The 288,358-nt window shown below is 35.5% G+C and overlaps 6 protein-coding genes and 8 long non-coding RNA genes across 17 annotated transcripts in view; 8 read left to right on the top strand and 6 right to left on the bottom strand.

Moving 5' to 3' along the window:
* Window positions 1-35,874, top strand: part of LOC127840070 (protoporphyrinogen oxidase-like) — a 190,672-nt gene extending 154,798 nt beyond the window's left edge. Inside the window, exon 4 of the mRNA XM_052368469.1 lies at window positions 35,778-35,874. The gene's annotated coding sequence lies outside the window, so the exon portion shown is untranslated. The remainder of the gene's footprint in view (window positions 1-35,777) is intronic.
* LOC127840073 (uncharacterized) lies at window positions 6,743-11,976 on the bottom strand. 2 transcript variants are annotated; one of them, XR_008030385.1, is made up of 3 exons: window positions 11,775-11,976; window positions 10,743-10,902; window positions 6,743-8,609 (listed from the first exon to the last, which is right to left on the bottom strand). It is a non-coding gene; the product is annotated as an uncharacterized LOC127840073 (long non-coding RNA). The 2 variants fall into 2 exon arrangements; XR_008030386.1 differs by lacking the exon at window positions 11,775-11,976 and adding an exon at window positions 11,385-11,399.
* Window positions 35,875-58,774: 22,900 nt separating the features above from the next.
* LOC127840077 (uncharacterized) lies at window positions 58,775-123,435 on the bottom strand. The gene is made up of 2 exons (XR_008030390.1): window positions 123,326-123,435; window positions 58,775-59,029 (listed from the first exon to the last, which is right to left on the bottom strand). It is a non-coding gene; the product is annotated as an uncharacterized LOC127840077 (long non-coding RNA).
* On the top strand, window positions 88,708-91,452 carry LOC127840074 (uncharacterized). The gene is made up of 4 exons (XR_008030387.1): window positions 88,708-88,832; window positions 89,383-89,487; window positions 89,865-90,004; window positions 90,734-91,452. It is a non-coding gene; the product is annotated as an uncharacterized LOC127840074 (long non-coding RNA).
* On the bottom strand, window positions 92,157-94,054 carry LOC127840072 (uncharacterized). The gene is made up of 4 exons (XR_008030383.1): window positions 93,900-94,054; window positions 93,291-93,404; window positions 92,880-93,038; window positions 92,157-92,726 (listed from the first exon to the last, which is right to left on the bottom strand). It is a non-coding gene; the product is annotated as an uncharacterized LOC127840072 (long non-coding RNA).
* Window positions 99,613-100,983, top strand: LOC127840075 (uncharacterized). Its single transcript, XR_008030388.1, has 3 exons — window positions 99,613-99,644; window positions 99,943-100,109; window positions 100,614-100,983. It is a non-coding gene; the product is annotated as an uncharacterized LOC127840075 (long non-coding RNA).
* Window positions 123,436-133,161: 9,726 nt separating the features above from the next.
* Window positions 133,162-163,062, top strand: LOC127840178 (TNF receptor-associated factor 5-like). The gene is made up of 5 exons (XM_052368672.1): window positions 133,162-133,405; window positions 134,332-134,411; window positions 149,991-150,065; window positions 155,662-155,724; window positions 158,828-163,062. Exons 2-5 carry the CDS (start codon window positions 134,361-134,363, stop codon window positions 159,797-159,799), a joined length of 1,161 nt encoding a protein of 386 aa, XP_052224632.1. The 5' UTR covers window positions 133,162-133,405; window positions 134,332-134,360; the 3' UTR covers window positions 159,800-163,062.
* A 3,510-nt stretch (window positions 163,063-166,572) lies between these two features.
* On the bottom strand, window positions 166,573-192,942 carry LOC127838482 (peroxiredoxin-6-like). The gene is made up of 6 exons (XM_052366276.1): window positions 192,774-192,942; window positions 187,116-187,272; window positions 181,858-181,995; window positions 176,325-176,398; window positions 169,688-169,760; window positions 166,573-167,269 (listed from the first exon to the last, which is right to left on the bottom strand). The coding sequence occupies exons 1-6, from the start codon at window positions 192,878-192,880 to the stop codon at window positions 167,135-167,137; spliced, it is 684 nt and encodes a 227-aa protein (XP_052222236.1). The 5' UTR covers window positions 192,881-192,942; the 3' UTR covers window positions 166,573-167,134.
* LOC127838492 (uncharacterized) lies at window positions 182,497-183,162 on the bottom strand. The gene is made up of 2 exons (XR_008029831.1): window positions 182,909-183,162; window positions 182,497-182,746 (listed from the first exon to the last, which is right to left on the bottom strand). It is a non-coding gene; the product is annotated as an uncharacterized LOC127838492 (long non-coding RNA).
* Window positions 192,943-197,435: 4,493 nt separating the features above from the next.
* Window positions 197,436-204,345, top strand: LOC127838490 (uncharacterized). Its single transcript, XR_008029829.1, has 5 exons — window positions 197,436-197,520; window positions 198,823-198,918; window positions 199,170-201,062; window positions 201,400-201,495; window positions 201,775-204,345. It is a non-coding gene; the product is annotated as an uncharacterized LOC127838490 (long non-coding RNA).
* Window positions 204,346-208,895: 4,550 nt separating this feature from the next.
* LOC127838479 (uncharacterized) lies at window positions 208,896-242,262 on the top strand. Of its 3 annotated transcripts, none has more exons than XM_052366270.1 (12): window positions 208,896-209,023; window positions 217,619-217,896; window positions 218,006-218,219; window positions 219,778-219,890; window positions 227,135-227,168; window positions 228,349-228,435; window positions 229,447-229,526; window positions 231,542-231,691; window positions 233,132-233,315; window positions 235,226-235,379; window positions 237,366-237,457; window positions 239,036-242,262. In XM_052366270.1, the coding sequence occupies exons 2-12, from the start codon at window positions 217,649-217,651 to the stop codon at window positions 239,069-239,071; spliced, it is 1,392 nt and encodes a 463-aa protein (XP_052222230.1). In that variant the 5' UTR covers window positions 208,896-209,023; window positions 217,619-217,648; the 3' UTR covers window positions 239,072-242,262. The 3 variants fall into 3 exon arrangements, with proteins under 3 accessions (XP_052222230.1, XP_052222232.1, XP_052222231.1); XM_052366272.1 differs by having other exon boundaries at window positions 208,994-209,009; XM_052366271.1 differs by lacking the exon at window positions 208,896-209,023 and adding an exon at window positions 209,027-209,137.
* LOC127838477 (uncharacterized) lies at window positions 209,265-211,387 on the top strand. Its single transcript, XM_052366266.1, has 2 exons — window positions 209,265-209,608; window positions 209,891-211,387. The coding sequence occupies exons 1-2, from the start codon at window positions 209,392-209,394 to the stop codon at window positions 211,108-211,110; spliced, it is 1,437 nt and encodes a 478-aa protein (XP_052222226.1). The 5' UTR covers window positions 209,265-209,391; the 3' UTR covers window positions 211,111-211,387.
* LOC127838491 (uncharacterized) lies at window positions 231,860-232,313 on the top strand. Its single transcript, XR_008029830.1, has 3 exons — window positions 231,860-231,962; window positions 232,019-232,130; window positions 232,243-232,313. It is a non-coding gene; the product is annotated as an uncharacterized LOC127838491 (long non-coding RNA).
* A 20,406-nt stretch (window positions 242,263-262,668) lies between the features above and the next one.
* On the bottom strand, window positions 262,669-271,126 carry LOC127838486 (uncharacterized). Its single transcript, XM_052366280.1, has 5 exons — window positions 270,924-271,126; window positions 269,988-270,088; window positions 266,309-266,469; window positions 263,258-263,398; window positions 262,669-262,795 (listed from the first exon to the last, which is right to left on the bottom strand). Exons 1-5 carry the CDS (start codon window positions 270,963-270,965, stop codon window positions 262,683-262,685), a joined length of 558 nt encoding a protein of 185 aa, XP_052222240.1. The 5' UTR covers window positions 270,966-271,126; the 3' UTR covers window positions 262,669-262,682.
* Between the last annotated feature and the right edge of the window lie 17,232 nt (window positions 271,127-288,358).

Genomic DNA, 288,358 nt, shown 5'->3' with positions numbered 1-288,358 from the left:
TAGATACATTTGACCTGGTTTTCAATATATTTCACATAGTTGTATATATTTGACTTTGGTTTCATAATTTATCTTGTTCTATATAATAAAGATCTATTTGACATTGCTCTTTATATGCTGGAGATCTATATGCTGGGCATTGTTCTCTATACAAATGGATAGCATACCTTGTTCTCTAAATATCAAATGATGTTCTCTACATATTAAACATTGTTCTCAATGGCATTGACCTTGATCTTTAAATATAAGACATTATGCCTCTTCTATATGTTGGAATTTGATATCTACCGGTATATATAAGACATTGCTCTCTATACTTAAAGTTGATCTAATATTGTGTTCTCTATATATTGGACGCTTTTCTATAAATATTGAACATGGTTCTGTATACAAAATACATGTTTATATTTTTTATAATATTTGACCTCGTTTTCTATAATATGTGTCTTGTTCTGATAAAACTGGGCTAAATTCATGTGCGTAAAGTGTCGTCCCAGATTAGCCTGTGCAGTCCGCACCGGCTTTTCAGGGACGACACTTTCCACTTAAACTTGATTTTCTGTAAGAAGGGACTTCCTTCAAACTAAAAATACCATAAAAGCGGAAAGTCTCGTCCCTGATTAGCCTGTGCAGTCTGCACAGGCTAATCAGGGACGAGACTTTCCGCACATGAATTAAGCCCAGTTTTCTCAGAACAAGACACATATAATTCACTGTTCTATATTTAGACCTTGCTCTCTATATGTATATATATATATATATAATGTGTCATTAAAAATGAATGACATAATAATAAGTGCTGAACCGTTGTTTATCGAAGGTTTTAACATGGTTTTTAGTTAAGATGTGTAGGAATTGTACCTCAAGGGTGACAGTCTGCGTGGTTTTATTATAAGTGTCTGAAAGGCTTTGTCATCCATCATATTTGACATTTGACCATGTTCAACTTTTATTTTGGCTTTTTTTTCAGTTGCTTTTGAATGCTTTATTAAATCGAAATTTAATCATTAATTCTGCTATAATGTAAGTTTGTTTTCACTTTCTGGAGGTTTATAAGAAAAACATTCATTTTGTGTCCCAAGTGTACATGTACAACATTTAATAACCAACTTCAGGCTAACATTGAAGATTATTGGAGAAACAGTTTGATTAAAATTGACATTTATTTGAGAAGAGGAAATGTATTTTTGTAATAATGTTATGGTAAAGTCAAATATACTTCCCACACATTATCATTTATATGCTTATATTTTTCTTCTGAAGACAAAATATGGTGACATACCCATATAATAAGAGTAGTTCACCCCCAGAGTGAAGAAACCACCTTTTTCTCTTGGAGATTACACCCTTCTGTGTACTTCTTTCCAGAAAATTAGTGCCTTTGTTTATTTTTTAAAAGCTATCACCTGTCCATCAAACATGATAAAAATTTCGTACACTTGGGACAATGCGATATTTGTCTTGCAAAAAAAGTTCACAAGGTTTTGGCATCAAATTTTCAGTACATCTAGTGATAAGCATTAATTCAGCTGTTCAAAATTTACATGAACAAATAATTGTATAAATACCTGTACAAATGTGTAGAAAAAACATGTGACATGTTAAAAGGACACTTTTTGCCTATAAATATTGAAGCACTTTATGATGCCACCTCTTAATATACCTGAAGAGAGTTGAAAATTGTGGCACAAAATTGACAAGAACATCATTGCTTTGAACACTAGCTACAAAAGATATCAACCTAAGTAAGAAGCATTGTTTTATTTTTCTTAAAGCATATGCATTTTTATATTCATTAAATGATGGCAATACCTAATATTTCTGAAAGTTTTATTGAAGTATAGAATTGAAAATTGCCTTTTACATAAAATGTTGCGCAAAACCAGTACACTTGGGGCAATTTTAAGGATATTTTTCAATATATTTTGTTAATGAAGCAAGTTATTGAGAAGAATTTTCACATTTCACATGGAAACACTTCTGTAAGATAGAAAAAGAACTCAAACATGCTTAATGGTAAGAAAATAAATGCATGTTTTATTTAGGCTTCATTATTTTTTAAATCACCCATAGGATACGATGCGGCATTTGTCTTTATGGAATATAAAAAAAAATCATTTTTTACCGGAAGTTGGCGCTGTAATAAATTTGCTATTCTGTGTGTTCTTCTACCAAGCTTGATTAGGAATTTTTGAAAACGCGCCATGGAGATTTTCTTTCACCATTAAAAATAATAGTTCACGGATTCAAACCATAATTCCTGATTAATATGTTGCTACATCTGGATTCCTGTTCTTAGCATACCATGTCAGCAAAAATTATGCTTATAACAGGAATATGCTATTAACAGGAACACACCTTTTAGCATAAATATAGCAACTGGGGGCATACAATAAGTCAAATCTGTTAATAATTGATCGTCAAAGTGAAATTTAAATTCAACATTGTATATGATTGATGTTTAAGATAACTATTTATCAAATGGAATTGTATTCTAAGGTATTTGCATTTGCATTTGAGCATATTTTTGCAGATTTTAAAGCATATTTTCTTGGCATTCTGAGAATGTTCTATGCTATAAAGACTTTAAGTGAATTCTGAATATTGGGGTTAGAAATTATGCTATTAATAGAAGAAAAATACATTAAAATTTAAGAATAAATCTGTGCTTTGACATTCTATATGCTAATAACAGAAATATGCTATTATCAGGTATGCTAATAAGTGGAATCCAGAAATTATCCTTCAGTCTGACAGAATTTTGTAGCCTGTCAGACCAAACATCTGACAGATTATTTAACATTTTGCGGTGTCTGACTTGGCTTCTCACTTTTGAGTCCATGATGCAAAATGTTTTAGATTCAACACTAGTTTCCTCAACCTCACGACACCAGAGCTCCTGTGATGCAAATATACTTAAGTGGTATAAAGAGATATTTTTTTTCCCTGCAAATTGCGTTTAGTTCCTCACTTCTGGTTAAAAACAAACCTGTTACCCTCCGATTGACTGTCAATTTAAACAGCAAACTCCATTACATATTCCTGTTTGTATTCTTGTATGAAAATGTCCACCACATAAGGGCGTAGTTATATGGGGACTGAATATTCAAATACATGTAGGTTAAGAAGTACAGTAAATGACATGACAAAATGCTGTTAGGACATATCATCATCCTTAATTCTAAAACAGCTATACAATTGACATTATACTTAAGAGGGGCATTTCAGAATAAAGATAAAAAGATACAAACGATTCGCAATGGAAAAATTATTTCCTGCAAGTATTTTTTATAGAAATTATTTCCGTCAAGACATGTTGTACAATAATATGCCATTGTTAAAATGAACGTGTAATACAATGCCTAAACTCTTTCTGCAAAGTTTGGGAAGTCTGCTTTAGGGACATTTAAATGGAAGGACAGATGAAAGGTAACTCATTATAGTGCCACCAATGTAATTATTATGCAATATTTTCGCAGTTCAGAGCTGAAAATAACATCCCAGAACTTAATTATGCACTGCCAAGTTATTCAATAAATAGTAAATTGTAAATATTTCAATTATGAAAAATTAAACAACTTGTAATTCAGACACAACTCACATTTTACCTGTTGTTAGCTTTGAACAAGCTAATTGGCCTCGGTGAAAAATAATTTACATTGGAATTGAGAAAAGTCCTCGAGAACTCAGTGCCCCAGATAATTATTTGGGAAATAGGGTTTTCAACCATTGATTTTGAAAAATAGGGTGATTCCATTCTTCATATAGAGTGAAATGAGTAATAAAAATGCATACCTTAAAATAATTGCTGATTTACTTCCGTTGACGCTGCACACTTGTATTGATTCAATAGAACTGTAAACTATCATCATAAATTTTAATTAACTGATGTTTCGTAATATCTTTAATCCTTTAAACTGTCCATGATATAAACTTTAAAAAATGTCGACAATTTCTAAGCAATGACATGCCTTTTTATACTTTTGACAGGTTTGTTAAGTCACAGACTTTCCATCATGTTTTTTGGATGTCAACTCAACTGCTGTATACACAGTTTCTAACAAAATCGATAACACGAATGATTCGGCACTTATTGGCTCTTGCTTTCTTGATTCGAAAAAGTTTGCGATCGGCTGATATTTTGGCGCAACAATCTCGGACGTCTTTCGACCTCTCTAAGCTATTTTTATTTCGCATCGTAATAGAAACTGAAAGTACAGACGCTTTACAAACACATGCACAATGAGCGACGAATTAGGTCAGATTGAAAACGCATAGCGTTTGAATAACTATGACCGTTTGCTGAGCTTGCTGAATGTAAGCGTCACCGCGTTACGATAATAATTCCAAAGAGAAAATACCTAAAATGAGCAAAGCATTTTTAATCGAAGTTTTGTATCGTTAATTTGACGAATTTGCGTAAAAGTCAAATTGGTTGCGTTTTCAATACTTATGATATTGTATATCTTTGCATTTTTAAACATTTTAATAGAGTGAAAGACGCAGATATGCAGCTTATCTGGGGCACTGAGAACTGGTTAACAGACATGATATTTTGGATAATTGTAAAAGTTAGGACAGCAGATATACATGTATGGGGAGAACGAGAAACGTAAACAATGTTACACAATCACAGGCAATCGGCACCTGTGTCGGAAGCAATTATTAAGAATCATTAAGAAAGTAAATCGATAGAAACAGAGAACCTACACTTGCGCACCCATTGAGCAATTCTTATCAGTCATCGTCGTGATTTTCGCAAAAGTTTTAACAGCCGTTAGACATTTATGATCGATTTTCTTATTAAGCGAATGGCAACAATTTTTTGATCGACTAGTTTGCAGCCAAAATATAAAGCACTTACCGCGTGTCAATGTTAAACTTTAAACAGGTCGTCACATAAACTTGCAGAAGATGTGAAAAAGGCACCATCATGGCGGCAGCCATTTTTTCCAAACAAACCAGTTTCGCACCAAATGGCAAATATAACAAGAGTTCTGATTGGCTAATGCCATAATCTAAAAATAAATGCTGGTCGAGCAGGATTTTTCTGCTCGAGCAGAAAAAATGCTGGTCGAGCAGTAAATTTGCTGCTCGAGCAGCATTTTGCTGGTCGAGCAGCATTTAAAAGCTGCTCGAGCAGCATTTTTTTCTGCTCGAGCAGAAGTTTAAGTTTCGACCCCTTTGGTATCCCATACCTGTTTGTTTGGAAATTATAACTACAAGTAGTATTTTGACAACTAAATTGCTAATGTTTGATCTGTGACGTGCAGTAGGTCCTGGCCCAATAAGTTAACTATCTGATTCACCAGTGTGACAACATCTAGAATATGTTAAGATTGATGCAAGATGTTCCAGCATCCATAACTGAAATTGGACGACACATTATTAGTACAAGTAAATATTTTCGGCAATTTTAGCTCAATATGACCCAACTCCCAGTAATATAGCCATATCGTTGTAACGTTAAGAACAGCCCATTAGTATTATAGTTAGTTATCTAGTTACATATGAATTTGATGTCTCGAGTTTTTTTTTACAGTGGTGTTATTTATTGACTAGATAGAAGTTAGTGATGCAATTAATTACTTCAACGGGAGCAATACAATCGGTTTATGCATCAATACATGACGTTTAATATACCGGTATGCCCTTTTAATCATGACATAAAGATATGCTGGGATAAAAAGTGAAACCTTGTATTAACTTAAGGGTACACTCATACAAATTGTGTGTAATGAACACAATGGGTCAAAGAATAACATGCCACCTTTTTTATCCCATACAAAGTGAACGTTTTGTAATTGCTTTTCCTGCTTTCATCTTTTTAAGTGAGGATTAAATACTGTTTATTCCTAAAATTTGATAACATAAAAATACCTGCAAATTATACTTGTATATTTCATTAATTTCAAGCTTCTTTTTGTGTGTTTCATACCATGCTTATCTTCTACCGGAAAAGGATTATTTACTAAGCAATGCCCTTAAAGTCTTACATTAGTCCTGTTTTCCATAGTTACCCCGCATCTTGGAATAAAAATGTTAGTAACAACTGACAAAATGAGGTCCAAATTTATAAATAGTACAACATATCCCATAATTAACACAAAAATAACTTGCTTAACATGTTCTAAATAAAATATAAGCCATCAAAACTTTTTAAAATTTCTTATTCAAGTTCGGGGTTACTAACCCAGCAAACATTTTAAATCGGTCCGATGTCGGCCCGATATTTATTTCAATATCGGCCCGACATCGGTAATTACATCGGCCCGACAACGGGAGTGCAACACGGCGCAATGTTGGCCCGACATCGGTATGTATATCGGCCCGACGTCGGTAATTACATCGGCCCGAGATCGGGAGTGCAACACGGCTCGATGTTGGCCCGACATTGGTATGTATATCGGCCCGAGATCGGGAGTGCAACACGGCTCGATGTTGGCCCGACATTGGTATGTATATCGGCGATACCTTCTTGAGCCAGCATGGTGCCGACATACTTTTAACCATTCCTCAGTCCCTGTCTAGCCTCAATTGTTTTTAATTGTTGTTGGTAGTGTTAAGGGCCTAAAACAGTTTCTTAAATAAATGAAAGAACATTTTCTTCAGACAACATTTTATTTTTACATTCTTTTCAACCAAACTGGAATACAGTATTTGCTAATTATACTACTGTCTTGAAACTGAAAATATTAAACTGATTTATTACTAATTCCAACATTTTTATTCTAATGGGGGTAAAATTAATTAATATATACATTGACTAACAACAAATGTAAAAGAAATTATTTAAACAGACTCTATAATTCTACAGGTACAGAAACTGAAAAAGTAACACATTGAAACAAAATGTTAAATGACCAAATGACTTGAGTTTTGTATTTTGGTAATAGAATATTCAGCAAATGAAAATAAAATAAGAGAATTATGAAGAAAACCAACATATCCAACACGCATATTGTATACATGGAAAATTACCAAACATGCATGTATAAATGGTTCATATCACCCATATTATCAAAACTGGTCTATATACCCTGGCAATTAATAAAATAACCCTTTCTTTAAAATGGATAGCGTATGATACCCATAAAATAGTAACAATTAAGACTAGTTAGCAAAATACAACATAGTAGTCATAAGATACACACAAAATAAGAACAAATAAGACTAGTCAGCAAAATACAACAAAGTAGTCATACCTTACACAAAAAATAGTAACAAGTAAGACTAGTCAGCAAAGTACAACATAGTAGTCATACGATACACAAAACATAGTAACAAATAAGACTAGTCAGCAAAATACAACATAGTAGTCATACAATACACGATAAATAGTAACAAGTAAGACTAGTCAGCAAAATACAACAATGTAGTCATATGATACACAAAAAATAGTAACAAGACTAGTCAGCAAAATACAACATAGCAGTCATAGGATACACAAAAATTGTAACAAGTAAATTCAGGAAATTGCTATCCAGCAAAAAAAAACACAACATAGTAATGGCACAAAATGTAAATGTACAAGTGACTAGAAATCTCACTTTAAGGTAATGGGCCATGTTGTCAATGGCAGAACACATTTTTTCCCCCTAAATCAAGTCAAGCAATTCCTCATTGTTGAATAGTCTTAAATGGTAAATACTAGCTGTGAAATGTGGAATAAGACTTGTAGTTAATCAGTTGTACTTTTTCTGAACTTCAGGTAAATATATATATTGACACAACATTTCCCAATTTCATGGAATGGGATCACATCCCCAAAATACTGAAAAAAAGCCATTAAGTCAGACCATTCCTTTAAAGAGAACTAATAATGATATGCAGTATAAAGCAGCCAGTATTTGTTAATGAATACATTGCAGTAGGACAGAGCAATAGATTGCTGAATGATATATAATTGAGTAGTTTACTGGGACTTATTTACATATGGTTATAAATACCTTAAACTAACATATATTAAAATTATTTGTTGTTTTCACCAGGAAATGATCACTTGAAAATAAAAATAATTGAGTTCTGTCACTTATCAAATTCAAAATGAATTGAGGGAATTGATTTTTATAATTGTGTATTTTCAGAAATAAACACCTTGTATGTCCCCTGAACTTAGACATAAATTATGGGCATTTCTAGAAAGTTTTGAATAAAAAATATTACAAGAAAATTGTCTTCAATATTAATACAAACTACATGAAACTTGTTTTCTTCAAAAATGACAAATGAAAACAATTAGAACAAGAATATATTGAAAAGTTACGTTTACCTAAGTAACACACAGAGTTACAGCTATTTAGGTAATAAAGGCAAAAAAAAGCCAAAAAAAATATACACTGCTTCCATCAGTATACATATTAAAAGAAAAGTTGTGTAAAATCATTAATTTCAAGTTCAAAGAGACCTTTACATCATAACAAATTGCAGCAGGAGACTAAATTAAAAGTTAAAACACACACGAGTTAAAATTCATTGGGACGGTTCATCACTTATTTTGGCTGTCCTCTTTTTTCTTCCACCGTCACGGTCAGAGGCTGTTCTAAACCATTCCCTGCACTCATGTTCAACTTCTGCAGCTGTGCATTTCAAGGACCGCATGACAGCTTCTGAAAATGGTAATGACATGTAGGCTCATATTATTCTATATCCATTATATGTTCAAACAGTGTTGCAAGAATTAACGATACTGGGCAGTTTATAAACCAATATTATTTCTTAACCCTTTTTAAATTACAATATGAAGACTACTTTTGAAAAAGGAAAACAGCCGGATGTAATTCTGTATGTATATATATATTCACACAAATGGCCAGTTACGGGGTCTCTGATTAAGAAATAGGTCATGGGGTTCCCACTTTAAATACATGTATCTCCATACCCTTTTTTACCCGATATTAACACGAATTAAGGTGTATAGGGGTACCTTATATAGTATTATATATAAATACGTCATTTATTTTACGTCTCATACAAGGAAATATATAGCGACATTAATTGCTAGGTACATGAAATTTCAGACGTGATAGTGGTTTTCGATATAAGACCTTATTGCGACATTTGATTGCATTACCTCCCCTACACCCCCCTCATATTAATTAAAGGTGCCTAGAACGCGGGGTTGTATACAGACCCGGTTTTTTATATTGACCCCTTAGGTATAGTCTGAAAACTACCAAGACCGCGTAACTGGCACTATGAATTAGTTCTAACTGTGACCTTATCTTTTTCGGCGTAAGCTGCATAAGCCAGCTTTTCACCCTGACTTGACCTTTGTAAGTGTCCAATAAAATTCAAATAAAATTTCCCGCGGCTAGGTACGAATGAATACACTTCATTTATTCCATTGGCTGATTTGAGTATACCACCAGAACATTGGAAACATATCCGCGTCTTTGTAACACTGTTTTACTGTATGAAACAATTTTATCTCTAATGAAAAGGCTTAATAGATAGAACAGTTTTACACTCAATTCTCGACATCAATACAGTTTGTGCGTACACCTTTTATTTTCAGAGTATTACCAGCGCAAAAGCGTTTATACTTAAAAGGCTATGTTCTCATATTTAGTACATACTTCCATATTCCTGTCAACATGTTAACATGTAAAAGTATAAAGAGCAGTGGAAGCGAGGCCTCACTTTAAAGAATTGCATTTCAACCCGCGAGGTTTCGGGTCAAGTCGCGGACATTCAGAGTTTATATACAGGTCATCACCGGAGTTCGCGGTCAGTAAAATAATCGTTATATAATAAAGACGCTATCCGTGAACTAGGTGACCTGGAATTTTCTTTAGACCAGAAATATGTTAAAAGAAGATATTCAGCAATATAATTATGGTATGTCAATAATAGATTCTTAATGTGTTTTCAACAATACAATGATAAATATTATTTTTAATAAATTTAACAATAATTATTCCACCATATTGCCTAATGTACTAAAGTGATATTATGAGCATGTAACAGTTTATAGGTGTCTATCGCAACCGTTGATTATTTTTGATGTTTTTACTTCATATACACTTATAGTAATTAATGCAGCATCAACATACTAAAACAATATACCAGAAAGAGAAAAATAATGCATTTGAATATTAACCGTACTTTCGTTTGACAACTGATCATGCGTTTACGAGTTGAACCTAAATTTAGTTTTAGTGCAGATTTGTTCATACGACACAAAGACACAATATTGTTTTACGGATCATTTCGGCTTACAGGACTGGGTGGGTCACGTAAGAATATCGAATATAAAATATATTTTTATAAACAACTGGTAGCAAGGTGAGTTGCAGATAATTGATCAGTAACCACATTTTAACTAACTATTTTGACCTGTTAATTCTTTTCAGCTCAATTCAACAGTGCAAAATGCCCATAATATCACTTTAAGCATGAGCACGATGATTCTCGATACTGTTAATAATCGAATCAAATAGCAATGCCCGACAGACCACTAAAACAGGTTTGTTCTCGTGTGGCCGGTTGACTCATATGTTTAAATTTCACTTCCATTCTTCTTTTGGTTTTCTGTTTTGTATCTATAGGTTTATGACCAGCAATATGTTATAATGTAAAATAAGCCGCGAAAACTCCCCGTAACATCCCGTACTGCGTGTGATGCAGCTAAGAACTGCACAGAAAAAGACATTCGCTATCCTTGATCTCATTCATTAAACTATTTACGCCGTATATCTTTTTTAAAGATATTTCTTGTTACACATACTATGACAACTTACTCTGCACAGCATCAGCCAATGGAAGTTTTCCAAATACTGCCTTTTTCTTCCTCCCATGCCAGCTGTACTGGTTGGCCACCTCATTTGACATGCAATGCTTCAGAATGCGCCGGCACACATCAGCGTGGTTTCGGCCACCCAATACAGACAAATGGCTCACCTGAAAAGAAACACAAAGCATCTGTACACAGCTCTCAGTTCATTAATTTATGTTGTATACTAAAAGAACAATAAGTAATTACCTAAGAAATAGCTGCCAAATGGCCTGTTGCATTGGGTGTACTGGAACATGATTCCTCAGCATTGTAAACATGATTTAAGTGAAACATTTTTTTTTACCTGTCTGTACGAGTGCCAGTATGTTTTATCCCTTGATTTTGACATTGCTAATATAATACACGGAGTGTTCTCAGTTTCACCAAAATTTATTAGAAAGAATTTTATGAAACAACTTATAGCTGACTAGCTATTCATTCATGAAATTAAACAAACATTGAACAGTCGCGAAAACATGTGACATTTGATGACAGATAGCAATTTCAGAAAAACAGCACTCTAAAAATGGTCTGATCTTGTGAATAAAGAAATAAAATTGTTTCCGAACAAAAATAAATAAAAAAGTCCAGGACAGAATAGTTCTACCTTGATAATTTCGAAATTGAGTCAATGCAGCTTTGTCGCGCGCCTATTTGTATGATCATACAGGACTGAATATATTTTAAAGTCAAATATTTCAAACGCATATTTACATAAAAAATAATATGACAAATATATTTATTAAATGAAAGGTATTTTATAACATTATGTGATATAAATTTAGTTGACATACTTTATTTTGTTTACTTCATAAGCCTGGGCAGATTCACTGCACAAGAGCCAAGGGAAGCAACCTGTGTATTTCCTTTTAACAACGGTTACTCTTCCTGGACATGATAATATTGATTTTATATCAAGTATCTTACACGGTTTTTAAAAGAGACATAATAATTAAATTTAATAACAAGAAATTAAAAAGAAAATAATCAAAGTTACCTTTTCTCTTGAGTGTTAATTATGATATCGGGCCTATGTTGGGCCGATATCATACTTTGAACTGTTGAGTTATAAGTATTTTTATAACAACGGGCCGACATCGGGCCGACATTGTCCTATAAATATAAATTGTATAATATGCGACCTATCTTTCACGGTTTTTAAAAGAGACATAGACAATTAAATTTAACGCAACACGAAATTAAAAAGAAAATAATCAAAGTTACCTTTCCTCTTGAGTGTTAATTATGATATCGGGCCTATGTTGGGCCGATATCATACTTTGAACTGTGGAGTTATAAGTATTTTTATAACAACGGGCCGACATCGGGCCGACATTGTCCTATAAATATAAATTGAATAATATGCGACCTAATTAAACGTTATTAAACAAGATGGATTCACTAAAATGGAAAATTGCAAAAAGTTCGCATCTCTTAACAAAATATTTTTTGTTTAACATAAATGTCGGTCCGATGTCGGCCCAACATCGGCAAATCGCTGCCGATATTCCATCATTTAGCCGATATCGGGCCGATATGGGCATGTTTGCTGGGAACATGGCTGTTTTACAACATGCCAAAGTCATGGCCGTGGTGATATGTGTGTATTTGAGATTTATTTACAGGTCGTCCAGCGTCTTCTCGGCTACAGATGTATCGACCTGCCCCTGTGACCCTTCAGGGGAGAAAATAAGGTCATATTATACATCATAGCACGATGGCCAATGAGACCTTAATGTGACTAGATGCTTTTTTTTTTTTTTTTTTTTTTTAATGGATTATGTAGTGGTTTGCCTTTTATCAAAATGGTTTTTGCAGTATTCCTATTATCTCTAGATTATCATTATCCTTATTGGCATTAATGTTAATTCCTTAAAGTTTGTGTGTGGTTTTTGTGCTCTCCGCCCCAAGAGGTGTTAGTGGGGGTTCGAGCGGGATACAGAGGGCGCCCCGATTCCAGAGGCGCCCCTGGTTCTTTTAAGTGCCCGGTGTACAGCACCGATACACTGCACCCCCGTTTAACGTCCCTCGCGGAGGACTTGTTAGTACATAAACATAGATTAGTACAGATATTACTCTATTGCCCTGTGTCTTGGTGTAAATTCACATGGGCTCTCTCTGTTGTGCTGTTGGATATTGTCAGGTGTTTAATGGTGTTGCAAGGGTCAGAATAGTTTTGAAGTTTAAAATATGTAACAATCGTATGTTTCAAACATACTATATTTGTATCCCTTTTCAAATCTATATTAGAAATCGTTGAAGTTATTATTCCATTCAATAAGGCATGTTTTGGTAAAGCCGACTCGATATTTATTTATGTTGTAATCCATTTGTATTAAACATATCAGTGACACTATAATACCAAGACTTTCCAGCTAAAGACTTAGCCTAGAGTGCAACACGCTTATTTATTTTAAAATCATGCATTGTTGATAGACGTGCCCAATACAAAGAAATGGATTTCCATTGCCTAATTTCCATTTCACCCGAGACTGCAATGTTGGGAGTATATCTTCCGACGCCCAAAAAGAACTTCGTCGCTCGATATTGAACGGCATTGATACATGAATTAGAACGGTAGCCCCAAATGGCAGCTCCATAACTAATAATAGGCCAAACAGAACTATCGTATAGGTGTGAAAAACATTAAATAGAAGTCCACCAACTGATTTGCATTTTGCAATCAATAGACCAAGTGCACGGCTTGCACTCTGAGCTATATCTTTTGCCGTTATACTATAATCCAAATGTTCATGAAGAACTAAACCTAGATACAGATATCGATCAACAGTCATAAGCAAATAATTGCCACATGTAAACTGTATATTAGTTTTACAAACAGATTTAGGTCGAAAATGCACTATTTTACTTTTGTTACAATTTAAGAACATATCATTAATATTACACCAGTCATTCAATGCATTTAACAAAAGCTGTAAATCGTGTTCATTCTCTGCTATCAACACAATATCATCCGCATACAGTAGAATGCAGTGTTTTTCATTTCCATACTATACACCTATATCTAAAGCTTTCAAATATAAAGCAAGATCATTGATATTTATGTTAAATAGCAGAGGAGATAGTATACATCCCTGTCTTAAACCAGATTTAACAGGAAACCATTCAGTATTTTACATATTAACTCTTACAGAAGAAGATATAGATGTATATAAAATTAAGGACTGTACAGCAGTTAATATTTTTCCTTTTACACCAATATTAAACATTTTCTTCCAGAGCATATCACAATTTATGTAATCATGAGCTTTTTAAAAGTCAATAAAACTACAAAAAGGAGATTGCCTTTTCTTCTTTCTAGTATCAATTATACTTGTTAATGTAGAAATATGGTCAATAGTACATCTTTTTCTTCGAAACCCATTTTGCTCATCAATAATAATATCATTATCTTCGACCCACTTTCTTAAATCTTTCGTTTAAAATAGAACAATACAGTTTATAAGTTTATTATGTTTGAACGGTTTTCTTTAGTAAAAGTTTGCAAACTAAAGAGGTTTAATTGGACGCAGGACCCGTTTAAGTATGCGGAAGACGTTTAATCTGTGTCAGAAGAGGAATAATTTTATTGAAAATATATTTTTCAATGTCCTAAAGAAGCGGACGTTTTCTTGTTTTTTGTTTAGTCCTCATATGATACCATTAGGGTTTAACATTTTCAATTTACCTGTGTATTGCTATTTCATTTTCGAAAAGAAATCTTCATTTATTTTTTTAAATTCTGGCAGGTCCGGGTCAGCATGCTCCCGACGATAAACAGCGGGTGACATGTACGACCGATGCATCTTGGGGAAGACAGCAATCCCAGCAATGTGGAAGACGTCTGGCTCGAGGGTAGCGGATTCAGCTGGATTAGCAGAGCCACTCGCAGAAGTTCCCTCTAGGAAGATCCTCTGCGGGTGACTCTCGCCTCGGTCGCGACGCGCATGCTCCAGCTGCTGACCGAGCAGTTTTAGCCTCTGCACGCCGGTTTTGGTTAAAAGCAAGCGAGCCTATATTAACCAATCGAGCTCCCAGCAAATCACATTGCTATTTCGATACGGTAAACTGCACAGGGAGCGTTTTACCTGTAAACGGTTAAATCACAGCTGCAGAAGGTCGATACATCTGTAGTCGCGAAGACACTGGACGACATGTAAATAAATCTCAAACACACACACACAGCTGCAGCAGACGAGCTTCTGGTCGGGAGTTGTTGCGTTGTGCGGTGATAAAAGTCATCAGCGTTAGTGACAACTGCAGTGTTTAAAGACAGACAGACGGCGTTTTCTTTACTTTGTTGGAATTAAATAATTCTTTTTGGAAATACTATCCAAAATAGGATATCCGTATTTTGATTAGGTAAATGTTTATTTCACTTTATAGACACTGAATTATATCGTGTTATTCATCATTTTTGGATTTGACATGATTACGTTGCAGACCTTGACTCTACGTGGCGTAACTTATCTAAAAATACGGACGCTATAATTATTTTATTTCGTTAGTAAAGTATTGAAAATGAATTTATAATTTAGTTGCATACACTTACATGTCAAATGTTCATTAGCATTTTTGACTTCATAGCTTGGTAGATTTATTTTATTTTGGTCGGAAACGCCTTTATTTGAGACAAACGTGAATCGATATGTCGTGCTCATATACATTCATCAATACAATCTTGCGTTGCGTCTTGGAGCGTATATTGACAGGAGTTGAATCGAGTATTTGACCCTTACTGTAGTAAATTCAATTTTATGAAAAAAACTATTCATCCGATTTTATTAGTTATTACGTTATCGTGTTGCTTATTAATTCCTCTTTCAAAAAAAATATAACTTTTAGTATATTTTCGTTGTTATTAATGGATTTATAGCGCGTTAAACACTTTCAATAAACATTTTATGTTTTACCCCCGCTCGTTTAACCGCGTCGTAACTTTGTCACCTGATCGGTAGCTATCGATTAGCGTACATCGAAGCGCCGAGGTTATACATTTTGATGTACCCACTAAAGTCTTTTTTAAATTATACTTTCATTTCTCGGCCGATTTTGACAAATTATATATTATTAGAAAGCCTACGTTTTGTAGTTTTCAGATATATAAATATATATGAAGTTTTTCTTCTGATTTGGGCTGCCCGGCGAGTTATAACTTTGACTTTTGCAAATATCATACCGTTTTAGAATCTAGATTTACGATTAACATGTTCGTACTTTATACTGATTTTTAGCGTTTATATTTGGGGTTCAGTTTTTAAAACTACATCTTGCCCAGGAGTTTGGAGTTTTAGAATCTAGGTTGACATGTTCGTTCTTTATACAGATTTGTAGCGTTTATATTTGGAGTTCCGCTTTAAAAATTACATCTTGCTAAGGAGAAAATAATTCTGTATACGATAGAAAAAAATGGTTTTAAAAATGAAAGTAAGTAAGGAAAGAAGGCGTACGAAAGTATCACGCGGTCCTAACGCAGAGAACTGATGCTACGGTCTTGGCGATTATGCTTTTGTTTAGATACCGGCCATTTAATTTACTTTGTCATGATTATTATATTTTTTGTGGAATATATTGAAATATTTTGTTCACGAAACATATCAATAAAGCCAATTATTATTGAAGCTTAATACATTAATGATTACAGCTCTTGTTTATAACACAAACAGGGTGTTAATTTTATTACGAGACAGCGTATATAGCAGACTCTCTTGATATTTTTCGGCTTTGCATACTTCAAATAAAAAGGGTGTCAAAACATTCATCGTTTGTTGTTTTTTTTTCAAAGAGGTTATTATGTATAATAATAATTATGTATAATTATGTGAAAGGTTATTTACCTTAAATTATCAATTCATTAATTTTTTTTAAAGATTCTAGAAAATCCCGGCCGAAAAGAGGGTCCGCTATATACGCTGTCTCGTCATAAAATTAACACCCTTTCTGTGTTATAAACAGGAGCTGAATACGTTAATTTATTAAGCTTCATTAATAATTAGCTTTTCCAAAGCTTTATCTGTATTCTATGGGATTTTGTTTGACAATAGCATCTGATATCACATTCCCTTGTCTTGCACAACTGTAGCATAAACAAGAAATATATACCAAATAACAAAACTGTTAGAATGAACTCAATTTCCGGTAACCAAGATCAGATAGACAGTTAATGCTTACCTTATGAAATGTTGAGTAAAACAAAATGACCAATATAAAATTATTGTTCAAGTATTTATTATGCAATTAGTATGATGCATGTGTTTCATAGCAAATCTAAAACGTATAACTTAAAAAAAAGTAAAAATACGTAAGTGATTATGTGTTAAATATAATTTGATCATATATTTGATCCATTTCTTTTGAATATGACATGTCCTTTATTTATTTATTTTTACAAATTGTGTGTTATATGGATCCACAAAGAAGATTAAATCCTCGCTCTATCAAAACGAGGTTTGATGCATGCGCCTAAAGTGTCCTCGCAGACAAGCCTGTCTACCACACAGGCTATTCAGGGATGACACTTTCCTCCTTAACTGGATTTTGCTAGAAGAGACTTCCTTTAAACGAAAAATACCATAACAAGCAGAAAGTGTTGTCCCTGATTAGACTGTGCAGATTGCACATGCTAATCTTGGACAACACTACGCACATGCATTAAAGCCCATTTTTGCAGAGTGAGGCTTATTTTCATTTTACATTTTAGTCCCACAGTGATCCAAGGATTATGGGAGCAGGCATTCTGATTTAAAGCCATAATTTAAGATTTGTCATTTTAAATTCTGCTCGTTATCTCATTTCTTTCGTAATTTGAAATTCCGTCCCATCTCAGTCACATATATTGCTCCTGTTTTCCTAATTATTCCCAGAATCTGCACATGATCTGCCTCTCTTCTAATATTCGTATGTAGACAAATAAGCGGGAAATCATGTTAGCATTAAGAATTGAGTTTGATATGCTCTGCCTAATACGAGCGAAATATTTTATATAGGTATGAATGGATAATGATTAATGATAAGAAAATTGTTTATAAGTCCTAAAATTCTCTCAGGCATTCATAAAGAGCCACTGGTCCTTTGAAATGATTATGTGGAAGTGGTTTTTTATTTTTGAGCGTTAGCTCAAAAATAATGTAGAGGCAATTTTGCAAATCAGTATGGGCTTAACTACGCTAGGAACCGTAACCCGTGACTGCCTGTGTGGATAACTGCAGTAAAATTAAGCAGACGATGAATGTTAGGCTAGGAGCGTCTGCTCTAACCACCGCATCTGCCTGCTTATAGTTCCCACTGGTACACTAGTCTACATAGTGTGTATGTATTCAAAAGTATTTAATAAGCTAGCTGCCCAAGCACAAAAGGCTATATTTTCAATAAATAACTTTCAAAAACCATTTGGCTACTTCCAACCTTTCGAAATGTTCAAAATCTTTGATTCCATGATCAAACCTATTCTTTGTTATGGATCTCAAGTATGGGGATATGAATACGTACAAGCAATCAAAACAGTTCACACCACTTTTTGTAAAAAAATCCTTAAGCTAAATAAAAACACAAATAATTGTATTGTATTGGGAGAATGTGGTAGACATCCATTGTGTGTAAATTATTTTACTAACTGCATTAGTTATTGGTGTAACCTTCTACAAATGCCCACGCATCGTTATCCGAGAAATTGTTATTTATTGTTAAAATCACTAGATGACGCTGGACGAATCTGCTGGGCATCGAAAATAAGAAATTTATTGTTTACATACGGATTTGGTTTTGCTTGGATAAGTCAAGACCTTGGTGATAAGAACATATTTATATCATCATTTAAACAACGCGTTATCGATTGCTGCACGCAAAAATGGCATGACGACGTTTCAAACTCGAGTCGTTGTCACCATTATAAACATTACAAAAGCCTACTTAACACAGAAAAATACTTATCAATTGACTTAACACAAAAATATAAAATTGCTCTTTCGAAATTCCGAGCCTCAAACCACAGATTACAAATCGAACTGGGGAGACACACCAATATACAAAAAGAGAACAGAATATGTACTACTTGTTCTATAAACGAAGTTCAGTATCTAGATTGCGAATACCATGCTTTCTTCAAGTGTAACAAATACAACGAAATACGATTAAATCATCTTTATAGCTGGTATTCTTCAGGCGATTCACTGCTAGATTTTTATACCTTAATGAGCTCTAATGATGAAGCTGTTTTAAAAAAGTTATGTATGTATGTATATCACCTACTGAAAAATATCAATAACTAATCAAATACTTTCAATATATTAACACCGTATCTATTCTGTTTGTGTTGTTGTTTTTTTTTGTTTTTTTTTTATGTGTGTGCTTGAATTTAGAAATTGTCTTATCACAACAATGTAAACATCTTAAAATATGAATAACTTAACCACGTGCTTTATACAATTACACAATCCATATATATATTTATAAACATGCTCAAGACGCAACTCTGTTAGGATTTATAGCCAATTATAATGTATCACTATGTATTTTGGGCCAGAGGCCTTTGTTTACAAAATAAAATTGACTTGATTGATTGATAAAATTTAACAGCTTGTAAGACAACGTTGGCCAGTCTAGTTTTTATCATTGACATCTGTACATATCGGCTGCTTTCAGGGAAAACGGGGCTTAATGCATGTCAAATAAGATTAGCCTGTGCGCACTGATTAGCTGTATAAATGATTTGAAAAAAAAACAACACATCTCGACCTGTGCTTTAAGACACACTCTTTATAAATTTGAATTGGTTGTGGTCATTTAAAACTTGCGATATAAAAAGCTATCACATAATTTTGAAAACTGAGTTGCGTCTGAGATTATACAACAGCTAACAAATTCAGTGTCTTCAGCGCTTTGATAATATTTAAGCGACAAGCAGGTTGAGAAATCCTTTATTTCCTCTCAATTGCAGATGGTAATTATGGAATGTCTCCCCGTTGTCCCCAGTTCATTTGGTGGTGACTCTATGTTTTATCAACGGTTGATTTACCATGAATTAATATGGTCTACAAAAGCTGGATAGAGATGCAAGGTTTGTCAATGTTTGCAATCGGTAATGTTTAATTGGGGAGTGGTGAATCATAAATAATGTTGTAGTATGTTTTCAAGTTGTATCCATATTTCATACCTCAGAGAGTTTATTATGTTAACTTAATCTATTACAAGCCATTTTAATGGTTATCAAACACTGTGAAGTGATAATGATGCCCTTATATACGGCCTATTAGATTTTGAATCGCTTTAAATTAAATAATGACTATCACTTTCCTCTTATGCAGTTAGCAGCGCGGTTATCTATGATCCATTAAATTAACTGCCTGAGAGCTTTCAGCCGTCTTTTATTACACAGATCTCAGCAATGAACAGATCATATCATATGCACAATTTGTTTAGATTAATGGTTAAGTTGGCTCCCGTGTCATTTTCCGGTATAAACAAAAATTTGGGGGTTAAAATTGCTGACACATTAGTATGGGGATTTATTGAATATCAAATGCTACAAGAGTAACGGATGCTTTTGGCATGACACAACCCTTTTTGACCATTCGAAATAGTTGCAGGACAATGGTTTCTTCCAAAACAAATTACGTCATTCACTTGCCACATTCAATCAGACTCAGACTGCGGTGCTTGTTGGATTGAAGGGACTGAGAATACAGGTAATTATTATTAATTAAAATATTTTTATGTTTTACTAAGTAATTGAACATTGCTTGAACAGTGATATAACAAAGATTAGTTTTAAACCAAATTAAGTTTATGGAACATTCTTTTGACAAATTAACAAGTTTCTGCTTATTGTTTTAATTATACTACTTTGTCAAATTGATATCCTGCTATTCATTAGAACTTGAACATACGAAACATATTTTTCAACAACAACCTATTTTAGTGTTTGAATGTATTTAAAAACATGAATGATTGAGTAGGGTTTAGTGAGAGAATGGATGGTCTGTGAGGTCTGTAGGTGTGGCTTTAATTAGGGATGAAAGAGTTTTTGTAGGAAAAATTTGACTAAGTCAGCAAATAGTAATCAGACAGACAGGAAGGGTTTTTGTAAAGTGATGTGTTACTTGGTGCTTGATAAAGTAATCAATTGAGTTTTAAAGAAAAGGTGTAATAAAATATAGGGCCGAATAAGCCTGGTCGATTTGGGGCCGAATAAGCTTGGGGCCGAATCAGCCTGAAATTTCGGACTGGGCCGAAAAAGCTTGGGGCTGAAAGAGCCTGCTACCGTTGGTCAGGTATGAACTACATTATTATATAAAGATGATTGTATGAATTCATTCCGTATTTCAGATGGCTTAAATGCTGTATCTTTAACTTAATTATGCTTTCTGATGGTGTTTGAATGATGTTACAACCTACTAAATGAAATTTAAGTACCGCTATTTATCTCTTGAAGTTTTCATTGTATCAGATTTGTGTGCCACCACAAATAACTGAGTATAAGATGTTTTTTGCTTTCTGAGATAACCTTTGAATAAATTTTGTTTGAGGCAATTCAAAACAATATGTTTTCCTAACCAATAATTCTGTTATCAGTGTGCTAAATGTCCACTTAATTAAAATGCAAGAGATTAATTTCAGACTTGACAAGATAACTTGGATATGGGCCGTGCTCTGTGAAAAAGGGGTTTAATGCATGTGCGTTAAGTGTTGTCCCAGATTAGCCTCTGCAGTCTGCATAGGCTAATCAGGGACAACACTTTCCCTTTTATGATATTTTTTGTTTGAAGAAAGTCTCTTCTTAGCAAAAATCTAGTTAAAGCGGAAAGGGTCGTCCTTGATTAGCCCGTGCGGACTGCACAGACTAATCTGGGACGACACTTTACGCACATACATTAAACCCCTTTTTCACAGAGCATGGATCAAAAAGACCCCCTTCTGAGGTATGAAGTTTCAGAGTATGGCTATAAAGAGTACAGTGAGTCACATAATACCCCTAATAAACATCATTATAATATGATATAACAGTATTTGTCAGTTCGACTTCGGTTTTCTAGGCTGTTTGTATTGGCATGTTATGTATGGACTGGCAATACGCCTTTAAAGTTTAATAACATGAACAGCAGGCATTTTTCCTCGCGCAGACTTACAACCACCTGTTGAATGAGGGTAAAATATACAAGAAATATGTTTTAACCCTTTACCACTCAGAAACGCACTTTGACGCATTTCAGGTCCTTTACAAAATTAAATTAAATTTAAGTCCTTTCTTAACATATTCAAGTTTGAAAGGCTTTGCTTCCAACCCGAAGGTACTGATGAGTAGCAAACAGCATAAAACCTGAACAGACTGCAAGATACTCGCAGGCTGTTCTGGTTTTAAGCTGTTTGCACGTAACCATTTTCACTTTGCTTCTGAGTGGGAAGGGTTAAACAGCTTTTTCATGCATATTCTGACTATGACATAAAGTGACTTATTTTTTTATTTTTTAAATAATGAAATTAAAAACAAAGGTTTTATGCTTGTTGGTTTTCTCACTTTTTAGTGGCATATCCATTGCATGAAATGTGTGTTATTCAGTGCACGTATATTCAAACCACACAACAGCGTTCTTCAGTACAAACTACACTATGGCAGATCAAATAATTGTGTCCTCAATAGGCTTATTATGAGTTTATTTCTTTCACCATCAAAATACATGGTATGTTAATATTTGATTAACACACAGTTTTCTTTGTACCCTTTTAAATCATACTTTCAGACCCGCATTATGCGAAAATGTGTCTTATGGCATTTTGGCCAGCGAAGCATAAGCCCATCCTGTGCAATTGCGCAGTCTGGTCAGGAGCTATGCTATGTGCTTTAAAACCATGCAAGGCTTCATTGTCTTATTAGGGACCTCCTGAATAGACTGCGAGATGCGCAGACTGGGCTAAAGCAACGCTTGCCACATATTTGGCATAAGACCCATTTTTACATGACGTGGGTCTTTAAAAATCTCATTGCGTCATGTAAATGGAACATCTATGCACGATACTATTCGATAGAAAGATTAAGTCAACTGTGTTTTTATAGAACACTGTCAAATTTCGACAGCCTATTCAGGCTTTCAGGAACCATTTCTAGACGGGCTGACTGAGTATGGCAAATATTTGTGGTTAGATAATTAAACTTTACCCTGTTATCATGACACTTACCTATTTTGGTTACAAGTGGTTTTTTTCTCATTGTCAAAGCAATAGTGTGTTATCAATTTTTATCAATAGTTCATTATGCCTTCACCTGGTGATTAAGTGAATGAGTACTGACCCACTCTGGATCAGCAGACGATTTATTGCATCAACCTATCTTGCGGAAGATTCCAGAGATAGTCCATGTATTACGAGTCCTGACATTTAAATTCTGCAAGATGGATTTGAATGTGTAATTGTAACTGGGCCAAAATGTATGTTTTTGTGTCATATGAAGAAGCATAGTGTAGTCAGGAATTCCTTACATTGAACAGTGTAAGTACATGTACATCCTATACGCTGTACACCGACACAGTGATGTGGCCAAAGGTTTGGGGGATTTCTTTCGAATCAGGCAATGAAATATTGGAATGTATTCATTTGGGTCTGCTTGCGTTATTTAAAAGTACGCCGAAAAAGATTTACAATTTTGCGATAGGTTCTGAAGTTTTATGGAGGTCTTGGTCTGCCAGACAGACACGATTGAAAAAGACCTCGCTCTGGGAAAATGGGGCTTAATGCAAAGACGTAAAGTGCCGTCCCAGGCTAGCCTGTGCAGTCCTCACAGGGCTGTCAGGGACAACAATGCTTTTATTGTATTTTTTTAAAGGAAGTCTTATCTTAGCAAAAATCCAGTTTAGATGGAAAAGAGGTCCAAGATCAATCTGTGTGGGCTGCAGAGGCTAATCTGGGACAACACATAACCATTTTGAGAGTTCTGTTGTTGTCGTTATATTTTTGGACACTACAAGGATTGCTTATATAAAGTATAAAATACATCACTCATTGTATGATCACTGATGGTCGATTTGTCTAGGCGTATACTTTTACTTCAGGGGTCAGTGGTTCAAACCCAGTTAAGAGTTACTTTTTTCTTTCTTTAATTTATTGTTGTTTTTTACTATTTAGATCCAATGTTTACATTTATCAATATAAAGCATTAAATAACAAACTTCAATACATGCCAAACTCTGTGAAAAGGCTCCTATAATACAAATGATACTTGTTGTAGCCCCTATAATGAAAAACTTTGTGCAATCAATTTCTCTAGTTTGATTCTATGCTTGTTATTGTAATGTAGCTCAAAAGTTCTGATGCTAAAATTTAATTAAGACATTTAATGACACACTTTATAAATGTACCAATCTGTGAATGAGTTATTATTTTCAAGGGAGATAAATACGTTTTTCATTAAGATACATAGCAGCTTCCCTTTCACAACCTTGGTTTGCTGAGTCAATGATCTACAACAACAGTGTTGATACCCAAATCCAGGGCCCTCAATCTATTAAATCTCAATTCTATTTCAATTTAATCTTTGCAAACATACTTAATTATGAAAAATGCAATGAATATAGTGCAAACATGTACAAATGTAATAATGAGAGGGTAAGTAAAAAAATTCCCCCAAAAAGGGAAACGCCGCGAAAATTCCCCCTCCTAAGGGCTGCGGACCCCTTCCCCAAAGTAGTTTAAGGGCGCTGAAAGCTATGCTATTTTGCTATTTTCTTTTTAATATAAAAGTTATACACACGCGCTTAAAAAGAAATGGAAAAAACTAAGCCCTGTTTTCCAAGAGTGAGGCTCCATTTCATCCATCAATAAAAACCAGGTCCGGCTGAGGATTAATGAATACATTATTAGTATCTGCCACTACCTTTTTTTGGTTGGGAAATTTGAGATAAATTGGCTTTTCAATTGTAACCTGGAAAATAGGTGTGCAACAAATTTAATTAAGTATGTAACTTTTGGTCAGATCATGATGGGATCATATCTGGCAATACTCCATAGTTGCATAATCAATGATGAGCAAATGAACCTCATTCTGGGAAAATAGGGCTTAATGCATGTACATAAAGTTTTGTTCTACATTTGCATGTGCAGTCCGCAAAGGCTAATCAGGGACGACAGTTTTGCCTGTTCTGGTTTTTGTTTAGATGAGAATTCTTTTAAACAAAAATTTCCATAAAAGCAGAAAGTCTGGCGTCCGTGATAAGCCTGTGCGGACTGCATAGGCTATTCTGGGACAACATTTAACGCTCATGCATTATGCCCAGTTTTCTCAGAATGCGACTCATAATAAAACAAAACTTAAACAGGTGTATGACTTAAGGCCACCTTGTTTACTTTTCATCTCTGATTTGTTAAGCTGTAACAGACACCAGTGTATTGGATACCTGTGCATAAATGAGTAATGCTCAGTTATTGTGTTTGATAAAAACACACTATTATGTGTCAATAATGGGTTAAGTGAGATAACATTTCTGGGAGCTGGCTTCAAAGATAGGAGGCGTGTGGCATTGCATGATGGAAATCAGTGGTTTTATCAAGGATTTGAAGGGTAATGATTGTGAATTTTCGATTTTAGTGTACTTGTTTGATTTGGGGTTATGCAAAATGCAGGCAATTATTTCATCAAAATGTCATGCCAAAATATTTGTATAAACTTAGTTAATATGTGGAATAATGATGACTAGACTGTGACATTTACTTGTAAATCCACTTGTCCAGTCTAGCCCAGTTAATAGTATATAATTAACTAAAGCACATTTTAATAAAGAGCATCGTGTTTGTATTTGAATGATGGATTAAAATATAAAGAACAGATCAGAACTTGTACATAGTTTATTATTGAATTGAACAACATATTAATTAATGTTAATTAAACTATGTTATGGAAAGCATATATATGCGAAGAGTATGTAATGATCTCAGAGCATAATTATAATTTTGTTATATAAAATTATAATGCAGATATTTTCCATTACACACAATTATCAAATTATTCAGAAGTAAACAATTGAATATTCCTTTTTTTTAAATGTACATCTAATGTTCATATAAACAAGTTGAAATAGCATAAATAGTATGCCATATAAAATTTATTCTTGTCAATTTATAATAATAGAATGATAAGCTGCTATATACATGTATATTTAGTACTGTCATGTAACCCAAACTTTTCTAGCAAGGAAATTTCATGGAAAAAAAACATAAATTTTTACACCAAATACCAACTTCACCTTTGTAATTCACATAACAAATGTTCACATAATATACATACCGGGTAACTATGTTACTAATCAGTAAGTCTGAAATGTCTGCATAAACATGTAATTACTTATTATGCGTACAGTGACTGGTACAATCAGACAATACAATTGCATTCAAAAAGCACTGGTCAGGCATTGTATTCATCACTTGTGACTCAATGATAGAAGAACTGTGTGTATTTTTTCCACTGATACATACTCGCTCACCCATTTCAGCATGTTCCCGTCGCTTTGTTATTTCCAAAATTTCATTTCTTGACTGCTCCATTATCGTCCCGGCAAGTTGGTGCGCCTTTTGCATTTCGGATAAGTATTTTGTTTTTTCATAATTGTTGTCTCATATGTATAACTTTTAAAATCTCCTTCTTTCATAAGATGCATTTCAAAGAAACATATTTTCCTCCAGCTTTCTTCAGTAAACTCATTTTTGTAAAATGAATTTAATGTTGTAATGTCACTTTCCTCAATTTTAAGTTCCGACAAAAGAACTTAAGATAGAAAATCAGCATTAGCTATATGTTTGTATATGTACCAGCAATTAAACGTGGCAACATTTTCAGTTGGTTGAAAGGAAAAGATTACAGTGTAAAAGGTGTTGAAGGAAAACCGTCATTTAAACTGGAGAGCATAGTGCAATACTGTATATATATGGTCTTTCATTTGTCAATATGTGCGCAGATCTCCAATTACTGAAGTATTTTGAACATAATTGTTATTTTGCACCTGTTGTGTCAACAAAATAAATGCATTGTTTCTGATGCAATGGCAGCTACAACGTGTTTCTCTATATTGACCGTAAAATTACCACTAATTTCCGAACGCACGCCTCATCATATTGACCACCTCGTATGTGGAACAATTCCATAGTCCCGTTTCATTGCTTCATCGGTAGTCTGACGAGTGGCTAGTAAAATGTGTTCCCAATTAAGCCAATTTGCTCCTTTACTTAGATAGGTCGAGAAAATAATTACATGTTTGAAAAGGACTTTAGTTTAACTGTAATGGGCGACAATACTTGATAGTCAATATTTCTGATTTTCTTACACAAATGCCTTGAATATTTTATAGGTATCCAGAAACAAACAACCCATTAAGAGACCAGTGTCTGCTCGTCTAAGATGCCACCCACATCACCTTTTTGTCTAAAAATTCCACTTATGTAAAAAAACTACTTGTTCTATGATCACATCTGACCTTTTACCTTTTAGAGGACCCTTGACCTTTCAATGGGATATTTTTTACGTCCCTGAATATAAGAATTATAATGTAAATTTCATCTCAATCTATTAATGCTAAAGATTCAAAACAAAAGGTTACCTAAATTAAGTATAAAAAGGTGCATGCATACTCATGTATTATACGTTCCATAAATGTATTCAAATGCATTTTGCTAGCGTTGATATTTGGATTACTAGGTGTTCGTATACTGTCTTCGCGGAAAGCTTGTAAACGAAACGTTGCAACAAACTAAGAAAAAATACGTATATGACTAGGGATTACAATAAATACTATTAAATTTGTATTTTTTGCTGTGTATAACTATATATTTAAGTTAAATATATAAGGGCCATCCTTCTTTTGCGTGCGAATGTGACCACATCGAATTTAGGTACAGTGTTGAAAAATATAGTTAAGCTAAAAACAACTAGCAACATATTAGTTAAAGTTGAGCAATATGTTCCTAATCAAGCGTATCTTTTGACTTTTTATCAGTATTTGTCATTTGTATAAAACATCGTACATCATACATATCATCTCACTAATTAACCCATTTATGCCTAGTGGACTCTTCCATCCTTCTAAATTGGATCAATTTATTTCCAAAATTAGGAAATATTTTTATTTCTTTATTTAGAAAATTTCTAACAGAAATTCCTTAAAGCAAACAGTGCAGACCCTGATGAGACGCCGCATCATGCGGCGTCTCATCTGGGTCTACGCTGTGTGCCAAGGCATTTTTCCTACACGCTAGGCATAAATGGGTTAACATTTCAATCTAGAGCGAGTGTCACGTTCCCTAAAATGTCTCGTACAACTTAGAGGTCCGATTCTTTCTGCCTGAAATCAATTACTGAAATATATATATATACATTGAAAAAAAAAGATGTTTAACTGTCAAAGACAATATTGGGCCCATTTCATAAACGTTTGTATGCACGTTTTCTTACGTAAGTATACTTACGTACTTCGTAAGAAAATCAGAGCGTTTCATAAAATAATTCTTACGCAACCACCTGCTACGAATGCGTAAGTTCCAATGTAAAAGTTACGAATGGTCAAGGGCTGTCGTAGCGTTCGCAAATATGGCCGCCTAAGCGGGTGAACGTCTTCACAAATTTTCCAAAATAAAAAAAAAAACGATTTCAAATGCTTTTTTCTTTAAAAGAAGAATGAATTTTCTCTAAAAAAAAACGAAAAAGTCTGTAAATTGTTGGTACATTTTAATGATTTATCTATATAGAGAGCTCAGTTGTTTCCCTCGTTTGCAAAATCGTTCTGAGAAAAACAAGGTCAAGTCTTAACAAAGTTTATTGTAATGTTTCTTTTGAATTACCACTAACCATGCTTTGTAGTACTGGATAAACATTTTCTAAATACAAAGAGACGATTATTACGAAAGCGACTCCTATATAAAACTGAAAAGGTTAGTTTATAAATCTATGTCAAACTGGAATGTATGGAGCAAACTAGAATACATGGATTATTGATACAGAAGACACGGACATATTTATTGTGGCAACTAATTACAACTCTAAAATGCAACAAAATCAAAGTTTCCTTTTAGGTATGAAATAGCTGGAAGGTTATCTTTGATTATGTTCAATGCGTCAGTGATTTATTATAAATGGAATGTTCCAAACAGGAGAAGAACAGCAAAGGTAACTTTCCTTTTGTAAATAAAGTAGATTTTTTTTAATTAAATGTACTGATGTGTACAGTAGCTACAGTATGGTTTGAGAGCTATTTAAAGGGATCTTTTCACGCTTTGGTAAATTGACAAAATTGAAAAAAGTTGTTTCAGATTCGCAAATTTTCGTTTTAGTTATGATATTTGTGAGGAAACAGTAATACTGAACATTTACCATGGTCTAATATAGCCATTATATGCATCTTTTGACGATTTTAAAACCTAAAAATTATAAAGCGTTGCAACGCGAAACGATTGAATAATTTGGAGAGTTCTGTTTTTGTCGTTAAATTTTGTGAAACTGCGAAGATTGCTTATATAAGGAATAAAATACGTTAAGTATGTGTACACGGCGGAATAGCTCAGTAGGCTAAAGCGTTTTTACTTCAGGACTCTGGCAGGACTCAACCCCGGCGAAATGTTGTTCATGATTTCACGAACACTTCAAGCCAATTAAGACATGTTCATGAACTGTTTATGAATTATTGTTGAACATTTCAAAGTTCATGAACAGTTCTTCATCTAACCATAAATACTTAGTGATGAACATTTCATGCACAAGTATTTCTAATGACTTTTCTGAGACAGACTTTAAGGATCCATCATGAATAATTCATGAATTCCTTTGTGCTAGATGTTTCATACATATTTTTGAAAGTAATATTGAAATGTCTAGCATACAAATCTTGTAGATTTGTGAAACCTGTGAAGTTAGTATGAATATGCATAGTAACTTTCACCACTGTAAGTTAGAGTTCTTGACCTGTTCTAGAGAATTTTAAGAACATTTGTACAAGAACTGTTCAAGAACTGCCTTCAGGAACACTTCAATAACTTTTTAGGACCTTTTCTGTTCTTGAATTATTCTTAAACTATTCTTGAACACTTTAAGAACTTTTTTGAACAACATGTTTCCTTCTGATGTTCTTAAACAGGTCTACACAATGTTTTTGAACGTATGATGGACTTTTTAAGAATCCAATATGTTCTTAAAAGGATCTGTCATTGTTCTTGGAAGACTTAAAAGACAAGTTTAAGAACGTTTTAAGGACATCTTATTTCAAGAACAGTTTAAGATGATATCAAGAACTCAATGTACATTGCATTGCTGTTTTTACAAAGAAATTATATTGTGTGCACAGGAAGTTGAAACGGAAGGCACATGGTTTATGTTATATTTGAAAATGTAAGTCTTTAATAAATTACCGGCTGAACTGATCAGCCATTGGTTCCATTTCAAGTTCTTTGGCACTGTAAGTGTAACCATTTCAGGGAAACCATTGATTAGTAAATGATTCTTGAACTGAAAATGAGACTATTCATAATCTTTTCAATACATGAATTATTCATGAACATATAGTGCAAAGTTGTATTATGAAATTTAAAGAGTATTATCAAACCACTTGTATCTCAGTTATTAGTGTTATATTTAAATTATTGTTATATGTTGCTATCAATATGTTAAGTGCTAATACAAGACTTGTTTCTTCTTACCCTGACCTGTTTGTTGAGCTTTAGTAACACTTATGATAACCTTTGCATAAATTGACAAATTCTTGTTCATGAATAGTTCATGAACACTTCATGCCACCTCAGTTCATGAACTCTTGAAGAACTATGGTTCATGAACTACTCACTTACAGTTCGTGAACAGAAAATGAGCCATTGAAAAATAGAAGGAAAATGTTCATGAACTGTTCGTGAACAGCAAAACCCTGAAGAATTTTTCAAGAATTGTGTTGTTCATGAACTGTTCAAGAACACTTCATGTCATTGATGTTCATGAATAGTTCATGAACATTTCATGCCATAATGGTTCAAGAATAGTTCATGAACACTTCATGCCACACGGGTTCAAGAATAGTTCATGAACACTTCATGCCATAAGGGTTCAAGAATAGTTCATGAACACTTCATGCCATTAGGTTTCAAGAATATTTCATGCACACTTCATGCCATAAGTGTTCATGAACAGTTCATGAACTAAAATTTCAAGAACTTTTCACAGACGTGGCTCATTTTCTGTTCACGAACTATTCGTGAACAGTTCATGAACTCAGTTCACGAACAGTTCATGAACTGTTCACAAATTATTCGTGAACTGCAGAACAACATTTCGCAGGGGAAGGGGTCACTGGTTCGAAACCTGGTCCGGGCAATGTTCTTTTTCTTTTTTTTAATTTTATTCTTGATTTTTTACTGGAGCTTTTACGATCCAATGTTTACATTTATCGATATAAAGCATTTAATGAATAAGTTAAAAAATGCCAAAATCTGTGAAAAGGCCCCTTTAATGTATCAAACAAGTTCTCTAAATAGCTTTTATTAGCTTTTATTCAGTGGTTGTAGTTCGAGATCTAGATTATTATCACAGCTTTATGTTTTTACTTTGAAATTTCAAATATCAAATGTAATACTTTAAAACTTTCGGTATAAGTAAAATATTAAATTGTGTTATATGGCCCTCAGAAATCAGTGCATGGTATTATATAAAAAAACATTTCAATGTTTTGCTTTTTTTAAAAGATACATTTGAGAATCTCAATAATTGTGTTCAAATCTTTTTCATTAATTGATGTTTAAACACATACACTGTATTGAATAATTATATAAGACTGGTGTATTTATACTGGTTTATAATTTATGACATACCACTTAATTGAAAAGTACATTTTATTTTATTTCAATATTTTGAGTTCATATGGTGTTCAAAATGTTGAAAGAAAACAATGGAGTTATTTAAATAATTTGATTGCCATGCTAGCAAATGTATTACACAACACAACCAAAAGTATATGTTCATATGTTATTTATTTATGTGTACAAGAAATTGCATTAAAAACTAAAACACACTACATGTACTTATAATTAGAAAGGCATTATTACCCCCTCTAGGTCAAGGTAACCACTTTTAGGTCAAAACAATCACAGCAGGGACTTACATTGGCTGTGTCATGCAAGAAAGGGTGTTGTGCCATATGAGGCCAATATGCAATGATTCAACGACTCCATTATGCAATTTCTGTTTCAGTTATACATTGTAAATAAACCTTTGCATGCTGGGAAATTTGTCGTCTGCTAAAATGTCGTCTGCTCAATTTCTTAAATTAGCATTTTCTTCGATTGTTTTCAAAGAATACTATCAGAATTGCAAACAGTTTGGATCCAGATGAGACGCCACATTCAGATGAGACGCCACATTATGTGGCGTCTCATCTGGATCCAAATGGTTTGCAAATGCCTTAAAAAAATACAGTTCAAGCACTGAAAGAGTCAAGTTTCAATGGCCTGTTCTGCGGTAATTGAAAGAACAAATGTTTTGTTGTTCAATGAAAATTGAGGATTTAGCAATATCAACAAAAAGAAAACTACAGTACTGTTTTAATAAAAACCTGCACATTCAAGTGTTAGTAGCATTAAAACTGCATCGCACCTGGGGGGTGTGTTGAGATCAGGAAAAGCAATTACAGCCCATTTTAACATAGACTGTTTTCCTGATTAAAGGTGGTAAATAAAAAACAACTAGCAATAGTAAAGAACAATCAGTGCCTTTATTTGTCTAGTCTGTACAATTAAGTACAATTTAATCTAATCTCTGTCTACACTAAGTATGATTGTCCAGATGCAATCTCTTTCTGTTTTAATATGTTGGAATGTATCAGTTGAGAGATGAGAAGATTGAAATGTCAACAAAAATCGAGGATGAAATAATGACATAATTGTTTGAAGTTGTTTTTGTCACTGTTCTAGCAGTTGTATGGAACTGGGTGACAGCAATGAGTGATGCATAGTAGTTGAAACAAATACTTAAAGCCCCATTTATAAAAAGGAACTTCCATCAGAAAACCTCTAAGAAATGCCATTGCTTTCTAGGCACCTGCTAAACAGTTTGCAGCAGACAGTGTTTTTGGTCAAAGCCCGCCTGTCATAATTTTAGCGAAAGCTTGCAAGTGAACAGCGTCGGCAATTTAGTCGCGTTCTGAGAAAACTTGGCATAATGCATGTGCGTAAAGTGTCGTCCTAGATTAGCCTGTGCGGACTGCACACTTTCCGCTTTTACTAGATCTTCAGTAAAAAGGGACTTCCTTGAAACGAAAAATACCATTAAAGCGGAAAGTGTCGTCCCTGATTAGCCTGTGCAGACTGCACAGGCTAATCTGGGATGACACTTTAAGCACATGCATTATGCCCAGTTTTCACAGAACAAGACACAATTTATTTTTTAAAGTGTCACCCTGGTTGCACTTTTTTTTAATGCAGCAATGGTCATATGATTGTTCTTCATAAACACCAAGTTTGTTTATGTGTGAGTCTTTGGGCACCTCTCTGGTGCCAGCCACGCTCCTCGCATACTTAGTGTCATGTAACCTACATCTTTGTGTCAAGTAACCTACAGTGAGAATGCATTACTAAATCAGATGGGTTCGAGTTACCAATAATGTATCAGAAAATAGTCTGAACCTGAAAATCAGCAAAGCTTCGACAATTGTGATAAAGAAAAATAGTTTGCTGTTACACAATGGAATGCAAGCAAAAATGAGACACAAACCTGCAAAAGTTTGTGTTCAGGTTACATAAATTGTAAAATTAATATTAGACTTAAAGTTATATAGCAGTAATAGTATTCATGTTTAATTGTTTAGATATTTGTTAAATGACTACAGTACAGTTGTGACTCAAACAAAGACCAAATAACATAACATCATATGGACTGAAATATAATTAAAACTTGCGGTATGGTTTATATTGTTTTACAAAGAACCAAATGACACATACAATACTAATATTGAAAGAAAGTAAACATATGGGTAAATATTCCTGTAGTAGTAGTAGAAGTAGCAGCAGCAGCAGCATCAATAGCAGTAGCGTTTTTTATACTCACCTATGCTAAGGCATTGTTGAAACTTACATAAAAGTGCACATGTACTTTTGAAACTAGTCTCTGAGACTTCTGCGGATCAATATGAAAGATTATACATGTAGAATTATTTTTTTTAACAAGTCCAAGTCACCATTTTCAGATTAATGTGCCTTTGAATGTAGGAATATTTTAAGCATGGTCACAAACACAAAATAACGCCAGGGTGGATGGGCATTTTATGAGCCCAAGAGTTATATTGTATAGTCCGCCAAATATATTGGTAAATAAACTAAATTACAGACTATGGACGTTAATGTATGAAAAGAAGACGCATAATTGTTAATGATATAATATATAAATATAGCTATATAATTGTTGTTTGCAAGCTTGTTTTTAAAAGCTATCCTTGGTATATGAAGATCTGTCAGATGGTGATCCATTCATACCCATAGTATATTGTAGGTAAACCCTGGGATAATATAGCTATCTGTCAGATGGTGATCCATTCATATACATAGTATATTGTAGGTAAACCCTGGGATATTATAGCTATCTGTCAGATGGTGATCCATGGGATAAATCCAGGTCTCTTAATCCAATATGTATTTCTAAATGTGCACAATTAACCTTTCCCACTTGGAAGCAAAGTGAAAATGGCAAACAGCATAAAACCAGAACAGCCTGCAAGTAACTACCTTTTTTAGCTCACCTGAGCACAACGTTCTCATGGTGAGCTTTTGTGATCGCTTTTTGTCAGTTGTCTGTTGTCCGTTGTGGGTTGTGCGGCGTCAACATTTGCCTTGTTAACTCTCTAAAGGCCACATTTATTGTCCAATCTTCATGAAATTTGGTCAGAAGATTGGTTTCAATGATATCTTGGATGAGTTCGAAAATGGTTACGTTTGCTTGAAAAACATGGCTGCCAAGGGGCGGAGCATTTTTCCTTATATGGTTATAGTTAAATCTTGTTAACACTCTAGAGGCCACATTTATTGTCTGATCTTCATGAAACTCTGTCAGAAGATTTATCCCAATAATATCTTGGAGGAGTTCAAAAATGATGCCGGTTGGTTGAAAAACATGGCCACAACGGGGGCAGGGCTATTTTCCTTTTATGGCTATAGTAAAATATTGTTAACACTCTAGAGGTCACATTTATTTTCTGATCATCATGAAACTTGGTCAGAAGATTTGTTCCAATGATATCTTGGATGAGTTCTAAAATGATGCCAGTTGATAGAAAACATGGCCGCCAGGGGGCGGGGCAATTCTCTTTATATGGCTATAGTAAAACCTTGTTAACACTCTAGAGGCCACATTTATTTTCATGAAACTTCCTCAGAAGATTTGTCCCACTGATATCTTCTTGGATGAGTTCAAAAATGGTAACCTTTGCTTGAAAAACACGGCTGCCAAGGGGCAGGGCATTTTTCCTTATATGGCTATAGTAAAACACTCTAGAGGCCACATTTATTGTCCAATCTTCATGAAACTTGGTCAGAAGATTCATCCCAATAATATCTTGGACGAGTTCGAAAATGATGCCAGTCGGTTTAAAAACATTTCCACCAGGGGGCGGGGCATTTTTCCTTATATGGCTATATAAAGTAAAACCTTGTTAACACTCTAGAGGCCACATTTATTGTCCCATCTTGATGAAATATAGTCAGAAGATTTGTCTTAATGATATCTTGGATGAGTTTGAAAATGGTTACGTTTGCTTGAAAAACATGGCCTCCAAGGGGGCCGGGCATTTTTCCTTATATGGCTATATAAGGCTATAGTAAAATCTTGTTAACACTCTAGAGGCCACATTTATAGTCCGATCTTCATGAAACTTGGTCAGAAGATTCATCCCAATAATATCTTGGAGGAGTTCAAAAATGATGCCGGTTGGTTGAAAAACATGGACACCACGGGGGCGGGGCTATTTTCCTTATATGGCTATAGTAAAATCTTGTTAACACTCTAGAGGTCACATTTATTTTCCGATCATCATGAAACTTGGTCAGAAGATTTGTCCCAATGATATCTTGGATGAGTTCGAAAATGGTTTTTGTTGCTTTAAAAACATGGCCACCAGGGGCGGGGCATTTTTCATTATATGACTATATATGGCTATAGTAAAACCTTGTTAACACTTAAGAGGCCACATTTATTGTCCAATCTTCATGAAATTTGGTCAGAAGATTGGTCTCAATGATATCTTGGATGAGTTTGAAAATAATTATGTTTGCTTGAAAAAAATGGCTTCCAAGGGGCCGGGCATTTTTCCTTGTATGGCTATAGTAAAATCTTGTTAACACTCTAGAGGCCACATTTACTGTCCGATATTCATGACACTTGGTCAGAAGATTCATCCCGATAATATCTTAGACGAGTTCAAAAATGATGCCGGTTGGTTGAAAAACATGGATTCCAGGGGGTGGGGCATTTTTCCCTATATGGCTATAGTAAAACCTTGTTAACACTCTAGAGGCCACATTTATTTTCCGATCTTCGTGAAACTTGGTCAGAAGATTTGTCCCAATAATATCTTGTTATCTCAGGTGAGTGACTTTGGGCCTTTCAGGCCCTCTTGTTTAAAAGAATCCTTTAAAACTTGAATCTATTTAAAAAAGGTCTTTAATTATCCCCGGCCATAGGCAGAGGGATATTGTTTTGGCGTTGTCCGTTCGTCCGTCCGTCCGTCCTGCACTTTTGTGTCCGGAGGCATGCCAAATGGCAATATTTACCATCTGTTAATAACGGAGTTATGGCCCTTTGTATCTTAAAAAAAGGCTATTTAAGTGTCAAATATGACACTTTTGTGTCTAGAAGCATATTGGTGGGGGATACCAATTCAATGAATTTGCTTGTTAAATTTAACTTTCTACTTGACCACAGATGTGTTAAAATATGTATGTAAGTGTTGAAGGGTTATATCACATACTTGTAAAAACTGTATGGCACATTGTATTATTTTAAATATTTTGATAATATAATATTTATTTATCATTATTATTATTTGTTGTCTTCAATGTTGCAAGATTCTAAAAAAGTATGGCTGGAGTCATGGCAATAATAAATGGTGCAAGTGTGAAACTAAGCCATTATATTTTGTGCAAAGTAATGAATGTACATTTATTTAAACATTTGGACCGTGCTCTGTGAAAAGAGGGTTTAATGCATGTGCGTAAAGTGTTTTCCCATATGAGCCTATAGGCAGTCTGCATCTAAGGTTAATCAGAGACGACATGCTTTTTTGGTATTTTTTATTTTAAGACAATCTCTTCTTAGCCAAAATCCAGTTTAGGTAGAAAGTGTTGTCCCTGATAAGCCTGTTTGGCCTGGACAGACTGATCGGGGACTACATTTTACACACATGATTTAAACCCCCTTTTTAACAGAGCGTGTATCATTTCTAACGCAGTGCTTTTTTTAAAGTTTACATTGATGTTGTGTGTCCAAATGCTTTGAATACCTGAATGATTTATTATGATTTGATTGATTCAACCGGAAACCATGACTCTAAATATAACATTTCGGATATTTCAGATCAACAGATACATTGTGAGAGTAGATGTTGTATAACCATTATGAAGAAGAAACATTCTAAACAGATTCTTAACTCAATTTTGAAATTAGTTTGTATTGCATTATGTTTGCCTCAGTTGCTGCTTTTAGTGCAGTTTGGCAATTAGATATTTGTCAAGCATGCACTTTAAATCTTTGATGGCTTAAATTATAGGATATAAAGTATGTGTCACTATGTTCTGTGTTGTGGAACACCGTTCACAGTCAATGCTTGGCTGATTGCCGTTTCCCATGAAATAGGAACATATTACATGAAAGTGTTTAAACAACTTCAACAATCTGGAGTAAAAAATATTCTCGTTTAAGCTCGGATGTTTTCGGAGAAAACCCCAGGTATTGTCATAGCCAGCTCGTCATCCGCCGTCTGCTGTCCGCCGTCCGCAATATGCTAAAACCTTTACATTTGTCTCTAAAATTAAAGTGCAACCACATACAACTTTGAAACTTTATATGTCGATGCACCTTAATGATTTGTACACGCCACACCCATTTTTGGGTCACTTGGTCAAAGGTCAATTTCACTGTGACCTCTAAAAAAACAATAATCTGACAATCTTTCATTTATTCAAAATTGCACCCGCAGCTGAGCGTTGGCTCCTGTTATGCGCTGCTCTTGTTACATTTTGCATCTTGATAAAACAGAACAAAATGTATAAATAATAATTATGACCTGAATCATACAAAAAGTGTGTTATACCATATGCGGCCATATAAGACCATTAACCCATTGCATGTTGGGAAATTTGTCGTCTGCTAAAATGTCGTCTGCTGAATTTCTAAAATAAGCATTTTGTTAGATCTTTTTTCAAAGAATACTATCAGAATAGCAAACCGTTTGGATCCTGATGAGACGCCATGTTCTGTGGCGTCTCATCTGGATCCAAACTGTTTGCAAAGGCCTTCAAAATTCGGTTCCAGCATTGAAAGTGTTAAAATCCTGTGTGATTTTACAGCAGACTGCATAACTTCTTGCCTGTAGCTGCATTGGCTGAATATGCCATAAGACCCATTTTCGCATGAGGCAGCTAATATACAATATGGTATCAAGAATAAAATACATAGGTAATTTAAATTTAATGGAAGGTCCAAATGATTGCATTTATTTAATCAGCAGGTATACTTAGTAAGTGGTTGCTGTGGCAATTATGAATGACATGTTGAAATGTCAACTGCTCTAAGAAAAAAGAAAAAAGTATAGATAGAATATGACGGACAGATATTTTAGTTTGAATATGTTTATGGCTGCCAACTGTCAGTTTTATTTTGCAGTGCCAAATAACATGTGTCTTGAATACAGAACCAGGTTTCTGATCATTGCTTGAGCATATGTTTGAAAATCAGTTTGCAGTGACTCACACAGATCATATTACTGTAAGAATAGTTTTCTTGAATTTTGTTTCGTAAATAAATAACAGAAACCTGAAAATGGATGCAATATGATATAGTGTAAGCTCCGCCCATAAAATTTATTTCTTAATTTCACCAGAGGTGATGTTTTTGTGTAAAAAAAAAATAATGTCCCCACACTGATCCTACCCTTTTCTAACCGTACAAGCGCGCGGTTGCACTTTACTGAAAAAATACTTATTTGTTTTATAAAATCATGATACCTATAGAAAACTCTCATGAATGAGCGGGCTCTCCACTTTATCCCATTAAAAATGGTGACATATTAAAAAAGTTATCCTTAAAAATCTTACCTTTGTCACGCTTTTGTTGATATTTTACTCCCCACACAGATCTTAAAAAGTCACGTGGTATAGGCACCGTGTCTGCATATGTTTACAAATTAAACTTCTTGACATTATTAATGAAGATATTGAATTGGGCCATTGATGAAGGTAATATTGTTGTGTTCTTAAAAAAGTAAACGTACGTATTCCGTGTGTCTGTTGTTTAAAAAATGTCCCTTTACCGGTACACAATATTCATAACCTTGTTCAGGATAAGGTTTAACGTTCCTTTAAACGATAGTTTACCTTGTTATGAATACTGAGTATTTGCCTGATAAATGCCCACCTAGAAAGCAATACATTAATGAATAGTGGTGGTAACTTTTAAAACCACACAAAATGCCTCACATGTAATTATTGCGTAATTTTGTTATTGTGTGTTGAGAGTGTTTTAATTTAAACCTTTACCATGTAGACCTGTATTTTACCCTTTACCACTAACCCGTAGATACGTATTGACACATTTGTACTGCCTCTTACTAGATCCAAATTTTAAAGGTTTCAGTTCCAACCCTTAAATACTGATGAGCAGCAGCGAAATAGCATAAAACCTGAGCAGACTGCGTCTGCTAAAGTTTCGTCTGCTGAATTTCTTAAATTAGCAGTTTTTTTGATTTTTTTTCAAAGAATACTATCAGAATAGCAAACAGTTTGGATCCTGATCAGATACCACGTTTTGTGGCGTCTCATCTGGATCCAAACTGTTTGCAAAGGCCTTCAAAATTTGGTTCCAGCAATGAAATAGTTAGAGAGAATTATTTATGTCAGCAAAAACGTTTCATTTTAGATTTAGTTAGCCACATAATTACTCTTAATAAAAAATAAAAATCTGTGTTCCTAATATAGAAACAGCCAAAAATGTCAATGCTAGATGAGGTAAGGTTACATAGATTTAACGAGATAAGGAATATTTTATGAAATTTTCGTTAATTTTGAGTGTTAATTGGCTTTTAACAATTATACATATTGACCTTTCCTTCTTGTAACCTGATTATCATTATTTCAAATCAATTTGCCAAAGACTAACAAACAATTAAGGAGGGGATAAAAAACTCAGCAAAATGAAAACTGTCAGAAAGCTATAATGTTCATGATTTGAACCTTTTGAGCACTTTCAGATTTGGTTGCATTCCCCTGCAACAACCCCTGCGAAACGTTTTAGAACTGTTCTATAAAATTTGTAGAATTGTACTGGAACTTATGACTAGAAGTGTTCTGGAATCATCCTTGAAATGGTCTAGAACAATTCAAGAACAGTTGTTGAACGTTAAATGAGAATAATTTCTAGAACAATTGTTCTAAAACAGTTATGGAAATATATACAAGAACAATTCTGGAATAGTTCTAGAACAATGGTTCAAGAATCATTCTAGAACAAACCTTCAGAACTGTTTTAGAACTATTTGTTCTACAAATTATTCTCATTTAACGTTCAACAACTGTTCTACAGCGTTCTAGAGCATTTTAAGGATGATTCCAGAACACTTCTAGTCATAAGTTCCAGTACAATTCTAGAAATATTATAGAACAGTTCTAAAACGTTTCGCAGGGGTACTCATCAGAATATTTCCTGAAAAAAAAAGTATTTCAATTTTAGAAAAAAAGATACAAATCACAGAATTGCTTTTCACAATTTGAGATACAATAAAGATGGCTTTGCAAATTTCAGGGCCTTACATTTAACAAGAACTTAATCTCATTAATTAACTTTTGAAATGGTGATATGCATTCCATTTACAAAACTAAGCATAAAGTTCAAAAGGAATTGTACACAGATTGTCAAAAGGACCATTTTCCAAATTTTAGTAACAGATACAAAATATAAATGAACACTGTAAATCAAGGAGCAAAATGCCAGTAATAATATAGACTCAAACTAAAAATACTGTTTTTCTTATGAGTTATCATCATGTGTAATGAATACAATTATAAAGAGTTGTGGTTGAATAATTCTTAATTATCTTGCTGTTTCTATTAAATTCTGTCAAATAACATGGATCAGATATATGAATTATAAAATGAATGTTTAATATAATATTCAGGATAGCTGAGTGGTAAAGGCAAATTAAATGGCATTTAAAGGACTCCCATGGGAATTACATTTTTATCTTGTTATTTTTGCTTCTAAAATTCTATTCTGTGGTTAAAATCTAGCAATGTAAGGCTTCAACTGTCATAAGCAGTGACCGAAAAATTTCTTTTTATTTTAGGTAGCCTGGGCTATCAGTAAAAATATTTGGTAGCCCATGCAATTTACCTACAAAATAATAAGAGGCAAGTTTTCATCTTTATTTTATTTATCATTTATATACACATTATACAACAAGTAGTCTGATAAGACATGCAGTAGACGTAACAAATCACTTATCAACAGTATCAAACAGTGACACAATGATTTCTTAAAAAAAAGATAAGTAAAAAATAAACCAATTTGTGAACACGTCCCTTAAATATTGAAACCCTTAAGATGTGAGCATACCGGTATTATTGATATTAATTTGAATTACAATAACAACAGAACCAAACATTAAATAGGTCCAACACTCAATTTTATGCATCACTTATTGAAGTAAAAAATATGTGATATGTTATGGCATTGATACATCTTATTAGCACATTTTGGTTACTCATAGAAGACATAGCAATACAAATCTTATATTTCAGGTTTTTATTTTGTTGTTATAAAATTAAAAAATAATGGCGTCTCACCTGGGTCTACACTGTTATCCAAGGCCTTTTTTCTAGACGCTAGGCACCAATGCGTTAATATACTTAAAGCAGCTGTTATTGACTTAAATCAATACAAAATGTATTCATATGTGAAGTTTTGACAAAATAGCTGAAACATACATATATCTTTACTTATATTACCATCTGACATATAAACAAAGTTAGTATTACAACTTAAATGCCATAGAATTCCATTTTAAAATTATAAGAAAATTACAATTTAGCCAGTCTTAACATTAATTTACCTTCCAAAACAAAAAATAGATGTCAATGTTTACAAATGCGATTTTTATCACGATGTCATGCAGATAACCTAATCTGATGTGGAATACCATCTTCTCAATGAACTTATGAAGATATTCTACATCTCGATTGATTCCGTTGTAAATCCGGGAAAATATATCCAACGCTGACAACAGCTTTCAGCATTTTACTCTACGTGATTTTAACCCGAATAACAGATCTAGACTGTATTTGAATATCAACAAAGGAAAATAAAATATATGCTTAATCATGAGGCTTTATTGACTTTCGCATATTCGTAGACTTAATCTGACAGATGGCGCCAAAGTATAGTGTAACGTCTATTCAAACCTTCAATTGAAGAACGTAGACTGGTTTAACGTTCGTAAGATGCGTAAGAATTCTTAAGTTTGCGAACGTGTTTATGAAACGTTCGTTAGAATTGGCGTAAGAACGTTCGTACGTAAGAATCGCAGAGTACGTAAGAATCGCAGAATTCTTACGAACAACTTAAGAATTGTTTATGAAACGGGGCCAAATCTTTTGGTAATTCCCAATTTTATTATTCCGAAATGAATAACGATTTTTTTCTTGTGCAAATGATTTAATCTGAGCGACCAATTAAGATTATTAGATTATATGTTCCAAAAATCGCTTAGAGTTAACAATCAACTGGATTAAAATTAAACACATTATTTTGGATATAAATCGATGAGTCACAAAAAATACTTTAGCAATAGCAAAATGATACGTCATATTAATAAATGACATTAAACCTTCATATGAATTCCTATATATTGAATTGTCACATAAATAACGCTTTGATTGTATAACAGTTATGAAATAAAAAGAATCTGCCTCAACAAACTTGTTTAACAATATCGCACGCATAAATGCCACTCGAAAATCTCAAGCAAGTCTATCAACGAACTGTACAGCGAGATTTAAAACGACACTCGTATTGGCTGTAAAAATAGAAATAGGGCGGAGCAAATTTCAGCGAACTGCTATATAACAATAGCTGTTTACGATTGTGATATTACACACACTTGAGCGAAACGCACGTGTTAGGATAAAAAACTAATCAAAAGTTAACTCAGAGCTTAGTAATACATTTTCAATCGAAAACGAAGTTCCTGAATTATAATATTTGCTGGATTATAACGAAGCTGAAATGTAAGTGTTTTAAACCAGACGGAACAGATTGATACATAACATTATTATTTAATTTAACCACAGACTCTAGATGAGACGGATATGAAACGGGATCGTATCAGCAAATAGTTTGTCGATACTTTGTTACGTAATCAGTAGCTATCGATTAAGCGTACATCGAAGCGCCGAGGTTTACATTTTGATGTACCCACTCACGTCTTTTTTTTAATTATACTTTCATTTCTCGGCCGATTATGACAAATTATATATCATTAGAAAGCCTACGTTACGTAGTTTTCAGATAAATAAATATATATTTTGTTTTTCTTCTGGTTTGGGCAGCCCGGCGAGTTATAACTTTAACTTTTGCAAATATCACATCGTTTTAGAGTCTAGATTTACGGTTGACATGTTCGTACTTTATACCAATTTGTAGCATTTATATTTGGAGTTCAGTTTTAAAAATTACATCTTGCTTAGGAGAATATAATTCTGTATACGATAGAAAAAAATGGTTTTAAAAATGAAATTAAGTAAGGCATGACTTTGTACGAAAGTATCGTGCGGTACCGTCCTAACGCCGAGAACTGATGCTACGGTCTTGGCGATTATGCTTTTGTTAAGATACCGGCCATGGTATTAATCAGGCCCGTACCCAGGCACTGGGCCCAGGGGCCCGGGCCCCCCCCCAGCTGGCTGTCGAGTTATGATTTTTTAATAATGGGCCTACTGCAAATTTTCTCACATGAAAGGGCCCACAGTACACTTCCCTACAATACAAATCTGCAGATGTGTTTTATTGCCCCTGATACACAAGGAGATTAGCGCTAATTTACTCGCCAGTGGAGATAAGCCCCTAGGCATTGTTTTCTTATCACCTTGTACACACATCCCCGATCTGTCAATTACCCATTGTGCTCTATGCTTCATCTTTTGATGGTGGGTGTAACACGTCTTTTGATTGGACAAGGAAAGAGAAACAGCGAATAGATGGAACTGATACAGAAGGTCGTTGATCTGAACGATAATAGTGTTTTCTTTTTTGAATTCAAACCTCTTCTAGAGTCATAGCTTATTAAACATTTCTGTGAAAACTGTCTTGTAGATGATAAACATTTTATAATGAATTTAATTAAAAATTTTATATAGAGGAGGTTTGATTTCAAAGAGAAAATACTAGTTGGTTATATGTCAGTTAATTGACATATAACCATAGTAGTATTTTCTCTTTGAAATCAAACCTCCTCTACCGTCATACTTTATGTAACATTTCATAATAAAGATTTTTTAGTTTCAAAAGTTGCTTTTACTTCTTTATAAAGTGTAATACATTTCTGAAATCTAAAAATTTAAACATGTGTGTGAATTTCACACCAAGGGGTCGTTGATAAAGCATGTCACGCTTTTTTTACCATTTTCACCCCGGCATGTCACAAACTGTTACAAAATCTTGGACACCCTTCCCTAAAGTACGTCACAAACTCACACTTTCAAACAATTTTTTTAATTAATACTTAATTTAAATTTAATCTAAAACTCAATTCACTATAAACCGTATTAAAATTTCACTTACCGGTAAAAGAATTTTCACATTACAGGCTTTTATAACTGTATGGTTGTTACGATCAGCAGTACGAATATGTATCCACGTGTTAACCTCTAATAAAAAAGAAATTATAATTTAGATCTTCTATCTACCCTTTATGAACTAAAAATGGAACAGTCCAATTATTTCGTCATTGAAATCTGTGTGGAGGTTGTGCCTATCGAATAAGCCGGCCCAGCCAAGTTGCCTATTAAACATTCGAACAATAGACTCAGGAGATACGCAATTCGTCTTATTTTGACATTAAACTAATTCAAATGTTTCACAAATTTTTGAAAATTATTTTTAAATTCTACTAAAGAAATAATAAATAAATTATACATTTTTTTTAATAAATGTGTGACATCACACATGGCCTGACTCCCCTCCCCCATGTCACAAACTGTCACTTTCTTACTCACCCTCCCCCACCTGGGTCGTGACATACTTTATGGACGGCCCGTAATGGTTAAAGCTTTAGACTTCAGAAAGGTGCTGATTTACTTGTTATATATCCTCACATTTATAACACAACATATGTTTCTATATGCATTAAAATTCACCTTGAACAGTGCCTAATAAAACAAGAGGGCCATGATGGCCCTGAATCGCTCACCTGACTTACCTTGCTTCATGAACTTAAATTTTATTAGACCCATATACAATCCCAAGCCAAATTTCATTAATTAATACATTCTGACAAAATTTCATTAAGACGTGATGAAAACTGTGACCTCTTTCATCTACACAAGGTTTTACTAGAATTTGCCCGGTGACCTAATTTTTGACCCCAGATGACCCATATACGATCCAAAATCAGATATTATCAAGATAAACATTCTGACCATATTTCATTAAGATCATATGAAAACTATGACCTCTATTGTCTTCACAAAGTTTTTCTATGATTTGACCTAGTTTTTGACCCCAGATGACCCTAATACAATCCCAACCCAGATTTCATCAAGATTAATATTCTGGCCAAATTTCATAAAGATTTAATGAAAACTGTGACCTCTACTGTCTACAAAAGTTTGTTTTTTTAATCTGACCTAGTTTTTGACCCTAGATGACCCAAAGTCAATCCCAATCCAGATTTTAACAAGACAAACATTCTGACTATATTTCAATAAAATCTGATGAAAACTGTGACCTCTATAGTCTACACAAGGTTTTTCTATTATTTGACCTAGTGCCTAGTTGCTGACCCCAGATGACCCAAATACAATCCAAACAGGGCTCCTCTTGCCCAAAAATTTCTGTGGCCAACATTTTAGCCAAATGGAATTTTGTGTAGCCAAATTTTAGAAACTGTAGCCGAAGTTTTAGCAAAGCATTTGCAGGGGTCAAAGTTGGATATTTTGAAAATCCTGAACTTAAAGCTGGGGGCCAGGGGGCCGCAGGGCCCTCGGTGGGTCCAGGGGACAAGGGGGCCAGAGGCCCCCAGAAGCTCCTGGATTCGACACATTTAAAGGGTGCCTGTACCTGTTCTGGTGATTCTATTTTCTTAAAAAAATAACATTCATATATTTAAAAATCTTCATGTATTTGATAAAGAACACAAAGTTAGTCAAAAGGCAATTCATTCACATGCACCCTCTGTCTGGCATGGACTCCACTGCAGGTGTTGCTTTTGAAGAACCAGATAAAACCTGTAACAGTGGTTACAAATTATATTTTTCACACATACTTTAAAAAAGTCAATAATACATGCACAGAATCATGCTGCCAGAAGCTTTCACATACACCTAAGAAAATTGGGTATGGTGGCTTCTGCTAAACAGTTAAAAATGAAAATTTCAGCATGGGTTCCCCTAGTTTTTATCCCAATCGTTGTTTGAATGCTAAATAATTGTATCCTGGTGTGACCCAAATTTGACGATGTAACAGTTGCATGAAGCAATATTTAGCAAATAATTTAAGAAATAATGAATGTTTAATAGCACAAAATAATAATTTAAAACTCGGCTGTATTACTTTGAAATGATTCCAAGACAATAATCATCCATTTAATCGATAAAAATAGAACATCTTCGAATTAAGGTGTCGGCGAATTTGGATTACGGTAGGTTGCCCATATTTGTTTTACAAAAAGTAAAAAAAACAACATTTCTTGCTGCTGGGCTCATATGTTGGGGACAATAAAACATTTTATTTAACTAAAAAAGACCTGTCCCAGTCAGCAAAAATGACGTATTTATCGTATTTTCAATTACTGTTAAAATTCTTTTCCTGATTTATGCTTTATTCAAAGGTAAAAATGTTTTAAAAGCTCACAATCAATGAATCATACGTTATTAATAAAAAAAAATTGGCAAATTTGCTAGATCTATCTTGCCGATTTTTGATGCAAAACAACCTAAACAGTAAACTTTATCAACAGAAAATACGACCAAATTCGGGGTGTTAGTTTAAAAAAATAAAAACCCTACCTGGTTGGTCTTGATGGTTCTTATATTCTTTATGTGATAAGGGCCCTCTGCGTGGAGACGCAATGCCTTCTTCCCACAAGACTGATAATTCAGGGTTTTCTTACAAACTTCTCAAACCGCTTTTCCACAAGTTTCCACTTTTCTCAACCAGTTCACTACCTGCCCGTAGACTACAGCGGGGAATGGCCACCCATTATAAACTGTACGCTGAAGTTTCTTTAGCTACCAACAGGCAAGTATCTCGTTGCCATTTTTCTCAACTTAAGTCTAAACACAGCTTCCCATTCGGCATCAAATATACGCAAAAAGTACTCAAATTGATTTAAATCGGCAGCAATCTTTAATCTTTAATCAGATGTAATTGTTTATTTAATCCTCTACGATGTACGTTTTTTTTTCACATCAGTAATTTGTCTCGATGACCGGTGTTAATGCCGACTGCGTATGAATTTTTCAGGTCAATAACACGGCGATGTATTGATGCACAGTCCACAGCTGAAAGCGGTTAATATCTGGGACGGCATGTCAGGAAAAAAATCAATACCGATAATTCGCATTGTTCATTAATTAAGCAACGATTAATAACACTTATCCTTTATGGATTTTCATGAAAGAAAAACCATAATAAAGAAAATTTTATTCTCTTTAATCTGATATATAAACAAGTTTGGAAAGAATTGGATGAAAAATTTGGACTTTATTGCATAAACACCATTTTCTCAATTCAAGGGGAGGTAATTCTGTACTTCATGGACCAATAATGCTCATTTTTTGTAGGGTTCGTGTCCTCATTGATATAAAGACACTGTGCAAATTTGGAAAGGATCGGACAAAAAATGTGGAAGATTTTTGAAAGTTTTTACAAAATAGGCAAAAACGAATAAACATGCAAAGTTCAACGAGCTCCTGCGGCCATGTTTTTTTGACGAATCAAATTTCTTTGAACAACTTTTTCAGGGGAGCCTTCAAAGGCCATCCCTGTGAAATTTTTTGAAAATCTGATGAGCGGTTTCTGACAAGAAGATTTTTTAAGGTTTTTACCTTATATGGTCATGGCGGCCATCTTGGTTATGTGATCAATTTTTTTTTAACAATTCTTTTGTCCCATGACCTAGGGATGCTCCACATGAAATTTAGTTGAAATTGGCTCAATGGTTTAGTAGAAGAAGATGTTTACAAATTGTTTACAGACAGACAGACGGACGGCCGGACGCCAGACGCTGAGTGATCACAATAGCTCACCCCGAGCTATCACTCAGGTGAGCTAAAAAATCTATTCGGGAGGGGCAACCCCTCTCGCACCCTCCCCGTTTGGGCCCCCCCAGTCAACATTTCCTGGGTACGGCCCTGTTAATATTAATTTCCTGTGTCATGATTATTTTATTTTTTATGGAATATATTGAAATAATTGGTTCACGAAACATATCTATAAAGCTTATTATTAATGAAGCTTATTAAATTAACGATTTCAGCTCATGTTTATAACACAGACAGGGTGTTAATTTTATTACGAGACAGCGTATATAGCGGACCCTCTTGATATTTTTCGGCCGGGATTTTCAAGATTCTTTAAATAATTTTAATTAATTGATAATTTAAGGTAAATAACCTTTCATTTAATAATACATAATAACCTCTTTGAAAATAAACAACAAACGATGAATGTTTTGATACCCATTTTATTTGAAGTATGCAAAGCCGAAAAATGTCAAGAGGGTATATACGCTGTCTCGTAATAAAATAAACACCCTGTCTGTGTTATAAGCATGATGAAACAAATGAAATATTTACCATTCACTTTTTCGTATCCGTGCTTGGAAATCATATGACCCCGAAAACGAGACATTGTCTTGTAAGTTTTTAAGTACTCTGTACACTGGCAGACCTCCACTTATTCGATTGCTTTTATCACTTTTACTTTCTTACACAGTTTAACATTATCAGAATCAACACTGCTACATGTGTAATCACCTAACAATTCGTCTAAATCTAAGTCGTCATCATCCCATTAAAAAATCCGATTTTGAACAGTTGGACATGATGCACTGATGTCAAAATACGAAATGATCTGCGTAACACCGACCGTGATTTTCAAGAATCTCTAAATAAGTTTAATTAGTTGATAATTTAAGGTACATCACCTTTCATATCATTATACATAATAACCTCTTTGATAATAAACAACAAACAAATGTTTTTCACACCCATTTTATTTGAAGTGTGCAAAGCCGAAAATATCAAGAGGGTTTACGACCATGTTTACAGTAAATATAGATTTTAAAACGGTACGATATTTGCACAATTTAAAGTTATAACTCGCCGGGCTGCCCAAATTAGACGTAAAACTTCATATATATTTATATATCTGAAATCTACGAAATGTAGGCTTTCCAATGATATATAATTTGTCAAAATCGGCCGAGAAATATAAGTAAAATTAGAAAAAAGATGTTAGTGGGTACATCAAAATGTATAACCTCAGCGCTTCGATGTATGCTAATCGATAGCTACTGGTTACGTAACAAAGTATCGACAAGGTTAAACGCGCGTGGGTAAAACATAAAAATGTGTATTTCTCGTGTTTAACTCGCTATACATCCATTAATAACAACGGAAATATACTAAAAGTTATATTTTTTTGAAAGAGGAATTAATAAGCAACAAGATAACGTATAAACCAATAAAATCAGATGATACGTTTGTGCATAAATTTGAATTGACTACAGTAAGGGTCAAATACTCGTTTCAACTCCTGTCAATATACGCTCTGTGATTTAACCTATTATTGCACTGCAACATGCTATTATTTAAAATGTTAATAATATTGTTAAAACAATAAATGGATTGATAGTTATGTTGTAATGCACTATAGAAATTCCAATTATCATCCTAAATTGAATTAATGTCATTAGTTTACAAAGGGTTCGCATGATCGGTCTTGTTAAATATTGAAACATTCAAATAAATCTACTGCATGTTAATGCTGATGTAATAGCAGTTTGCCTTGTGCTGTAAATAAGTTGTTTTGAAGCACTTCTTCGCAATATTTAAACTCGTATTGATGACGGAGGATTATGGTTTCCAATAGGGCTTATAAGCCATGATTGTTTTTTTCAAAGAGACTTTTTCTGGGAGTTGTTTAATGTGCTGTGCAGTTGTTACTACTATTACATGGCACATTATCTGTCTGGTTTATGCCCATCTCTCAGTTCATGCGTGTCAAGCACACTTAAAAGAGATATTTAGATGGGTATTGTTTAATGAGGGAGGAGAGATTTAAATATGCTTACATTAATTGTTTGTTTTATCAAATAATGTAAAACCTTTTTACAATATGACAGGTTTATTGTCTGAAATGTTACATTATTGATCTGCATATGTTTGCAAATAAAACTTCTTGACAATTAATGAAGAATTATTGAATTGGGCCATTGATGAAGGTAGTATTGTTATGTTTTAAAAAAAGTAAACATATTCCGGGTGTCTGTCGTTTAAAAAATGTCCCTTTACTGGTACACAATTTTCATAACCTAAGTCCTTGTAGGATAAGGTTTAAAGTTTCTTTAAAACGATAGTTTATCTTGTTATGAATACTGAGTATTTGCCTGATAAATCCCACCTAGAAAGCAGACAATACATTGATGAATTAAGTGGTCACGGGTAACTTTTAAAACCATACAAAATGCCTCACATGTAATTATTGCGTAATTTTTTTTATTGTGTATTGAGAGTGTTTAGTAAACCCTTTACTACATTGATACGTATTTAACCCTTTACCAATTAGATACGTATTTTTACACATTTGTAGTCCCTCTTACTAGATCCAAGTTTTAAAGGTTTCATTTCCAACACTGAAATACTGATGAGCAGCAAACAGCATAAAACCTGAACAGCCTGCAAGTAACCCGCACGCTGTTCTGATTTTATGCTGTTTGCACACAGCCATTTTCAATTTGCTTCTCACTGGGAAAGGGATAAATGACATGGGTTTTTACTTGCAAGATGAACAGATAAAGTTCTTATCTTAATCAGACATCATGATGTAATTTAAAACATATTATATTCACATTATCAACAAAACTTTATTTTGTTAATCTGCTGTGGCTGTTGTTCTGAAAACATAAACACATCAGATTTTGTTATTGGTATTTATTGGCAGATAACATATACAACATGAAATAAAACAAGCTCCTGTCTTAAATAGATGCTTTATTGAGTAGAAGCCTTCTAAGAATTTATTCATTTACCCATCTGCATAATTATGAGTTAAAAATGAGGTCAACCAATAATTTTGACCTTCTCGATTAGTCTATGTCCAAAAGGAGGTCACAGTCAAGGTCAAAATGTGGTAAGGTGATATGGGTATATTGAAAGTGTTCATAGATACGTTACCTTCTGAGTTAGTCTTAATTCATTAGCAGGTCAATAATGTAAATGTTGAAATGAGGTCAGTTGATGTTTTGAAAGTATTGGAAGACATCATCCTTATAACCCTTTGCATGCTGGGAAATTTTTCGTCTGCTAAAATTTCGTCTGCTGAATTTCTAAAATTAGCAGTTTCTTCGATTTTTTTTAAAGAATACTATCAGAATAGCAAACAGTTTGGATCCTGATGAGACGCCACATTGGATCCAAACTGTTTGCAAAGGCCTTCAAAATTCTGTTCCAGCACTGAAAGAGTTAGGGAGAATTACTTTTGTCAGCTAAAACGTGTCATTTTGGGTTTAAGCCAAATAATAACTCTAAATCAACGAAATGTTCGAAAATATTTTGTAAAATAAAGTTAACCCATAAAAAATCAGTGTTCCTTATAGCAATAGCCAAAATTTCAACGCTAGATGTGGTATGTTAGCATAGATTAAACGAAATAAGGAACACTGATATTTTATGCCCCCGGATCGAAAGATCGCGGGGAATATTGTTTTTGGCCTGTCTGTCTCAGCATTCATTCATTGTGTGTGTCCCAAAACTTTAACCTTGGTTAAAGTTTGGTCATAACTTTTTGAATATTGAAGATAGCAACTTGATATTTGGCATGCATGTGTATCTCATGAAGCTGCACATTTTGAGTGGTGAAAGGTCAAGGTCATCCTTCAAGGTCAAAAGTCAAAAAATAAAATCCAAGGGAAGTAATAAACTTTAAAAGGGAGATAATTTCTAAACTTGCCAAATGATATATTGAAATTTTATTTCAAAGCGGCGCAGTAGGGGGCATTGTGTTTCTGAGAAACACATCTCTTGTTATTTGTTAACTTTATTTTTATGCCCCCCTTCGAAGAAGAGGGGGTATATTGTTTTGCTCATGTCGGTCTGTCCGTCCGTCCATATGTCTCTATGTCTGTCCACCAGATGGTTTCCGGATGATAACGCTTAGGCCTAGGATCATGAAACTTCATAGGTTCATTGAGCATGACTCGCAGATGACCCCTATTGATTTTCAGGTCACTAGGTCGAAGGTCAAGGTCACTGTGACCTGAAATAGTAAAATGGTTTCCGGATGATAACTCAAGAACGCTTATGCCTAGGATCATGAAACTTCATAGGTACATTGATCATGACTCGCAGATGAACCCTATTGATTTTCAGGTCACTAGGTCAAAGGTCAAGGTCACATTGACCCGAAATAGTAAAATGATTTCAGGATGATAACTCAAGAACGCTTATGCCTAGGATCATGAAACTTCATAGGTACATTGATCATGACTCGCAGATGACCCCTATTGATTTTGAAGTCACTAGGTCAAAGGTCAAGGTCATGGTAACCCTAAATAGTAAAATGGTTTCCGGATGATAACTCAAGAACACTTATGCCTAGGATCATGAAACTTCATAGGTACATTGATCATGACTGGCAGATGACCCCTATTGATTTTCAGGTCACTAGGTCAAAGGTCAAGGTCACGGTGACACGAAACAGTAAAATGGTTTCGGGATGATAACTCAAGAATTCTTAGGCCTAGGATCATGAAACTTCATAGGTACATTTATCATGACTTGCAGATGACCCCTATTGATTTTAAGGTCACTAGGTCAAAGGTCAAGGTCACAGTGACACGAAACAGTACAATGGTTTCCGGATGATAACTCAAGAATTCTTAGGCCTAGGATCATGAAACTTCATAGGTACATTTATCATGACTTGCAAATGACCCCTATTGATTTTCAGGTCACTAGGTCAAAGGTCAAGGTCACAGTGACAAAAAACGTATTCACACAATGGCTGCCACTACAACTGACAGTCCATATGGGGGGCATGCAATTTTTACAAACAGCCCTTGTTTAAATATTTTATGAAATTTTCGTTGATTTTGAGTGTTAATTGGCTGTATACAATACATTTTGACCTTTCCTTCTTGTAACCTGATTATCATAAATTCAAATCAATTTGCCAAAGACTAACGAACAATTTTGGAGGGGATAGAAAAATGCCATCAAAGTAATTGCATACATTTATTCAGCAAAATGAAAACTGTCAGAAAGCTATCCTTCATGATTTCAACCTTTTGAGCACATTCAGATTTGGTTGAATTATATCCGACACAAGAATTGGTAACATGGTCTAAAAGTAGATCATTATTGCTTGATAAAGCTGTCACATTTTATCAGTGAATAATTGTGTGGGTCTGTGCTTCCATGCATCCAAGTCTTCCTGACTTCATCATTCATTATGCAATTTAATATATTTTACTTCAAATGTGATGTATAATATGTCTGGTATAAGACCCATGGCCCTAGATCAAAGGTCAAGGTCATAGTAAGAGGTCAGAGGTAAAAATAGGATAAATAAAGCTTGTCTGCACTCTTATTTCATTATTCATGGATAAATTTTAACAATAAATATCTTTTAAAAGATGTACAGCGTTGATGTTGTAATGTTTGCGACCAGTGAAAGGAGATGGAATGAAGCGACCATGTATTTTAATGAAGGTAGTCAGTGATAATAAGATAATATATTTTAATGTATTAACAAATAAAAATGAAGAACAAGAAGAGGTGAATTGTATGTTTTATTGTCAATAAGTATTGTAATGACTAGGTTTTCATAATTGAACGAGTAATACATTAGTTTCAATAGGAAAAGAAAACATATTCGCCACTGAAAAACTATGAACATAATGTTGGAATGAAATAAAAGATAATGTGTTATAATGTGTACAGATGTTGGTAGAATGTAAACATAAAAGACTCAATATTGCAAGCATCATAGTGATATGAATTTTTTGCAGAAAACAGAACTGTATATAAAAAATGAACAAAACAAAGTACAAAGAAACATATTTACACTAATAAACGCAAATATGGATTATTATAAATCAAAACAGATATATTTCCAACACCTATATATTTCCTTAGTATCGCAGGCTACCGCCCCAAACCCCCGCTTTGTCGATAGTGGTAAACAACTGCGTACCGGTTAAGTGCAATCTAGCCTGTTTTTGTAGTGTTTAGTGTGGCCGCTACGGCATGTAAACAATAGATTCTTTTAATTGTACAGACATGTGATTAATGCTATACTGCTTCGTAAACTAAGGAGAAACGTTTCGATGTAATGTTTAGAGGATGTTTTGTATCATGACAGTTTTTAATTTATTGTAATTTACATGTAATTTACAATATTTCATATTTCTTTTTCAGTTCAAATGATATGCATCCAATGTTTTAGTCTGGGAACCAGACTACCAATGTTTACGGTGATTTTTGTATTATTAGCCAATGAACAATTCGGGTTTATTCATTTCGGATCTATCATGAATGAAGGTCATCTAAGGTCAAAAGTGACGTTAAACAGCTACGCCGAAAAAAACTTGCCCAATTGTTAATACTAATGATGATGATGGTTTTGATGGTGATCATGATAGTTATAGTGGTGAAGAGGTTAATGGTTGTTGTGTTGATGATAGTGGCAATGATTATGGTGGTGATTGTGATGATAATGATAACAATGGTTTTGATATTTATGATGATTAGTATGTTGAATATGGTGGCCGTGGTTGTGGTATTGGTGATTATATAATGATTGTGCTGGTGGTGATTGTGGTGATTATGATGATGGTGGTTGTGATAATGGTTGTGATGGTGATGATTGTGGTGATTATGATGATGGTGGTTGTGATAATGGTTGTGATGGTGATGATTGTGGTGATTATGATGATGGTGGTTGTGATAATGGTTGTGCTGGTGGTGATTGTGGTGATTATGATGATGGTGGTTGTGATAATGGTTGTGCTGGTTGTGATTGTGGTGATTATGATGATGGTGGTTGTGATAATGGTTGTGATGGTGATGATTGTGGTGATTATGATGATGGTGGTTGTGATAATGGTTGTGCTGGTGGTGATTGTGGTGATTATGATGATGGTGGTTGTGATAATGGTTGTGATGGTGATGATTGTGGTGATTATGATGATGGTGGTTGTGATAATGGTTGTGCTGGTGGTGATTGTGGTGATTATGATGATGGTGGTTGTGATAATGGTTGTGCTGGTGGTGATTGTGGTGATTATGATGATGGTGGTTGTGATAATGGTTGTGATGGTGATGATTGTGGTGATTATGATGATGGTGGTTGTGATAATGGTTGTGATGGTGATGATTGTGGTGATTATGATGATGGTGGTTGTGATAATGGTTGTGCTGGTGGTGATTGTGGTGATTATGATGATGGTGGTTGTGATAATGGTTGTGGTGGGTTGATTGTGGTGATTATGATGATGGTGGTTGTGATAATGGTTGTGCTGGTGGTGATTGTGATTGTGATGCATCTGATCTTTTGAAGAAATTAGATTTTCAAATTTTTAGCAAATAATTTAGCAGAAGTTGATTGACTATGCCATCATGGTCTGTGTATAAGCTACCTACAGACAAAAATTCAGCACCAAAGTTGAGCAGCATCTAGTTTTCATTGTTTTGTTACAGTGGCCTTGACCTTACTTTCCCATCCAAGATCTGCATGTAACCTACATACAAACAAAATCTAACCAGGAGACTTTTGGATTGAAGCTAATGGAAGAATTGAAGCCAGACTGAGTTATAAATAGCATGTGGGCAAATGTGTGTAGTCCATGCTGGCTCTCACTGCCCAGACAGGCTGACTGTCTACTGACCTTCCACCTTCAGTCTGTCTGTCTGATCCAGTGAGATTTAACCCATTTATGCCCAATGGACTCTCCCAACCTTCTAAATTGGATCAATTTATTTCCAAAATTAGGGATGTCTGGTATATTTATTATTTCTATATTTAGAATATTTCTTACAAAAATTCATTTAAGCAAACAGCGCAGACCCTGATGAGACACCACATCATGCGGCGTCTCATCTGGGTCTATGCTGTTTGCCAAGGTCTTTTTTCTAGACGCTAGGCATAAATGGGTTAATGTATGATGTTAAAAGAAAGTGCACAAAGTTTGCACTGGAATATGATGGCTTGTGCAAAACCTAATATTGAATTTAAAATGTTTGTATTTCAATGTTTTACCATATAACATGACTTTTCATAAGTATATCAGGGAAGGAAACACAAGAAATATCTTTTAAAAAGATATACGGCGTTGATTGTGGTCGATGTTTATGAACGATCAAAAGTTATCTTTATGAGATAAAAAGTAGCGGATGCCTTTTTCTGCGCAGTTCTTAGCTACATCATAAGCAAATCAATTACGGGGTGTTGCGCCAGATTTCGTGGCTTATTTTGGTTTATGTGATATTATTACTCAGATATCTATATTTACAGAATAGAAAAACACAAGAAACATGAAAATAAACGATTGCATATAGGTCAGCCGGCAATACTCGAATCTTATTTAATTGCATAATTATAGTATAGTGAATTATTGTGCTCATGCTTAATAAACTGGTCTAAATGGATAAATATTTCTAATTATTTTTATCAAAATTGGTCCTTATCATGCAAATGTTAAAACCATATTAAAAATCGATGATTGACATACCACAATAATATCGCAGAATATCTTTATTTAGTATCTTTCTTATCAAAACAGACTTCAAGTGCACAAAGTTTACGAGACGGCGTTTATATAAAGATTTCTGCAACTGACCGCAAACTGACCTTGATACCTTGCGGATTGGAATGCAATGCATTACAGTCAGTACGTTATTGTCAGTAAGACCGGTGTACCACAATGATCGCAACCCCTTCTGCGAACTCCGGTGATGAACTGTATATAAACTCTGACTTTCACAAATGGCCGGGAGTTGACCCGAAACCTCGCGGGTTGAAATGCAATGCAAGTAAGTACTAAATATGACAACATAGCTACTAGTATAAACGCTTTTGCGCTGGTAATTCTCTGAAAATAAAAGGTGAACGCACAAACTGTATTTATGTCGAAAATTGATTGTAAAACTGTTCTATCTATTGAGCCTTTTCATTAGAGATAAAATTGTTTCATGCAGTAAAACAGTGTTACAAAGACGCGGATATGTTTCCAATGTTATGGTGTTATACTCAAATCAGCCAATGGAATAAATGAAGTGTATTCATTCGTACCTAGCCGCGGGAAATTTTATTTGAGTATTATTGGACACTTACAAAGGTCAAGTCAGGGTGAAAAGCTGGCTTATTCAGCTAACGCCGAAAAAGGAAATTACAATAATTACATGGTATAAAACATATTAAAGCAAGTAATGCAATATTAACATCATTGATAAATATAGGAACACAGCATCTAAATATACACGCTCTGGCTATAATAAAGGGGCAAACACAATCTATTTATTTGAAGGGTTGAGTGTGGAATGGTTTGTCTATATGAGATAACTCAACATTCGACTAGTATGGTTTCAAAATAAAATGCTGTCCCTATAATTTTCAATTCAACCGATGCAGTAGTTACAGTATTGCATGTCTACTGGCATTGTGCCAATGTCTAGTGCTTACTGGGGAGGAAAAACTCCAATTTTTTACGGGCTGTTGAAAAAGGTCAATTAAGGTGAAATCATGGGTAAGAAATCTACTCCTGAAAAAATATCATTAGCCCATAAATTGTCTCACTTGTTTGGTGTACATTGTGCCTTTTAGACAGAATAGGATCGCTTTATTCTAAAGGTAATTGTTGACTTAGTAGTACAGCTACTAAATATTGATTTCTACATTGTGTGAACTGAGGTGTTAAAAAAAGCAGATTTTCAAAATAAATAAAATTTATGTATTAGTGAAAATAAAAAAATATTATTTAAAAAGCTTTGAAATATTACGTGCGTATAATTAAATTTAATGAAAATACATTTCGAAAATGTTTCTCTAACATTGCATTATATGAATAAGACTTTGTGTCATTTGCATTTCCTGATTATATGATCAGAGCATAAAAACCTTTTCCATGCATCATGTCATATTGTTATGGAAAAGAAATTGTCATTATTTATTTGACTGACTTGAACTTGCTAACTGATGCTTTTTTGGAAAATATTTCTTATTAGCATCTATAATAAATGAAATTCTGTTAAAGTTATGTTACACTGTATTTTAGATAACAATGATATCATTATACCCCCATTACCATTGGTAATGGGGGCTATATAGGAGTCACTTTGTCGGTCTGTCTGTCGGTCGGTCTATCTGTCGGTCTGTCCCGAAATTTCATCCGATCTTCACCAAACTTGGTCACAAGTTGTATCTTGATGATGTATAGGTCAAGTTTGAATATGGGTCATGCCGGATCAAAAACTAGGTCACCGGGTCACTTAGTGTGTTATAAACCGAAAGTTTGTCTGGACCATAACTATGTCATTTATCATTAGATTTTAAAATAACTTGGTACATTTGATCACCATCACGGGACGATGTGTTTTGTTAAAAAGTACGTCAATATCTCCAATGTCAAGGTCACACTTGGAGTTCAAGGGTCAAACGCTTGTCCGGGCCATAACTTTACCATTTATTGTGAGATTTTAAAATCATTTGGCAAATTTGTTCACCATCATGGGACGGTGTGTCGCGCGAAAGAATTATGTCCTTATCTCCAAGGTCAAAGTCACACTTTGAGTTCAAAGATCAAAAATGGCCATAAATAACCTTGTCGGGGCAATATCTATGTCGTTCATTGTGAGATTTTAAAATCATTTGGTACATTTGTTCACCATCATTGGACTGTGTGTCCCGCGAAAGAATTACGTTGATATCTCCAAGGTGAAAGTCACACTTTAAGTTCAAAGGTCAAAAATGGCCATAAATGAGCTTGTACGGGCCATAACTATGTTGTTCATTGTGAGATTTTAAAATCATTTGGCACATTTGTTCACCATCATTGGCCGGTGTGTCACACGAAAGAATTACGTCCTTATCTCCAAGGTCAAGGTCACACTTTGAGTTCAAAGGTCAAAAATGGCCATAAATGAGCTTGTCCCGGCCATAAATATGTCATTCGTTGTGAGATTTTAAAATTACTTGGTACATTTGTTCACAATCATTGGAAAATGTGTCATTCGAAAGAATTACGTCAATATCTCCAAGGTCAAGGTTACACTTGGAGTTCAAAAGTGGAAAATGGCCATAAATGAGCTTGTTCAGGCCATAACTATGTCATTCATTGTGAGATTTTAAAATGACTCTGTACATTAACTTAAAAAATGTTCACAGTAATTGAACGGAGTGTCATGCGAAAGAATTCAACAGTTCAAAGGTCAAAATGGCCATACATAATAATGGCATAATATTTTTTTTAAATCACCATAAATTATATTCTCTTGTTTTGTGAAGACAGCATGCAAAATAGTCTGTGTCAATGCGGCACGTGGGGGATATACGTCACGTCTGTGACAAAGCTCTAGTTTAAAGACTGCACTTAAGATGTACACCAAAGGTGACCATGCCATTTTACTTTAACTGGGAAGATATAATCAGTTTAATAAGTCAACAAATACTGTAATGTTGAAACAAGATTTGATTTTAAGGGACTGGGCAGAAGAATTCCGATCTACAAGGATTATTACCAACTTAAAGTTTGATAATACTGGTATTTAACCCATTTATGCCTAGCGTCTATAAAAGGCCTTGGCAAACAGCATAGACCCAGATGAGACGCAGCATGATGGGGCCTCTCATCAGGGTCTGCGCTGTTTGCTTAAATGAATTTTTGTAAGAAATATTCTAAATATAGAAATAAATATACTAGACATTCCTAATTTTGGAAATAAATTGATCCAATTTAGAAGGATGGGAGAGTCCACTAGGCTTAAATGGGTTAATGTGATTGTTCATTTCAAGATCAGAACAGAATGAAAAAGTGTGGAGAGTGTGGGACTCAAGTGAGAGTGGAAGAATTGCAGGTATTTACAGTTTTACCTTACAAATTTGCTTCATATCTATGTAAATGCAATACAAATGGAAAATGATTAAAACAAAATGACATAGATTCACAATTTAATGTAATTGCCATGTATTAAAACAAGCAAAATACATGTAATACTCCTCAGTAGCAAATATGTTTAAATTATTGTGGTCAGTTAATGGATAATTATCAGTCAAAATCAGTATTATTATTTGGAGTTGCATTGATAAAATGCATGTAAATTAATGAAATACATGTGGTGTTTAAAATACGCTTTGATAAGCCTGAAGTTCCATGGGTTATAGTTTGCTCCTAAAGGTTCCAGTTTCAAATCCGTTTGGAGGCACACGTTGTTATTTAACTTTTATTCCTTGCTGTTATAATTATATTAGCCTTTTTGCAAATAATGTAGTTTGTTAGTCAAAACATTTGATGTCTTTTTCCAAAAACAGGAAAATCTGTTAACCCGCCCCTTTAAGACAATTTTGTGTGAATGCATGTTTTCAAAAATGTTTTATGAAGAATTTACTGTCATTGGTTAATTGTTAATAATCTCAATACTACGGAATCCGGATAGTGCCATTTATGATCTTGCACTTCTTTCATCAAGGGCGACGCACAACGCGATACACGATATTTTGCGCGATACTCAAAGCGACGCACAATATTTTTCATGATAATCAATATGATATATTTTGCGTAACACATGAAGCGACGCGCGATTTTTTGCGCGATACACGAAGCGACGCGCGAGAATGTACCACGAAATTTTGCCCTTGTGTAGGTAGCCCAAAAGGCGATATATCATGGTAAATATCACGTGTCGCTTCGTGTGTCGTGCAAAATATTGCACGTCACTTTGTGTGTCGCGCAAAATATCGTGCGTCACTTTGAGTATCACGCAAAATATCGTGCGTCGTTTTGAGCATTATGCAAAATATCGTGTCTCACATTCAAAGGGTGACACATGATATTTTGCGCGATACAGGAAGCGACACTATTTTGCGGGCCACATGAAGCAACGTGCAATATTTTGCGCGATACACGATGGGACATGTGATATTTACCATGATATAACGTTTTCTGGGCTACCTACACAAGGGCTATAATCAGTGGTACATTCTCGCGCGTCGCTTCTTGTATAGTGCAAAATATCGCGCGCCGCTTCGTGTGTCTCGCAAAATATAGTGCATTGCTTTGAGTATGGGTAAAATATCGTGTTTCGCTTTGAGTATCGCGCAAAATATCGAGTATCGCTTCGTTTGTCGTGTGTTGCCCTTGATGAAAGAAGGTCAAGATTATAGATGGCACTATCCGGAGTCTGTAACATACCTTCAAAAATGCTTTAGTAATTTTTTTAAAACAGTAACTGTCCAAAAAAAAAAATATTTTCCTAAAAAGTAAAAGAACCTATTAGACTATATTTTTAAAATCGTATTTGCAAAGGACTTGCACACATTTAAGCAAGATTTTGAAAATCTTTAACTAAACTAAACAATATCAACATAATATATTGTATCTTGACTTAAACCAAAATATTTCCTATGATGTTACACGGTATCCGGACAATTGCTCCTACGGACAATAGCTCCTACGATAAATTTGACAGGGCGGACAGTCGTTCCTACGATGTTTTGACAGGGCGGACAGTCGATCCTACGATGATTTGACAGGGTGGACAGTCGCACCTACATTATGTTGCCAACCCGAACAATCGCTCCTACATTATTTTGGTAACCCGGACAGTCGCTCCTACATTATTTTGACTCCACGGCAAAACGTAGTATACGCCAATCAAAGGTTAACACCTATAATTAACCGACAATTAAATTTGCCAACTTGTTAAGCGGATTTAACATGAGCCGATCAATGTAATTTTAATTAATTAATTTTACTTATTAACAAACTATGTTACAGTTTGTTGATTCTTTGAATGTAAATTCGCAAACTGTGAAAACAATATGTATATATTGTAATGTCCCACACCTTCAAATTCACTAAAGAGGCTAATTATAACCCTATCTAATCGGCTGGATCGGCATGAAATACCGGTACGTTGGAAAAACTTTCGATGTCAAGATTATGATCATTTCAAATTGGAAAAATACAATACCTGGAAAAACAACTGAAAATATCCACGTCTCTGTCCCTTACGGGCGTGTCTTTACCTCCACGAAAAAAAGCACATTAGAAGCCATGCTGATGAAAATAAGTGATTAAGTCTTATGTAAGGGAGAAAATTACGCGCAAAAAGCCACTATAATGAGTTACCTCCCCAAGACAGCAGCCCATCCCGCAAACGCTGCTCGTTTTTCATTTTTCGTATTTTTCAAACCAAGAACGGTTAACAGGATCAAACAATCCGTTCCAATTTTCAAACATTTATTTAAGTTATATGAATTGAAACAAAATATGAACAGGGGAATCAATTTTTTTTTATAATAAGTGCAACAAAATACGACATAAAGAAGTTAATTTTGTTTTCGTATTTTGTTTAAGTTACGGTTATTAGAAAATCGGAATATGAACTTATATGTGTGTTGATTTTCTTGTTTCGTTGTTTTCAATGTTAAACGAAAAAGGAAAAGACGGTATATACACGCACCTATCTGGACTTAAAACCAAAATATTTCTATGATGTAAAAAATGCAAAATCAGGGCTTAAACTCATCCCAAATAAAAATACTCCTCGTTAAAATTTCAATTACATGTTACTATTAAATTATGGTACTGTGGTTAATGGATCAAATGATTTAAGTCACGCCTTGTTTGTTGTGAAGTTATATTCCAATTATCTGCTCATCTTAAATGCATTAATGCCTTTCATTGTGGCATTACTGGTCTGTTAAATCTGACACCACTACTACACATTTAATGTTCTTCATTGTTATCTTTTAAATCAACCATAAATCAAGTGTGCTTCACTTTTCTATACCCCAGATCCACCACTCTATCCCATTTCTGTAACCAGATGGCTAGACTATGGTAGTTGAAAGTAATTTGAAAGTTTTTGTCTCATATTTGTTACTGAAAGTTTATCAAAAGGATTCACAGGGAATTTTGACAGCTGTTACTTATGGAAGGGAAAGACTGCCACTATTCATCACCAGAAATGTTGCACATGTTGAATATTCAGCTCATGTGTTTAACAGAGAATTTTTAAAATGCAACATTTTAATATCTGTTTTGTACAATTGTAAAGTGTAAAATGTTGTATGTTCTGATTCTACAAAATGTTTAAATGTTTAAAAACAAACATGTAACTTCTTAAACTACAGATCTGAAAATGAAGATAGTGCATATATAAAGTCTACATCTTCATATACCTAATATTGTAATCACAATAATAAACTAGAAATGGCGCGGCAGAGGCCGACGTGTATCCCCATGCCGCATGTTTGACCCAGGGTTGGTAATGGGGCCATGCATAGTTGAGATTGACTGTATTGTCATAAGAGAAGTTTTGAGTATCAATTAGAAGTGAATCGATGTAGAATGAAGAAGTTATAGTAAAGGCAATTTTGGGTGGGTGTGGCCTATGTGGGCGGGGCGCCCAAGGGTTGGTAATGGGGCCATGCATAGTTGAGATTGACCGTATTGTCATAAGAGAAGTTCAGTATCAATTAGAAGTGAATCGGTGTAGAAATGAAGAAATTATAGTTAAAGGCAATTTTGGGTGGGTGCGGCCTATGTGGGTGGGGCGCCCCAGGGTTGGTAATGGGGCCATGCATAGTTGAGACTGACCGTATTGTCATATGAGTAGTTCAGTATCAATTAGAAGTTAATCGGTGAAGAAATGAAGAAGTTATAGTAAAAGGCAACTTTGGGTGGGTGTGGCCTATGTGGGCGGGGCGCCCCAAGGTTGGTAATGGGGCCATTCATAGTACAATGAGATTGACCGTATTGTCATAAGAGAAGTTCAGTATCAATTAGAAGTGAATCGGTGTAGAATGAAGAAGTTATAGTAAAGGCAATTTTTGGTGGGTGTGGCCTATGTGGGCGGGGCGCCCCAGGGTTGGTAATGGGGCCATGCATAGTTGAGATGGACCATATTGTCATAAGAGGAGTTCAGTGTCAATTTGAGGTGAATCGGTGTAGAAATGAAGAAATTATAGTAAAAGGCAATTTTGGATGGGTGTGGTCTATGTGGGAGTGGCGCCCCAGGTTTGGTAATGGGGCCATGCATAGTTGAGATTGACTGTATTGTCATAAGAGGGGTTCAGTATCAATTTGAAGTGAATCAGTATAGAAATGAAGAAGTTATAGTAAAAGGCAATTTTGGGTGGGTGTGGTCTATGTGGGCAGGGCGCCCCAGGGTTGGTAATGGGGCCATGCATAGTTAAGATGGACTGTATTGTCATAAGAGATGTTCAGTATCAATTTGAAGTAAATCGGTGTAGAAATGAAGAAGTTAATGTAAAATAACATAAAAAAAATAAGTGAAAATGAGTGACCCGGCCCCACCCCAACCCCCATAACTTTTGACCCAGGGGTCAGATCAAATTCCAAATAGTTCAGGGTCGCACATATGCTCATAGCTACCATGTTTGTAAGTTTCAAGGTTCTAGTGCTTAAAGTGTAGGAGGAGATAGTGGCCAGGACGGAAGACGGAGATAACCACAATATCCCCACTTTTTCTCTGAAAAGGGTGGGGATAATAAAAGATAATAGATCCATCTGGAAGTATAAGTTGATGACAAACTACATTGGCATGTTGAATATTTTCTAATTTGTACAATTGGTTTTAGTAATCTGCTACAAGTCAGCATCTAACAAGTGTACACTATACAATTGTACAGAATACAAGTTCACGAATCACAATTCAACATTTTACAATGCATTTTTAAGTCAACCTGTGTTAGGGTACAAATTGTCATTAGTAGTAGCCACAGGTGTTGGGCGCATGGCCAAGTCACTTAAACACTATCAATATGTCATAAAACAACATTTTTCATAATTTTGACCAAAAAAAAATTCTGATATAATATACATATACAATGTAGGTATCTCTTAACACAGGAAAATCACCTACATCAACATTTTAAAGCTATAAAATGTCTAAATGGAGGTTGATTTTCGTAAACTATGTACCATTTTGTTGAGAAAGGTTGCCTCATGACGAAAAATGACCACGAACGGCTACTTGCCAACATAAACTACAAGAAACACTTCTCGAACACGTAGAAATGCTAGGTCGGCTCTCGTCTGACCAAACGTTCAGTGCCGATTTTTTCAAGAGTAAAACTATCAAAATATCCCAGCTACCGAACGTAATCCACATTAGTACAATAAACAAATAGGAGTTTATCAACTTACAACTCAGATTTGTCTTTCTGTTTGCGTTATAATGTCGAAATCATTGTAAATCGGGAATTGTTTATCGGCAATTTCGAATCTGAGCTCCATGTCGATCAAACGCTCAAGGTAAATATGGTTCTCGGTTTCAGGTATTCGGTAACTCTGAGGCGGGAAAACAATAGTTGGATAAATAGAGTAAGGTGAAGGACGGATCATCGTACACGATTGAAATTAACATTCAAACATAACAATTATATTAGTGTTTGGTGTGGACAAAAAGACAAATCTGTGTTGTTAGTTGATCGGATCGGATCCTGCCCAAATACAACTATGGTTTCGTGTTTGTAAATAAATGTTCATCTCACTGTCCCTTCTGTGTATGTAAAGTGTTCCGACATTGGAAGATGTGTTGCGGTGGAAGTATGGAGTATATAATAGGGCTGCAACGGGTACCCGAAATAACCGATGATATCGGATCCAACTTCAGATTCGCGGGTATGGATCCACCCCTTGAAATTTCGGTTCCGAATATTTATTTTCATAGTTGTATGTAACCTAGCGCTGTTTTCACGAGTATTGTTTTTTATTCAGACTGGTTCTGTTTATAAGATAAAAGATAAGTATATTAATAGATATTTATTGACATGTGACAGTCAAATAGCAGATAATTCGATATATTCGGCTTTTATTGTAAAAGAGTGTCATTGGACATTACGTAAGCAAAACTAATTCTAAATCATGGAGGATTTACACATTACAAATGCAATTCCTAATGGCAAGTAAGTTTTCAATCCTTATTGTCTTTCTGAGTTGTATTAAAAACAACGGTAGTGGATCCAGTGTGACGGGTATGTTATTCAGGTACATTTTGCATAATTTCACGACCTGTCAAATTGTGTTCCTGCATAATGTATTGTCTTGCAAGCTTTTTTCGTCATATACTAAGTTTAAATGTTATCATGTGATACAAGGAACCTCAGTGCCCAGTGAGGGAATCTTATCCACAGCAGGAGACCTCGTCAGTGCTCAAAGGGCTTGCCTGGACCGGGATAATGTTGATATCTTAATTTTGTGAAAACAAACATAAAACTGTATGAACAGTGAAAAGTGAATGTTAACGAGCAAACTATTAAGTGAATAAGTGTTAAGGTTTTTGTTTTATTTTGACATTGCTACAATGTTAAACAAGAAATTTGTTATGTTTTTTGTTTATAAATGTTTAATGTTTTTTTTGTCAAATTATACTTCTAAAACATTGATTTCTTTAATGTTTACAGAAAATTATAATTTTCTCTTATCTGAGGGATCCGGATCCGAAAAACTGTAAGATATCATATTTGGATTCAGATCCGAACAAATTTTTTGGATTCGCTGCAGCCCTAGTGAACACCATGGCAGCCATGTTTTTCAACAGACAAGAACCGTTTTCATACATATCCCTTTCCTTGACAGCCATTTAGCCAATATAAGCCTCTCCAGTTACCACAAGACCTAGCTGCCTGCTGACCAGTGGCTGATAGCCATCTTATCAATATCAGTACCCCATCTTTACAGGCATTATTGGAAAAACGCTGTTTTATGACCCTCATTGCTTTTAAACCTGATATTCTCATAAAAATTGAAATATAATTGAAAAATACACAATATGAAAGTTTAAGCTAATAAAATTTCCTTTCCTGTGGTGTAAACTGTATGTTTATACCTTAATTTATTGGTCAGTTATAGTCATGCAAAGTTGACCGTTGTGTGTTTTACTGCATTTAAATGCAAATCTCTTTCCAGCTCATATAGAAACTTTGCGAAGTTGGTGTGTTGAATCAAATACAAATAATTATATTTTGGAATATAAATTTTTTTTTCTTACTTTCCAAACTACAATTCTTCTTTCTTGAAGATTTTTTTATTTTTTAAATTCATTCTGCAAGCCTCAAAATTCATGTAAATTCTTATAAATAACTATAGAAAAACACAGAGTTTCTCAAACAACTTCATGCATTTTCAAAATAAATTGTATTATTTCTTATAAAATTCGTACGATACTTGGTATTTCTATTACATTAATTCACCTAATGATTTATAAACATTTATAGATACCGGTAACAATTTAATTGGATGTTGCATAATGTGCCATGAATATTCATATAATTAATTTGCATTTTGCATTTTATTACCGATCGAAATCCGGCAATGTCGGCGTCTTCAATAAGTCTTCAATTTGTGTATTTATTTGCAAAATTCCAAGTTTATTATCAAATACTCCAGTTTATCTGATCGCCGACATATAACTTTATAACCCAGAAGTCGCCAACAAACCCGTGTATTTGTGTACCAAATTACAAAACGCCGAGGTAACATGGCACGCGCGCCAATGTCATCTGAAGACTACTGCTGCGTCCGGTAAACATGTTTATTCAAAGTGTCTAGAACCCGTGTTTCTTATCCCTAAATGTTAGATTAGCATGTGCGCTATTAATTATTATTGGTCAGTTCAAAGGCATATTGAAGACCGCCGACTGCGTCTTTGTTTTATTGCCCAATCAAGCACCGATAATCCAATATCCTGTGTATTACGAAACACAAACTTTAGATAAGCACGTGTCGTTTGTAAAAACATTTTAGTGTACATGCCATTTAACATATCGATGTAATAGACGTATATGATCTCGGAAACAAACATTTACGATATAATGGAATCAAACAACAATAAGAATGAAATCGATTTACACCCAAATGATATTATATCCCTATGGGACGTGTTTATTTTTGCGACATTTTTAACGAGTTATTAATACGTTTTCGGAAAATGTCCAAATTAAATATGGTTCGAGAATAGCAGTTATTTTAGGACATTACGAAATGCCTGAAGCGCGCACATCCCGGAACGTGATTTACGCATGTCAAATGGTAAACCCTCGTCTTGATTGGTCGCCAATTGCATCATAACTTTAAATAGCAACATTACCGGATGTTTACTCAACAGTTTAGAAAAATGATGAACGCAGGTGTATATGCATTTCTGTTACACTTAAAACTTCATTTTAAGCATTTAAATAGCAAATTAAATCGTGACGCGTAAAAACGCGTATATATCAGGTAAAAGATTGGGTAGTAGAAATGCGTAGATAACAGGGAATCGATACAGGCGTAGATAAGCGTATTTGACAGGGAATCGATAGGGTCGTAGAAACGCGTACCTGTCAAGGAAAGGGATATACAAGATATCATTTAAACACGTATTCTGGCAAAATTTCATGAAGATTCATGAAGCCATATAAGGAAAATTCCCTCACCCTGGTGGCCATGTTTTTCAAGCAACTGGAACCATTTTCGAACTTGTCCGAAATATCAATATGTTGCTTCTAGAGTGTTCACTAGGTTTAACTATTGCAAAATAAGGAAAAATGCCTCGCACCCTTGGTGGCCATGTTTTTCCACCAACCGGAACCATTTTCAAACTCATCCAAGATATCATTGGGACAAATCGTCTTACCAAGTTTCATGATGATCGGACAATAAATGTTGCCTCTAGATTGTTAATAAGGTTTTACTAAAACCATATACAGCAATATTAGGAAAAATGCCCCGCCCCCTGGTTGCCATGTTTTAAAAGCAACCAAAACCATTTTGGAACTCATCCAAGATATCATTGGTACAAATCTTCTGACCAAGTTTCATGAAGATCGGAAAACAATTGTGGCCTCTAGAGTGTTAACAAGGTTTTACTATAGCCATATAAGGAAAAATGCCCCGCCCTCTGGCAGCCATGTTTTTCAAGCAACTGGCATCATTTTTTATCTCGCCCAGAATATTATTGGGATGAATCTTCTGACCAAGTTTCATGAAGATCAGACAATTAATGTGGCCTCTAGAGTGTTAACAAGATTTTACTATAGCCATATAAAGAAAAATGCCACGCCCCTTGGAAGCCATGTTTTTCAAGCAAACGTAACCATTTTCGATCTCATCCATTTAGATATCATTGAGAAAAATCTTCTGACCAAATTTCATGAAGATTGGAAAATAAATGTGGCCTCTAGCGTGTTAAACAAGGCAAATGTTGACGCCGCACAACGGAAGCTGCACGGTCAAACGGCGATCACAAAAGCTCACCATGAGCACATTGTGCTCAGGTGAGCTAAAAACACAAAGTATAGAGAGAATATTAGTGAAAAATTAATCTCAAAGCAAATATTTTTGATAAATGTACTTTTTTATCATTTGGAACATTGATTTGAATGAGGTCACCTGTCTCAAATATCATTCATACAAAATATATATCAAAATTACTTTATTATATGAAAAGCGCTTTGCACACTAAATCCCGTGTTAAATGGGAATATGCTCAATAAGTTTCAATAAACTATACATTCCAAACGCTCACTGATATGTATAAAACAATTGCAATATTTATAGGTTTTAAAAAGATGGGTGCCTTGGATGCATATCGTTAAAAAAGAGGTTTAAAAAATAATCTATGGGTCTTGAGTATTTAAGTCAAAATTTATTTCGACAATTACATCAGTACAAAAGCAAACAGCAAACATTGACTCATATTGAGAATACTTGTCCATATAACAAGCATTTATGTCTGATGTTTTTTCAGGGTACCTTTTATTTCAAAAAGACTTATGATCAATATTGTTTTATCTTTTCTGAGGTATGATTCTACTATCTTTTTATCTGTGTACTGGCAAGCTATATGCTGCACTTATTTAGACAATAGGGTACACAGGGCACGAATTAAGCAGAAAAAGCAAGGCCATGTGGAAATAATTTTTGCCACGTGTTTTTTTTGTCTTTTATTTTCACTATCTCAATACTAAGCATCCCCAAAAGAAACAAGTTTTTGTGTGATTTTTGTGGGTGAAATATGTAAGAAAAAGTGGTAAAAATATTCCTGGTTCTTATGTAAGATACCTAATAGCTCCTTGAGTAATATATGCACAGACTTATAGACTATTGAAAATAGTAGTTCCATCAGTGATTTAATACCCCAATACCCCAAGAAAAAGCGCTACCGGTACTTTAATTTTTTTTATATTTTACCAGAAACACCTTTAAATTCCATACAGTGTACATTATTTTCCAATATTCAATGCATGATCGTATGACATAATGTTCATTCTGGACATACAAAAGATAACAATCCTTGCCATTAAAAGAGTATGAGTTCATCTATTATTTTTATCATTATAATTATTATGCCACTGGCACTGGTATTTGTTATGACTATATAAAGTAGTGATCTCCAAAATGTGGCTATATTTCAACCCTCAGGCAAAATTGAAAAATATGCAAAACATTACCTCAACTTATCATTTTATTTGCATGTAGATCAGTGCCATACTGTTTGGTATTACATACATTGCTTTTTGTGTGGGCTTTTTGTTTAGTACAATTTGGGTAAACAAATTTTTACTATGAATTTTACATTTTTTGTAAGCAAAAAAACAAGTTCACAATTTTAGTCAAAACTACATGGTTTTTCCCTAGCCAAAACCCAGTTCCCATTCCTAAAATGGTGAAAAAACAATACACTATTACCTATTAGAACAAGAGCACTGCATAACAGGTGCCACGCTCGGCTGTGATAGCTTGTCAGAATTTTTTTCTTTTAGAGGTCACAGTGACCTTGACCTTTGACCTAGTGACCCAAAATGGGTGTGGCGTGTAGAAGTCATCAAGGTGCATGTACATATGAAGTTTCAAAGTTGTAGGTGGACACACTATGATGTTAGAAGCAAAGTTAATGTTTTATATTAGAGGTCACAGTGATCTTGACCTTTGACCTAGTGACCCAAAAATGGGTGTGGCATGTAAAAGTCATCAAGGTGCATGTACATATGAAGTTTCAAAATTGAAGGTGGAAGCACTATACTGTAAGAGGCAAAGTTAAAGTTTTATATTAGAGGTCACAGTGACCTTGACCTTTGACCTAGTGACCCAAAAATGGGTGTGGCATGTAGAAGTCATCAAGGTGCATGTACATATGAAGTTTCAAAATTGAAGGTGGAAGCACTAAACTGTAAGAGGCAAAGTTAAAGTTTTATATTAGAGGTCACAGTGACCTCGACCTTTGACCTAGTGACCCAAAAATGGGTGTGGTTTGTAGAAGTCATCAATGTGTATGTACATATGAAGTTTCAAAGTTGTAGGTGGAAGCACTGTGATGTTAGAGGCAAAGTTAAAGTTTTATATTTGAGGTCACAGTGACCTTGACCTTTGACCTAGTTACCCAAAAATGGGATGGCATGTAGAAGTCATCAAGATGCATGTACACATGAAGTTTCAAAGTTGTAGGTAGAAGCACTATGCTGTTAGAGGCAAAGTTACAGTTTTATATTAGAGGTCACAGTGACCTTGACCATTGACCTAGTGACCCAAAAATGGGTGTGGTGTGTAGAACTCATCAAGGTGCATATACATATGAAGATTCAACGTTGTAGGTGGAAGCAATTTAGTTTTAGAGCCAATGTAAAGGTTTTAGCACAACGCCGGATGGCGGACGTTGGACGGCGGACGACGAGGAAGCTATGACAATTCCTTGGGTTTTCTCCGAAAACAGCCGAGCTAAAAATTGGGAGTTCTAAATGAGTGATCTGCTAAACAGATGTATTGAAGCAACTAGTATAACCATTGTTCAGTAAATGATCCCTGTCATGGAAAATGGATCTATATATGCCATTTACAGCCAGCTTAAGTTCCAGACCTGCCTACACAGAAATATATGTACTCGTTTTACAAAACTTTGACCTAAATTTCATCTTGCATGCAAACCTTAACCACTTTTTAATACACACAATAGAGGACACAATCCTGCCTAAGGCTGGTCATAAGTATGATCAGTGAATGTCCAGACAGACTGGAACACATAATTGTGTAAAGTTTTAATACCATAATCTTTAAAAAATAAATTTATGGAGTAGTTGCACACAAATGTTACCCTGAATTTTCTACATACAAAAAGGGGGGCATAATTCTGCTAAATTGCAGATCAGAATTATGGAAGTTATCTCACACAATGAACCTTAGCACATGTGTGCAGTTTCAATACTTAAATACTTGTAGAAGAAACAATGATGTTGCATGATGACCTTTTCAAGCTCATTATGGGACACCTAAAAATGCGTAAGAAGTATTGCTCAAACTATTTAATGAATAATTGAGCTTAAAATCTCATTAACCCTGGCTATGTGCAAACAGCATAGAACCTGAACTGACTGCGAGTTACTCTGGTTTTATGCTGTTTGCTGCTTATCAGTATCTAAGGGTTGGAAGTTGGTTAAAGTTAACATTTTATTCATCAAGTCTTTTGACCATAAATGTATTCCAATGTATTTTTTTACAAATAGAACTAGTGCCATATAAGCATGAATTAAAATATTTTCGACTAACAGTTACTTACAGTTTTTTGTACAGATGTACAGTTACTTTCCAATCAAAGAGGATAACTGTGCTTTTTACTATGGACAGCACTAATTTTAGCCTTGCACTAGGAAAAAGGGTTTTAATGCATGTGCGTAGTCCACAAAGGCTAATCAGGGACAACACTTTCAACTCAACTGGATTTTTTGCTAAGAAGGAACTTTTTTCAATCCAAAAATACAATAAAAGTGGAAAGTGTCATCCCAAATTCGCAAGGGGCCTCTTTTTCTTCCCCTTAACCAAAATGGCCATTTCCCCTACAGAAATTTCTTTAAAATCATGCATTTTTCTCTAAATTTCCAATCTACCTCAGTATTTTTCATTTCCCAAAGCCAGAAAATTGTGTCTTTTTTTCCCCGAAAAAAAGGCTGTAGCCCTTTCCTCAAAGTTGGTGCTTTTGCTCTGCAATGCGTACAATATCCCTTACAGACTCTTTTATTTTTATTGAAAAATTACTTTTGCCATTATAAATACATTTTCGGAAAACGCTTCTAAAATTAAATACGCTTCTAGATTGGTCATTATTTTAAAACATTACAAAGTGCCCAATGCGCGAACATCCCGGAATGTGATCTACGCATGTTCAGTTTGAATAACCTCATCTCGATTGGGCGTCAATTGCATCATTACTATAAATAGCAACATACCCGGATGTTTACACAACAGTTTAGAAAAATGGCGGCTGCATGTGTTCATGCAATTCTTTAAAACGTATAGGGTCATTTTAGGCATTTAAATAGCGAATTTAATCGTGCCTCTTAAAAACGCGTATAAATCATGCAGGTTATTGATATGACGCTCAAATATTTAATTGACCGATCGGACTATTTTATAAGCATTTAGGATCGACCGACTGGCCCAAGAATCGACTCGGGCTTCGGGCTTAAAGGCTAATTCGAAGACTGCATACAACATAAGTTTTCAGCCTTTTAGTGTTCTTTATATGTATTTATTTTATATCTGATTATTGTATAAATTAAACAACAAAATTTGGCTAAAGCATGTTTGAATCTAAATTTTTTTATAGAGAATAATATGTTTTTATTTGCCAATAAAGAACACTTTACAGAAATATATTGCATGACTGTTCTGGAGCTTGATAACTAAAATTCATTGGTTTTTGGTTGATAAAGTACTTATTGTATAAAATGTATCTATAAAAAAATAATATGATATCATGGTGTACAAAAATAAATGAAAACAATGAACTTAAAAAATTGATCTATTTATTGAAATGTGATGATCTAATTTTTAAATTCTTCCAATCTGCAAGAAAAAGGAAGTGTAGTGGCAAGGTTTTATTTTAGACTGGACTGTTTGTTACAAAGTTCAAGGGCCATTAATGCTGATGTCATATTTCATCAGCTGCAACAATCAAAGGAAGGTAAGGAAGGATCTATTGTATGATCCAGCAAAATTTGTTTTGATTGATGGTTAAATTGGCTCAAAAGTCATCTTGGTACTCAAGCGGCTCCAGCAACTTTCCACATTCACTTGCACCAGGCTCATTCATTCAGATTCAGATCACAGAGCTTGTGGGATTGACTGTAAGTTAAGGTAATTATAATTAAGACAAACATGTTTATACTTTTATTCCCTTAGTACATGAAAATTGATTGAACCATGATATAATAGAAATATTTACCAAAAAAAGAAAAAAAATATATATAATTCGTGTTTATTTGCATATGAAGATCAGGAAATAAATACAACTGTTTATTGTCTCAGATTAATGTAAAAAACTTCAAAGATAATTGTATTTAGTCACTATATTTTTTATTCGGGTGGTAAGTGTTTTAAATTTGAGTACAGTTTAATGGGAGAAAGGTTTATATGGCCGTGGAGGTCTGTGGGTGTGGCTATAATTAGGGCTGCAAAGAATTAGTGAGCAAATGGTAATGAGACAGACTGGAAGTGTTTTTGGATTAAGTATTATGTGTTAAAGGTAGTTATTTTTAATGATTTAGCATTTCATGAATGCAAATGAATACAAAAACAAAATGTCAACACGAAAGAGTTTTGTGATGTTGAAGTTATGAACGCATATGCCCACTTGATCATAATATTCTTATGAACTACATTATTATATGAAGATTATTGTATGAATTCGTGCCTTATTTCAAATGGCATGATTGCTGTATCTGTAATATTTGCTTTCTGATGACAGTGTTAATGTTGTGAAAACCAAATAAATGAAAATTATAGTATTGATCTCTTGATGCATTCATTGTATCACTGACTTGAATTCCACCACAAATAGCTGAATATGGGATGTTTTTCTCTTATCTTGGCTTTCTGATATTATCTTTGAATGAAATGCTTTTGAGGTAATTCAAAACAATATGTCTATTTGCCTTACCATGAATATTGTTATCAGTGTCCTTAATGTCCACTTAAAAAGCATTAAATTGCTCAATCGATGGGACCTCAGACAAGATAACTTTAAGAACACAATTAAATCACCTCACTTTGAGGTATGATTGTTTAAGAGTAAGACCATTAAATTCACAATGACAATTTTATATGCCACATTGAAGTGATATTTTAATAAACATAACCATTATATTATATAATAGTATTTTTGAATTGCATTTGACCTGGGTATGCACAGCTGCTTACATTGTCATGTTATGTCAATAACAAGATTGTCAATAAGCCCGTAAACTCGATTTAGAAACTTGAGCAGGCATAATTATGATTCCACATATTTGTATGAGCTGTGCTCTGTGAAAAGGGGGTTTAATGCATGTCGTAAAGTGTCGTCCCAGATTAGCCTGTGCAGTCTGCACAGGCTTATCAGGGACGACACTCTCTGCCTAAACTTGATTTTTGCTAAGAAGAGACTTTCTTGAAACGAAAAATATCATGTAAGTGGAAAGTGTCGTCCCTGATTGGACTGCACATGCTAATCTGGGACAACACTTTGATAATTGCATTATATATATATTTATATAAACGAGAATTCCTCCCGATAGTGTTTACAAATACACAATAAAAAACCTTCAGCTGCACCAGCAGTAGAGAAACCTTGTTATAAAATGTGGTCCTTTGTTTACATCAAGGAACCAATGGCCTAACAACAAGGCACAAATGAATGTTGCAGTAGACACACACCTACGTGGACACAACAAACACACACAAAACGAACAAAACTGGGGTCACTTTGCACCAAGTTCAATGCAAAGGATTAGGGGTTTAAACATTTTTTGGGTGCACTACTAACTTCAGGCTTGGCCAATAATTTATTCACAATAATTTGAATTGTGTTACTTTTATTTTCATTTTTATTTGGGCTGAATCATCATGCTTTTTAAGCCTCCCTTCGAAGAAGAGGGGGTATATTGTTTTGCACATGTTGGTCAGTTGGTTGGTCCGTCCACCAGATGGTTTCCGGACGATAACAATTAAGAACGCTTAGGCCTAGGATCATGAAATTTCATAGGTACATTGATCATGACTGGCAGATGACCCCTATTGATTTTCAGGTCACTAGGTCAAAGGTCAAGGTCACAGTGACTCGAAATAGTAAAATGGTTTCCAGATGATAACTCAAGAATGCTTAGGCCTAGGATCATGAAACTTCATAGGTACATTGATCATGACTGGCAGATGACTCCTATTGATTTTCAGGTCACTAGGTCAAAGGTCAAGGTCACAGTGACTGAAAATAGTAAAATGGTTTCGGGATGATAACTCAAGAATGCTTACGCCTAGGATCATGAAACTTCATAGGTACATTGATCATGACTGGCAAATGACCCCTATTGATTTTCAGGTCACAAGGTCAAAGGTCAAGGTCACAGTGACTCGAAACAATAAAATGGTTTTTGGATGATAACTCAAGAATGCTTCGGCCTAGGATCATGAAACTTCATAGGAACATTGATCATGACTGGCAGATAACCCCGATTGATTTTCAGGTCACAATGTCAAAGGTCAAGGTCACAGTGACTCGAAACAGTAAAATGGTTTCCTGATGATAGCTCGAGAATAATTATGCCAAGGATCATGAAACTTCATAGGTACATTTATCATGACTGGCAGATGACCCCTGTTGATTTTCAGGTCACAAGGTCAAAGGTCAAGGTCACAGTGACAAAAAACGTATTCACACAATGGCTGCCACTACAACTGACAGCCTGTATGGGGGGCATGTATGTTTTACAAACAGCCCTTGTTTTATTTTTAGCTCACCTGAGCCGAACGTGCTCATGGTGAGCTTTTGTGATCGCTTTTTGTCTGTTGTCCGTCGTGCTTGTGCGCCCTCAACATTTGCCTTGTTAACTCTCTAGAGGCCACATTTATTGTCCAATCGTCATGAAATTAGGTTAGAAGATTGGTCTCAACAATATCTTGGATGAGTTCGAAAATGGTTATGTTTGCTTGAAAAACTTGGCTGCCACGGAGCGGGGCATTTTTCCTTATATGGCTATAAATGGCTATAGTAAAATCTTGTTAACTCTCTAGAGGCCACATTTATTGTCTGATCTTCATGAAACTTGGTCAGAAGAATCATCCCAATAATATCTTGGACGAGTTTGAAAATGATGCCGGTTGGTTGAAAAACATGGCCGACAGGGGGCGGGGCATTTTTCCTTATATGGCTTTAGTAAAACCTTGTTAACACTCTAGAGGCCACATTTATTTTCCGATCTTCATGAAACTTGCTCAGAACATTTGTCCCAATGATATCTTGGATGAGTTCAAAAATTTTAACCTTTGCTTGAAAAACATGGCTGCCAAAGGGCGGGGCATTTTTCCTTATATGGCTATATATGGCTGTAGTAAAATCTTGTTAACACTCTAGAGGCCACATTTATAGTCCGATCTTCATGAAACTCGGTAAGAAGATTCATCCCAATAATATCTTGGACGAGTTCAAAAATGATGCCGGTTGGTTGAAAAACATGGCCACCATGGGGGCGGAGCATTTTTCCTTATATGGCTATTGTAAAACCTTGTTAACACTCTAGAGGTCACATTTACTGTCCGATCATCATGAAACTTGGTCAGAAGATTTGTCCCAAAGATATCTTGGATGAGTTCGAAAATGGTTTTGGTTGCTTTACAAACATGGCCACCAGGGGGCGGGGCATTTTTTTCTTATATGGCTATACATGGCTTTAGTAAAACCTTGTTAACACTCTAGAGACCACATTTATTGTCCAATCTTCATGAAATTTGGTCAGAAGATTGGTGTCAATGATATCTTGGTTGAGTTCGAAAATAATTATGTTTGCTTGAAAAACATGGCTTCCAATGGGGCGGGGCATTTTTCCTTATATGCCCGTCTGTAGATCTGCCGTAGAATCAAATGGAATTCTATAGAAATCTTTCAATGGAATTCCGTGGAGTATTGGCACTAACTTTCCATACGATTCCATGCAATCAATGGAAAAGTGAAAAAAAAATCAGAAGAGGGACTTGATATGGTATGGAATGCCGTAGAATTTCATGGAACGCCATAGAATTCCATGGAATGCCATATAATATTCCATGGAACGCCATAGAATTCCATGGAATGCCATACAATTCCATGGAACGCCATAGAATTCAATGGAATGCCATGGAATTCCATAGAACGATGTGGAATTTCATAGAATTATAAAGAATTCCGTAGAAAGCTATGGAATTTAATGGAAAGCTGGATTAAAATATATAAAAAAAACAGATTATAGATTAATGGCATTTTATTGATTTTAAACGAATAACTAGAAGTGTTCTGGAAAATGTGCACTGAATCGGTCTGTATACAAAATGCCAAAATGGCGGCGCTGGTATAATGACGTCATTTTCGTTGTTGCTGCAGTGGTTGATGCTGCTGCTGGGTTTGTTGCTGCTAGAGTTGTTGTTGTTGCTGCTGTGGTGGTTGCTGCTGTTGGAGAAGTTGCTGCAGTTGGAGAAGTTGCTGCTGAAACTGTTGCTGTTGCTCTCTAAGTCGGCCGTCAAGCTGTCAAAAGAATGACAAACAATTTGAAATCAATAAATCTGTAGTCTTCTACCCTTAATATTGAAGTCCTACTGGTGACTAAAATAAATGTACTTTTGATCTTATGTCACGTTTTGAATAAGTCAATTTAGAAGATAAAGTGTCAGGTTGCAGAATTACCTCAAACATCACATCCAAAAAAGGTCTACAATGATGACATAAGAAGCATAAATTTTAAGGAATATTTAGAAATATTATGAACAGCACAAACCTTCAGTTGTTGTTCTATTCCTAGACACACTGCTGAAACACTGTATGCATGTCATTATTTAACAACATTTTATGTCACTTACCAAATGATGACAAAACATTATTATTTTAAGAAAGTGTTGTTAATGGAAAAACTCATTAACTCTACTGTTTGTGAAATTACTTAAACTTTATTTTAACAACAAGTTAAACCTGTTTATTTTCTACCCTGTCTTAACTGCAGTATTTCAATCTAACAGGTAAACTTTCTGTATTTAAATTCAGCCAATCATAAAAGGCTGTTATATGTTATAACCAATAGATTAACAGCAGAAATACCACACCATCTGACTCACACACAGCCACACACAGGCTTATCAGATAGTTAGTTAATTGAAAACCTGGACAGTATTTTGATATTGAGAGAAATCAGAGTGTGTTTTAATATAACTTGAACAGGGTTAAGGAATTTTAACTTGTAGAAATTGCTTTGAAAGTTACTACTACTACTACTACTACTACTACTACTACTACTACTACTACTACTACTACTACTACTACTACTACTTCTACTACTACTACTACTACTACTTCTACTACTACTACTACTACTACTACTACTACTACTACTACTTCTACTACTACTACTCATACTACTACTACTACTACTACTCCTCCTCCTCCTCCTCCTCCTACTCGTAACTCCTACTCCTACTACTACTACTTTCTAGAACAAATTTATAATAATATTCATTGCATTTTCTTTTTAATACAAACTAGAGCTTAAATGTCACAGACGTGACGAATACCCCCACATGCCGCATTGACACATAATATTTTGCATGTCGTCTTCACAAAAAACAGCGGACACCATGCTCAATTTTTAAAACGCACTAAGTGACCCCTTGACCTAGTTTTTGACCCAGAAAGGCCCATGTTCTAACTTGGCCTTAAGATCATCTCCATAAAACTTCTGACCAAGTTTGGTGAAGATTGGATGTAATCTACTTGAATTAGAGAGCGGACACCATGCTGAATGTTAAAAAACGCAATTAGTAACCCCGTGACCTAGTTTTAGGTCCAGAATGGCCCATGTTCAAACTTGTCCTAGAGATCATTTAGATAAAACTTGTGACCAAGTTTGGTGAGGATTGGATGAAAACTACTTGAATTAGAGAGCAGACAACATGGTGAGGTTTAAAACGCACTAAGATACTCCGTGACCTAGTTTTTGACCCGGCATGACCCATATTCAAACTTGACCTAGACATCATCTAGATACAATTTCTGACCAAGTTTGGTGAAGATTGGATGAAAACTACTTGAATTAGAGAGCGGACAACATTGTGATGTTTAAAACTCACTAAGTGACCCCGTGACCTTGTTTTTGACCCGGCATGACCCATATTCAAACTTGCCCTAGACATTATCAAGATACAACTTCTGACCAATTTTGGTGAAGATTGGATAAAAACTACTTGAATTTGAGAGCGGACAACATGGTGAGGTTTAAAACACACTAAGTGACCCCATGACCTAGTTTTTGACCCGGCATGGCCCATGTTGGAACTTGACCTACACATCATCTAGTTACAACTTCTGACCAAGTGTGGTGAAGATCGGATTTAAACTACTTGAAATAGAGAGTGGACACCATGCTCAATGTGTAAAACGTACTAAGTGACCCTGTGACCTAGTTTTTGATCTGGCATGACCCATGTTCGAACTTGGCCTTCAGATCATCTAGATAAAACTTCTGAACAAGTTTGGTGAAGATCGGATGAAAACTTCTTGAATAAGAGAGAGGACACCATGCTGAATGTTAAAAAACACACTAAGTGACCCGGTGACCTAGTTTTTGACCCGGCAAGGCCCATGTTCGAACTTGGCCTTAAGATTATCTAGATACAACATCTGACCAAGTTTGGTGAAGATAGGATAAAAACTACTTGAATTAGAGAGCGGACAACATGCTGAATGTTTAAAACGCACTAAGTGACCCTGTGACCTAGGTTTTGACCCGGCAAGGCCCATGTTCAAAATTGGCCTAGACATCATGTAGATACAACTTCTGACCAAGTTTGGTGAAGATCGGATGAAAACTACTTGAATTAGAGAGCAAACACTTTATACAGACCGACAGACAGACCGAAAGACCGACCGACCGACAGAAAGGGTTATGATACTCACACAAATCTTTATCGGTTCAGAAACATTGCAGGGAGTTTCAGAGACAGACACTTCTGAGTTTCCTGTTGATTTAATGATTAACTATTGTCTTCATGGAAGATGAAATTCCTTCCCACATGCTGAAATCTAATATACCGGTACTGATCATTGTCTTGGTGGCCATCATGCTTTTCACAATTTAAAGTCAGATATATCTATTTGTTCACCGCATGTCAATGTCAGCCACAGTATTCTTCAAAAAGAGGTTGCGAGGAAGCGACAATTGACAATGGACTTTTAGTATTTAAATTAAATGCAATTCAGAATGTACATATGATCTACAAAAGTTAGTGTATGAAATGCAAATTTCTTATCGGATAGCATAGTATGGCTTTATCTAAATATTTGCTTTCTTAGATTACAGTGTGAACGATGTTACGGCCTCATAAATGGAATTATCAATGTGATCACTCAATCAATTAAAAACAGCCATATTCATTGATTCCTTTTTTTAATGACAACAACAAATACCTTACAGCATATCATCAAGATTTCACTTGTTTGATACTGTAAAAAAGGTTTTAAACATTAGGGGCAATACAAATACTTTCCAAGCATTTAAATTACAACTTTCAATATTAAAGCATCTAAGCTGGCCCCAGATATTTAATGTTTAGAACAACACCAATTGTCAGCGCCACTACTAGCGAGAACCACATTAAAAATATGGCCTGTTTAAAGATGACTCAAGCTATTAAGTATTATGGCATCTGTGTCTAATTGATCAAATGATTATTAGTCAAGTTTTTAGGCTAGTTTTTCCAATTGTGTCTCTTAAAGTTGCACACAATTCCAATTAATATGACAATAGAATATAGTATATCACCCGTTATCAAGTAAACTTTCTAGTGTGCTTTACTGTCAAATCCACTTATTTTGATTGGTAAGATTTCCATTACTTATGATTTTTGCAGTTTTATTTTCTGAATCTTGAATTTGCCCATGATGAATTATAGGGTCAGGTAATGTTGGTTTTTAATCTGATTATAGACATTCATCTTGATATCCCTGAGCTTGCTTTTGACATTCATCACAATAAAATGCAGCTTATTTTGCTGCAAATGTCCCTCCATTTAATTGCATAACACTGGCATTTTTTCAAATACACACAACACTTGAAGATAGTGCATGGATGTTAAATTAATGGACACAATCCAATTAAATTACCATACCAAAGCCATGTGTTTACATTCTCTGCACTACCAGTGCAGACTTCTTTAGTCATCTGCCATAAATCATACCTCGCATAATTTAGGCAATTTAGGCAATTCATTTATATGACCTTAGTGAGGAAATTGCTAATTCTCATTTGATATTTTTTTCAGCATTTGTAATCTATCCCTTTGTAACCAAGAATTTTGCACCCATCAAATATTATTACATAGGTGAAGAAGGAAGATCATTGGAAATAAGACTGAGAGAACATGTAGCCAGATCCCACTCGGCCATATATGAACATTGCTCCCACACAGGACACAAGATCGATCCAAATAATACCAAAATACTAGCATCCAAGGACTTGCACAACAAACGGGGAGTCAAAGAGGCAATTAACATCAAACAATGAAGACCGTTGCTAAACGAGGGGCTGGAACTCCCGCTGGCGTACAATTCTCTCCTCGTGTCATGTGACCATCCTAAGTTATGGAATTTATTGACTGAAATGATGAATCCAGAGCAAGAGAACAACCTTCATAGTTGTCAAACATGTATGTTCTAACATTGTGAAGCATTTTTCACTCCATAGAGTTCAATTGTGATGTGTAAAAAGAGAGCTGTGAGTTCTAATTCTGAGTTCTGTTTGAGTGAAGTTCTGTTTTACCTGTTTTGCATATCTCTGGCAGGCTTTATGAAAGTGCAGTGTATTCAGAGAATAGATATATTTAAACCATTCAATGCAAATAACTTGCATACATTTTCACTACTTTAATTCATTTATCTTGCAAGTACCATGTTATGATTTGCAGTAAGCTTTTAAATATTTTGGCCATGACCAATGGCACAGTTTTCAAATAGAGTGCATACACTTTCCATGATGCAACTGGAAAATCTTAGCCATATTGGACCTTTTGTTCACTTAAAAAGTTGACAACTACATCAATAGGCAGTTATGTTGTTATAGTAAACAAATATCTCCGCTTTACAATAACTAAACAAAATTTACAGGCAGTTTAATTTAAAGCGTAATTGGTCATTGTTGGCTCAGGTATAACTTAAGAGTACCCCAGGTACTCTTAGATGTACTAAAAAGTATTCTGAACTATGGCTGGGTATCTTTAGCATATTTTCCTTATCCAGGGTATAATGCATTAAACTTGGGAGTAAACATGGTACTTTGAAGTAGCCCCTGAGTCAACAATGACTAATGTAGCGTTAACCAATTTGTCCTCTTGATGTTGATGGTGATGCTGAAAATATTCATTGAATCAATCATAGCTTTAGCAATCAGGAAATCAAACAGTGTTAAAAAAGTGAATGTTTGCGTATTTTATAAAAAAAAATCTTGATCACGTATGATCGCTAGCTCTTGGTCAAATATGATTGTAGCTTAACTTCCTTGATTTCATTTGTTAAACTTCATTTTTGTCACTGATGGCGTTTGGTCGTCTGCTGCAAACTCACAGTAAACATTGTAATAAATATTATTATTGGATAAATAATGCCTCAGTCACAAATAATCCGGTCGCCGGCCGATGTGTCCGATCTCCAGGCATCGGGAAAACTTGACACGTCGGAGCCGGTCGCCGTCCGATGAGTGACACGAACTTGGCCTTTTATGGGCGCCAGACGAAAATCGGCCGATGATCGAACGGTAATCGGACAGTTTGAGAAAAACGTTTGGGTTGAGCGTCAAATTGTAAATCGGGCGACAACCGGCCGATGTTTGGACTGCTATCGTCGCAATATCGACGTAGCGCCGCAAGAAAGCCGGAAAGTTTTAATAAATCGGACGTCAATCTGGCGGGCTTTGGCCGGGCTCCTTGCGGGCATCGGACTCCGCAAGGTAAGCGTGTCGCGCCGTCTGAAAAATGGTATATATATAATGCGTGCAGTCCATAAACTTTCATTTGCAGGCTGTTTTATGGTCATGAACAGAGATCAGCGAGTCACGAAGCTGAGGGAGAGGCACGCAATAGCCAGACACCGCCTCAACGTTGTAGTTGCTGCTATGGTAATAATTGAGGAGTTCGAAGAACCACAGCGACGTAAAAGACGATGGTGGGTCAAGCCTTCGATTCCGAGACGATCCCTCTACGGGCAATACGAGACCCTTTAGCATGAATTGCGTCTCGAGAACCCGGCCGATTTCGAAGCTTATTTGCGTCTCAAGCCAGAGTTGTTTCAAGAAATATGTACAAGAGTCGGGCCTCGCATTCAAGAGTGAGTATAAATTGTCTGACATACTTATTGATGTACTTATATACTTACAGTAACACTAGAGACCGATCCCGACTGTCATTCGAATTTAAATTCGAAGAGCTTTCGGGATAATGTGAAATGCATTCGTAATAGTTCTAGGCATTCTGCGATCATTTGTATCAATGTTGTACTTTTATCAATGACCTGTTATTTTGTCAAAATAAGGCAATCTATCTAGGACCTACCAAATTAGGTTGACAAATACAGCGCCAAGTACCTAAACTGAAAAGATTTTATGCCGTGAAAATGCGGAATCACAAAGCGCGGATTTAAAGAGTGACTTTAAAAACATTTTAGAGATTATTTCAAACAAATAAAGCTGGCCTTCACCTTGCGCTTGTTGGCCACAGGCAACTCTTACCATTCACTGGCGTTTGACTCTTTTTTTTTTGACTGGGCGATTGCTTCAGCTTGCTCAGGATTTATATATGGCTGCGATGGCTCTTCTTTCTCCTGGTCATGCTGTCCATCATCGGGCTGACCTTCTGTTTGAGGAGGTGGCATTTGCCGTACTGCAACCTTTCTCTTCAGCATCTTGACTTTAAATGGAGGTGTTTGGCGCTGAATCTACCCATGTGATCTGTCCACGTGCATTTACCGGAATCCTTCGGTCTCCTTACGAGCTCCGTCCGGTGTCTGTCAGTCATCGTGCGGAGGCCCTCCGGCAATCGGACGGTCGCCGGACGATGTATATGTCCCTGTGAAATATCTTGATTTTTGCCGATACACGTATACGATGAATTCGATGTCGGGCGATCGCCGGGCGATAACCGTGCGTTGATCGTTCGATCTTTTTACGATCTCAATACGATACCTTCCCGGGCCCGACGTCGGGTAAAATTTTAAGTGAGACTTAAAATTAATCCGGACACCGCCCTATGCCACAAAATGACCCGATGCCCGTGCGATCATCGCCCGGTCGCCCGCCCAATGAACGGAAAAAGAAGTCGGCCGCTGATCGGACGGGGATCGGTCTCTATTTGTGACTGAGGTATTAGTGGATGTTGGTGCATGTTGGCTGTGACATAAGTCATCAGTATGTGGAGAAGTTAAGAAGAGCATCAGCAAATTTTTGAAGTCTGTTATTTTATTTAGGGCTTGAGAGCGTCGTAAGTTAATCATTTGATTTGCAGATTAAATTTAAACATAAGTCTATAAGCATGAGCCTGTAACATTTTAAGACTAATTTCCTGTACATTAACCCTTTTCCACTCAGAAGCAATGTGAAAATGGCTATGTGCAAACAGCATAAAACCAGGACAGCCTGGAGTAACTCGCAGTCTGTTCAGGTGTTATGCTGTTTGCTGCTCATCAGTAACTAAGGATTGAGAATGAAGCCTTCAAAACTTGAATCTAGTAAGGAAGGTCTTAAAGTAAATATAACTTTCTTAGGGACTGCAAAAAGATTTAAATCAATAAAAATGATGAGTTTGTAAAGGGTTCACACGAACAGTCTTTTTTAATGTTGATACATTCAAATAAATATGCTGCATGATTATGCCGACCTTAAACAGCAGTCTTCATGTGTACCTGTCGTTGTGAAAAAGAAGTTTTAGTGCACAGGCTAATCAGGGACGACACTTTCCGCTTAAACTAGATTTTCGGTTAAAAGGGACTTTCTTTAAACGAAAAATACCATTGAAGCGGAAAGTGTCGTCCCTGATTAGCCTGTGCGGACTGCACAGGCTAATCTGGGATGACACTTTACGCACATGCATTAATCCCAATTTTCTCAGAACAACCCCTGCGAAATGTTGTTCTGCAGTTCACGAATAATTTGTGAACAGTTCATGAACTGTTCGTGAACTAAGTTCATGAATTGTTCACGAATAGTTCATGTACAGAAAATGAGCCACGTCTGTGAAAAGTTATTGAAATTTTAGTTCATGAACTGTTCATGAACACTAATGGCATGAAGTGTTCATGAAATATTCTTGAAACCTAATGGCACGAGGTGTTCATGAACTATTCTTTAACCTTATGGCATGAAGTGTTCATGAACTATTCTTGAACCCGTGTGGCATGAAGTGTTCATGAACTATTCTTGAACCATTATGGCATGAAATGTTCATGAACTATTCATGAACATCAATGGCATGAAGTGTTCTTGAACAGTTCATGAACAACACAATTCTTGAAAAATTCTTCAGGGTTTTGCTGTTCACAAACAGTTCATGAACATTTTCCTTCTATTTTTCAATGGCTCATTTTCTGTTCACGAACTGAAATAGAATAGTTCATGAACCATAGTTCTTCAAGAGTTCATGAACTGAGGTGGCATGAAGTGTTCATGAACTATTCATGAACAAGAATTTGTCAATTTATGCAAAGGTTATCATAAGTGTTACTAAAGCTCAACAAACAGGTCAGGGTGAGAAGAAACAAGCCTTGTATTAGCACTTAACATATTGATAGCAACATATAACAATAATTTAAATATAACACTAATAACTGAGATACAAGTGGTTTGATAATACTCTTTAAATTTCATAATACAACTTTGCACTATATGTTCATGAATAATTCATGTATTGAAAAGATTATGAATAGTCTCATTTTCAGTTCAAGAATCATTTACTAATCAATGGTTTCCCTGAAATGGTTACACTTACAGTGCCAAAGAACTTGAAATGGAACCAATGGCTGATCAGTTCAGCCAGTAATTTATTAAAGACTTACATTTTCAAATATAACATAAACCATGTGCCTTCTGTTTCAACTTCCTGTGCACACAATATTCTTTCTTTGTAAAAACAGCAATGCAATGTACATTGAGTTCTTGATATCATCTTAAACTGTTCTTGAAATAAGATGTCCTTAAAACGTTCTTAAACTTGTCTTTTAAGTCTTCCAAGAACAATGACAGATCCTTTTAAGAATATATTGGATTCTTAAAAAGTCCATCATACGTTCAAAAACATTGTGTAGACCTGTTTAAGAACATCAGAAGGAAACATGTTATTCAAAAAAGTTCTTAAAGTGTTCAAGAATAGTTCAAGAACAGGAAAGGTCCTTAAAAAGTTATTGAAGTGTTCCTGAAGGCAGTTCTTAAACAGTTCTTGTACAAATGTTCTTAAAATTCTCTAGAACAGGTCAAGAACTCTAACTTACAGTGGTGAAAGTAATATGCATATTCATACTAACTTCACAGGTTTCACAAATCTACAAGATTTGTATGCTAGACATTTCAATATTACTTTCAAAAATATGTATGAAACATCTAGCACAAAGGAATTCATGAATTACCGTATTTTACCATGCATAGCGCGCAGTTTTTTACCTTCAAATTTCAAAATAAAAATTCAGTGCGCGTAATACATTGACACAACGCTTTCCTGGTTGCTAAATTGCAAAAAATCCATTTCGTAATCGTAAATCTTCACAATTGCCGCCATTTTTGTTATTGCAAAAAAACTACACCCTATAATGTTATAGACTGAAGGGGCCGTTGTCGAAACAACAAATAGCGGGAAAGGTTAGGAATGAACGGGGTAGTAATTGTTTTGACAAAAATTAAAAGATGAAAAAAAATGTCTTTGTTGGTGTTTTCACACTTCTTCATTGATTGTTCATTAAAAAAAATCGAGGTATAGACCCTTTCAGTTATTCGCTTTTACTAGTGTTAGAGTTGTGTCCCTTAGCCGGATGTGACGTCAACGGGGGATAGAAATTCGTCAGAGAAAATAAAATTTTACTGTGTCGCTGAAGAAATCAACGTCTTTAGCACAATATATGCGTAAGTTGCACACATGTTTTATTTTTATTATTTTATTGACGCATATTAAATCTATCGCTTGTTGTATATTTACTTTTAAGTACGATGAAGTGAGGAAAAATGCATTAAACATTCCGTTTTGTCAAGACACATTTCATGTTCGTACATATACCATTACACCTGGATTGGAACCTAAAAGTAAATATTGTATAAAAATGCCAAATTTTGAAAGCAAAGCGTATTACGAGTTATTTTCAGAAAGTTTATATATGTAATCATGATTTTATCATAGGAATTATATGATTTCGGGGCTTTTTTTATTCTTAAATAGAACTAGAAAGTAGAAGAATGTGAATGAAAACCAATCAGGAGAACGGGTCATTTAACTTTCATGTTTTTTACACCAAAATCTCTATTATAGTTTCGGTTTTGAAAGTTTATAAATATAGAGTCTATATTTATAAACTTTCAAAACCGAAACTATCCTTTGTTTCTTTGAGTGTTTGACTGAAGTGTTGAAATAATATAAAAATCAGCTGCAAAAAAAGCATTATATGTGGGGTTTTTTCAGGAATCATCCCAAATGCTATGTTCAGAAACAGTGAAGTACCATGGCTGAACCAGATCCTGTAACAGAAAAGAAAGTACAACAGTACACGACTGTGATTGTCATAAGGTTTGTTTTTTTGTTTAAAATGTGAATTCACTATAATAAATACTCCTAAGTTTATTATTAATATAATTATGCAAATACATACACATTGGTGGCATGAATATATCCGGACATAGTCATGTACCATAAATACACTCTAATAAATATTGACTCGGTACAGAGACCCAACATGAAAGCATACAAGTTCAGCTGTCAGGTTTTAAGCATTATTGCCACTTTAAAAAAAAACATGTAACTTACACTACATTCAGTATCGATCATATTCATTTCAAACCATTTTCTAAAAAAAATAATATGATGAATTTTGTATGTTGTATAAGTAACATGATTTTTTTCTAAAGAAGCAATAATGCTTAAAACCTGCCTTTTATTTTTTGTAGCTGTATGCCAAGGATGTCCCTGGCGCTGTTTTACCGCAACTTCAACCAGAAAGATGCAAAGTTACAGAGTTGCGAATATGGTTGAAATGCCGGGGACAAGCTGTGAAATCGAATGAGACAAAAGCCGAACTTTGCTTGAGGTACTTATTTTATATCGCCTTTTCAGGCCTTTTCCTGGTGTATCTACGGGTCAGTTAAACGGACCCATTCCCTAACCTAAATTGTAATTTGAAAAAAATAATTCCCAATAAAAAAAGAAAGAAGAGGTTATGATTATTTTAACTCAATTATATGTAAATGACATCTAACAAAGTACATTACCATGAATAATATGATTTTTCATCTAATTTGAATGATTGTGAAGGGTTATTTTATATTAGTTTTTCCCAAATCAGTTGATTTTTGGCACGAAAAATTCACAATCCTGCAATTGCTTTTTTCCCAAAATGGCCAGGAAAAAGCCTGCTTTTTATATTAAAAACGCACATTCATGTTGTGAATTTTTTTCTATGTTTCTGTCAACCAGTCTGTTAAAAATAAGTTTTATCTGTTTAGTCAGCCTGACTCGACCACACAGCATATAGTACTTTACAATGTATATAACATGCATAGTGGCACACAGCTTTCTGCTTCAATTAAAATCCCTGACATAATAAGTTACATTACTCTCTTAAGTCTGCATTAGAAATTGGTTGCCACTAGTTAAATTGTCTTTATACATTTTTTGGTCACAAAGAAGGTAGGGGTGGCGTTTATTAGGTGGAAAACAAGTATCTGAAACAGACTCTGGAGTAGTGCTTTTTTTGTAACACCTTAAATCTTAATGTTCTGTTACAAAGTTTAAATCTTTACTTTTATATATTTTCCAGGGGTAAAGAAATTCAGTGACAACCAGGATAACATCCTAATTGTTGATCCTTATCCAGACCAGCCATTTGCAGCTAAGCAGAAGTCGTCCTGTATGAACTGTCAAGGACAATCAACAGTGTCAACAGCGGAAGAACATCTTAATTTGGAAGAATGCACATGGACCCAAAGCACCAGACCGATCTTCAAAGACTTTTCGTACATGAACATTCTGGAATGGACCAAAAGTTCTGGTAAAGGTTCAAAACTGGGTGTTGAAAAGCCTTTTCAACGAAGCTATGTGTTTTTTCATGACGGTAATGTATTCGACACATGGACATCTGAACGTAACAGTTCAACAATTGTTAGATGCAAGTGTTTCCGCTCCATGAAAAACCGGTAATCAGAAATAAAGAGTATTGAAATAATCTAAATTATATTTGAAAGTATTCAATTTTGTGTTATTTTAGTGTCAGTATTTGTGAGATTCACCTCAAATCACATTTATTCATTCAATATAATCATAGGATCTCAGCTCATTTTGGTGCAATACCTGTATCTGAATGTTTGTAATTTTCAGATTGTGTTTCCTTAAATTAGTTTATGATTTCTAGCTTTCACATGTTGTCTTTCATCATTAATCTTACAATTAATGATACTTCATACTGTTTTGTGATGAACTATGCTACTCAAATGTGCTTATCTTGCATTATTTCTGTTGTAATAAAGCTTATATCATTGATTACAAAGTGTTTTCACTCAAAGGATTACGCAAATCTGTAGCAGAGTCTTAGTGAAATAGTTGCTATGGTGTCTGCTAAGCAATCTGGAGCAACCAGTTTCGATCCCCATTGAGAATCAGTAATGGTTCTTCCCAGGAAACGAACTTAAGTACTGATTTGTCTCAATATGCATTGGACTTTCTTAGTTTTACCTAATATTTCCCAAAAAAAACTAAAATTTCTATTAACAAAATTATTTATTCAGTAGTCATACAATCAAAACAAATTAACAAACATGATTAAAAAGATGTATATACAATTTTTATGTAAAGGCCACACACCTTATTTGGCATAGTAAATTTAAGTATGAGTGACATATTTTATCTATGCCAATTAGAATATATCTGGTGGTTACAAGGTAGAAATCCATCTTTTTTGCACTTTACAACTTAAAAATAATCGTGTTTGTCGAAATGGATGTGTACGTCTGGAAATCCTACTTTCAGTTTTAAAAGCAGTACTGTTTGAAAAAAAAATAACTTGCTATTAAACTAGGCTATAGATTTAATTTTATTATGCCAACTAGAATATATCTGGTGGTAACAAGGTAGAAAGCCATCTTTTTTGCGCTTCAAAAAGTTAAAAATAATCGTGTTTAATATAGAAATCCTTCTTTCAGTTTTAAAAGCAGTTATTCCTGTTTGAAAAATAATAAATTACTTGCTAACTAGACTATAGATTTAATGAAAATTTTGCACACTTTCAAATTGCATCTATATGAACATGTACTTTATTTCAAGGTGTGTAGCTTTAAGTACTCTTTAAGCATTAATCTGTAACTAAATCAATGCTTATATCAAGATAATTATCAAAAACTTTATACAAAGCCAAAAAATGTACAAATATTACATGAACAGCCAATGGTTTTTCATTAGCCTACATGTAGTATGATGTACACGAACAACAAATGTTCATATAAATGGTATGTATGTTAAACACCAGGACATGGTATAATTGGGTCTTGGAAAAGAGTGAGCAATGAGCAAACTGTCCAAATTTGATTAATTATCCCAAACAGAGAAACCAGAATGACCTGATCAAATATGTGAAAACTTTTAATCTTGTTAATTGCACGTTCCACTTGAATTCGCTTCAACAGATGTGGTTTGTCCTTCCAGCAGTCGAATAGTGTAGGGATGGCTCCTGGTTTTAGATACCTCTGCTTAGCAAATCCAGATTCATCAAGACAGTCACGTTCAAAATGGAGAAAACAGACAACCGTATTGTGACTTATCTGAAAGAAAAAAAAAGAATAAATAAATATGTGTGCTTTTTTTGAATCACATCAACACTATTTTTCTGACATGAAAATGTATAGTACTTTACATGTTTTATTTTTCTTTATACAAAATCATTTAAAGTTTTACTGAAACCACTAACAACTGACCTTAAAATGTCTGTCTTCATCTCTTCGTATTTTATTCAACCAAACAGCTTGAACTGGATCATCTTCAGCTGGAAATGCATGATAGCTGGGCTTTCCATAGCCTTCTAACAATCCTTAGCCAGTGGTGTGACATTTGGGCACACAGCAGATCCTGTTAGACTGAAATTTCATGAAGATCAACTAATAATATTAAAAAAAATCAAGTGAATAACAACTTTACCAATTATTTTGGATCATTAAAATCAGTATAACAAAGTCCACAAACGTGGTTAACAAATAATAAGATGTGTTTTTATCCTATTGGTTAAGAATTTCATTTTATTTGTATTGATATTAATTATTATATGTCTATAAATGTTTTATTCCCAAATGTTATTTAAACAAATCAATTGACTAAACAATTTAATTTACCTTCAGCTTCTTCTCGAGTGATACAGTAATGTCTTGAATCTGTTTTCCATCCGGTTTTGAGTCGAATACTGGTGTTGCTGTGTAAAACTGGACAGCATAGTCGTGGTCATTAATCTGTTGAACAAAATTCTGTTTCATAACATTCATGATAACTGATTCATTGTACTTTACACATTAATACACATTAGGCCGGGTATAGCTTAGTACAAGCTCTTATCAAACAAATAGCTTTTTAACAAACCATATGTTGCATTGGATGCCGTTGGCTTTCAATTTAAAAAAATGGTCAATTGGTACAAAAGCACGGTATGACTAAGACCAGTACGAGCGTCCTTTAGTTGCTTCAAAATATAAATGCCAACGAGTGTTCATACTTTGACGAATACGAAATGTCCTTAGATAAAACAAGTCAATATTTCCACCTATTTAATCTATATCAACATTTCTGAACAGGATTTATTTCAGTAAAAAATCCTTCGTTTGAACGTTTCGTCCTCGCGAAAACATATAACAGACAAAAACAATACCGCTGCTTTATCAGCATTATAAACCGAATATCAAAATTGCATAAGAAAATAATAAATTATTAATAATAAGGTCAGTACAAACCTTTTCGTTCATATTTTAAGTCCATTTACACCGTTGAAAACACACATTGTCAAACAGACATCTCTTTGTTTGCTTACAGTCGATAATCGGGTATCCCCGGATGACGTCATTCAGGGGAGGTAATTATAATCAGTTAATAACTGAAAGGGTGTATATCGATCCCTGTGCGCCGCGGTATTGTTTGTTAAAGTTTTCGTTGTCATGAAAACTCGTTGATTTACAACGCAAAACGTCTTATTTGAACTAAGGCTAATTATTTCAATAAGTATTTCTCAACTTCGCTTTTGCTTTATTTTGATAATTTAATCCAAAGTTTAATGTTAGCATTTCCGAAAATTTGCACTCCATGTGAATTGACAGTTTGACGTCATCAAAGGAAAGCCGCTTCCTGTCTGAAGCAATAAAGCGACAAGTTTCTCGCCGACAAAATTGGCTTCCTTTGTCTAGCAATCAACATGCCGAACCAATCGTGTGTTTGTTCCTCAATGGCAATCGTCCAATTAAATAATAGCACGTGCAAAGCTCCGCCTTCGAACCTTTTGCAAACAACGGAGGTGGAGTTCAACGGTTAATTGAGCAAGTGTTTTACGTAAGTTGAGTTCCGATTTGCCGAAATTACTAGGCCCTAAGCATTGAAACGACGAATACATTTATCAATGATTTTCCGATCTCTGCATAAATATGCTATCGGCGAGTATACTACGTAGGTTACAAACCAACAATAAAGATATAGGCTCGTTTTATTTTCTTTCAATAGAGACAAGCAAATGATATTTGTCAAATGGCTTAACGCGGATAACGCCAACTGTATGGAATTGAGCGTTGGGGTGTATTGTTTGTCTTACTATAAATACTTATCAACTAGACGCAGTGAAGGCGCGAAATACCGGGTCAAACTGGATTTATTGGGGAGCATCTCTTAATGGGGAAATATTTAAGTCGATGAAAAATAAAATGGGATCCACGGACGATTTGCGTAAAATTGGACATTGAGATGTTGCGGGTCTGCAGAAGAAGATGTCATACGATGTTGTGAGCGGCAGGTAATGGAAATGTTACACTGTTCAAATGTGAGGAAAAGGTAATAGTGGTTCGAATTTAACGCAAACATGCGCAGCGGAAATAAGGACATAACGGTGTTCTCGAGAGAATAATCTTAAAAATTGTCGAAAATATAGTGCTTTGCAACCCATGCTCCTGACCCTTGCAAAAAGTTAACCCACTTTCATACCAAAACACACTTAAACCAACATAAAACTGTGTTTTTTCTAAGTTTTTCTGAGCGGAAGTTGGTTTTTGCTAATAAAAGCGAGTTTTATGTGAGCTAAACTGTGCTTAACTGAGTTTAAAGTTGGTTTTTTAAAGTAGATGTGTGTTAAAGCGAGTTTTTTTGCTGTAAGAAGTTGGTTTTTTATGTGTCAAAAGTGAGTCTTTTTATTTATGAGTTGGTTTATGTGTGTTTAAGTGTGTCTTTTTGTTTCATAAGCGAGTCTTTTACAACAGAAGTGGGTCTTTTTATAAACAGAAGTGGGTTAAAGTGAGTTTAAGTTGGTCTTTTTATAAATAATTTGAAAGCCGCAACAAGGCTAAAAGACTCACTTTAACACACTTATCAATAAGTTGGTCTTTTGTTTATTAACATAACTCAACAATAAAACAATAATTCTTCAACTAGGTCTTTGTTTCATGTTTATAGATATATATTATCAAGGTGAATTGTAAAGGGGCTTTTTTACAGCTTGTTTGCCATTGCACCTTTTGTACATTTATGGGCTCCCCATAATTTTAAGGAAACATTGGATAAAAATTGCTCTTTCAGAACATCACAGGTTCACAGATACTATAAAAATGTTAAAATGTTCAAACTTAGTTTTATACCTGAATATGAAATTGTTTGTCTTTCACTTTGAATCAATACATAAATATTAAATATATTATAAGAACAATCACACATCTATAAAAATGTGAATACTTCCATTTAATTCATGTTCTTTGGAGAATTCAATAGACTTACAGTTTTTTTTTAGTCATTTTATGAGGGGGAGATTGACACTGTTTCTATAATAAATAAAACTAGTTTCAGTGTGAAAGTGTTGATTAATATATGGAAACTTATGTGGGCTTGCCAGCATCAATTATATCTCCTCAACATAAAAACAATAACTATTTTAACTTTCTTATACTGATATTTAACCCCCATACAATTAATGCCTACCACATTGACCTTTAACATACAATTTAAAAGGCAATAAAAATAAATAATATTTATACTATTAATATTATTTGCTAACACCATTCAGCATGTTTTTTTTAAATATTCACAATTAAATATAATATGCTAAGGGTGCTGTGTATTATTCAATAAATACATATATGTTGGTGTTGAAATCAGTAGATATTTCTCAGATTTAGTAATTGGCTGACACACATAAGAGATTAGCCCTCCCCCCCCCCCCCCCAATTAAATCATAAACATTAATTCTTATCACAGTATCAGTGCTCCATCTATAGGCCTAACAAAGGGGTGTTGATAAGACTTTTGATTGGCTGAGCCACCATCTATTTGAAAACAAGCGACTTTGATTGGCTGGAGACAGGAAGTTATGTTTTGAAAACAAAGGGGGTTTTCATCAACTGACTTTGAGCTTTAAGGTATAATTGAGTAACATTAAGACTTATAATTCTAGTTTAAAATGTCTTGAATAACTTTCAGCATGAAGTATTGTGTGGTGAAAACAATGTGTATGTACTACAATGTGTAAATCAACAATAAGTTTGTTGCAAAGGAGATTCAAAGTGGATGGTTAAGTGATATGGTCTCATAATTCATCAACTGCCTGTTATCTTGGAATACTGAAGAACAGTTGTTTTAGGTTTGTATTTTCATTTTTACATCACTTTTTTATTTAGTTTTATATTGAATTAATTATGATCATTATCATATTTATGTATTGTCACTGGGAAATGTAAATGGATAAGTATAAATGTAATGCAATTATAAGGAAAAACAACACCATTTGAATAATTATGGCTGTATTTTATGATTATTGTCATCTTAAATGTTATTTATACCTATTTCTGGTCATTAATGAACAGATTTCTTTCCCACATATTCAATGAAAACTTTAATATTTTAAATTTGAAGGTTAAACTCCCAAGGTGAAATTTACATTGATTGGAAGATTCTTTGGATAGAATATTCCTGCCAAAAGACAGCAGAAGGGGGACTAACTGATGTATGGATTTTGACACCAGATTTTACCCTGCACGAGCAGCCCAACTTGAGTAGATCAGGAGTGGGAAAACCGAGCCCTGTATATTTTTGTTGTCATACAAATAATAAAGTTTATCTTATGTTGCATTAAGACTCATGCCCCAATTTAGTGTTTTAAATCATTGACACAGTTTTGTGTCATCATTTATGAAACACAGTTTGTAAAACTAACAGTAACACTGGGCCAAACACTGGGCCACTTAGATAAACATTGTACCTATTTGGGCCACATTAGGGCCAGACAAAGACCCTCTAACTGTTTATTAGGGGCCATAAAAGATACACAGACTATTGCCAATTAGGGCCCTCCCATAAACTGTAAAAACATGCTTTGATTGCTACAGTAAGTGACAGATTCCTGTTAATTGTGTTTCAATATAAAAAAGGATTTCTTCAATGATCCCTCATTATCAATTCTGACTTTAAAGTTTAATGATATTATAATTAATAAAACAACTGTCACTTTAAAGTATGCAGTAAAATTTTATATATCCTACTGTGACAATATGTTAATTCTATTTCAATATCAAACAAACTAACTGAAACCAACAGATATAGGATATTTTTACTTTATTAATACTTGCTTTAAATTAATAGCAAGTTACCTCCTTTTGTTTGAGTGATATGAAATAGCCTAAGGGCATATTTGCTTCATTGTCAATATCAGAGACATAACACTGCATGCATTTTATGCACTGCTAATCAAATAGATATATCAATAGATAAGTGAAATACTATGGTTACTACAATAGTAATAAAACTATTGATGTTCTATCTAAAACAGAAGTGATACACTGAGATAAAGATATTGCCTTAGTCCTTATATATTTGAGGCCGTTTCCAAAAATAATAAAGAATTATTTTTTATAGCTTTAAAGATTTTTTTTACAATAAATTACTTACAAAAAAAACGTATCAATTTCAGAATAATGATTGATTTAATATCGTATTTGATTAAAATCTTCTTTTGAGATGTTTACATGCTATAATTTTCAAACGACCAGTATTGATCAGTAATACCCAGTAATGACCAGTACTTACTTTGTATTTAACCGGGTATTTACCGCAAGCCCGGTTAATACTCAATTGACCCATCAATATGCAAACCCTGATATAACAGTATGCAAAATTAAAAAATTTGAATATATCATAAATACTTGTTGCACAATACATAGGTGTTTTAAATTTGTTCTGTACAGGAATCAGCAGGAAAGAGTATAAGCAGGCTGTAGAACAAGGGCTTGACATTCCTTTCAAGTGTCTCCCCTGTCTTCTGCAAGAACAAAATGTTATTAATGATGCATCACGAGACGACACTCAGGAAATGGAGCCCATGGACGTCCAACTACATGATGACCTTGAACCTGAGCCTTCACTTGTTGATCTGAATGAGTCTCTTGATGATGCCAATCCACGGAGCGGAGCGTCCCCCAAAAGCACTGGAGGCTGAGTTGGACATTGACCAGCTGGTTGATAATAGTGTTGGCAGACGGCAAAGAAACCAGTATAGGGAATGTGACAGGAAGATTTTTTATGCCTGGAGAAAGTATGAGGCCAAAGACTCTTGAGATTAGTGAGTAGGTTGTAGGGTGCGGCTGAATATAAAGTATAGAAATTGTCTAGAATTGTGAAATCTCACTAGTAGGAAGTGTATATACTGTTTAAAGTGAAATGGGATTTCTTGGCAATATTATTTTAGTTTTGTTATTTCTGTCTGTATATTCCTGAAAAAAAGTATTAATGATTTAGATGCATATTATTACATTTTGGTGAAATAAAAAGAAATGTATAAATTTAAGATTGTGTTTTGTTTATTCTTAATATTTTTTTTATTTATCATTTTTTGAAATTTATTTTCAAAGTTTTTTCTGTCTGATTATTCTTGAAAAAATATCATGATTTAGATGCATATTATAACATTATGGTAAAATAAAAATAAATGTATATGAATTAAGATTGTGTTTTGTTTATTCTAAATAATTATTGTATTTATCATTATTTTATTTTGTTTTCAAAGTTTTTTCTGTCTGTATATTCTTGAAAAAATTATTTATGATGTAGATGCATATTATTACATTATGGTGAAATAAAAATAAATGTATATGCATTAAGATTGTGTTTTGTTTATTCTAAATATTTATTTTATTTATCTTTATTTTTATTTCTTCAAGTTTTTTCTGTCTGTATATTCTTGAAAAAAAGTATTTATTATTTAGATGCATATTGTTACAGTCATTAAATAATTTGAGCAACCATTAATCTCATCAGTGTCATCTTACATGACAAATCCAATTAGTGGTTCATAAGTTGATAACACCTTTCTAATCTTATCAATATCTTGGTGGGTGTAATGTCCAGGCTTAGTGGGTGTAATGACCAGGCTTGGTGGGTGTAATGACCAGGGGTGTAACGTCCAGGGGGTGTAACGACTGGAAATCTCCTTGACCAAGGAAAGTTGGATTTGTTGAGAGGTAAAACTATACAGGTTTTAGCATTTGAAAGGCGTCACACTTCCGACCAGTCCACACAGCCAAATGAGACCACATATCTTGGTACATTTTCAAACAGTATTTTCTACCACACGTAATTTCTTTTAATTATTTATGACAAGCGTTAAGTCACATGTGATCACAGGATTTAAATTGCAAAAATAAACAAACAAAAACAACAAGCAAACAAACTTGTTTTGATTTATATTAATAATATTTATAGTAACAAGATATACCATAGCAGCAATATTTATCACTTACATTATAAAATATCTTTCAGGACCTGATCTCAAATGAGATCATGCACAAGACGCACCTCGCAAAGGCCATGACAGTATAGTTTTCAGACCTGATCAGCTGGTGACTGCTCTATGAAGTGCTGTTCAACCTCCCCTAAGGGGGAGATTCGAGAGGGTCTCCTGATTGCTGAACACTACGCCATGGTTGGTATGATTCTTTTTTATAGGGAAAAAGGGGATTTAAATATATAGGTGTTCTACTGCCTCCATATTCATTTTGAAACAAACATAATGCAATTGATTCAAATTTGACTCCAGCACATAATCTGTCTTGCGTTAATTTAATACTACTGCTAAAATTTAAGAGTTACTAAAAATTGTGTTTGTGTATAAAAGTTTTGAGAATTTAACACATAGGCAGACAAAAATAACCTCAGTATAAAGTTAACGATCAAGCTCTAATTTTGAACAATATAAAAAATTCAAGCAACAGTTATTTGCCTCCTTGTTTCAAAAACCTCTTTTGAAATCCTTCTAATGTAGATGATGTTAAAATGGGATATCTGAACTGATGATATTGATGTAAAAGTTTATTCCACCAAAATCAAGTCATTCAGATCAGACTTGATTTGGGTGGAATAAACTTCTACATGTTTTTTTAATACTGTAATGTACAGTAAAATCCTGCATTGATTGTTCATATACATTTCAGTTGTCATCTCCAAAAAGTTTGCCCTGCCCATATCAACAGTGGAAGAGAACATGAGTTGGGCCTTGAGAAGGCTTCGTGTCATGTACTGCGGGGAGAATATATAAACTGTTTAGTGCTGAGCAATATGTTCCTTTGTTCATAGGTGTAAATATGTGTAAAGGGCTATTCCAGGAAAAGATAGGATGAAGGATTCCTTAATGTTGTCATTTTATAAATCCGGTACCACCAACACAGTTAAAAACAATTATTATTAATTTTATCCTCTGTATCACCCCTCACTAACTGAAACTGTATATAATCATGGTTCATACCCTTCCTCCCATTTTTACCTGTGGTAGCCCAAAGAGGAGAATGTTTTAATTTATTATGTTAAATGTGCTCGCATATTGTGATAATGTATCTTGGGTAGATGTTTTCCTGGTTTTGTTAAAAATGCACTGTAAAAATGTTCACATTATTTGTTTTTTTTAATATAAACATTGTTTTTTGCAAATTGTGTGTGTCTTTTATTTATAATCACATGGGGCTTGTAATGATCTGTTGTGATTTTATCTCAAATAACCTTTTTACCATTAAGGTGTAAATATTTGTTTTTACAAAGGTTACAGGTCAAACAAGCAAAATTTTATGATCCCTTAAGCGAACAAAAGACTCACAAAAACCAACTTAAACACACTATTGTAGACAGAAGTGTGTTTAAGTTGGTTTTTTGTGAGTTTTGGTATGTTGGTTTTTTGTGAGTTTTGGTATGTTGTTTTTTTTGGGGGTTTTGGTATGTTGGTTTTTTGTGAGTTTTGGTATGTTGGTTTTTGTGAGTTTTTTCTGTGTTTAACTCAGTTTTAACCAAGTTGGTAAAAAAACCCACTTTAAACACAGAAAAAACCAACATACCAAAACTCACAAAAAACCAACATACCGAAACTCACAAAAAACCAACATACCAAAACTCACAAAAAACCAACTTACCAAAGCCCACATTTATGTAACAAGTGAGTTTTTTCTGTGTTTAACTCAGTTTTAACCAAGTTGGTAAAAATACCCACTTTAAACACAGAAAAAACCAACTTACCAAAACTCGCAAAAAACCAACATACCGAAACTCACAAAAAACCAACTTACCAAAACTCACAAAAAACCAACTTACCAAAGCCCACATTTATGTAACAAGTGAGTTTTTTCTGTGTTTAACTCAGTTTTAACCAAGTTGGTAAAAATACCCACTTTAAACACAGAAAAAACCAACTTACCAAAACTCACAAAAACCAACATACCAAAACCCACTAAAAACCAACTGCCAATACCGCTTGGTTTAACACGGATAAAACTCGTGTTTAACTCGAGTTTTACACACTTATTTGGGAAGGGGATCGTATAAACGCTCCCTACTTTAAAACAAAAAATTAAGCGCCCGAAAAACTCAGATTAAATGATTGCGCAATATAAGAATGGCGGCCATTTTCGGCCAAATTTTCAGGTTTTTGGTCTTGAATTCTTTTTTTTCTCCATTTTGGCTTTAAAAAATCGCATGCGCGTTATACATGGTAGCGCGCTATACATGGTAAAATACGGTATTCATGATGGATCCTTAAAGTCTGTCTCAGAAAAGTCATTAGAAATACTTGTGCATGAAATGTTCATCACTAAGTATTTATGGTTAGATGAAGAACTGTTCATGAACTTTGAAATGTTCAACAATAATTCATAAACAGTTCATGAACATGTCTTAAGAACAGTTCATGTCCAAAAGTTCATGAACCAAGCTCAGGAACTTTTTCAGAACCGTTCATGAACAGTTCTTGATTGGCTTGAAGTGTTCATGAAATCATGAACAACATTTCGCCGGGGTAGACACAAATGTAAGTCAGATATTAAGAAAGCAATTGTTGAATGAGGCAGAAGGGATTTAAATGTATTAAATCAATTGCATGTATTATCAAATAACCTTTTTTTTACAATACACAAGGTAAATGTCTTGAAACGTTGTATTATATAATTATGTTTGCAATGGAATGTTCCCTTAAATTAATTGAAAAATTCTGCTTATAAGCCATTGATGAAGTTTTTGTTGTAAAAAATGTTAAATGTTGATTTTTTTCCATTGGAAATAAACAACTTGATAGAACAATTATCCTAGGCCACAAGTATTATTGGTTGTGAACCTTTTTGAAAACATGTCAACTTATACAAAGTGCTTTAAATTTGTAAGACTTAATTAAGATTGTAAGAAAAGCAACCTATAGAAGGTAGTAAAAGTGGATATATTTTCTATGTTGTTGACAATAAAAGTTATAATAAGATGAATTGTTTTGCCTGTTTAGGACTTAAAGTGTTTGTGTGTATGACAGAGATTTTTTTTACTTCACCAACACTTTGATTTTGAATAAAATTAAATAATTATAATAATAAGATTTTGCATATATAATGATGACCAGGATATCATAACGAACTTGTGGTTACCGCGATTGACATGATTTTTCTAGCAACTCTCATCATTGTTTTTGTTCCAATTTACTGATAACAATGACTTGCAATCTAAAGAGCCTGTTTTGATAACGGAATTTTTATTGAATACAATGAGTGGGCGTTAAACTACATTTAAAGGGACTTTTTTTTGTTGTTAGACTTGGGCGCTTTTATTCTGTTCAGTGTATGAAGTTACAGCCTTTACCGACAACTTAAACAATTGAACAAGCCCATTTAAAGAAGTTATGTATTCCCTGATATTCACCCAACATGACCCATAAGTTCATAGACATCCCCCTTATCAAAGCTATAAAGGTACATTGAGGTTGCAAGTGTCAAATGAGAAGTGGAAATCTATGATCCAAATGTGCCTTTATTTTCTGCTTTGTTCAGCTTTGTTATCAAGTTTATGGTTTACAGCAGCTGACTTAAATGATGTTTTATTCCCGGTATTTGAAATTCTCACAGAGCAGTGCAGGGCCAGGTCAGACAATAATTGCAGCAATATCTTATTTCTCAGTTTCATAGATATTCACAAGGCTCTGTGTTTAGTGGATTGGAGAGACATAATATACAGGTAATAATTTAATCAAATAATCTTATACAAATCTACACTAATTGCTAAGTAAATTGTTTGAATGTTTATATAATGGATAGTTTTTTAAAACGAAATAAATGCTATTGAAAATTATTATTATATGACCTTATTCTCACATATTTTCCAGTCTTTTTTTACATAGTTTGAATCATAATATAATAGAAAGTAATTTCAAAGTTAATAATGCTATTAAAATTTAATAGTTGAGAATTAACAACTGAAATCAACTGCAGGTCGCTGTGGTGTAATGGATATGGTGTCCGCCTAGCGACCGGGAGGTCACGGGTTCGATCCCCACCGTGGGAGCGTTCTTTAGATCTTCCCCAAAGACACCAAGTACTGGTTCTAGGCCCAGGAAACGGACTCGAGAGCGTTTATATAAGCCTTAGGCTTTCGATGCAATCGAGCTAAAATAAATAGGTTTAAACTAAACTAAATCAATTGCTTGTATACATTCGCCTGTTTAAGCATTGGTATGTATTGCAAAACAATGAATTAATACAATATAATCAACAACATGTGTTACAAAGACTCCAAGTACTGGTTCTAGGCCCAGGAAACGGACTCGAGAGCGTTTATATAAGCCTTAGGCTTTCGATGCAATCTAGCTAAAATAAATAGGTTTAAACTAAACTAAATCAATTGCTTGTATACATTCGCCTGTTTAAGCATTGGTATGTATTGCAAAACAATGAATTAATACAATATAATCAACATGTGTTACTTTGCATTTGAAGATTATGAAATGAAAGAAAACCTTTAAATATTGTGTAACATCCTTGTATGCAATACAATGGCTTGTTTTAAAAGGATTATTATATAAAAAAACAATGCATGATCATCATATGTCATAATTGCTGTAACAAAGTGGCTGTTACATAACCCTGTGGATGCTATAAAAGCCTTGTGAATGAAAATTGAGAAGCCCTCAGGAAATAAACCCTACTGTTATAACTCACAGAAGGAAATTCTTGTGAGGTATATCTTTATAAATCTATCTGTAGGTGCTGATCTGCTGATCTGCTCTTTTTATGAAGTTTTTAATCAAGACCTAATACAATAATTACAGAAATCTTACTTATTCTTAATTTCTGTTGAATTTTTAAATCCGTCATGTTATTTGTGCAACTTTGAAGGCAGAACAGTGTCTCAAACTTAGAGGTGGAGTACAAAAAGTGAATAACATTACAAAACATATACAAATAAGCATATTTCACGAAGGTAAATTTATGTGACGTGTTTGTTGTTTAAAAAATGTCCCTTTAAGGATAGAACAATTTCATGTCACTCAGAAAATCATACTTTAAAATGAGACAGTGAGTGTGTATTTCAAAGTTTATGAGGTCCTACCCCTTTCAAAGATTCAAGTAATTGATAATTCTTCAGATTTACAATTGGCTATTAAATGCCATGCTAAATGGCACAGTCTTAAAAAAGAGTGCATTCTTTCCATAATGCAAATGGGCTATCTTAGCCATATTGGACCTTTTGTTCACTGAGTTAGCATTACTACCTAAAAATACAGATATTCTGTTATAATGAAAGATGTTAACTTAACAATGACGTTGCAAAACTTTCAGGTAATTTAATATACACTTCATTTATACTTTTTCCATTTTTGTAGAAAAGTGTTACCATTTCACCACTTTAATGTTGATAATGCTGATAACATTCCTTGATTCATACAAAGCTTTATCAGTCAGGAAATCAAACATTGTTATAGAAGAGAGCTGCATATATGACCCTAGCTCTGGATACGGGTTTTCTATGCATGTGCGTTAAATGTTGTCCCAGATTAGCCTGTGAAGCCCGCATACACTTTCTGCCAAAACTGAAATTTCGCTAACAAGGCCCTTTAAAAAAAATGAAAAATAACATAAAGGTGGAAAGTTTTATCACTGATTAGCCTGTGTGGACTGCACAGGCTGATCTGGGATGACACTTTACGCACATGCATTAAACCCTTTTTCACAGAGCAAGGTTAATATGTATTTTATAAAATATCTCTTGGTCTCAAATAAATCTTCAGCTGCATTGAATGATTCATTTGTAAACAATATCTTTGTCACTGATTGCTTATAAATGGTCCTCTGCTACATTTACTCTCAAATATTTACTCTCATCAAATATTTACATGGTATTATTAGATAATTAGTGCGTGCTGGTTTACGTTCACGCAGAGCTGTGCACTTGTGACATCTACAATTAGTCTTTGGGGAATTTAAGAAGGGCATAGGATATTAGTGTGAAATCTGTTATTTTATTGAGGACTTAGAAGAGTGGTAAGTAAATCATTTGATTTTCAGATTAAATAATAACAGAAGACTAATTGCATGTGCTTTTATAAGTTTAAGACTAAATTCCTGTATATTAACATAATTATTATTGCACTGAAACATATGCTAGTGTTTTAAATGTACATGTAAATATAAGTGTGAAAACAACATAAAAGTAATATTTATGTAATAATGCACAGTAGAAATTCCAATATTTATGTTAAATTGAATAAATGTGATCAGTTTACAAAGGGTTAACACTAACGGTTTTCTTAAATCATGATATGTTCCAATAATAACACTTAAAAGAGATATTTAGATGGGTATTGTTGAATGAGGGAGGAGGGATTTAAATATGCTTACATTAATTGCTTGTATTATCAAATAATAGGTTTATTGTCTGAAATGTTAAGTTATTGATCTGCATATGTTTGCAAATAAAACTTTTAATCTTGAAAATTAATGAAGATTTATTGAATATAGGCCATTGATGAAGGTATTGCTAATTTCTTAAAAAAGTAAATGTATTCCAAGCGTCTGTTGTTTAAAAAATGTCCCTAAAATTCCCTGGTACACAATTTTCATAACCTTGTTGGATAAGGTTTAAAGTTCCTTTAAAACGATAGTTTATCTTGTTATGAATACTGAGTATTTGCCTGATAAATCCCACCTAGAAAGCAGACAATACATTGATGAATTAAGTGGGGGTAACTTTTAAATCCACACAAAATGCCTCACATGTAATTATTGCGTAATTTTTTTATTTTGTGTTGAGAGTATTTAGTTAACCCTTTACCACGTAGATACGTATTTAACCCTTTAACACTTACCGGTAGATACGTATTTAACCCTTTAACACTTACCGGTAGATACATATTTAACCCTTTAACACTTACCGGTAGATACGTATTTAACCCTTTAACACTTACCGGTAGATACGTATTTAACCCTTTAACACTTACCGGTAGATACGTATTTAACCCTTTAACACTTAGCTACCGGTAGATACGTATTTAACCCTTTAACACTTACCGGTAGAATCTACGTATTTAACCCTTTAACACTTACCGGTAGATACGTATTTAACCCTTTAACACTTACCGGTAGATACGTATTTAACCCTTTAACACTTACCGGTAGATACGTATTTAACCCTTTAACACTTACCGGTAGATACGTATTTAACACTTTAACACTTACCGGTAGATACGTATTTAACACTTACCGGTAGATACGTATTTAACCCTTTAACACTTACCGGTAGTTACATATTTTGACACATTTGTAGTCCCTCTTACTAGATCCAAGTTTTAAAGGTTTCAGTTCCAACCCTTAAATACTGATGAGCATCAAACAGCATAAAACCTGAACAGATTGCGAGTGACTCGCATGCTGTTCTGGTTTTATGCTGTTTGCACAGAGCCATTTTCAATTTGCTTCTAAGTCGGAAAGGGATAAATAACATGGGTTTTTACTTGCAAGATGAACAGATAAAGTTCTTATCTTAATCAGACATCACGATATAATTTAAAACATATGATATTCACATTATCAACAAAATTTTATTTTGTTAATTTGCGTTGGCTGTTGTTCTGAAAACATTAACACATCAGATTTTGTTATTGGTATTTATTGGCTGATAACATATACAACATGAAATAAAACAATCTCCTGTCTTAAATAGATGCTTTATTGAGTGGAAGCCTTCTAAGAATTTATTTATTTACCCATCTGCATAATTATTAGTTGAAAATGAGGTCAACCAATAATTTTGACCTTCTCGATTAGTCTATGTCCAAAAGGAGGTCACAGTCAAGGTCAAAATGTGGTAAGGTGATATGGGTATATTGAAAGTGTTCATAGATACGTGACCTTCTGAGTTAGTCTTAATTCATTAGCAGGTCAACAAGGTAAATGTTGAAATGAGGTCAGTTGATGTTTTGAAAGTATTGGAAGACATCATCCTTATAACCCTTTGCATGCTGGGAAATTTTTCGTCTGCTAAAATTTCGTCTGCAGAATTTCTAAAATTAGCAGTTTCTTCGATTTTTTTCAAAGAATACTATCAGAATAGCAAACAGTTTGGATGCTGATGAGACGCCACATTCTGTGGCATCTCATCTGGATCCAAACTGTTTGCAAAGGCCTTCAAAATTCTGTTCCAGCACTGAAAGAGTTAGGGAGAATTACTTTTATCAGCTAAAACATGTCATTTTGGGTTTAAGCCAAATAATAACTCTAAATCAACGAAATGTTCGAAAATATTTTGTAAAATAAAGTTAACCCATAAAAAATCAGTGTTCCTTATAGCAATAGCCAAAATTTCAACGCTAGATGTGGTATGTTAACATAGATTTAACGAAATAAGGAACACTGATATTTTATGCCCCCGGATCGAAAGATCGCTGGGAATATTGTTTTTGGCCTGTCTGTCTCAGCATTCATTAATTGTGTGTGTCCCAAAATTTTAACCTTGGTTAAAGTTTGGTCATAACTTTTTGAATATTGAAGATAGCAACTTGATATTTGGCATGCATGTGTATCTCATGAAGCTGCACATTTTGAGTGGTGAAAGGTCAAGGTCATCCTTCAAGGTCAAAAGTCAAAAAATAAAATCCAAGGGAAGTAATAAACTTTAAAAGGGAGATAATTTCTAAACTTGCCAAATGATATATTGAAATTTTATTTCAAAGCGGCGCAATAGGGGGCATTGTGTTTCTGAGAAACACATCTCTTGTTATTTGTTAACTTTATTTTTATGCCCCCCTTCGAAGAAGAGGGGGTATATTGTTTTGCTCATGTCGGTCCGTCTGTCCGTATGTCTGTATGTCTGTCCACCAGATGGTTTCCAGATGATAACTCAAGAACGCTTAGGCCTAGGATCATGAAACTTCATAGGTACATTGAGCATTACTCGCAGATGACCCCTATAGATTTTCAGGTCACTAGGTCAAAGGTCAAGGTCACTGTGACCTGAAATAGTAAAATGGTTTCCGGATGATAACTCAAGAACGCTTATGCCTAGGATCATGAAACTTTATAGATACATTGATCATGACTCGCAGATGAACCCTATTGATTTTCAGGTCACTAGGTCAAAGGTCAAGGTCACATTGACCCGAAATAGTAAAATGATTTCCGGATGATAACTCAAGAACGCTTATGCCTAGGATCATGAAACTTCAAAGGTACATTGATCTTGACTCGCAGATGACCCCTATCGATTTTGAAGTCACTAGGTCAAAGGTCAAGGTCACGGTGACCCGAAATAGTAAAATGGTTTCCGGATGATAACTCAAAAACACTTATGCCTAGGATCATGAAACTTCATAGGTACATTGATCATGACTCGCAGATGACCCCTATTGATTTTGAGGTCACTAGGTCAAAGGTCAAGGTCACGGTGACCCGAAATAGTAAAATGGTTTCCGGATGATAACTCAAGAACACTTATGCCTAGGATCATGAAACTTCATAGGTACATTGATCATGACTGGCAGATGACCCCTATTGATTTTCAGGTCACTAGGTCAAAGGTCAAGGTCACGGTGATCCGAAATAGTAAAATGGTTTCCGGATGATAACTCCTCAAAATCGCTTATGCTTAAGGATCATGAAACTTCATAGGTACATTGATCATGACTCGCAGATGACCCCTATTGATTTTCAGGTCACGCTGTCAAAGGCAGGGCTCAACATTAACGGTTGTCCGATTGCCCCTGGCAAGTAAAAGTTTGGTTCGGGCAAGTTATTTTATAATCTAGTTGTCCGCACGGCAAGTGTAAAAAAGAACAAAGAAAAATGTGTGTTTCTGTGGTTAAATGGTACAAAAAATCACGAACGATTTGCCTAATGCACGAATTTACCTCGGCGATTGTTGTTTGGGGAAGTCCGAACTAACTACGCATGGTGCTCATGCATTTCCTAACTTATTTTTAGAAACGCCGTAAATGGCTTGGGATTCCAAACATCGGCTTTCAAATGCTATTATGTTTATCTTTTTCATTACTATTCAGTTACAAATAACATCGTTGGTGTTTTCAGTCACATAGAAAACTACTTAAATTATTTAACTATAAAAAAACATTAACAAATAGCTTCGGTATATATATATTTCATATTTTTCGACATACAATTTCAACAATCTTTTGCTTTGTGTCAATTGACATTTTTGTTACGGTTCACTTGTTGTTAACAGTATTGTTAGCAGACGAGAAATGTCTAGTTTATTTAGCTTCGGCTTTATAAGTAACTGTAAGTCTGCAAAGTGCAATAAAAATGTATAGAAAAATCATCCGAAATGGCCAAAAAGTACGAATTGAAGCGAAAACGCAACTTTTTACCACAATGGAAAAGTGAGTTTGAATGGTTGAGGACCTGTGTTTGCTGACAAAGACGTGGAGAAGAGACTAATTATTTCATTAATAATCAAACATTGGCACAAATTTACATTAAGACTTTAATTAGACTTTAATTGCTGTAATCATTTTGTTAAATGTGCAAAAATAAAAAAAGGTTTTATGGTGTATCATTTTGATCTTTATTAAAAAATATATGAGGTTTACAGTTAATGTGATATTTCATGTTTGGGCAAGTGGCTTTACGTTCAGGGCAAGTAGATTTTCTAAGTACTTGCCCGGCAGGGCAAGTTGGTTTTTAGGTTAATGTTGAGCCCTGAAAGGTCAAGGTTATTTGAAAAAAAAATTATGAGCTATTGTCATCACCTTGGCGTCGGCGTCTGGTTAAGTTTTGTGTTTAGGTCCACTTTTCTCATAAAGAATCAAAGCTATTGCATTCAAACTTGGTACACTTACTATCATGAGGGGACTGGGCAGGCAAAGTTAGATTACTCTGGCATGCATTTTGACAGAATTATGTGCCCTTTTTATACTTAGAAAATTGAAAATTTGGTTAAGAAAAAAGTATACTTTTTGTGATTGGGAATATAGCCGAATTTCGGCTATAAAATCGGGCCAAAACAAAACCTTGCCTAGGATCATGAAACTTCATAGGTACATCGATCATGACTGGCAGATGGCCCCTATTGATTTTCAGGTCACTAGCTCAAAGGTCAAGGTCACAGTGACACGAAACAGTAAAATGGTTTCCGGATGATAACTCAAGAATTCTTAGGCCTAGGATCATGAAACTTCATAGGTACATTTATCATGACTTGCAGATGACCCCTATTGATTTTAAGGTCACTAGGTCAAAGGTCAAGGTCACAGTGACACGAAACAGTAAAATGGTTTCCGGATGATAACTCAAGAGTTCTTAGGCCTAGGATCATGAAACTTCATAGGTACATTTATCATGACTTGCAAATGACCCCTATTGATTTTCAGGTCACTAGGTCAAAGGTCAAGGTCACAGTGACAAAAAACGTATTCACACAATGGCTGCCACTACAACTGACAGTCCATATGGGGGGCATGCAAGTTTTACAAACAGCCCTTGTTAAAATATTTTATGAAATTTTCATTGATTTTGTGTGTTAATTGGCTTTATACAATACATTTTGACCTTTCCTTCTTGTAACCTGATTATCATAAATTAAAATCAATTTGCCAAAGACTCACAAACAATTTTGGAGGGGATAGAAAAATGCCATCAAAGTAATTGCATACATTTATTCAGCAAAATGAAAACTGTCAGAAAGCTATCCTTCCTGATTTCAACCTTTTGAGCACATTCAGATTTGGTTGAATTATATCCGACACAAGAATTGGTAACATGGTCTAAAAGTAGATCATTATTGCTTGATAAAGCTGTCACATTTTATCAGTGAATAATTGTGTGGGTCTGTGCTTCCATGCATCCAAGTCTTCCTGACTTCATCATTCATTATGCAATTTAATATATTTTACTTCAAATGTGATGTATAATATGTCTGGTATAAGACCCATGGCCCTAGATCAAAGGTCAAGGTCATAGTAAGAGGTCAGAGGTAAAAATAGGATAAATAAAGCTTGTCTGCACTCTTATTTCATTATTCATGGATAAATTTTAACAATAAATATCTTTTAAAAGATGTACAGCGTTGATGTTGTAATGTTTGCGACCAGTGAAAGGAGATGGAATGAAGCGACCATTTATTTTAATGAAGGTAGTCAGTGATAATAAGATAATATATTTTAATGTATTAACAAATAAAAATGAAGAACAAGAAGAGGTGAATTGTATGTTTTATTGTCAATAAGTATTGTAATGACTAGGTTTTCATAATTGAACGAGTAATACATTAGTTTCAATAGGAAAAGAAAACATATTCGCCACTGAAAAACTATGAACATAATGTTGGAATGAAATAAAAGATAATGTGTTATAATGTGTACAGATGTTGGTAGAAGGTAAACATAAAAGACTCAATATTGCAAGCATCATAGTGATATGAATTTTTTGCAGAAAACAGAACTGTATATAAAAAATGAACAAAACAAAGTAAAAAGAAACATATTTACACTAATAAACGCAAATATGGATTATAATAAATCAAAACAGATATATTTCCAACACCTATATATTTCCTTAGTATCGCGGGCTACCGCCCCAAACCCCCGCTTTGTCGATAGTGGTAAACAACTGCGTACCGGTAAAGTGCAATCTAGCCTGTTTTTGTAGTGTTTAGTGTGGCCGCTACGGCATGTAAACAATAGATTCTTTTAATTGTACAGACATGTGAATAATGCTATACTGCTTCGTAAACTAATGAGAAACGTTTCGATGTAATGTTTAGAGGATGTTTTGTATCATGACAGTTTTTAATTTATTGTAATTTACATGTAATTTACAATATTTCATATTTCTTTTTCAGTTCAAATGATATGCATCCAATGTTTTAGTCTGGGAACCAGACTACCAATGTTTACGGTGATTTTTGTATTATTAGCCAATGAACAATTCGGGTTTATTCATTTCGGATCTATCATGAATGAAGGTCATCTAAGGTCAAAAGTGACGTTAAACAGCTACGCCGAAAAAAACTTGCCCAATTGTTAATACTAATGATGATGATGGTTTTGATGGTGATCATGATAGTTATAGTGGTGAAGAGGTTGATGGTTGTTGTGTTGATGATAGTGGCAATGATTATGGTGGTGATTGTGATGATAATGATAACAATGGTTTTGATATTTATGATGATTAGTATGTTGAATATGGTGGCCGTGGTTGTGGTATTGGTGATTATATAATGGTTGTGATGGTGATGATTGTGGTGATTATGATGATGGTGGTTGTAATAATGGTTGTGATGGTGATGATTGTGGTGATTATGATGATGGTGGTTGTAATAATGGTTGTGATGGTGCTGATTGTGGTGATTCTGATGATGGTGGTTGTGCTGGTGCTGCTTGTGGTGATTATGATGATGGTGGTTGTTATACTGGTTGTGGTGGTGCTGCTTGTGGTGCTTCTGCTGCTGGTGGTTGTGCTCCTGGTTGTGGTGGGGTGCTTGTGGTGCTTCTGCTGCTGGTGGTTGTGCTCCTGGTTGTGGTGGTGCTGCTTGTGGTGCTTCTGCTGCTGGTGGTTGTGCTCCTGGTTGTGGTGGGGTGATTGTGGTGATTCTGATGATGGTGGTTGTGATAATGGTTGTGCTGGTGGTGATTGTGATTGTGATGCATCTGATCTTTTGAAGAAATTAGATTTTCAAATTTTTAGCAATTAATTTAGCAGAAGTTGATTGACTATGCCATCATGGTCTGTGTATAAGCTACCTACAGACAAACATTCAGCACCAAAGTTGAGCAGCAACTAGTTTTCATTGTTTTGTTACAGTGGCCTTGACCTTACTTTCCCATCCAAGATCTGCATGTAACCTACATACAAACAAAATCTAACCAGGATACTTTTGGATTGAAGCTAATGGAAGAATTGAAGCCAGACTGAGTTATAAATAGCATGTGGGCAAATGTGTGTAGTCCATGCTGGCTCTCACTGCCCAGACAGGCTGACTGTCTACTGACCTTCCACCTTCTGTCTGTCTGTCAGATCCAGTGAGATTTATCCCATTTATGCCTAATGGACTCTCCCAACCTTCTAAATTGGATCAATTTATTTCCAAAATTAGGGATGTCTGGTATATTTATTATTTCTATATTTAGAATATTTCTTACAAAAATTCATTTAAGCAAACAGCGCAGACCCTGATGAGACACCACATCATGCGGCGTCTCATCTGGGTCTATGCTGTTTGCCAAGGTCTTTTTTCTAGACGCTAGGCATAAATGGGTTAATGTATGATGTTAAAAGAAAGTGCACAAAGTTTGCACTGGAATATGATGGCTTGTGCAAAACCTAATATTGAATTTAAAATGTTTGCATTTCAATGTTTTACCATATAACATGACTTTTCATAAGTATATCAGGGAAGGGAACAAAAGGAAATTACAATAATTACATGGTATAAAACATATTAAAGCAAGTAATGCAATATTAACATCATTGATAAATATAGGAACACAGCATCTAAATATACACGCTCTGGCTATAATAAAGGGGCAAACACAATCTATTTATTTGAAGGGTTGAGTGTGGAATGGTTTGTCTATATGAGATAACTCAACATTCGACTAGCATGGTTTCAAAATAAAATGCTGTCCCTATAATTTTCAATTCAACCGATGCAGTAGTTACAGTATTGCATGTCTACTGGCATTGTGCCAATGTCTAGTGCTTACTGGGGAGGAAAAACTCCAATTTTTTACGGGCTGTTGAAAAAGGTCAATTAAGGTGAAATCATGGGTAAGAAATCTACTCCTGAAAAAATATCATTAGCCCATAAATTGTCTCACTTGTTTGGTGTACATTGTGCCATTTAGACAGAATAGGATCGCTTTATTCTAAAGGTAATTGTTGACTTAGTAGTACAGCTACTAAATATTGATTTCTACATTGTGTGAACTGAGGTGTTAAAAAAAGCAGATTTTCAAAATAAATAAAATTTATGTATTAGTGAAAATAAAAAAATATTATTTAAAAAGCTTTGAAATATTACGTGCGTATAATTAAATTTAATGAAAATACATTTCGAAAATGTTTCTCTAACATTGCATTATATGAATAAGACTTTGTGTCATTTGCATTATTTGACCTTGAAGGATGACCTTGACCTTTCACCACTCAATATGTGCAGCTCCATGAGATACACATGCATGCCAAATATCAAGTTGCTATCTTCAATATTGCAAAAGTACTCATCAAATGAGCAATTTTGGCCACATATATTTGACCTCTGACCTTGAAGGATGACCTTGACCTTTCACCACTCAAAATGTGCAGCTCCATGAGATACACATGCATGCCAAATATCAAGTTGCTATCTTAATATTGAAATATTGCAAAAGTGTACATTAAATGAGCGATTTTGACCCATATATTTAACCTTTGACCTTGAAGGATGACCTTGACCTTGACCTTTCAACACTCAAAATGTGCAGCTCCATGAGCATGCCAAATATCAAGTTGCTATCTTGAATATTGAAATATTGCAAAAGTGTACATTAAATGAGCAATATTTTGACCCATATATTTGACCTTTGACCTTTAAGGATGACCTTGACCTTTCACCACTCAAAATGTGCAGCTCCATGAGATAAATATGCATGCCAAATATCAAGTTGCTATCTTCAATATTGCAAAAGTTATTGCAAATGTTAAAGTTGGCGCAAACAAACCAACAGACCAACAGACAGGGCAAAAACTCCCCCACTACTATAGTGGGGGACATAAAAAATGGGGGGGGAGGTTGGGGGGGGGGGGGGAAGGGATTCTGGGTAGGGGCGTGGGGTATTGTTTGGGTGGAATCCATTGTGGTATTCAAGTAAGTGTTGTTTTGTCAAAGTAATAATAAAATGTGATCATAAATATAGAAGTTATGGCAATTTAAGCAAAATGTTCAATTATCTAAGTGTAAAAGGGGCCAAAATTATGTCAAAATGCCTGATACAGTGGTCTGCTCTTGATTATAGGTTGGGTTCATGTTGGTAAACAAGTATGCAACATATAAAAGCAATATGTCAAAGGATAAAGGAATTATTTGGGGTAGTACGCAAACTTTAACATAGATTTATCAATAATATGCATATTCTAAGTATAAAAGGGGCAATAATTATAACAAAATGCTTGATAGAGTTGTCTGCTCTTGTTTATAGGTTGGGGTGATGTTGGTAAACAAGTATGCAAAATATGAAAGCAATATGTAAAGGGACAATGAAAATAAATGGGGTAGTACGCAAACTTTAACATTTGCTGCATATTCTAAGTGGAAAAGGGGCCATAATTATGACAGAATGCTTGATAGAGTTGTCTGCTCTTGTTTATAGGTTGGGGTCATGTTGGTTAACAAGTATGCAAAATATGAAAGCAATATGTCAAGGGACAATGAAAATAATTGGGGTAGTACGAACACTTTAAAATTTGCACGCTAACGGAAACAGACGCTGACGCCGGGGTGATTAGGATAGCTCCACTATATATATTTCATATATAATAGTCGAGCTAAAAACTAGGATAATTGGCACATTTTTAAATATTGTACAATTTGCCGACATTCTCAATTGAAATGTATGCAGATGACACCAATTTACACCAACATTTGCAATCACTCTGTACAATACAACTCATTTGAAGTAATCATAATTGAAAGGAAATGTTACTGCTTATCTATCCGTGTTATCAAAGTAAAACATTTTTATCCTGTAAGAAATGCTTTGACTAATTGTTAATTATGACGCACATCACTTAACATTTCAATCTTTGAAAAATCTAGGTTTTTCATTTTGATCTAAATCAGAACTCAAAGGCTTTAAATCCCCAACAAGATCTGAAATTTTACCAAAATCATTGGCTGTAAAGAGGTTACAATACTTTATACTCTTATAAAGACACTGAATACATCACTGTAATATTTTATGTTCCTTGGGTGTTCCATTTCAGTAATTTGGAGCATGAGTTGTTTAAAAATAATTTTTACAACAAAGAAAGAAGATTAATTTTAAATTATCCTCTGAACTTTGAATATATTTTTGGGGTATTTAAATTATATGATAACTGGGCCATATAATGAACCCGCTGCATTGCATTTATATCAATTTCATACATATTACTCAAAAATGCAAATATTAAATATAAGCATTTGAAGGAATGCAGTGATTATAGCACCAGTCCAAATTGTTGTAGCTCTTTGATATTTTCAGAGTTGATGTAAACCACTCTTCTACATCCACTCACTTAACCTTGACAACGACCTAATTGGAACTTGTATCAAATTGGCTATTTTATTGCTAACTAATTGTTTTGTTTACTAGCAACACTACCTGACACAACACTCTTGATACTGAAGACGTCATAAACATCGCCAGTCCATCCATATCATCCCATATCACTTTTACATTGACCTTGACCTTATATGGACTATTTCCATTTTGGACTATTTCAAACCATCTGTGTGGGACAGGTCTTGAACATTTAACTAATGTGCCCAACAATAACACCACTTGCTACAATTCTCTTCTACTTATATTGTTGTTGCTTATCACCTGTCCCCCATCAATCAACTTCATTATGACCTTGACCTAATTTTAACCTATTCACACTATTCCTACATGACATGTTTGGCAGACTACGCTGTTTCATCTAACATCAGTACTGCTTGATATAATAACTAAAACCAACCATTACTTTGACCTTGACAATGTCATAGAAATTGGCGATCCAACATTTGTGTTCTTTAATAACTTATCATAAGGACTTAACTGTATATTTTATAATACAAAAACCCTTTAATTTATTTACAGTAAACCTAATAAATTGAATTTCAACTTTCAAAAATGTCTTTGTGTCCCTCTGCGTGACAAAATGCAAAAAAGGTAACAATCCACCAAATTCCACTGCGTAACAGATATGGGTGCTGGACGTTTCGTGCCACTACCAGTTCGTGCCACTGATATTTGTGTAGGAGGGCATTGGATGTTTCGTCCCACTGATAATATATAGGCGGATAGGTGTGAATAATACCGTATAGGTGTGAAATCATAACAGGAAACTTTCGCATCTTTGATTGTAACATCTGTTCAATGGGAAAACAACATTGTTTTTTTTCAAGATTGTTTAAGAGTCAATTTAAATGCTTCATATAATACATTAACAATACATTACATAAATGTATTAAAACATCGGAAGTGGATGAAAATATACATTTTAAACAAAAAAATGCATCCTACCCAATCTTGTAGGATTATCTTGTGTTGGCAGAGATTACATAAATATATACAAACATTTGCAATAAATTGACATTAACAACATCAGAAGTGAATGCATGCATACATTTTAACAATATCTAGATTGATTACATAAATATATTCAAACATTGTTTTAATACACATATACAAAAGTGTACCCGAGTCAGGGCATGCTTTGACACAAGGCGGATTGTCAGATCCACTGTTTCTGCCTCACGGCGCAATAGGGGGACGAGCACGTAAAACCCTAGGTCAGGACGCTATGCTCTACCGTTGATTCTGCGATGCCATCCTGGAAAAAAAATATGCTGTGAACTATGATGTATATTAGTTTGTATTTAATAATATTTAAATTATAACTATCCAATGAAAATATGATATATTAGTTTTTATAAGATAATATTTAAATTATAACTATCAATTGAAAATAATATATTGCTTTATTATTCTATACATGTAAAAATATACATTTAACGTCGTTGTTCGTTCGTACCGTCTGGCTGTGTGTTCAACTGACTTTATTTACTCTTTCAATGAATTACACAGTTTACCTCAAAGACCTCGTGAAGAGGCCGGTAGGACCTGTAAATAAACTCTGATACACACATACACAGTTTGTACCATAATTAAAGCGGTGAGTTGTTTACTAATTGGTTACTTATTGGCCATTAAAGGCCCGTGTCGGTAAATTGAAGGCCCGAGTCGGTAATTAATTGTTTGCTAATTACGTAAAGACACATACGGCTAATTGAAAGTTTGTGAGTCGATAGTAAAGCAAAAGCTTTTCGTAAAAGAAAAAGACCAACTTTATTTTAAATTGTATTACTGTTCATTCATGTTATATATTATTTTGTATGTATATAATACATACAATTGAAGCATAGAAAATAACAGCATTTCATGTTTTATATTTATTAAACATAATGAACTATGCACACATGTTTTTATACTAACAATAAATCTTTTTTTTTTATTATTACAAGCCCATACACATGATTCATAAAAAATAACAACACTTTATGCTTTATGTTTATCGCATATAATACACTATTTACAAATATTAGTATACTAACGATAAATCATTTTATTTGTTTGTTATTTATAATCATAATTGTCAACATTGTTGTAATTTTCTACATTTATATACACCCCAATATCATTCACACCTATACGGCATTATTCACACCTATCCGCCTATATATTATCAGTGGGACGAAACGTCTACCCCTTTTCAACACAAATATCAGTGGCACGAACTGGTAGTGGCACGAAACGTCCATAAACCACAGATATTCACCAATTTCCCGTTACGTGTGGTCCACCCTACTGGATACCTCAGTGCTCACGCTGCTGCCAGACATTATCGCCAATGGCGATTATTTTATCCAACTGGCTATTATTTCTTAAAATTGTCTAGAAAAAATGGCGATTATTTTATCCGCCTAAATAAAAAAACAAATTGCCACTAAATGTTGTCCCGCGATTGCGAAACGCCTGCAAATCGGGCCATCAAGCAGGAAAAATCGATAACGAGATTACCTGTGTACACACTCGACCCTGTGTATTGTCATACACGCGTCAATAACTTCTGCGACATTGTGGCCTAGAGCATTTTTCTCAATCAGTGTCCGACAGCAGTGATATATTTCGGAAAAAACGTCTTTAATCTCCCTGTGCTTTACCAATTATCGGTAACTGTTAGATCTTTGTTAATTTTTCGCCAATTATTATTTAATCGTCATTATTGAAAATCGCCGCTAATATTGTTGGCTGGTTTTGTTTTGCACGCCATTTTTTCTGCAATTAGATTACGTTGAACATTGCTTGATGAAATAATTATTTAATCGCCATCAACTAATTATCCCCGTAATTACCGCTGTTTGTCGTCTGCTTTAACATAATGATTCCAATTTTTAACCAGGTAACCTGGTTTTCCCAATTCAAAGGGACCCGGCATATGCCATGGTCAGCTAATTTTAACGAAACACGTGTTTGGAATTACACTAAGGTGGTGTATTTTAACTCACGCGCTGTGACGTTAATTGATGTAAACATGATCGGCATTGCGAAAGTGTTATTTTTGGAATAAATCATTAAAAATTGATATTGGCCTCTGCCTACAATATTGCGGCCGATGGCAAACGCCGTATTAAGAGATAAAGTAGTCGAACGATATGCACATTTTAGATTATGCATATTAATATTTTATATTATGCATATTTCATGTGCAAAACGCGTACAATTGTTCGGATTACCGTTTTCGGATACTGTATTTTTTCGTCCATTATGATTTATTTTCGAAGTTCATAACAGCAAAAATAGAATGACGAATACACATGCGGTGATACGGAAGGTGTGGTTTATAATATTTCGAGTATTCACCAAAAATTGCAATTGGAAAAACTATAAAAAATAGTATAATTAGTGCTCTGGGTGGGTTGGGGCCTCTGCCCTTAAGGTAGTGCACCTCTAATGGGCACATATCCAAATATAATCTAATTAATTATTTTCTTAATCAGCATCATTTCACTGAACTACATGCAAATTTGTAGGTAGGCTTTCCATGCTTTTTAAAAAAATATACCGATTTTTTCAAAACCACCCCCACGCTCGGCTTTTGTCCAGTTTATTTTCACCCCTGGGGTATATAAAAGTTCCATAATTCATTCAAATTTCCAAATATGGGCATGCAGTTGGTGTGTACAGATGCTGTAAAGGTGTTTAAAGTTTAAACAAGATGAAATAAGTATTCTTTTACAGACATTTATTTTTTACAAATTTTTATCTATGGAAGAGCACCATGAAATGTAAGTGATTTCAGCCAAGTAAAAATTGGGTCGGTTAAAAACAAAGTGTCATAAAATTCAAAATAGTATCATTTAAGTCATATTTTAAACTTAGTTTTTATAGAAACACTATATACAGCAAAAATACCAAGAACTAGACAGATTTACCGTTTACTTTTTGAAATAAAAATAAAAATGCAACATGCATGGTTCGTATTTTCAACAGTAAATCACCCAATTTCGCCATAACGTTGTTTTAATTTTAATAATTGAAAAATGTGCATAAAAATTGCAACATATTTAACAATAAATATAGCTTATATGCCATATTAAATCAAATTACGTTAGAAAATAAATAAAACGCGTCGCAAAAAAGTATACGTCGTCGGCAGGATTCGAACCTGCGCGGGAATATCCCAAAAGATTTCTAGTCTATCGCCTTAACCACTAGGCTACGGCACCTAATAGTAGGCTCTTCAACCTTCGAAGAAATCGCGGGAAATCATTAGAGGTGCACTACCTTAATTCTTATGTGTATGTAACTGTAGCTGAGATCTGGTTTGTTAAGTCACACCCACAACATTGATTGTATTCTTTATTGTAAAGCCATGATAATATTTTATAAGAAAATGACACACTGATATTATGCTTGTTTTTGAGTATATATATATATTATAACTTAAATCAATAGATATACATTTAATAAAACATAGATAAAATGAGATTCATGTTTTTTTCTTTTTTTTGCCTTCAGTACCGTTTTGCGGAAAAGTCCGCATATGTTTTGGCTATTATTTTTTTAAGGAAAAAAAATATGGCTATTATTTTCTGGAGGCCAGAGTGAGCACTGATACCTAGTAGCGAGCCATCTTTTATTCTGAGTTGAATCAAGTTCAAAGGTCTCCACTTTCTTCCAGCATGTAAGTCCAAATAATAGACCTGTTTACACTCATAATCCATAATTTCAGTGGGCTACTATCCAGTTTCACCTAATAAAATTCTGATGCCCGTTATCTGTGACATCTAAGTAGATGTCTACATACAACAAACCTTCCATTGGGTACTCTTTGGTATACGATACTGAATATATATGTACCAACAAATATTGTCTTACCAAATAATGGGTGTCGTCTTTTAGTGTAGTGCAAATGTATTACTCAGTTGTCTGCCATTAGGTAACAATCAGTCAGAATTCATTTGCAGGGATTATTATTTTTATACTATTTGACAAATGCACAATAATATACATGTGAAAGGCAGAAGCTAAAATCCAGACTTCAGTGTCGTAGTTACAAACATTGCTGATAGCATAAACAATATTTTGTGAAATGTTGAATATCTGCTTAATAAACAGAAAAATATCAAAGTCAATAGTACCTTCCATGCAAGTATACACAACTAAATCAATTATTGATTATAGAAGATCCCACTAGGAAATCAAAAGAATAAATGAAGTGGAAAATATATAAGCCAGCTTATGAGAAAACTGGGCTTAACCCTTTCAGTGCTGGAACCGAATTTTGAAGGCCACAGAGCGTGGCGTCTCATCAGGATCCAAACTGTTTGCTATTCTGATAATATTCTTTGAAAAAAATCGCAGAAAATGCTAATTTTAGAAATAAAGCAGACAACATTTTAGCAGACGACAAATTTCACAGCATGCAAAGGGTTGATGCATGTGCGTAAAGTGTCATTCCAGATAAGCCTGCGCTAAGAGGCTAATCTGGGATGACACTTTATGCCTAGACTTGATGTTTGTTTAGAAGAGACTTCCTTTAAACGAGAATACCCATTAGGGCCCAAAGACAGCACAGGCTAATCTAGTATGAACATTTACCCACATGATTAAGCCCAGTTATCCCAGAACCAGGCTGATATTTTCCTGATTATATGATCAGAGCATAAAAACCTTTTCCATGCATCATGTCATATTGTTATGGAAAAGAAATTGTCATTATTTATTTGACTGACTTGAACTTGCTAACTGATGCTTTTTTGGAAAATATTTCTTATTAGCATCTATAATAAATGAAATTCTGTTAAAGTTATGTTACACTGTATTTTAGATAACAATGATATCATTATACCCCCATTACCATTGGTAATGGGGGCTATATAGGAGTCACTTTGTCGGTCTGTCTGTCGGTCGGTCTATCTGTCGGTCTGTCCCGAAATTTCATCCGATCTTCACCAAACTTGGTCACAAGTTGTATCTTGATGATGTATAGGTCAAGTTTGAATATGGGTCATGCCGGATCAAAAACTAGGTCACCGGGTCACTTAGTGTGTTATAAACCGAAAGTTTGTCCAGACCATAACTATGTCATTTATCATTAGATTTTAAAATAACTTGGTACATTTGATCACCATCATGGGACGGTGTGTTGTGTGTAAAAAGTACGTCAATATCTCCAAGGTCAAGGTCACACTTGGAGTTCAAGGGTCAAATGCTTGTCCGGGCCATAACTTTACCATTTATTGTGAGATTTTAAAATCATAATGGCAAGGTCACACTTTGAGTTCAAAGATCAAAAATGGCCATAAATAACCTTGTCGGGGCAATATCTATGTCGTTCATTGTGAGATTTTAAAATCATTTGGCACATTTGTTCACCATCATTGGACTGTGTGTCCCGCGAAAGAATTACATTGATATCTCCAAGGTGAAAGTCACACTTTAAGTTCAAAGGTCAAAAATGGCCATAAATGAGCTTGTCCGGGCCATAACTATGTTGTTCATTGTGAGATTTTAAAATCATTTGGCACATTTGTTCACCATCATTGGCCGGTGTGTCACACGAAAGAATCACGTCCTTATCTCCAAGGTCAAGGTCACACTTTGAGTTCAAAGGTCAAAAATGACCATAAATGAGCTTGTCCGGGCCATGAATATGTCATTCATTGTGAGATTTTAAAATTACTTGGTACATTTGTTCACAATCTTTGGACAATGTGTCATTCGAAAGAATTACGTCAATATCTCCAAGGTCAAGGTTACACTTGGAGTTCAAAAGTGAAAAATGGCCATAAATGAGCTTGTCCAGGCCATAACTATGTCATTCATTGTGAGATTTTAAAATGACTCTGTACATTGGACATTGATCACAGTCATTGGACGGAGTGTCATGCGAAAGAATTCAACAGTTGAAAGGTCAAAATGGCCATAAATAATAATGGCATAATAATTCTTAAAAATCACCATAAATTATATTCTCATGTTTTGTGAAGACAGCATGCAAAATAGTCTGTGTCAATGCGGCACGTGGGGGGTATACGTCACGTCTGTGACAAAGCTCTAGTTTAAAGACTGCACTTAAGATGTACACCAAAGGTGACCATGCCATTTTACTTTAACTGGGAAGATATAATCAGTTTAATAAGTCAACAAATACTGTAATGTTGAAACAAGATTTGATTTTAAGGGACTGGGCAGAAGAATTCAGATCTACAAGGATTGTTATCAACTTAAAGTTTGATAATACTGGTATTTAACCCATTTATGCCTAGCGTCTATAAAAGGCCTTGGCAAACAGCATAGACCCAGATGAGACGCAGCATGATGCGGCGTCTCATCATGGTCTGCGCTGTTTGCTTAAATTAATTTTTGTAAGAAATATTCTAAATATAGACTAAATATACTAGACATCCCTAATTTTGGAAATAAATTGATCCAATTTAGAAGGATGGGAGAGTCCACTAGGCTTAAGTGGGTTAATGTGATTGTTCATTTCCAGATCAGAACAGAATGGAAAAGTGTGGAGAGTGTGGGACTCAAGTGAGAGTGGAAGAATTGCAGGTATTTATTGTTTAACCTTACAAATTTGCTTCATATCTATGTAAATGCAATACAAATGGAAAAATGATTAAAACAAAGTGTCATAGATTCACAATTTAATGTTACTATGCCATGTATTCAAACAAGCAAAATACATGTAATACTCCTCAGTAACAAGCATGTTAAAATTATTGTGGTCGGTTTATGGATAATTATCAATCAAAATCAGTATTATTATTTGGAGATAAAATGCATGTACATTAATGAAATACATGTGGTGTTTAAAATACGCTTTGATAAGCCTGAAGTTCCAGGGGTTATAGTTTGCTCCTAAAGGTTCCAGTTTCAAATCCGTTTGGAGGCACACGTTGTTATTTAACTTGTATTCCTTGCTGTTATAATTATTTTAGCCTTTTTGCAGATAATGTAGTTTATTAGTCAAAACATTTGATGTCTTTTTCCAAAAACAGGAAAATCTGTTAACCCGCCCCTTTAAGACAATTTTGTGTGAATGCATGTTTTCAAAAATGTTTTGTGAAGAATTTACTGTCATTGGTTAATTGTTAATAATCTACATACTACGGAATCCGGATAGTGCCATTTATGATCTCGCCCTTCTTTCATCAAGGGCAAGACACGACACATGAAGCGATACACGATATTTTGCATGATACTCAAAGCGACGCACAATATTTTGTGTGATACTCAAAGCGATGCATGATATTTTGCGCAACACACTAAGCAACGCGCATTATTTTGCACAATACACGAAGCGATGCGCGAGAATGTACCACAAAATATTGCCCTTGTGTAGGTAGCCCAAAAGGCGATATATCGTGGTAAATATTTTGCGTCGCTTCGTGTATCGTGCAAAATATCGCACGTCGCTTCGTGTGTCGCGCAAAATATCATGCATCGCTTTGAGTATCGCGCAAAATATTCAGTATCACTTCGTGTGTTGTGTGTCGCCCTTGATGAAAGAAGGGCGAGATTATAGGTGGCACTATCCGGATTCCGTAACATACCGTCTAAAATGCTTTAAGTATTTTTTTTTAGCTCACCTGATGGCTCAGGTGAGCTTTTCTGACCGGTCTTTGTCCGTCGTTGGTCCGTCCGTTAACATTTGCTCGTAAACACTCTAGAGGCCACATTTGTTGTCCCATCTTCATGAAACTTGGTCAGAAGCTTTGCCCCAATAAAATCTCGGCCGAGTTCGAAACTGGGTTGTGCCGGGTCAAAAACTAGGTCACTAGGTCAAAAAAAAGAAAAACCTTCTAAACACTGTAGAAGTCACATTTTATGTTCAATCTTCATGTAACATTGTCAAAATGTTCGTCCTAATGATATCTTGATTGAGTTCAAAAGTGGTTCCGGTCTGTTGAAAAACATGGCCGCCAGTGGGCGGGGCAGTTTTCCTTATTTGGCTATAGAGAAACCTTGTAAACACTGTAGAAGGCACAATTTTTGCCCAATCATCATGAAAGGTGGTCAAAACATTGATTCAATTGATATCTCGGATGAGTTTGAAAATGGTTCAGATCGGTGAAAAAACATGGCCGCCAGTGTGCGGGGCATTTTTCTCTATATGAATATAGTGGCAGTTTTCGCTATTTGGCTATAGAGAAACCTTGTAAACACTCTAGAAGTCACAATTTTCATCCAATCATCATGAAAGTTGGTCACAACATTAGTTTTATTGATATCTCAGATGAGTTCGAAAATGGTCCAGATCGGTGAAAAAACATGGCCGCCAGCGGGCGGGGCATTTTTCTTTATATGCACATGTATATAGTGGCAGTTTTCCCTATTTGGCTATAGAGAAACCTTGTTAACACTCTAGAAGTCACAATTTTTGCCCAATCATCATGAAAAGTGGTTAAAACATTGGTTTTATTGACATCTGGCACGAGTTCAACAATGGTTCGGATTGGTGAAAAAACATGATCGCCAGTGGGCGAGGCATTTTTCTCTATATGTATATAGTGAAAACATGTTAACACTCTAGAAGTCACATTTTTGGCCCTATTTTCATGAAATTTGGTCAGAACATTTGTTTCTTTGATACGAGAGTTGAGTTCAAAAATGGTTTCGGTCAAACCTTGTGATTGAACACTATGGAAGTCACATTTTTATGCCCCCCTTCGAAGAAGAGGGGGTTTATCGTTTTGCTTATGTCGGTCTGTATGTCTGTCCACCAGATGGTTTCTGAATGATAAGTCAAGAACGCTTAAGCCTAGGATCATGACACTTCATAGGTACATTGATCATGACTCGCAGATGACCCCTATTGATTTTGAGGTCACTAGGTCAAAGGTCAAGGTCACGGTGACCCGAAATAGTAAAATGGTTTCCGGATGATAACTCAAGAACGCTTACGCCTAGGATCATGAAACTTCATAGGTACATTGATCATGACTCGCAGATGACCCTGTTGATTTTGAGGTCACTAGGTCAAAGGTCAAGGTCACAGTGACCCGAAATAGTAAAATGGTTTCTGGATGATAACTCAAAAATGCTTATGCCTAAGATCATGAAAGTTCATAGGTACATTGATCATGACTTGCAGATGATCCCTATTGATTTTGAGGTCACTAGGTCAAAGGTCAAGGTCGAGATGACCCGAAATAGTAAAATGGTTTCCGGATGATAACTCAAGAACGCTTATGCTTAGGATCATGAAACTTCATAGGTACATTGATCATGACTTGCAGATGACCCCTATTGATTTTCAGGTCACTAGGTCAAAGGTCAAGGTCACGGTGACTCAACTTAGAAAAATGGTTTCCGGATGATAACTCAAGAACGCTCAGCCTAGGATCATGAAACTTCATAGGTACATTAAGGTGACACAAAATAGTAAAATTGTTTTACTCAAGAACGCTTATGCCTAGGATGATGAAACTTCATAGGTACATTGATCATGACTTGCAGATGACCCCTATTGATTTTCAGGTCACTAGGTCAAAGGTCAAGGTCACAGTGTTTCAACTTAGAAAAATGGTTTCCAGATGATAACTCAAAAAGGCCTATGCCTAGGATCATGAAATTTCATAGGTACTTTGATCATGACTTGCAGATGACCCGTATTGACTTTCAGGTCACTAGGTCAAGGTCACAGTTACTTGACACAGTAAAAAGGTTTTTGGATGATAACTCAAGAAAGCTTATGCCTTGGATCATGAAACAATATAATGGGCAAGTTGATAGAATTTTCTTATTAAATCAATCAAAAATGGAATTTATCATGTAGATGTTTTGAACACCTTATAACTTTGTTATCCATCTGACATGTGTGCATTATAATCATTGCATCTTTTTAGCTCACCTGATTGCTCATGTGAGCTTTTGTGACCGGTCTTTGTCCGTCGTCTGTCCGTCCACATTTGTTTGTAAACACTCTAGAGGCCACATTTATTGTCCGATCTCCATGAAACTTGGTCAGAAGCTTTGTCCCAATCAAATCTCAGTCGAGTTCAAAACTGGGTCATGCCGGGTCAAAAACTAGGTCACTAGGTCAAAAAAAAGGAAAAACTTGTAAACACTGTAGAAGTCACATTTCATGCCAAATCTTCATGTAACTTTGTCAAAATGTTTGTCTGAATAATATGTTGGTTGAGTTCAAAAGTGGTTCCGGTCCATTGAAAAACATGGCCGCCAGTGGGCGGGGCAGTTTTCCTTATTTGGCTATAGAGAGACCTTGTAAACACTGTAGAAGTCACAATTTTTGCCCAATCATCATGAAAGTTTGTCAAAACATTGGTTTTATTGATATCTCGGACGAGTTCGAAAATGGTCCAGATCGGTGAAAAAACATGGCCGCCAGTGGGCGAGGCATTTTTCTCTATATGTATATAGTGAAAACATGTGAACACTCTAGAAATTACATTTTTGGCCCAATTTTCATGAAATTTGGTCAGCACATTTGTTTCCTTGATATGAGAGTAGAGTTCGAAAATGGTTCTGGTCAGTTCAATAACATGGCTGCCAGGGGGCAGTTTTCCTTATTTGGCTAAAGAGAAACCTTGTAAACACTCTAGAAGTCACAATTTTTGCCCAATCATCATGAAAGTTGGTCAAAACATTGGTTTTATTGATATCTCGGACGAGTTCGAAAATGGTCCAGATCGGTGAAAAAACATGGCCGCCAGTGGGCGGGGCATTTTTCTCTATATGTATACAGTGAAAACATGTGAACACTCACATTTTTGGCCCAATAGTCATGAAATTTGGTCAGAAAATTTGTTTCTTTGATATGAGAGTTGAGTTTGAAAATGGTTCCGGTCAGTTGAATAACATAGCCAGCGGGGGGGGGGGGGGGGGCAGTTTTTTTATATTTATGTAAAAGCTTGTGAACACTCTAGAAGTCACATTTTTTGCCCAATCATCATGAAACTTGGTGAAAAGATTGGTTTTATATATATCACATAATTAATGCCATAATTATTGCCCTTAGATTGTCCAAATTTTCATTATATTATACAAAATCCTTGTAAACACTCTAGAGGTCACAAATTCGTTTCAGATTTTATGAATCGTGGTCATAATATTTATTTTTGTTAGCAAAGTTTGATGGTTGGTAAGGGGGGTCAACTCAAAATATAGGCCACCAGGTCAAATCTTACAAAAACAAAATCACTCCATATGCCAGAGTTTTGGTTCAATAATGATGAAACTTGACCAGGATGTTTGTCTGGACAATATCTAGGTCAAGTTTGATGTTTGGTAAAGATTGAAGGAACTGACTCCTCTCAGGTGAGTGAACTAGGGCCATCTTTGCCCTCTTGTTATAAAAACAGTAACTGCCAAACATTTTTTTTTTATGTTCCTAAAAAGTAAAAGAACCTATTAGACTTTAGTTTTAAAATTGTATTTACAAAGGACTTGTTCACATTTAAGCAAGATTTTGAAAATCTTTAACTAAACTAAACAATATCAACAAAATATATTGTATCTTGACTTAAACCAAAATATTTCCTATGATGTTAAACAATACAAAATCAGGGCTTAAAAGCTAACAATCCCCAAATGAACCCTTTCCCACTCAGAAGCAAATTAAAAATTGCTATGTAACTTGCAGTCTGTTCAAGTTTTATGCTGTTTGCTGCTCATCAGTATCTATTAAAGGGTTGGAATTGAAGATTTTACAACTTGAATTTAGTAAGAAAGGTCTTAAATTAAATTCAACTTTCTAAGGGACTTCAAATGCGTGAAAATACGTATCTAAGTGGTGAAGTGTTAAAATACTGCCTCTTAAAGTTTAAGTGAGCTATAAAATATGGTGTCTGTGGCTAATGGATCAATAGATATGTGTCACGCCTTGTTTGTAATGTGCAGTTATATTTCAGTTATCTCACTTATCTTAAATGCATGAATGCCTTTGATTGTGACATAAGTCAAGTGTGTTAAATCTGACACCAGTTACTGCAACATAAATATTGTTCATTGTTATCTTTTAAATCAATCATATATCAAGGTTGCTTCACTTTTCTATTTCTGAATTCAACATTTCATTATCAGGTTTCTGTAACCGGATGTCTTATGGTTATTGACAGTTTTTAAGAAAGTTTGTGCATCTCTCACAGAATGTGCTGTACTGTTTTGGCACTTGGTCACTTGCCATAAATTAACCCATTTATGCCTAGCGTCTAGAAAAAAGGCCTTGGCAAACAGCGTAGACCCAGATGAGACGCCGCATGATGCAGCGTCTCATCAGGGTCTGCGCTGTTTGCTTAAGGACATTTATGTAACAAATATTCTTAATATAGAAATAAATATACTAGACATCCCTAATTTTAGAAATAAATTGATCCAATTTAGAAGGATGGGAGAGTCCACTAGGCATAAATGGGTTAAGGACCACAAACTTGTGTATAATAAGAATGCAATACTGCTGAAGTTTCACTTCTTTATCAAAAGAATTCATGAGCAATTTTTGCCAGCCATTACTAATAATTACTGTAAATTGACATGGTAAATTAGGGACCAGATTAGATGTAAATTTATCTTTCAATAAGTTTAAACCTGCAACAATGTAGCTACCCATGTTCCTAGTGATGCCTTTAACACTTTTTCCACTCTAAGACCAAAATATTAATGTGACTGTTCAATAGTTCAAAGATGTGATATTCCAAGGGCCTTGTCTCTGGAAAGCCTGTAAATTTTGAAGGCTGCAGTAATACTAAAAGTGATCACCGTCTGCAATAATCTATACTAAAATCAAATAACTTTAAACATTTGTCTATATAGGCAAAACTTTCTACATATTACATCATGCAGCTCCGAGAGTGGTATTCATCATTACTTACGCCTTGCACAAGCTTTAGCTTAGTTAATAATGCATGTTTGTCTAATCACCCTTTATCATAATCAAACATTTTTTTCAAATTGTTTCACAAAATACAGTTGCATGAGCTTAAACATGGATGATGTCTGTCATGCCACACAAAGACCAATAATTTAATTATCATCCTTATTATAGGCTCACCCAAGCAGAAAATGCGTATAGTTGTACAGCTAATATCATAATTTATACAAAACTTTGTTATTGAAAAATCACAGCTAAGACAGTCTACATTTTGTGTTCTCAGCGTTTTCTCAAATGAAGTCAGTAAGTGAACTTCATTTAAACCCTTCATTTTCACTTTGAAGATTTTTTTTTTTTTTTACCAACCGCCCATCTGATGTTGTTGTTTTTTATAATCTGTCAACAAATTCAGAAAAATAATGGCCTAATAATTCATTTTTTGGGTGGGTTTGCATTTCCGAACTATGTTGAGGAATTCTGCCCAAAAAGCGTTAGACAGTGCAGTGACTGTAGTGAAATGATAGCAAGAGAGAATGTAAGTACATATTAAACACGTTATTTTGCAAAGTTAATATATTAAAGCGGGTATATACGATTTTTATATGTGCTGAATTGTAAAATATTGATACAAATATGTAATAATAACACACAATATGCAAGAAAAATGATACATTTAAGACGAATTTCATAAAATACAGCAAATACAAATTAGCACCCCGAGCCGATTGTGACGAAGATAATTCGTAATTATTTTCCTACAATAACCAATGCATTCGTCTTTTTAGTAAGTGTTTGTGTGTCATATGAATCGATATCGCTGCAGGAATTTCAAATGAACTGTTAAACTAAATTTAGATTCACATCGTACATGCATGATATACATGCTGGCGAATTCGGCTGTACAGCCTTTTTCGCTTTCAGAATTAAATATCTGGCTTATTTAGCATTTTTCGACACAATGTTCTTCTTAACTTGTATTTTAGTTTATATTGAAATATATGTATAATAAGTTTTTTACACATTTTATATTAATTAATAAATATTTGACAAGATCGTATATACCCGCTTTAAGATATAAATATAAGAATAAACTGTTTTTTTAATATGATTTTGATTATTAAAGAGATTCAATAACACCTGTATATAGCTATATTATTACACAATTGAACTTGATTTTACTACAAAACTGCTTAATGTTTTGATTTAACAAAAATCCCTTAAATAAAACTGTGTCCCTGCATACGTGCAATGCAGTTTGAAAATACTTGACAATTGATCACAAAAGACATGAACATGCTTTTAATAACTTCTAATTCTGTCAAAACTGAGCATATATAATCACTTGTACCAGTGTTTGACACGAACTAATGTGAGTAAGGAGTCCTTTGGACTCCTTAATTTTGGAATTTAGGAGTCCAGACAGATTTCAAAGAGTCCAACAATTAAGACATTTTTAATATAGGTAGTATTTTTCAGGTCATAACACATGTCAATCCAAAGAATGTTAAATGTTTCTATCATGTTTGTTTTCATATCGAAGTTTTAAGTATTTTTCAGGTCATAACACATGTCAATCCAAAGAATGTTAAATTTTTCTTTCATGTTTGTTTTTATATCGAAGTTTTAAGTGACTGCCTTTTCAATATTGTTATATAACATTGCAAGTTTTTTTACGCATTCCAGTAATAATTAAGTTAATAATTAACTTCATAATTGAAAGGTTTCAACATAATATTATACTATTTTCAATGATGCATTATGATTGCTTGTTTTACCTCGACATTGGGTTAAAAACCATTATCGGAGCATTCTGTTGTACCTGTCATAGTTATTTAATCACATTGTATTAGGATTTAATAGCCCTGTATTTCTCATTGCTTATATTATGTTCTCCATAATATTTCTAATGTGGAAATGGGGAACCGCAATATAATTTTAATTTTATTTCAATCGTTGGGTTCTTACACCATAAACACATCTGATTAAATATTAGACAATATTATGCATTAAACACAATGTTCACCATAGGATTAGATCCGTTTTCCATCATCATGCAGTCCATTACAATTAATTAACTTGCCACATTTTATAGTGTGGTTTGTATTACCATATTTTCTATGATGCATATAGTGTTTTTCCCAGGCCATTTTAGCGTGGCGAGAACGCCGCCCTCCTGGATCGCGATCAGTTTACTCGCAATGGTATCATCGATTGTTAGCCACAAGGTTGCATTGCTTCTATAACCCAGTACAGTAGCTCACTTCAGCCTAGTGTTTGATTGTGAGAGGTTGTGGTTTCTCAAAGCTGGCGGTTGATTAAATCAAGGACTTGTTATCTCTGAGGATTGAAAGGTAAATGTTTTGGTAATTAATAATAATATCATTCTTTAAATATTCCTTAAATAGGTTTTTATTTATTGAATTATGAGCTTTTGATGATAGTGTATGATGGTAATTTGAAAGATTTGGTGTATTTATAAATTGTTTGAGTTTAATTTCCCTGTTAACAGTACTGAAAACTTGCATAAGTTAATATTTGATTTTTACATTTAAACCAAATATATTTTTGTTGATAATTACTCGCATTTATACAATAATGCAACATAATATATGCGTAAGAATAATGAACCATTCTTGTGTTTTGTCAATTAATAATGGTGTCGTAAAACCATGTAATGCAGTTACTTTGTGAAATAGTTTTAAGTCAAGAATACCAGATTTACGGCAAATTTGAAGTAAGTGAACACTTGGATGATAATATTCTGTTTTCATAGCAGGCTGTTTGTATGAAGTACTGACAGCAAAATATTAGTGCGCACATTATTTGATCTGTCATTCTTTAGGGAAATATACACAAGTGTGTGTTAATTAATAGATCATTTTATCAGATTGTTGAGGTACTTACATTTCAAATGAATATATCAACACTTTTGTATAAAGGCACCTAACTTCACTTAACCTATTAACTTATTACAATTGCAAAATATAAAAATATAATTAATTGTTATCTATAAGTGAACATTGCATTTGCTGTCAGTTTAAGGGCATGTTTATTGATAAATAACATGATTATTACCTGTAGGTCTTCTGCTGTAAATAGCGGGAGTTGATGTTGTCAACAGACCATTCATTATTGGTTTTTGTTAAACAGGCAAGGTTTATGATAGCTTTATCATGTAAGACCAAAGAAGCAATCTGGTGAGTACAAGTTAACTGTTACAGTTTAAGTAGAAGATTACACCCAAGTATTTAATCAGTGACAATATTACTTTTTACAGGCACATTTGGCCAGCTGTGAATAATAGGAATGGAAAAGTGCGGTGTATGTGGCATTGAAGTGAAACTGTCAGAAATGCAGGTATGCTGCATCTTTTAATTTGTCTTTACATTGTTTGCATATATTCACAATTTTAATTTGTAGAATTAAGTTTTCTTCAAGACCAGTATTGATTTACCTAGAATCAGTGTGATGGTTTAAGCTTTTTCACGAGCAAGGTTCGTTCTCTTGAGTAAAGTGTATATTGGCCCACCAAGTTTGTATAATGTTAAACTTGTTTTAAGATCTTGGGGAAGTATTTTGATTTCTGGTGATTTTCGAAGATTGGGGTTAGGCAGACGGACAGGCTAGCAGGAGGCTTTTACCCTTAGTTTGAATTGAAACGGTTTGTGAAACTTTGAATATAGCAAGCTGGCTTTAAAACTTAGCTTGCGATTGCATTTTGTGCCAGTCGGTTCAAGGTCAACAGTATCTCAGTTTTGATTGTGTGTTAAGGTAGTGCCACTGTAATGATTCCCTGTGATTTCTCCAAAGAGCGAAGTGCCTTTTTACCTGTTTACTCATGGATATCTAATTTAAGCAGAAACTAATGTGAAGTTGTTGTGGCAGAGTGGTTTAGGCAATACCGGTAGACTAGAAATCTTTTGGGATCTTCCCGCGCAGGTTCGAATCCTGCCGACAACGCATACTTTTTGCGACGTGTATTATTTCTTTTCCAATGTAATTGATTTAATATAGCATATTAGCTATGTTTATTGTTGAATATGTTGCAATTTTTATTCTTCAATTTTTAAAATTAAAACAACGTTATGGCTAAATTGGGTGATTTACTGCTGGAAATAAGAATCATGCATGTTGCATTTTTATTTTTATTTCAAAAAGTAAAAGGTAAATCTGTCTATTTCTTGGTATTTTTGCTGTATATAGATACTGTATCTATAAAAACTAAGTTCAAAATATTACTTAAATGATACTATTTTGAATTTTATGATGCTTTGTTTTTAACCAACCTAATATCTACTTGGCTAAAACCACTTACATTTCATGGCGCTCTTCCATAGGTAACTTGTTATAAAAAATAAATGTATGTAAAAGAATACTTATTTCATCTTGTTTAAACTTTAAAAATTTGTACTGCATCTGTACACCAACTGCATGCCCATATTTGGAAATCTGGATGAATAATGGAACTTTCATATACCCCAGGGGTGCAAATAAACTGGACAAAAGCCGAGCGTGGGGTGGTTTTGAAAAATCAGTATATTTTTTTTAAGCATGGGAAGCCTACCTAAAAATTTGCATGTAGTTCAGTAAAATGATGCTGATTAAGAAAATAATACATTAGATTATATTTGGAAAGGTGCCCATTACAGTGGCGCTACCTTAAATACCTTAATTTGTATTATTTTTTTAAACAAACTGTTTTAAACTTTATAATAAAAGACTTTATAACATTGAATACAAATTAAAAAGCCTTTGTTTGAACTGATCAGATGAGGCGTTTTGTCAATAATGCTTGCATAATGATGGGATTAAATACTTGATTTCATGGACGGCCACTTAACCCTTACAATGCGGGAACCGAATATTTAAGGCCTTTGCAAACAGTTTGGATCCAGATGAGATGCCACAGAACGTGGCGTCTCATCAGGATCCAAACTGTTTGCTATTCTGATAGTATTCTTTCAAAAAAAATCGAAGAAAATGCTAATATGTTCAATTCAGCAGACGACATTTTAGCAGACGACAAATTTCCCAGCATGCAAAGGGTTAACTTGGATGAAGGGGTGTAAACAGTAACATGATACATTCATAGCTGTTCTCTAGATAAACGAAACACAACTTGCATGGTAAAACTAGGCAGGAAAGGTCATGAAAGTATCTTTTAATAGACAATTGCTCATTGATAATACCTGAGACTTGAATGTGTCTCAGTTCAATTTGGGTCCACAAGTTACATCACAGACACAGGTTTGCATCTTCATTTAATTGCTTAATTTTTGGATCAACATATACTCTGACATAGTGATCTGTCCGTCCGTCTGTCTGTCCGTCTTTCTTACCGTCACACTTTGCGTTTAGGTTTTTGTTTAAGTTTCGAAAAATGCTCATAACTTCTATGTCGCTTCAGATAGCAACTTGATATTTGGCATGCATGTGTATCTCATGGAGCTGCACTTTTTTAGTGAAAGGTCAAGGTCATCCTTCAAGGTCAACGGTCAAATATATGGCTTCAAAGCGGCGCAGAAGGGGGCATTGTGTTTCTGTCAAACACATCTCTTGTTTTCTGTCTTCGGGGGGGGTGGGGGAGGGGGGGGGGGAGGCATGGGTTTTTTGGGTGGAAAACAATATTGCAGAAAGTCAAATTTAGGACAAAATATAAGGCCTTTATAATGGCAATATTGGGGAAATATTACCAATTAAAAAATACCGACTAATGTGTTTTGTTATTGACGTATTTAAATGAGTTGTAATTAATATATAAAAAATGTTTACAATTATATATCTTCAATTTTTATGTCCCCAACCACTATAGTGGGGGACATATTGTTTTTGCCCTGTCTGTTGGTCTGTCTGATGGTTTGTTTGCTCCAACAAATTAACATTTTGCCATAACTTTTGCAATATTGAAGATAGCAACTTCATATTTGGCACGCATGTGTATCTAATGGATCTGCCCATTTTGAGTGGTGAAAGGTCAAGGTCATCCTTCAAGGTCAAAGGTCAAACAAAAAATTCAAAGCGGCGCAGAAGGGGACATATAGTGTTTCCGACAAACACATTTCTTGTTTAACATGCCATTAGAATAAACTGCAACTATACAATTGATATACTTAAGGCAATTTTGTGGTAGAATTTTTCGTTTGGGGAAACTTCCACGATAGAGGGCAAAAATGTTTCGAGGGGAAGGGCCAATATTCAGCGGGTCTCAAAGAAAGAAAAAAACACCTGCTTGTTAATCATAAAAAATAGACAAAATTTTACCTCCTGCAGGGTTTTCGTTATTAAATGTGTGTGTTTTGCTTACCATTTACAAAACACAGTGACTCAATACCATGGCATTGTATGATTAAATTGCGGTAGACACTTGGATAAAACCAAATTGAAGAAAACAAGCACATTGTTGATCATTTAAGGTCCTTTAATGATATTTTGTCCTCTGACATGGGGAAACTTTTACCATGGTTTCAAGAAAAATGGTCATAAATGGGATTTGGAATGGTACTTTTTCAGGTGCCAACTTTATATAGAGGAAAAATGATTTGTGCATATTCCAAAAATTATCCTTCCAAATAATTAAGATCTCTATTTGTAAATTGTATTGCAATTATGTCAATCTGCTAAAATTCATCTGTATTTGAGACAAACAGTTTGTCAATGTTCATATGACATTGAACATAAAAATATAAAACTTTAAACATAAAAATAAAATCCAGACAAATGCAGTAAATTATAAACCTTGTTTGGAATTTATGTTTGCATGTTGTTGTTTTTTTTAAATACTTTAATGTACCCTTTAATGCACCTTGGGTAAAAACCTTCAAAAATGTTTAATATGACACCTCTTCAATGGAAGCTTCACAAGATTGATAAACTAACACAGTGGTTTATGAGGGCCCGTCTGCAGCTATTTGGATAAGGAACTTAATTTGGGGGAAAAGCTTTCAAACTCACTGCACAGTTAAAACCAGCTTAAATTGAACACTCAACAGACAAACGAATCTGAATGCAGTCCATGGTCAAGTGGTTTACATGGCAGCGATTTTTTTTTCTTCTTTATAAAGTAGTACCAGAACATGACACTTTACGAAAAAAACTATTAATTTCCTAATTGCTGTAAAAATAAATCCCAATTGACGATTTCCAAAAACATTGATATATTTATTTATAAATAAAATGCAACATTTAGTTAGTTTCCCCATGCAGCTTGGCCATCAATTTAAAGTATTTGGGAGCAAAAAATCAAAAACACCAATTAACCCATTTGAACACTTCACATTGTGAATTTTCCCAATGTCAGGATTGTTTGCGCTCATTTTCCCAAAGTTGGCTTGTACAGGTACTTTTTCCAATTGGGCCAAAACAATTGCTGCCTCAGAAACTGAATAGAGGTTTTCAGGATATGACTGCATCGATGATATAGGTCATATGTCACATGAGATCTCTGACAGTTATGCTAACCACTTACATCTACCTGCTTTCCAGATAAGCACAACCTATTTCAATTTTAGGGTGTGATAAATAACAATGCTACCCTTTGCATTGCTATTTTTCGAAAAAATTGGAGATTTGGGCTACAAAGTCTACAGTATGCATGGACATTTTCAGATAGTTTTGACTTAACTCTGATTTTGTGTGTGTTCCACATACACCTAACAGACAATAAAAGTTTATGTCCCTGGGAAAATCATTGTGTAATTAGATAAAATGCAGAAAAAAAACGCTAGTGCCATATAGTGGTATGGGTAATACTTGATGTAATCAGAAAAAAACATAATTGTTTATTCAGGCTGATTTGGATTATTATGAACAAAGACAAAGGTATTATTAAATCAATGGAATTTGTTTTTGCAAAACAAGGTTACACAGGTTTCTCTTGATAAAAAACATTAATGGGCCATGAGTCATTTATACGACTTGACTCCCGCCAACGCAGTTGTGGTATATGTTTACAACATGATTACTTATGAATGGAGCATTGGATAACTGTCAATGTCAGTTTAACACCTGTTTGTGAATGAATTAGAAAGTGAATGATTACAGTTGTACATCCTGGTATGCATTTCTAATTGCTGGATGATGATGACATTTAGATAAAAACCTTTAAAAGTCTTTGTCCAAGTTATCCAAACTGTGGATTTCATTAGCACAAAATGACAGTGTGTTTATTCATGATAATTATTTTAATACTACATTCATAAAATGATTTTTAAGTTCAGGGGTATATCATTATTGGCCTGTCTGTCTGTCTGTCATTCATTCATTGTATTGTATGTCCCAAAACTTTAACCTTGGTTTACTGAAGATAGCAACTTGATATTTGGCATGCATGTGTATCTCATGGAGCTGCACATTTTGAGTGGTGAAAGGTCAAGGTTATCCTTTAAGTTCAAAGGTCAAATATATGGCTTTAAAGAGGCGCAATTAAGGGGGCATTGTGTTTCTGACAAACACATCTCTTGTTTGTATTATGTTGTGGCATGCCTTATTAAGTTTAAACTTTGTATTATACTTTTTTTTACAGAAAGGTAGAATTAAGTTCATTAGACTTAAACATCATAATAATTTATTGTTGTGCATGTTTTGTCACATTCTGGTTAAACAATGCAGTAAACTAACATAAAAAACTGCTGAAACCTTTCTGCTATTTTTTACCTGTTTCTTTACGTTTGCGCCTTTCTGTGAGAAAATGGGGTTGAATGCATGTGCATAAAGTATCATTTAAGATAAGCCTGTGCAGTCTGCACAGGCTAATCTGGGAAGAAACTTTATGGTTTTCTTGTACTTTTTGTGTGAAGAAAGTCTCTTTTTAGTCAAAATTCCAGTTTAAGCGTAAAGTATGGTCCTCGATTAGCCTGTGTTGACTGCACAGGCTCATCTTGGATGACGCTCAATGCGCATGCATTACATCCTGTTTCCCCAGTGTTAGGCTCATTTCGCACTTGTGATTTAATCCCTTTGCATCTAAACTTCCGGCTGTGGGTTAATCAACAACAAACTATAACGTTCATAAAGTATTTCTTAATTAAAAAATGGTTCCAATCCATTGAAAACATAGCTGAGGTGGGGACCCTGCAAAGTTTCAAGGCTTATTCATTACCTCTGTCACAACCTTGGGATGTGATTCATGAACCTACATTTGTGAACAAGTTCATGAACTGTAGTTCATGAACTATTAAACAAAATTAAATCAGGCAAGCACAAATAAAATAATATGATGACATAAAACATTATAAAAAGTGAACTGTACTGCATGTTTGAAAACAATTGGTTCATATGATTTCAGTTCATATGAAATTCTTTTGCAGATATTTTTTAGTGTATGTGTCTACCTACATGACTTAAAATTAACTTCAAGTTTCGTTCCAATCCATTTATTTTTGACGAAGTTACAGGCCTTTTTGAAACTTAGGAATAATTTTCTTTAAAATAACAATTTTCCAGAATTTGCTACGAAATGTTCTCATATATTGTCATAGACTTTCATGCCTTATTTGGGGTGACTGTGAGTCTTAACTTACATCACTTGCAGATCTAGTTCAAGTTTTGTTCCAGTCCATTGATTTGTTACAAAGTTTTCCAAGATGCTTTCAGATAATTACCTGATTTTTAGCTTAAGGTATAAGCTACATTTCGAAAACCCACATCGATCAGTTGACCATTATGAAGCCTTACCTGATCAAAAATCAGACGAAATATCTATTTAATTTAGTATATGGTAATTCTTACAATTTTTTTTTTTGAAACGTTTTTCTAACGTATTCTTCCAAGAATATTGCTGACACCGTTTTTAGTGAATTTTTCTAAGACCGTTTTACGTGAAAAAACCTTCTAAGAAACTAAAACAAATTTCGTTCGTAAAACAATTCTGTTCTTGTTGATAGTGACCTCACACCTAATTTCTATTTCCTTTGTTTACTGTTCTGTGAGAGGTCAAATGTTTACATAACTAAATTCATAAGGCCCTGGTTTAAGGATATGTAACATTTCATCGGTTAATTATAAATAGAAATTAAAACATATTCTCAGCAGGAAGTGGGGCATAAAGCACTTTTATTCTTTGAAAATGTGTAAAAAATGGCGGAGTACGATGAATGTTTTCTGATTTATGACATGGATTCTGACCTGCCTTTCTATGGATTTGATGAAGTAGAGTTTAAAAGTAAACGAGATGTGTTAATTGAAGTTAAAATGATTTACTTTGAGCCAGAAATTAACGTTACGAGTAGAGCTAACGGTTTAAATGTGGCATAAGATTTAATGGATTCGCGCGAATTCTGGATGAGTGTTGTGTCTGTAAAATATTAAATGGAAAGCTGTAAATGTATCAAGTCGGAAAAGAAAACGGATGGTTGCATAATGGTATGCGTGAAATAATGTAATTCTACGTATTTATTTTCATAGTTATACCATTTTGTAACCATTCACATTCGTCACTATGTGGAATTCCCGTTTCTAAAAATAGAACATTTTGGTAGCAACAACAAGGGGGGCGACTCGTGATGTCAGCAATCCTTAAGGTTACAATATACTAAATAATCGAGTCATGAAGGGCTGTACTCTCTAAACAAATCATCATATTTTCCTCGAAGGCATGTTATACACTTTAGACTGTTGTTCTGGTTTTATCGTTTGGAGATATTGATAGGGTAAGCATAGGTGTTCACTACTAAATCCCTGAAATTGGATAAAGTTGGAGATTAAAGTAAAAAATGGCACTGCAAAAGGTTACAATCCACTAGAAAACGGCCGAAAAAAAGGCGCAAAAACAGTTGATTTTGATTTGAGTCAAATTCTTTTTTGGTTTGAACATGCCATATCTTTTTTATTGCTTAAATCGATTCAGCTAAGAATGCCCGTCATGAAAAGGTATGGTTATGGGGGTCTCTATGTGCAAAATGTTGTATTTATTTTCGCTCAAAGTTGTCGCTTTTACATTGAAACATATAAGGAAACTATTTAGTATATTTTGACCTAAACATTTACTTCAGCAGCAACTTCCCTGTATCTTGCAACTATGCTTTCAGCACCATCGGCGCTCTCGTTAGTACATTCGTTTAGCCTCAGGCAGAGCACAGACTATATTGGACTATATCTTTTTGGTGCAGATTGAAATAAAAAAAGTATCTCTCCAAGATTTAAACAAAAAAACTTTACAGGTAGAAGAAAAGCAAACTCACTAGCCCTTCACCTGAATCACGCATTTCTAAGGGACAGCATATCTTATTTAAAAAGTTAGACATACTATTTTTGAGGAAACACTTTATTATTTCACCAATTTATGTTATGATTATCCATAAACAAATCAATATTTTTAACATTTTACTCTGTCCTAGGAGTAATATTTTGCTTATTTGAATATATATTCACCTTTTTTTCTATTCCCCCCCCCCCTTGCAAAGAAAATGGCATATTGCTGTCTATATGTCTGTCCCTCTGTGCAAAAATTTGTGTCTCAGCCCTAACTATACCATATATTGAAAGATTTTGATTAGCATTGCCACAAATGTCTTCCATCAAAAGATGATGTGTCACCCGTAACACCTGTCTCCCTACCTCAAAGGTCAAGGTCACACTTTAAGGTCAAAGGTCAAATTTGATCCAAAAACAGCTAGTTTGTGAAAAAGTTTTGAGACAAAAGTGGAATCTGGGGCATCTGCACCCTATGAATACATTATGTCTTTTTATGTTTTATACTGTATTATTTTGTGATCGTGATTTGGCAGTCTGTTCAGGTTTGATGCTGTTTGCTGCTCATCAGTATCTTAGGGCTGGAAATTGAGCCTTTCAAACTTGAATATATTAAAAAAGGACTTTAATTTACTCTGATTTTCTAAAGGACTTCAAGTGCATCAAAGTGTGTTTCTGAGTGGTAAAGGGTTAAGCAAAAATTTCTAAATGAAGTATTATAACGATGCAAACAAAATTTGTGTGCAGTATACTGAAATCTTTCCAATTACTCGATCAGTCCGCCTGTTTGGTCATTTCAGGCCGCCCGTGGTGTTGGTCAGTCTGCCCGTTGCGTTGGTCAGTCTGCCCGTTGTGTTGATCAGTCTGCCCATTGTTTTGGTCAGTCTGCCCATTGGGTTGGTCAGTCTGCCCGTTGGGTCAGTCAGTCTGCCCATTGGGTTGGTCAGTCGGCCTGTTGTGTTGGTCAGTCTGCCTGTAGGGTTGTTCAGTCTGCCTGTTGTGTTGGTCAGTCTGCCCGTTGTGTTGGTCAGTCTGCCCGTTGGGTCGGTCAGTCTGCACATGGTGTTGGTCAGTCTGCCCGTAGGGTTGGTCAGTCGGCCTGTTTGGTTGGTCAGTCTGCCTGTAGGGTTGGTCAGTCTGCCTGTTTAGTTGGTCAGTCTGCCCGTTGTTTTGGTCAGTCTGCCCTTGTGTTGGTCAGTCTGCCCGTTGTGTTGGTTAGTCTGCCGGTTTGGTCGGTCAGTCTGCCCATAAGGTTGGTTGGTCTGTCTGTTGGGTTGGTCAGTCTGCCCCATGTGTTGGTCAGTCTGCCCATTGTGTTGGTCAGTCTGCCCATTGTGTTGGTCAGTCTGCCAGTTGTGTTGGTCAGTCTGCCCGTTGGGTCAGTCAGTCTGCCCATTGGGTTGGTCAGTCCGCCTGTTGTGTTGGTCAGTCTGTCGGTTGGGTCGGTCAGTACCCCTGTTGGGTTGGTCAGTCTGCCCATAGGGTTGGTCAGTCGGCATGTTGGGTTGGTCAGTCGGCCCTTTGTGTTGGTCTGTCTGTCTGTTGGGTCTGTCAGTCTGCTCATTGTGTTGGTCAGTCTGCCCGTTGGGTTGGTCAGTCTGCCCATTGGGTTGATCAGTCTGCCCGTTGTTTCTCAAAGTCCATCCGTTGTGTTGGCCAGTCTGCCCATTGGGTTGGTCAGTCTGCCCATTGGGTTGGTCAGTCTGCCTGTTGTGTTTGTCAGTCTGCCAGTTGTGTTAGTCAGTCTGCCCATTGGGTTGGTCAGTCTGCCCGTTGTGTTGGTCAGTCTGCCTATTGGGTTGGTCAGTCTGCCAGTTGTGTTAGTCAGTCTGCCCATTGGGTTGGTCAGTCTGCCTGTTGTGTTGGTCAGTCTGCCTGTTGTGTTGGTCAGTCTGCCTGTTGTGATGGTCAGTCAGCCCGTTGGGTTGGTCAGTCTGCCTGTTGTGTTGGTCAGTCTGCCCATTGGGTTGGTCAGTCTGCCAGTTGTGTTGGTCAGTCTGCCTGTTGGGTTGGTCAGTCTGCCTGTTGTGTTGGTCAGTCTGCCTGTTGTGTTGGTCAGTCTGCCCGTTGGGTCGGTCAGTCTGCCCGTTGGGTTGGTCAGTCTGCCTGTTGTGTTGGTGAGTCTGCCCATTGGGTCGGTCAGTCCACCCAAAGGGTTTGTCAGTCTGCCTGTTCTGAAAGTCAGCTCGTTGTGTTGGTCAGTCTGCCACTCTGCCCGTTGTGTTGGTTAGTCTGCCCGTTGTGTTGGTCAGTCTGCCCGTTATGTTGATCAGTCTGCCCTGTGGGTTGGTCAGTCCGCCCGTTGGGTTGGTCAGTCTGCCAGTTGTGTTGGTCAGTCTGCCCGTTGTGTTGGTCAGTCTGCCCGTTGGGTCGGTCAGTCTGCACATGGTGTTGGTCAGTCTGCCCGTAGGGTTGGTCAGTCGGCCTGTTTGGTTGGTCAGTCTGCCTGTAGGGTTGGTCAGTCTGCCTGTTTAGTTGGTCAGTCTGCCCGTTGTTTTGGTCAGTCTGCCCTTGTGTTGGTCAGTCTGCCCGTTGTGTTGGTTAGTCTGCCGGTTTGGTCCGTCAGTCTGCCCATTAGGTTGGTTGGTCTGCCTGTTGGGTTGGTCAGTCTGCCCCATGTGTTGGTCAGTCTGCCCATTGTGTTGGTCAGTCTGCCCATTGTGTTGGTCAGTCTGCCCGTTGTGTTGGTCAGTCTGCCCGTTGGGTCAGTCAGTCTGCCCATTGGGTTGGTCAGTCCACCTGTTGTGTTGGTCAGTCTGTCGGTTGGGTCGGTCAGTACCCCTGTTGGGTTGGTCAGTCTGCCCATAGGGTTGGTCAGTCGGCATGTTGGGTTGGTCAGTCGGCCCTTTGTGTTGGTCTGTCTGTCTGTTGGGTCTGTCAGTCTGCTCATTGTGTTGGTCAGTCTGCCCGTTGGGTTGGTCAGTCTGCCCATTGGGTTGATCAGTCTGCCCGTTGTTTCTTAAAGTCCATCCGTTGTGTTGGCCAGTCTGCCCATTGGGTTGGTCAGTCTGCCCATTGGGTTGGTCAGTCTGCCTGTTGTGTTGGTCAGTCTGCCAGTTGTGTTAGTCTGTCTGCCCATTGGGTTGGTCAGTCTGCCCGTTGTGTTGGTCAGTCTGCCCATTGGGTTGGTCAGTCTGCCAGTTGTGTTAGTCAGTCTGCCCATTGGGTTGGTCAGTCTGCCTGTTGTGTTGGTCAGTCTGCCTGTTGTGTTGGTCAGTCTGCCTGTTGTGTTGGTCAGTCAGCCCGTTGGGTTGGTCAGTTTGCCCATTGTGTTGGTCAGTCTGCCCATTGGGTTGGTCAGTCTGCCAGTTGTGTTGGTCAGTCTGCCTGTTGGGTTGGTCAGTCTGCCTGTTGTGTTGGTCAGTCTGCCTGTTGTGTTGGTCAGTCTGCCTGTTGTGTTGGTCAGTCTGCCCGTTGGGTCGGTCAGTCTGCCCGTTGGGTTGGTCAGTCTGCCTGTTGTGTTGGTGAGTCTGCCCATTGGGTCGGTCAGTCCACCCAAAGGGTTTGTTAGTCTGCCTGTTCTAAAATCCGCTCGTTGTGTTGGTCAGTCTGCCACTCTGCCCGTTGTGTTGGTTAGTCTGCCCGTTGTGTTGGTCAGTCTGCCCGTTATGTTGATCAGTCTGTGTGTTGGGTTGGTCAGTCTGCCCTGTGGGTTGGTCAGTCCGCCCGTTGGGTTGGTCAGTCTGCCCGTTGTGTTGGTCAGTCTGCCCATTGGGTCGGTCAGTCTGCCCGTTGTGTTGATCAGTCTGCCCATTGTTTTGGTCAGTCTGCCCATTGGGTTGGTCAGTCTGCCCGTTGGGTCAGTCAGTCTGCCCATTGGGTTGGTCAGTCGGCCTGTTGTGTTGGTCAGTCTGCCTGTAGGGTTGTTCAGTCTGCCTGTTGTGTTGGTCAGTCTGCCCGTTGTGTTGGTCAGTCTGCCTGTTGGGTCGGTCAGTCTGCACATGGTGTTGGTCAGTCTGCCCGTAGGGTTGGTCAGTCAGCCTGTTTGGTTGGTCAGTCTGCCTGTAGGGTTGGTCAGTCTGCCTGTTTAGTTGGTCAGTCTGCCCATTGTTTTGGTCAGTCTGCCCTTGTGTTGGTCAGTCTGCCCGTTGTGTTGGTTAGTCTGCCGGTTTGGTCGGTCAGTCTGCCCCATAAGGTTGGTTGGTCTGTCTGTTGGGTTGGTCAGTCTGCCCCATGTGTTGGTCAGTCTGCCCATTGTGTTGGTCAGTCTGCCCATTGTGTTGGTCAGTCTGCCAGTTGTGTTGGTCAGTCTGCCCGTTGGGTCAGTCAGTCTGCCCATTGGGTTGGTCAGTCCGCCTGTTGTGTTGGTCAGTCTGTCGGTTGGGTCGGTCATGCAGTACCCCTGTTGGGTTGGTCAGTCTGCCCATAGGGTTGGTCAGTCGGCATGTTGGGTTGGTCAGTCGGCCCTTTGTGTTGGTCTGTCTGTCTGTTGGGTCTGTCAGTCTGCTCATTGTGTTGGTCAGTCTGCCCGTTGGGTTGGTCAGTCTGCCCATTGGGTTGATCAGTCTGCCCGTTGTTTCTCAAAGTCCATCCGTTGTGTTGGCCAGTCTGCCCATTGGGTTGGTCAGTCTGCCCATTGGGTTGGTCAGTCTGCCTGTTGTGTTTGTCAGTCTGCCAGTTGTGTTAGTCAGTCTGCCCATTGGGTTGGTCAGTCTGCCCGTTGTGTTGGTCAGTCTGCCCATTGGGTTGGTCAGTCTGCCAGTTGTGTTAGTCAGTCTGCCCATTGGGTTGGTCAGTCTGCCTGTTGTGTTGGTCAGTCTGCCTGTTGTGTTGGTCAGTCTGCCTGTTGTGATGGTCAGTCAGCCCGTTGGGTTGGTCAGTCTGCCCGTTGTGTTGGTCAGTCTGCCCATTGGGTTGGTCAGTCTGCCAGTTGTGTTGGTCAGTCTGCCTGTTGGGTTGGTCAGTCTGCCTGTTGTGTTGGTCAGTCTGCCTGTTGTGTTGGTCAGTCTGCCCGTTGGGTCGGTCAGTCTGCCCGTTGGGTTGGTCAGTCTGCCTGTTGTGTTGGTGAGTCTGCCCATTGGGTCGGTCAGTCCACCCAAAGGGTTTGTCAGTCTGCCTGTTCTGAAAGTCAGCTCGTTGTGTTGGTCAGTCTGCCACTCTGCCCGTTGTGTTGGTTAGTCTGCCCGTTGTGTTGGTCAGTCTGCCCGTTATGTTGATCAGTCTGCCCTGTGGGTTGGTCAGTCCGCCCGTTGGGTTGGTCAGTCTGCCGGTTGTGTTGGTCAGTCTGCCCATTGTGTTGGTCAGTCTGCCCGTTGGGTCGGTCAGTCTGCACATGGTGTTGGTCAGTCTGCCCGTAGGGTTGGTCAGTCGGCCTGTTTGGTTGGTCTGTCTGCCTGTAGGGTTGGTCAGTCTGCCTGTTTAGTTGGTCAGTCTGCCCGTTGTTTTGGTCAGTCTGCCCTTGTGTTGGTCAGTCTGCCCGTTGTGTTGGTTAGTCTGCCGGTTTGGTCCGTCAGTCTGCCCATTAGGTTGGTTGGTCTGCCTGTTGGGTTGGTCAGTCTGCCCCATGTGTTGGTCAGTCTGCCCATTGTGTTGGTCAGTCTGCCCATTGTGTTGGTCAGTCTGCCCGTTGTGTTGGTCAGTCTGCCCGTTGGGTCAGTCAGTCTGCCCATTGGGTTGGTCAGTCCACCTGTTGTGTTGGTCAGTCTGTCGGTTGGGTCGGTCAGTACCCCTGTTGGGTTGGTCAGTCTGCCCATAGGGTTGGTCAGTCGGCATGTTGGGTTGGTCAGTCGGCCCTTTGTGTTGGTCTGTCTGTCTGTTGGGTCTGTCAGTCTGCTCATTGTGTTGGTCAGTCTGCCCGTTGGGTTGGTCAGTCTGCCCATTGGGTTGATCAGTCTGCCCGTTGTTTCTTAAAGTCCATCCGTTGTGTTGGCCAGTCTGCCCATTGGGTTGGTCAGTCTGCCCATTGGGTTGGTCAGTCTGCCTGTTGTGTTGGTCAGTCTGCCAGTTGTGTTAGTCAGTCTGCCCATTGGGTTGGTCAGTCTGCCCGTTGTGTTGGTCAGTCTGCCCATTGGGTTGGTCAGTCTGCCAGTTGTGTTAGTCAGTCTGCCCATTGGGTTGGTCAGTCTGCCTGTTGTGTTGGTCAGTCTGCCTGTTGTGTTGGTCAGTCTGCCTGTTGTGTTGGTCAGTCAGCCCGTTGGGTTGGTCAGTCTGCCCATTGTGTTGGTCAGTCTGCCCATTGGGTTGGTCAGTCTGCCAGTTGTGTTGGTCAGTCTGCCTGTTGGGTTGGTCAGTCTGCCTGTTGTGTTGGTCAGTCTGCCTGTTGTGTTGGTCAGTCTGCCTGTTGTGTTGGTCAGTCTGCCCGTTGGGTCGGTCAGTCTGCCCGTTGGGTTGGTCAGTCTGCCTGTTGTGTTGGTGAGTCTGCCCATTGGGTCGGTCAGTCCACCCAAAGGGTTTGTTAGTCTGCCTGTTCTAAAATCCGCTCGTTGTGTTGGTCAGTCTGCCACTCTGCCCGTTGTGTTGGTTAGTCTGCCCGTTGTGTTGGTCAGTCTGCCCGTTATGTTGATCAGTCTGTGTGTTGGGTTGGTCAGTCTGCCCTGTGGGTTGGTCAGTCCGCCCGTTGGGTTGGTCAGTCTGCCCGTTGTGTTGGTCAGTCTGCCCATTGGGTCGGTCAGTCTGCCCGTTGGGTTGGTCAGTCTGCCCATTGGGTTGGTCAGTCTGCCCATTGGGTTGGTCAGTCTGCCTGTTGGGTTGGTCAGTCTGCCCGTTGGGTCAGTCAGTCTGCCCATTGGGTTGGTCAGTGTGCCCGTTAAACTTAACCAATTGATTCAATATGATCAACATGAAGCTTTTTGTCTTTTTGTGTTATATATGTGAAGTTACAAGCAAACAACAAAATTTAGAGATAAATTTTTCTGATCCTTAAGTGCATCTGCTTAAAATGAGCAATTGCAGTGTTTATTTTTATGCCCCCGGATAGATAGATCAGGTGTATATTGTTTTTGTCCTGTCTGTCTGCCTGTCATTCTGTCATTCTGTCACCAAAACTTTAACCTTGATTAAAGTTTGATAACGTTTTTAATATTGAAGATAGCATCTTGATATTTGGCATGCATGTGTATCTAATGGAGCTGAACATTAAGATTGGTGAAAAGTCAATGTCAAGGTTATCCTTCAAGGTCAAATATCATTGTATTTGTCTTTCCTTAAACTTTAACCTTCCTTAAAGTTTTATTATAACTTTTTTAATATTGAACATAGCAACTGCATATTTGGCATGCACGGGTATCTCTTGGAGCTGCACATTTTGAGTGGTGAAAGGTCAAGGTCATTCTTCAAGGTCAAAGGTCAAAAATATAAAAAATCATTTCTCTATTCAATCTCTTTCTTTCATCTTGTGGAGCTGCACATTTTGAGTGGTGAAATGTCAAGGTCATCCTTCAAGGTCAAAGGTCAAATATATGGCTTCAAATGGGCGCAATAGGGTACATTGTGTTTCTGACAAACACATCTCTTGTTCATTTTCAATCACTGATCTAGTTTTACAGCTTTTAAATATCATTATATTATCAAAACATAGCTATATTGAAAAATCACTGCTAAGACAGCAATACAATAGATTAAGTAAAATACAGTAAGTGTTCTCTGCATTTTTTTCAAAAGAACTTAAAGAAGTCAGTAAGTGAACTTCATTTAAGCCCTTATTTCACTTTCAAGAATTTAATTTATTACCAACCGCCCATGTTTTTTAAAATCTGTAAACACATTCAGAAAAATAATGATCTTATGACTTTTGGTGGGTTTGCATTTCAGAAGCATGTAGAGGAATTCTGCCCAAAAAGCGTAAGACAGTGCAGTGACTGTAGTGAAATGATAGCAAGAGAGAATGTAAGTACATAGAAAACAATAAGACATTAATCTAGGAATAGACTGCGTTTTTAATAGGATTTTGATTATTAAAGAGGTTCAATAACACCTGTATATAGCAATAATATTACATAATTGATCTTGATTTTACTACAAAACTGCTTACTTGTTTGGATTACTGTGAAACCATTATTATTCGTCCGACATTAATTTTCGCCTTTTTCGTCCTTCGACCGATGGACGAATTCAAGATCCGGACGAACAATCATGTCCCATATTTGAAACAAATAAGACTGAATTACCGTAGGCATGAGGCATTTAAATCCAGCGTAATCCACGCATATACACGGGGCTCGAAATTAACACTCGCACACTCGCAAAATGCGAGAAAAAAAGATTGCAAGGTAAGTTATAAGCCACTAGTGTTTTTTGCAAATAAAGAAATAGTGAGAAAAAAAACGAGTTATATTGCTTAATGCGTTCGACGGCATGAACGCTAAACCGTAGGTCAATTTTTTGAACATCCGAATACCCATATGCAGAAGCGCGCACCTTATTTGTTAACTGGTATACTTATAATACAGATACACAGATGGCATTGATACAGAGAACATGAAACAGTCGACTATTCACACTCAAGTTAAATCCGGTTTTGACACAAAGGGGTGTTCATTATACAGTGTACTGACAACTGACATTTCCTGTAAAACGCGAATGCAATAAGGCTGTATCGAATGCGTCGACTTCGTTTAGGTATAATAGTGTTGATTAGCGCTAATTGATAACAAATTTATTACCCATTGTGTGTATTGTGTTTTTTTAGGGGTGTTAAAGATTATACAGCCTACACGCGGCGAATCCGGATTAAAGACAATACTATTTAACGCAATTAAAATATGACGATGTGTGATCAACACCTGACTGAAATATATTCTGCGCTTTGTTACAAATTAATAAAGAAAATTTTGATTTGTGTTTAGTTGTTTGGTTTTAACTGCATCTACTATTTTTGTACATATACATAAAATCCCGTACCTTTGTTTTTTTATGATTTTTTCGCAACCGCGTATTACATGTATTACAAACAAATCGGACGTTTTTTTTTTCAAAACCAGAAATGAACGAATTTAAGAGCGGACGAAATAGTCATTTTTATGAAAAGGGCGAAATTTTGTGCCGACGAAAATAAATGGTTTCACAGTAAACAAAAATCCCTAAAATGAAACTGCGTGCCTGCATACGTGCAATGCAGTTTGAAAATACTTGACAAAAGCTCACAATTAAAAGACCTGAAAATGCTTTTTATCTTTCAAGTATAGATAGAATATATCAAACAAGAGTCAGCAACATGAAAATGCAGTTTTGTATGAAAAATCTACAAAATAATGTCCACTCTAAGGTAAAGGTCTTATTCTACACATAATTCACTGTTATTATGATTGTCATTACATGCAGCTTTAACAAACTGGCCAATTTTTTAAGAAATACACAGGGTCCTTTTCAACAAGACATGGTGGGACCAATATTTGAACTGTTCAATAGCATATAAAGGGAAATAAATCAGATTACTGATGAAGGTTTGTGTAATGCTCATTTTTTCCCCTGCAACATTCATTTGTTCTCTGTTTATCAATATATAACTCTCAAAACTTATTACTGGTAGTCAGTCTAGTGAACTTGATTAAAAATATTGTAAACTGATAGTACAAATATAATGTCTATTACTGATGAATCTGTGAAGACAATTGGAAGTAGATCCATAATTAAGGCTCAGTTTTTGTACACATTACCAGCCACAATTCTACCTTACTTTAGGTTATTAAGCACAATTCTTGAAATTAATTAAAGGGAATTGATAACATAATGAGTTTGTTGTATGTCTTAAAAATGAAATTTAATATATTTTACAACATACCAAGGTGCTTTAGTAAACACCTAATTAATTTATTGAATCATCTGAAATTATAATTAAAATAAGTAGAAACAAGATATACAGAAATTGCTTTCATGAGAATTCAAAACCTGGACCCTTGGGTACCATATTCTAACTTGTTAACACTTGGGTATTGATGCTTATAACAAAATAATGCTTTTACACAAGTACAAGTATGTACAGGCATAGTAAATTGCTACAAAATTTAATGGAAATAGTTGTAATTTGGAACTTGGGGAAAACTGGTTTTTGCTAAATTTTTAATCTGCTAAAAACATAAAGAAGCTTAATTCATGGGATAATTTATTGTCTTTCAAACTTAAGTGACCTCAAATCTTATCTCATTGTTTAAATAAGGGTTGTTTAAATGTAAGGCACATCTAACAGTTTTCAGATTGTTAGAGTTCTGCATTATATTGCTGTAGTTTCTTTTTATAAGCCAATTTAAAGGGGCCTTTTCACATTTTGGTAAATTGACAAAATTTAACAAAAAATTGTTTCAGATTGGCAAATTTTCGTTGTAGTTATGAAATTTGTGAGGAAACAGTAATACTGAAAATTTACCATGCTCTAAAATATCCATTAATTTTTTATATTCATACATCTTTTGACAATTTAAAAATCTAAAAATTATAAAGCGTTGCAACACAAAGCAATTGAATAATTTGGAGAGTAGTGTTGTTGTCATTATATTTTGTAATACTACAAGGACTGCTTATATAAAGTATAAAATACATCACTCATTGTATGAGCATGGATGGCCAAGTGGTCTAAGCAATAGACTTTTACTCCAGGGGTCAGTGGTAAGAGCCCAGTTGCGGGTTACTTTTTTCTTTCTATAATTATCCCCTGCCATAGGCGGAGGGATATTGTTTCGGTGTTGTCCGTCCGTCTTTCCGCCCTTCCTTCTTTCATTTCGTCTGGCCGGCACTTTTGTGTCTGTAGCCATATCTTGGAAGTGCTTTGGCGGATTTCATTGAAACTTGGTATGAGTATAGATATGAATAAGAGGATGATGCATCCAAATGGCATTGTACACTATCTGTTTATAACGGATTTATGGCCCTTTTCATTAAAAAAAAATGCTTTTTTAGTTGAGTGTCAAATATAACACTTTTGTGTCCAGAGGCATATTTGCCGGGAATATCAATTCAACAAATTTGCTTGTTTTATTCTAGTTTTTATGTCCCCCACCACAATAGACTGGGGGACATATTGTTTTTGCCCTGTCTGTTGGTCTGTTGGTGTGTTTGTGCCAACTTTTTGCAATAACTTTTGCTTTATTGAAGCTAGCATTTTCATATTTGGCATGCATGTGTATCTCATGAAGCTGCACATTTTGAGTGGTAAAAGGTCAAGGTCATCCTTTAAGGTAAAAGGTAAAAAAAATAAATCAAAGCGGCGCAGAAGGGGGGACATAGTGTTTCTTACAAACACATTTCTTGTTTAATGGAGCTTTTTAGATCCAATGTTTACATTTATCAATTAAAAGTATTTAATGACAAACTTTAATACATGCCAAAATCTGTGAAAAGGCCCCTTTAAAAAAAGGCTGCATCATGTTAGGACCAAGATTGTTTTTCCCCAACAATACTGATGAACTAACTAGTCTAGCAACAATTCTGAACTGTGATGATTTTTTGGTTCTTTGTTATACTGTTTACTGAAATACATAAAATTTTGGGCTGCCCTTGTGTTGTTGGATTAACTTGTGTACCCACAGGACCCCCCCCCCCCCTCCCATTTTCAGTACTGTCAGCCAAAGTCACATGTGCTGGGACTACGTATCCAACTGTAGATGATTTAAGAAATAATCCACGGGTAACCGTTGGTTATTGCGGTAATGACCAACAGTATGGAGTTCCGATGCGTAGGGATTAAACCATGAGGGCGTAACAAGCATCGGAATGACATACTGTTGGTTATTACCACAATAACCAACGCTTACAAGTCAATTATTTTGATTCTAACACAATTTCATCAGTAAGTTATCCTCGATTAAAGGGTATTAAATGAGAATTATATTAACCGAACGTCCTCCACGTGAAGTCACCACAACAATGAAAATCACATGACGTCATCTTCAATCATAAACAGTGCATGGACAATTAAAGTGATGTCATACTTATCTCCATTGGTATATTGGGGTAATTACCCACGGTAGTTTTTCTTCTTTGTATAAAGAAAACAAGTAATGTGCTGTGGTAGAATGTAAGTTATAACACACATTTTTTATAGAAACCTTGTATAGAGATCATGCTTGACATTGCATATGGGGTTGGTGAGGTCAAAGTTGCGAACTCCAGAATAGACAAGAGTTGTTTCAATAAAATGTTATACCTATTGTAAAGATACTGCATATTGAATGGGGTCAATTTGACTTTAAAAATCACACTAATTATATTAAATTAATATAAAATCATTCACTTACCTAAGACAAAAGTAAATTTTTGGTAAATGTGTGCTACATTGCAATTCGGTTTCAATACCCCCACTTTATGGCGGGAGGGGGTGCATATCAATACTCCCTCATTCATATACTATCCATCGGTCACACTTTCTTGTGTCACGCATTATACAAAAAGTATTGGTGCATGATGGATAAAAATTTGCAAATATATCAAACAGTTTTTGAACTTGAGGCACCGCTATATTTTTATGACCCCGATAGGGTGGCATATAGCAGTTGAACTGTCTGTCAGTCCATCTGTCTGTCTGTCAGTCTGAGTGGTGAAAGGTCCAGGTCTTCCTTCAAGGGCAAACAAAGGTCAAATATATGGCTTCAAAGCGGCGCAAAAGGGGACATTGTGTTTCTGACAAACACATCTCTTATTGATAGATTATTTGGACATAACAGGAGTTATGGCTTCTTTAGCAACAAATTATATTTGTATTTATTGTTGCTTGTAACTCAAAGTATTGCTGTTAGAGGGCTCAAACTTTGCGAACATATAAACCAATAAACCAGCATGTTGGCTTGAGCACCTCTATATTTTTGTTTGCAGGTCTTTAAGACAACTTGAGTTATTTCACTTGTGTCAAGCTTACCTATACAATTATTGCTGCTATTAGGCTTAAAATTTACAAACATATTGACCAACATGTGACCTTGCGAATCTCCACCAATTGGTTATGATATTTTCTTGACAATCAGAGTTATTGCCCCTTTTCATAAACAAATCACTTTTTTTCAATTAAGTAGCGCTATCTCAAATGACTAGAGTGCTGAAACTTACCAAATGTATTAACTAGCTACATGTATTGCACAAATTCATATTCAGTCAATTTTTTTTCCAACATAAGTGGGGACAAAAGAAAAATGAGGGAGGCATATGCGCCCTACAGACACATTTCTAGGTTTGTGTAGGTATATATAAATAAGTATATATCTGTTAAGATTAAATGATGTAAACAAGCCCTTTATTTTGAGTTCAAATGCGTTTATAAACACTTTCCCCTATAAGAAGCAAAGTAAAAAAAATGTTTGCAAACAGCATAAAACCAGAACATACCTCGCAGTCTGTTCAGGCTTTATGCTGTTTGTTGCTCATCAGTATCTAAGGGTTGGAAATGAAGCCTTTCAAACCTGAATATATTTAGAAAAGTCTTTGGTTAAATTTAACTGTCTAAGTAACTACATATGTGTCAAAATATGTATCTAAGTGGTACATTTACTTTTTCAAGATGGAAGCCCACCAAGCAAGCCATAGGAGCATCATGTGCCCAGCCTGTCCCCAAGGCACTGCAGTATGTATGTTTTAGAGAGATCAATGTATTTGAGCCATGCTCTTGGACAACGGGGCTTAAAGGGGCTTTTCACAGATTTTGGCATGTATTGAAGGTTGTCATTAAATGCTTTTTATTGATAAATGTAAACATTGGATCTAAAAGACTTCAGTAAAAAATCAACAATAAAATTAAAAATAATATAAAAATAAAATGTAAACCTCAACTGGGCTCAAACCACTGACCCCTGGAGTCCTCGAGTTAAAAGTCTCCCATTTTGGCCACTCGGCCATTCATGCTCATACAATGGGTGATGTATTTTATACATTATATAAGCAATGCTCGTAGTTTCACAAAATATAACAACAACAACAGAACTCTTCAAATTATTAAAACGTTTTGCGTTGCAATGCATTATAATTTTCAGGTTTTTAAATCATCAAAGATGCACATAATGTCTATTTTAGAGCATGGTTAATGTTCAGTATTACTGTTTCCTCACAAATATCATAACTAAAACAAAAATGTGCGAATCTGAAACAACTTTTTTTAATTTTTTAATTTACCAAAACGTGAAAAGGCCCCTTTAATGCTTGTACATAAAGTGCAGTCCACACAGGCTAATAAGGAAAGACAATTTATTATTTTTTTGAATTTTCTATGGAAGTTTCTAATGTTAACCAAAATACAGTGTACATGTAGGTTGAAAGTGTTGTCCCTGAGTAGCCTGTGCAGAATGCACAGACAAGTCTGGTACAACTCTTTATGCACACACGCATTAAGCCCCTTTTTATGAGAGCATACCATTTATTTAAGAAAATATTTAATCCTTTCCACCATAAGAAGCAAAGTGAAAATGGCTTTTGCAACCAGCATGAAATCAAAACGGCCTGCGAGTAACTCGCAGTCTTTTCAGGTTTTATGCTGTTTGCTTCTCATCAGACATTATCATTATGTTACTGAACTTGGCAAGATGAATTTGACCTTGACCTTTGAAGACCTTGACTCTTAAGGTCAAGTTAATAAATTTTGCTTAAATTGGCATAACTTCTTTATTTAAGATCAGATTTGATTCATACTTTGACAAAACAACACTTACCTCTCCATGATGGCTTACGTTATACTGTCAAGCACTCAAAAAACACTCTGACAGCTTTTGTTTTAGGTTATTTTACATTAGCTTCTTCATTTCTACACTGATTTACTTCAAATTGATACTGAACTTCTCTTATGACAATACGGTCAATCTCAACTATGCATGGCCCCATTACCAACCATGGGGCGCCCCGCCCACATAGACCACACCCACTCAAAATTGCCTTTTACAATTATAAACATGTCTTCATTTCTACACCGATTCACTTCTAATTGACACTGAACTTCCCTTATGACAATTCGATCAATCTCAACTATGCATGGCCCCATTACCAACCCTGGGGCGCCCCGCCCACATAGGCCACACCCACCCAAAATTGCCTTTTACTATAATTTCTTAATTTCTACACCAATTCACTTCTTATTGATACTGAACTTCTCTTATGACAATACGGTCAATCTCAACTAAGCATGGCCCCATTACAAGCCCTGGGGCGCCTTGCCCACATATATAACTTCTTCATTTCTAAACTGATTCACTTTTAATTGATACTGAATTTCTCTTATGACAATACGATCAATCTCAACAATGCATGGCCCCATTACCAACCCTGGGGCGCCCCACCCACATAGGCCATACCCACCCAATATTGCTTTTTACTATAATTTCTTCATTTCTACACCGATTCACTTCTAATTGATACTAAACTTCTCTTATGACAATACGATCAATCTCAACTATGCATAGCCCCATTACCAACCCTGGGGTGCCCTATATAATTGTGTTGAAAAATACCAAAACCTTTTAACCGAAATTAACAGAATTCACTGTTCTTTGGGCTACAAAGTTTGAAATGAAAAAATCAATACATGCACACTTTCCATGTGTATACCTTGACCTTGTACATTGCGGCATAATTTTCCCTCTCTTTTGTAGGGAAATATACATAATGACTATATTAGAAGCATTTGTAAAGAATTAAAAATCGGAAGTGTGTTTCGGATTACAAATAATTATGCTCATCTGGGAATTTAACGGAACATTATTTTATACTTGTGTTATATTTGTTATGAATTAAATATTGATATGTTAAAACGCAAAAAATGTTTTGATAATATTATGCATTAAAAGCACAATTTCCAGGAGAATAACACCCGTTGGCTATCATCAGTCTCTTACGTAACTTGCCATGGTTTTATCACGGAGAAGTACACTGTTCGGTCCAATTAATGTGGTACATATAAAATTGCAATAAACCCCTGAAATTATCGATTGTGACATGGTGTTATTGAAGCATATCTGATTTACACTGTTGCCACAGTTATCAGATCCTACAGTAAAAAAAATTTTTTTTTTTAAAGATCCTGACCTACAAACCGTCATTTTTTTAGCCTTTTACCTGAAACAAACATGATTTTTTTAAGGCAGAACATCTCAGAAAGAGCAATTTATTACTCAATCTCAATGCAGCATTGGGACAATATTTATCATGATTATATTTTAAGACCATGTTTAAATTTGGGTAAGATGTCTCAAAATCTAGGTAAACATGTGAAGTCTTTTACAATTGGTATACCTTGATCTCAGGTGAGCGATTCAAGGCCATCATGGTCTTCTTGTGTTTCTTATTTTGCCTCAAACACCAATTATGGAATGAATTACATTTGTATAATTGTTAAGCATAGATACCTCAATCTTTAAGAAGACAATCTATGTAAAAGATGGAATGCAAAGTGTAGGTTTCAACTTAACTTGTTTTCTTATACAAAAATCTACATTTCTGTTTAGATTGATGGACAAAAATAATTTTCTGGAAGTGTGAAAAATGACATGGAAATTTGTAGATGTTCTGAAATTGCTTATCATTATTGCTTCTTGAAAAAAAAAGTGCCAATGAAAGTATGCTTTATTATGTTGACTCAGATTAGTTATTGGTTACTTTGTAAACATACATGTATGTTTTCATTTCACTAAGGATCCTGTAGTAAGTAAATCAAATGATTCAATGATTCTTTACTAATATAACAGGTAGATTTGGAGGCAAGTCAGGACAATGTTAATAGAGAGATGCACAGTATGCATGTGTTAAGTGCTCTAAATACTGAGGAGACAAGCGATACACGTCATTTGATGGCTGAGATTGTTGACTTGAAGAAGGACATTCACCAGAGAATTGGGGCACTAGAGATAACAATCCAGGGCTTAAGTTCTAGTGAACTAAATATAGAGCAACTAGTTTGCCAACTTTTCGAACAGTTGGAACAAACTCTTAACAGTGCTATGGACACCAAGCTTGAGGCATGTGAGACAAAGGCACTTACTTTGAGAGACAACCTGGAAAAGACAATTTCTTACTTAAACGAACAGAACAATGACCTTCAAAACTTAAAAGATATTCAAGACACTAACATGCAGAGGATCAATGCTTTGGAGAACACAATGAAGGTTAGAGAGGCAAGCATTATCGAGTTAGAACAGATATTTATGGACAATAATCCCTTGGTGAGCTATAATGGGGTGTTCATATGGAAGTTCACTGATTTTTTATGGAAGCAGCAAGAAGCACAACAAGGGAGAAACGTAAGCCACTATTCCACTCCATTCTTTACAAGCAGGTTCGGCTACAAAATATGTGCTAGACTGTACCCAAATGGAGATGGAATGGGCAAAGGTACTCACTTGTCGGTGTTTTTCGTTGTTATGAAGGGGGAATATGATGCTCTGCAGGAATGGCCCTTTAAACAGCGGGTTACTTTTTGCCTGCTGAACCAAGAAAGGGGAAGCCATGTAGTGGATTCCTTCCGACCTGACCCAACAAGTTCCTCGTTCCGTCGTCCACAAAACTATATGAACATTGCCTCTGGATGCCCTCTGTTTGTGAGACTGGATGCGCTTGTAAGCACTCGCAATGGGCTGTTGAAAGACGATACAATCTTCCTGAAAATAATTGTGGATAGTGCTGGTGTCCGTGATCCTTCATCCCCAAACATTGCCTGCTGAATCAAGAAAGGGGAAGCCGTGTTGTCGATTCATTCCGACCTGACCAAACAAGTTCCTTGTTCCGTCGTCCATAAAACAATATGAACGGGATGCTCTCTGTTTGTGAGAATGGATGCACTTTTGAACCCAAGCAGTCGATTAGTAAAAGACGATACCATCTTCTTGAAGATTACTGTGGATAGGATGGACATCCGTGAACCTGGATCTTCCAAGTAAACTGAATATATTGGGATGGAATTTGTTCCAAAGCATTGATGCATTTTCTGTAAGTTTCATTAAAAAAACACGAATTAAATGAAGTTTTCTGAAGGAATGTTGCCTAAATACAGCTACAGCTAAAAATAAAACTTGCCCTGTTATTATTCCTTTTCACTTATAGAAAATTAAGTTTTCACCTTAATTACAAAATTATAAAATACCACCTAGGTGTATAGCTAGTTTATGTAAGAAATAGAAGTATTTTTATGTCCCCCACCACTATAGTGGGGGACATATTGCTTTTGCCCTGTCTGTTGGTTTGTTTGTGCAAACTTTAACATTTGCAATAATGAAGATAGCAACTTCATATTTGGCATGCATGTGTATCTCATGGAGCTGCACATTTTGCATGGTGAAAGGTCCAGGTCATCCTTCAAGGACAAAGGTCGAATATATGGGGACATAGTGTTTCACAAACACGTCGCTTGTTGTCCCCTACCGGTTTCACCGGAGGGGAATTATGGTTTGCGCTCTGTCTGTCAGCCTGTCTGTCAGTCAGTCTGTCCGTCACACTTTTCTGGATCCTGCGATAACTACAAGTTCTTAATATTTTTTCATGAAACTTGTAACATGGATCGATGGCAATATGGACATTATGCACGTCATTTCATTTTGTTCCTACGTCAAAAATTGTGGTTGCTATGGCAACCAAAAAAAAATAAAAAAATAAAAAATTCTTAAAATAGTGGAATTTCTGACTATGGTGGAGCCGGAAGGGGACCATATTGCTTGACAATAGCCTTGTTCATTTTATTCTTTGAGATTATTACGTTTGTGTTCATTTCCAATCTAGTTTAAGATACTGTTATACTGTTTTTTATTGCAGTATTTGTCTGAACATAAACAAAAAGTACAATGTATTGTAAGATTGGAGTAATTATGATTGAAGCGGGTGTGCTGTATTTAAGTATGGGGAATTGATATTGTTGAACATTGCTATTATTTTGTTGGAAAAAAAGTATGTTAACATTTGGAAGGTAATGTTATAATTTACAAATGAAGTTTATGCTTTTATTAGCTCACCTGAGCACAATGTGCTCATGGTGAGCTTGTGTGATCGCCTTTTGTCCGTCGTGCGTTGTGCGGCGTGCGTTGTGCGGCGTCAACCTTTGCCTTGTTAACTCTCTAGAGGCCACATTTATTGTCCAATCTTCATGAAATTTTGTCAGAAGATTGGTCTTAATAATATCTTGGATGAGTTACGTTTGCTTGAAAAACATGGCTGCCATAGGGCGTGGCATTTTTCCTTATATGGCTATAGTAAAATCTTGTTAACACTCTAGAGGCCACATTTATTGTCTGATCTTCATGAAACTTGGTCAGAAGATTCATCCCAATAATATCTTGGACTAGTTTGAAAATGATGCCGGTTGGTTGAAAAACATGACCGCCAGGGGGCGGGGCATTTTTCCTTATATGGCTATAGTAAAACCTTGTTAACACTCTAGAGGCCACATTTATTTTCCGATCTTCATGAAACTTTCTCAGAAGATTTGTCCCAATGATATCTTGGATGAGTTCAAAAATGGTAACCTTTGCTTGAAAAACATGGCTGCCAAGGGGCGGGTCATTTTTCCTTATTAACTATAGTAAAATCTTGTTAACACTCTAGAGGCCACATATGTTTATATTGCGATCTTCATGAAACTCGGTCAGAAGATTCATCCCAATAATATCTTGGACGAGTTCAAAAATGATGCCGGTTGGTTGAAAAACATGGCTACCACAGGGGTGGGGCATTTTTCCTTATATGGCTATAGTAAAACCTTGTTAACACTCTAGAGGTCACATTTATTTTCCGATCATCATGAAACTAGGTCAGAATATTTGTCGCAATGATATCTTGGATGAGTTCGAAAATGGTTTTGGTTGCTTTTAAAACATGGCCACCAGGGGGCGGGGCATTTTTCCTTATATGGCTATATATGGCTATAGTAAAACCTTGTTAACACTCTAAAGGCCACATTTATTTCCAATCTTCATGAAATTTGGTCAGAAGATTGGTCACAATGATATCTTGGATGAGTTTGAAAATAATTATGTTTGCTTGAAAAACATGGCTTCCAAGGGGCGGGGCATTTTTCCTTATATGGCTATAGTAAAATCTTGTTAACACTCTAGAGGCCCCATTTACTGTCCGATCTTCATGAAACTTGGTCAGAAGATTAATCCTGATAATATCTTGGACGAGTTCAAAAATGAGGCCGGTTGGTTGAAAAACATGGCTGCCAGGGGGCGGGGCATTTTTCCTTATATGGCTATAGTAAAACCTTGTAAACACTCTAGAGGCCATTTATTTTCCGATCTTCATGAAACTTGGTCAGAAGATTTGTTCCAATAATATCTTGTTATCTGAGGTGAGCGACTTTGGGCCTTTCAGGCCCTCTTGTATTTGTTTATTTGTTAACCAACCACAAACAAGGCGTACATGTATATAGAAATGGTAGGTTTCATTCTGTCCGTGTGTGGGTCCATCTGTCACAACTTCTGTGGGCAACTACCCTCTCATTTTGCATGTGAATTTCGTCAAATTTTTACATATTACAAGTCTCCAAGTGTATGTTGTTAAGGTTTTGCAATTGCGTATTTATGCCCCCGGATTGAATGATCGGTGATATTATTGTTTTTGGCCTGTCTGTCTGTCATTGTATGTGTCTGTCTGTCTGTCACAAAACTTTCACCTTGGTCATAACTTTTGCAATATTGAAGATAGCAACTTTATATTTAGCGTGCATGTGTATCTCATGGAGCTGCACATTTTGAGCGGTGAAAGGTCAAGTTCAAAGGCCATTTTTTTCTGAAATAGCTGCCATGCGGCTTCAAAGCGGCGCATTAGGGGGCATTGTGTTTCACATACACTGCTTTTTTTCTTTAAGGATTTATTGCCTTTGTTAAAAATTACCTTTTAAAGGTTCTGTGACCATTTTTTGTGAGATTTTTGACAAACCTTTACATAATAATTATCTCTAAGTGCTACAGTGCATAATGTTAAGGTTTCTCAATTTTGTTATTTTTGAAAAAGTGACTGTCTATGGCATTATGTTGTTTTGTGTTCTTATTTATAATAATAAGTATGTTCTTTTTTTATTGATCCTGGTTTTTCATTAAATAAATATCTAGACAAATGATGTATTCTTTCCAATGGATTATAAGGAAATTATTGTTATAAAATAACAATGTACTTGAATTAACATAATTACCAGCTTAACAATTTGTGAAATTTCCGTAGTCTCCCCTTTTTCATTCAGTAGTTAAAGGAGTTAAAAAATTTAACTTTGAGCGAATTTGGATACATGTATATTGACATTTATAATAATATAGTGTTTTTTTTTAATGCCTTGACCTTGTCAGCAATTTTGATCTTTATTGTACTTCAGTAAAGTCACTATTTATAGATACAATTAAAGATTAATCATAGGAAAGTTTCATCCAGTTTTGGTGATTGTCAGGCATTTACCTTGTATGTCATTATGTATGTATCTGCCGTCATGTGTTTTTTTAAATAAATAAATTATGCAAAAACGTTATTGGTTTTCTTTAATTCAGTGCTCGAAGTGAAGTCATGACCTGTATAAAATGAAATAAATTGGTCATTTATGGAATATTTAGTTCAGGTACTACTTAAAAGAATGCCATTTACTCTTAAATAGTACTACAATGTACCACAGGTATTGAAAGTACGCTAACGGCATCCGACAATACTCCAAGGTACTTTTAAGCATTTTTTCTGTACTCCAGGTACTGTAGTATACTCAAGAGTACCCAGGGTACTTTTAAGTATTACCTGAGCCGACAATGACCAAATGACCCAGAGTATGCAGCCCACTGCACACATGACATGTTTTGCAGTGCTGGGTCCATGTGCATAGCACGAGAAAAATGCATGTACATTAACCCTTTACCACATAGATACCTATTTTGGCGCATTTGAAGTCCCTAAGAATGTTAAATTTAATTAAATATGTTTCTTACTAAATTCAAGTTTTAAAGGCTTCATTTCCAACCCTTAGTTACTGATGAGCAGCGAACAGCATACAACCTGAACAGACGGCGAGTTACTCGCAGGCTGTTCTGGTTTTAAGCTGGTTGCAAAAGCCATTTTCACTTTGCTTCTTATGGGGGAAAAGGGTTAAAACTCTAAAAGCAAAACTCTAAAAGCAAGTTAACAGTCTATTAACTTACATAATTCATAAACATTACCATAAGCCCAACCTTTGTTGAAAATTATTCATGAAATGAATATGAAGGCAAAATTATTGTCGAAGCTGGTGTAGATTGGTTAATGTTTGGATTACTTATTTTATAAAAAAAAAATTATGCACCCAATCGAAACGAATCATAACATGACCATGGATATTTTGCTTTCACTAGTTTGATATCAATAAGCACCAAGAAACGTAGAATCTTTAGTTCTAGCAGTTACTTAAGCAATAGCTGATATGCAAAAAATATGAGTTGATTATAACAAAAGTGTTGAGCCATTCTGAATCAAATTATTTATAAAATTGCGACAATCATAGGGCTCCAAAATTGACAACTGGTATTACAATGTAAAAACAAACAGATAAAGTCAAATGCATGTACATTTCAGCAGAACGTGCTTGAAAGATTCTGGAATTATTTTTTCCATTTTTTAAAGAAAGTACATTGCACCAAAATATTAAGCGTAATAATGAAACAATGATTTTACACATATTAAAACTTACATTTTTCTTTTCCAAGGTTCCGATAATAGATTATTAGAAATTGCTGATTTTACAAATATGACTGCGGTCAAAATTTAATTGATAAATCTGTGACAATACCTTAAGGTACATTACAAACTTTTGACCGCTGAGAAATCAGATTAAATTCCTAAATCTTTGATACAGTTTTAGACCATAATAAAACAAGAGCACCACATAACGGGTGCCACGCTCGGCTGCAAAAGCTTGTCAGATTTTTTTTTTTTTTTTTTAGAGGTCACAGTGACCTTGACCTTTGACCAAGTGACCCAAAATAGGTGTGGCGTGTAGAACTCATCAAGGTGCATCTACATATGAAGTTTCAAAGTTGTAGGTGGAAGCACTTAGATTTTAGAGCTAATGTAAAGGTTTTAGCATGACGACGTCGGACGGCGGACGACGAGCAGGCTATGACAATACCTCGGGTTTTCTGCGAAAACAGCCTCGCTAATAAATTATTTATATATAGAATGCTAAATAATTGATGTATAATATATATATAAAGCTTAAACATATACAAATTTAAGCAAGTTGAACGATTTAGTCTGAGGAATAACAGGGACTCTTAAAATTATTTATGAGATCTGGCCATTAAGGATCGTGTAAAATCACAAATATTGATGGCAGAACAAAAAGGGATAAACAGAAACCAACTTGAGAATGATTGTGAACATACTGCTGTAGAGTCAAATTAACATTTGCAGAACAATTATTTCTTGCATAAATAATGTATAGTTATTTTTATTAAGTAACACGCTTCAATAATAATTCAGGTTATTAAGTAGAATATCGCTCTTGGATCATTTACACTGCAGTCAGAATTTCAGTTAAAGGCGCAGTCATGTTGAATTTTCTCTTGCAATTCTTGGTAGATTCCAGCATCATGAACCGCAGAATTCCTGTTAGAACCTCGCCATTTCATTGGTCAATACTACCAATATTTAACAGCAACTAGTGGTTTACCTGTAGCGCTAGCTGGTAAACTTATCTTTGTAGTTCATACCATGATCTAACACAATGAACAGGTTTATTTTATTTCCCTATCTTTATATTAAACAGCTATTGTAATCCTCATGAGCATATAGAAATAATGTGTGTTAACAATCCTTGTAATCTACCTACTGAAAAATAAATGACTACATGCATATTTACCTAAATTTTCAAATAATCCTGCATAAAATTAAGGCTATTCCCAAACACTTGTGACATTGTAAATCATAATACGAGTACCGGTACAGTACACTGAACAAAAAAAGAAACTTTGCTACAAATGTCAAAATCTCCCTGTTTATGTGCTGTTACTAATGGACACTCGGTTATTGAAAACTCAACCAGATAATTGCAACTGATTTGTACAACCAACGCAACCTTTAAGGCAATTGTATTGAAACTTTTAAAATTCAAAACCTTAATTCAATCTTGTCACAGGTTAAGGGTTGTTTTTTGTTCACTATACGAGTCGTGTTCTGAGAAAACTGGGCATAATGCATGTGCGTAGTGTCGTCCGAGATTAGCCTGTGCAATCCGCACAGGCTAATCAGGGACGACACTTTCAGCCTAAATTGGATTTTTGCTAAGAAGAGACTTCATTTAAACGAAAAATGTAATAAAGGCGGAAAGTGTTGTCCCTGATTAGCCTGTGCAGACTGCACGGGCTAATCTGGGACGACACTTTACGCACATGCATTTTGCCCAATTTTCTCAAAACAAGACACTATGTTATTGATATTATGGTGGTCAGCCATGGGCTTTCATACAGATACATCTCTGGTTTGGAAGACATAAGACTAATAAGAGTAAATATTTATTTTTGCCAAAACCTTTTTCAATGTGAATCACATGACATTTGAGGTCATAGAAAATGGTAACACTGTAAATAAGTTAACACACTATGTAACATTATAAGTATATGTCTCTAAAAAAGACTTTTCAATGCAAATTCCTTGAAAAACAACCCTACTCGGAAAGATTCACGTAAAAACTATTTCAAAATACAATGCGTAATCTCATATTCTGCAAAACAGATGCTTTATGAGCCCTTGAATGAAATGTTCACAGCAAACTTTAATGTGCACTTGAATGCAATATTCACAGAAAACTTTCATGAGCAATTTAATGCAATATTCACAGAAAACTTTAATTAGCACTTTCATGCAATGTTCACAGAAAACTTAAATGAGCACTTTAATACAATATTCACAGAAAACTTTAATGAGCACTTCAATGCAATATTCACAGAAAACTTTAATAAGCACATCAATGCAATGTTCAAAGAAAAGAATATTTTCATAACTTGTAATTGTAGACTGATGAATAATATACATTGAAACTGGTCCCTGTTGATTCTTGAAGCTTATTTTGAAGGGTCAGGGGTGAACCTCATGTAACCCTTCCCAGAAGGCATTGTGCGAACCTCGACACCTTTCGGGAAAAGGGAGGATACTTCTTCCGGCTTAACAGTCGGTAACACCATGCACTTTTCACCACTCTGCAACATGTGTGTAAAACGAGTTATATTGGATGCTGCATTATAACGGAGTGTGTCATATTGGATTTACAGTGTATTGTGTCCAGAAGTCAATATTTGAAAAAGAAACATGACATACTATGCCAACAAATATCAATGATTTTACAGTATTTGAAGTTCTCCTGAATCAAAACATCCATGTGCTGACGTTCTTCTTTTACATTATTTATTCAAAAGTATTATTGCATGTAGATTTACAATTGTTATATAAATAATTGTTTATAAAAGTTCAGGAGAATATATTTAAAATTCTTAACTTAAAAAGCATCTTCAAACCAAAATACTGTCTGCTTCGGATATTATAACTACACAACGACAGTTTACTAAAAATTGTTTAAGGGAGGCAACTCATGTTGCCTTAATGAAACTCAGTGCACTTGTCTTGAAAGAGTTGTCTTTGCTAGCAATTAAAATATTGTTTGCTATGGCAAGCGAAGTGCACATTAATGTCTTAAACCAAGGTTTAACAGTTAACTATATAGTTAACAGACTTTGAACCCGTGTTCAAAGTGCCGTTTGCACATTAATTCCTTAAACCAGGGTTCAAGACTTTGAACCGCGGTTCAAAGTGTGTCTAAAAATAGATACAAATCTGTTATCTGAGAAAACAGAGCTTAAACCACAATTAGAAGGTAAATGCAGCGGCTTCATTGGTCATCTCTTAACTATGGGGTTAAGAGACTTTGAACTGCGATTCAGAGTCTTAAATTGCGGTTTAGAGGCGCGGAATGCACATTAATTATTAAAACAGTTAACTATATAGTTAAAAAACTTTGAACCCGAGTTAAAAGTGCCGTTTGCACATTAATTCCTCTCTTAACTATAGGGTTAAGAGACATTGAATTGTGGTTCAAAGTCTGAAACTGCGGTTCAAAGTCTGAAACTGCGGTTCAAAGTTTTAAACTGGGGTTAAGACGCGCGCAATGCACATTAATTATTTAACGGTTAACTATAGGGTTAAGAGACTTTGAACCCGAGTCCAAAGTGCCGTTTGCACATTTATTCCTTAAAACCAAGTTCAAGAGTTTGAACCGCGGTTCAAAGTGTGTCTAAAAATAGATACAAAGCTATTATCTACATAATTCAGAGACAACCAATCAGCGGAGCTTAAACCACAATTAGAAGGCAAATGTCAAGATTTCATTGGTCGTTTCTTAACTATAGAGTTAAGAGACTTTGAACTGCAGTTCAAAGTCATGAACCCGGGTTTAAGGAATTAATGCGCAAACGGCACTTTAACGCAGGTTCAAAGTCTCTTAACTATATAGTTAACTGTTTAACCGTGGTTTAAGACAATAATGAGCACTTCGCTTGCCATAGTTTGCCTTGGTGTAAGAAATCAAGAATATGTTTCAGTAAGGTGCATGAAATTTTAAAAATATATACTTTTTATGAGCTGGCAGGATATTTTCTTTCTTATTTAGTAGGGAGCATTATGAGGACTCATCCATCCAGAAAATATTAAATATATAAAACAATAATTTAAACAGTTTTTTTCCTATAATGTAACACCAGAATATTTTAATTGATATTAAATGTTTTCTCAAAAATACCCTCAAAATATTTTACCCCAAGGAAATGGGCAAAAAACTCAATGCCCCTCCCTTTTCCTAAATTAATATCTACTAATCCGTAAAAAAATCCAAATTTGAAAAAAAAAAGACAATTTTTTTAAAGAAAATATATTTAAACAAGACTATTGCCAAGCAATATATGTTCCCTACTGGCTTCACCATTGTTGGATTTTTTTATTTTTTGCCATAGCAACCAGAATTTTTTATGTAGGAACAAAATGAAATGTCCATATTGCCATTTATCCATGTTTCAATTTTCATGAAAAGATATGAAGAACTTTTAAAGTTATCACAGGATCAAGAAAAGTGTGACAGACAGACTAACAGACAGACAGACGCACAGAGCGCAAACCATAAGTCCCCTCCCGTGAAACCAGTAGGGGACAATAACATCTAACAAATTATATAACTTTATGTAATTATAGAATTTGAACAAGTTCCCAACCCCAATATTGCATTTTTTCCTAGAAATGCCAGGAAAAGACCTGCTGTGAGATTCCTAAGAAGTGAAAAAGGTCCTAGATAATACTTTCAGCAGTTAACTCTTTCTCACTCAGAAGCAAAGTTAAAATGGCTATGTACAAACAGCATAAAACCAGAACAGCCTGCGAGTATCTATTCAGGTTTAATGCTGTTTGCTGCTTATCAGTATCTTAGGGTTGGAAATGAATCTTTTAAACTTGAATATAGTAAGAAAGGTCTTCAATTAAATTTAACTTTCTATGGGACTACAAATACGTCAAAATATGTATTAAAGCGGAAAGGGTTAACTGTCAGTGAAAACAAGACACATCAAGACACCTACCGTCCAGTTGGCTGGCGTGGCCACCTTTTTGTACATGGTCAGCTGCAGTGAGTCCACCACACGCAGGAGTTCACTGCAATGGAACAAGAATGTGATGTCATAGGCTTATCAGGGACACCTGAACTTGATTTTTGTTTAGAAAAAAATTTCATTTAAACAACAAATTACATACAAGCTGAAAGTGTCGTCCCTTATGTAGATGTGAAAGGCTAATATGGGACGACACCGTAGGCGCATGCATTAAGCCCTGTTTTCCCAAAGTGAGGCTTGTTTGGATTTGTTGCAGTTTTCAACAGTATTTAATTAACCTACTCACAATTTGCCTGGGAAAGCCAGTTTACCAGTACTTAATGCATCTAATAAGACCAGTAACAGCCATTCTTGAATCAGAGCTAGAGGGGAGACATGATTTGAGCCTTGTTCTGAGAAAACTGGGCATAGTGCATGTGCGTAAAGTGTCGGCCTCACAGGCTAATCTGGGACGACACTTTCTGCTTTTATGACATTTTTTGCTTAAATGAATTCCTTCTAAGCAAAAATCCGATTTAGGCGGAAAGTGTCGTCCCTGATTAACCTGTTCAGACTGCACAGGCTAATTTGGGACGAAACTTTACACACATGCATTATGCCCATTTTGTCAGATTGTGACTCATTTCATGACCGATCTCTACACAAATTATGTGCCAAGCCAGGGGTCTGACACACAATCCCTGACACTGTTCAGTGCTCTACTGACTCGTCCATCTGGCCAAACTACCAGCAGAGATTTTAAGTTACATGGGTTCTCTTTTACCCTTAAAAGTGTAGTATAGGTTCAGTGTTTTATCATTAAAATAATTAACATCATGCATAGCTTGAGAGCAATATGAACTTAACATCATGTCAGGCCACTCCAATCATGCCAGGTCAATACAAAGCGGTGTAAACAAATTATTCTTACTAATCTTTACCCAGAATTCACTTAACTACAGGATTAAACTCAGCTTTTCAGTGTTTGAACGCGTCAGTGAGTTAATTTCTTTGAAGACAATGACTTTAAAAGAATCAATGACTTAACTGACTTAGATGAAAACAAGATGTGTTTGTGAAACACAATGTCCCCCTATATGATGTTTGACCTTGTAGGATGACCTTGACATTGTGAAGGATGACCTTGACCTTTCACCACTCAAAATGTGCAGCTCCATGAGATACACATGCATGCCAAATATCAAGTTGCTATCTTCAATATTGCAAAAGTATTCATAAAATAAGCGATTTGGGCCACATATATTTGATCTCTGACCTTGAAGGATGACCTTGACCTTGACCTTTCACCACTCAAAATGCGCAGCTCCATGACATGCACATGCATGCCTAATATCAAGTTGCTATCTTCAATATTGCAAAAGTATTTATAAAATAAGCGATTAGGGCCACATTCATTTGACCTCTGACCTTGAAGGATGACCTTGACCTTTCACCACTCAAAATGTGCAGCTCCATGAGATACACATGCATGCCAAATATCAAGTTGCTATCATCAATATTGCAAAAGTATTCATAAAATGAGCGATTTTGGCCACATATATTTGACCTCTGACCTTGAAGGATGACCTTGACCTTGACCTTTCACCACTCAAAATGTGCAGCTTCATGAGATACACATGCATGCCAAATATGAAGTTGCTATCTTCAATATAGCAAAAGTTATTGCAAAATGTTAAAGTTGGTGCAAACAGACAGACAGACCAACAGACCAACAGACAGACCAACAGACAGGGCAAAAACAATATGTCCCCCACTACTATAGTGGGGGACATAAAAAACACAACTACCCTATATAGGACAAGATGGCTAAAGGTCCTACGGCCCACACCTGAGACCCAAAGGATCTTTCATGTTTTGAACTGGTATTCTTTCCCTATATAAAATTGCCCTGTACCCAGCCATGATTGTTCAACAGGCCAGAACCATTATGAATTTAGTTCCGATGTTCTTAGAACAAATGTTCTGACCAACAAGTATCATGAAGAACGGATAATAAATGTGGCCTCTATAGTGTTCACAAGGTAAATGTTGAACTTTGACCATGGGCATGGCAGGACAGACAAAGTAATCACAATAGCTCACCCTGAGTATATTATGCTCAGACGAGCTTAAAAATGAGTATTCTGAACATAAATATGCAGCAAATTCCCAATATTTTACATAGATATAAGAATAAATGAGATGTGAAAAAGGGGTTTAATGCATGTGCGTGAAGTGTTGTCCCAGATTAGCCTGTGCAGTCCCCACAGGCTAATCAGGGACAAAACTTTCCACCTAACATTTATTTTGCTAAGATTAGAGACTTTCTTTAAACAAAAAATATCATAAAAGCGGAAAGTGTCGTCCCTGATAAGTCTGTGCGGACTGCACAGGTTAATCTGGGATGACACTTTACGCACATGCATTAAACCACTTTTTCACAAAGCACAGCCAAAATTTAATTTGTAAAATGTGAACACAACATGGTCAGTGTTTCAGGACTATAATCATGCTCAACTATTAATACCTCTATGTCATGTGATATGGGTATTTTTTAGCAACTGAACAAAATGACAAACAAGGAAATGTAAAAACTTAAGCCGAATACCATCAACAGTGTTTTTTGTTCAAATTTGGCATTCCCAATGGAAACAAGAGTGCCAAACTGTCACAAGATACGCCCGTTTTAAGACTTTGGACAACTTGATAACTTTACCATGACCCATATTTGAACTTGACCTACATATCATCTAGACACAACTTCTGACCAAAGTTGGTGAAGATCTGATGAAAACTACTTCAATTAGAGAGCAGACACCATGCTAAATGCTTGAAATGCACTACGGGACCTCGTGACCTAGTTTTTAACCTGGCAAGACCCATATTTGAACTTGACCTACATGTAGATATTGTCTAGACACAACTTCTGACCAAAGTTGGTGAAGATCGGATGAAAACTACTTCAATTAGAGAGCACTTGCTAAATGCTTGAAATGGTTTAAGTGACCCTGTGACCTAGTTTTTGACCTGGAATGACCCATATTCCAACTTGACCTAAATACTGTCTAGATACAACTTCTGACCAAGTTTGGTGAAGATTGGATGAAAACTACTTCAATTAGAGAGTGGACACCATGCTAAATGCTTGAAATGCACTAAGTGACCCTGTGACCTAGTTTTTGACCCAGCATGACCCATATTCGAACTTGACCTAGATATTGTCTAGATACAACTTCTGACCAAGTTTGGTGAAGATCGGATGAATACAATTTGAATTAGAGTCCGGACAAAGTGGCGCCGTTGAAAATGCACTAATTGACCCTATGACCTAGTTTTTGACCCGGCATGACCCATATTCGAACTTGGCCTATATATCAACTAGATGCAACTGCTGACCAAGTTTGGTGAAGATCGGATGAATACAATTTGAAATAGAGTCCGGACAAAGTGGCCCCTTTGAAAATGCACTTATTGACCCTATGACCTAGTTTTTGACCCGGCATGACCCATATTCGAACTTGGCCTAGATATCAACTAGATGCAACTGCTGACCAAGTTTGGTGAAGATCGGATGAATACAATTTGAATTAGAGTCCGGACAAAGTGATGCCTTCCGCCCGCCGCCAGCCGCCCGCCCGCCGCCAAGGGGTTTCACATAATACGTCCCGTATTTATACGGGCGTATAAAAAGTATACATTTTTCCCAAGTGGGACCTCCAAATTCCCTATTGAAGGTTTCCAAAGGAGTCTAAACATGTCATTCATCTCCAAATCCAGGTCCATAAGTCGACCCTTTGAAAATATAATATTGAAATTACTTTTATTATCAAATTTAAATTGTTTTGAAGCATACAATCAACAACCTGAATTTCCCAATTTGAGTCAAAATAGACTATATTTCCCAATCCAAAGGGACCCAGTCCCATTCCCAAAATGGTGAAAATGGTGAAACAAGAGCACCGCCTTGCGGGTGCAGACCGCTCATCTATTTTCTTTTTAAAGGTGAAGGGACTCTCATTTTCAATCACAAAGGAGGGAGGGGTGGAGTGAAGAGCGGTGCATTGTGTGGGGGTGTGGACATTTATTACATTTTCTTCCAAAAATGCGAAAAAAGGAAAAAAAAAATCGGGGGGGTGGGGGGGGGGGGTGGGGGGGTGGGGGGGGTGGGGGGGGGGGATTCTTGGGTGCGATGGTTGGACGGTATTTCAAACATAAAATAATAAAAATAAATATTTGTGTTTTTTAACCGTTTCATAAAAAAAATGGGGGGGGGGGGGCGAGGTGGGGGGGTATAGTGTGAGGGTGTGGTGGTAATTTGTGAGATGATCTTAAAAAAAAAAAAAAAAAAATAGGGGGGGGGGGATTCGGGTGGGGGGAGGGGGGGTGGGGGGGGATTCTTGGGTGCGATGGTTGGACGGTATTTCAAACATAAAATAATCAAAATAAATAGTTTTGTTTTTTAACCGTTTAAAAAAAAATTGGGGAGGGGGTGGGGTGGGGGGGGGGGGTATAGTGTGAGGGTGTGGTGGTCATTTGTGAGATGATCTTAAAAAAAAAAAAAAAAAAAAAAAAAAAAAAAAAATAGGGGGGGGGGTTGTGGGGGGGGGGGGGGGGCACGGGCGATGGTTTGGGTGGAGTCTATTGTGGTATGTCAGGTAAGAGTAGTTTTGTCAAAGTATCAATCAAATCTAATCATAAATAAAGAAGTTATGGCAATTTTAGAGAAATTTAATAATTTGACCTTGAGAGTCAAGGTCATTCAAAGGTCAAGGTAAAATTCAACTTGCCAGGTACAGTAACCTCATGATAGCATGAAAGTATTTGAAGTTTGAAAGCAATAGCCTTGATACTTAAGAAGTAAAGTGGATCGAAACACAAAATTTAACCATATATTCAAAGTTACTAAGTCAAAAAAGGGCCATAATTCCGTAAAAATGACATCCAGAGTTATGCAACTTGTCCTTTTACTGTACCCTTATGATAGTTTGCGAGTGTTCCAAGAATGATAGCAATATCTATGATACTTTAGGGGTAAAGTGGACCAAAACACAAAACTTAACCAAACTTTCAATTTTCTAAGTATAAAGGGCCCATAATTCCGTCCAAATGCCAGTCAGAGTTACATAACTTTGCCTGCACAGTCCCCTTACGGTAGTTAGTAAGTGTTGCAAGTATGAAAGCAATAGCTTTGATACTTAAGGAATAAAATGGACCTTAACACAAAACTTAACCAAAATTTTCAATTTTCTAAGTATAAAAAGGGCACATAATTCTGTCAAAATGAAAGCCAGAGTTATCTCACTTTGCGTGCCCAGTCCCCTCATGATAGTAAGTAAGTGTACCAAGTTTGAATGCAATAGCATTGATACTTTCTGAAAAAAGTGGACCTAAACGCAAAACTTAACCAAAATTTTCAATTTTCTAAGTATAAAAAGGGCACATAATTCAGTCAAAATGCACGCCAGAGTTATCTAACTTTGCCTGCCCAGTCCCCTCATGATAGTAAGTAAGTGTACCAAGTTTGAATGCAATAGCATTGATACTTTCTGAGAAAAGTGGACCTAAACGCAAAACTTAACCGGACGCCGACGCCGACGCCGACGCCGACGCCGACGCCAAGGTGATGACAATAGCTCATAATTTTTTTTCAAAAAATAGATGAGCTAAAAAACAACATTGATCAGGGCATAATATGGCATAAAATATGAATGTTTCGCTCAACAAGTTTTTACTATTGAATAAGACCCATGCAACTTCTGAGAGATGAGTGAGTTGCCTAGCTACATCTATTCAGTGACTTTTGTGCTTATATTAAAACCTGCCGCGCAATGAGTTGGTACATTGGTTAATTATTTAGGAAATGATTACACGTCATATATAACCTGAAAATAGCATATTCTTACTTCTGAAGTAAAATACATGAAATCCTCAAACATTTCAATACTAATGAAATACATGTGAACAAACTAAATTTCAACATGCTTAGTTTTAACCTGTTTACTTTAGCTTGATTGAAAGCCAGAGGCTAATTGACCCATTTATGCCTAGCGTCTAGAAAAAAAGGCCTTGGCAAACAGCGTGGACCCAGATGTGACGCCGCATGAGGGTCTGCGTTGTTTGCTTAAAGGAATTTCTGTAAGAAATATTCTAAATAAAGAAATAAATATACTAGACATCCCTAATTTTGGAAATAAATTGATCCTATTTAGAAGGATGGGAGAGTCCACTAGGCATAAATGTGTTAAAACAGCATCAAGTCAGTTTCCTGGGCAGAACCAGTACTTGCAATTTTGGGGGAAATCTAAAGGAGCCGCGTGTAAAGTGTCGTCCCAGATTAGCCTGCAAGGACTAATCAGGGACGACACTTTCCGCTTTAATCGTATTTTTAGTTTCAAGCAAGTCCTTCCTTACTGAAAATCAAGTTTAGGCAGAAAGTTTCGTCCCTGATTAGCCTGTGAGAACTGCACAGGCTAAACTTGGAGAACTCTTAAAGCACATGCATTAAGCCCAGTTTTCTCAGAACAAGGATCTAAAGAATAGAGCTCCAACGGTGGGGATGTAACCCTTGCCCTCTTGGTGACTAGGTGGACAACATATCCACTATGCCACAATGACCTTTTTTACTTACTCAAAGTTTCTGCCAGTTGTTGCAGGGTAAAGCATGGACAGTTTAAGTTTGAAATCTGGTCCAACAATGAAAACCTGAAAGACAAAAGGAATATTAAAATTCATATCTTGAAAAGTCAAAAGTCAACAAGATGCGTTTGTGAAACACAATGTCCCCCTATATGACGTTTGACCTTGTAGGATGGCCTTGACCTTGAACCTTCACCACTCAAAATGTGCAGCTCCATGAGATACACATGCATTTCAAATATAAAATTGCTAGCTTCAATATTGCAGAAGTGACATTACATGAGCAATTTAGACCCATATATTTGACCTTGAAGGATGACCTTGACCTTGACCTTTCACCACTCAAAATGTGCAGCTCCATGAGATACACATGCATGCCAAATATAAAGTTGCTATCTTCAATATTGCAAAAGTATTCATAAAATAAGCGATTTGGGCCACATATATTTGACCTCTGACCTTGAAGAATGACCTTGACCTTGACCTTTCACCACTCAAAATGTGCAGCTCCATGAGATACACATGCATGCCAAATATCAAGTTGCTATCTTCAATATTGCAAAAGTACTCATAAAATGAGCGATTTTGGTAACATATATTTGACCTCTGACAATGAAGGATGACCTTGACCTTGACCTTTCACCACTCAAAATGTGCAGCTCCATGAGATACACATGCATGCCAAATATCAAGTTGCTATCTTGAATATTGAAATACTGCAAAAGCGTACATTAAATTAGCGATTTTGACCCATATATTTGACCTTTGACCTTGAAGGATGACCTTGACCTTGAGCTTTCACCACTCAAAATGTGAAGCTCCATGAGATACATATGCATGCCAAATATCAAGTTGCTATCTTCAATATTGCAAAAGTTATTGCAAATGTTAAAGTTGGCGCAAACAGACAGACAGACAGACAGACAGACAGACCAACAGACAGGGCAAAAACAATATGTCCCCCACTACTATAGTGGGGGACATAAAAATATTTATTATATAGTAAACATTAATGGCTGATGGTGAAAAAGATTGTGTGTGTTTATCGGTTTTCATACATAAATACGCATTCACACTCAACCTTAAAAATGTAAGAATTCTTAAATATTGAAGACTGAAATAAAATAACAGCCTATATCTACCATAACAGCATATCAAAATTGGTGTTTTTATATTAAAAGAGACTTGTTCACCAATTGTATTTTTTTCACCCTTTATATTTTAACTAACAAATCTATAATATTTTGAAAAGCCGTAACTCTGCACAGCAAGAAAAACAAGAAGGCCATTTGCCCTCAGGCGCTCACCTAAGACCCAAAGGAACTAGACTAGACTATTCTGAAAAGCGCGTTCTGATTCATGAAGATTGGACCAAAAAAAGGTGACTTCTACAGTGTTAACATGTTGTTTGTTTAAATCTGACATAGTGACCTAGTTTTTGAGCTCACATGACCCAGTTTCAATCACAACCAAGCTTTCATTCATTAAACCAGAAGAATGTTCGAACTTGACCAAGAAGTCATGAGAACAATTGTTTTGACTAAGTTTCAATTAGATTGCACAAAATGCCCGAGCCCCTGGTGACCATGTTTTTCAACAGACCGTAACCAATAATTTTAACTGATCCAAGATATAATTATAACTTGTGTTATGTATAAGTTTCATTAAGATTGGACGATAAATCGCCCCATTAGTGCAGAAGGCAAGTAATTTCAATGTCACGTGGATGGTACCCTTTTGCACCAAGGGGCAAAATATGACTTGTAGAGTGCTAACAAGGTTTTACTATAGCCATAAAAGGAAAACTGCTCCCTGGCAGCGGGCCATGTCTTCCAACCAACCAAAACCATTTTGAAACTCATCCAAGACATCATTGGGACACACTTTCTGACTCAGTTTCATGAAGATTGGACAATATATGTGGTCTCTAGAGTGTTAACAGGGTACATGTTGACGCCACACGTTGCAGGAAAAGTCCTCCATGAGCACAATGTGCTAAACTCAGCTCAAAAGTTGAATTTAAACAAGAGTACCGCCTTGCGGGTGCAGACCGCTCATTTATTTTCTTTTTAAAGGTGAAGGGACTCTCATTTTCAATCACAAAGGAGGGAGGGGTGGAGTGAAGAGGGGTGTATGGTGTGGGGGTGTGGACATTTATTACATTATTTTCCAAAAATGCGAGGGGGGGGGGAACGATTCTTGGGTGCGATGGTTGGACGGTATTTCAAACATAAAATAATAAAAAAAAATATTTGTGATTTGTGTTTTTAACCGTTTCAAAAAAAAAAAACAATTGATGATCGGGGGGGGGAGGGTATAGTGTGAGGGTGTGGTGGTCATTTGTGAGATGATCTTAAAAAAAAAAAATTAGGGGGGGTATTCGGGTGGGGGGAGGGGGGGGGGGATTCTTGGGTGCGATGGTTGGACGGTATTTCAAACATAAAATAATAATAAAAAAAAATTGTGTTTTTTTACCGTTAAAAAAAATGGGGGGGGGATGGGGTGGGGGGGGGTATAGTGTGAGGGTGTGGTGGTCATTTGTGAGATGTTAAAAAAAAAAAATTAGGGGGAGGGTGTCGGGGGGGGGAGGGCACGGGGGATGGTTTGGGTGAAGTCTATTGTGGTATGTCAGGTAAGAGTAGTTTTGTCAAAGTATCAATCAAATCTAATCATAAATAAAGAAGTTATGGCAATTTTAGCAAAATTTAATAATTTGACCTTGAGAGTCAAGGTCATTCAAAGGTCAAGGTAAATTCAACTTGCCAGGTACAGTAACCTCATGATAGCATGAAAGAATTTGAAGTTTGAAAGCAATAGCCTTGATACTTAAGAAGTAAAGTGGATCGAAACACAAAATTTAACCATATATTCAAAGTTACTAAGTCAAAAAAGGGCCATAATTCCGTAAAAATGACAACCAGAGTTATGCAACTTGTCCTTTTACTGTACCCTTATGATAGTTTGCGAGTGTTCCAAGTATGAAAGCAATATCTATGATACTTTAGGGGTAAAGTGGACCAAAACACAAAACTTAACCAAATTTTCAATTTTCTAAGTATAAAGGGCCCATAATTCCCTCCAAATGCCAGTCAGAGTTACATAACTTTGCCTGCACAGTCCCCTTATGATAGTTAATAAGTGTTGCAAGTATGAAAGCAATAGTTTTGATACTGTAGGAATAAAGTGGACCTAAACACAAAACTTACAACACATTTTCAATTTTCTAAGTATAAAAAGGGCACATAATTCTGTCAAAATGCCAGTCAGAGTTACATTACTTTGCCTGCACAGTCCCCTTATGATAGTAAGTAAGTGTTGCAAGTATGAAAGCAATAGCTTTGATACTTACAGAATAAAATGGACCTAAACACAAAACTTAACCAAAATTTTCAATTTTCTAAGTATAAAAAGGGCACATAATTCTGTCAAAATGCATGCCAGAGTTATCTAACTTTGCCTGCCCAGTCCCCTCATGATAGGAAGTAAGTGTACCAAGTTTGAATGCAATAGCATTGATACTTTCTGAGAAAAGTGGACCTAAACACAAAACTTAACCAACATTTTCAAATTTCTAAGTATAAAAAGGGCACATAATTCTGTCAAAATGCACGCCAGAGTTATCTAACTTTGCCTGCCCAGTCCCCTCATGATAGGAAGTAAGTGTACCAAGTTTGAATGCAATAGCATTGATACTTTCTGAGAAAAGTGGACCTAAACGCAAAACTTAACCGGACGCTGACGCCAAGGTGATAACAGTAGCTCATAATTTTTTTTTTAAAATAGATGAGCTAAAAATGCCTTCCCTACGATTTAAACCTCTCATGGGCTTTCATGTTCAATATTGAAATACAACAGTATAATAGTATTCAACGTATTTTCCAAATTGTCAACGAAAATCGTTACAAACGCTTTATTATTCTACCTATTTTTTAATGATGATTATCCATTACTGAACCAATATTTATAACAATTGTGTTAGTCATGGGTGTTATTTTGCTTGTTCAAGCTTAATGTATACATTCTTTTTGAATAAATCAGAATCAGCTTTAAAATCAGTTTTAAAATAATTGTTTTACAGAACTGTTAACAAGTCCCTAATAAACATATGGTAAGCTAAGCAAGTTTTGTCAGCCTTAACCCTTTGCATGCTGGGAAATTTGTCGTCTGCTAAAATGTTGTCTGCTGAATTTCTAAAATAAGCATTTTCTTCGATTTTTTTCAAAGAATATTATCAGAATAGCAAACAGTTTGGATCCTGATGAGATGCCACGTTCTGTGGCGTCTCATCTGGATCCAAACTGTTTGCAAAGGCCTTCAAAATTCGGTTCCCGCACTGAAAGGGTTAAGACAAGACAAAGATTGGGATGCATCAACCATAGGACCACTCTACACAGCTGTCTCTACCTGCATATTGCATTAGATTGCCATAGCCTTTCATTATCACTAACCAGGTTCATGTACTCTTTAATTCCACACTTAAAATGTGTTCTATATTTATACTTGGTTTTGGTTTTGTTCCGTGAACTTTATTCCTGACATAAATATCACCAAAATATTAAGTAATGAGATAGCCTTCAGACTATGTAACACAGTCCAGATTTCTAAATCATTGAGTTAAGTCTGGTGTAACACAGGCTTGCTAAAGTAACCCTTTTCATGGATTTATTTTACTATATAAAAGTTTGACAGTGTTGTACTCAAAAAGTACAAATGTTGTTAATTTCACCTATTTTCATTTTGGATTGTGGGTTGTAGAAGTTCTAAAATGTTTGTTTTCCACACTATACTTTTATTGCAATATTAAATAGCTAATCCTGTAGAAACAGGCTTAACCCTTGCCCACTCAGAAGCAAATTGAAAATGGCTATGTGTAAATAGCATAAATCCCGAACAGCCTGCGAATTACTCGCAGTCAGTTAAGGTGATATGCTGTTTGCTGCTCATCAGTATCCAAGGGTTGACAATGAAGCCTTTGACACCTGAATTAAGTAGTGAAAGTATTTAATTAAATGTTACTTTCTAAGGAACAACAACTGCGCGAAAGGGCGTTTCTGAGTGGTAAAGGGTTAGGAGATGTTTAGAAACAAGGGCCAACTGCCAGTACAAAACAAGTGTATTGCAGACTGCACAGGCTAATCAGGGACAAATCTTTCTGCTTTTTTTCAATTGTTCGTTAAATTAAAGGAAATCTCTTCTCAACAAAAATTTAGTTTAGGCAGAAAGTTGCACTGGCTAATCTGGACTACACTTAACACACCTGTAACCCTTTTTGCGCTGGAAACGAATTTTAAAGGCCTTTGCAAACAGTTTGGATCAAGATCAGACGCCACAAAACATGGTATCTGATCAGAATCCAAACTGTTTGCTATTCTGATAGTGGTCTTTGAAAAAAAAAAGTGAAGAAAATGATGATTTTAGAAATTCAGAAGACACCAATTTAGCAGACGACAAATATCCCAGCATGCAAAGGGTTAAGTCCAGTTTTCCAGAACGAGGCTTAATAAACGAACAAGAGATCAATGTACCGCTCTGCAGGTGAGGGGCAGCCCTGCGGCAGTTCTCTCATCGGGGTCAAGCATGCCCAGCTGTACTGCCAGCTCCCTTTTAGGGTCTGCGATGATAGGGAAATTGAACTTGGTGGCCCCTCCAAAGTCTGCAACATCCTGCAGAATAAGAGGTGTGTAATGGTTCTGAATTATAAAGAGAAGTCGTGCATTATAATTGTTCATGTTTAACCCTAATTTAAACACATACATATTGAAATCTTCCAGTGAGCAACTTAATGGTTGGGAATAACAGAGAATTGTGAATAATAATTGTTCAATTTTAACCCTAGTTTAAACACATCAATACATAATTATTGCAATCTTCCGACAAAACGTCACAGTTGGATATTTCATAGAGAAGTTGTGCATAATCATTGTATTCTTAAGTCTCAACACATATTTAAATATTTTTATCCTCAAGTGTGATTGTGCATTTTGTCAACATGTGAAAATATTATTGCCCAAGTTGCAGTTAAAAATAAATCATTTCTGCCTCTAAATAAAACTTTCAGTAAATGGTCAGGAGGTTTTGATAACATTGAGAACAAGGGACAAAATTGTCACAAAACCAGGTTTTCATTGTGAAAAAAAAATCTGATAAAGGGAGAAAACTCAAACTGAACTTTTGAAATGACCAAAAAAAATTAACCCCCTTTGTAATTTTTTTTTTTTTTTTAAATCTATTTTTAGTCGTGGCGACCTTGACATTGGAGATATTGACGTGATTCTTTCGTGGGACACACCGTCCCATGATGGTGAACAAATGTGCCAAATGATTTTAAAATCTCACAATGAATGACATAGTTATGGCCAGGACAAGCTCATTTATGGCCATTTTTGACCTTTGAACTCAAAGTGTGACCTTGACCTTGGAGATATCGACGTAATTATTTCGCGCGACACACCGTCCAATGATGGTGAACAAATGTGCCAAATGATTTTAAAATCTGACGATGAACGACATAGTTATGGCTCGGACAAGCTCATTTATGGCCATTTTTGACCTTTGAACTCAAAGTGTGACCTTGACCTTGGAGATATCGACGTAATTATTTCGCGCTACACACCGTCCAATGATGGTGAACAAATGTGCCAAATGATTTTAAAATCTGACAATGAACGACATAGTTATGGCCCGGACAAGCTTATTCCGCCAGCCCGCCAGCCCGCCAGCCCGCCAGCCAGCCAGCCAGCCCGCCAGCCAGCCAGCCCGCCAGCCAGCCAGCCCGCCCGCATTCGCCAATCTAATAACCAGTTTTTTCCTTCTGAAAACCTGGTTAATAAGATGAACAACATTTATATTTTGTTCTTAGTAAAAGGGGCTCAAGCTATGTTTGTCTTGTAGTTTGAACCTGTACAGCAAATATGCAGAGTTTGCATCTCGATTTGTACAAAGACACTTTGTTGAAATGCAAACAATAATTTGTTTGATAATTTAAGCGAAACTTAAAAGTGCAAATGACAATAAAGAAAACCATGCTGCAAACAACAGCTAACTTTAGTCGGATAGTATAGGATAGTAGGCTATAGTTTCCTAACAGCAATGAAAAATACCCAACACAACAATTTAATTGACATTTATTTGTAACGCTTGAGTCAGTTTGCTGTGCATTTACCACTGAAATTCAATACTGTATATTTTGGGCAGGACAGGTTAAATCACCAGCCTAAAAAATACTACAATCTGCTGGCTTTTTATCAGACATTCCTTTCTTATATGTGTCATGTTTGCAATTATATCAAGGGCTAGTTTTAAAAACAGGTGAAGTAAAAAATAACAATCGTTTGACCATGAATGTAACTTTGACATTGGACCTAGGTGATGTGACTTGCTCGCTACATTCCATGTAATCATGCTTACCATATCTGCGTAAAGCCCCATAAACACTTAAAATCAACAAATATTTTGTAAACTATTTTGTAAAATAAAGTAAACCCATAACAAATAGGTATTCCTTATAGCAATATTCAAAATTACATTAGATGTGGTCTGGTAACATAGATTTACAAAGATACCAAATGTTTGTGTTTATTTTTATGGGACAATATATACAATTTTAATTTTCAGTGACACTATCTGAAGATATCATATATTTGTTGATTTTAAGTGTTGATGGGGCTTAGTGACAAAAAGACTTTCTATATTTAGAAATAGTGAACTTGTTAAACACACACTTTTTTACCTTAAGTTGTGAATAAAAAGTAGGTGCACATTATACAATAATATTTTGTTTGCTATATGCATACAATGTTCAAGTGTTTTTTTATACTTAAAATATGTTTTTGAGATTTCATCGCCTAAAAAATTCAAGTTCAAGGTTTATTTAAGTGCACTGAATACAAAATAAAGTACAGTAAAGCAAAATACCAACAAAACAGGCGCTGAAAGGTGATTCCAACTACATTTAAAGGGTCTGTTTACATGTAAAGGCCACATCCCCAAGCAAAATGTTAACCATAGGCTTGTTGAATTTCACCAGCCAATAATTGTCCATCAATGCCCGAGTTGATGGGTTTATATTTGGTAAACAATTAAAGCAATTAGGCCATCCTTAAAAAATTGTTTGTTTGGCATAACCCGACCCAGGTAAATTTGGGTGGGTCGGTACATGAAGGTAGGGATTTTATTTTTTTTTAGTAATTTTTTTTCTGACATTGAACTCTGACATATACCAAACTGAAATGTAATTATCAAATAAAGCTCCAAGACTTCTGCCTCATGAAAGGAATTGGTAAAGATTTTTCTGCACCGTCCGTATCACCGCATGTGTATTCCTAAGTCTATTTTTTCTATAAAGAACTTGGAAAATATAATTTAAATCGACGAAAATTCTTTACCCGAAAACGACAGACCGAAATTTTTTATGCATTTTGCACATGAAATAAAATGTGCATATCGTTTGACTACAGAAAATGAAAACAAGTAACAGGGCAAATACGTAATTAATATACTTTGTGGTTGACATATTACTTTACAATAGCATAGTTTGTGAGTAAAAAACAACAAAGTAATTATAACATTTAATTTCAATCAAGAACAGAAAGGTGCAACATCTTCGACATGTTACTAATTATTTAATTATCATCCTTTAATTCAGATAGATAGTCGGTAGAAATTTGTAAAGTGATAAGCTAACAAATAATTTATTGAGTGTTACGCTTCTTTTCATTTGCTTATTTTTTATTTTTTTTTAATACGACTTTTGCCAACGGCCGTTATATTGTAGGCAGACGACAATATCAACTGTGTATTCCATTATCTGCGCATGAATGACCCAATATTACCCGATAGCGAATTCAATGTTGATTGGCCAGCTACCATATGCGCTTCAAATTGTTCATGAAAACAAAGAGAAAATAGTTTTAAAAAACACTGGATTAAAATGGCGGATGTTTTCAATGAAATTTAACGAGATTTAAGCATATTCGCAAATTATAATTTTCTTGAGCCAAATTTGCTATACTTTCGCAAATGGCGAACGACAGCGCGAGCCCTGTTATAGTGAGCATTTATTCCAATAATAACACGTTCGCAATGCTCGCGCTGTTGTTCACCATTTGAGTCATTTGCGAAACTATTGAGAATTTGGCTCAAGAAAAATCTAAATTGCGAAAATGCGAAAAAACGGAAAATCTAGTAAAATTTCGTTGAAAACATCCGCCATTTTAATCCGGACTGGTTTTCTATATTTGTCTCTTTGTTTCAATGAAAGTGTTCGCAATTCGAACAGTGAACGAAACCCGGTCTGTACCCGATTAGACATTGCTTGACCTTGTTGTTAATGAAGTGCACATGGTAGCTGGCCAATCAGCATTGAGCTCGCTTACACATGACATGACGTTGTCGAATGATACGTGAGAACGGGTGGAGCTATCGGATAATATTGGGTCATTCATGCGCAGATGTTGTATAATTTGAATACACATTTAATATCGCCATCAGCCTCCAAAATAGCGACCGGTCGGAAAGTCATATAAAGAGATAAGCAAATGAAACAAAAACGTGACAATACCCGTCAATAAATATTTCTAAGCTGACCACTGTTAATCTTTCTACCGAATTTTTACCGATCTGAATTAAAGAGTGATAATTAAATAATTAGTCATATGGCGATAATATTACACATCTCTGCCAGTTGCCGAATTGAATTGAACGGTGATAATAAATTAATTTGTTTTCTTACTCCTAAACTATCCTGAACGACAGCAGCGTATTTTAATTAAAGGGATACGAGAAAAACAGGAGCAGTTTAATTGTATTTAAAAACTAAATAATCGCATATGCATATGTCAAATAAATAGGCGACTCAAATAAATACCGGTTCGCGTTTTGTTCATTGCTATCTCCTTGAAAAAGCATTCAATTAAATGATGCAAATAACCGGAAAGGATAAAAAGCGGAAAGGAAAAATTTAGCGGAAAGAAGTTTCAGCGAGCAAAAAAAAAATTTCGTGGAAAGTAACAAAAAAAAATTCAGTCGGGCCAATTTTAGTGGGTCGGTCGGGTTATGCCAAACAAAGGAATTTTTAAGGATGGCCTTAGATGTATACTCCAATATATTTACTGTAAACCATTAAGGTGTTCTTATAAATTTCTGTCTAAAGTTTAGTCTGGTTGACCTGGCATTATAACAGACAACACACAGCTACAAAACAAGGGTTTCTTTCACCATTTTGGGTATGCGTTCGTGCCCAATGGATTGAGAAAATTGTATTTATTGGGGAAAAGGTTTTGTAGTTTTGTTTTTGCATTCAAATTATTTAAAATTAAGGACACAAATCTCTCCACTTGACATTATTAGATCTACTTAGGTTCAACTTCTTAAGCTATAAGGAAAATTAACTTGATGTTATAATAAAAAAAAATTAACTTTTTTTTCAATTGGAAATTTGAGGCAGTCTTTTGGCAAGAATAAACATTGGGAATGGGGAAAAATTGAGGCTCAAAATTTGACCACAAAACATTTAACAAAAATGTGTCATAAACACAATGCCCCCTACTGCGTTGCTTTGAAGCCATATATTTGACCTATGACCTTGAAGGATAACCATGACCTTTTTACCACTCAAATTGTGCAGCTCCATGAGATACATGTGCATGCCAAAAATCAAGTTGCTATCTTCAATATTGCAAAAGTTATGGGCAATGTTAAAGTTTTCGGACGGACGGACAGACTGACGGACAGTTCAACTGCTATATGTCACCCTACCCGGGACATAAAAACACTGAATACTCACCTTAGACCATCCCTGGTGGCTGGTCACATCATCACAGGACAGAGCTATCAGCTTCACCTTGCGTTTGGCGAAGTCATCCACCATGTTGTTGGCCATTCCGAGTTCCGTCGTGCAGACGGGCGTGTAGTCTGCAGGGTGGGAGAACAGGATGGCCCATCTGGAAAGGATATATATAAGCTTATATTTCACAACAAGAACTAAGGGGAGTCTATTAAAGCACCATCAAAAGAGGGGAGTCCATTTGAAGCATCTTGAGTTGAGGCCGGTATATAATTAGCATTATGAAATGAGACAAGTCTATTATTAGTATCTTGAAATGAAGACAGTCTATTGTAACCATCTTGAAATGAGGACAGTTTATTATTAATATCTTGAAGAGAGGGCAGTTTTTTAAGCCAATGGAAATAAGGAAAATTAATGTTTGGCATTTTTGAATGACGGCTGAGTACTGGTGCTGTTTTGAATAAATGAAATCTTGTCAGAGTTTTGTTTTTAGAGGTCAGTGACCTTGACCTTTGACCTAGTGACCCCAAAATGGGTGTGGCATGTAGAACTCATCAAGGTGCATCTACTTAGATGCACTTTGTTTTTAGAGCCCATGTTCAAAGGGTTAACAAAATGTAAATGTTTTAGCATGACGCCAGAAGATGAGCTGGCTATGAAAATATCCGAGGTAAAAATCACTTTGAGACCCTTAATAATGACCTTTACCTTTGAGGAAGGGGATGTACATTAGTGCCACGTTATTCTTAAATACATTAATATATGACAGAGTTGTTCAGGTAAATTGATACACCTAACAAAATATAATATTTGTTAAAGTCTACAATATAAGGTACAGCGGTGATAAAGATCCCTCAACTTATCAAATTGGGCAGCATAAATTGAAAGAAAATGCAAATAGGCCATTATTACTATCAAACTAACAGAAGGACAAACAAGATGCGTTTGTGAAACACAATGTCCCCCTAATATGATGTTTGATTTTAAAGGATGACCTTGACCTTGTGTAGGATGACCTTGACCTTTCACCACTCAAAATGTGTAGCTCCATGAGATACACATGCATGTCAAATGTCAAGTTGCTATATTGAATATTGCAAAAGTATTCATAAAATAAGCGATTTGGGCCACATATATTTGACCTCTGACCTTGAAGTATGACCTTGACCTTGACCTTTCACCACTCAAAATGTGCAGCTCCATGAGATGCACATGCAAGCCAAATATCAAGTTGCTATCTTCAATATTGCAAAAGTATTTATAAAATAAGCGATTTGGGCCACATATATTTGACCTCCGACCTTGAAGGATGACCTTGACCTTGACCTTTCACCACTCAAAATGTGCAGCTCCATGAGATTCACATGCATGCCAAATAGACAGACAGACAGACAGAACAACAGACAGACCAACGGACAGGGCAAAAACAATATGTCCCCCACTACTATAGTGGGGGACATAAAAAATAAGACAACTTTAGTGCAGTCACATACAACAAGCATTTGGCTACCATGTAGTAACATAAAAACATGGCAGGCATATCAGGTACATGTATCAGACAAGACCACAGATGATGGTATTCAATATCATGTAAAGCATTAAAGTTCAAGGTTTTCTTATCTCACGAGTTACTGGGACATGATAACCAGACCACTTTGTGGATAAAGTCTCTTCAAAATAAAAGGACTTCAAATATGATAAGATGGTTTAGTATTCCACGTAGTGGAAACAAAACAAGGTTTATTCAACTATCAACAAGACATGACAGACCATTTTCTAATTTAAAAAAAAACTAAACCACAAAAATACTTAAAAATTAATGATTACGCAGATTATTGTTAAATTAATTTTTTACTCTTAATGGAACAGCATGGCAGAAAGATACACAAACTCACTGTGGCCAACCATGCAAACAAACAATTTAAAAGTGCAATTCTTGAATCAGGCATACAGATGTAAGCTTCAAGGCCCAGTTTCACTATGTTGCCGGTAGAGCCCCGGTGCGTGATCCGGGATTTAACAGAATGGACCGCGGCTCTACCAGGATAAACCAGGGATGACCAGGATCAACCTCCAGGATGAACATCAGGAAGGACCGGCGACGACCAGCGTGGCACCAGGAACAACCGCGACGGCACCAGAAACAACTGCGACAGCACCGTAGCTCCACCAGGGCCGTACAGACCCCCGCAGAGCTGCTGCAACGCCTGGTTTGTCGACGGTGGTGCCCAGGTGGAGCCCAGGTGAATGCAGTCCAGGTATAGCTACGGTACATCGGTAAACTGGTGCTCTGCTGGGAGGCCACCAGCATTCACCGGGGCTCCGCCTGGGCATTACTGGGGACTACAGCAATTAAACCAGGGCACTGCCGTAGCTCTGATGGGATCCGATTCCGGCAAAGCCCTGGTGAGGGCTGGCGGAGTTACGGTAGACTGGGGCTCTGCCGGGACGCTGCTGGCTTTCACCGGGCTGCACCTGGGCATTACCAGCGACAACCTGGCTCAGCCGAGCTTCACAGCGTTAAATTTTTTCGACAAATCATTCCAGTTCTCACCGGTCTACCGGCGTTAGCAAACCGGGATGGACCAGGGCCCTACCGGCAATAGTTAGACTTGGATTTTAGGGTAACAAGTAGCTCACGCTACTAAACTTAAGCTGGGCTGATGCAAACAACAGATTATTCATCCAGGCTTATTATATTTAAAAAAAACTAGAGCTTTGTCACAGACGTGACGAATACCCCCACGTGCCGCATTGACACAAAATATTTTGCATGTTGTCTTTAAAAATAGCAGATGCCAGCTCAATGTTCAATATGCACTAAGTGACCCCGTGACCTAGTTTGTGACCCAGCATGGCCCATGTTCGAACTTGACCTACACATCATCTAGATACAACATCTGACCAAGTTGGGTGAAGCTGTGATGAAAACTACTTGAATTAGTAAGCGGACACCATGCTCAATGTTTCAAACGCAGTTAGTGACCCTGTGACCTAGTTTATGACCCTGCATGACCCATATTCGAACTTGACCTACACATCATCTAGATACAGCTTCTAACCAAGTTTGGTGAAGCTGTGATGAAAACTACTTGAATGAGAGAGCGGACAACATGCTCAATGTTTAAAACGCACTAAGTGACCCCGTGACCTAGTTTTTGACCCGGCATGATCCATATTTGAACTTGACCTAGATGCTATCTAGTTACAACTTCTGACCAACTTTGGTGAAGATCGGATGAAAACTACTTAAATTAGAGAGCGGACACCATGCTCAATGTTTTAAACGCACTAAGTGACCCCGTGACCTAGTTTTTAACCCGACATGAACCATATTCGAACTTGACCTAGACATCATCTGACTAGGTTTGGTGAAGATCCGATGAAAACTAATTGAACTAGAAATGGCGCGGCAGAGGCCGACGCGTATCCCCACGCCGAATGTTTGACCTAGGTGTGCCCCAGGGTTGGTAATGGGGCCATGCATAGCTGAGATTGACCATATTGTCATAAGAGAAGTTCAGTATCAATTTGAAGTGAATCGGTGTAGAAAAGAAGAAATTATAGTAAAAGGCAATTTTGGGTGGGTGTGGTCTATGTGGGCGGGGCCCCAGGGTTGGTAATGGGGCCATGCATAGTTGAGATTGACCGTATTGTCATAAGAGAGGTTCAGTATCAATTTGAAGTGAATCGGTGTAGAAATGAAGAAATTATAGTAAAAGGCAATTTTGGGTGGGTGTGGTCTATGTGGGCGGGGCGCCCCAGGGTTGGTAATGGGGCCATGCATAGTTGAGATTGACTGTATTGTCATAAAAGAAGTTCAATATCAATTTGAAGTGAATCGGTGTAGAAATGAAGAAATTATAGTAAAGGCAATTTTGGGTGGGTGTGGTCTATGTGGGCGGGGCCCCAGGGTTGGTTATGGGGCCATGCATAATTGAGATTGACCCTAATGTCATAAGAGAAGTTCAGTATCAATTTGAAGTGAATCCGTGTAGAAATGAAAAAATTATAGTAAATGGAATTTTTTGGTGGGTGTGGCCTATGTGGGCGGGCGCCCCAGGGTTGGGATTGGGGCCATGCATAGTTGAGATTGACCCTAATGTCATAACAAAAGTTCAGTATCAATTTGAAGTGAATCCGTGTAGAAATGAAAAAATTATAGTAAATGGAAATTTTTGGTGGGTGTGGCCTATGTGGGCGGGGCGCCCCAGGGTTGGGAATGGGGCCATGCATGGTTGAGATTGACCGTATTGTCATAAGAGAGGTCCAGTATCAATTTAAAGTGAATCGGTGTAGAAATAAAGAAGTAAATGTAAAATAACCTAAAAAAATGAGTGATAATTTCTGACGCAGCCCCACCCCAACCGCTATAACTTTTGACCCAGGGGTCAGATCAAAATTCCAAATAGTGCAGGGTCGCACATATGCTCATAGCTACCATGTGTGTAAGTTTCAAGGTTCTAGGGTTTTTAGTGTAGGAGGAGATAGTGGCCAGGACGGACGGACAGACGGACGGACGGCGGAGATAACCACAATATCCCCACCTTTTTTTCAAAAAGCGTGGGGATAATTAGAGAGCGGACACTGAATACGGACCAACTCACAGACTGACAGACAAGCTCCACCTATATACCCCCCTAAACTTTGTGTGTGGGGGTATAAAAATGAATATATTTAAAGAGAAAGGAAGCTCAAACCCCAGCTGAGGAATAACTCACTGCAAGGTATATTGGATTGCAGTCATATATAATGACTTCAAGATAAGATCTTTTACCTAATGCATACATTTTAGGCAACTATTTATCCAGCAACTCAGAAATATGCAACTTGTTGTATATCAAACTCATTGTTTGACATTTTAATTGTACTCTATTGGTACTTAATTTTTTTAATGACAGTTGAACCAGGGTCATCACAGTTTACATTGTGTATAACCATCTGTACACAGCTGGTTTATCATCTTACTTGCCACTCAGGTGATTTATAACAGCCCCACTACAAAATTTAAAAAGTATTGTGAATACGAAAATAAGCAAATGTTGTTACACACTGTGAATTTTAAAGTGCTGCAAGTTTTCAATAGCATCCAGCAAATGCTATAGTGTACTTTATGTCAACATTTTCTGGGTTCTGACCTGAATTGTCAGCTTTTAGTTTTAACATATTACTTTCTTTTGGCAAACACAGTGTACATGATAACATCAATCTAGTTCTAGCTACCATAACTTTAAATGTCGCTTTGTATGATTTTTGACTGGCACAACATTATAGGTATGTCAATACTATATAGACTGTATGCTTAAGCTACATCAATCATGCACGATGTCAGCTTTTGAAAAATATAATTTATATAATCCAGCTTCCTACTAACTACGGCAAATATCTGCAGGAGCCACGTGCATTAAGTGTGAACTTCAATGCACACAAGTCACAAGTAAATCACACACAACAGCGCAATAGCAATATAAAGAACATGTAAGCGACTAAACTTACGAAAACTAGCCACCTGCTATGCTCTGATAAATAACCTATTACAATACAACTGTGTGATAGGCTCATGCATGAAACGTGTAGTGTGTACTGCGCCAGCGGTTTTAAACGAAACTTATTATTTAAGATATATATACATGAGATAACGAAATGTTTTCTTACCCATCTTGTCCCACCCAATCGTGGAACTTTATGCTTTTCGCGCCTTCTTGTGGATCGAACACATCGGCATTGAAATTTGGAAAGACGTCACCTAAGTTAATTCCCATTTTGCCGGCTGCGCTTTCCGAACTCTAGTGAAGTATCGTCAGGCGATATCGCAATCGAGAGGTGATATCGGAAAACTTCGTTTATCTTCGTAAGCACGGGCAATACCGATTGGGGCCGATAGCATTATTCGGTACATTCCGTCACAACGATTTGTTCCGGAAATAGAGGAAGTTAATTTCATTCAAAAGCCGTGCAATGCATGGATAAAGCTGAACAATGTCGAACTATCGTGTTATTTTAACTACTTCATACTGATTAGTTTTAAAGAAAGTGTACAACTATTACAATATATATACAATATCATATTAGCAGTGCCGGCTTAAGCACAGGCAGCAAATCAAATCAAATCAATATTTATTTATTGTCGGTATGATATACAAACATTATAGCATAAGCTACAAATAGCTTTTGACCGACAGTATAACTGTCAGGACCAACGCGGTTGTTGTTGTTATGACTACAGTTTAAATAAATGTTTTTTTTTCGTTATGAACTGTAATTCTGAAATGAAGACAAGTAAAATAGCATTATATATTCAACTTCATATTCAATCACTTTTTCGATATAATTATAAATACGGTGTTAACACGCGAATGATAATTCAATTTTATTCCACGAGAATACAGTGTTGCAGGCTTAGTTAGTAGATATAGATCTACAAACAATAAATATCTTTAAAGAAGATAGTCCTTACTTAGAAATAAATGTTTACAATCTACTTGTCTTATTTATTAAATGAAAACAAAGTTTTTAATATTGTTGTTTTCTTTTTCTCACTTTAAAGTCGCATGAAATGTTTGACATGAAGTGCTCGTATATAAAACCAAAAACTAATGTTCGCAGATATAAAGTGTACAAAATGTATGTGTGTTCATATGACTTATAATTAATTTATTTCTTTGTTATCGAAACCTATGGTATCTTTATATTTGATTAAGACGCAGTTTTCTATCCAACCATTAAAATAACACTGCTACATGCGCGTCATGCGAAAATTGATCATATGACATATGCGGCAAGCGTAGCTCAAGCCATGTTTGCTTACTTGCGCAGTCTGTTCAGGGGCTACGATTTCGCAATGTTTCGTGGTTATATCCCGAGTGTCCTTCTCAGATACACATCCTGACAAGACTGCGCGTATGCGCTGGTAGCATATTGCATAAGACCTATTTTCGCATGAAGCGGTTATTTTAAAATCTAAATTGCGTCGTGTTGTAACATTAAACCAACGTACTTTCTGATTTCAAATTGAAGTCTCGCTGTGTTTTTATAGCTTACTGGCAAATGTCGGTAGCGTAATATGGCTTACAGGAAAGAGTTCATACGGACGTTTGTTCATTTATTAAGTTAACTTAAGAGTGCCCGGGTTACATTTAAGTAGTACCCGAGCCGACAATGACCAATCGAGCTCTAGTAACTATCCTTTTGGGAACTGTAAGACCCACTTTTACAGTACGTTTCACTTTGGCTGGTATTTTGACGTTTTAGCTCTGTACACGAAATACGAAGTTACACCTTCAAGATCCCAGTGCATTTTCCCGTTTTTGTGATGCTGCCTTGGCCACCCCGTTTTGTGAAAAAACGAGTCGCGAACTTTGTAAAATTGTGAAAATTTACTCCCGAACTTCTTGATATGGTGAAAAATTTTGCGTCGCAGATTTCCCAAAAACTGTGAAAAACGGTCATTCTCACAGAAGGACAAGAAATATCTTTAAAAAAGATATACGGCGTTGATTGTGGTTGGAGTTTGTGAAAGGTAAAGAGCTCAATAAATGAGATCAAGGATAGCGTATGTCTTTTACTGTGCAATGCTTAGCTGCATCACACGCAGTAGGGGATATTACGCGGAGTTTTCGCGCCTTATTTTACATTATTACATATATATTGCTGGTCATAAACCTATTGATACAAACAGAAAACAAAAAGAAGAATGGAAGTGAAATTAAAACATATGAGTCAACCGGCCACACGCGAAGTATCCGTACATATTTTAAATATTTATACGCGCGTTTTTCGAACAAACCTTTTTTAGTGGTTTGTCGGGCATTGCTACTTGATTCGATTATAAACAGTATCGAGAATCATCGCGCTCATGCTTAATACATTAGTAAATATGGTGGAATAATTCTTGTTAAATTAATTAAAAATAATATTTATCATGCTATTGTTGAAAACACATTAAGAATCTATAATTGACATACCATACTTATATCGTTAAATATCTTTCTGGTCTAAAAAGAAAATCCCAGTTCACCTAGTTCAGTAGTTCACGGATAGCGTCTATATCATATAACGTTACTGGCCGCGAACTCAGGTCAGCACATAAGCGTCTTCGGAGACGCAGCGATGACCTGTAAATAAACTCTGATACCTCGCGGGTTGAAATGCAATGCATAAAGTGAGGCCACGCTTCCACTGCTCTGTATACTTTTACATGTTAACATGTTGACAGGAATTTGGAAGTAAGTGCTAAATATGAGAACATAGCCGTTAAGTACAAACGCCGTTGCCTCTGAAAATAAAAGGTGCACCGCACAAACTACTAGTATATTGATGCCGAGATTGAGTGTTAAACTGTTCTATCTATAAAGCTTTTTTATTAGAGATAAAATTGTTTCACGCTGAGCACGCAGTAAAACAGTGTTACAAAGACGCGGACATGTTTCCAATGTTCTGGTGGTATGCTCAAATCAGCCTATGGGATAAGTGAAGTGTATTCATTCTGAACTAGCCGCGGGAAATTTTATTTGAATTTTATTGGACTGTTACAAAGGTCAGGTAAGGTAAAAAGCTGGCGTATACAGCTACGCCGAATAAAAAGCGCTTTAAACGTGTGTGTGTGTGTGTGTGTGTGTGTGTGTGTGTGTGTGTGTGTGTGTGTGTGTGTGTGTGTGTGTGTGTGTGTGTGTGTGTGTGTGTGTGTGTGTGTGTGTGTGTGTGTGTGTGTGTGTGTGTGTGTGTGTGTGTGTGTGTGTGTGTGTGTGTGTGTGTGTGTGTGTGTGTGTGTGTGTGTGTGTGTGTGTGTGTGTGTGTGTGTGTGTGTGTGTGTGTGTGTGTGTGTGTGTGTGTGTGTGTGTGTGTGTGTGTGTGTGTGTGTGTGTGTGTGTGTGTGTGTGTGTGTGTGTGTGTGTGTGTGTGTGTGTGTGTGTGTGTGTGTGTGTGTGTGTGTGTGTGTGTGTGTGTGTGTGTGTGTGTGTGTGTGTGTGTGTGTGTGTGTGTGTGTGTGTTGTAAACCTACCAACCGGGGAAAATCGTATGAATACACACCAACAAACCGGGGAACACCTACCAACCGGGGAATTCCCCGGTTGGTTTTAGGCGAAAATCTCTAATCTACGTGAATGAAATACCAAACTGTCAATTTAAATTAGAAATCCAACGCCTTCCCCGATTAGCGGGTTTGTGGCATGCACAAAATATACACAAATCTTCACCATATTACAATCGAGCGTGTATCCAGGCTTATAACAGTTCCCCGGTTGCGCTGTTTAAAAATCATACACTCGGTATTTATATCATTTAGTGAAAGTCAGTTGGAAAAATGGAGTTTCGAGCGAGCAAACGCATTAAACTAAGGTAAGTTTTTTAATTATGTTTATAATTTTTAATTACTATTAAAAAGCGCTTTTATGTAAACGTTAAAGTAATACTGGAAGACGAATTCTAAAGATCGATTTATATAAATATCATTTGATTACAAAGCTTGTTTTACGGTACATATTTCAAGAATATATTTTATAAATATACGTTAAACAAAGTAGAGCTCGAGGCAGTTTTTAGCTCGACTATATATATACAGTGGAGCTATCCTACTCACCCCGGCGTCGGCGTTAGCATGAGCGTTAGCGTGAGCGTTGGAATGTTAAAGTTTGCGTACCACCTCAAATATTGTCTATGTCCCTTGACATATTGCTTTTATATTTTGCATACTTCTTTACCAACATGACCCCAATCTATAAACAAGAGCAGACAACTGTAACAAGCATCTTGTAAGAATTATGGTCACTTTTTTCCACTTAAAATATGCATATTATTGATAAATCTATGTTAAAGTTTACGTACCACCTCAAATATTTTCTATGTCCCTTGACATATTGCTTTTATATTTTGCATACTTCTTTACCAACATGACCCCAATCTATAAACAAGAGCAGTCAACTGTAACAAGCATTTTGTAAGAATTATGGCCCCGTTTTTCAACTTAAAATATGCATATTATTGATAAATCTTTGTTACAGTTTACGTACCACCTCAAATATTTTCTATGTCCCTTGACATATTGCTTTTATATTTTGCGTACTTCTTTACCAACATGACCCCAATCTATAAACAAGAGCAGACTACTGTAAACAGCATTTTGTAAGAATTATGGCTCCTTAGTGATTTTGTTATTACTACACATGCCTAAATACATATTATGTATATCATGAAATTAATGTTATTTGTGTACAAGGAATTAATGTCAATGTGTTGTACTAAATGGTTTTATGAATAACGAACTTTTTAACTCTGACTAGATTATGTGTTATACCATTTTTTATTGTTGTTGTGAATAGGAAACACAATGACTACAAGATCTACGGACAGCCAGGAACCAGGACAAACAACATCCGTACACACGGAAGAAGTCGATGAGACGGTTTGTAATATTTCACTATGTCGAAGCTACTAAGGCGTATTTTCTGGTTTGGTTTAGTCTTCAGTGAAATAGGCGTAATTTTGCCTTAAATTATATTGTGCCAATATTTATTCCGGGTGATGCTAATTGGTATTTGGGCTTAACATAACACGTACGTCGATGATCATTATATTAACATGTTATGCGAATTTTAAAAGAATAAAATATTGTTTACCAGTTGTAGTGACTTTGAACTACTTGTCTTTCAAAATCTTCATATACACAAAGAATTTAGAATTTACACCTGTCAATGAAACTGGTGCGCATGTGTATTAACCACTGTAGTTTATAAACATCGACTTCATCATAATCACAAAAACGTTAATTATCGCTTATCCAAGAAGTGTAATATCATTAATTTTAATTTTCAGTGTAAGACTTATACGCTGCCAATTACTGTGTATGAAACTCTGAGACATTAAGAAATTTAACTTGCGTGTTACATATGGTCATTGGTTGATATTTCATCTTAACGACAAAAAAACAATAGCGTCTACTCGATATTTTGCTATACGATACATTCTGACATGGGTAAGAAAAGATAGTTCATTTTACACCAACCACCGCACAATACATACATGATTCACCGTGAACCACAGTCCGTTCACCAGTTCTTTTTTCTTCCAACACATTTGTCCAGAGAAGTACAATACCTTTCATTTAACCGTGCATACATTTCGTCTTATTAGTATCTGTAAAAAAATATTCCTTGTATACTTTTTCGAACTTTGATAACATGTTTGGAACAACCTGGTATATGTTAAGACTTGCTACGTCGGTGTATTTAGCCAATCTTTAAACAAGCTTGATACGTTCAAGATAAATAATCAAAGATATGTTAAATTTGAAACCGTTTTGTTGAAAAAAAACACCGTTTTGTTGAAATTGATCATTTAAATGCAACCTTTAAAAATGTTTTATGGGTGTTTTTCAGTTTGTTATTATGTCGACAAAACAAGCTATCAATCTGTTTCAAATCTTCCCCAATGACAGTGAACGGCAAAAAATAAAACATGTGATGTAAGATAAGCAAAAGTAAACTATTTTGGACGAAGGTGAATTAAACTTGTATTATACCATCGGTTGCAAACATTTACACAAAATTCTCATGTCACTTAGATTTTCTACATCTTAATAAAAAGCCACATGAGTGATGATATCAATTGAAAATGCTGCTACTAAAGAATTGCAATTTCAACTGATACTAAGTAACGTGGATGTATGAATCTTACTCTATTATTGTCTCATTGAATTGTGTTGCAGAGTACCGAAACTAAAAAACATAGCGACACTGCACACGAGTACAATTCACAAGATGCAGCAGAAAATATGTTGAACAGTGAATCATCGGATATCGATGTACGTAAACTTATAACGATTTTGTGATTGCAATACAGTACACACATTTAAACATTTTATCTAAGATTATATATAGTTCCGATTTTTTTCAAGCTCTAGTATCGAACTGTAATTAAGACATGCATTCTGGTAAGTGTTATGTTACACTTACACATTTTTATGGATGTAGTTCACCAACAACAAATTATGATGTTGTGATATTTTCATATTTTTATATGATCTCACACACAGGAAACAACTTTATTTTACAGGATAGTGACAATGACAAAGACTATATTCCGGAAGAAGGCGATGCATCGTCAGATGAGTCGATAGTTGTCGAACTCATACCAAACATTCAAAGATTTCAAAAGAAGACAGCGTCAACACTACCTCCTGTTGAATCCTTGCAATCTCGTGCACGTGACGAATCATCCGCAGAGGCACACAAAACCAACATCACCATCGCTCAAACAAATAACAGTGAATACAGACATTACGATAAGAGATTTTATTGCATGTTTTGCGAAAAGGCTCAAATAAAACTAAAAAAAAACATTTGCTTTTGCAGCATAAAGATGGGCAAGATGTGAAAGATCTATTAAATACGGAAAATTCAGCAGAAAATAAAAAAATGTATGAAAAAATAAGGAACGTAGGGAACCATCTCCATAATGTTAAAGTATTGCGAGATGGCCAAGGACAGCTGTTTGTGTCATACAGACAAAGTCACAATCAACGCGTAGCTGCAGACGAGTATGGACCTTGTCCTTACTGTTACGGGTATTACCCGAAGAAAATCCTGTGGAGGCACACTCAAAAATGTAAGTTTACAATTCGGCGTGATCAAGAAAACGACTCGCTTTAGAGAGCAGCCTGCTATTACCAAAATCAAAAGAAGGAAGCACTATTTTAAGACGAGTAATCGAGTCCATGAGAAACGACGAAATAAGTCGCAAAGTCAAAAGTGATAATACAATCCTTGCATTCGGTGAAAAACTATGTACAAAAAGGGGCCATGATGAAGAGCAACACAATTATATTAGACAGAAGTTAAGAGAAGTTGGTAGATTGCTGAAAGACATGCGATCTTGTCCAGGCAATGTTGAAAAGTCTTTGGAGAATTTCATGTATTCAGATGCTTTCAAATTTATTACACAATCTTGCAAAAACGTTGCAGGCTTCGACGGAAACACCAATACTTATGCTACACCATCATTAGCCTTAAAGATTGGCACAACGCTTCAGAAATGTCTAAAAATTCTAATTTCGAAAGGAATCGAAACAAACAACCAGGATCTGCAAACAAGGGCTGAGGAGCTTTCCAAACTATTTGAAATTAATTGGACGGATGACGTGTCTTCCAATGCCCTAAGAACACTTCATGAGGCTAAGCAGAACAGTCAGAAAGAACTGTTGCCATTGGCAAATGATGTCAAAATAATGTCTGAATACTTACGACATGAAGCAGAAACACATGCAAATACCTTACAAGAATCAGCAAGTGATTGCGAGAAAAGGCAAGCATGGCATAAGTTGTCTGAAATCTGCTTGTGTTTAATCGAAACGATCAGACGATGTGTCAAAAATGACAGTCGAAGAATATTAAAAAAACAAATTGACAAATGACGATGGAGAATTAGATTGATGTTTAACAAAACTGGAAAAAAACCTGTGCCGTTATTTTTACCGTGCAGAGATTATTGCAAAACGAGGTCGAATAGCTGCAGTACTGTTTCCAAGACAGGTGAAAGAAATTATCGACCTGCTCATACGCAGCAGAAATTCTCTAACAAACTGTTTAAATTGTAAATATCTTTTCCCAACAAAATCTGCATCATCGCATATTCGTGGGACAGATGTATTACGTTCAATTGCAATTGACTGTGGAGCTGAACATCCGAAAAGGCTTCGTTCTACAAAGTTAAGGAAACATATTGCCACAATGACTAGGCTTTTTAACTTGTCTGAAAATGAAATAGACATTCTAGCTAAATTTCTTGGTCACGACATTCGGGTACATAGATAATTCTACAGATAACCAGATGGAACCATGCAGGTTGCCAAAGTCAGCAAGCTGCTCATGATGATGGAAAGTGGACAAATTACCAGAAATTCTGTCAATTCGCTAGACGATATTGATGTGGACGACGAATGTATTGTAGGTATGTCGCATTTTTAGTGTTAAATTCATACAGTAAACTTAATGTTAATAATGGGCTCATTACCGAACTTGATTACCTAAAGTGATAAAAAGAATTACAAACATTTTCTGAAATATACTTGTGTTATGCAAGGCAATTCTTTTTTATTGGAGACGACCAGGTAAGGCGGAATTTAAAGTCTACACTCATTTTGTGCTCAGTAAGGTTTACATTGGCTACTTCTAAATTTTCAATTTCAATTCACTAACTGCATATTTATTTGGTGTGCTTCGGTTGTTTCCATCATTGTTATATTATAAACTATATATATTTTTTGATCTTGTGATTTACACGACAGATGAACAATATTCTTCTGAATTATCAGAAAATGAAAATACTGAAGACCTTGAAACTCTGCTTCCCAGCACCAGTCAACCAAAAATAACAGACAAAGGTATGCATACACATGTGAATGCATTTAAGTTATGTATCTCCAAGTTTCTTATGTTTCTTAGAACATGATTTGCTTTCATGTAATTGTTTGATTCATTAGGCAAAATAATGTTTCCAAATTTGTCGTGTGACATTGATGTCATTATCAGGTGCCGTAAGTACCTGGACGCTTTTGTCGTAATTTTGCTATGAAAAATTGTACTGAAGTATATATATTTAATATGGATATCTTACACGTGCAGTTAGCGACGTCATATGGTGTTTTATTATCCATGTACAGAAAAGGGTACTTCAAATACCAGGAGAACAAAACAAGCAGCCAAAAAGCAACGGAGTGAAGACGAAAACAGGAGCTGTTCACAGACACTTAGATCGTTTTTTGATAATTGGTAAATTACCAGGGAAAAAATCATTACTTGCATGTATTGAAAGTGAGAATGACCTTCACAACAGAAGTTGGAAAAATGTCAAAGACTTTTGCATAAATTTAATTGAAACAAAAAAGAGACGGGGACTTTTAACTTAAAAAAATATAACACATATAATGCACGTTTAGGAAAATACGTTAAAGGATGAAGTTGCCACATGTGTTTTGTGTGTTTTCTTGTTCTATATACTCTTTTCGAAAACGATATATGTGTGCTTATTGTATTTGAATGTTTTATTAATACGGTTCAGTCAAAAACGATATTTGTTCATAATCATATCGCCGAACAAATTAGGATTGGTATATAGTTCGGCCAAAGAGTGTTTCTTTGTACTTTCTATTACGAGTTTCTACGAGTTACTCACTATACGAGTTATTTTTTACCCCAAACTTGGTGAATATGAATGAATATAGCAAACATGATAACAAATCAATCTAGAAGGCTAAACGTTCAGAGAAGGCACAAAAAAATTCAGTCGGATAAATGGAAACAAACATTTTGTTCAAGCATAACAAACAAACACTTTTAGATATAATAAGATAAATGTAAATAACATAAAAAAAACTACTGCTAAACTACTGCTACAATGTGAAGAATACAAATGAATATTTTGTCAATTTTACCAAATTTGTTTTGAATGACAGGTGTCTGACTTGCAGTTGAGTACTAAATAGTTATTTTAAAGTAAAAATTTACCAATATGTAAATTATTGCGTAAATATCGCACTAGAATTGATTAAATAGTTGTTAAATATTACAATAATTTCCTACACAGACTTTTGTGCATTTGTTTTGCGTGTAGATATTCACATTAACTATCAATTCACATATTTGCTTTGTGTATATAATTGGTATGTTTATTTTCAGAATTGAGTCACACTGTTATAATTTCCCTGTTGGTACATATTATTTTTAAGTTGGCACCAACAAGGGTCTAACAATTGATTCACATGTGCACTCCCCAGTAAGTATATATACTATAATGTAAGTGATGCAAAATGATATTAAACTACGTGTTTGATAAGTGTTTGCTTTGGTACATATTTAATTATTAGTGTTTTTATAAAATGATAATGCTGTCAAAGTCAGCGATGATTATACGTGTATAACAACATTAATTATAACTTTTATATTGTTTTCAACAAATAATATATGGTTGACACATCGGCATAATTTTTCAGTGCTTAAAATACACTCTTTCTATTATATTTTATGCAAAAATTAGGTACATAAGTTGGTTTACATAAAGGTAGTTTGAACAAAATACGTGAATTCAAATCTTGAAAAAAGGTGTTTGGTTTGCAAGGGAAAACTAAGCGATTGCCAGTGACTATTTTCCTTAAAATATAATCTGTTATTTCGACAGGTAGAATTTAATGTAAGTTCATTATTAACGTTAACCCGTTTTTGGCATTCTCTACTCAAACAAGTGCATACATACTGTATTTTTTTAATACAGCACATGTGTAATGGTATCACAGTTGTAGAGTTGGAATTCATATATTATATCAATAAATACTGATCATTATTCAGATTGACCTACCGCCGTAGACTAAGTCACTGGCGCATCAAAATGCATTGTTATCAAGTCGTTTTGCTAGTTTACTAAACTATTTTGTTTCTCAGGCCTCGCCACATTCGTTGTGAAACGTTCATGATTGTTTAAAGTTACAGATTTTATTATTTTTGAAAATGCAATAAATGTATTTAAGACAATTTAAGTGAAGTGGAAGTTGCCCTGCGTGTGAATGAATTTTCTGATGTTTACCTGTTTCAGGGGATTAAATGCATGAGTTATTTTATAATGTCAGAATAAGGACAAAGTAAATTTACACTACTCAATCTACATGCTTATGGGCAGTTCTACTTTTAGGATAAAAAACTTCATAGTACGTGAACATCGTGAATATTTTTTTCTGATGGAAAAAAAGGAATTAAACAAATAAGCCGCCTCCCCCTCTCCTTCATTCGGTTTGACAAATAGCGTGGCCTAAAACAAAAACATTATTTTTTAGTTTTAAGAACGAATTGTATTCATTTGTTGATTAATTCACCATGATTGATATGGTATAATGCAGCACTTGCATGTTTGTAGTCGGCTTATAGCTAATAAAGTCATAAATGTATTGTTTGATTTGCGTTATGTCTCGTATGCTTATTTTGATGTGAATAATATTTGAGTCAATCAAATGAGGCATTTTTGCAGAACTTATATAAGGTCATATAATAAACATATTTAATTTAAATATTGTTTCATACATATTCTTTTCAATTTTTGTACTAACTTAAATATTATCCATGAACGTGCACGCCATTGTCCTATCAACAACGGTACCATGATTACACACAATTACCCCTGTTGGTAAACGCAAGTTCCCCGTTGGACATTATTGAAGTTCCACAGGGATAGCGCGCTTAAGTTCCTCTCTTGGTTAACACAATTCCCCTGTTGGCACACATTAAAGTTCCACGGTTAGTACGCACATAGTACCCCTGTTGGTATACACCGTTCCCCAGTTGGAACACATTGAAGTGCCACAGTTGGAACGCACTAAATTCCCCTGTTGGTATACACCATTCCCCTGTTGGTACACATTGAAGTTCCACAGTTGGTACGCACTTAGTACCCCTGTTGGTATACACCGTTCCCCAGTTGGCACACATCGCAGTTCCTCAATTGGTACGCACATAATTCCCCGGTGTGCATGTAAAATTTTCTTTGATTTATTACCCTATTTATCATAATTGTTATGTCAAAATCGTATTTTAGGTTCGACACTTGTCTGTTTTTTATCACTTTCAGCTTTCTAGAATATGTGGAAATGGTGGTCCCCGGTTGGTAGGTTTAGAACACATTTCCCCGGTTGGAAGGTTTTACAAGTATGTGTGTGTGTGTGTGTGTGTGTGTGTGTGTGTGTGTGTGTGTGTGTGTGTGTGTGTGTGTGTGTGTGTGTGTGTGTGTGTGTGTGTGTGTGTGTGTGTGTGTGTGTGTGTGTGTGTGTGTGTGTGTGTGTGTGTGTGTGTGTGTGTGTGTGTGTGTGTGTGTGTGTGTGTGTGTGTGTGTGTGTGTGTGTGTGTGTGTGTGTGTGTGTGTGTGTGTGTGTGTGTGTGTGTGTGTGTGTGTGTGTGTGTGTTGTGTGTGTGTGTGTTTGTTTGTGTACACTTTGAATCTTATAATGCCCTTCCGCGCCCGAGGCTGCATTATGCGAGGACCTGGAGCGCCTCCCAGAATTTTTTATGTACTTCACTCACGAAATTGAGGACGAATTTTGAATCATTTCAGCAATTGCCAGCATTTTTGTTTACTGCAAAATGTCAATATAAGCGTGGTCTTGTGCTGCTGGGGGAAGCCGGAGTGTCCGGGGTAAAACCCACATGCCCGGTATGGTGACTACCAACCTATTTCACATACTGTCGGGAACAGGTTTTAAACCCGGATCTTTTATGGGAGAAGCACGTGTATCAACCACTGCGCTAATCGGAGAGCCGAATATATACAGGCATCACCGAAAATCAGCATGATTTTATTATATTATTATATTATTAGTGTCGGTCCTGGGCAAATCGTCTTTGGTCCGTATCGCTGCCGTGTTTATCCGTGTCGTCGTCGTGTAGATCCGGGATGGTCCGTGTAGATGGCGTGTTCGTCCGTGTTTATCCGGAGCTATACGTATATCTCTGTCTTGTTGGTCCGGGACATTCCGCATGGGCGCCGTGTTGATTGCGTGTTGCTATCGGGACTATCCGTGTTGGTAAGGGTTGATCCGCGTGGGTGCCGTGTTGTCACCGGGATGATGGTCTTTGGAAAACCGTCGACGTCAAAAAAAAAATCACGATCCGGGACTGCCGTGTCAATCCGTTCTTATATGGGACTGGGGCTTTAACAACACAAGGCCATACAAAAATTGAAAATCTTAAATTAACAACTAAATAGCCGGGACTTGAAGTTATAAATCAAAATTCGTCCCAACGTTCGAGAGTCTAAGAAATGTATTATGTAGGTTGCTATGACGCTCTCCGAGCCCACAAATGCGGCCTCAGGCGCAGACATGGCAGAGGGACCTCATAAACTTCGAAGTACTCACTCTCAACCTCGAAACAGTGTAAAAGATTGAATGGTGGTCTACTTATCATGCGATGAAAAAGCTATTTTGGCAGAATGAGATTGCCATATATAACTGCGCGCGCATACATTTTAAGCACGTCCAATAATCATCTTACCTATATATTCATAGTAGCTATTGTGCATAACCATTAGGTCAAAATATAGCAGCGATAAGTTTAAGGGACATGTTAAGATTTTTTAAAGGACAGTTTCGCAACTTAAACAACTTTTTCCCACATGTTTAAAATTTAAAAGAAAATTAAACACGAGGAAGCAAAATAATGCAAATGAAGTAGACACAGACTGAACATGAAGTTTTGTCTAAAAATAATCATAATTTGAAATGTATTTGATTTTGATACATTTACAAACAATTACCATGCAAAACGATTGGATGATTTGAAATGTTCCTTTAGTATTTGTTACTCAAAACATTATTTATACGATAACTGGTTCGATCCTCAGTGGAAACATTTTTTTTTTCCTTTCTTACATCATATTCTTGTGTTATTGATATTATAGCGGCGATATTGAGTTCCGTTGATTATATCTAGTAATTGAATGCATTTATTGACACTATCAAAACACTGCGCCTGTATAAATGTGTGTTTACAAAGCCCTTTAATAAAACTTAGAATATTTTATACACAAAGAAAACTTGTTCATGTTCAAACTCGAATTGAACTCATACAAGTTTTTTTTAAATAAATAAATCGGACGAAAAGTAGTATAGTTTTCCGTTGCAGGGCCGTACGCAGGATATTTTGACTAGGCGGACCCAAGTGAGGAGGGTCCGGAACCCCTTCCGATTTTTTTTTGAATGTGGCACGTTTGAAAGTGATTTTTTATGCTTTAAAAACTTATTTTGTGACATGAATTTATGGAATTATATAACATGTTAATCATCAACTTTCTGATGTCTAAAGCTTTAAAGATTGGTGTGAAATTCACACCAATGTTTTAAGCTTTATATTTCAGAAATGTATGATGTTTGACGAAGAAGAAAAGCAAACTTTTAAAATCAAACAACTTTATTAAGAAAGGTATAATAAAGTATGACTGACATATAACTATGATAGTATTTTTTTCTTTGAATTCAATTAACCTCCTCTAAAGTTTCAAAATAAATTCCTAATAAATTTTTTATCATCTACTACACATTTTCACTTTCACCATCATCAACACAACACAGATAAACCATCACAATCTCTACAACTCCGACATTTGATGTGAATTTTCTCTATAATAACCGTTTTCCGGAGTTTTTTTTACGCAACACTTTCAGATATTGAGCAGATTTTTGGTATGCGAGTCTACCTACATAACCTACAGATGGAGTATGAAATTCGTTCCGGTCCAATAATGTTTGGCGTAGTTGTGGGCCTTGGACTTAAAAAATCTCTATAATAAATTTAATAACGCTCAATTTGTCCCGGGATACATTTAAGTATGCTTAAGAGTACCCGGAGTACATTTCAAGAGTACCCGGAGTACATTTCAAGAGTACCCGGAGTACATTTCAAGAGTACCCGGAGTACATTTCAAGAGTACCCGGAGTACATTTCAAGAGTACCCGGAGTACATTTCAAGAGTACCCGGAGTACATTTCAAGTGTACCCGGAGTACATTTCAAGAGTACCCGGAGTACATTTCAAGAGTACCCGGAGTACATTTCAAGAGTACCCGGAGTACATTTCAAGAGTACCCGGAGTACATTTCAAGAGTACCCGGAGTACATTTCAAGAGTACCCGGAGTACATTTCAAGAGTACCCGGAGTACATTTCAAGAGTACCCGGAGTACATTTCAAGAGTACCCGGAGTACATTTCAAGAGTACCCGGAGTACATTTCAAGAGTACCCGAGCCGACCATGATCAATCGAACTATAATAACCGTTTGCAGGAGTCTTTTTACGCAACTCTTTCAAATATAGAGCTGATTTTTTATGCTCCAAGTAGGATGGCATATAGCAGTCGAACTGTCCGTCCGTCTGTCCGGCATTTCATTTTCCGGCCTTTTTTCAAATAGCTTTAAGATATTGACCCAATATTTGGTGTGTGAGTCTACCTACATGACTTACAGATGAAGTATCAGTTTCGTTCCGGTCCATTTGTTTTTGACGAAGTTATGTGTCATAGACTTAGACAAAGACGATTATCCACATCACCTCTCTTATTGCTTCCAACATTTTTTGTTTTTCACAGCAATTTCCAGACCTACGAACTCCTGTATCATTCGCTGATTTTCTTTCCTTGACCAATCAAAAGACCCGTTAAATCAATCATCGATTGATGAAGCATTCAGGATCACCAGGCGTAATTGACTGATCGGCGATTTGCGTTCAAGGCGAAAAGAAAACATGGGGCTTATTTCCACTGGCGTGTAAATTAGCGCTAATGCCTTTGTTTAACAGGGACAATAAAACACATGTGCTCTTTCTATTGAGTGAAAGCGTACTTTGGGCACTTTCATGAGAGAAAAAGTTAAATTAGGCCCATTATTAAAAAAATCATAACTCGACAGCCAGCTGGGGGGGGGGGCGGGTGCCTGGGCCCACACCCTGGGTACGGGCCTGCGTTGTTGACGACCGAATGTAGTTGACCCCGAAATAAATGAATAAGTATCACTTGTTCATGCAGACGACACGATACTAACACGTGCTTGTGTTTACATGGGTTTTTCAAAAATATCATCTTATTGAACGAAAGTAGTTTATTATATTATTCAAAAAACATCTCTTTCTATAATATCCGAGCATGTATGAGATTTGTAAAATAAACATTAGTCACAATTAATTATTTGATATTTTTAATATTCCAACCATATGTTAAATTCATTTAAGCACAGTGGTTAAAATTTCGTTTAAAATTAATCAAGGTCAAGGCTGCGATTTCTAGGCCAAACTAAAATGTTGTTACAGATTTTGTTCTATTTCTGCAAATAAAATGATAATACTAAAAATCGCGAGACATTACGGTGACGGTAGGTGTATAGTGGTAAGTATACACTGATATTATGGCGCATGTAAATCAGATTGACTTGCATTTAGAAAATATACTACGGATTTGTGTGTTGTCGACTTTCGTTTTGCAAAAACTGTTGGTGCACAGGTACTTGATAGTTGCAATAATTCAACTCTCAGCTTTATAACCCAATGGGTTGCTGAGAGTTGCAATGCGCTCTCTCTTGTCCATGGGTGCAAAATGTTATCAATAGAGGTATTTCAGATTACGTAATCAGCCAATCGCTGAAACCGCTGGAGGCTAGGTCATTTTACCCTCGCACCGGTTGCACTTAACAAAGTACACAGAGGCTATCGATTTAACGCGTTTTTTAACCAATTCAACTGTCAAATTTGACAATAATGGTGTTAAAGTGTGGAGTTTATGGCTGCTCAAACAAAGCAGACCGAGAGGAAGGCTTACAATACTTCAGATTACCTGCTATTATTACGAATCAAGGCTCATTAGCTGAGAAACTGAGCACAGAGCGACGGCATCAATGGCTTGTAAAACTCAACCAAAACTTCGCCGATAAGAACCTGGGAAACCTCAGAATCTGTTCTGAACACTTCGTAACTGGTATGTAGTTGCATTATATGCGATTTTTTTTACATGCAACCATCACACCACATTATGACATAATGAACGAAGTATATATTTTGCTTGTGACAAATTCTATTTTTAGAAATTAACTTGTCATCTGTATATATAACAGCTAATAGTACACAAGTTAATAAATATTGATATATAAAATTCAATCTTCCCAACTACCATGATCCAAGTTGGTCTTACAAATAAAATTATTACTTGCGAGAAAGATTATTAAAGTGGAGTTAATTTTGAAATACAACTGTTCTTCAGGTAAAAAGGCAGAGCTCCATGACAAAGACAACCCAGACTGGGTACCAAGTCTGAAACTAGGAGGGCAGAAGGTGACTACACCAAATCCTGGTTTCATTTCTCCACAGCTGGGCAGGTACAACCGAATCCAGCAGAGGACCAAAAGGAAGCTAGATTTAGACACAGAAGAAGTCTACGACATACAACAATGTGATGATAGCACCACCACCCAAGGCACACAAACTGACATAGACAGTAGGTACATGGAAGGCATGCAAAGTGAACTGACTGCCCTCAGGACTGAAATTGATTATCTGAAATCAGTTTCAGTAAGCAGCAAGATCTCAGAGGAGGCTTTTCAGGGAAATGATGTGAAAGTCAACTGTTTCACAGGTCTAGCCTCCTTTGCAACACTGATGGTTCTGTTTAACTATCTGAAAGAGTTCATTCCAGTGTCCGACAGCTTGACAAAATTCCAGATCTTGATGATGACCTTACTTAGGTTTAGATTTAATTTATCTGTACTGTTTCTTGCGCATGAATTTAATATCTCACAACCAACAGTATCACGCTTGTTAAACTCTATGATAGATGTAATGTATTATCGCTTGAAGAGATGCATTAACTGGCCTGAAAGAGAGACGCTTGTAAAAACTATGCCAATGCAATTCCGTAAACATTTTGGCACCAAATGCGCCGTCATTATAGACTGCTTTGAGATTTTTATTGAAAACCCGTCAAATGTGAAAGCCCGTGCTGAAACATGGTCTGCATACAAACACCACAATACTGTGAAATTCTTAATTGGAATTACACCAACAGGCAGTGTGTCTTTTCTTTCAAAATCATGGGGTGGCAGAGTAAGTGACAAATACATCACAGAACATTGTGGCTTCTTAGATAAAATTCTTCCAGGCGATTTAATATTAGCAGACAGAGGATTTGATATAAAGGAAAGCGTTGGATCATTATGTGGACATGTGTATACGCCTGCTTTTACTAGAGGACAGCGACAGCTATCAGCAGCGGATATAGAGTCGACACGAAAACTAGCAAATGTTAGGATTCATGTGGAACGCATTATTGGGACAGTTAGACAGAAATACCCCATATTAAATGGAACAGTCCCTATTCGCCTAATCATGGGTAAAGATGAAAATGGATTGACCATGATTGACAAAATAGGAGTTGTTTGTTGTTCACTGATTAATTTGAATAATCCTGTTATCTGTTCCGATTGAAATAATTTATCACCAAGATCAAATCAATCATTTGAATTAACTTGGCCAGACTATTAAGTTATTTTACCTCAAGCTTGTTCAATCATACATAACTGTAGCTCAATTGAATGAAGTAAAGGAAGAAAACAACTTGTTTATAAACAATTTTAATTTGGCTATATTTTAATTCACATACTGACAAGTTACTGTGTATCTGAGAATTATTTTACTGGCATATTTTCTGTCACACAACTCATTTTATAAGTAGAAACAACAAATAAATACACAAATATATTTATGCAATGCGTTTATTATCAATTTTATCAGAGTAATAGAATGACTTGCACAAACATTTGTTTTTAATGGCACTGATAAAACTCAACACATGGTAGCATATTCAAATGAGCCATTCTCTGGGTAAACGGGTCTTAATGCATGTGCGTAAAGTGTCGTCTCAGATTAGCCTATGCAATCTACACTGGCTAATGAGGAACAAAGAACTACACTTTCCGTCAAGACTGTAATTTTGCTAAATAAATATCGAGCCTTCCTTTAAATGAAAAATATGCTTAAAGCGAAATGTTGTCCCATATAAGCCTGTGATGACTGAACAGACTAGTCGGGGACGACACTTTATGCGCATGCAATTGGTCCTGTTTTTTCAGAGTGAGGCAAATATAATTAAATTTCTGATAAAACCTCTAAGACAAAATAAAAAAGTGGTGCAATCTATTTTGTTAACTCTCACAACTCAGAAACACTTTGAATTCACCGCTTTCTTTTAAAAGCAGGTAATTTCCTGCATTCTGGACAGTACCATTTTCCTTGGGGTTCATTCTCAATGCCCACACATCCCCAGTGGAACCATTCCATTGAACATTCAGTATTGTCACATGCGGTCATTAGCCCAAACTCCACTTGTCCGCACACACAGTACAATTTTTCATCATCATCATCATCATCCTTGTTTCCGCAACCTCTTTTTTTGGATTTCCCAGATGCCAAAGTATTGGTGCTGACCGGTTTAAGTATTTTCGAAGATTGGTCATTGGGCTGACCATTTTTGTCGTTTGCTGGCTTTTTATTGCATGGCAATTTTGAAAAGTACTTTCCAATTAATTCAGGCAAAACACCACGGACGAAGAAATTCTTCGATTTTACACAAATTTCATCCCACACATCCTCATCGAATTCTATTTGCTCCAGATGAACATTTTTTTCTGACCATACAAAGAAGAAACATAAGTCATTCTGTGTCACACCTAGCTGAGCCTGAATCTGGTAGTAATATTGATGGTTTTTCTTCAGGGTCAGTTCTCCATCACGCAGTGTAAGAAAGGGGCAGGATTTTTCGGAGATAGGTTCCTCTTGTGTATGGGGTTTGAATGGACATTTTATTTCCACACATGCTGTCCCACAACAGTCACATGACCAAATGCCATCTGGCGAAGCTCCTAGGAAGGGCAGTTCTTCGCTGATGACCAGTCCACTATCTGAGATTAAGGCATTCTCATGATCAATTTGAAGCATGTCAAATAACATTTGTCTGGCTTGTTTTTCATTATCACGTCCATATGTCAAAGCTGGAATGCCCTTTGTTTTAGCACTATTTAAGTCTGGATAGCAAATTCTCTTCACTAGAGATCCAGATGGCTCACTTGCACTTGTGCATACTGCTTTCGCATTGGAAGCTGTAATGCGTCCAGCACGAAAGCGGTACCACAGGGCTGAATCCGACTGCTCTCTGGTCTCTAACTCAGCATTCTTTGCCTGTTCTGCAGAGCATTGAACTTTGACTGTCTGGCAGTGTGTCACTAATGAATCGTAGTCCTTGTCAAACCACTTGGGGTCTCTAAGTGCAGACAGATCCTGTGGGTAGTCTTTTGTAACTGTCTTTGGAATATACTGGTCAGCATAGGGCTCCACTGTTGACAGCAAAACTGGCTTGCTGTCCAATTTGCTCAGTCCTTCACAAAATTTCAAAAACTGTCCTTCGGTTGCCTCGGGGACAGTTCCTTTACTAGTCGGAGTTGGTGTCTGTGCGACTTGGCTTACACATGCAGCATTAATTATGGAGTCCAGTTCTTTTTTGGCTGACCGTGCTGATTGAAAGTTTATTTCAGACACTTCTTTGTACTCAACAGCCTTCATTGATGTAGGCAGCTTCCAGTAAGCTGTCTTTTCAGTGACAGTTTTCGAGTCTCTGATTTGGACAAATGTTGCAACTGAAAACAGCAGTGCTGCTACATGAGTACAGGCCTCGCCGAGTCCAGCCATGCAGTCACAATGTGCCCCGGCAATGGCTCCATCTGGCCGCGCAATCACCCATGGGTTAAGTGGCTTTTCCCTCATTCTCTGGGAATGCATGACCTAAAAACAGAGAAATTAAACAGGTTTAATTGTTTTATCAAAAGATGATGATATATAAAAATAAAGATACGGTAACAGCCCGCATCCCCTTGACACAGGATGAGGAGGAAGTTTTGCTGATCTATAAGTTACAAATCAAACAAGATGGTTAAGTAGCCAATGATTGACATGATTTTTAATCTACTTTCTATTGAATTAAGTAAGAAATAAAATAATACATTATGAGTTGTGTAAATTATGGCAAAGTGACAATGCTGACAGAGTTGTATATGATGCAGAAACTCATTCACAAAAATAAACCCACCTTTGCTGTGACAACAACATGGTCTCCTTTCACAAGGGCCTTTTTCTCTCTCACCCATCCTTGGCACACCTGATTTATTGCCTCCAAGGATTTCCAAGCCTTCAAATCTTCTTGAGTGTATACGCTAGGAGTGTGGATAAGGTAGAAAAAAATGTCAGGATGAGTAATGGGTGGGAAAATATCCTCTTTGTCCGACCACCCTTCCTTTTCCTCGTATGGATCTAACCCATTTATCAGCGACAATTTTTCCTCGTAGCGCTTCCTTGCCACAGAATCTAGTCCATCTTTGTATGGAACACGACTTTTAGACATCTCAACAAAAGCACACTATCAAATTTTATCACTATTTGAACAAATAACCGTCTTAATACGCTAGCGAATTCCTTTGTTCCTTTGTTGACAATCGATCGATAAGCGGTGCTGCAGTCCGAATGCCTCCAACCGGTGTTAGGGTAAAATTGTTACCTCTCATGGATATCCTCTATAATGCAAGGGCTAAGGAACACTGAAACTGCAAGAACTTATTAAAGTTTACCTGTCTTAACCACAAACTCATCCAAATCACGGCAAATGGTTCCATTAAAGCAAGAAATAATTGCTTTTTATTGAATTAGTTTTTCTTTGGTACAAATATCCGCCATATGGGAATATTGACCCAATATTGGTTAGGTCGCAGTACACCAATATTTTGCACGTCGGGTTATGTGATGGAGCCTATTAAAGTCGATAACGATGTGGTATTCGATACAGAATACGCTGTTTCAAATTAAAACATAAAAATACCAGCGAGAAAAGTGTGTTGAAACATCGTCGTGTTTTTATAGGGTGCATGCATAGGATAACATTCGTAGGTTGCCATTCAGGTAAATTTAACATGTTTATGAAGTTTATTCATTATTTTCCTCAATTTGTCTCGAACAACGTCTGTTTAGTGAAGCGCACAGATTCCGTGCGCTGAACTGCACCCATGTTTATGAAGGGGTGCATATGGACTCCCAGAGTAGCCATAGCAAAAAGTATCGAAGGCTCTGGGAGTCTGTATATGGATTAAGGTACTTGAATATTTTTTGGGGTACTTATATATATTAAAAGAGAAAAGGACTAAAGGGTATCCAACGATGATTTCACAGGTCTATTGAATAACACAATGCAACAGAATGAAAGATCAAACAATGCACATGTCGTTGTGGTTGCCAGCAGGACACGTCCATCTATGATTAAACACCTTTTAATTGATGAAAATCCACCAAGTATGTCCAAAACAGCTAAAAGTATCACAAATATAACCCCAAAATCGCAGTGTGCAATTCTTGAAGTCCAAACGTCAGTTATGATGGAAGGCGGTTTATGGTCCATTTAGACTGTACTCGAGTTTTATTCCCACCAAAAATCTCTTGTCGTAAAAAGCGCTACAGAATACAAAGCCAAATTCTTTTTTAACAAAACCTGCCTCAACATTCTTTATAAGTTTCCATAATATAGAGACCATTTTACAGAATTTTGACATAAATATGAACATAATTAATATGAAACAAATAGCCAACAACAACCAATTTAGCAATAGAATTCCTGGGTGCAGTTTCAGTATATTTTGCAAAGCCGGGGTACATTTAAGTACACTTAACAGAACCTGGGGATCATTAAAGGCATACCCAAGCCAACAATGACCCGAGTTATAAGCAGACACTTTATTCTAACTGAGCTTGTCCATTAGACAACAGCTCTTTCATTGCGTTTTAAGAATCTTTCTGAGCTTCTTGTGATTGCTGCAAAATATGAATAAACAATATGAAATTGAAGAAATTGGTATTCTATGGCACTTTCACTGCATTCAAGGCTTTCTGAATTTGCTGCAGCGAGACTACAGTGTGTTCTTATTTTATTGTTATATAGACTTTAACCTGATATTATAATATATATTTATATTAATATTGTTATTTACATGTAAGGGGATACAATACATGTATATGGGTCAACCATTGAAATGCAAATTATTGCAATATAGGAATAGAAGAGTTAGTATGGAGAGATTTAGAGCAAAAAAGAAGATTGCTGCAAAAATTTTGCTTCCCCATCTTTTTATTACTAAATGTTCAATGTTGGTAACCTTTGATCTGCTCTTTACTGAAATATTCAAATGACATTGATTTTTTTCATTCAAATTTGGGTCTGGTTTTCAAGTCTCTATATTTTGTTCATCTATCCAGTTCTGAAAGTTAAACCTTAGTATATGTAATATTGAAATAAGTTTATTATGAATTCTAACACGGCACGCGACTTGTTTTCTATAGACAAGGAAGGAAATCAAGTGTGGGTTATTCTGCAATAACTTATGGGCGGAGCTTAATGTTTCGAAAATAGTTCCGAATAAATAAAGAACATATTGCAGTAAAATGCACGTGCTAAAACCCGCTCTGAAAGAAATATAATAAATGTAGCATGTATATAAATGTAATGAAACAATAAATTGTATATTTGGTGATAAGTGGCATAACCACGTCTACAAAGAATGTTATTTGTTAGGAAACGTAATTCAGAATACATTTATAGCATGTCAGCTTTTCAGTAGCATCAATAAACGTGACGTCATTACGACTGTTGTTTTCAATGAAAGTGACGTCATTTGCAAAATATTTATGAATGAAAATGACGTCATATGTTTGTACAATTCAATGACGTCACTAAATAGTGAACTTTGTACTAAAAAGGGCGGAGTATTGAAAAATATAGTTCACGTCCTAAAGCTGGAATCAATCAGAATCGTGTTAGAATCGAAATAATATTTTTCTATGATAGTTTGTTGTCGAGTAACCCACAGTAAGTTGTATAGATGCGTGTTATCAAATCACTCGTGCTTCGCACTCGTGATTTAATTCCTACGCATCTATACTCCTTACTGTGGGTTATTCGACAACAAACCATGCTAGAAAAATATTATTTCTTAATTATAAAGTATTTTTTTTAACAATAAAACACTTAATGTTCCAATTAAAGTCAAAATGATGCTATTTTTCCCAATCCAATGGGACCCGGCCTCATTCTCAAGATGTATTAACAAATGCCATGAACTGATTAACAGAATAAGTACAGTTTATATGACTGGGCACACATAAAGGTGCCCTTTTCAAAATCTAGCTGTAGATACATGTACTACAATTTTGTCTAGCATAGGTAGTGTATATTCCGTTGGCACCATGCAATGTTTTAACAAAAACATTATGAAATGTATTTATTATGAACAAATTAGGCACCTTAGTGGCTCTCTGTTTTTATCTTCCATGACTGATAAAAACAGGGTTGACAAAATTGTCCATCAGTCAAAATATTTGGAATCCTATGACTTCATTCTTGTTTTTCATAGTGTTAGTGTAGGAATAATTTGTTAAATAGGTCATATTTATGTTAACCTATGTATGAAGCAATATATTTTTTTAATAAAGACAAGTTTGAAAATAATGTATCAATATGGAAAAAATAATCATTTCAAACATTTAATAAATTTATAACAGATATGAAATGTTTTCTCAGCAGAGTTATTGTTACTTGCTGTCATATGCATGTAATGTAACAGTTTTGCAAGAGAACTATTTATGTGTATGATGACTCACATTAGGATCTTGAACTATATAAGCTGCCTTAACCAACAATACAGATCTATCGGTTTCTGGTTAGGAAGTAGTTGGGGCAACTGTATTGGGCATCCTATTAGATATCAGTAAACAAAACATAATTTACCTTTATTAGAACTAACATCCTATTTTGTGTGTGTGGACTACCGGTAGTGATTTAAATAAACATAATATTTTTGCTGAGGTCCACTTTACCAAGCTATCATATAACTGTGTGTATTTATAGGTCGCTGTGATGACACATTGACAAACAAAAATGAAAAAAGTGATTGAAGTGTTATTAAAACGATCTTCAAGCATTTTAAACCAACAAAAGACAGTACATTCCACGCAAAAATGCCTGCAAAAGATCCATACGTCATCCGGAGCAGATCTGCAGCTGGGTAAAACAGACGATGATGTGATATACCCCGATCTGCCACAAGTGGGTGTCCCAAACCTCCAAGCCGAGGAGTTACTGAGCTTTAGGGGCCTGGAGACAAGCTTCCCTTGTTTGACCAGAAAGTGAGCTTAACTTTTTTATACACTTTTAGAAACTGTAGCTTAAATGGAGAACTTGCTTGCGATTGTATTTCGGGTAACTTCAAAATAAACTGTAAAACCTTAATTTCAGTAAAGTGACCGGACCAGAACCGCAATATGACAAAATCATATCAGGCTACAAAACATTCAACTCTGGGCAACCGTTTAATTTCAAATACAGCAAAGGTGTCATACCAGAACTAGTCATTGCGTACGAAACATGGGGTGAGCTCAACAAAGACAAAACCAACGCTGTTGTCATACATGCTGGATTGTCTGCCAGTTCCCATGCTAAGAGTCATGAGGTATGTATTCAGAACTATGATTATCTTCATGATGAGGGTTGATATTATTAAATTCTTCATTTTGAGGGTTGAAATTATGAAATTCTCAATTTTTAGGGTTGAAATTATGAAATTCTTCAAGTGGAGGGTTTATAGGCATACATATACATGTTTTGATTCCTGGTACCAGGTACATGTACAGGCTCTTTATAGCCCCGCAAAACAAAGGTGTAGGGGAGTATACTGGATTCATTTGTCTGTCTGGCGGTCCAGGATAGATCTTATGGGGGGGGGGGACTGTTCAGTGCACAAAAGTCATAACTATTGCTTTAATATTTTTGGAGAAATTGCCTTTTGTTTATTGTTATACTCCCAAGGAGTTGGTGGCATTAATTTTAGCATTGAACTTGTCTTGTCCGTTAGTCCATACAAATGTCATGAAGTTTTTGTTTACAAACTCCTCTGTAACTCAGGTTTTTTTTTCCACTTTTTGGGAAGATAGCCCATGGCTTTGGAATTGGGAATTTTATCGGCATTTTCATGAAATTGGGAAAATAAATTCATTAGCCTTTATTTCCACAAGAAAAGTTCACTGATTAGGGAAATACTAAATTTGATTTAACTCTTTATAATCATTCATATTAAAAGAAAAAATCATATTATACTTTGTTAGATGTAATTGAATTAAAATTGAGATAAAATACACATAAGACTTCTTTCTAAAAAAAAAAAAAAAAAAAAATTTTTTTTTTTTTTTTTTGGCAATTGGGAATTTTTTGCCACATTTTGGAAAAAAAAGTATACTTTTTGGGATTGGGAACATAGCCGAATTTCGGCTATAAAATCGGGCAAAAAAAAGCCCTGTAACTAAATGGTTAATTTTGCTCAAAATTAGATGACTTAATGTGTAGATGATCTGCGACGAGTTATAGCAGAATAATGTCCGTTTTGTTGTTTTTCAGTAAAGAATATAAATGTTTACTTCCAAATTTTGTGTTTTAACTAGCAGTTTTAACTGCTATTTATTAAATATTCTGTGTGAAATTTTCTTAAACTTGCACAGTTGAATGACCTTTATGTGAAGTGATTTTGTAGAAAGATATTTTGGCTGTAACAAGTTTTGGCAGAATTGTGGCCCCTTGTCTTTTTTCCACTATAGAATATTAATATAGTATCAAAAATGTGTGTTTACAACACAAGAGCCTTTGCCCTTGCTTCAATATGTGCCGCGTTTTGAGAAAACTGGGCATAATGCATGTGCGTAAAGTGTCGTCCCAGATTAGCCTGTGCAGTCCGCACAGGCTAATCAGGGAAAACACTCTCCGCCTTAACAAGATTTTTGGTAGAAAGGGGCTTACTTTAAACGAAAGATACCATAAAAGCGGAAACTGTCGTCCCTGATTAGCCTGTGCAGATTGCACAGGCTAATCTGGGACGACACTTTATGCACAGGCATTATGCCCAGTTTTCTCAGAACATGACTCATATATTTAGAGGTAATGTCATTTGTTTCTTCTTGTCAAGTGGTGAGGGAATGTCTGATGTGTGACTGCTTGATTTCTTGATGCCTTGATTTCAGGACAACACATCGCCGGGCTGGTGGGAGAAGTTTGTAGGGCCTGGCTGCGCCATTGACACTGACAAATTCTTTGTCATCTGCACCAACACATTGGGGGGATGCTACGGGTCATCGTAAGTCAGCACACTTAAGTTTAAAACTATTTATTTTATTTTGATTGACTCAAAAGCCTATGGCTTACATGTATTTGAAATGCTTTGAAGTCCATTTTCTGGGACTTGAACCAGTGCTTGGTTTCTATGGGGGGGGGGACATCTAAAAATGCTCCCACAGTAGGGATCAAACCCATGACCTCACGGTACCTAGGAAGACACCACATAACACTTAAAAAGGGGCAATCAATGTAGATATATTAGGCCACACTTAAAATATTGTTGGTTTGCCCTTTACTGACCCTAGATTTAACAGGTGGGTTGGTACGTAGGAAAATTATTTTATTTTATTTGAGAAATTATATTTTTAATACCCTTATAGTCTATGAATATTTAAAACACTGTTATTAAAGCACTGTTGCAGTGTACGAAGCCCTATGTACATGTAGCTTAACCATATCTTGTTTGCTGTTTTCTTGCATATAATATTTTCTTTTTGCTTTTATTTTTTACAGCCTGTGCCGTTTGAATTGGGAAAATTAGCGCGATTAACAATGGAATTGGGAAAAATAGCGTGATAAACCATAAAATTGGGAAACATTGAGCATTATAAATATGATTATATGTAACAGAATTAAAATTGCTTTTAAGTTCATGTTTGACAGCATTTTTATATTATAAAGTGCTGCTTTGATGTCTTCTTACCATGAAGACAATGTTTAGTTAATATCCCTCCATATGCATATTAAACTTGCACAAACTTAAACAATATATAGAGAGATGCGTGGATACTGGATAGCAACTTAAAATCGTATATATTTGGTTACATTCGCAAACCAAAACGTAATTCAGTTGTCATTCGGCGACGACTCGACAAGCTCAATCAGCATATGAAATTCCAACTATCTAAGCAACCTAGATCAGTCAGGGGCGATAAGTATGGACAGGGATAATACGCGCACAAATTAATATTGCAGTTGGCTCTTTTATGATCGGCTAAAAATACGGGCAAAAAAATACGTTTTCAGAAATCGAAATAAAAATTTTTTTGGGGGGGGATAAAAAGTGGGTCGGTCGGTAAAGGGCAAACAAACTGAATTTTAATTTAGGCCTTAGTTATTACAATTGTTCAATACTTTTTTAGTATCAAATTCATTAATTTAACTCTGATTTCAAATTTTTACTTGAGTAATAGGACTCTATTCATTCACTTATATAATAAACCCCTGGGTAAATGTTATCATGAATTGACATTCCTAAACCTGAACCCCAGTTTTGAATTTAACCCTTTCTAGCAAGATGTTTTTATGTTATTTGTAAACAACCAGTTTACATTTGGACTGAGGCCAAGGCAAATATAACATCTGAAAGTTGATAAACGGTTTTGCATGTTATTGTGACATGAATTAAATTTTTGTTGTACTTTGATTTTTTCTAGGTTTTGGAATAATCTTTGTTTAAAGTGATTTTGGTTCAATGAAAAATCAAGGTGATGAGCTTGTGCTTAACTGCTGAATAAATGTAGTTGTTATAATGAATATTCTGCCTGAAAAATGCAGTTGTGATAAATAAAACAATGAAAAATGAGATTATTACCAAAATTATCAAATATTTTATAAAAATATTATAATCACCATTTCCACTAGATACACATACGCTATTAATCATGCTTTTTTTTACACATCTATGGTAACATTAAAGGGAATTGTTGAAATGGAATGGTTATGAAAAATGACCTTATAAAAAAATCTCATACATTCACAAATCTAAAAATTATCGTTAAACAAGCAAAACAACAGCCCTGACTATCAAAAATACTAAAAATATAATGTTCATCTCTGGATAATTATCAATGAAAATCAGAAAAATAATAAAAGGGTTCAAAACACTTTTTATCGATAACTTAACAAAAACATGTATTACCAACTTAATGTTTAATAAACAATCATCAAAAATTCAAAAGCATGTGTGTTGTAGTGATATAATGTCCACTTTTGTTACAAGAGGTTTTGGCATATTTTAAAATGTTATTTTTTCCTGGTTGTTAGTAAGTAACAGATATGTCAGTAAACTCATATAATGTTTACAGATGTGTCAGTAAACTCATTTAATGTTTACAGATGTGTCAGTAAACTCATTTAATGTCTACAGATGTGTCAGTAAACTCATTTAATGTTTACAGATGTGTCAGTAAACTCATTTAATGTTTACAGATGTGTCAGTAAAGTCATTTAATGTTTACAGATGTGTCAGTAAACTCATTTAATGTTTACAGATGTTTCAGTTAACTAATTTAATGTTTACAGATATGTCAGTAAACTCATTTAATGTTTACAGATGTGTCAGTAAAGTCATTTAGTGTTTACAGATATGTCAGTAAAGTCATTTAGTGTTGACAGATGTGTCAGTAAAGTCATTGAGTGTTTACAGATATGTCAGTAAAGTCATTTAATGTTTGCAGATGTGTCAGTAAACTCATTCAATGAATTGTTCTTTTTAATACAAAAATCTTTGAACAAGTCCCTTTAACATGATACTATAAAGTTGAGATTGTTCTGTTTTTTTTTATCCCTCGCCATAAGCGTAGGGATATTGTTTTGGCGTTGTCCGTCCGTCCTTCCGTCCATCCGGAGCCATATCTTGGAAGTGCTTTGGCAGATTTCATTGAAATTTGGTATGAGTATGTATATGGATAAGAGGATGATGCACGCCATATGGCATTGTACGCCATCAGTTAATAACATAGTTATGGCCCTTTGTATCTTCAAAAAATGCTTTTTGTGTGTGTCCGGAGCCATATCTTGGAAGTGCTTTGGCGGATTTCATTGAAACTTGGTATGAGTATATATATAAATAAGAGGATGATGCAAGCCAAGTGGCATTGTACATCATCTGTTAATAACAGAGTTATAGCCCTTTGTATCTTGAAACAATGCTTTTTTGAGTGTCAAATATAATGCTTTTGTGTCCAGAAGCATATTGGCGGGGGATATCAATTCTACGAATTTGCTTGTTTTTTAATGTCTTTGTTAATAAGTATAACAAGTCAAGAGTTGATTTTTTTTTCGAACAAATTTAGACAATATTTTGTCTTTTCTGGCACGCTATGAGGATATTTTTAAACACATTTTCCATCAGGATATCCATGACGGAGTCCTTTCAAGCTGATTTCTAATGATTTACATAGTAATTTTTTTTCGTTATGTCAAGTTATACATGTATGTTAAATATGTAAAATATATCGTGTAAATTTAATTTATTTTCTCTGTTTGAATTTGATTTTTAAAGTAATTTTAAATGCCTGAGCACAAGTTTTGCATACTTCAAAAAGATCCTCAGGATTGCAAATGGTTTTTTTTCATCTCTATATCCTGTTTGTTTTACAAAAATCAGTTATACAATCTATAAACTCTGAAGTGTTCTATATCCTGTTAATCATTGCTTGATTATGTTGTAACAAGTCCCTGTCCATAAAATTTGATTTAATGGATCTAAAACTGGCATATGAACCTAAATGATGTTTATTCAACTAGAAACTTAAAAAACACTATTTTACGACTCCATAAACACTTGTTAAAAACTCTTTATTCACTGCGTATTATACATAAATGTAGTCGGTGCAAGAAATTTTCTTCTTATATCAAGGGGATAGGGTTATAGCAGACCATTGCCCAAAGCAAAATTAGACTTATTTTTATGCCCCCGAAGGAGGGCATATAGTGATCCGTCTGTCTGTCTTTCCGTCACACTTTGCATTTAGGTTTCGCATTTAGGTTACGAAAAATGCTCATAACTTCTAAGATAGCAACTTGATGTTTGGCATGCATGTGTATCTCATGGCGCTGCACATTTTGAGTGATGAAAGGTCAAGGTCATTCTTCAAGGTCAAAGGTCAAATATATGGCTTCAAAGCGGCGCAGAAGGGGGCATTGTGTTTCTGACAAACACATCTCTTGTTTTATTAATTTATTATAATTGAAAAATTCTGAAATTCTTTCAAAAATAGCATGAGAAATACTGATTGCATTTAATAATAAAGTTTTATAATGTAATTTCTTGAAAGTCATATAAATAAATTACTGCTCATGAGAAAAAAATTCATTTCAAATCTGAAGTTGTATTAATGGAAAGTATGGTATTTATTATGCTCCCCCAAAATTTTTTAGGGGAGCATATAGTCGTTGCTTCGTCTGTCCGTGCCTGTATCCGTCCATCCGTGCACAATTTTTGTCGGGGCTATTTCTCAGCAACTAATGGCCGGAATGCAATTAAACTTTACAGGAAGCTTCACTACCAAGAGGAGATGTGCATAATATCAGCCGGTTCTGGTCGGATGATTTTTCACAGAGTTATGGCCCTTTAAAATTTTCAATTAACTGTACATATATAGTGCAATTCTTGTCCGGGCTATTTCTCCCCAACTACTGACTGGAATTCAATGAAGCTTTATGGGAAGCTTAACTACCTTGAGGAGATGCGCATGTTATTTGTGGGTTCTGGTTAGATGATTTATTTAGAGAGTTATGGACCTTTGAAATTGTTAAGTTGCTAAACCATCCATCATATTATTTTGTCCAAAGTTAAGTCCCTCAAGACGTTTCCTTTTATCTGAATATATAGTGCAATATTGTGACAAAAAAAAACCTTTGGGGAGCATCACCCGTCTCCGACGGTTTCTTGTTTATTTACTAGGGATGTCAACGAATATCCGAATATCCGAATATTCGGTCCCAGACCGAATATTCGGATACAGTTTTCCGAATCGAATATTCGGAAGACAAAAAAAAAAAAAATCGAGTAATTTCATGACTTTGTATTCGTGAAATTTGCTTCAAACATTGTAAAAAAGTTGTTCCTCGTGTCCTAATGTTTATTCCTGCTAAGCGCGATAATGCGTCGCTATGGTGATGACAGTATACCGGTCATAAATCCCGCTAATTGCCTAACAAAGACAGACACTTTGTGTTAAAATTATAATAGGTGCAAATCGCGTCGGCAATCAAAACACCGACCTGCACTTGATCCAATGACTCGAATTACATTTAAAATCATCAAAGAATAAATGAGTAAAGGAAAAGCCAACTTGGTGTAAAAAACAAATAAGACCGTATGGCAATTAAACCACCGACTCGCCTTGATCTAATAACTCGAATTACATTTAAAATGATCAAAGATTAAATGAGTTAAGGAAGAGCCTGCTTTGTGTGAAAAACAAAAAAGATCGTATGGTTATAATCACATTGTCCAATCAAAAAAGCTTTTAGAAAATAATTTTCTCAACCTCTAATGAGTATTTGCGTATCGTATGGTCCAAACTTTAATTAATTACTCAATATTCAATCAGGTATTATACTTAAAGAAATGTTTTTGGTAGTTCGCACTCATTTAATTGAAAATATTATAATTGCTACACGCATAAAGTAAATCTCTGTCCAATCAAAATGCCACCTACTCCTTCCGCTGCTTGGAAGTATTTCACGACATCATCCGATAAGAAGTCGCCGATCCAAGTGACTATTAAACGTGGCAACTTTAAAAGACTGACTGTTAAGTCTGTAAAACAGGTTCAAAGAGTGTTGTGGCTATGTACATAATTTGTTTAAGTTCTGTTTTGTCATGTAATTATTTTGTCGTCATGTAATATTATGTTTCTCGTTCTATTGTTGATGTACAATGTTAATAGTTTAAAAACTGTTTTTGTCATTCAATTTTAACAATAAAAAGTAATCAACAAAATCAGCTTCGAATTATCGACGGCAACGCTGTGTCAATATTAAGTCACTTCCGGTGCACTTCCAGTAAAAACGAAAGTATAATTCATGGAGTAATGGTACGGTAAACAAAGTTGACTTTTTTTCAAACAGATGTTGACCGAATATCCGAATATTCGTTCGGAAGGATGACCGAATATTCGAATATCAAAATCGGTATTCGTTGCCATCCCTATTATTTACCCAATTTGACAAACTTCTGAACAAAAATTTCCCAATTGTATACTAAGCTAGGCAATATTTCTCCAAAATGTTAGAAAAAGGCCGGAGATTGCATTTACTGTGGTATGTAGGGTCTGGTCATTCATCTCATTATTGTGGTAGGTGGCTGGTAGGTGGCTGTCCATACCGTTGTGTGTTGCTCATAGTCAGTTTGCTTCAAACAACATTATCTCTGAAACCCCTATGTGGAGTTTGACAAAAACAGCACAGGAATGATCCATCGGTGACCTTTAATTTGGTCAAATCCTTACAGTTTGATGCATATGTAAGCTACCTGAGATAAAAATAGATAAAAAAATCAAAACTTAAAAAATCTTCATTTTTCAGCAGCATGAAAAAAACGTTAAATATTTGGTATGGAACCATGGTAGAGTGGTCATCTAAAATTTTTGTTCAAATCATGACCCTGGGGTAACAAATGGACAAAGCCAATTGGTCGCATGATTTATATAGAATGACCTTGCAAAATAACTTAAAGGGGCCTTTTTTGTTTTACAGATATTGGCATGTTTTGAAGTTTGTCATTAAATGCTTTATATTGATAATTGTAAACATTGGATATAAAAATCTCCAGTAAAAAATCAAAATATAATTTAAAAAAGAAAAAAAGGTTACCCTCAGCAGGGCTCGAACCACTGACCCCTGGAGTCCTGGAGTAAAAAGTCTACCAATAAGACCACTCTGCCATCCTTTCGGATACAATGCCAGATGTATTTTATACTGAATATAAGCAATCCTCGTAGTTTCACAAAATATAACGGCAACAACAGAACTCTCCAAATTATTAATTCGTTTCGCGTTGCAATGCTTTATAATTTTCGGGTTATATAGGATTTACATGATTTTGGTAAACACATTCATTGACATTATGCTATCCATATCAATGATCAGTTGTAGTGTTCGACTTTTTTTGCCATTCAATAATTAAAGTTATCAATAATCTGCGTTACATATGGTTGATTCAGAAGCAAACTAATAAAAATAACAAAACTTGCTTTCTGCTGAGATAACAGGAATAACAATGATTGGGAAATATTTGGCATGTTAATGAAATTTCAACCCTTAGGGCCTACAATCTTTTGATTCTGAAGATATCTTTAAATATGCTTTTCGGTTTTTAAATGTTAAGCTTTTATGGTAGCATGGTGTAAAGATAGCCAAGGTTTTCATACAGTTCTTTTTAAAATATGATTGGTCATCATAAAGTAGAGTTTATTACTTATATATACTAAAGGGTGCATTATTATATGAATTATCTCTGTCCACTTTCAGAGGTCCAAGCAGTTTTAATCCATTGACAAAAAAGGTAAAGCTACTTACATATTACTTACACTGAAATAATTCAACCTTTACACTGTTTATTGTTCTTCAAACATATTTTTAAAAGTTTAAACCTATCTTAATCTTTTGTTTTTTATTATATTTTTGTAAACAATATTAATAATTTTTTTTAAGCAATGACTGCATTTATTTTGGTATTCAGGCGCAAGTATTTCCAATACTACAATATCACACGCATGTTTTTCCAATATTAAAATATAATTATCATTGTTATCTTCATATGAGTCTTGTTCAGAAAATACAGGGCATAATGCATGTGCCTAACCCGTGGCATGCAGGGAAATTTGTCGTCTGCTAAAATGTCGTCTGCCAAATTTCTAAAATTAGCATTTTCTTCTATTTTTTTCAAAGAATACTATCAGAATAGCAAACAGTTTGGATCCTGATGAGACGCCACGTTCTGTGGCGTCTCATGTGGATCCAAACTGTTTGCAAAGGCCTTCACAATTCGGTTCCCGCACTGAAAGAGTTAAAGTGTTGTCCCAGATAAGCCTTTGCAGTTTGCACATGCTCATCAGGGACTACACCTAAACATTCCATCTAGACTGGATTATTGATAAGAAAAGACTTCCTTTAACCCTTTGCATGCTGGGTAATTTGTCTTCTGCTAAAATGTCGTCTGCTGAATTTCTATAATTAGCATTTTCTTTGATTTTTTTCAAAGAATACTATCAGAATAGCAAACAGTTTGGATCCTGATGAGACGTCACGTTCTGTGGCGTCTCATCTGGATCCAAACTGTTTGCAAAGGCCTTCAAAATTCGGTTCCAGCACTGAAAGAGTTAATATACAAAAAATTAATTTCATGAAAGGGGAAAGTGTCATCCTTGATAAGCCTGTGGTGACTGAACAGGCTAATCTAATACAACACTTGATGCCAACCCATGCTAAAGACGTACCTTGGACATTTCCGATAAAATTTTCTGAGGTTGGATATTATTCCCAAAACTGCTCAACAAAAAAAAAAAACAATATGTAAAAATTATATAAAATATACTTTTTTATTGTTTGCTTAAAGACAAACAAGGTCCGATAAAATCTTGTGAGGTCCGGTAAGATTTTTTTGGTCTTTCATATAATACGTACATTCATTAAAATGCACATGCATTTACCTAAATCGAGGCTTTTATGTTGTTCCATTTCAGAAATACGCAACCACGTTCCCTGTGGTCAGTGTCACCGACATGGTGGCTGCACAGTTCCAGGTGTTGGATCATCTTGGTATTCATCGTGTACGTTATGTTTTTTGGTCAACCATTTCCAATCAAATTTTTTTTCACCCAAATGACTACCGGTACCTTGAATTGCAATTGTAGATTTCGAAACTAAATTTAAAAAAAAGAAATCTCAACTTTCCAGAAAAGTATTAGTTGAACCTAATTAATAATAAAAATGAAAACCCTTTAAATCTTAAAATTTTAGGTATTTGTTAGCAAAAAACAACACCAATTTCTCATTTTTATTCAAAATGACTCGATTTTTCCCGTACCAAAGGGCCCAGTGCTATTCCCAAAATAAGAAAAAACTCAATAAGGCATAAAAGATATGATTATTTTAGTTCGCATTAACTTATAGAATGGTATGGTAGTTAGGGATAAATAAGTGAATATTTGCGCTTGTTGTATTACCCTGCAAAATGGAATGCTTAGAGTTGTAGTGAAACAACAGGTTTATTCCTAGTGTAATTAGGGAATAAGAGATTCCAACTTCAAAGGCAAAAACATGTGTTTATTATTGTTCAAATCATTCTCTTCGTTGGTGGATCTATTCTTACAATGACATCAACAAGGTAATGTAATTACACCTCCCCAAAAACATCAACAGAAACATTAATTTCTTTCTACTGGTTATTTCCTATTAGACACATAAGAACCTGTGTTTATTAATTACAGCATGTGGTTTGAAACAAGTGAGGTCAATATGAAAGCTATGAATACAATTTTATAGGGGTTTTATGGGACTCTTTAAAATCGCGCAATACTGTCACAGCTTTGTAACCCTTTTTTTTCAGAATCAAATTGAAAATTGCTATTTGCAACGAGCATAAAACCAGAACAGCCTGCCTGTTCAGGTTTTATGCTGTATGCTGCACATCAGTATCTTGGGGTTGGAAATGAAGCCTTTGCAACTTGAATCTAGTAAAAACATCTTTAATTAAATATGATTTTATAAGGGATAATAAATGCTCCAAAGTGCCTATCGGAGTGGTAAAGTGTTAAATAATATGCTTTCATTCTTTGCAGTTACACGCCAGTGTTGGTTCCTCTCTGGGAGGGATGTGCTCACTGACTGCTGCTGCCATGTATCCAGACAGAGTGGGCAGGCAAGTTGGGTGCCTGAAGTCATTCAGAGCTAGCTTTCAAATTATGCCCCTGGGGTTAAAACTGGCTCTGCCCCATAGGGTCACATGTGTCAAGAAGCAGTGAATGACCAGTTTGACTTCACTGTTATTTTCTGTAGATCACTGGAAATCATGTAAAAGTAGAAGATAATCATTAGTTTTCAGGGTAATAATATGGGATATCATCTCAGGTAATGGAGACAATATTTTTCTGAGTGCTTACAAGAACTTCTCTTCTTTTTAATGATTAGGCCTTTTATTTGTATGCGTTCAGCATCTACATATATATGAATTGGTCTGTCGATTTTTGTTTCAGTCTTTTCATACAAGGTTAACTCAAAATGGCATGTTTTGTCTAACATCAATAATTCTTCCTTACTAGCTTTCATACTTGTATGGAAGACGTCTTTGAACACACCTCAGTCGCGCAGTCTGGTCAGGAGTTACCCTGTTGATATAAAGTCACGCAAGGTTTCTCTGTCTTTTTAGTGAACAGCGTTGCATATGACCTCTAAAAAAAGTTGATAGTGTCTGACCGCATGTGGGATAAGACACATTTTTGCTTGATATGGGGCAATTAAAGTACCATGTATTATGTGCAACCATGTATAACTTGCACCCGAATTATCAATTACAAAAATGCAGAGAAAAAAATGTTAAGAAAACTGTCAAATTGGCAGTCATTCAACTATTTCACAATTGTTATATATCAATATATAAAGCCAACCAACTTTTTATGTAGACTTTTTTGCTCTTTAACCCTTTACAACTTGGAAACATATTTGTACACATTTGTAGTCCCTTAGAAAGTGGAATTAAATTAAAGACCTTTCTTACTGTATTCAAGTTTTAAAGGCTTCATTTCCTTAGTTACTGATCAGCAAACAGCATAAAACATGAACAAACTGCAAGTTACTCGCAGGCTGTTCTGGTTTTATGCTGTTTGCACATAGCCATTTTTACTTCGCTTCTGAGTGGGAAAGGGTTAAAATGGGTATAGTACATGGTAAAGTACTGTACAGTAGACTCTCTGTAAACCGGACGGTCTCGGGACCGGCCTAATCGTCCGGTTTTCAGAGAGTTCCGGTTTACCAAGAGTTTTCATATTGCCGAAATATACACGGTATTCATTGTGTACAGAATCACATAAAAATAAAACAAACCGTATACATTTACATGGTCCATGTGATAACTGTACGCAGGTACTGATGATGTTAATTGCATTCTTAAAAAATGTGTTTTTAATCGATTAAAAGCAAATACCGATGGATGGATATTTAACAGTCATATTTCTAACAGTTTATCTGACAAACAAACAAACAACCATTTCAGCGTTAAAAACATGGCTATAAGATATTTTTAAATACCCGAGAAGATCACAAGAAAGTGATCGTCGCAATGGCATGCATTAATTTCTTAATTAAATTGTGTATCAGAGGCGATAATAAATAATTAATAAAACGATCGAGTCAATCACTTTTTGGTGTTACTGCACGTCTATTAAAGACATTCGAAGTTTGTTTACATTACTTTATCGGAATCCCATAGCGCGGTAACGACTTGACACCTTTATGGTTTGTTTAATCTGATTATCGATAATTGCGCGAGCAAAATGTGACTACGCACTCGCTTTGCCGACTAGGTATTGTTATTTTCACGCCTCGGGCATCTTGAGAATTTAGACCGTCCGGTATACTCAATGTATTTAACGTTGAAAATGACAAAATTTACGGAGATACCCGTCCGGTTTCCGGTTTTCAGAGAGTTCGGTTTATTCAACATTTTTTAACAAAGAAATAGAAGGAGAAAATACGGGACTGGCCCGACCGTCCGGAATCGGGAGAGTTCCGGTATTCCGAGAGTCCGGTATTGGCAGAGTCTACTGTATTACTTTTGAACCCTCTCTCCCCCAGGATGGTTTCTATCTCATCCTGCGCCCAGAGCCACCCCTCCTCCATCGCCGCCCGCTAATTACTTTTGAACCCTCTCTCCCCCAGGATGGTCTCTATTTCATCCTGCGCCCAGAGCCACCCGTCCTCCATTGCCGCCCGCTACCTGCAAAGGAAGTGTATCATGGTGGACCCAAACTGGAACAAGGGCCACTACTATGATGGCAAATACCCCAAGATGGGCATGAAACTGGCCAGGTACTCACTGTTGTAATATGAAACTTGCCAGGTAATCACAGGTGTTATATGAAACTTGCCAGGTACTCACAGTTGTAATATGAAACTTGCCAGGTACTCACAGTTGTAATATGAAACAAATACCCCAAAATGGGCATGAAACTCGCCAGGTACTCACAGGTGTTATATGAAACAAATACCCCAAGATGGGCATGAAACTTGCCAGGTACTCACAGGTGTAATATGAAACAAATACCCCAAGATGGGCATGAAACTTGCCAGGTACTCACAGGTGTAATATGAAACAAATACCCCAAGATGGGCATGAAACTGGCCAGGTACTCACAGGTGTAATATGAAACAAATACCCCAAGATGGGCATGAAACTTGCCAGGTACTCACAGGTGTAATATGAAACAAATACCCCAAGATGGGCATGAAACTTGCCAGGTACTCACAGGTGTAATGTGAAACAAATACCCCAAGATGGGCATGAAGCTTGCCAGGTACTCACAGGTGTAATATGAAACAAATACCCCAAGATGGGCATGAAGCTTGCCAGGTACTCACAGGTGTAATATGAAACAAATACCCCAAGATGGGCATGAAACTTGCCAGGTACTCACAGTTGTAATCAGGATCTCCACATATTTTTGTGTAAATAAGTCATCTTATCCATTTGTACCAACAATGCTGACTCTGTTTATGTACCAATGATAGTCTCTATTAGTAAATTATAGTTCATATGGATTATATCTGATTTTGAAAAGATTATGTGGCTGGTTTGGGGATTGAATCTGCGATCCACAGATTGGTAGTCAGGTGCTCAACCAACTGAGCAAGCTGGCCCAGTTTTATCATGTGAGAAAAAAATAACACTACAAAAACATTACACCTAAAGATGAAACTATTAACCCTTTGCCACTTAGATACGTACTGTTACGCTTATTAGAAAGTTTAATTGAATTAGAGACCTGTCTCACTAGATTGAAGTTGTAAAAGCTTCATTTCCAACCCTTAGATACTGATGAGCAGCAAACAGCATAAAACCTGAACAGACTGCGAGTTACTCGCAGGCTGTTCTGGTTTTATTCTGTTTGCACACAGCCATTTTCACTTTGATTGTGAGCAGGATAGGGTTAAATAAAGTACCCAAAAATGGCTGTGGAGCTTCTAGGTATAAATATACATTACCTGCTAAATTGAATTATGAGGAAAAACAGGCTTTTTTATTATAGAAAATACCTAAGATAGGCATGATAATAGATTTTGGTATTGATTGAACAGAAGATTTACTGGTGCAGAAATAAGATGAAATATATTAATTTGAATAGATTTTGCTGAGTTTCCAAATTTTTTTGAAGAAATCCAAAAGGGAGACATATTGCTTTGAAAGCAGTTTTAGTACATTTTTGTAAAACCTAACTAAACTTATCAGTAACAGTGTTTTCTTCTCTAAAGGGAGCTTGCAACCATGGGCTACAGAAGTGGACCCGAGTGGGATTTGCGTTTCGCTAGGAAACGAATTGATGAGGGGAAATCCCCGACGCTGTGTCCCACCTTCATTATTGAGAGTTACATAGAGTACCAGGGAGAGCAATTCAGCACGAAGTTTGACCCAAATTCACTATTGTATATTTCTAAGGTAATTATATTAATCCGGTCAAAGTGTCCTAATGGTTAAGGCTGGCTGTCTAGAGACAGGGAGGTCACAAGTTGGGTTCCCACCTTGGGAGTGTTCTTTAAATCTCCCAAAATGACACTAAGTACTGGTTCTTCTTAGGAAAGGGACTTCAGAGTGTTTTATTGAGGCGAAGGCTTTCAAAGCAATTGCACGAAAATATATATTATAATAAAGAGAAACTGAAGTAAGTGTTGTTTTGGCTTTGTTTTTCTATATAAAGCTTTTTTGATATGTTTCGGCATAAGGGAGGGGAAAGGGCATAGTATATATCAGACCATCATATTTTCTCGTCAAGGGTAACTTGGGATGTTTGGGCATTCATGTGAGGTAAAGCTTTTCTTGTATATTTTATTGTATTAGATCGCTGAACACTAAACTGTTTGTTATGATTTATTGAACATTGCTTATAAGTTAAATGGGCATACATTTTATGAACTTCAAATATACTGGCATTTTTAATCAATGAATAATGTAGAATCACCTATTCTGTGTGACTTACCTTGAGTGTAATACAGTGGACTAGCCATAAACATCAGGATCAGCTTACCTTAAAAACCATTTTTTATGACCAGTGTTTTAAATCTGGGCCAGGTCATACCATAAAATTTAAACAACATAATATTTTAACTTTAGGAGTACATCAATGGATATTGGATTATCTAAGGGGAGTTACTCTTTTTTCCATGATTTTACATGTAAAACTGAATTGTCTCCCATGTTATTCAATTTAGATAAAAAACGTAAGTACGTTTCTTAACTCTTTCAGTGCTGGAACTGAATGTTGAAAGCCTTTGCAAACAGTTTGGATCCAGATGAGATTCCACAAAACGTGGTGTCTCATCAGGATCCAAACTGTTTGCTATTCTTATAGTATTCTTCGAAAAAAATCAGAGAAAATGCTAATTTTAGAAATTCAGCAGACGACATTTTAGCAGACGACAAATTTCCCAGCATGCAAAGGGTTAAAATATCTAGATCATAGTCTTACACATCAATGTTTCATTATTCGTATTAAATAATTGTGTCTTGTTTTCCCAGAAAATTAGAAAATGGTAAACTTAGATGAACAATCTGTTCATGGTGCACTTTTCAGTTTTTTTGTCAATCATCCTCAAAACTGAGAATTTTGAATTTATAAAATCAACACATTTAAGATAATAACATATTGACTCTTAATTATTAAATGGTGTTATCAGGATATTTTGCAAAGGAAACTCACGCCCTGTTTATCATGCAACTGAAGTTATTTCATGTTTGATTTCGAAAAGTATTTGCCAAAGAAACATCCTTTAATTTTTTGCAGTATAAATTGCATTGATGTAGTACGAATATATACACATTAAACAGCTAATAAACCCTAATGTGTATATGATTGTAATAGTCTTTAATTTATCACTGGTTTACGTTAGTATTTACCCATTAACGATAATGTAATGGTCCATTGCATCCATCTGTCACATTTTATTACCTTAATCCGGTCATAAAACGAATGATCAAAGTCACACCACATAAGCGAAATCAGGACAGAAATCTGGTTTCATAGCAGATATATTGTCGGAAAATTTAGAGCCTTTAAGTATGGATGAAAACCTGTATGTCCGAAAATTTTGAGGCACACAAAATTATTATTTTGGCCCAAAAAATGGGATGTCCGAAAATTAAGAGTGTCCGAAAACTTAGAGTAATTAGAGTAATGTTTTTTGTCAAGATTGAAGGTAGCATGAGTTTCAAATATGTAGTTCTGTTATGTAATGTTTGACGAGATACAAGTTTTTTTTTATCCCCCTGGTAGGATGGCATATAGCAGTTGGACTGTCTGTCCATCCGTCCGTTGGTCTGTCCGGCATTCAGTTTTTGTTTTCCCATTACAGGCCATGGACATATTCGACATTGCAGAAGGGTATAACAGCCTGGAGGAAGCGTTGGAGAGAGTTGTGTGCCCTTCCATGGTGATTGGTGTGAAAACAGACATTCTTTTTCCCATTATTCAGCAGCGGGAATTAGCCACCAGTCTCACCAAGTCAGGTTAGTAGTTTAACCTCTCATAACGTTTATGTTATTTGCTTAGTTTCAACTTTGATGGATTATGAATTAACTTGGCACACATGTACATTGTCATATGATGATGAGTCCCAGTTTAATACCCATCTCATAACCTCATATTTCCATTAATGAAAACAATTTTGTTCCATGTTCAGTCATGAAATTCCCAATTGTTGTTTTCACCTTTATTTGTTTGGAAAACATTGAGAAATAAAGACTATTGACGATGTATAAGCGATTGTTTTTGTTCAGAACATACTTTTTATGCCTCCTTTTCGAAGAAAAGGCGGCATATAGTGATCGGACTGTACGTCTGTCTGTCTTTCCGTCACACTTTGCGTTTAGGTTTCAAAAAATGCTCATAACTTCTATGTCCCTTGAGATATAACCTTCATATTTGGTATGCATGTGTACTATGGACAAGGCCTTTCCATACGCACACAATTTTTACCCCTGTGACCTTGACCTTGAACTTAGGGTCCGCGTTTAGGTTTCGAAATCTGCATTTAGGTTTTGAAAAATGCTCATAACTTCTATGTCCCTTGAGATATAACATTCATATTTGGTATGCATGTGTAAATGGACAAGGCCTTTCCATACGCACAAAAAAATTTACCCCTGTGACCTTGACCTTGAACTTACGGTCCGCGTTTAGGTTTCGAAATCTGCGTTTAGGTTTCGATAAATGCTCATAACTTCTATGTCCCTTGAGATATAACCTTCATATATGGTATGCATGTGTATATGGACAAGGCCTTTCCATACGCACAAATTTTTTTACCCCTGTGACCTTGACCTTGAACTTAGGGTCCGCGTTTAGGTTTCAAAATCTGCGTTTAGGTTCGAAAAATGCTCATAACTTCTATGTCCCTTGAGATATAACCTGCAAAATTTTTACCCCTGTGACCTTGACCTTGAACTTAGGGTCCGCGTTTAGGTTTCGAAATCTGCGTTTAGGTTTCGAAAAATGCTCATAACTTCTATGTCCCTTGAGATATAACCTTCATATTTGGTATGTATGTGTATATGGACAAGGCCTTTCCATACGCACAACAATTTTTTCTCCTGTGACCTTGATCTTGAAGTTAGGGACCGCGTTTAGGTTTTGAAATCTGCGTTTAGGTTTAGAAAAATGCTCATAACTTCTATGTCCCTTGAGATATAACCTTCATATTTGGTATGCATGTGTATATGGACAAGGCCTTTCCATACGCACACAAAATTTTACCCCTGTGACCTTGACCTTGAACTTAGGGTCCGTGTTTAGGTTTCGAAATCTGCGTTTAGGTTTTGAAAAATGCTCATAACTTCTATGTCCCTTGAGATATAACCTTCATATTTGGTATGCATGTGTATATGGACAAGGCCTTTCCATACGCACAATTTTTTTTACCCCTTTGACCTTGACCTTGAAGTTAGGGTCCGCGTTAAGGTTTCGAAATCTGCGTTTAGGTTTTGAAAAATGCTCATAACTTCTATGTCCCTTGAGATATAACCTTCATATTTGGTATGCATGTGTATACGGACAAGGCCTTTTCATACGCACACAAATTTTGACCTCTGTGACCTTGACCTTAAGTTATGGTCTGCGTTTAGGTTTGCGAAATCTGTGTTTAGGTTTCGAAAAAAGCTCATAACTTCTATCAAGCGTTTATAGGGGCATAAGGCATCCTATGGTGACAGCTCTTGTTTATAGTTATAACAATATCATCCAATGATATAAATTATTAAAAACAATTTTTTCACCAAAGAAAGGGATTTTTTCTTAAAATCTCCAGTTTCACAATTTTATGTAATTCGTCCAAAATTGTGTGAAACAGCCATGATATTTTAAGCATTTTTTCTCATTCCATGAAATGAAGTTGTTCAAGCCAGTATTTTTAACGTCAGTCCATAAAGTTAAATTATCAAGCTGATTTTTGTATACTAGTAATTATCAAAGCTTTCATGCTTTCTAAATTGTTTCAGGCAATTCACATGTGACTTTCTACGAGATAGACTCCTTATATGGCCATGATACGTTCTTACTGGATCTAAACAATATTGGAGCTGCAGTGAAGGTATTGTGCAGGGTGTTCTAGACAGTATACAATAAGGCATAAAACAGAAGTTTTTTTCCACTAACAAATCCAACAATTTTTTTTGTGACAACCCTTAAATTTTGTTTGATGATCCAGGTTTGGTTTGTGAACATTTTTGGTACATTTAATCATATAAACTATATTTACTATGACGCTTTTAATAATTTTGCTTTGTTTGATCATGTTTGCTCAATTTACTTTATATTGTAAAAGAAAAGCTGAGACGAGACGGTGAGATAGACATTGGGAAGAATTCTGTATGCCAATTCATATTCTAATTATAATGTTGGATCATAACCTCTTAACCCTTTTGACTTTTAAGCAAAGTGAAAATGGCTATGTGCAAACAGCATAAAACCAGAACAGCCTGCGAGTAACTCGCAAGCTGTTCAGGTTTCATGCTGTTTGCTGCTCATCAGTATCTAAGGGTTGGAAATGAAGATTTTAAAACTTGAATCTGGTACGGAAGGTCTTTAATTAAATGTAACTTTCTAAGAGACTACACATGCGTTAAAATATGTATCTAAGTGGTAAAGGGTTAAATAAGATAAGGTTTTGCCTATCTACCCATATTTGTATGGCGCTGTTAGTGAAACAAATGACAATTTAATTTTTTTTAGGCTTAAGGAAGAATTCTAGGCTGCTTTTTAAGGAGCATGTAATTTAACACTTCAGAGAAGTTGATAATTTTTAGTTCTTAACACAATTGAGAATCGACAGGAAGGTGACAGTGAATTATTTTCTATTGTCAATAGGTAAATATAAGTGATATAAAAACATTATCCACTATTTCCAACAGTGAAAAATAACAGTGAAAATTATCAATATTTCTCATTGTTGAATTTAGAAATGGCCTCATTGTTTGTCATCATGACTCAGAAAAGTTTTATTTTCTTTGATCACTTGTGAATGAGAATTGATAATTTACTGAAACCAACAAATGTTATCGTTATGGCTGTGAATGTCACTTTGCCATGATAGATGACATATGGTATTGCTCACACTTTTTGTTATATTATTTTTGCCTATATTAGATGCTTACTAACAATCAATCTTGGAAGAACAGGGATTTCAGTAGATATTGAAAACCAGCAGTCAAAATGACCCAAGGTCTCACAAATTATGAAGTAATTTGAAATGTTCCAAAAAGCATGTGATAGGTTTTGTAATAGCTTATTTATCATAATAATGAATAAAACATTTTCACAAAATAATTATTATTTCCATAAAAGATCATTTCTGGTCCTTTTTTCACGTTGGATTGTGAAAACAAATGTGTCAAAATGATGCTAGGCTATTTTTTTGCAGGAGTCAAACATTAGAAAATTGCAACTTGCTTGCATCAAAATGCAGGATTCTACTTCAATTGAAATCACTGGAAGAAAATGTATGGATGTTAATATTGTGCTGCTTCGCAACATTCTATACACCAGTAATCTGATAGCGATGTTTTACATATCATGTTTTGTTACAATTGTGAAATGTGTGTGCCAAATATTGTTATATGTGAGCAACTCCATTTATTTACTTTATTGATAGGTCATCTGTTGTTTTCAGGGCTTTTTGGAGACTAAGATGTCCAACGGCCATTGAAGTCAGAGCTGAAAACTGTACACTGTCATTGCAAACAAACCCAAAACAGCTACAAACCATCTATCGATAAGCAATTAAAACTGGATGATTTACTTCATCAATTAGTTATAAACAATTCTTTTTCCGAATCCCTTGTAATGCATGTTTTTCAGTATTTATAAATTTAACAAATGCGCAAGCAAGCAATAAGCAACACAGAAAATTTGAAGTTTTCTTTACATGTTATAATAGTTATACCTGTACATCGAAACAGTCATTTGTATCTAGTTAATTTTACATGCTAGCATGATATTATGTATAGAAGAAAAATGAGACGAGCTGTGTGAGGAAAATATTTCTTCTAGGGAAATTTATTAACCCTTAACCCCATAAAAGCAAAGTGAAAATGGCTATGTGCAAACAGCATGAAACCGGAACAGCCTGCCAGTAACTTTTTGTCTGTTCAGGTTTTATGCTGTTTGTTGCTCATCAGTTTCTAAGGTTTGGAGATGAAGTCTTAAAATTTGTAATCTAGTAAGAAAGGTCTTTAATTGCATGTAACTTTGTAAGGGACTTCAAATGCGAGAAAATACGTATCTAATGGGTGAAGGGTTAAACATTGTAATCCAGGTGTTAACACATAACAGGATGGGTTTGTAGGGGGAAAAAGAACAAAAACACACATCTTGTGATGCATGTTTTTTGTTTCTTTTGTTTGAGTTCATGTTTACCAGCAAAAACTAAGCCTTTTTTGTGATTATAATGTTTGTTCTTAATTGGAGAATATGCCTGTGGAACAAAGGTGTCAGCTATTTGATTATGCCAAATATGTTTTCTGTTAGGTGCACTTAGAATTTTTTTGTTGTTATCGAGTATTTTGCGTATTGAATATTACTTACCATTGTTTGCTCATCACATCATGAGCATAGTGAATAGAGTTAATTGCAATTCATTTATGTTAGTTTGACTAATTGAGATTCATTTAATTTTGTTGACATGAAATTTGTTGGATTTTTAAATCTTGTTTAGTAATATGTTATAATTGTGGATTTTATAAATTTTATGATAAACATTTGGATATTGACATTCCTCGAACGTTTGATTTAGTGGTTAAATGGATCCATGAAAATCCACTAAAATTAGTATTGGTTTTACAGCATACATGTACATTCAGTCAATTTTGTGGTCATTTAGTAAGATATATTTTAAGTCTTTGATTGATACCTTTTGTAAATCTGTCACTTGTCTTATATGAAAGACTTACTTATGTTACCTAGAAGTTCTTTGCTGATGATATTTCTTTAGTTCGGTTATTCATGTTCTTATATTTGAATAATGTGAAAAGTGTGTGTCAAGGTAAGTGCCTTGTAAGCATAGATTTATATCTGTGAGCGTAGGTTCTTCAAATGTGCAGTCACAAAATGTTTCACAGTCCTATAGACCAAGGAGCTTAGCAATTATTCTTATACAGAAATTGAATCATTTTATTAAATCGTTGTACAATGTCAAAAAGACAGACTAGTATTTTAACCACTGATATATCAGCATTCAGAGCTGTACGCATGAAAGATGATGAAAATACCGTGTTACTATATCATTTGTTTAATTTTAGTTTTGAAGAGGGCAAATTATTGAAAAACCTTTTAATTTTGTTATGTTTTACCCCGTTGGAACAATTTCTACTCAGAAGTGGTGTGTATTAATTGAAATCCCATATGTTGATATTGGGTGATGGAGTTTTAGTTTTACAATGATCCCTTCGATTCTGCTATATCATTAAAAGTGGAGAAGTAAAGTTTGCAGAAGAAAGTCCCACATGTTAAATTGATGGTGCTATAAAAGCATTGTTAAAACGTTGCTGATTAATGTTGTATGAAGAATCAGGAATAACCATAAGTGCTTTGCTTTTACCCTACCTCAGATAATAAGATTAATGCAGTATTCGCAGTAATGCATTATACATGAAAGATGAAGAACTGTAAAACAAGCCACATGTACACTATATGTATGTAATGATTGTACATTTGAATTTGTTACTTTTGTATTTCATATAGATGTGAGTGATGTAATTAAAAATATATATATTAACTGTGTTCTGCTATACTCTTATTTATAATTATATAATATTGCTTCAGGTTATCAGCCCCTTTCAATTAAGGGCCAGCATACAAGGCTTTTAAGGGAATGGAAAATTCCTTCTTAATTTTTTTAGGTTCCTTGTGCCTCTGGCTATTTTGTTGCTTAACAAATTTTGTTGCTTAACACATATTTTATTCTTATATGTGTTTATGTTGTTTTGTATTGTGCTGTTTTGTACTGTTTTGGCAATCGGTCACTTGCATTAAAGGACCAACTTTTATATAATAAGAATTCAATACTGCTCCAGCAGCTGGAGTTTCACTTCTTTTTATTAAAAGCTTTACGATTTATTTTGTTTTTAGAGCTTAAAGCATCTGATATTATATAGATGTTTTTCTTTAATTCAACTTAAGTTAAGATTTCACATAAAAGTTTAGTGAATTCTGGGGCCTGAAGGTGTTTAAAGCATCGTTTCATGTTCAATACATTTTGTAGGTTTGGACCATTTGCTCCACAGGTATAGTTATGCTCTGAAAGTTTAATTTCACAGCACTAGTAAATCCTCTGTTGATAATCAAGGAAAAGAAAGACAATGTAGTATGTTACTTTGAACATTAAGTTCATACTTCTAACTTGGAAATGCCAATGCATGTTTGTAAACGAAGCATTGGCTGTAAATAAGAGCGTTTTACTTTGATCCATTATGATAATGGAATTTGATACAATAGGTATATTTTTGTATGGAAAAGACAAACAATTGTACATGAGATTGTTATGTATATATTTATGATTTTTTGTTATCCAAGTGAACCATGTGTTGGGGAAGTGTTCTAGATGCAAATGATAATAATATTTAAAGAGTTTCTTCAATTGAAAAAAATGTTATTGAAGTAGTGTGCGTTATATCCTCCTTTCTCTATGCACATGCATTTTATATGCAAAATTCTCTTCTTAGTTAATTATAAAGCCTGTATATCCAGCATTCTTTACTTGTTACTTTTGAATATGATTTCACTTAATGTTATGTGATTGAAATTTTAAACATTATATTATCGCTTTGAATTTTGCTTAATGTTGAATTTTGATTGTGCATCACTTTTTTCACTTCAATAAAACTTTTGTTATATTTTGTTCCACAGTGTCTTGTTGTTATGATGTCAACGCCAAATGTTACTTTGATGTCCATACGAAGTTACAAAATAAATGGGGTTACTAAATCAATTGAACAGATATAGAAAGTGAATAATAGCAAGCAGCACAAGCTCACGGTGAGCGTCATAACCCTTTGTCCGTGGTTATGCGGTGTACGTCTGTCGTCTGTCATCAATGTTTAACTAGTTAACACTATTTAGGCAACATGTATTGCCCAAACGGAGCAGTCGTTTGAGACACACGTCTTAAAAGGTCTGTATCTAGCGCTCTGTGTCCGCGTGAAGCGTCCGGGTCTCGCAGCCGTACAGTAGGATGGAGACTATGGACGCTAAATAGCTGCATGTCCGCAACCTGCTCAGTTTGGCCAATGCCTGCGGTTGCCATGGAAAATCGGACCCCAGTGGTACTGGTACCATTCAAAATATCACAAATATTACAATTTCATAAGTGAATTTATTCAATTTCATTTTTGTAAATACAAAAAGCTGTGAACAAGTCCCTTTAATAAGATTAAATAAGATCGTAGCATGTATTCAAATATAAAACACTACATACATTTTTGTAGTCTTTTGCTAAAAGAACTATAAAGCATTCAAAACGGATGAGTGTATACATGTATCGCTTGTGTGCGTCCGTACACAATTATTTTAACTGTATCGTCGCTAATACCCATGATATTTTGAAATAGCTTGCCACACATGTCCAGCAGGTAGAGACTTCTTTTATATGAAATACTCGTGACCCTTGTTAACCTATGAGGTAATATGACACTCGTGGGCATAATACACTGATTTAACATCATTTACATGAACGTTCAACATGCAATTCTTTATGCATTGGAATTTAAATATAGATAGCGTCTTATAGCAAAAAAACAACTGTTTACACATACTTTTAGCCTCGTTCTGGAAAAACTGGCTATATTCATGTTTGTAAAGTTTCGTACCAGATTAGCCTATGAAGTCCGCGCAGGCTAGTCATGGACGACACTCACGCTTTTATCGAATGTTTTGTTTAGAGGGAGTCTCTTTTTAATAAAAATTCAGTGTTGGCGGAAAGTGTCGTCCCGGGTGAGCATATGCGGACTGCACAGGCTAATCTTGGAAGACACTTAAAGCACTTGCTTTAAGACCCTTTTTCCCAAAGCGCGGCTCATATACATTATATGGACGAATACCATACGCGTGATTTTTATACAAATCTTCCAGCAAATACAAGTTCGCTAGCTCGTCGAACGATCGTCGCACGCAGATTAATGTATAGGATTCATATAAAAATGATTCAGGAAGCCTAAATTGATAGTTGCATAGCTTCATGGTCATGATTGTGATTTTATCACAGATGTTATTTGATTTTGAAATGTAAAAAAATGATCTTACACATAAAACAATTGTATTATTGCATTAAAAAATATTGCAACAGCAAAACCAAAAGTTAGGTAAAAAAAATGTTGTCTTTCCCGGGATTCGAATGCGGGATCTTAAGTAGCAACGAAGCAAACGTTTATTATAAAGGGCGTATTTTTAATGCCGGTAAGCATTACACATATTTTTACAATAATCAACAAAAAGCGGTACACAAGCTGTATTATTTTACCGATTATGATCGGTATTTATCCACATACGAACCAATATGTAACCTACTCTTCACCAGGAGTTATATTTAACTTAATATAATGCATACATTTTTTAGGAATAATTTTGCACAATTGCGAACATTTTTTTTCTTACGGATATAGACGACTTCTAAATGTATTACATTGATCAATTTCATTTTAAACAATTTATAATTTACAAATAGAAACGGTGTATGTACAAAGTTTTATTATTATAACTACATGTACAATGCGAATGAGTTTGTTAATGATAATAATGAAATATCTTTCTGGTTGAACATTAGCGTGCCAACTGGATGCGTGATAATGGGAGCAGTGGTATGGACAAGTGTTGTAATGAATGCGCGAGAAAGATCTTCTTGGTGTCAACTGCTAATCTGTAATACTCGGTGTCCAAAATGCTTCGCCATCTCTATTACGTCAAATAACGCGCCGCATGCGTGTGCTCTTAGCAATAATGATATGAAACTGGAACTTTAAGCGTATTGCTTTTGGGATGAGCTTGAATTACTTGTGCCTCTCTCTCTCCTTCAGCGCTGTCGTACGGCAATGATGTAGCAAAACATGGTTTATTTCCGCTTACATCTCCGAAACAATAACGGTATTTAGGTCGGCAATAAAAAAAAATAGTTTTCGTTATTTTTTGTTTTCAATACACACGTTTTCCCACTTGTAAAACGTTGATCATTCAAAGGCAGAAATGTCCCACGTAGCGTTGTTAAATATCTATCTTTATATGAGCCGCGTTCTGGGAAAACTGGGCTTAAAGCATGTGCGTAAATGGTAAAGCAGTCCGCACAGGCTAATCAGGGACGATACTTTCCGCTCATATGGTAACTTTCGTTTTAATGAAGTGTTTTCTTGGCGAAATCTTAACGCACATTCATCAAGCTTTTTTTACCAGAACAAGACTCGCATTAAAGACGCTTCATTTGCAATGACACAATTGCTCGAAAACTGCACCTGATAATAGGGGTAAGTGTCTGCAAATGTATGATGTCCCATATTGCGTACACTTGTGCCACAATCTTTTATATTTGTCATAGAGTAAATTAACAAATCCTTAATTCTTTACAAAATCTCAACAAACGAAATCAATATATATATATCTATTTTACTGTTAACCTTAATTCTTTCCAAACAGTTACTACAGTTCAACTAACATCCTAACCAGTTTTTATCACCTAAACCTATTACACGCATGATTGGTTCGCGGCGTAGGTCAAGTGGAAAGCGCAAGTTACCGTGCATTTGCCACTTGACCGCCAGAACATAAACATCACATATATCTTTGATATATTGTTCTGCGTTATTATTACAGGTTAGTGATAAATCAATTTGTAAACTTTAACCTTTGTATTGTTGTAATCTCTGTTCTAATTAAATGCTACGTAAGGTATTTATTGTATTTATTGTATTTATTGTATTCATTGTATTACAATATTGCCATGTTTTTACAAATGCTATTACTGTTATTGTTGTATAATTAATAATGGTGATTAATGTCGGCATTTGCCACTTGACCGCCAGAACATAAACATCACATATATCTTTGATATATTGTTCTGCGTTATTATTACAGTCCCTTCCTTCACACGAACCATCAATATATTTGCTGAGAGCTACGTTGTCAATGGCGCCCAACGTTCGGGATCTGAAGGTCCGCTGTTAAACACAGACGTCGACATATTGTTTGTTGTAGTCTAGCCGGTGTTATTAATATAACGTAAGGCGTATATGGTTACATGTTTATTCATTCATATCCAAACTACAAGTGTGCAACAAACTATTAAGCATATTCATATAAACACAAGATTAACAGTAGAGATAACTCTTATGGGATCTAGTATTTAGTGTAACGCAGTAATGTCCCTTTAACATATTTCTTGACAATATTTAACATCTCCCTTCTTTTCAAATAAATGTTTTCCTGGGAAAATGTTTAATCTGTATCTCAATGGTGATCGTATTACAAATCGTGTGTCCCGGTATAACAAATGTTTCACATTAACGTTAATTGGTAAAGCGCTGATTACAAATCTCACACACTGCTGGCGAATGTTTGCATCCTGATAACACTGCTCAAGTTCTCTCGAAAATGACATAGATTGTGGCGCTGTTCTAGCCTCATCTTAACATTGTTGATAAATCTAATTAACACTGTAGAAATATAATCCAAAATATTACTTTCTCACGGGAAAAGAAATATATAGAAACTTAGCAAAATACACCTGTTTATTTCCCGATTTCTTAACACTTTGATACTTTCACAAAATAATTGCAGACTGCAGTATGAGAATATGATAACTTATACATATGAAAATACATATATGTATGAAATACATATAAAAGTATTGTGATAAAAAAACATGCACATATTATGTTAAACATACATATTATAAAATCAAATCACATGTACAGTTATTTTACAGGTCTGTCCTCTGAGGCGGCTTGACGGTTCTGCCCGATCTAGTGACATATTGTTTATCTGCCTGTATTCGGTTACTACTATCTTTTGGTACCGATGCATTTTGTTGTAACTGCTGCTGTTTTTGTTGCTGATGTTGTTGTTGTTGCTGCTGTGGTTGTTGTATGTCACTATGTGTGATATTTTTGTGATTTTCACTGATAGGTAGTGATTGTGGATCGAAAATATGCAATGGTTTTTCATTTGTTTTTAACAAATGGCCACGATTTCGTCTATAAACCCCACCATCTTCAGTTTCAACAATATACGACCTGTCATGTATTTGTTTTCTTACAATAGCTGGTTTCCAACGTTTATCTTGTTGGATTCTGACAGTTTCGCCCTGTGATAAATGTTTGAGTGGTTTTGCGTGTTTGTCGTATCTTGCCTTTGAAGTATTTTGTGATTTTGACATATTGTCTTTGATCTGTTTGTGATTTTGTACTTTGGGCTCAAGATGTTTTTGTGTTACCGGCAATATTGATCTTGTTTCCCTACTCATGAGTAATTGAACAGGTGACTGTCCACAAGCAAGTGGAGAATTTCTGTATTCGAGAATTGCAAGATAAGGATCTCGATTGGCTTGTAAAGATTTTGTGAAAATCTTCTTGATTGTCTGAATACATCTTTCAGCAACAGCGTTGCCCTGGGAGTGTAATGGAGATGATGTGACATGCTCAAAATCCCAATCTTTACAAAATCTGTCGAATTCCTGGCTTGTATATTGACCTGCATTGTCACTTATCACTTTTAAAGGAATACCATGTGTGGCAAAATGACCCTTAAGTTTGTGTATCACTGTTTCACTTCTCATATTGTTCAGTAAACTACATTCAAAATATCTGCTGTATAGATCAACTAATACAATATAGTTGCAATCATTCCAGTGAAATATGTCAGTGGCGACAACTTGCCATGGTCCTTCAGGAATTTGATTTGGAATCATAGGTTCCTTTGTGTTACTGTTTCTGTGCTCTAGACAAATAGGACAATTGAGAACTCTGTCTTTGACGTCTTTTGTCATATTTGGCCAAAACATAACACTTCGTGCCCGTTGTGTGCATTTCTCAACTCCTAAGTGTGAGTCATGTATTTTGTCCAACATCAACTGTCTGAGTTCCTTTGGAATGATGACATTGCTTCCCTTAAGCAATAAACCATCAATGAATGCCAATTCATCTCTAAAATTCCAATATGGTAACAAACATTTTGGACATTCCTGTCTTTTATCAGGCCAACCATTTAGAATGGTTTGTTTAAGTGACTGCATTTCAGAGTCAGATTCAATTTTGCTCTTTATCAGTTGGATTTTCTGATCACTCATAGAAATGTTTTTCATAATCGCATGGACATATGAGTCCATGTCTTGGCAAACGTCAGTCTGTTCGTCGGGCAAGAGATTGCGACTTAGCGTGTCTGCCACTGGAATCTGTTTTCCAGGTATATGCACTATTTCATAGTCATATTTGGTCAATTGCAATAGCATTTTCTGCAATCTTGGCGGAGCTGCTAGCAAACTTTTCCGTGTTATGCTAACAAGTGGTTTGTGGTCACTTTGGACTATTATGTGTCGTCCGTATGTCATTTGATGAAATTTCGTCATGCCAAATAACACAGCATAGAGCTCTTTTGTGATTTGCGCATAGTTTCGCTCTGTCTCCGTCAATGCTTTTGAGGCAAAGCAAACAGGTTTGTCGTTTTGCAGTAAAACGCAACCAAGTCCATTTTGTGATGCGTCAACTTGCAACACAACATCAACTTTTGGATCAAAGTACGAGAGTATTTGTCCTGGGTTTTGAGTGATAACTCCTTTTATTTTGTTTAAGGCAGTTTCATGCTCCGGGTCCCACCGGAAAATACTGTCCTTTTTTAACAATTGTCTCAGTGGACTAGTCATTTCAGCAAGATTTGGTGCAAATCTTTGCAAATAGTTTACCATTCCAAGTATTGTCTCAAGATCAGACTTTGACTGTGGAGATGGCATTTCCTGAATTGCCCTTACTTTTGAAGGATCAATTTTCAGTCCATTTTCTGTCAGTACGTGACCAAAGAATGGAATTTCTGTCTGTCCGACTTCAGTTTTGTCAGCATTGAGTTTTAAACCAATCTGTCGACACCTGTCCATCAATATATCGAGATTCTTGTCATGTTCTAGTCTGTTACTTCCAAAACAAACAATATCATCAACAATTACCTTGATGCCCTGTAAACCTTCAAGACATTCGTCCATTTTCCGAACAAAAATGTCCTGTGCGCAGTTTATCCCATATGGTAGTCTGAGATACCTATATCTCCCAAATGGAGTATTAAACAGTCAAGAAAGATGACTTTTTGTTCAATTTTACAGTCCAGTAGCCTGTACGTGCATCAAATTTTGAAAACACTTTAGCGCCAGTCAGGTCAGGCAAAATGTCGTCAATTGATCTTGATGGATAGTGTGGTCTCATTATAGCGTCATTGAGGTCTTTTGGGTCAATACACACCCGCAAAGCACCACTGGGCTTTTCAACAGTGACCATACTGTTGACCCATTCGGACGGCTCAGTAACTTTGGTTATGAAACCATCCTTAACCATTCTGTTTAACTCTCTTTTGAGTCTGTCTTTGATTGCTACAGGAACACGTCTAGGTGGGTGAATAACTGGAACAGCATTGGGTTTTATGCAAACGTCAGATTCCCCTGGGAGAGTTCCTAGACCAGTAAATACATCAGAGTATTTAGATACAACCGTGTCTTTTGTGTAGAAATGTTTATGTTCAATTCCTGACACAAATTTGATTAGATTCATAGACATGCATGTGTCTAGACCTAATATGGGACTGGAGGGGCTGTCTACAATGTAAAAATCCAGATATGACTTTTTACCATCGTAGCTACATTGAAGACGAATCGTGCCTTGAACCTTAAGTGATGTTCCGTCGTAAGCTGATAGCTTGATGTGAGTGTTTTTGAGTGGACCTTTAATCCCTAACAATGCAAATTTACGTAATGGAATGATATTGACCTGTGCACCGGAGTCAATTTTAAACATTAGTTTTGTTTCTTTTGGACCAACATTCAGTTTAACATGAGCTTGATTCTTTTGCTTATCATAAATGACCGAATTGATAAAGTATTGATCATGCGTGTCACTTTGATCTGAGTCAGAAAAGTCATTTACCTCATTAACTCTGGCTTTATGTTTAGCTCTGGTGCTGTTGTCCTTAATCTTCTGGAAACACACTGACGCAAAATGGTTCATTTTGTGGCAATAATTGCAGTTCTTTCCCTGTGCCGGGCAAAGTTCTTTTGTAGGATGCTTGCTACCACCACAGTTTTCACATTTTATCCTGTTTGCGTTGTTCGGCTTATGTCCCTTCCATTTCGGCTTGAAGCTGGTTGTTGTTGGACGTTTAGTTCCGCCGGCACTGGCCACAGCATGGATACCACTATTGTCCATCGACTTCACCTGGCCTTTCGTCAACTCATATGTCCTGGCAATGTCCAGACATTTTTGAAGTGTCAGATCATTTCCTTCACTGATCATTCTTTCGCGGAGTTTTTGGGAACGGATTCCAAATATAATATGGTCGCGTATCATTTCATCTATTATTCCAGCAGGGTAATCACAGTCCTTTATTAATAATCTCAAATCTGTAGTAAATTGTTCGAATGTTTCTCCATCCTTTTGCATTCTTGTCTTGAAAACATATCTGGAGTAAATTTTGTTCGATTTTGGTTTGCAATATTGTTCAAATTGTTCAAAATGATGTTTCAAGTCTTTCTGCTGGTCATTTGTTAGTGTCCATGTACTGTAAATCGAACGACCCTTTTCGCCGACCCATAACACTAAATAATTACATTTGGTTTCTTCGTCTTTTCCTTTTAATGGACCTTTGAACATGAAATCACAGTGCGATCTGAACGATTTAAATGCTTGGTGTAAGTCCGGATTGTCCCAGTCCATCTTGGGTGTTTGGCCTATATTGTGTCCGCTATCCATCTTTTTAAAATGAGCAGAATGTCACAATTAGCACAAATTAATAAAATCCTGTAACTTTATGATTGTATTAAAATCAAAATTCCATTGGTTTTATCCGTAGTTTTTTTTTTTAACTTCTGATACCATGTTGTAGTCTAGCCGGTGTTATTAATATAACGTAAGGCGTATGTGGCTACATGTTTATTCATTCATACCCAAGCTACAAGTGTGCAACAAACTATTAAGCATATTCATATAAACACAAGATTAGTTAGTTTAAACCTATTTATTTTAGCTCGATTGCGTCGAAAGCCTTAGGCTTATATAAACGCTCTCGAGTCCGTTTCCTGGGCCTAGAACCAGTACTTGGTGTCTTTGGGGGAGATCTAAAGAACGCTCCCACGGTGGGGATCGAACCCGTGACCTCCCGGTCGCAAGGCGGACACCATATCCATTACACCACGGCGACCACGTTAACACAAGATTAACAGTAGAGATAACTCTTATGGGATCTAGTATTTAGTGTAACGCAGTAATGTCCCTTTAACATATTTCTTGACAATATGTAACATTGTTGATTCAACTTACACAGCTGAGTAAACAATCGAGTTTACACGTATGCCAGCTGGACGGATTTCCTCGGGATATCCTAGCTACAGCGTACAACTACGTCATCACGCATAGACGCGTATGATTTGATATTATATCCACGCATGCACGGGAAACCGTGTTGTTGACAAACATTGTCACGTGTACAAATCGTTTACCAGGGCCCAAAGCCCCAAACTGAACTTTCCACTCGCGAGTGTATTAAACGTTTTCATCAAAAGGATCCTTAGCAGCATCGTTGATCGCCATTGGATGTGACAGTGACTTTGAAGTGCTTCCAACTTAGCTGGAAGTGTGAACACTAACTGTTTCCGGTCGTGAGTTTTAACATTGTTTTCTTGTTTTGATTTATCATGTGTTTAGATATGTGGACGGATTTACTTGTTTTGATTTATAATTGTGTTTAGATATGTGGACGGATAATTGGATGAACTGGTAAGAATTTTGTTTATTTTATTTGCACTCAGCTTTAAAATAACTCCATTTTTGATTAAATTGTGTTGGATTTAATTTCAAAAATTTTAGTTTTATCAGGTATTGAATGTAATTAATTATATAAATTGCAAAACTTTGTTCAATCTATGAAATTTCAATAGCTGGATATATATATATATATATATATATATATATATATATATATATATATATATATATATATATATATATATAGAGAGAGAGAGAGAGAGAGAGAGAGAGAGAGAGAGAGAGAGAGAGAGAGAGAGAGAGAGAGAGAGAGAGAGAGAGAGAGAGAGAGAGAGAGAGAGAGAGAGAGAAGTGTATTAGTCATTTAAGTGTTATATATTTATATATTTTTACTATATATAAACTTAGTATTATCACAACTTATAAAGTCGTGTTGCACGATAATAACTGCTCATAAACTAATTATTAACCCCTTTCAAATTTCTAGTTTTTATTGGTCCGTGTTTGTATGTTTATTGTTTATTGAATATTGAACACAAACTATGCTCAAGAAATCCTTGCAAGGTTACGCGCGATTTTAATCGGAAAGCGTTCGCAAGCAAATTGAAATACTGAGCAGTATTTCAAAAGTAAACAATCGGTGCGTGCGGCATTTACAAAAATGTAAACGTTTAGTTTACAATCGTCGTTCGTATCGAGTATAGAGCACAGGTGGTTAGCGTGTGGCTATGATATTAATTAGTGAAAACATCATTTTGAATGATAAATATTTATATTATAACGAAAAATGAACATTTTTGAAAAAAAAATCACTATCAAATATATATATAACAAGGTATGCAACTCAAAATCACTCCAAATGGGGTGCATCGCTTTGAACAGCCATATCTTCATCAATTGTGCAGCGATTTTCACGATCTCGGTCTTATTCAACGCAGAAATGAATTTCCTTTCTGGAAATGTATATGTCTTGCAATATTTTTACAAATGCTGGGTCAACTTTTAAGAAATAACACGATACACAACTCGCATGACCCAGTTGACAAAGATACAGAAGAATAATAATTATATGATAAGGGAAGTGACAACAATTGATCAAATTAAGTTGAGTACCAGAATTCCAACATTGCCGAGCTTTGGTGGCAAGAACTTCGAAGAGAGGAAGCTTGAAGCTGTTTGTATGATGAGGACGGGACTGTATTTGGATTACGCAGTGTCACAAGCTGTAAGGAACTCATTGAAAAGTGATACTCGTAGGATACTATTAACAATCAAACCATCTGAGTCAGCAGAGGAGCTTATCGCTAAAATGACTGAGAATTTTGGAGAAGTGAAGTCTGGTGAAAGAATAGTACATGATTTTTACTCGGCAAAACAACCTGAAACAGAATCATGCTCTGCATGCGGAATAAGACTAGAAGCTCTTTTTCAACAGGCAGTTAACAAAGGGGAAATAGAAGAAATAAAGAGAGATAACAAGTTGCAGGAAAGATTTTGGAGAGGATTTAACTCTGAACAACTGAAATCAGCAGCGAGAGTTTCATACGAATCGAGTGACAGTTTTGAAAAGTTAAAAAGAAAAACGAGACTAGAAGAGGAAGAAAATAATCCAGTAAATGCAACAGGAAAAGCACTTGTTAATCAGCAATCAAGGGATGATAGATTGAAAGTTCTGGATAAGATGATAGAAAGGCTTAAAACCATTGAAGCTGAAATGAGTAATAAGAAGAAGCGTAATCTGGAAGGAAAGAGAGAATATGAATCATACGAAGCGACAAAGTCGAGTGACCAGGAAAGGAGACAGAATAGACACACCAATGGAGGGCGTTACTATAGAGGAGGCTACAGAAGAGGTAGATATCCAAATAGAGGACAGACTCGATATCATAACCAAGAATATGAATCAACAGCAGAAAATAAACATAGCCATTTAAACGTGAAATCGCTTTCACGGCAGGGCACGATGGAAGCGAAGCAGAAGTAAAAAGCCCTACGAGAGTAGCAAGTAACCTTAGAGAAAGGCTGATAGGAGCTTCAAACGAAGGAGTAGTACTCATTGAAGGCAAAGAGACGAAAGCTTTGATTGATACGGGATCAATGGTTACTACTTTGTCTGAAAGCTACTACAATACAATGGATCCAAAGCCAGAAATTCTACCATTTACCGACTTTAAAATCCAGTTGACAGGAGCCAATGGGACGGCAATTATATACACAGGCTATATAGAAGTAGCTGTGAAATTACCGTGTTCACCGCGCCAGTGTCAAATGCTCATTTTGATAGTAAAAGACACTTAATTTAGTGCTTAAGTGCCAGCGATTATTGGAACAAATCTGTTGCGAGAGTACAGGCAAGAATTTGAAATACAGAGAGGGGAGTTTCCCAAGCCATGGAAAATAACATTTGATGCCATGCTATGACCAATAGTAGGTCAGGTAAAGGCTACGAAGACCGTCATTCTTCATCCATTGGAGACTAAGACCATCACTGGTTTTGTAAGGAAGTCAGATTCGATTAAAGCAGCGGTTGCAGAAACCGGGGAGCTTCCTACAGCTTTCAGCATTCGTCCGAGAGTAGTGAGCCTAAAGAATCCAGGAAAAACAGCAAGGGTACCTGTAAGAGTTTGTAATTTATCGGCCAAGACAATCAGGATCGAAAGTAAAAGTGTTCTTTGTAACCTTGAAGAGGTGAATGTATTACGGTCCGTTCCGCTTGGCAAGAACAGTGACACTGAAAATGAAGAGGTGAACGTTTATAACATTCAAAACGACGAACCACATCGTGATTTTGGGGTAGATATAGATGAGTCAGATTTAACAGATGAGCAGAAAAGTAAAGTGTATAACCTATTCAATAAATGGGAAACTATTTTTCCAAAGTCGGAAGTTGACCTAGGACATACAGCCGAAGTAAAACATAAAATTGAGTTGACAGATGAAACTCCATTCAAAGAACCATACCGGCGGGTACCACTTTATCTGTTCAACGAAGTAAAGGAACATCTTCAGGAAATGATAGAAATTGGCGCCATCAAAGAATCGAACAGCCCCTGGTCGTCGAATATAGTTGTTGTGAGAAAGAAGGACGGATCCCCAAGATGTTGTATAGACTTTAGAAAATTAAACTCAAGAACTAAGAAAGATGCATATGCTATTCCAAAAGTTGAGGATATTCTACACATGCTTGCTGGCTCGAAATATTTTTCAAAGATTGATTTAAAATCTAGATAATGACAAATAGACACCCCTGTCTATGAGGTTAAGCGGGAAGGAGCAAGATTTACAAAAACTAAAAGGCTACACCGGAATCTGTTACTACCATTTATGACAGTAAACGATAGTATGTCAGAGCCATCGGAACCGTACCAAAGAGAGCAATAGGAGCCGTCAACACTTGGTGGAACCGGTTCAGACACTGATGTCGAAGAAGGGAAGGTTGCCAGACCGCAGCGGAAACGGAAGAAGCCGCTTTGGATGACGACTGACGACTTTGTGGCATAACTGAAGAACAATTATTTTTACTGCGAATTTTAATGTGATGTAAACATTATTGGAATTCATGCACTTGCCATTATTGTTCTTATGACTGTTGTTATTTATGGATGCCAGTCAATCGTTCTATTACACGCTCTCAGCTGCGAATTACTTTATTTTTATATATAAGTTGCGTAATTAGTTTAGAGCTGTATTCATCAAATTCATGTATAATGATGTATTCAATTGTACAGAGATATTCGCAGTGTTCAGTCATCTATAGTCGAACAACATATATTAGTACTATATTACTAGGTGGTAATTGTTACTACTATTGTTAAAACTGTAGTGGTAGCAATAGTACATGGCTTTTGTAGTCGTTAGTCAAATATTATAATTTTGATAGATGTTGCAGTTAAACTGTTATGCAGTCCGCAATGTCCAATGTTCGTGAGCGTTCGTGATATCAAGGATATTTCCGCGAAACATACTTTCTTAACCGTGCATTCCGTAGCCGTATTGATGCACACAACGTTATGTTATTATTCATGTATAATTATTATTTAAAATAAATAAATAATATTTTAGCGTTGAAGTATTGAGGTATATGCGTTGCGTTTAAGTATAAGTCAGGAGACTTATTTCATGAGAGTAAATTAACAAATCCTTATTTCTTTACAAAATCTCAACATACGAAATCAATATATATCTATTTTACTGTTAACCTTAATTCTTTCCAAACAGTGACAAAAGTTCAACTAACATCCTAACCAGTTTTTATCACCTACACCTATTACACGCATGATTGGTTCGCCAGAACATAAACATCACATATATCTTTGATATATTGTTCTGCGTTATTATTACAGGTTAGTGATAAATCAATTTATAAACTTTAACCTTTGTATTGTTGTAATCTCTGTTCTAATTAAATGCCACGTAGGTATTTATTGTATTTATTGTATTTATTATATTTATTATATTTATTGTATATATTGTATTTATTGTATTAACTGTATGTATTGTATTCATTGTATTACAATATTGCCATGTTTTTATAAATGATATTACTGTTATTGTTGTATTTGGATAACCACACGGTTTTGTTATTCAAACTATTTTACCTGTATGTCATGTACAAACGTATTTTTAATATGAATTATATTGATATAAAGCTTGTTATTTATATTTTACTTGACAGATTACTGTTATTTAATTGTGACAATTATCTAGTTTTGATTCTTTTCTTTCCCAGCGACCACTCCAAATTCACTATTGTTGACATGCATTCAAATATTGTTTTTCTCAGAAGGGTAAACGGGAATGGCGCAGTACATTATTCAAAGTACTGACATTACTGCTGTGACGATGCTTTTATAGAGGATGGATATAAAGGCATCAATTAAAGTTTATCTACATCACCACAATTGTGCATGTGGGTACAAAAAAAAAATTGGTACGAAAATTTTGGGTACGAAAAAATTGAGTACAACAAAATTGGGTACGAAAAAAAATGGGTACGAAAAAAATAGGTACGTAATTTTTTTTGGTAGGGTACGAAAAAAATGGATACGAAAAAAAATTGGGTACAAAAAAAAATTTGGGTACGACAAATTTTACGGAAAAAAATTGGGGGTATAGGGAAGTAGTACCCGTGGGGAACTTGACCCACAATCGCACATTCCCGGCCCTTTCCGTCAAACATCGGATAAGAACCTCGAAGGCAAAAGTATGAATACACATTTCGTAAGCGGTAATGCGGTCCTACCTACGCGCGTTAAAATGTAAGCGGAAGCCTGTCAGGAATGTTTGAATTAATGTAGAAAATCGTGTATTGATGTAAGTGTATTGAAGAAATGTACAGAAAATATATTCAATAAGCCATGGCGATATTTTTCTCAGCCACATAATATTTTAATAGTGTGATATTACAAAATGAAAGTGAAAGTAGAACTGTCAAAAATGACAACCTGTCAACGCGTTGTTTTTGCTGGCTAGAGAGGGCGATTACATTCAATGTGTTCATATTGTTACCATAGGCTTTGCCAATGACTTTATAGAATGGGTGGCTTTGTTATTAATTATTGCTATCATGTTACTGCATGATTGTGTATATGTTTGCAATACACAAAGCATAAATAATGATATAAATATACTGATTGATTATGTGATAACTATAGCCAGGTCAATTAGGACATTAAATAATTTTTTTTGTCCTGATTTCATTGAGACTTGAGATATTTATGAAATAGAGTATCAAGATATGGGGTGATCCACAAATAAAAAGTATTTTTGATCTGTGTAGTGCAGGCTCTTTTTCCATGTCTGTGAAAGTTAAATAATTTTCATGTGAAAAGGATGTCAATTATTTTCTGCAGTATTTCATTCAACCATTGCATATAATGAAGTGTTCTGCATATAATTTGCCATTTTGATTGGTGTTTGTTAGGTGATCAACAGGAGATGGCCAGGGTGCCAGAGAAAAGGATATACATTTGTGATCTGGTAATGGCTTCATATAAAAGTGGTGAAATGGTATACATTTGATATCTGGCCAGTGCTGACAAGAGAAAATGGTTATACATTTCAGAACATTTTATCATTTAAAAATGTTTGAATACCGCTTGACAAAGGCTCTTAATTCATCTAGCATGAACATTCGAACTATATCTTTAATACTAATAAATAGTATATAATGTACAAATTTAATCTACCAATTTGTACAGATACTAATTAACATATATTTGACTGTATTGAATGTCGGAACTAGCTAAAATATCCATTAGAAAAAAGATCAGTGAAATATTCATTGCCTGAAGCTCTGACCCTGGATCAATGTTGATATATCTTTAAACACACTGATTAAAGAAGTAAAACAATACATTGATAAAGCAGAGGGAAAATCATCCCCTCTCAACAACATGATACATAATTATGTTTAATATTTTTAACCAGGTTTTCCGAAGGAAAAAACTGGTTATTAGATTGGCGAATGCGGGCGGGCTGGCTGGCTGGCTGGCGGGCTGGCTGGCTGGCTGGCTGGCTGGCTGGCGGGCTGGCGGGCTGGCGGGCTGGCGGGCGGGCGGAACAAGCTTGTCCGGGCCATAACTTTGTCGTTCATTGTGAGATTTTAAAATCATTTGGCACATTTGTTAACCATCATTAGACGGTGTGTCGCGCGAAAAAATTACGTCAATATCTCCAAGGTCAAGGTCACACTTTGAGTTCAAAGGTAAAAAATAGCCATAAATAAGCTTGTCTGGGCTATAACTATGTCATTCATTATGAGATTTTAAAATCATTTGGCACATTTGTTCACCATCATGGGACGGTGTGTCGCACGAAAGAATAATCTCCAATGTCAAGGTCGCCACGACTAAAAATAGATTTATTTTAAAACAAACTTACAAAGGGGGTTAATTTTGTTTTTTCATTTCAAAAGTTCAGTTTGAGTTGTCTCCCTTTATCAGATTTTTTTTCACAATGAAAACCTGGTTTTGTGACAATTTTGTCCCTTGTTGGATCTGGATCTGGATAGGTACACAACAGGACCTTTAGGTATGCACTCTGCGGGAGAGAGATCGGAGATACTACATTTTGGATTTAATTTAATTCACTGAAATTCATCACTGAAGTTACAGTATGATCTCATTTGATATAGATGTACATGATTGTATCAAGAAACATATATAAATTAATTATCATTATAAATTACTGTCATGATTCCAGTATCATTTAATTGATTTCAGTCAAGTTTATCATTCATATACATTAATTTTGTAAATATTATCAATATAAGTATATTAGATGAAAACATACTTGAAATAATACAGTTTGATATACTGTATATAATGTAACTACACATCCAAGCATTCCATCAAACCATTGTAACCGAGCCACTTGGTGTGCCACCGCACCAGCAGAAAAGTCAAATGCCTTCTGACTTGTGCATTTTACTATTTATAACATCTGCATTAGTTACAGATACGTGTTTACATTTATATGTGTTTGAAAAAAATGTATAATCTTTAATGACATCATCTGACCATGCATGTCCTAGATTTCAAAATCAAGGCCCTGGTCTGAAAGATTGGTAACATTAACGTTAAACTGTTACCAGGCTTCTGAAATTAATTTGTATTGAACTATGTAAGGAAATCTAAATCGGGCACTGATTTTACTTGTTTTAAAACAGTCATAGATCAGTTTTGGCCTCTCGGTAATGACCAATTTTTGCTTTAAATACTTGTCACAACCTTAAAACTTTCCATACTTCCATAATAGCAAATCTGGATTTAGGTGATCTTCAATGGTACATTTACACTTAAGCTCCGTCACAAGAGTGCTGGTAAAGTCAAGTCACATATTTAAATCTAGGCCATGTCAAATTCAACGTGTCAAAGTCAAATTAAAGATGCGTTCATAAATTATTGTCCCATTGTTTACTACTGCTGTGAGTTTTTATATTATAACTGATGGCCATCATGTGAGAGAAAATTCACATTATCTTAGTATATCAGGTTTAGCAGTCTTTTAGATAACAAAGTTGGCTAGTGTTCAATGTCGCTTCTGGGGATCAAACCCGCAGAGCAACCTCCTGCAATCAAAGTCGACACTCTACCACTAGGCTTTTAGGAAGATTCTGACATTTTTCGATCCCTCGAGAGCAACCAAACCAAAAATTAAGTCAAATTTTGCCGACTCGGTTTTATTGAATCGTTTCATGAGAGATAATGGATGATGCAACATCTCTCACACCCCTATCATCGCCTTAAGCAGTATTAAATTCTCAACACGAAAGTGCTGGAGTCATTGATTTCGAGGGACGAGAAAAAAAGCACTTGATTAATGTTCGAAATAAAATCATTTGATTAATGACAATTCTTTTATTTGAGCCAGGTCTCAGGAAAAGGGCAGTCAAATCAGTATCCAATTAAACTATTTGTTATTGTCAGAAAACCGCTTTTAAGCAAACAGCTTTCAAGCGACTGCAGGCTGATCTGGATCCAAACTGGCCACAATCGCCTTAATGTCTCCTTTACTCTGATACAGTTCATTTAACTTTAAAATCGAGCTATCTTAATCGGACTGGCTTGGTCTTTTACATAGGTCGCCATTTCGAAGAATCTTTTCATGGTATGATAACTTAGAAGACGAGCTGCTTCGCTGAAGCAGCATCGTCAAAAAGGGTACTTTAACGCGCTGTTAAGGCAAACAAAGGGCACTGCACAACGTTCCCTGAAAAGATGGTTTTATGAGAAAAATTTAATCTACTCAGTGGCAGTTGTGAGAAAAACACACAAATATTAGTGACATTTAGTGGTGGTAAGGCATTTTGTATAAAGGTAAGTTTATGGGAACTGTCCAATGCCGTTTTAAATACTTGTGCACCTACCAATGAATTCAGGAATGTATTGATAACATGATATTTTAATCCTCTCTCTAACTTGTTTATATATCTTCAACATCATAACCTTACTGTTTTAATCGTAAATGTGTAACTATTGCTCTATACCTTAATAAGATAAGTGTTAATACTGTATTGACACTGTTTTACGTTTTTTTCTGTCTGGTTAATTGAATGAAGCATTTCCCATATTTAGTGCCATTGTCAAAAAAATACATTAGACTCATGTTTTGTTTACCACTACTATAACACGTATTCTAAAAGTAGAGAGAAATACTCATGTGAATTTTAGTGATGAAAATGTACTGATCAAAGTTTGTTGTCTCAATCTCGTAAATGTATATTGACATGCATGAATTTAAGCTATTGTTGTACAATCAAATGTTGTTAATATGGAAAACAAATAGACGGTATGGATTGTTTTCTAACATCTCTGTAGCTTTTCCGGTGGACCGTGGGAACATGTATTGTTTTGTGTCTGTCCGTCATGTATATTGCTGTCAATATAGTCACTCATAATTACCCTATACATCTTTCAGAAATTTCATATTTCACATGGTGAATGGTAGGTGAAGGTTTTTTAATATAATTTTATATTGGCTAAATCTGTAAATAACTTAAACATTATTTTCCTGAAACAACAAGGATCACCCTTAATCTTTTCAAATAATGCCACTGAGGTCAAAATTGGCCCCGTCTTTTGGTCACTTGTTTTTGAATAGATTAAAACTTGATTTATTTAACATAATAAGTCGTTATTTTAAAACAATTGATACCAATATATTAATATGTTAAACCATCACATTAACATGTTGGAATATATAGATTATTTATTTCCTTAAAGGAATGGTGAATTGTATGACATATGGAGAACATGCCAAAGTATTATAATAAATAGCACACGTATTGGAAATGTATTAAACTTAATCAGTACCTTCGACGTAAAAAACTTCAACAGCAGCATAAAACCGTAGTATAATCCATTCACCTCATGTGCATATATCGAAGTGTATGAGATATGTACTCCGTAAAAAGCGGTTGTCTCGGAGTGTGTAGCAGCACTTAAACATTATTTGCTAAACAAGAAACGAAAGTGTGAGCGTATCGCGAGTTTAATTTATATGATTTATTTGAATCGACTTTTAAAGTTTGTACAGATATTATACATTGTTTGGTCGTCCTGTGGGACTGAATATGGGACGCCTTGAGTGAAACCCGACTAGTAATAGATTTTCCACCAACTGAACTCAAGCGCCGGGAGTGGGAATCCAGGTTGTCCTGTGGCGTTGCTTGTGTTGTAGCAACAGAGCTAGCATTGAAGTTTTGTTTCGAATCGAAATATCCAGATTGATATGCAAGTGGCGATTTTTAATTAAAAGGAAACTAATGCGGTAGTGTTTAAATAAGCCCTAGAATTTCGGGCCGTCAAACAACCAATTAATAATCAACCATTTGTTTTCGCACATTAAGCAAGCTTTGGAAATGATGTTATATGGGTACTTAATTTTGTGGAATATACATGAACTACAAACGTGTTTACTTTTTGTGTTTTCTTTTTCTAAAATGCCCTACATATTTGTTGGTATTGAATGAAATAAACTGTGATGCAATATTGAGCTTTGCAAATAAATGTGCACAGGAAAATCTTTGGCTGTGAATATATGCATATACTTTTAACTTAAGTGTCAACTTGAGACAACAAGTGTAGTTGCAGTGAAAACAAGTAAAGCGGTATTTGCTAAGAATTCAAGAGTTAATTGCTAACCATTGGTGTTCATGGTTGTGATAATATTTATCAAATAGTAAAGTTCTAATATCTAAAAACATACAAGAAATAGTTTGAAGAAAACAATTATATTTACTATATAGTATCGTTATCATAATATTAAAAACAAAGCGCTTCATCTAGGCATAATTTTGCATTTTTTGTTTGGCAATCTCGGTGTGAATTCGTCGCGGGTATAGGAATGTCCTCTTCTTGTCACTCATTAATGATGTTGCTGTTACCGGGGATAAGCCATTCGTCTTTTCCGATTCTTAAATACTATGAACAGAAGTCGATCAGCGTGACCCCTCTTCACGTATTATTCAATATAACTCGCGGAGTGTGCCTTGCGCTGACACGTGGCCACACATTGATGTTGTTCACATGGTTACCGTTTATGAGGCATACGCGTTCATACGTTTGTCAGTTTAGTTTAAACCTATTTATGTTTGCTAGATTGGATCGAACGCCCCAGGCTTATTTTAACGCTCTCGAGTGCATTTCCTGGGCCTAGAACCAGTAGTTGGTGTCTTTAGGGAAGATCAGAGAACGCTCCCAGAGTGAGGATCGAACCCGTGACCTCCCGGTCGCAAGGCGGACACCACATCGATTACACCACGGCCACATTAGCCTGTTTAAAACGCTACTAAAATGAAAATCGATGAGTAAAACATGTATTTTATTGAACAAGAGGAATGTCTTTCTCTGGCCACTCATTGATGTAGTAGGCATGGTTACCCGGAAGGTTCATCACCCGGTCCATCTCACCGTTAAACAATCCGAATATACCACCTGCAAAATAATGAAGTCTTTGATCATGAACGACACTAGGCGATAACTAGTTTTAACACATACAATCAGTAACGCAGAAAAAAAAACGATTACCCGTGTATATTCCGTTATGCATTTAAAAGTGCATCAATAAATATGCGTGTAAGGCTTTTCAAAGGGCATTTCACACTTGGAAAACTTATGAAATAAGCAAGGTTCCTCAAAAATGTGGATCAGGAACATATTCATTACAGCCGCGTCGTGTGAAAAAGAGTCTTATGCAACATAGGCAGTGTGGTTCAAGATCAGCCTGCGCATGTACACTGTCTGCTCATGACCAGGGTTTCATGTCAGCTATACAGTCACACAAGGTTTCGTGTTGACAGTAGCTCAACACAGACTGTGTAAATGCGCAGGCTGTCATGGATCTACGCATACATATATTGTATAGACCTATTTCCTTCAGATCATAAGTGAGTATACCGGTGTGTATAAATAGGATTCTTTTCCCTTGAAATCTTGAAGGAGTTTTCTTGAGTTCCTCGAGTAAACCTTGCGTGCCCTTGCCAGTGTAATAGGGGTCCAGAAGTATTCCTGTGTTAGCGCTCACGTTCGTGATGGTCTCTGAAATAAACCGACTGGCTCTTTAAGTTACAAGAGATTGTTTACTTTGACAGCACATCTTCTGACACGTTTAGATTGTACTTAAACAAACAGCTGTCATGGACAGCGTTACTCAAACCACGGGTGTATTATTTTACTTGTTATTGGAAGTCGCTATGCATTCATTGCCGCCAAATGTTTTTCCCGACGATAAAAGCGTGCAAAGCTCTCATATTGCTCTACATGCATTTACCGGCTTGTGTCATTCTGGCTTAATTTACCTTTTGGGTTGTCACAGAACCAGATTCTAGATAACACCCATTATCTATACCAACCACATTTCTTGTCAATAAAAAAACATGATTTAAGTTCTTTTTGAATTATTGCAGGATTCAAATTTAATGTGACGGGAATTACTCCTTAAGACTTAAGTATAAATCGTTACGCCTTTCGGTATGTGATATTAATTGTTGTACCAAGTACAAACTCCTACTAGTGATATCCGATAATTTTTGTAGGCAAATGTCTAGCATGTGGTTTTCTGCGACGTCCATGTGGACAGACTGTGCTATTAACAACGTTGATTTGTTTTAAATAATGATGTTTATACTTCTGGAAACGCCGTTAATCTTGATTCAATAATTGTAATATCTATCTATTCGAAAAGTATTGGCAGCGTCGTGGCCATGCTTAGGGCTTGTCTACAATTTTTGCAACAAAACGAAAGCTCTCATTTAACAGCAAGCTAGTGTTTTCTTCCACTGTTATAGTATACTAGTAATTCACATTTTCTGTCAGTTATCTGATTGTATGACCCCGAAGAGATATTTCAAGTGGTACCTTATAAGTGTGTGCAAACTATAGGTTAACATTTATACATTAAAACAAGTAACGTGACCATGACAAGAAAGTATATTTGGTCAAAGACATCGCACATTGACCAAGAACGCATGTGTGAAGTTATAATTAAATATATGATGTGTGAGAAAATTGATACGGAGATGTTGCATCTTTAACTTAACCAAAGTTATAAGAACAAAATATGGTTTACTTTAACCAAAGCTCTGAAAGACATACGTGTTAATAGCATCACACTCTCTGTCCGTTCGTTAAAATATTCCGATCGACCGAAAACACAGTACATACATTATTTGCCTTGCCATTAAGTACCAGAAGGCCGATTTTTGCATAAGTATTTGTCATGTCAATGTGGTAAATTTACCCAATCTGACTTTTCCTGGTTTTGCTGGTTTACCAGTGCACAGTGCACTCATACCAGTAACTGACAACTGCTCTGATTAAATCAGGGGTTGGGAAGAATGTCCGAAAAAAGAAATGCACGACCAAAGTAATCACAAGTTAAGTACCCTGGATGTGTGATGACCTAGCAAGCCTTATAGGCGGATTGCTTAAAATTATTACATGAATAAATGAATATCTGATTATGTGTGTAATTATAATGAACAAAACACTTTAATTCATAAAGTCATTATTTGGTCCTTCCGAGCGTCCCCACGAATTATGTCGTAATTTATGTTATCATTGCTCAATTCTTCATTTGATTATACACATATATATGATTAGTCTCAGCATCTACTGGCCGAATGTTGAATAATGTTTCTAAGAAGCTTAAAAAATAGCAACGTCAGACGAAATTTAATCTTTTACCATATGTGGCCAGCGTAGCTCAAGACGAGAATGTACATTGAAGCTGTCTGCTCAACATATAATGTGTCCGCTCTAAAGTGACGAAACATTCGTTGATAGGGTAAATCCTATCGATATTACGAAAATGTACAGGCTGGTCTGGTTCTTTTACGATTTCTTATGGCTGAAGTTCATTTTTTCCCGCTCTTTCAGCATGAAATAATATCAAACAAGCACATTTATAAATGATGGTAATATTTGAATTAAAAAATAATTAAAATTATTCGTTTTTGTTTTTGCTATTCGATTACCTGTGTTTTTATTGTTTGTCAGTTGTTTTTATAGACGTGTATTAAGTTCATAAATGCCAACTATTCAAACACATCTTCCCGCATATGGATCTCACGCATGATTTACTGTGCTTTCCCTTTAAAATTGCGGGTAAAAAGGCTGCATTTGTTTGTGAGTAACGTAAAATTACCGCGGAAATCTAGACAGCAAATTCTACGCTAAAGTATGAATGTTCGTATGTAAACTGTGTTACGTGTATAATGTACCTGATTTTTTTTATAAACAATTACATGATCGACACGTTGGCTGTGTTATGTGTTATATGTAAGTTTTATGAAACGTAATTATTGCGATGCATTCAAAGACATAGTTTTTCAAGTTGTTCATGTTTTTACTGCATCTTTGTTCATAATAAAACAATATAAACGTTCCGATCTTTTTCACATGTATGTTATACTGAACATCAAATATTCAAATACTTTACAAAAGATTTGAATACTGATTTTGCTATTCGTTGAAATCCCTAAAATGCATATATATTCTAAGTTAATTTTTTCACATTACTTGCACCTTTTGATATCATATTTTGTTTAAACTTTTATTTAATTTTAGTCATTTTTGTTTCTAGAAAAGCGCAAAAGTGACATCCGAAATGCAGCAGAGATGTTCGTCTTAACAAATCAGGGGTAGGGGGAGCGCGTGAGGTCATGTCCCGACAACAACAAAACTGAATTTTCTAAGAATCATCTCTTGCGGAATGGCTACAACGTTATTTAGAATATTGCTGGTATTTTGGGAACGGTCCACTCATTGGAAATGAACAATACCTTTGTGTTAATTTAGGCCTTTAGAATATAAAACTAGAAACATTTTATAAGGACAGAAGCTTTCGTTTTTCAAGGCAAGGAACCAGTGACATATTCCATACGTACCAATACAAGGATAGAAGCAAAAATATGTTTAGAAACGTGAAATGGAAAACGTGTTCATTACCTAAAAGCCCCTCCGTAGCAGTCCCATACCCCTCTCCGATGTAGTCATCTATGATATCCATGATGTCATTTGCACCGAGGGTCAGTCCTATGTCCGACAACATTTGGTCGATACGTTTAGTCAGCTCCTCCTTACTTAGGGCGATAGAAACTGCGTGGATTCTGGAATAATTTAAATGGCAATGGTAAGGAGGTGAGAAAGAAAGAGACATTGTTTGGAGTCCGCCTTACCAAACCCTTAACGTTATAGTACAGTCCCTGGGCACCTCCAGTGTGCAAAAAAGAGTGAAAGCTGATTTATATATCATTTTTTAGGTAAATGTCTGAAGTGTCAGAAAATTTTGGGTTGACATACCGCGTGATGGTAGGTTTTTTGTAATCCAAGATGGCGTCCAAGATGGCCGCCAAAAATAATAAAAAAAAACAGTTATCTGTTTTTCAGTCTGACCTTTCTGAATTTGAATAAGATTCTTATTTTTTTCTTGAATTAACATTGGAAAACATGTTTTTGTCGCAAAATATGTCACTTTTGGCCATATCTTTCGACAAATATTTAAAAAAAATGACAAAAAGTATCAAAGAAATGCGAAAAAAGGCATAAAAATTGAAAGTGAGTGCAAACTTTCAATTCTGTTGCTTGTAATTTTATAAATTATTTCAATTTTATAGCTGTGTAGTGTACGGGCATCAATACTCTTTACATTGATGCTTTTTTCTTCTAAAACGGACACGGCATTGTTGACTTATTTCAAATTAAAAGTGGGTTGTGTAAATCAGAATTCAACACAAAATTACATAACTGCCCTATTAGAAATACTTAAAAGTGACTTTGCGTTGTATTTAATAAAAACATCTGTACTATGTGATAAATTCATTGGTTTTGGTACAATAAATATACCTGAAAAGTAAATGAACAACCCATTAAAGCAATGGACTTGTCTGACCTTCCGCCGACAAGTGCAGCCATACGTTTGCACATACTAAGATGCATATATGTTTGCTATATGCAAATGCATTGTCTTATTGAAGTCACAGCAAATCCCACAGACTATGGGTTTGAAGAGTAAGATGGACTTTTACTACAGTCAAACCCAAAAGTGTTTGTTCCAAAGAATCTTGTGTTGGTTTGTTCCTGCACAAAGCGTTGTGTATGCAGGAAAGCTGGTGTACCTTGTTGTTTTTACTGCAAGTGTAAAAGTGGGAAATCAGATGGCTGCTGCAAGAACCCACATGTACTTCTTTCAGTACCAATGGTATTGTAAACTCAACAGCATCCAACAATAGTGATTATTCGGGTTGCACTCTTTAAATTGAATGTATCGCAAATGATCTTTTGACAGAATTCGTTGTCAAAATTAAGATTCATGTACTACACTTCATAATGCATATTTGACATATAGTTCATTCAGTTATGACGTTAAAGTATATGAAATGAACATAATGTCAAACATATCAAACGTCATGGTTTTGTTCATGTATAGTTTAGTTTGTTTAAACATACAATCTTTACAAGAATTATCACGTTAACTGACTCCTTTTTTGCGTAAGTTATACATTATGAAGATGAATGAAATGTTTTTTTCTTTTTGTTTATTGTGATTATACAATCAAATACTTGTTACAAAATTTACAAAATTATCACCTGTTGCAATGTGGGAAAAATATTTAAATGAATATTAATATTGCATTATTTATAATGATAAAGGTATAGTCCTTACAAGAAAGATGTGTTTCGTTAGATATACAAAACCTGATAAATTTATGTCTTATTACTTATAGTGATTGATATTTTTGTCTTATTACTTATTGTGATTACATTGTGATAATTATACAGTCATATACATACATCTGTCCTCTGTTGAAATCCTAATATACATAGTTAATTATGTAAACATTACATTATTAATAAAGATTAAGGTATAGTCTAAAATAATGACGACCGACTGTTGGTGACTCAAGTTATATTTCTTCTTTGTATTGTGATTATTTAGAATGTAAAAAATATAATGCTATATATTATATATTTGACTGACTCTGTTACAGATTTCCTCATGTTCTTCATATATTCAATGCAAATTTGTAGTACATGCACATTTGTTGATATGTAAATTTTACATTGATTATAGCTTGAAAACAAGATATTTGTATTGTATCTAGCTTGTGGTGTAAAGTGTTATGCGTGTACATGGCTCTTCGTCGAACTCGATAACAGCACAGTTATGTACACAAGCTATGGTTTGCGTTAATCGAACCGTTGATAAGTGAAGTATTTTATTTTTCCATTGTTTGTATATTGTAATTATAAGGTGATCGTTATACAATCTTTATACAGATTTACTTTTTATCTGTTACAGATTAACACACGCTTGTTATAAATTATGCAATTACTCAATGTGATATCCATTAATAAACTTCATTGATTCTATGTCAATCGTATTTTTGAAGCCTTAATTATGATAAAAGTGTGTCTTCTATATCAAAAACCAATGCAATAGTCAACAGTAATTTGAATGCTATCCCAATTTCAATATATCCGAATACTAGTACAGTTTACTAAACATCGTAAATCGTGTGTGTGTGATCTCATTTGAAATATTTTTTGCGATAAAGTAATTTAATAGCATAACACTATAAAAAAAGCGATTATTGGAAACTTTTAGCACTTAAACTGTAACTAGAAGTATTTCAAAACTGTTACCATGGCAACCAAACACAATAAATTACATAATTAGAAAAAGAAGATCTCATGTCATCAAAAAATGTTTTAAGAAAAAAACATAAAATCATGCGTTATGTTCTGAATTAAAATTGATGTAACAAAGGTAAAAAATTGTAGTATTTGCAAACATAATTGACTAAACCTTATAATTACCCCACCCACCTTTAAATTAAAATAAGTCAACAATGCCGTGTCCGTTTTAGATGAAAACAGCATCTATGTAAAAAGTATTGATGCCCGTACACTAAACAGGTACTAAATTGAAATAATTAATAAAATTACAAGCAACAGAATTGAAAGTTTGCACTCACTTTCCATTTTTATGTCTTTTTTCGCATTTTTTGGATACTTTTTTGTCATTTTTTTTTAATATTTGTCAAAAAAATATGGAAGAAAGTGACATATTTTGCGACAAAAACATGTTTTCCATCGTTTATTCAAGAAAAAATAATAATCTTATTCAAATTCAGAAAATTCAGACTGAACAACAGATAACTGGATTTTTTATCATTTTTGGCGGCCATCTTGGACGCCATCTTGGATTACAAAAACCTACCATCACGCGGCATGTCCACCCAAAATTTTCTGACACTTCAGACATTTACCTAAAAAATGATATATAAATCAGCTTTTACTCTTTTTGCACACTGGAGGTGCCCAGGGACTGTACTACACTAATATCGTCGATATTAACAATAAAATAGTATATTTTGGCAAATATTATTAACACCATGGCATTATTTTGCTTACACTGTTTTGCTGACAAACGTATGCATGGCGTCCGATGACGTGAGAAAGACTAGTTTTTATGTTAAAAAATATAATAATATACCAACTTCTACGTCATTTGAACATTGGAATAAGCTTTATATAATATTAACTAATGAATCAACATTAAAATTAACAGAAACCATAGCGGACAATCAGTAATCAATAAAAACATCTTTAACATTTGATTTACCTCAGTTTTGATCCGGTAAGATAGTTACCGACAGCAATGCCCGCTGCTGTACATCCTGTTGCTATAGAGACGACAATGTCATCAAAGTTGTCAAAAAGTCCCTGTTAAATAGAAATGCTGTTAACACACATACTCTACACGTTCGCAATTCGCAAGAATAAATGCAACGTGAAAGACTACGTAATAGAATAAGGTAGATTAAAGCGTAGGACGTTACTATTGCATACATTATACACTGCTCATGTAACAACTCATTTTGCAAATCTATCCGGTTTTCGGTTCCACTTAAAGAAAACATAAATACCCATAACAATTACCACGTACTAAATTATTTGTATGATTTATTTATGTCTAACCTCCCGCACAAGGTACATGGTATAATTTCAATAAAAATATCATGATGTATAACTTCAAACGTGTTATAATTCTTTGACAAGGAATAAATATCGGACTACTTTTTATTATATGGCATGGTGGAAATTACAAACAATAACACGTTGTGTTGTATTGACGCTGACCTGGTCAATATCTCAGTATGTATGTATTTCAAATTCAAAGAGGTCATTCCGCGCTTGAGGCTGCATTATGTGATGAAAGGAGTCATTATTACCATCTAATTAAATTATGGCTGCAATTTCAAGCTTTATAGTCGTTCCTGTAAAAGGTCCATTTTAGTGTGGTATTGTGTTTTGGGGTAGGGGAGCCGGAGTTTTTGAAGGAGACCGCACTTGTTCGTAATGTTGACCACCAACCAAATTCACGTGCCTCCGGAAATGAGGATTGAACACGCGTCGCCTATTTTAAACGCGCGAGAACCAACCACTGCGCTAACCAGATAGCCAAACAAGCCCAGCTAGAGCGTGTGTTATATTTATAGCATAGGAAAGGTGCTCGTACGAGATACCAGGTCAGTATTAGCTACTGAAACGTATTTACCTGTTCAATTAGCTCCTGGAAGAGCGAGATGAACGCGAACATACCTGGGGACGAGGCTCCCCCAAGCGGGATACAGTAGCATGGCTCCCGGTACTTATCGCTGTTGCAGTGTCAGAAATATCGAAAACATTAAGTTAATATAAAATGCATTGCACAAATAGTTGTGCGTGTTCAAGAAACAAAACAACAGCACATTTAAAGTTCCTGCCATTATAACCGGTAACCATTTATATATCAATTACACCTTAAGACATCCATACCAAAAATAGCATAAATAATATACTATAAACATACATACTGTCAATGCGTTATCATGCAATATGTCAGTAACACCAGTGTGCACCCAGCATTGATCAATTGGTAAATGCACGATTCTAAGCTCTACAGTTCAGAACACGTAGGGACCTGATATAACCTGCTAGACTGCGCAGTCTCTGAGAGAACGCTTCGTACGAGCACGTTGGAGACAGATACAGATGACTTCCTGCCAACCGATACAGCAGGGCGTTTCCTTTTGCACCGAGTTCTTCTTTCTTCGTGAGATACAACAACATAAAGTATTCGGTTTGTTTAAGAAATTTCACACTATTATTAATTTATGGCAGTGAATAAGTGAAAACATACTATGGGGCTTTTACGTTTTAATCAGTATCGCATATACGTTGAAATATGCCAATACAATTCGCCGAAAAACGGCGTGTTATTATGACGTCGGTATGCTCCTAAAAGCTCTGGTTTTTCACCTATGTTATTTCTCTCCGTGATACTATTTTCAAATCATTTATCTAATTAAAAAATCCCAATGTTCAATTCACTCGCAGATAATGGTTATACAAGTTGCATTTGAACTTACAGCGCCATAGTAAATAAACTAAGGTGTTCAAACTTAAAGTTAATTTCTACTTTGAACACGCTATTGACCTTTTGGATACAAGTTCCTCCGATTTAGCGCCGAAACAAACAAATAGTTCTTTGAAAAATTCTTGAGTTTTAAACTCGTTAAAATCTTTCAATATTGAGTTCAATTCTCAAACATGTACTACGCAATGAACACTATGGGCTGTGTTTACACATGCAAGAAGTGATTTCACTATTATTCCCTATCATGTAAACATAATACATTGAATGAAAAATATAACAATAATAATAGTGCAATGATATCCCTACCTATATATTTGCGTATATTTAGCAAGGGCCGCGGGAGGTTCAAACAAATTAATTTTAAATCGTTTCTCATTGAAAACTTCAATGCTATAAAATGTCACACTCAAAAGCTTGACATATGTTGCTGAAGGCTGCAATATAAGTTTGTATAAACTAATTTTAATGTTTGCATTGAGTTTACTTATAATAATTAAAACTTAAAATTAAATCTATGATAAATTAAGTTATATCTACACGCGTTTAAGCCATATATTGAAATATTATATACATAAATATAAAGAAGGGTTAAGTACTTGATTGAAAGGTTACAGCTACCTGTCCATTGTGCGACTTAGAATTTGCAAAGAGTTTTATTCCATTCTAGCTTACCTTTGACACCCTTGCCACCACAATGTGGGGCGTCAAGCCCAGTTGGCGGCACGTGAGGGCTACTGCGCGGCAGTGATTAGACTGCAGACAGCCCCCTGTCACCACGTGGCGAGCGTTGTTCCTAAGGGCCTCAGCGAACAGAAACTGTAGAATGCGGACCTATGTGGAATATGATCACTAAGATATCATAACAATGATTATATATCAGATCAGTGTTAATCGTTAATCAACGATGCTCTAATTAAATATTGTTAAACATAATTAAGTCTAACATGAAAAGGTTTTATCCTAATCAACATTTTAAAATCTAATTTAGTGCATATAACAACGTGTGCGCGCCTCACTTTATTAATAACGGTTATATTTACCAGCAAGAATGTGAAAAGATCGCGATTGACACATATTCTAATTAACTCGCCATTTTTTTATTCAAAACAGAAGTGACTTAATTTGATCTAAACTTATTGGCCCTCATGAAAAACGGTGTTATGGGGCTCCTTAAATCGAGTTTCATGCAACTATAATTTGCATAAATGATAATAATGTAAGACAAAACTGATTAACAAGCGTATTCCGTTTTATGAAATCCTAATGCATTTAACTTTAGTCTTCAGATAGATTGCATTTCGAAAGCTGGCACATTGGCTATGGCAGCGTTTGAGCAAGATGGACTGAAGATCACGTCTGTCTTTCGCTGTATTAGCCAGTTAATAAAGGTTTCAGAGATGCTCATATATTGGGTTTTGCTTAGCACAACCGTGTTAAATATTGTCATTAAAATTGTTTTAATTATAGACATTACCAATTTTCCATTTAAATATTGAATTTAGTGCCATTCATGAAATTTAGATAAGGTAAACAACGTTTAATTTGGGTCGCTTTAATCAATAGACGGTGTTTTACTAACACAAGTGTGATGTCAATTCGTAGAATCGCTTGCTCATTACCGTGACACTTTTGATATTTATAACTGAATTTGACTCGTTGGTCAGGATTTCGTTGGGTCAAAGTGACTAAAGATATAAAATTTGTTTCGATTTAAATGAAGTAATCTAAAAAAGTATATATTGGCAACATTCCAATGTTAGGTCTCTTTTAGCAAAGGCTTTTAACACTATTCTCGTTTATTCTGCATTTGTTCAAGGTCGTTTGGTTTCACTGGGGTTTTCCTTGAAGCTTTGTATTCCTAAATTTCAGAAAATATGGTTGGGGCAGCCCCAGACTTATGTCTATGCTCTATAGCAAACTCACGCGTCTGAGTTCACGTTTAGCGCAAAATGTTCAAGTTTCATGATGGGTGGCCGGAATACCCAGGCGGGGTAGGGAAATTGCAGATCATCAAAATCTTCGTTTCATAGAACGATTAAAAACACAACATTTTGATGATTTCAGTCATCTTAGGATATAAATATTCATAACATTACACCTTTTGGTATCAAAATGACCGTACATCTTTATCGAGTATAGAAGCATCGTTTCGTTTGTTGAAAAACAAACGTTCAAACTTAGAAGAGTCTTTAGTCTCTCAAAAGGTGAGTAAAGCTTTTACGACTCAGTGTGTCCCAGATCACGCACTGGTATTGACCATTATTCAAAACAGCTTAAGACGCGTGGTAATATCTATTATAAACAATACAATTGGGAAACAACGGATAAGTAGATATTAAGGAATGTCAAAGTTCTCAATCATGAAATGATAACCTAAATACATTAGCAAAAAACTTAAAAAATGTCATAAAATGAGGTATACCTTGCTTCCAGATAATTCTGCGCCAGTAAGATCATCGCGTTTGATAAACACTTGGAACCCATCCGGTACTCCTGGAAGGCTCCAACGATGTATCGGAGTGTTCAGAGAAGTCAGCTACATTGGGGTAGAGGGAAAAGAAGACCTTGCACAAATAACTTTGAAATAATAAGCCCTAGATGAGGTAGAACTGCGTCTGGTAGTAACGTTATAGCGTTCATTTACAAAGTAATTAATTTAAATCCGCCGTACTAGTGTTTTTATATTTCTAGCCCAAACTTAAGGCAATGTAATATTTTATGCATGGAAGTGTTTGTTCAACACCCGTTCGAATTTATGATTGTTTTTATTACATTTTGCATGATTTTGTTTTTAAATATGAAGCCAATATATCGGTACCATTTTCTCCAAAAGTCAAATAACACAGTACGCAGTTAAGTAGATGTAGTTTAATAAAAACGAGATCAATACCTGTAACCGTGATGTCGCATAAATTCAAAAGATTGTTATACTCAACTGTTACATACGATCGGTAAAGACACTATCACTGAATACATTGTAAAAGAGTACAGAAACTGCTGAAGTGAAATGAATTGTACTAAAAATTGGTCTAGCATAATTAACAATCATTCATATTGCCTTGACCTTTGTAAGTCTACGTGCTACAGGAATTATTTACTAAGTTTTACTTTGAACGGGGCTTAATTCTAAACTCGCGGGAACCACTGCATAAGTGTAAAGCAATACCATGTATAACACAGTTAACATAGTAAGATTGGCATATGCCTATATTATGGAAAAAATTTGCTTACCTTCACTATATGCGATGGTATGTGATTCAGGTGTTGTGCCCACGCCGGTGCCTGGTACTCATGCATTTGATAATAACCGTTATCCATGTTAATACCCGGTATCCTGAAATAAAAACCCGTGCGTTATGCTGTCACCAGATACAATTTGGATTCAGTAACAAACCGTAATTCTTAATTACTTGTTTTGAAAATAAGTACGTAATGAAGACGATATTGTAATAAACTCGATTATGTTATGCAAACGGAACTCAATTAAAACCATAAAACTTCTGGATTTTTCACATGGACTTGTTACATACTGCTAACGGTGAGCGTGTGATTGGGAAAACAAGTATTTTAAGAACAGTTTAACAAATACAACTTCAATTTAAGTTTATTTGCCAACAGTATGCGTGTGTAGTATAGCTGTCGTTATCACGTGTCTACGGATAAATGATTGTTTGGAGCTTAATTTCCTTTTTGGTTCTCCATGTATCAGACCCATAGATCAATACTTGCTTTTCAAAGGTTTAAGAGCCTTATCGTAGCATTGTTGACTTCCGCGCTAGATCCTCATATCTTTTCAAGCTCGCCTTAGATTGTATTGGGTTTTAATCTGTGGATGCGTATGTCTTAAACACATTGCTCGTCAATCTGTACATGGCGAGGCCAAGTCTTGCTGAGTTGTCCGCAACGATGTAAGTATTTTCCTGCATCTATTTTTTGTGTGAGAGCGAAGGACCAGATCTTTGAGACAGTCGAGGTCGTCCAACTGTTTCTTAATGTTTCCTATAAACTATGTTGGTCTTCTGGTCCTCCGATGACTGCATGACCCAGTCTGTGACCAACAGGAACAGAACTGTGAGTGTAAGCAGCCTTGTCTTTATCTGGTTCTTATTGCGAAAGCCTCATTGAGTTATCTGCTGCGGACATTTCTGCAGCTCATCCCATCATAAGACTTTATGATGATGTTTGTGAACTTTAATTGTACTCCTTATTGTCTCGGAAGTCTCCAGAAGGACTTCCAGCCTTCGCTGTAGAACGCCTGCTCATAGTCGATGTATTTGATAAAGCGAGGGCGTGTTTCAATACATGTATTGCTCCGGAATGGAGCACGGGATGCGACCTGATCCGTACAATCACCCATCCTTTTGGGCCGTTTGTGAGTAAAGAACATAGGGGTCTACAGCGCATTTCATTCGGTTAATAAAGATGCGATTAACACATTCATTATGATTGGCAGTTATTTCTCGGAAGTTTGAACAGAAAATAAGGTCGTTTGTATTGAGGCTAGATTGAATAACCCTCTTTCCACTCTGTTTGTATTACCTTTTCTTCCCATAAATTGATAAAGTGTGAGTTTAGTAGCTCCACACTGGTCTGGACGTAAGCCTGCGTCGATTCTGCCTGTTTGCCATCATTTTCTGTTCTTCGATTAATCTAGTAATGGCGTTGCGGATCTCTTCCTTGTGGATGCTCATAATTTTAATTGGCAGATCGATCGTGTCTTGACGAATATGCTTAGCTTTAGCAGAAGGTAGCTTGTAGAGTAGCTCCTAAAAGTTTTCGATAACATCTTCTTCTTGCCTTCACCATCGTCTATCGTCTCTCCATTCTTGTCCCGTACAGGCCTCTCTGGTGTGTGATAATTTTCTGCAATTAGTGATGGAGTACATCTCATTTATTTTGTGTTGTGTGCTGCATCTGCTGCTTGAATTACTTGCAGCTCTAGGTAGAACCGCTCGTCTGCTCTTATAGTTCGTCGGGTATTTCTATTGTCGTCTATGTACGCGTCTTCGGCTGATAATTTTCTTTTCTGTTGTTGACTGTAGCTTTGTTTGTTTCCTTTCTTCAACTATTTGTCTGTGCTGATATCCACATTATGTGGGTCGAAGAACTCTTTGGAATGTTGAAGTTATATCACTTTCTGCCAGTTTTTTTCTATCGTCTCTTCCTAAAGCAGCTCCTTAAGGACCTATCACGTTTTGGAGAGTGACTATGAACTCTTCTTTTTTTCAAGGTGCCTTTTAGCGACGCAGTGTTTTGACGCTGGCGTGGACTGGATAACTGTTCTTGATCTTCAGTTTCAATCGGTCGACTTGGAGATGATGGTCTGAGCGTATGTCTGCTCCTTGCTTGAGACATTCATTATAAACAAGGCGGCGAAACATCCTCACGATTTACAAATGGTCAATCTGGTTCTACGGGGCCAAGTCTGGAATACTTATGTTGCCTTTCTATCCTTCTTCGGTGGTGGAAACCAATTCCTCCAATGACAACGTTTCTTGCGGCGCAGAGGTCAAACATCTCATTGATGTCATTCATCTCGCCTATCTCTTGCTTTCCAATGATCTTCTAATACCCTTTGGTTGTCATTACGGATCTTTGCGTTAATATCACTTATACAAAATGATGTGTTCACTTTTTGTCCATCTTGCAATCCTGCTTGTCGTCTGTACTCGCGTATTCGGATGTAGCACTTTTGTTATGTTCATAATTATCATATTTTAATGGTATGAAAAGAGGCTGTCATTGATCTGAATGCCACCCACCATACGAGCTCTCTCTGTGCAAACTTGAATATCATCCAGGGATGTGTGAATGTTCTCGCGCATTCCCCGAGGAAAGAAGTAACTTCCATCTCGATTTGCTAATTCCTAAGATGTTAAGGTTGAACTTTCTCATCTCTGTTACCATTCCTCTTCTGTCTCGTACATGATTAAGGCATTCCATGTACCGATGTTAGTGGAAATTGTGGTTTAGACGATAGTGTTCAATTTACGGTTCCAGTTGGCTCAGGCGATCATCGCCTGGAATCATACGCCGTTGATATGGTGGTCAATCATCTCTCAGGTCATTGATATATATATATATATATATATATATATATATATATATATATATATATATATATATATATATATATATATACATATGTGTTATTCTATTCCTACGCGTGAATATAAACAAGTTTTGTTTTTTACGCAATTTGAATCAAAATTACCCAACACATCTATACTAGTTATATGTTATAGGCAATTTTTATATTCACAAGTGTATAATAACTTAATATCTAGATAATATCGAAAAAAAATATCTTAGAAAGTATGTAACTCAAATTGATGAAGACAAAGATATGAGTCGCATAATGAGACCATCGGTCTTATGCTTCGGGGCCTTTTTTCAGGATTGTTTTCAGGCGCCTCCTCTTGGAAGGAATAGGTCTTGTGATGGATACCAACACATTTATATTTGAGCGATATACTCGTGATGCATCTTGTCCTGTAATGATCTTTAAATGCACATGTGATGAAGCAACTGAATTGTCTTCTAATTTATGTAACATTTTATTCTGTTATTCAAATGCGGGCCTTTTTCTGACCATTTTGTGAACAGATTTTTGAGTTAAATTAGGAAATTCTCGAAAGGTTATTCTCATTTATCGCTTTAGATAATGTGTAGCAAAAGAAAATGGAAATGAAAGGTGTTTGTTCAAGTGTATTCCGAGAAGATCACCTCTAAATTTGACCATGATTACGTTCAAAAACATCATAACGATATATCCTCCTTTTATCTTATACACTCACATTAGTAAAAACAATCAATTTTTCTACATTTATGTCAACTTTGATAATGATACTGGACAACACATCATTTTTGCTTGATTCATTTAATTACCAAGCTGGCAGAATTTAGTTAAATACTACAATAAAATGTCTAGAATAAAACACTGAATTGTTAAAAAAGGTGCAAGTTCACACTCAAACGAAAAAAAGCTGGTAAAAAATCAGTTACCCCTTTTGATCCGATTATAAAAGAACTGATAAGCAATAACATGGTACTGAAGAATAAAAGGCAGCAACAAGATAACCTTAAATACTTTGCATTACATTATATACATAGTCTTAAAGGTATATATACCTTAAAACAATACAAATATACAGTTTATTTGAATAAAGTTGGTTCCAAAAGCTCACAGAGCACGGCTCATATTAACCCTTTACTGCTTAGATACGTATGTTCACGCATTATAGGAGTTGACCATCGACGAACAAAACAATGTCGACGATTAAGCAGACGCTTGCAGTGACTGCTGCGTCATTCGACTTTTAAGACATAGCAATGCGATTTCCCACCTCGTACGACGAACTTAAAGACGCACATAAGTTTGCAAATTCTTTTCGTCTTTTCGGGGTATGCCGAGTGTGATCAGATGCATCGATAGTTTCCATGTAAGAATAATTTGTCCGGATGGAGAACAATCACCGACTTACGTGAACAGTAAGCGCAACCGCACCATACATAATAAAGCAACATGCGACGATAAAGTTATTAAAAAAAGCTAATTAATAAATTAGCCATTTACTTGTCAAACGACCTAAACGAATTATCAGCTTTTTCCGTATAATAAAACTCTTTCTAATAGAGTATATTATGTGAGTTTTGGATAAAGATCAAGTTTATCATGCGAGGCTTAGAACCGATGTAGCGCGAGGCTTGCCGAGCGCTTACATGGTTCGAGTCGAGCATGATTAACTTGATCTTCATCCAAAACTCGTGTAATATTCTATTTATCCTATTATTTTCTCCATTTTCTATTAATAATTATCAAAGATCGCATTTTTTGCCGATTTTATCTGTCCGTAGTTGACAAAAACAGATTTTCCGATTTTTTGTAAAAAACAAATCTGATCTAAAAATAGCGATAGTTTAAAGCTTAAGTTTATACGATCGTTGTTATACAATCGATTTTATCTGGTAATAGGATAAATATCAGTTAATACAAAACAAATTAAAAATATGAAATATTATCTTACCTTTAATTTTAATATTTAATTTATAAATAATCCAAGCAACAAAATAACTGCCAATTTTGCATTCACGGTCTTCAATTTTAGCTTAACCATAGTTAAATAAAGACCCTTGTCATCATATCACTATTCAACTGTGCATGAGCATTACAAACTTTCCACTTGGTTACACGCACTTCTTCAATGTTCTATACTGCTGATCTTATGAACAGGATAAGTTTAAACTTGCCTATAAACAGAATGATCGCATGCTATTCAATGTTAATGTTAACCATTTAGTCAGTGTGGTGTTTTAGAGGTGTACAAATCGTAATTTGGAGTAGAGAAATCATTTTTATAACGAAGCCATGAGACCAGTACTTTCACCCAAATGATAATAGTAGCATGTTGCGATGACAATTGACTAAGTGTATGTTACATCAGTTTCAACAACAACGAGAACTAGCACTTAAAAATAGAAATAATCAGGCTAGTGGTACACTTTTGCGGTTTTATAAATAATGCTTAAGTAATTTATCAATATTACATATCGTTACGATGAATATATGTTGGTCCATGTTTGCTTGAGCTGACCCACGTTGCGCGGTGCATTTCCGGCGGCATACACTTTGCAAGTTAATTCCTGCCATACATTGTCTTTAATTCAGAATTTGTATTACAACTGACTTCCCCGTTTGCATACTTCAAATTAAGCTTTGAAACACGCGAGTTGCTCGTTTGGATTCATTCACCTTGCTGTCCGCAAATGCCATTTAATTCGTATACGAAATAGTCGTTTGAAGCGCGCACAATATATGTCATAAGAAAATGATGTGTTAAATGTACCGGTGGTTACATTCGATTGTGGGCGGTTGGTTACTTGTATGTATATCGTGTCGATCAAATCAACTTTCCTAACGGTTAGAAAACCTGAATAACCACAAACGTACCTAGGTTTTAAAGTTACCGTGGGGTAACTTAAACAAGCATTTAAAAAGCGAGGTAAGATCTATTGAGCACATTCTCAAAATATGTTTGCTGTTTTGTTCGATCAAGTGTCAAATTTAAATTTACATAAATATAAAAAAACAATAACAAACCAATTATTGTTATGCTAATCGCTATAATAGTTTTCATATAAATGTAATATTTTATAATATAATGAATTCATATAAAACATCTTTGATGAATGAAAACGAAGTACATAGAATACCGTTCGAACATGTACATAACTACTTTAATTTTACCTCTTGTTAAACTCCTGATACACTGTTTTAACTTCTACCGCAACATAGGCAAACATAAGCATTCATTGAATACTGTTTTTTTTTGCTACTTGTTTACAAGTTGTATTAAGCCGAAAGTGTTGACTAGTTGTATTAAACCGAAAGTATACCATTTCTCTATTTCATAAACTGTAACGTAATAGGCTAGAGTGTAATGATATGTTTTGTAGTTGAATGCATACTCATTAAATTGCATTGATTGTAAAGACAGGGTGTCCGATTTAAACGATTAAAATACAGTTCTTCGTGGGAATAAAACAATATAAATCGGTTTTGGTGTTACAGTTATTTAACCAATTTCGTCTGACAATAATGTTTTCAGTATTGATACATTGCGGATGTAGTGATTTAGTTTTATTTAAGCTCGATTGCATCAGAAGTCTAACACTTATTGAATCGCTCTTGGGTGTGTTTCCTGGGTAAATAGGTACTTGGTGTATTTGGGGGAGACCTAGATAACATTGGGGATCGAATCTGTAAATTCCCGGTCGCTAGGCTGACACCAACTCCATTACTTCACGATGTAGATGTATACCTTGATTAAGTACCGGGGCCTTCTCCAGATTTCTTAGCAAGAAGTAATGTAGCAGTTTCTGTCTTTTTAAAATCACGAAATTCGGGACGAACTTTTGTATTAAAGCTGCAAGTTCCAGCTGTCTAGTTGTTGCTGAAAGACTTCAAATTTGGATGTGGCAATTTGTGGTTGGGGAAGCCTGAGTACAACCAACCAAACTCAGATTGGCAATTTGTGGTTGGGAAAGCCTGAGTACAACCAACCAAACTCAGATTGGCAATTTGTGGTTGGGGAAGCCTGAGTACAACCAACCAAACTCAGATGATCCATTTGCCTCAGGAGAATCCGAGTCGCCCAGGTGAAAAGCGCGGACCAACAACCAGCGCGGATAGACCGACTCCTTATAAACAAGCATGCCTTAATATATACAAAGCCTTAACTGTGTTACTCGATGCGATTCTAGGCGAGTTTGAGTTTAAGAAACAAAAGAATGTGTACAAATTGTGAACGGTCTTATAACAAATACAATCCAAGCTATTACATGAACTGTTTGGACAGACAGAAGAATTTTACACCATCGTGTTATGTGCCTCAAAAACCTTTGTCTCATCAGGTAACGACATCAAACAAATATCGGTAGGAAACGCTTGCGTTCGTTTAAGGTTAACGCTTTTTTCGTGCTTTTGAACCTCAATTTTTTAAACATTAATTGCGACTGTCATCATTTATCCGTGTATTTAACACAACGCATTGTGTTAAGATTGTTAACATGTGTACCTTTTTTGCAAAGTACAGGAAATTTTGCACAGACGGATCTGTGCGTTATCACAAATAAAAAAGCTTCAAAAGGGGATATATACCTAATTTGAGCACAAAATATATTAACAACAAAACAATAATAATATTGAAACACAAATTAGCAAACATACGTTTAATTGAACTGATGACAGTTTTGACAGATACTTACCCAATGTTTTCATCATCGTCTGATTCGCACTCAACATTAGACTAATCTTGTTACTTTAATTAAGGATCATCGTCGGTGTCGTACACAGAGCTTGTGTAATGATCCATGTCACCCTTCAACTCAAACTTTCAAGTAGACACGGACTTAAAACAGGTAGGCCCGGTTCCAATGTATATCATCTGGCGTGGCCAGAACACTTTTGTTATAACGCCGTGGTCTAACCGTTAAAACTTCTATGTTCAGTTTTAACAAAAACAATAATAAAATAAGTCAGAAAATTGCTCCATTTTTCAATGCGCAACAGATAAAAAAGGTAAAATGCCGATTTTATAACGAAAACTGCTATTTTATAAATATGTATATTCTAAAACGAGTGGTATCATCAAGAGCAATCGCAAAAATAATATAATGATACTTAAAACGATGATCTTGTTTTCCGTAAACCGCCCGGGTATTTCCGCCACCTACTTGAGTTGTGACGTCACATTCACTCAACGCGCATGGCACGGAAACTCGTCCATTGTTATTACGGATCGAAGCCTGAACACTTCGCGCTTTATGTCAAGTTTGACACTCAATATCGTGCTATGTTAATACATATCTTTTTATACAAGTTTTATTAAAAACGTGTGCTTTTCTGTGTGTGTTTTTTTGCACGACAAGCGTAATTCGACTGTCAGTGTCCGTTTTTTTCGGGTGCAAAGAACGTGCGGAAAAGGGAAACAATGGACTTTTCGGTTTTGCAAAGGATGATGTTACTCGTAAGAAATGGATTAATAATATATTATTCGCATGTATGTATTAACGGCTTAGTTTAAAACAATAAATTACAACCTTTCTCTTATTATTAAGGACAAATAGGTTAATCAGTGGAACAGCGATAAAAAGGACAAATACATTCCATTTGATAATTAAATAAGCTAGGCTACAGCTAACTAACCAACAAAGTATCAAAAAATAACATTCTTGTACTGATATTTTTTTCGAATAAATTACTATCTATTACACAGATTATTAAAAGACATTTTAAAATGGAATTGGAATAATATTACTAAAAATAGTAATATTATTTACTAACACCATTCATTATGTTATATTGAAATATTCAGATAAAAATGTCAATTGAGGAGGGTTTACAAAAATATTTCAACTTCTCAAGCTGTTTTTATGTAGACAATGTAACGATCTCGATTATCACTTTCATTTCTTACTCGAATGTCCAGTTTTTAATAGCCTCAGACAACAATATATAAATAGACATTATGATCTAAGTTTCTTACGTTTCACGAATGTCCATGGCTACCAGTCAAATTGACACCAGTTACCAATGCTGTGTATTAGTCCATACAGAGTGTCATGAAGTTTATAGCTATTTGGCTGTTGAAATGTGCCTTATCTGTGGATATATCACAGTTGAGTATTACAGACACAGTATGGTTTCAGACATAAGAGATTAGCCCAAGCCCAATTATATCAACAAACAATCACAAAATGTATTACTATCAGACCAGTGCTACGGCTTAGCTAACCAAGGAGTGCAGCTCCATGTCCCACAAATGTCCCACTCTGCCCACTTGGACCTACACCATGCTATTGTTTTGATTATCATGTGATTATAACGGAAGTTGTATTTATCAATGAATTAATATAAGTGTTCACACTGAAACTCTTTAATTATTTCTGGAAGCAATGTTTTAAATTACAATTCATGTAGTTAGAAATATTAACATTCCTTCCTAATCAGAACCGGTACAAGTATCCGTTCTAATTTTTATTATTAACCAGTGCTTTGTGTAACCAAGTCATATTCAAAAAGCTTGTACTGTAGAATAACAATCAAAAAAGTATTTTTCCCCCGGCACGTGCATGAAACACAGTTATGTATTTACTAATCCGTGTTCCCAACACGATGGTTGTCTTGAGCATCGTCAAAATTAACCTCGCTCGCCGAGTTAGAATCATAAAAAATCTGACAGACTGTCGCTAAATTCTGACTCATACATGTACGGTTGAACGGAAAACTCATCATAATCACTATCATACTCCATTTTCCATAAATTTTTCTAACTAAAGCTTCGAGAGATAATGAATCCGAAGCTTTATAACGCCGGTTCGTTATTGAGAGCATAACCAATGGAAGATTTGTGACGTCACTTCCGGAGTGAATGAAAATGGCGAGTACATCGGAATGTGTGAAAAATCGCGACTTTGTTCTATTCGTTCTCGCTAATATCACCGTAATTGAAATGAAATGAGGTGAGAAATAGTTTAGATATGCACGTTTTCTATTAAACTTTTGTTTACGAATATTTTCACCTCCAGTTATAGAGTACACATGTTGCTTAAAGTCCGAACTATTTCGTACTTCTTTCTGCGTTTGAATGTATAAGAACCAAATATATACTTAATGCTATAATACTTTATGTACCAATATTCTATTTTATTTCATGCCATCCTTTACATGTTTGCAACCAGTGTTGTATCAGACTGATCTCGGAAAAGCACGAATTTAGAAAAACCCACTAATCACCCCGGTACAAACAACGCTGGTCCATTAAATCATCCAATGATAGCTTACTTTAAATAATGACGGTTGATACGGTGTGTGATTTCAAAAGGATAATAAATGGGTCATCTTTATTTGTACCAGCAGATAAGTGGTTTTTTCCAAAAAGTTGCTTTTCCCGGGATACATATTTTATTGCGTGCTTTTAAACTGGCTGGCATAATCGATTAACAGTTTATGCGACCCAAAGCGAGTTTGAAACATCCGAACAAAAGAACGTGTGAAAATTGTGATCGGGACTGTGAACAGTTCGAGCCATCCGATAAATCGAGCCTCGCGAATTCGAGCCATCCGACAAATTTTATATGAATATAAAGCAATAAAAATTCGGTGCTTGATGAGAGTTAGAGCCAAACGGAAATTCGAGCCAAGCGAGTTCGAGCCATCGGGTTTCGACTGTACATGTGCTCACCACACATATGTGACTGGTACATCTTGCTAGCAGTAGAAGTATGGAAATTAATTGTAGATCATTGATAATAATTACAAGTTGAAGAATAGATTAACAGATCACTGAAGTTTTAATTCTAATCGTTCAACCACTAATTATTAATACTTAAAACATCGCAGTTGTAGGTGCTACAAATTGCAAGATCAATATGAATTTTGTTCCGAGTAAAAACTTATCTTGTGTGTTGACAGTCACGCTACAATATTGTTCTCGAGTTTTATTATCGCTGTATTTTCTATAAGCGATCTCACACATTAAGCACTGAAGTGCGGATGTTTATATGTTTTATGCGGTTATCCGTGTTCATAAAATCAGAAAACATCTATGAGTTCGTGTTATCAAAACTATTTTGCATTAAATTGATGTGGTATCGCATGGGTACATTTTTTACATGGCTCACCTTACACACCAGAACAATCTTAATAACATGCTTAAAACTTTAGGCAAACAATTCTTGTAGTTTTTCATTTACTTGTCTGGGTTAATTATTTATTGTTCCTTTTAGAATGCACTGCTATTGTACTGCTCTTAAGAATAAATGTCCATTTTCTCACAGTTAGGGCTTTGTGTACATTTCCCGACAAATTATCTCCGATAAATAACACGAAACAAATTGCACGTATCTGAAAATTGAATTAATTATCGAAAAGAAGCACAATTAATGTGTACTATTGACTGTCAGAAGGTTTGCCTTTAAACCGCATGTCCAAGCGTTCAAGTCAGACTGCGGAATAGTCTATTGTGCAGTTGTGTATTGCTGTTATTTTATAAACTTTCTAATGTTGTAAAACACGAGTTGTTAATTGCTCCCCATATGTAACTGTTTTGCAATACGAATATAACATAGTTTAAATGTGCTCAACAGCCGTCCATTCATCATGAGTTTCTAAGTTTCAATTTAACACGAAAATAACTCATTGTTCAAGAAAATTGAACTGTGCACTTGTATTCACATAAACATGCTATTTAAAAACTGCTAATAGTTAAAATGGTATTATTGCCGTGGTGGTGGTATACATTTGGTCTTCACTGCTGCATTTATGTTTACATTGCAAACAGATTATTAAAGTCAATGTTTAACCAAGTGTTGTATTAAATGAAAAAGTTACTACGAGAATAACATGAACACAAATGAATTGCAAGTAGTTATTAACTCTTATTATTAAAAGTTGTATTGAACTACAAATTATTCAATTTAAATGTGTCATTATTTGTTAAATGAACCGAACAAATACGACCTATGAATCTCTTTATAACTCAATAATACGCTAAATAAAATGATTCAAATTGAAATACCTTATACAGCCTCTGGCTGTATAAAATACAGATCTTTAGGTTATTATTAGTATTTACGGCTGAATACAGAGTGTTTATGTGCTGGAGATGATTTATTAGGTTATAAACCCTTTTATGATAATTGCGGTATTTAAGTGTGTATTTTTCGGAAGGGGATATGAATATATTTTAGGTTAATTTTGCGAAAGCGCTATCGTCAGTGATGGTTGAGAAATACAATAAAGCTGTTGATATTTATTTGCCGCAGTGTTTACGATAAGATCACATAAACAAAAACATGTATTTGAATAAACTTTGAAGTAATTTATACATTTAATTATTCCTCTGTTGAACTGAACTTGAATAATATTCATAACAATTTCTGATCACTATTTGCTTGAACGCTGCTTATGCATTATACAATAATATATTGAAATCGAATACATTCGCTTCAAAATGGCCTATTTTATTACATGTAAAATACAAATAAATGTTGCTTCATTCAAGAAAACATCAATGCATACATATTTCTTATAAAAGGACCTTGATAATTTTCAAAGATCATTAATAAATACTTTTTCATACACTATAAATACAATAGCCCCATAACACAATCAATGGTGAAGTTGTTATGACATGTAGACACGAATGCGTTATTTAAGGAAGACTTTTAACCATATTTTAAGAGTTTTTAGAATTTGTCTATGTCTTGTTACATTCATAATTAAGTAACAATATTATATTACCTAAAATTATGATGTGAAATAAGTTTATTGGTATTGAATTTTATTACAGTTTTTTTTAAACGGTAACTTAACTATTTATAACGCATCTTGGAAAAGATTATTGAATTAATTGTCATACAGTGTAAGATTAATCATTAAGCAGTTCATATTATAATAATTTAACGAATATAGCCTCAATCTTAGCCCATACATACTTATACACATATTGCACATTATCATCATAGAACTATAATTCAAATTAAAAAAAAACTTTATTATATACTATCAATTTGATTTCATAGCAATTCACTAGCTCAATGGGTTACATAGGTACTCGAGAAATATAACGTTCTGACCACGATGAAATGAAGTACACACAGGTATTGTCCATCTTTGTTTACACGATTTCAGAAATAATAATCATGAAGTACTAGAACCAGATTATCGTAATAAATCTCAGATTAAAGCAGTAATACATAATATATGTTTGAATAATCTAGTACATAAATACAGTGCTTACAATAAAAAACGGTTGTGAAAATGTATGTAATGAGATGCGAAAAATATTGAGCAGTGTTTTTTTTCTCACCATTTTGGGAATGGGACCGGGTCCCTTTGGATTAAAAAAAAACGCGGTGTTTTGACTAAAATTGGGGAATTAGTGTTGTTGTTGTTTTATAAAGAAATGCTTAAAGACTGAAGATACAAGTGTGTCTAGTATTATATTTACTAAGGTTGATCTCATATGGATGGGAGAAGAACAAAATATTGAGATCTAAAACAAAACATC

The sequence above is a fragment of the Dreissena polymorpha genome, chromosome 7 (assembly GCF_020536995.1).
Source record: "Dreissena polymorpha isolate Duluth1 chromosome 7, UMN_Dpol_1.0, whole genome shotgun sequence".
Lineage (NCBI taxonomy): Eukaryota > Metazoa > Mollusca > Bivalvia > Myida > Dreissenidae > Dreissena > Dreissena polymorpha.
Note: the sequence above shows the minus strand (reverse complement) of the source record. Positions and strands in the feature narration are given on the sequence as shown.

Excerpts from the sequence above, each read along its gene's own strand:
- LOC127840178 (XM_052368672.1), top strand. The coding sequence starts at position 134,361 with ATGGAAAAGTGCGGTGTATGTGGCATTGAAGTGAAACTGTCAGAAATG. Across the intron at positions 150,066-155,661 it reads AAATGATAGCAAGAGAGAAT|ATGGAAGCCCACCAAGCAAG; the intron begins GTAAGTACATAG and ends TACTTTTTCAAG. Across the intron at positions 155,725-158,827 it reads CCTGTCCCCAAGGCACTGCA|GTAGATTTGGAGGCAAGTCA; the intron begins GTATGTATGTTT and ends CTAATATAACAG.
- LOC127838482 (XM_052366276.1), bottom strand. The coding sequence starts at position 192,880 with ATGGGAATTAACTTAGGTGACGTCTTTCCAAATTTCAATGCCGATGTG. Across the intron at positions 187,273-192,773 it reads GATTGGGTGGGACAAGATGG|ATGGGCCATCCTGTTCTCCC; the intron begins GTAAGAAAACAT and ends TATCCTTTCCAG. Across the intron at positions 176,399-181,857 it reads TGCCCCTCACCTGCAGAGCG|GTTTTCATTGTTGGACCAGA; the intron begins GTACATTGATCT and ends TTTGTCTTTCAG.
- LOC127838477 (XM_052366266.1), top strand. The coding sequence starts at position 209,392 with ATGGTGTTAAAGTGTGGAGTTTATGGCTGCTCAAACAAAGCAGACCGA. Across the intron at positions 209,609-209,890 it reads TTCTGAACACTTCGTAACTG|GTAAAAAGGCAGAGCTCCAT; the intron begins GTATGTAGTTGC and ends ACTGTTCTTCAG.
- LOC127838479 (XM_052366270.1), top strand. The coding sequence starts at position 217,649 with ATGAAAAAAGTGATTGAAGTGTTATTAAAACGATCTTCAAGCATTTTA. Across the intron at positions 227,169-228,348 it reads TTAATCCATTGACAAAAAAG|AAATACGCAACCACGTTCCC; the intron begins GTAAAGCTACTT and ends GTTCCATTTCAG. Across the intron at positions 233,316-235,225 it reads CACTATTGTATATTTCTAAG|GCCATGGACATATTCGACAT; the intron begins GTAATTATATTA and ends TTCCCATTACAG.
- LOC127838486 (XM_052366280.1), bottom strand. The coding sequence starts at position 270,965 with ATGTTCGCGTTCATCTCGCTCTTCCAGGAGCTAATTGAACAG. Across the intron at positions 270,089-270,923 it reads TCCAGGAGCTAATTGAACAG|GGACTTTTTGACAACTTTGA; the intron begins GTAAATACGTTT and ends TCTATTTAACAG. Across the intron at positions 262,796-263,257 it reads AATCCTATTTATACACACCG|GTGGTATATTCGGATTGTTT; the intron begins GTATACTCACTT and ends ATTATTTTGCAG.